This window comes from Argiope bruennichi, chromosome 1, assembly GCF_947563725.1.
Source record: "Argiope bruennichi chromosome 1, qqArgBrue1.1, whole genome shotgun sequence".
Classification (NCBI taxonomy): Eukaryota; Metazoa; Arthropoda; class Arachnida; order Araneae; family Araneidae; genus Argiope; species Argiope bruennichi.
Window position 1 is genome coordinate 89,644,257 of NC_079151.1, and position 244,528 is coordinate 89,888,784.

General features: G+C 28.6%; 3 protein-coding genes and 1 long non-coding RNA gene across 9 annotated transcripts; all 4 read right to left on the reverse strand.

Moving 5' to 3' along the window:
- Positions 1–15,861: 15,861 nt before the first annotated feature.
- On the reverse strand, positions 15,862–33,681 carry LOC129966813 (elongation of very long chain fatty acids protein 6-like). Of its 2 annotated transcripts, none has more exons than XM_056081389.1 (2): positions 33,375–33,681; positions 15,862–18,258 (listed from the first exon to the last, which is right to left on the reverse strand). In XM_056081389.1, the coding sequence occupies exon 2, from the start codon at positions 18,228–18,230 to the stop codon at positions 17,391–17,393; it is 840 nt and encodes a 279-aa protein (XP_055937364.1). In that variant the 5' UTR covers positions 18,231–18,258; positions 33,375–33,681; the 3' UTR covers positions 15,862–17,390. The 2 variants fall into 2 exon arrangements, with proteins under 2 accessions (XP_055937364.1, XP_055937373.1); XM_056081398.1 differs by lacking the exon at positions 33,375–33,681 and adding an exon at positions 24,189–24,339.
- A 26,585-nt stretch (positions 33,682–60,266) lies between these two features.
- Positions 60,267–183,324, reverse strand: LOC129972326 (cGMP-dependent protein kinase, isozyme 2 forms cD4/T1/T3A/T3B-like). Of its 3 annotated transcripts, none has more exons than XM_056086460.1 (18): positions 117,860–118,799; positions 90,840–91,006; positions 90,263–90,376; positions 88,535–88,640; positions 82,089–82,152; positions 80,593–80,670; positions 80,413–80,507; positions 78,814–78,885; positions 76,835–76,912; positions 76,490–76,577; positions 75,140–75,279; positions 73,780–73,869; positions 70,434–70,575; positions 70,128–70,291; positions 65,724–65,846; positions 65,546–65,608; positions 64,808–64,874; positions 60,267–62,649 (listed from the first exon to the last, which is right to left on the reverse strand). In XM_056086460.1, the coding sequence occupies exons 1-18, from the start codon at positions 118,261–118,263 to the stop codon at positions 62,551–62,553; spliced, it is 2,154 nt and encodes a 717-aa protein (XP_055942435.1). In that variant the 5' UTR covers positions 118,264–118,799; the 3' UTR covers positions 60,267–62,550. The 3 variants fall into 3 exon arrangements, with proteins under 3 accessions (XP_055942435.1, XP_055942513.1, XP_055942589.1); XM_056086538.1 differs by lacking the exon at positions 117,860–118,799 and adding an exon at positions 182,775–183,324 and having other exon boundaries at positions 60,271–62,649; XM_056086614.1 differs by lacking the exons at positions 60,267–62,649; positions 64,808–64,874; positions 65,546–65,608; positions 117,860–118,799 and adding an exon at positions 182,775–183,324 and having other exon boundaries at positions 65,720–65,846.
- Positions 177,361–178,000, reverse strand: LOC129972525 (uncharacterized). The gene is made up of 2 exons (XR_008784872.1): positions 177,728–178,000; positions 177,361–177,603 (listed from the first exon to the last, which is right to left on the reverse strand). It is a non-coding gene; the product is annotated as an uncharacterized LOC129972525 (long non-coding RNA).
- Positions 183,325–200,021: 16,697 nt separating the features above from the next.
- LOC129965613 (uncharacterized) lies at positions 200,022–217,383 on the reverse strand. Of its 3 annotated transcripts, none has more exons than XM_056079661.1 (7): positions 217,214–217,383; positions 216,243–216,431; positions 214,505–214,666; positions 211,997–212,207; positions 209,977–210,172; positions 208,766–208,943; positions 200,022–207,154 (listed from the first exon to the last, which is right to left on the reverse strand). In XM_056079661.1, exons 2-7 carry the CDS (start codon positions 216,414–216,416, stop codon positions 207,080–207,082), a joined length of 996 nt encoding a protein of 331 aa, XP_055935636.1. In that variant the 5' UTR covers positions 216,417–216,431; positions 217,214–217,383; the 3' UTR covers positions 200,022–207,079. The 3 variants fall into 3 exon arrangements, with proteins under 3 accessions (XP_055935636.1, XP_055935650.1, XP_055935644.1); XM_056079675.1 differs by lacking the exon at positions 217,214–217,383 and adding an exon at positions 216,900–217,020; XM_056079669.1 differs by lacking the exon at positions 217,214–217,383 and adding an exon at positions 216,613–216,692.
- Positions 217,384–244,528: the final 27,145 nt, after the last annotated feature.

Here is a 244,528-nt window from a genome sequence, read left to right on the forward strand (position 1 = left end):
TAGAATTAAACTTACTTTGTTTAAAATGCTCACTTGTTGAGAATCTTTTGCTAAATAAGACTAAAAGAGCTGAAGGTGGATTTAAAATTCAGATTTATTAACTTTTTCAACATTTATTAACTCAAAAACAGGACACATTATATAATTTATAGCATTGAAAATATTTTTCCTGTTGCAAATTATATTTTTCTCTAAGGATTTAGTTATTAGCTGTTGGGATGTGATTAGACTGGAAGCCCTATATAGCTAGCTGATTTGTAAATGGGTACTTAAAATAGAATTAGAAATTCGTTTCTTTTATTAAAAAAATCTTTCTTTTAACAGCAAAAAATGGATCTAATTTTTCTAAGATTTATTTCTTTAAAAATCACATTATTCATCAAAATTTTCATTGCAAGAATAAATAAGAATTGAGAAATAATGTTTATATAAGGCAAACAATATTTGGCGTTAGGTATACCTAATGAACGGGGAATATGAAGGAAAAGACACTTTACCTATCCTGTCTATTCGAAAATGAGATAATTCAAAAAGATAACGCCGGGCAATCATTTGATAGAATTAATTCCAAATTGAATACGGATCTATATTTTAAATGCTAAATCTGTGTAGCAGATTTTATCCGTTTAGCAATTTATATTTTGTACTTATCGAAAATCAGTACTTTCAGTTAGACATTCCTATGAATAAATTTCATTCAATATTTGATAGAAATTCATCAATTTGATGTCAATGTCACACCCCAATTTTCTTTCGTCTAACTCACAATATTTTTTAGCTATCGCGTTCGCTGACAGACAGACACAATCCCAAAAATGTACTTTTCCGACACGGAGAGGTCTGAAATGAAAAACAGTGACGTCTTGTCCCTTAAGGACTGCAGAGTTACAGCGGAACATGAAATAAGTTTTTAATTCTTTTGATTAATTAATTAATTTTTTTTAATTATTGTTCTCTGATTATTTGATTTTTCGCTATGACTGTTTAATACTTTATTTACTTTTCCATTCCGAGAGTATGATGATCAAGAAAAAACGTGGAAGCAATAAAAACATAAAAATAAGACAACAAGCAAGGGAGATATAAATTGTGGCTGATCCACAAGTAATTCATGAAAACTTGTTAGTCACACAACTGATTGATTGTTTTTACACGAAAATAAACCTTTTTCTCAGACTAAATTTAGAACCACTGGAGCTGAACTCAGTTCAACCCAGGCTTGCAGCGCGGTAAAACTGATTCCTCCCTTTATTGAACTCGCATCACAGTTCATCGCTGTTCTCTTAATCCTCCCTCATTCTTCTCATTGGCTGTTTATGAGTTTTGGTTTCGATTCTTGCTGTCTCAACAGAAACACGTTTGTTATTGAATATTCAGTTTCTTTTGTTAGAAATCATTTATAAAAATAAAAAAATAAAAAAGTGCGTGGATAATTTTCTAAAACGTTATTCAAGTAAAACTTTTTAGGAGGTATTGTTGTTGTTTCTTATGGCACTTGCCACGGGCAAACCCGCTGTTACGAAGACAGCGATTTAAGCCGAAGGGGGAGCGTCTCTTGTTTTTATAGTAGCGCCAACTAGGGCCAAGAGTACGACTTTGCTACTCACGCATCACTCATTCGCTAGCACACCCCCTTTTTACAGGAGGGCACATTCACACTTCTCACAGATAGAACAGCGAAAGAACAACCAAGCCCAAACCGGGATTCAAACCCAGGATGCTCAGATCACGGGGAAGACACGCTACTCCTATGCCAGGACGCCGGCTTAGGAGGTATTAATTATTGCTTGTAATAAATAATGAAAATTTCAGATCATTTACTGCATACCTTATTTGATATACATTTTTGATCGAGCATTATCTAGCGAATTGGACGAAGAAGCGAGGGGAGATAGGTTATGATAATTTTATTTGTTGGAGCATTAATTCATTTTTCGCATAATTTATTATTGACGAAATTACAAACAAATTATATCATGAATTGGCTATTCAATAAGTTCGAAATACATCAAACTTGATATCTGGTTTTAATATTAAAAATCTCAGGTTATTTAAGAGATTACTGTCAAATTTGCATTCACTTGATCGCATACTTTTTGCAGCACAGCCAATTTCTACGCAGAAAGCCACCATTGACAAGAAGATTCGTCGAAATCTCAAGTTCGAATTTTTTAAAATATTTTTCAATGCTTTTTATATACTTTTTATACAAGAAAGTTTTACAGAAAATAAACACGTATTGAAATGTGAAAATCAATCACTCATCTTAATAAAAAAGATTTTCGAAATAATGTGTACTCCCTAGAATAATAAAATGCTTAAATCCATCACAGCTTGAGATATAATATCTTACTGATTAGTTCCCTCCTTTTCACCGTAATTTCAACTGGTACAACATAATGGAAGGTCTTGAAAACAAACAGTAATTTATCACTAAGAAAAAAATTCCAAATAAAACCAATCCAGTTGGAATTGTTGTCCAAAACAACAAAGATTAATTTTATTGACTTTTAAAGCATTTCACGAGGAATGGCGATTCTTTCAAAGGTTAAAAAAATGTGCACTCATGCGATTCTGGATTTTGTAGAATTGTTTGCTATCTTATCAGAAAAATATCTGCGATCGGAAGATACATCTGAATCATTTTCGTCTATCACAAGATCATAAATTAAATTCACGTGTAAAGACAGGTGGTATTGAATCGATTAAAATTATATTAAATCAGCGCTTTCCTGTCATTATTTCTTATTTCTTGATTAGCTCAATCGTCGCGATAGAAGGAAAAATCGGGAAATCAAATTCAAAGAAATCGAAAAGAATATTTTCTCGAATTTCCAGATCTCTAACAGTTTTAAGACTCGGATCATATTTTAAATGAAAAAAGAAGCCGTGTTTTTTTTTTTTTTTTTTTTTTTTTTTTTTTAATACTGGCGTTGATAGTCTCACGGCTTTTTTTCTCTCACACGAATTGTTTTACTTTTTTAAAGTCATTAAAAGAATATTATATATATGAAAGGGTGCAATGGACATTGTAACGAAAAAAAGATTTTTGAGATAAAATAACAGAAAGGAAGGGATTTTTATGTTCTATGTAAGTTCCAGTGCTCAGCCGTATCAGCAGAATAAAAAGCCTGTAGAGTAGAGCACATCTAAACTTTGTAATTAAAAAAATGCGAGTTCAAGTCTCCGCACCTTCAAGTACCTGAGAGAATAAATTAAATTTGATAACAGACGTTTCTTGTTTCATTCAAGTTCTAGTGCTTAACTGTTAAACTCTAGGAAAAGCTCATAACGCATTTTTAGCTTTGTGGTCCAAGAACGCAAGTCTTAATAACACCAAATACCTGAGGACAAAAAGCAAATCTGGAAATAAATGAGGCAAGGTGAAGATTTTTAATTGCATATAAGATCTAGTGCTCAACCGACCAGCTACAAGAGAAGCTCATAACGCAGTGGGTTTAGCTTTGTGATCCAAGAATGTGATGTCAAGTCTCAGTACAACAAATATCCGATTACACAAGGTAAAATCTGATAATGGATTCAACAAGGTGACGTTTTTGTTGCATGTAAGATCTAGTGTTCAATCGATCAGTGCCACGGAAACCTCGGGTAATGCAATACATGTTGATCGTCTTGCATAGAATCGGAACAATGTTTTGTAACTTTCTTTTAAGCATTTTGAAATAAAAATTTTCAATGCCATTTTTTTATTATTTATTCTAAATAACATTTGTATCTCAGTACAAGGCAGGTATTTTAAATAAAAACATTATCACAACCTTCTTTTCATATTTTAAAGAAATAACATCATTCGGCAGTAAATACAATGCGTATATATCGTATACAACATCTAGAAACGCAAATATTATAACATATTCTATAATTTACATACAGGATCTTAATTTGCATATATTCTATAGAATGCTAGTGTTTTGAACATTATCAGTAACATATATAATATTTTTTTCTTTTGAACATTATCAGTAACATATATAATATTTTTTCTTTACTATTTCTCTCTCTCTCTCAAAAAAAAAAAAAACATTGAAAAAGAAATATTTATTGAAATAATCCGCTCAACAAAGAGAAATTACCTTCCGAATTAAGTACTTACTTTAACCGACAAAAACTAATAAGAAGAAAGGAAATATAAATCTGGATACAAAAAAAAAAAAAACGATTCTTAAAAGAATGAAAGGAAAGAGGAAAGGAAATAAACATCTGGCAAAAAAATCTATAAAAGAATAAAAGGAAGTTGCGATTTCACAATTTTTTATGACTATATATCCGAACACCACGAACTGCATTCATTTCGAAAAGAATTTTCAATAAAATTAGGCTTATTAAAATATATCCTTCAATATTTCCGAATTACGTCGCTCAATACTTTTAAATATATGAAGTGTTCTACATTTGTTGTTTTTACATATTCGTATAAAAAGATGTCACAATATAGAATTAAATCATAACAAAGACTACTGTAACAAAAATGAAAATTAAAAAAATACTGCCCCACAACCGATTCAAATTTTCCGAATGGATTCTTGTCAAAAATTTGTTGACAGTATTCAAAAAATAGCAAGCAATCTACAATTTATTCATTTTGGGATAGCCGCCTTTGTCGAACAACAATTATGTTGGGAATATTGGTTGTATTTTATTTTCCATTAAATATCTTATAAAAAATTTAATATTCACGATTCCTTCAAAAAAAAAGTATATTTAAGCATTAAAATGTTATAAACATTAGAGCTCTGTTATTTTAATAGCTTTGCACTTGTTCTAATTATTTAAATAATTTTTTTCTTCTTCCAAATGGAGTTGAGTCTCATGACATAATAATGCCATTCAAAACATAATTATTCGGTAATCTATTATCTTATTATAGTTTTCGTTCATAACTTCTTTTCATTTCTAGTAAGCATGCGCAATTACTAAACAGAGACTTTCTTTGGCTTTTAATGATACTAGAAGGAAATCACGTAATTAAGTATCATATATAAAAATGAAAACAATTTGTATTTCATTGCAACTATGAAATATATTGTTTAAAATTGTGCAAAAAGTTTTTTAAGAAAACTGATAATGCTCATAAAGAAAAACCATACGATTTTATAAATTTAAAAATATGTAAAGAATGTGCACCTATATTTTCTGAAGTTATAACTGAAAGCCTCTCTCAATTTTTTAATTAATCAAAATTTTGAGGGAAAAAAACTTTTCCGACAAGTTTTTTTCTATCCTCCATATGTAAATTTCTATTAAATTTGGTTGTACCAACTTAATTACCAACACACACAATGACACATGCATTGTCCTTTACTTTTAATGGACTGTATGAAAATATATGCAAATTGAACTCATTGGTCATACTGTTATTATTATTAGGATAGCGTTATTTGCAGTACTTACAAATTAAACGCTATTTGTAAGCACAGTATCTACGAATAACGGGTTATTTTCAGGTGCTGTGTGTAGCAGTAGAATGAAGAAGGGTTTCTGTGAGTTTGGTATTCTAATTACCAACACACACAAAGACACATGCATTGTCCTTTACTTTTAATGGACTGTATGAAAACATACACAAATTGAACTCATTGATCACACTGTTATTATTATTAGGATAGTGCTATTTGCAGTACTTACAAATTAAACGCTATTTGTAAGTACAGTATCTACGGATAAAGGGTTATTTTCAGGTGCTGTGTGTGGCAGTAGAATGAAAAAGGGTTACTGTGAGTTTGGCCTTTTAATTACCAACACACACAAAGACACATGCATTGTCCTTTACTTTTAATGGACTATATGAAAACATACACAAATTGAACTCATTGGTCATACTGTTATTATTATTAGAGTAGCGCTATTTGCAGTACTTACAAATTAAACGCTATTTGTAAGTACAGTATCTACGAATAACGGGTTATTTTCAGGTGCTGTGTGTAGCAGTAGAATGAAGAAGGGTTTCTGTGAGTTTGGTATTCTAATTACCAACACACACAAAGACACATGCATTGTCCTTTACTTTTAATGGACTGTATGAAAATATATGCAAATTGAACTCATTGGTCATACTGTTATTATTATTAGGATAGCGTTATTTGCAGTACTTACAAATTAAACGCTATTTGTAAGCACAGTATCTACGAATAACGGGTTATTTTCAGGTGCTGTGTGTAGCAGTAGAATGAAGAAGGGTTTCTGTGAGTTTGGTATTCTAATTACCAACACACACAAAGACACATGCATTGTCCTTTACTTTTAATGGACTGTATGAAAACATACACAAATTGAACTCATTGATCACACTGTTATTATTATTAGGATAGTGCTATTTGCAGTACTTACAAATTAAACGCTATTTGTAAGTACAGTATCTACGGATAAAGGGTTATTTTCAGGTGCTGTGTGTGGCAGTAGAATGAAAAAGGGTTACTGTGAGTTTGGCCTTTTAATTACCAACACACACAAAGACACATGCATTGTCCTTTACTTTTAATGGACTATATGAAAACATACACAAATTGAACTCATTGGTCATACTGTTATTATTATTAGAGTAGCGCTATTTGCAGTACTTACAAATTAAACGCTATTTGTAAGTACAGTATCTACGAATAACGGGTTATTTTCAGGTGCTGTGTGTAGCAGTAGAATGAAGAAGGGTTTCTGTGAGTTTGGTATTCTAATTACCAACACACACAAAGACACATGCATTGTCCTTTACTTTTAATGGACTGTATGAAAATATATGCAAATTGAACTCATTGGTCATACTGTTATTATTATTAGGATAGCGTTATTTGCAGTACTTACAAATTAAACGCTATTTGTAAGCACAGTATCTACGAATAACGGGTTATTTTCAGGTGCTGTGTGTAGCAGTAGAATGAAGAAGGGTTTCTGTGAGTTTGGTATTCTAATTACCAACACACACAAAGACACATGCATTGTCCTTTACTTTTAATGGACTGTATGAAAACATACACAAATTGAACTCATTGATCACACTGTTATTATTATTAGGATAGTGCTATTTGCAGTATTGCAAATTAAACACTATTTGTAAGCACAGTATCTACGGATAAAGGGTTATTTTCAGGTGCTGTGTGCAGCAGTAGAATGAAGAAGGGTTTCTGTGAGTTTGGTATTCTAATTACCAACACACACAAAGACACATGCATTGTCCTTTACTTTTAATGGACTGTATGAAAACATACACAAATTGAACTCATTGATCACACTGTTATTATTATTAGGATAGTGCTATTTGCAGTATTGCAAATTAAACACTATTTGTAAGCACAGTATCTACGGATAAAGGGTTATTTTCAGGTGCTGTGTGCAGCAGTAGAATGAAGAAGGGTTACTGTGATTAACTGCCAGCTGAGGTCTTCAACCGGACATCATGAAGTTCAGGTTTTGATGACTGTGGAGAAAGCATGGAGCAGAACATAAAAACTGAAAAATTTGACAAAAAATTTAAAAAAAAAATGGAGTAAAAACGAAGCGGAAAATGCAAAATGCGTAGCTGTTAACTGCCTTATAAGCTTTCACCACAGACTCTCTCTCCAGTGAGTCGGAGGTGAGACGAACGATATGGCTGTTGAGTGGTGATGTATTAGCTGTTGATTCTAATGCGCCTGTACCCATTTGAGTAGCGCCAAGTGTTATGGCGAGCGTATGTGGGTGTGTGGTTGCTGATACTGTTGCTGAGGCCTTTTTGTGTTGCTGCGTCAAGTGAATCTGACGACTTTGTGTTGCTGCGTCAAGTGAGTCTGACGACTTTGGTAGCAGGTAGATGGCGCCACAACAGCTGTACGAAGGTTGAAGTTTCATCGTCCGTGGTCACCAGTGTGGAAGATAGTTATGAGCGAGGATAAAACCTGGGAACTTATGGTTCGCAGCCCAGTAACATGACCATTATACAAAAGTAATTGCTTGTGTAGCGTAGCTGTTAACTGGCTTATAAGCTTTCACCACACTCCATGAGTTCTTGAAGGGATGAAGAATTGAAATCAGTAGGCTTCTTGGGAGTGGGTTTTGAGGTGGAGAGAGGCTAGTGATTGATGAATTTATTTCTTGCAACTTCAGCATATGATTTTCTAGTGGAGGGGTAGGATTGATGACAGGGAAAATTTTGCACCCGAGCCGTGATACGAAGTCCCTTTCTCGGTGGCAGTTAATGCAAATTCTATTTTTTTCCTTGATGGTGCAATTCGATGTAGGGTGATTGTCGTTACATTTACTACAACAAGCTATACAATTACAATTTCTAGCACTGTGGAAAACACCTGCACGACTGTAACACATGGTAGCTTCATTCTTATTGTATTAGATTTCAATTCTGACTGTGGTGGTTTCTGATGAGCGAGGATAGACCCTGGGACCTTGTGGTTCGCAGCCCAATAACATAATCACAATACAAAAGTTATTGCCCGTGTAGCGTAGCTGTTAACTGGCTTATAAACTATTCACTACATGACCCTGTCTAGGGGTTCACCCGACAGACGGTCAACCTCTAGACAGATTCGGTTCCAAATCTGATATATATCTACATTCTGGGAGTTAAATCAATGTATTCAATTTTATCCATCCAGCTCATTATCTTCGTTTTGTTATATCTTATATTCGGACAACCGGATAGTCAGGCTTCCTTTGAATGGAATTAATTCAAATTATGATAGAAATTTACAAATTTGGAATAAAGACCATATACCAAATTTTATTAGTCTAGATCAAAGCGCTTTTGAGTAATCGTGCTCATAGACAGACAGAAATAATTCCAAAATGTGATTATAATAATCTAAAATAACAATATTCCAAAATGTGATTATAATAATCTAAAATAACAATATTCCAAAATGTGATTATAATAATCTAAAATAACAATATTCCAAAATTTCTACAGAAACATATTGAATTTGCAAAAACTAGTAAATAACATTTAGATTCATAGGTAAGTATATATGTGTGAATAACATTTTTCTCTTAGGTACAGTAGCTGCAAACTATTTTAGAAAAACATTCGAAAATAATTATATTTTTGAATATTTGCATAAAAAAAATCAAAAACACTCATTATGAAATTTAAATATACTAGTTAAACAACAAAATTTTCTTTACAAAATTTAAAAAAGGACATTTTTTTTTTTGTCTAAATAAAGGTATAAAGCAAAAATTTTCTAGTTTAGAGATTTAACAAGTAAGTTGCTTAAAATTTTGCCTATATCTTAAGAAATATATCATTTCATTCCTAAATTAAAAAATCTGTAATCTGTATTTACTATAAAATTAATCTGTATTTCTATCTATTCTTTAAATAGTGGGGTTCAACTGATAAATAACATGACATTTTCAATATTCTTTTTATATATATATTGTGAAGCACTAGGACAACTATAAAATATTTCTGAATAGATTACTTATTCTCTAGTTCAGGAGCTGCAGAACATATTCAGAAATTATCATACCAAATTTGAACAAAAAAAAAAATATGAACTAGATATTAATTTATGAGGTTTTCATAAGAAAACTCTATCAAAGATTAAAATTTGGGAAAAAGCATCTAAAGATGAAGAATAACATTAAAACGTATGTTAATGCAAATATGAAAATTAGCGCAACATCCCAAAACACAGAATTAGAAACAAAATTTTAACGGTTTTTATTAAGAAACCTGTTCACACATTAAGAATATTAAATAAATTAATCTAAAAAAGGATATAAATTCGCAAAAAAAAAAAAAAAAAAATCTTTTAAAACTTTATTTATTTATCTATTCACTTTTGATTATACAGGGAAAATAGAAATGATTCTTCTTTCTATAAAATGCTGTATTTATTCCAACTTTTTTTTTTTTTTTACAACTTACTTCAGTGCGTGCCAGTGAATAATTTTTTCATATTACCTTATTGCTTGAGAAGAAAAGATAATTGGATATTATTACTGCATTTTTAGTTAAGAAACTTAGAAACATGCTAAATTTTACTGTATGTAAATTATAGAATATGTTATAATATTTGTGTCTCTAGATGTTGTATACGATATGTACGCATTGTATTTACCGCCGAATGTTATTTCTTTAAAATATGAAAAGAAGGCCATAATAAGGTTTTTATTTAAATACATGCCTTGTACTGAGTACTTGTACTCATTTGTATTAATTTTAATTAATACAAATTCATTTGTAATAATTTATTAATTTGCATTAATTTAAGTAATCTCAAAATTTTACTGCTAAACTGACGCGGAGCTATACGCAAATATAATAAAACAAAAGCATGGATAATTATTGAATGAAGCTTTCCCACATTTTACTTTATTATTTTTTTTTATTTATTAATTCGGTAGAAAAAGCTAACTAAATTTAGATGTAGAGAGTGGTTTTTACAAGATTCACAATATGCTTCCATAATGACAAATTTAGCTCAGATTTCATTTGCACAGTAATATCACAGAACAAATCGAAAAATATTTTCAGCAAAAGAATTTTCCTCATTAACACTAGAACTACCAAGACCGTCATTTTGATGGTTTTCAAATTCCATGCTTAAAACTTTTGATATAATCTATGTATTGTTCTAGAACTTTATTACTTTTAATAAAATGTAAGAACAATTACATATTCCTATTCACTTTCCACTCAGTCATTTTAACTTCCATAATGACCTACATTTATTTATACCAATACCCGACAAAAGCAATTCTTAGTTTAGGCTTAAGCAATTTCAAAGTTTATAAAATTTTATGGATCATTTCTGCAATGATAGACATCAGTATGTAGTTACATTCATTTATACATTGCTTTCAGACATTTCCTGAAAAATTTTAATTACATTTTTCATACGAAATTATATTGATTGATCCAAAGTGTTCGGTAGTCGTTATAATTGGATCTATTTTATTCCGATTATGATTCAGTTTAGAACCCAAAGCTGTAGCTTGATTTTCTATGAATGCAAATATAAACTGTTTTACTTAGTTTTTTAAAATTAATAATTAATGAATTATTATATTAAATGTTGTTTTTATTAAATTACATTCTTTTATTTACATAAACTAAGCCAAAAGTTACATTGAAAGCCATGATGACCAAAAATCCGTCAACTTAACAAGTGTGGTAAAACTAGGTAGTGTAAAACACAGATGGCTTCACCAATCTCTAATCTTTCCGAAAATTGCTTTAAGAATCTTGCTTTATGTTTAAAATTATTCAGAAATACTGAAAACCTGCACTAAATATATCATGATTTTAAATGCATTGTATAAAAGTAAAGCGATTCAGCATTTGTATTGTAACTACAAATATATATTTGCAGGAAAAAATAAAACTATAATTTAGAAATAAAGTATAGCATACAGAGATGAATCAAATATAAATTAGGCCATTTTAAGATGATCTTTTCTGAAATAATACTTATCAAAATTACTAGGTAATTTTAGTAATATATAAATTTGGTTCGAATATAAATTATGCCTTTTCAAAATGATCTTTTCTGAAAAATTACTTACCAAAATTATTTTAATATTATTTTTCTGTATATCCACTTTTAGAATTTAATCTTCAGCTTTTCAGCGTCACTGCTACAAAAACATGGGTTACATGCATACTTTAAGCTTAAACCGCATATAACTTTTAGTCTAACAATATAGACAGAGCTATACAGAAAGCGGAGTTACTATTCTTGGTTGCTAAGCAAACTAATTGCGTCGCCTTGCACGACTTGCAAAAATTGCACGACCAGTAAAGCATTATAAACATCTAGTTAGTCTTTGGATGACAAAGAACGTTAAGGTTAACACTTTGATCCACGAATAAACTTCTTAATTAAATGATGCATCCTATTTGGGATATTTTATGGTTATTTGAAAATTCTTATAATAACATAAGGGACATTTGAAATATTGAAGCTTTTCTAAGTAATTTGTGTTTTAAATTACTTAATATTTCCACTTAATTTAGATTTAAAATAAAAAATTCGGAAATTCGATGCGGGTGTATCATTGTATGCGAAAAGATTGAACACATTTTTTTCTCTATGTAATGCAAGATTTTTCGTCCTTAAATGTTAACCAATGGGAATAAACTCTTCGAAACTTTCTTACACACTCTCCAATAAAAACCTTATCCCTCTTCTCCCGCATAAAATGAGGGGGGGTGCCAGCTCAGGTGTCGTCCTCATCATCTGACCGCGGTTAAAAATTACGAGGTCCGTCCCAAAATAGCCCTAGTGTTGCTTTACAACGGGACGTTAATATAACTAAACTAAAACTCGCATAAAATGATGGGCATTGGTTAAGCCTGCATATGTTTTGCATGGCATTGACTAGCGTTAATTACAAAACATAGATCTCTGACGTGAACCTAACTTTTTTCACTGAATGTATCCAACGAATATATATTTGGAACGTCTTTTTCTCCACAGTCTGCAACCAAAATTTGATACTAAACTAAAGACATTGTCACAAAATCACATATCGAATTCTATTAAGTCATTGCCTTCATTACGTTTACTTGCATTTCAAAATATAGATCCGCAAAGATCAATTCCTTGACGAATTTGGATTTACATTTTAAATGCTAAACCTGAGTGCCAAATTTTAACTATATACCTCTTGACGTTTTGTAATTATAATTTACATTATTCGAACAGCCATACAAACTTCCTCTGGATGAATTTGGTTCAAATTTTGATAAAAATCTACAAATTCGGTTTTAAGTCTATGTTTAAAATTTCATTTATCTAGCTCAAAGGTTTTTTTTTTTTTTTTTTTAATTATCATGTTCACACAAACATAATTTTAAAAAAGGTGATTTTTCGAATTCGATGAGGTTTGAAACGTGAAGATTCATCAAAATCTCGAGTTCGAATTTTTGGACTACTACATTTTCTCTGTATTCTGTACGAAAACGTAAAGAGAGAAAGATATTTAAGAAACAAACTGGGCCTAAATTCTTTTTTGGTATTCGATAAAAATCTTCCCCTCCTAATAATTTTGAGGCGGCCAAAGAAATGGTAGTTGGAAGATATCATGACTACAAGAAAGAGGTTCAAATCTTGTTCTCGATACTGCACAACTAAAAATTCAATCTGTGTCAAATTTTAATAGGCTCTTACATTTCTTTCGTTGAAAATCACGATTATTCTCTATGCGATTAACTCTAGACCATCCGTGATCACTTGTTTTGGCGAATTAATAAATAAAAAATGTAAGAAATTAAATGATAAATCCTATCTTGTCATGGTCACTATAGCAAGATTGTCACCCGCTATTAGAAAGTCTTGTGTATAATTCATTTATTCCTGTACGAGTTTGAACAGTTGGAATTCCAATGAAACTTGAACCATTTCAAATTGAAATGATTTAGCTCAGACTGTCAGAAAGTATGGCCGTGTAAAAGAAAAAAGAAGGGAATGAATGAACTGCTGCACCAAACATGCAACAGAAAATAAATTATCAACATTCCGAACATGAAATCAATATTTCAGTTAACTAGTCGCCAAGGAACCTCAGGAATATAGAAGATGCTTCATTTCATCAGCAAAGGCGCTAAACGATCTTCTGATCTATAGGAAAAATGATCAAGAAAGTTAAATTAATGCATGTTTAAAAAATTCGAAATGTGAAATAAGTCGGTGGATTTTATCTTGGTTGTGCTCTTATCTCTCCAGCTGCTTATCCCGCGATTTCCGCAGACTGGCTATCAGTCAGTTTTCTATTGTATCCCGTGTTTTTCGCAGTTTAAAGTGTTTATTTTTACGATTACAGCTTTTATTTTATATTATTATCATGTAACATATAGTATCAGTTCACTTTGTTTCAAAAATATTTGGGCTTATTTGCAAACATTGCATCTAAAGAGTGATTTTTAAAAATTATGCAGTAAGATGCTTAACCAGTACTCTTTAAAAACTGATAAACTAAGATAATTAGCAGCGAATTGCCTGCACCTGAAAACTCCCGTTATCCTAAAGAAAATATAAACGTAAACAGTTTTTAAAGGAAGGCAGCCAAACCCTGTATACTATCGTCCGATTTACAGGATTTATACATAGCATTTGAAATTCGCTTTATTTTTGAATCTCTAGCTATTTACGCAATCTCACGGGGGTTACAACGGAAAGCTAGATTTTTCGTCAACGAAGGAACTTTCTCCCAAACTTTAATAAGTTTGATCGATGCAAGATCTGCCAGAAATATGGGAGGAGGGGGGAGGATCAAAATTTAGCATACAATATTCCTCTCTTCACATTCGACAAAATAACTATAATCCCCTTTCTGATTAAAAAATTTATAGGGCTAAAGCGAAAAACAGCGTTTGTTTTAAGTGGCATTTTCATGAAGAATAAAGTAACCCGACGATTGGTAATCAAGGGGTTACAGAAACTTGATCGGCCACTATGGTGATAAAGCATTTTTAAGTGACAACTTACTAAAGTATGTCCTAGCCCCATCGACTTTTGCTAAGTCACTGATGACTCGGGATGAAAAAAACTGACATACTACCGGTGTCATTTACCATCTGCTAAGCCATTGCAATGATAACAATCGTATTAAATATCATTACATTAATTACTTCTCACATTTAAAAGAAAGTCTATTTCTACTTGAAGACGACATTAAACATTAAAAGAAAATCAGGCCTGTCACAGAAAATTTTATAGATAAGATATCTGTCCAAGAAAACACGGACTCCAAAACTCATTCCTTCATTTATTTATTTCCAATCAAATATCTAGTTTCTATAGTGAATCCTGATATTGTGTTTTACATATAAACACAATTTGTTTAATAATTTGGTAACGATGTTTTTGTCGCACACTTACAATGTGTAGATATTATAAAGCGGATGCGATTTAAATATAATGAATAAGTTGTTCATATTTACAAATACCGATTTAGAACTAAATATCTTTTTTTTTTTACACACTTTTGGCAGATTCGTGAAGATGGAATGTTGTCGAATTTCAAATTAGCGCATTCTTAAGTAGTTGTACCTTCGTACAATTATGTCTATTTAATGACAATTTAGAGCTTAAATTATTCGATTAACCGAGTGGGAATTAGTGTTTTACGGCAACAAAGCCACTTGTGGCTAGGCAGCGCTACACTCATGGTATTGAAATATTTATATCAATTTAATAAAATCTAAACATTGGATGTCTACGAAACTTCAGTGCCTTAAAATATGAAAATTTACCAATCATGAAAAAAGTGCAACAATGATGTAAGGTAACAACAGTAATAGAAACAGCGTCTAATATTTATACGATTACAAAAATCAATATTATATATATTTAAATCTAAAAAGGTTAACATGCGGAGTTTTGGAAAACTCCATCTACTGAGAAATAATTCCCATTGTAGTGGTGTCACTTAGAAGCGAATTTTGAAAGAAAGGTTTATTTCGAAACTTTCTGGCATGTAAAATAATGAATTTAAAAGTTAATAGAAGTAAAAAAAAAAAATGTTTATAAAGCGTAATTTAAACGAAATTTAATAAGTTAGAATCTGATAGACGCGCATATGGAATAAGCATTTTTAAACAAACGCTATTGATGTTGTATTCACACGTTATTTTTTTGATATGTAAATTAGTTGTCCAAAACATCTATTAAACTTAAAACGATTATGTTTTATTTATTTATTTTTGCTACAAATGTCATTTCACTAAAGGAAATACTGCGTTAACATGATACATAAAAGAAAATACCACACAGAAGAAAATGCAAATATTTTCTACTTAACATTTTATTTCATACGCTATCAAAAATATATGTACACTAAAACCTTGCATGAAACTTTGGTCAAAACAATAATCGAGCATAAATTAAGGAACAGAATCAAACACAAGCATTCTTTTTTTTTTTTTAATCGCAAGTACAAAATGTGAACATACACAAAAATCAAACAACAATCTGTAACAATGTGAATGACAAGAGTTGTATTGCAAGACACTCACCAGTCGAATTCAATCACCGGCAGGACTCAATAAATGCTAACACAAGCAGCACACTTCTAGATTTATTTATAAAAAGGAGTCAACTTGCCTTGCAACATCAATAGTAATTTAAAATTGTCCAGAGCTTAATGGTTTTGAATCGAGTACACCTCTCGATTCCACAGACAGGAAGTAGCATAGTCGTTGCCAACATGGAAGATTAATATCGAATGAACTGACAGTTGATTCGATTCGAGGTAAATTTTAAAAAGCTTTGTTTTAACTACTGATGATTTTCGCTTCGTAAATTGTATGAGAAATAACACAAAATAAATTTGTAATATTGTTTGCATAATATTGTGCGCAATGTTTTAAAGGTAGATAAATGCTACTAATGAAAAGCAACACTGGCTATATCGATTAAATTTCATATTTCTGAATTCCATCATTCAGGAATTTAATTTTAAATAAAAAAGACTGATAGAACATGAAGTATAAATAAAAATAAGTAGAATTCAAGTCGACTGAAAATATATGAATAGCTGCAAGTAATTTAAAAATTGTACCAATAAATAAAAGCAACAGTTCAAAAAATTGTTTCAGAACACGAATACAGGAAAATAGCATGAAAAACACTTGTCAAACAAAGCAAACTTAAGACCTATTCCTTCCACATTTAATGGAATTCGTTTGGAATGTGCAAGAGAAATTCTACTTCTAAAGCAAAACACTCTAAACTGAACATTTTTATAAGATAATAAATAAAAAGAAAAAACAATTTACCATTTTATAAAGAGCAAAATTTCATTTTTCTTTTGCATTTTTGGAACAAATTTTGAGCGGCTCTTTCAGAGCTTTTCAGATAGCATCAATTAAAAAAAATTTGCAATGGATTTTTGACAAAACATAATGCCCGATCTGCTATATTTCAAGTACGTGAAATTCTTCCAAAATTCCATGAACTATAATGCACCTGATATTCCAGAAAATGGAATGCTAACCCGCTTGCAGCTAATTGGTGTATTTCCGATTTTAATTCAATTTCTTTTATTCGTTTTTATTGCTTTAGATCTGTATAAATGCTAGATTAAGTTACTTTCGTACCTGAGTATATTTACAGTAGTTTAACTAAACTTGTCTGACATACACAGTAAACTAAACAATACATAGACATATAGAGCAAAGAGATCTAGAGATGTAGTCACTAATGTGCTGTTAAGCACGATTAAGCGATATTCCTTTGTTATTTCCTGCAAACAAACAAACAAGAAAAAAATAGAATGGAACAAAAAATGCACCCAACACATAGAAGTTGAGAATGCTTTCAAACCATACTCGATGTTCAACAGGCAGTCATAAAAACATGTTTTTATATGCAAGAAAAAATGCTTCATCATTTCTTTAGTCCTAAACAATACACCTTGTAACTTAACCTAGTGTAGCATTAATCTAGCTTTTTAGATTTGCTAGGAGGTGAAAGGTAAGTATTGTAGAAGAATCGCGCAAATAGCACGAAGTATGAAGCATACATTAGCAAAGCATAGTTGGCAATGTTATCAGGCAGTTGACAAAATTCGCCTTTCCGCCTCGTGATGTAGCCGAAGTAGCTCACGAAGCAACCAGCGACCATCTGGAGAATTTGCGAGGAAGTAATGATAATGGGCACAAAGCGTGGCACCTTGATACGCATGGCTCTCATGGCATAGTAAGTGTACATCAAAGAATGGGCAAAGTAGTTCATCACCACGAACCACCTGGCTGGGGCAATGTGCTCGGTATAGCTGTACCAGGTAAACAATAAAACTGTTATATGGTGGTACCAGTGTAGAAAGATGAGCTGCTGTTTTCTGAGAACGATGAAAATTGTGTCTCCAAGCTCGGGAACCTTAGATAGTGTGAACATCCAGGTCCAGAAGCCACTGACTTTGACCTCTTCAATGAAGCTTGGGTTGCAGACTGAGTGCGTGAAGCCGAATTCCTTTAAAACGTGGGCCAATTCAGGTAGTGTGCGGCACAGTCCAAAGATAGAGAAAGCAGCTAAGAAGACATTCCATGCAGCTAAGGTTCGGCGCAGTTCAAAGCGGTTTCTGGTCTGCATGTATGCTTGACCACCGAAGACTATCAGCATATACAGGCCTATGTAGTAGAATGCCTGATGCCAATGTTGGATCATCCATTGCCGCTTCAGACTTTTGTCGAAATTTCTCTCAAAGTCAAATATAATAGAATAATTAGGTGAGGTAGGCGATTCCCGAAGGTCGCCGATCAGGGATGGCATATTCATCTTGAATTAACAGCCAGCAGATGGAAATCTGAAACAAAGGAGAAGTTTAATTAATCGAATTTTTTTTGCAAACTATGAAAGAAGTCAAGATGCTCATTGCAGACATTAAAATTGGATTTTAGAGGCAATCGCAAATAAAAAAAAAGTTTATCGGGCAAACATTTCGTAGAAATTATTTATCGTTTAATCCATTTGCATCATTCGAAAAAAGGAAAATTGATCCGTATCAATTTTTTTAACTGTGTAAGATAAAAATATTTTTAAAGTTATTAAGAAAACTAATATTTTGTATATACCATTTTGCTTTTCATAATTTTATTTAGCTCAATGAAATTATACATTGAAAATAATCTGATAGTTTTACACAGTCTTATAGCGCTTGAAATGGTCAATACATATAGCCACACTATTTATTACATTTGATTTGCCCCTTTTTTTTGCGATTAGCAAATTACAGTATTTACAAGTCTCCTGAGAAGAATTTCAAGAAGGCAATAAAAAATATACATCGGCCAATAATTCTTTTTGATCAAAGTGTAATTTCTAATGCTGCTGCTTTGAAATTGCTGCTTTTTGCTTGAAGACGTGTACTGTTCCGTTTTAATGAGCAGCTTTGAAAATAACGTTAACTGTTTAAAAGAATAAGATTTTTTTCCTTCCTGAAATAGTCGAATAATATGGAATTTAACCTCACTTTGGAAACGCGACTTTCCACTATCTGCGTGCAGTGGCTATTCGCTCTAATGTTATATTCTTCTGCACATAAAACTAGCGCACACATCGCGCTTTGGTGAAAATGACTAGAAAAATTCCGCGCATACATGCGCTTATGATGCAAGTGGGTTAATTGATTGCATCAAAATGACATTTTAATCTCTGCGAACTACAGAAGAACTTCTCAATTTTGAAAGGCGTTCAGACATCGGTGTGAGATGAAAGGGCAAGAGTAATAGGTTTTGTTTCGTTCATGAATCCAACTCCGTAGCTTCAATGTTCGAATAAGTTTAAACAATGATCCAGCAATTAGCATGATAAAAGAAGTAAATTAAGGCAATACAAATCCGTATATTTTACGATTTTTTTTTTTTTTTTTGATGGTCCGGATATCATTTGACTCGTCAATAATGCATAATTGCTATCCAATCTAAGTGAAATAAGAGGCATAACGCATCAAAATCATATTCCCAAAGAACACGACCATTTTCTATTTTCTTCAATCATTACATTTAAGAAAGCTTTCATAAAATTCAAAACAAGAAGGTGCAATACCGATAAACAAATTTAAATAAAGAGTACGTTTATTTTACCATAGATGGTGCATTTTTTTTACTAGCCGCCTTTGGCGACCAACTGGTTTGTCGGGATTAATGGCTGCTAAAATTTTCAATTAAATATTTTATGTACCTTGGTATTTACAGCTTTTTTTCTACATATATTTTTAAACTTCTAAACCAAGATGAGTTACATCACTACCAATGTTTGAAGTCTCACTAAATTATAGCGCAAAATGATAGACAAAAGAATCAATCTTTGAAAAGAATTAGAAGTTTAAAATGATGAAAAAATCATTTTTATACTGTAATAATTGTAATTTAATCATGGAAAAACGCTAAAATTTTTTAAATTCTAATCAAAATTTCCCTAAAAAGCTCCGAGTTTCACATTCCATCCTCTAATGCATGTATGCGCCAAGTTTGGTAGCTCTAGGTCTGGCTTGTACATTGCAAATACACACGTGCAAACAGTAAGTCATTTTTATTACAAGAAAACATTTTTAGTAATTTACGGGTTTGAAAAAATAGTTGTGCCAGATTTTCAATAAGATTTTTAGCGGTAAAGGCATTTTTGGTTACGGTGTGTCATGCTTACTATTCTAAAGGTACAATAATTAATGAAACATTGCGATTAAGATAGCAGTTTAAAGAGAAAATGAAAAACAGCAATTAAGCGCATTCAAAAGACAATACATTACACTAAACTAGTGAGTGTTTGAGGTGACAATTCTTAGCTAGAAGTGAACAAGAATTGTATTTGTCAGTAATATTGTATTACTTAGCTAAAAAGATCATTAAAATTTATAACCTCTACTTGTTTAATCAGACACCTAGAAATTTATAAGCAATGTAAATTAAATTGTGATCATTCATAAGCATGATCCATAAACTTCAACAGCAGCTGTCATTATTTCTTTCGGAGCAAAGTAATTGAGGGTTAATTAATTTATGACTATACTTGATGATCATTTTAAAGTTCGCGTCCTGAAGATACAAACCTTACTTAAGATGGGAATATACAAACTTACGATCGGGAATAAATTTTCTTACTATCTGTTTAGTTGATAGTTTTAATATTTATATATTATATATATATAAAAGAAACATTAAAAATAATCGATATCCAGTGAATAAAAAGCTAGAATAACACTTTGATCAAAACTTCAAAACGAAAACTTAGAAATACAATTGTCCTTAACTTCCCCTACAGTTACATCCATCGAATTAAAGTAGCTGCTTCAGCTGATTACCGCTATTCTGGTCGGCAACTGTCGAAATTTTACGTTTACTTATTCATAATTAGTATAATTTTTAGGGCTATTTTACAAATATTTTCGGAAAGAAATTGTCAACATAAATCTTTCCAATACACAGAAAAATCGTAAACACTTATCTCGTTCACGACAGGATCAGGATGTCCACAATATTTATGAATTTAAAAAGAGGTGAGGAAAAAATATCAAAAAAATTAAGCCTCAAGGGGATAAAAATCCCTTATAACCCACAATTGCAAAAGATAAAAACAGTTTCTATGAAACTTATTCGCGAGCACTGAATGTCATCGTCATTCCAGACCTCTCGGTAAACTTCTTGCTAGAATAGAACTCATCATCCAAACATCCCCCTCAATCCGCAATCTGTGCACGCCTATTCCAAAATGGAAATTTGTGTTGGCATTTATGTTGGGTACAACCTCTAGCAATAATTCGAATGTCAAGAGACATCCGTTAGCATCTACTTGATGCAAAGTTTCCAGCCTCTTGCAGTTTATAATAAACTCCATTGTTAAAACATTAAGTGTTATTGATGAAAAATCGACATTTTTCTCTTGCATACCTTATCATTGCTTCTCAACCACAGCGCTTGAATTTGTGCTTTATGACACAAAAGCCAAGCCACTCAACCATAAAGTGTTTGTGACACTATAATGACGCTGGAAAGTGACATAATGAAGTATTATGACAAATGAGAAACCCACAGTCGCTTCCCTCCCTGACCTTACGGTGCAAGACTAAATGTTTTCACCATTATGCAAATGTGAAAAGGAAAATGAAGTATTTCTCACCAGTAAACAATCGAATGATTGTTTCTTTTCTCCCCTACATGTCCAAGAAATAAAAAAAAATTTGGGTTTTCAGCTGTCAAGGTTATCGATGCACGTTTGAAATCGATGGGGGGGGGGATGTGTGATGACGACGTCGGAACACAAGGTTATTTCAGGTGACAGATGCAGCAAAAATCCCAATCACGTGAAATAGCTTTACAGTAGAAATTAACACAATACGGAGATCTAACACAATACGATATACAAATTTAAAAAAGACCCACATCACTATTTTCTACATCGAACTGTTTCAAGAATAGTACGATTAACTCCAAATCGAAAATAATTTTTCGTGAACAGAAATAGAATGGTATCGCCTCTTGCATACAAGCGGCTAGTCGTGAATTGTCTTTCACTGCATACATTATGTACCCGAAATAACTTTGGGACTAAAATTAGTTCTATACAGCATTACCACTATCAGAAGTACAGCAGCTAATTCATTCTGACAATAGTACGATTCTTGTACGTGAAAAGAATTAAAGGATGAATGCATAGAAAAAGGAGAGAATATTTGCAAATGCAGGCCAATGAGCAAAATCTACTAAATTTTTCTTCAAAATTTCATCAGAATCATATGTGAAGAGATTCAATTCAGATTTTATTTTACTTTATTTGCAAACCTGATGAAGCAATAGGAAGTTTACAACAAATGAATCGCATCTGGAAAGTTTAGAGATGTTCCAGCAAAACATTAATTCTATTCTTTTATTTTTAGACTAATACGTTAAGAAGCTTTTTTTTTTCAAAATCGATTATACCCCCGTCCCTCTTTGAGGGAGGAAAAAACTAACATTTAAGTCTTTTGAAGTCAATGAAAATGGAATTCTATTGACTTTTCTTTTTTGCAGATTCTAAGAAAATAAACGATTTTATTTCTTAAATAGATTAATTATTCTTTCGTCTTCGTTAAAATCACCATGCATTAAGAGTAAAAAAAATTCCTTTCTGGATTTAACCACGCTGACTTCCGAGAAATTCACAATTCAAACGCAAACTTAAAAAAAGCTGCAAAACAATTCAAATTTCAAATTCAGATTTCTTTGAATCATGAAGTGTAGTAATAATCATTAAACGCAACATTAAGTTAATAGATGATAAAGAAAAAGAGGGAGAAAAAAAATTCTACGAGTCACGTAATTAATTGCAGCTCAGTTCAGGAATCATTAGGTCAACGAATGCATTGAGATTGAAGTTCAGACTGAAAACACCTGTGCGGATATTGTGTTAATTCCATATTGCCTTGAAATGCAATGCGACACGCATTCTCAAAAATAAAAGGTATCAAAAAAGGAGGGATCAGCATTCTCTTCGGAATAAGAATAGGAAACCGAGAATTGGAAGTAGAACTGCCGGAAGGAAATTAACAGTTTTGCAGAGGAAAGTGAACCGCTCCGAGCAAGAAGGAAAGAGTTATTAACCAGGAACCAAGCGCATCCATTCTGGGTCAAAACTTCAGGAGTGTGCAGAACAAAAAAGCGGGTCAGAGTGTATTTGGGCCCGAAGAGAACAGATTGGAATCACGCCACTAGGATGGTTCGAGATTTCCAGCCAATCAATGACCGAGAATTTGAATAAGAACGCGCAGATTCCGGCTTCTCATTTGAATTCGGAGACGCAGAAAAATGACCACGTTTGAAGGCAACAGCGATTTGTTTGCAAACATACAACTTATTCGGAAGATTCAAAATTCAGTAAACTTTACGAAATCAATTTTAATAAGTAGCGAGTTCAGCAGGTTAACAAATTTTTTGTCCATGGTTATGATTAAATAAATTAAAGAACAGTATCCATTCAAAACAATGAGCTTCAATTAAATCCAAAATACTCAGTCTTGCCAATGATAGCCATTTTTTGGAATGGATAGGATTGTGGCAATGGCGGTATAAATATAATTACACGTAGTCATTGTAGTATGCTCATTACCTCAAACAGAAAATGTCTCCGCGAGTAAAATGAATTTTATTCAAATTACAACATGCATGTAAAATAAATGGTAAATGGGTATTATTCAATAACTTTTCCAAGTTCTTAAATTCTTCCAAAACTTCAGGTATTTAGTGAATTTAAGATATTAATCAAAATAAATAAAAATATATTAAGCAGCAATGTAAGACATCAGTACAAGGTTTGTGAAAGTTAAAAAGATTAAAAGAAAGTTATTAGAAGAGCTGGCAAAAGCCTCCACCCGTTGCAAAACATACCAAAGCTCTGTCAAGCAATCTTGCAGAAAGAAGAAAATTAAAAATAATTTAAGCCGGAATAAAGATAAAAGCCATTAATTTAAATCAAATACACAATTATTTATCCATTCCATTTTAAGGAGGTTTAAAGTGAAAATGTGAAGAAAGCCAGAAAAATAAAGCAAAGATTTCCAATTTTCAAATGGATTAAATGGCTAATGTCATACATTCTGCCAAAAACCAAATCTTTAGAAATAGCCAGCAAAAAACTAGTTATATAATAAATGCAGCGTAAATCCAGAAATGAAATGGTTGGACAATCAGATTTTTGAGTTTGAAAACCTCACAGTATTCACTAGACCATGTATCAACGGATAAAATATACAAGACTCTTTACCTGAAGATTGTTGCAGACTCCAGAAGCGTGAAAAGTAGAAGTCAGATAAAAGTCCAAATCCTTCTTAAATATCCACTCCGATCAAAAAGAACATAAGCGATAAGGAAAAGATCACATATCTAAGCAAAGATTGCTATCGCGCAGACTGACTGACAAGACGTCTTTAGGATGGTGTTGTATATTAAATTGAAGCGGAATAATGAATCAAAGTTCATTTGAAGGCCCGCTGTGAGTGACGTCAATGCAGGCACGTCAAATGAGACATCTCGTCAATACCTATTCACATACACCATACATTCAAGGTCCCAGCACTAAACAATTTTTTTTTTTAAGTCGAACTTTATTGTCTCTTTTCTTTCTTGGTTAGCAGTGAAATTCAGATACTATAAGAGGAAATAAGCAGTTCTATAAAGAGAGCAGGAAAAATTAGACAGACAGAAGGAATTGAGTCGATCAAAAATGGCAAAGAAAAATGTGCATGTTAATTTCAGCAAACCAAAAACGTCATTCCAAGAAATTAAATTTTTATGCAAAGCAACCAAAAGTCTTACAGCCAGATCGTTATAGAAGACACATTCCACAGTGGTAGGTCATTCTTCACCTCATTAAATAACCAGGAAGAAGTTCTGGATTCTACAAAATAGAATGTCAGATGGGATCAGAATGTACTACTGTAACATGTTTTTAATGTTAGTGGCGGGAGTTGTAACAACGCAATGAAATAAACTCATACTCGCATACACATGTGTAAAGTGCACCTTACCTGTTTAAATTTACATTCATTGCGGTACTAGCAGAGTCAAGATTTTATCGTTTAAAAACGGTTTAATTTTTGAAATAAATTTGCATTAAAAACGGAGTTAGTTTCTTATTGGTTATTTTTTTTAATAGAACTCCATTCATTTATAAATACCATTCGTGTTTGTAGCATTACAATTAGAGTAATTGAAATATACTGATGTCTTAGGAGCTTATAATATTGCCAAATTAAAAAAATATATACGTGTCGGCTTACTCAGAAATTACAAAATTAGACAATGAAGTAATTTTATTTAAAGCTATAAAAAATCTATTGATAACATTTCAAAAATTTCCAGAAACTATTGCTTGATGTATAAAAATTTAAGCGTATGGTTTAGTTCTTATGTATTTTATAACGATATTTGTCCAGTGACCGTTTTTATTTTCTTTTTCAAAATTGACTTTTCTGATTGTATACATTTGTTCGTTATATTTTCACAATGAAGAGCAATTAATAAGTATACAAGGGTGCTTGGAGAAAATAATAGCAACCAAAAGAATATATCATGGTTAAGTATAAAACTCTTCAAATTTTCCATTCTTTTATTAATCCAGAATAGTAAAAAGAAACAGGGAAAAAGATTTAAGAATATAAATTTGCATTATTAATATCCAAAAGTAAAAAAACTTTTTTTGTGTTTGGAGTAAGCAAAATGTACAGTTGTATCATAGCATAATACGAGATACTGGCTGGCAACAGCAAGTGTTGTGTGACGATTTCACATGAATTTTACTCCATAAGTAAACTGACTATACGCTCTTGAATCAGTTGTTTAAACCTATTCGAAAAATCTGAATTGTCATAAACATACACTGATATATAATTATTATATAAATATAATTGTCATTGATTTAACTCATTATAACGCAAAATGTTGTATACTTTTTCCATGACGATTATACTCGTCAAAAATATTTAACTGGTTAAACCGGATTTCCCCAGTTCAGTTCACTTAAAGTTGCCGAGTACCCAATTCGAAGTTAAACTTTTTCTCTTTACCATGCAAATTTTAACAGAACTTGCATAATTGCCAGTTACTTGGTGCATTAAGAGTTAACCACTTCATTTTCAATAAAATAAAATTACAAACCAGTCTTTTTTAAACGCATTCTTGCACATTCAAACCTATAAAGTTGATACTTGTATAAACTGATGTAATTACATTATTACATAATTACATTACAAAACTATTTTCAAAGATTTACGAAATATATAATTAATCGTCATTTCTCATTCAAAGTGGTTTTCTGTGACATTCCCCGAAAAACATTTCCAACAAGTTCTCAATCAGTATAATACTTTGCAATTAAAGAAAAAAAAAAAGAAAAAAAAAAAAAAAAAAAAAAGAGGGGGATTAGAATTTTTAATCAATTGTCTCTTTCAGGTCTCCAGATTCAAAAGCAAATTTCAGCATATTTAAAATATTTCTAGTTGTGTAATTCTCCATAACTTGTCAAACATGTTAAAAATATTTTCCAAAATTCAGTTCGTTTCTTTCAATTGTAAGGAAATAATTATTTTTGCATAAATTATGGGTATTAATGATACAACTGAACATATTCAAGTTATGAAATCTTTAAATACCGCATTTCGAAGGAACGAAAAGCGATAAAAAGAATAGGCATAATTTGTTCATTTTCAATTCCGTGTTGTTTTCAAGGGAGATAATAAAGACGTGAGCTGTATTCCCAACATAAACATTAAACTAGAAAGCTTCCAGTTCAGAAAAGAAACTTCAAGTTATCTTGAATAGCATTGTCGAAATTTCAGTTAAGAAAAGATGGGTCGGTTTCTAAATCCCACAGAAAATAAATCTATTTATCAAAAATACTGCATTGTTAGGAACGATGCAATCATTCTCGAGAACCAGTAATTATTTCCCCCCTACAAATAAATTGCACTCAACAAAAGTTAGTTTGGAATAACATTAATGATTTTTATCTACTTCAATGAATCTATTCAAAGATACTCAAATTTTCAAAAAAATATTTCACTTTTACCCAAATTTTCTATTATTATGGCTATTTTCCATCTCTAGGAATATTTAAAAATTAAAACCCAAATACATAACTTAACGCAATGGAGTATTTAAATTCATGTCACATTCATGGAGCATTTAAATTTAAAATATAGTGTTCCACCATAAGATTTTATTATCTTTCTTCAAAAATGTTTGCGAGTAAGGTATTTGCAGTAATAAAAATAAAGATACTACTGAATTTAAAATTACCAGAAAGGCATTTTAATAATTCGTGCTCCAAATCATGCATAGTATCTAATGATTGGAATATGCTTGAATTTTTATTTTTTACACAACTAAACTCTAGCTCGATACATGTTATTTGTAGGGGCATTTGCATTCATCTCAGCTTTCGTTAGAATTAGCGTTTCTAGTATTTAACGAATTATTTTTTTTTTACTCCCCACACAGCACCCAACGGTTTAGCGGAACACAACATCAAGATCACCGACTTAAAAAAAAAATCGACCTCTTTCAACAACAAATAGCAGTTATGGGTTACCAATTTTAACCTTTTAAGATTCAGTTTAATTTTAAGATGGCGCAAGATTTGCGTATTTCAAACAGCTTTCCCATAAGTTAGATTAATTGCTTGCCAAGTTGAGAATTCATCGGATTCGAATACAATTAGTTCCAAAAGCCAGCTCATTTCAAAGATTAGAAACAAACACTTGGGAAAAAAAAGAAAAGAATCTGGCGAGTCTACTTTGCCGTTAGATAAATTAGCTTAACTTTTGTCAGCAAAAATCATTCAATGATCGTATTTAATGAGCCGATTTTAGAAACTGGACATGTAAGAGCTTAGTTGAATAATTAAAGTCAGCAAAAAGAAAACTAATCGAAGAGAAACCGTTTCAAGATCTTCATTGATAAAAGTGGTCGTTCAACCCGAACGTATCCTTTCAACTCTTGCTTCACTTTCAGAAAGGGGGCCCTTTCAATCCAGTAATGACGTAATTGATTCTCTCCAAGTCCGTTCTCGTTTCTCAATTTTCGACCGTTACGCCGCTCGTGAATTAACAATGAGCACGAATTGATGTTACAAAGGCACAGAGGAGGTAGCAATTCCGCGCCAAAAGAACAATAAGTTTCGTAACTACGCGCTTGAGACGATTTCGTTCACAAGGTCAAGGATCATTTCACAAGAAATTCAAACGTACTAACGTTGGAAAATACTAAAAATGAGACCGGCATGAAACGTTACTTCGTGTCTTAGATGTATATTTTTTAAATCTCATTATTTGGACTTAAAACAGAATTGACCAGACCCAAGTAGCGGGAGGGTGGAAATCAAAGGTGGAAAACTACATAGAATTAAAACGACATAAATCATTCATTTTAAATTTAACTGTTTATAGGATTCTTTTCGTTAAATTAGAAACTCCAAGAAATTATAAAATACGGTTTCTTCGTTAAATTTAATTAGAATTCTTCCTGCTTAATTGCGATTGATCCAATTCTCTGGTATCCGATATTTGAAATAAAAATCTTAAAATTCATGTAACTTCCTTTTTCTGGAAGGCCCTGATCCAGCTTTACCGATACGCAGTGAGAACTACCAAACATACTTTGAAATAAGGAGGTTCGGGACGACGACAAATGTTGCAAATATAGAACGATAACAAATTAAACATATTATAGGCAATCACCTTCCTTCAAAAGGTTTTGATACTCACTTTCATTGTTTGAAAAGATTTCCATTTTATTTGCAAAACATTAAAAATTTATGGATTTAATTTATTAAATCTATGTATAAATTTGCTAATTCACAATGGATAGCTAAAACTATACAGATAATGAACAATCATTCAATTTAACAAGAAAATATGGCACCCCGAATTTCATATTCAGCAATCGGAAATATGCATTTCTACAAATTTTTTTAGTTATTTTGCAAACATACAATGATTTGATAAAGCATGCCTGGGAAATATAAGCGAGGTTCACAGAGCAGAAGAAAAAAAAATGACATTGATAAATTTCATTTGGAAGAAAAGGAGATGAGATGCGATTTTATGAACATATTTTTCTTCTTTTTCAGCTATATGCTAGTGCATTCAATTGCATGCGATTTCAAAATAAAAACAGCCAAATACGAGCAGTTCTATCAAACTTTAAGCCAATTTTAAAAACACGCTTACAAATATGTTTTCATAATTCTTTCCAAAGCTGTTCAAACAAGTTTATTTACAGTTTAATATTATCGACGACAAACTACAAAATGAAAAGATGATTCAATGAGGTTTAAGAACTCGGGTAATAAAAAAACAAATCAAACCAACAGGAAAAAAGGTCTTTGAACAGAAGGTTCAAATTGCTATAAATGTCCCGCGATGAAGCCACCCAAAAGCTATTTTGAGATGAACGAAATTCTGTAACTAAGTCAAAAGGCGAGGACAACATTTGTGTGGCCATCTATTTTTCATACCTATATACGAGGAGGTTTGACAGATTTAACGCACTCTAGTTATCACAATACGCATGACTTTATAAAGAAAAGTCGCAAACCTAACATGGCCGAGATTATCACCAGGCAGCAACGTCTACCTAGAGTAATGAAGATCTAAACTATAGTTGTATGTAAAGATACAGCTATATTATTCCAAACTTCACTTTTGCGCTATGTGTTCAACTGTACTCATAAAATCAAACTTTCAAAGAAATCTACATATAGTGCATACAGTAAAACGAGTACAATGTTCACGGAATATTTTAATGTTATAACCCTACTGGCGTACATCTGGAATTCTTAATACGGTATCAATTTCATACGAAAAAAAGTTCAATTATTCTATAAGATCTGTTAAGATGTAAAGCATCATTCGAAGCAGCAAACAGAAATAATTCGAATATTTAATATTCTAATTAAGAATTTAAGCGAATGTAAGAGTACTTGCCATGGCAACCCTTCAATAGATGCCTGAAACACTTCTGCATAATGTACGATAATTAGTAAAGATTTAGTGTTAAAGTTGTAAATAACAACGAAATAAAAACTTATGTAAGCGGATACGTAAAACCGTAGATTCACCAGAAATTTACGTTATTAAAACACAGATAATGGAAGAATTTTAGAATATAAAGCCGCTAATTTTAAGATTTTTTTTAAGTTGACAAATTTTACCACTTTGCGTCAAGTAAAAGTTATGCTAGTTTTAAAATTTTGCACAATAATTTTATAAATTGCACCAATTACGCAATTTATAAAATTGCACAATAATCTGCTAATTAAATCTTTAGGTTTCATCTCGTAATCTGAAATACTTCGTCTAGAAAGCATCTAATAACAGTTCACAAATTTTCAAGACGAATAACTTTTCATAAAACATTCCAGATGGTGCGATCAAGTACTTGTAATATGCACTAAAAGTGAAAAACCAAATTAATTATTCGTTTTGCAAACTACTAAATACAAGAGAAAGGCGTTTTTTGTGTGTGGACAATTTTAAGGCAATTGCATCCCAGTGAACGATTCCACTATGGATATAAAGAAACATCTGTTCCTTTTCATCTTATTGTCAGATTAGTTAATTGTTTTAATTGAATTCATCAACTGACCTAAATTCAAGTTCAAACCTGCAGTTAACTTCACCCACAAGCATGCAAATCAGCAATTTAAAACAACCACTTATGCCAGGACCATTCCGGCACAATGGTTTCGTTTTTCAAATGCCCAGCATCATTTAGCAGTGGACAATTTGTGTCAAGGTCAAAACTGAAGTGCCGTATGGCCGCCGACTGCATGGAATAATTTATAGCTGTAATGAGCACATGTACAGTGAAAAATTGGATGCATGATGAAACGATGCCAACTTTATAAAGAAAAGTATCAAACCCAATCCTATTTATAATTTTCGTAATGCATTTTATGATAGTTCTCTAACATTACCCTATTTTTAAGCATTATGATCCAGAAATCTATTATTTAATGAAAATTATTTAAAAAATGAATTAGATAATAAATTAAATGAAATCTATTATTTAAAAAAAATCTAAAAATGAATACAGAAGAAATCATTTACACATTTCTGTCTATAACAACCAAGAGTCAAAATTTTATTAATGGAGTTGAAATAATAAATGTGAAGGAAACTTGTAAAATACACATTAACAATTTTCAGATGAAAGATTAATATTGAAAAAATTTTATTCTTATTTTTGATATCAATTATTATGATTCAAATATTCATAATTCCTATTCACCTGAAAAGCTTCACAAGATCAATAGCATTAAATATTCTGCAGGAAATCGATAAATAAACACTTAAATATAAAACATTTGGCATGTATTTTATTTAGTTATAATCCCCCCCACCCTTTAAAAATATTTGTTTTCACCAAAAATTTCCAGATAATGTTTATTGGCTAGCATAACAAATTTAGAAGAAGGCATAAATGTATAAGACTTATCAAAACTAGAAATTAATTTAAGAATATGCAAAGGCAACACTTTACTGACAGATTAAAAAAAGACAGGCAACATGCCCAAGAAAAAAAACCTAAATTAGAAGTTTAACAATGAATCAGAAGAAATTTAGAACAGTAAATACATTTATCTTATATCTTATATACAGCAACCAATTTTGAAAATTAATAACTTGAAAATTGATTTAAAACAATTCTGTTCCTCATTTTAAGAGGGAAAAAGAAAGCCTCTTTATATTCTATTACATTATTTCATATCATAACATGAAAAAATAAAGTATAGCCAAGAAAAAAAAAGTAAAGAAATGTTAACATGCTTTTCTCTATACAAAATTTAGAGTATAGAAAATATTGCTATAAATGATTTTATGACCTGGATCTCGGAAATAGTTTCTTTCCACATTCATCTCGCTTGAAATTACTTTGATATAAATCCTGCAACGTTTCAACTTCACTATTAGTTTTATAAAGGGCTATTACAAGAATCAAACAAATTCCTATAACAGTTAAGAATGTCCAAGAAAGAATAAAATTCAAATATAATTAGGTTTACTCATCCTCCCCCAAATAATATATCAAAAGAATGCAATAAAATAAGTTGTTAAAAATAAAATAACAAATAGCAAGTTTAGTCTTTTTACAAAGCATCAATTATAATACAGACACTTAATAAATTAAGAATTAAACATAAACAGGAAGTATTAAAATTACTGCAATTAAAAATAAATACTGAAAGATGTTAAAATGATCAAATTTCATAAAGGAGTTAATTACTTTAACTTACAAGAGCAAATAAAGAATTTCAGAATATCAAGAATTACAATCTAACCATTTTAAAAATTGAAAAAATATTTTTCAAAAATTACTTAAGGTAAAACAATGATTAATAATATTAAGTACTAGAAATTAAAATACGAGAAGCGAAATTTTAAATTTCTACAAGAAGTGTGCATTTATATTGCTCTTTGAACAACCTCAATTTTTTCATCAAATTTATAAATATTCCTCGTGACATATCTTATACTTGCTCTTAAGTAATTAAAATCAAATATTTTACTTGATAAATAATTAGGATTATCAAGTAATTATAGTTAATGCATTCTAGATGCTTTAACTGTTTAAGAATTAAAATTCATTTTTTTTCTCAGAATACAAATAAAAAGCTTCATTATAACAAAGAAATGTAGCAAATTCCAATTTATAGTCATAAATGACTATAATTCATACCTGGCATTAATGTAAGTTGGAAAGTTACTATTGACAACAGATAAAAACATAGCACTTATTTATAAGTTATGAGTATCAAGGATAAGGTAACACAATACATGAATTCATGAAATGCAAGATCTGTAGATTTCTCTGAAAATAGTTGAACTGTCACATAATTATTTTTACATTCAAGTATACTAGATTTTACAAAATCGTTAAAATTACTTAAAACACCGAAAATTCTTCTACAATATGCAATGCATAACTTACAAATAGATTTTATTGACAAGCAGTATTATAAGTAGAAAATAGTTATATTAACTGAACTGTTAATATAAGAATATTAGAAAATGAATTTTATTCATTTAGAAAAACATCTTAATATTATTAAAACTGTTAATAAGGGATTTAATTTGAAAAAATAAAAACAGAATAATTTTGCAATTGATAATAGCTTATTAAAATTGTCTTGTGTATGTATATCAAGAGCAAAATTAATAAATGTTTTCACCAAGAACAGAAATTAGAAAACAACAGACTTCCAAAGACACATGTCACATATTTGGTCCAAATGAAATTGAAAATTTTTTTTTAAATAGGAAAGAAATGATGTTTAAGATTTGTAAAAAGAATATACTAAAAAATAATCCGGGAATGTTATTTCTTCACACTATAACCAGAAATTTCGATAAAAATATTTTCTAGAGCAAAGAATTAAATATAGTCTTACCGCTGTGTTCAAATGACAGGTTCCGTAGATGGGTGTATGGTGTCAACGTAAGCCTAATTCGAATGTACCGTGCCGGTCAGCCAGAATTCTAGTTGAGCCGATACAGATTTTGCCGAAGACTTGAAGCTGACCTGTAATAGAATGAAACTTCGGCTATCTATTAGCTCCCTATTAAATCCTGATCGCGTAATCACGTGACTAAATATCCAAAAATGCCGAGAAGTCTGCTGCTGTCTACCAGGACTCAATACCATGTGGAGGAGCCATGATGTTGCGGCACACCAGACCAACGGCACGGCACACGTAGAAGTCACGTCATTACGTAGACTCGGGGTTACTGGAAAGGATACCTTCTGAGAAAGAGCTGCCACCAATTTTCGCCAAAGTGCCAAATCTTTGTTTTGGATTGAAGTTCCATATTAGTAAAAAGGTTCAGAAAAACAGCTGCGATGTATTCATTTTTTGTTTTTGCTTTTCTTTGGCAAAGCAAGCCTTTCTAACTGCAAGTAAAAATAAATTTTTGGAAACAAAATGTATGCAATGATATTTATTGATTTTCAAAATCTCATTCATTTTAATTTATAATCATTCTTCAATTACTTCCGGTCTATGAAGAAAATGTACAATAATGCCAAAATAAAGAAATAAATAACTGAAAAAAATTAAATCTACTGTCGGTGGAGATGAATTGGAATACTATAAAACTGTAATGACTTTCAGTAATACTAACATATATATATATATAATTTTAAAATGTATTGGAATTTCCTTTAAAATAAAAAAAAATATAGATGAAATTCATTTTAACAAATAATGCATGCACGTTTTTTATATATTATCCATTCTTTCACTATACTAACTGTAGATTTCATCTGGCAACAAAATCAGTAAGAGTTTAGTTTTAAAATATGTTTTGTTAAATTTTGCATAATAGAATATTTCTAAGCGAAAGTATACAGTTTTTGCGTTATTTTTAAAGCGAACCTGCAACTGTTTATTTTTATGACGTAAAATGGCAACAGCATAATGCATTAAAAAATGCCACATTAACTAGTAATTGATTCATTTATTTTATTTATTTGATCTTAAAAATTCAAATGCTGTCAAATTTAAAAATAGAATAAAAATTGTTGTATAATGTTTTTTTTCCCCCTTTTAAATTATAATGTTTACGTGAATAAAAAATTTTGTATGTTTTTTTTTTGTTTGTTTTTTTTCGAAATTATAATGTATACATGAATGAAACTAGAAGTATTGCGAACCTTCTGTTTAGAGAGTTGGCGAATGCTTTCGGATCTTATCTCTTTGCAATAAAAAAAAAGTGTTTGTTTGAAAAACTAAAAACAAACAAACAAACAAAAAAGATTGATATCTGAACTTAAGTAGTTCATATTCAAATTGAGACTGTTTCCAATTCCGATTTGAAAAAAATCAAAGGCAGAAATATAATCAATTCATAAGAAAATTTATCTAAATAAATAAAGCAGAATAAACAAATGAAAAATGATAGAATTTTTATTATTTGTTCTTAAAATAATTTTCAAGTAATTAAAAATTATTTATATAATGAATACCTGAGCAACGATTATTATATTTCAAATTAAAATTATTGCTTAAATTATAATCTAATCGATATAAAAATTAAACTAGAAATTTAATTACTAATTATCTATTTATAGATATAGATATTATTATCAAGTAGTAGATAAAAAAAAACCAAAATATCACTGAGTCGTTTAAAATGGAACTGCAAAAAATGCCCATGGATTTTTTTTTCCTTTCATGTATCTTATTTCGAGATATATAGCTTTAGGCATGAAGTCATAAAAGCAAGATGGAAAATTTTTTATATGATTTATAGAAAGAAAATTCTAGCAAATGCCATCTTTCTACTTATTATTTCATTGATAGTTTGAACAACTGTCAATTTCATTTTTTTATTATTTATTTCAAGAAATTCCAAAGATCTGTCAAAAATTCCTTTGGATTGTTCAGTGTTGACTCATTGACTCATTGGTAATTACTTTGATAGGTGAGATTTATAATTCAAATAAAATATTTTCTGAATCATGTGTAATTTTTTCTGTATTAGCTATTTCTCTCTTTTATTCGCGTGTTTCTCCTTTTTTTAATTTTCTTTCTTCTTCCTTTCATATGCTCATTCCTTTATTTCTTTTATTCTCTTATTTTTCCTTTATTTAATTCAAATTTGTTGAGAGAATTCAGTTCGAACTCTTTTAATGCTTGCTAATTCCTTTGCATATTTCTTATTGCACTTCGAATTAAAGAAATTTCTGTTGATTTTTGAAAGTTGCAAACTTTTAGATTGTATTATCATTTCCGCTCTTTTTGATTCGGGGAGAAAAAATGTATATTAACATGATTTTTTAAAAAACTGCACGTGAAATATAATTGTTATTTACTAAAAATTATCGTCTGCCGTTGACAATTTGTAAATTATTTTTATGGTTTCTCTGGACCATAAAAATAATTCCTGATTCCGTACATTTAAGTATATTTGAGATATTAAATAAGCAAAGCAAAATCTTTGAGAGTAAAGAAGATACCAAAGATAAATTTTGCAAAGCATCGCGAAATTTACAGGTGCTTCTAAAAACACACTACAGAAGTGAAAACGTGACTATTTCAATTCTTGATTCAGTTCGTAACAAGTGGCAATTGAACGTTTAAGTAGTTTTTTTTTTTTTTTAACCTTTACATACTTAACGATTTAATTTTGATTTTTCATAAAGAAGTCTCAAGTTATTTTGTCTTTTTTATGAAGTTTTACTTACTTAGTTCTTTGTATTGCTATAGCTATACAAAATAAAAGAAACGTTTAAGTTGTTTAGATATCTCACTTAGCAGTTAAATTTGTCTTTGTTTATTTTAATCCGTTTCCTAATATTTAATTTATCTAATATCAGTCTTCTAATCTTTAATTCATTTAAATTTGCTTAAAGTATTTTTATTGCAAGGCAGGAATATCATGGAATATTTTTTCAAAAATAATACCCGCTATTCTTATAGCAAATATTGCGACAAGAAGTTTTATTTTTATATTTCGAATAAAACTCCCAGTGCATTGTTAATTTTGTGGTTACAGAATCTTTAAAGGTAAGAAACAATTTTATGATATTTATTTGTTTTTTCTATGCTCACTAAATCAAAAAAGAATTCCCAAAATTGATTAAAAAAAGTCAGATTATTTATGCACTGATAATTTAGCTACTTTAAAAACTGTAATGTAAAACGGCAATTATAATTTTAAAAAATCGTCCAGCGTCACAAACATAGCGCTTTTTCAAAAAATTTTGAAAAACTGATAAAACAATAAAGTTTATAATAGCAATAAAGTATATAGATCTGGTTTTCTTTTCTTGCAAATGTATGCAATTTTTTCGGATGACATGGATTAAATTTTAAAAATCAATATTCGACTTTTGTTTCTCTTAAGAAACCCTTTCTATGAATTAACATAGAAAGAAAAAATAATTTATACCTGGACTTTGTTTCTCTAATAACACAAGAGGCTCTACAAAAGTTCACTGATATCTCCACAATATTGAGTAGCATTCAGAATTTGAATATTGTGGAGATACTGTACGATACCTTATGCTGATAACATGACATCCTCACAAATCGTTTCGAAGTATAATTGATTTACAAGAAATTTTGCTCATTCGTAACTTTTCTCCATATTTCTAACCGTGTTCTATATTTCCTGTCTTTTGCAATAAGAATGCATTGCAATAAATTTAACTCTTGATCATATGACTCGCGTCCATTGCTCTGAGTCAATTTAATTTTGTTACTGAATTGATTCCATTATTGAACTGAATGGTAACGTTTTTATTATTAATGTTATTTATTATAAATCCCCCAGTGAATGTTTTTATTGCTTGTGTGTTAGCAAAACTTGTCTCAAAAATGCAAAAAATATACTTTTCTTATTTAAAAAAAATATTAAGAAAAGAAATCGACAGAAGGAAAAATTGTTGTAAAAATTTATACGTAATTTAAATGTTTTGAATTAATTTCATCCACCCCTCGTTTAAATCTTTCCATTATTGAATTTAAAACATGTTGTACAATCTTTCTTGAAAATTTAAAATTCAAAATTACAATTTTTTTTCTTCATAAAAATGGTTTTAATTTCTGAATGCTTTAGCTAAGAAATCTTTATAAAGAAAATAATCTTATAAGATAATTAAGATAATAATTCATTATTTTACAAATTGTTTTCAATTGTTTTGTAGCAGGAGCGTTGACATGCGAAGTCATTTGTTAAAGTAACCATTTATTTTTTTTAATAAAATTTTAGCAAAAGGTTCTTATATTCATGCAGTGGCGTAACGACATGGGAGCAATTGTACAGATATCCTGGGTACAATAAGAAGCGCCACTAAGATAAAACATCAATATGCTCACTGGCAGATTTGCATGGGAAATACGCATCTTCAGGCGCTCTTCTTTTAATAAAATACTCAATACAGTTTCGCATTTCACCACGCTTTTAATATATTAATGATTTATGTTAGATTATTAACTTTTATTTCGTTGATTTTGTGAAAATGTATTAATTTTATTTATCTATCATCCCTACAGATTACTCGGCATTCATGTTTGTACTAAATATTATTGAAGTTCATGCTCAGTTTTATAAATATTTTTATAACTAACTGAATGTAATGAAACATATAGGAATTAGACAAATTATACTGGATAAGATGTTAATATTATCCTAATATTTCACCATACGTAAAAATTGTAATATTTAGGGAAATAAAGTTTTCATTCGTCCTGCTTGCGGCCTCCTTTCAACTTTATGGCTCTAAGCAACTGCCAAATCTGTTTGAGACTGTAAGAGGCGCCACTAATGATTATTAAGGGGTCGGAAAATTAAACATCTTCCTAAGTGCCACTTACCTTCGTTACACCACTAGGTTTATGATCTTTATCTTAGTATTTTCATTCAAAAAGTTGCTGTTTCGTACAATCATTGAAAACAAACGACAATGGTCAAGGCGCAGTAAAACAAAACGAATTAAAATCCGCCAAAAAAAGCGATAAAGTGCTGAATATGATGGCCGAAAATAATCAATAGGGCGGGTTTCCTACCTTTCGCCAATCAGATGCTTTTGCGGTGATGATCTCATACTCGGACAGACATCAGGCTATACCGGATCTAGTGGCGCGATTCCATGCCGGGTTCAACCGTGAAGAAAAATTGTGAATGAATCAGAAAAATTGATAGCGTTCTTTTGATGCGGTATGTGTTTACATATCGGGTTATTTTTATAAACAATATCTTCCATTTTCGTCGGATGAGAGTTATTTTAAAATAACAAAGAAGTTCGAAGAGCGATTTTTATCGAGTGCTGTCGATGAGAAGAAACAAAGTACAGTTAGTACGAGTGTAAAGCGGAAATAACACGTGAGCGTTTAGTTGCCTGTGAAATTTCGTGATTTTTAACTAAAAATAAAAATTATATTTCATGTGGTAAAAAAAAAAAAAAAAAAAAAAACTTTATTTCTTTGATTAATATGGTTTTAGTAATGTTAAATTTAAAAAAAAATCTCACTATTTGTGGAACTCGTTTTTAATATTAAACCTTATATGCTTGGATTTTTTTAAATGATTTCTAAATGTTTTTAACATTTATTTATTGAATAAATCATAGTAAAATGTTTTCAATTGATTTAAGCAGACTTTGTTAAAATGTTTTAAGTATACTTTGCTGCTAAGAAACAGCTTGTTGCTAATGCTTATTTATAAATATAGATATAACTTGTTGAATTCAGAAAAAGCAATTACAAAATTTTTATTTCCTGCTAGGGTGTATTTCTATGTAATACTATAATATACCTCTCATTTGGTTTCTAAAATGAACACAGTTTTTGATGCATTATTTTTCTTTGACACCATAAAAAAATTAAAAGTTTTATTTCTTACTAGCGTATTTATACATAAGATATACTATAACATAATTCTCATTTGGTTTTTGTGATGGACGCAGTTTTTGACCCATCATTGTTCTTAGACATAATATTATTATTATTCGATTTTTAAAACTCTTTTTTGAATGGTTTGGAAAAGCATTTACAAAAATTCACTCTGTAAAAATCAATTACGTAATGCCTAAAGAGTTTATTTACGTCAATGGCAGAATTATTTTTTAAACATAAAATTTTAAAAACTTTCGTAGATACAAGATTTTATTTCATTTTTTTTTCGGTTGTCATTTCCATCTGTTCGCGTAGCGATTCCTAAGACGCTGCTGCTATAGCTAATCTTTTGGAATCTCTGCTTTTGTCTACTTTCTTCTTTCGTGGATCCATCAGATGGCTAGAAGATTCTTGTTTTTTCAGTATCTATTTACGAATCTGAATTTGACATATCCGGCCCTCTCCCCTCACTGAGAAACACCTCAGACCTAAGGATGAGAAATTCTATTATGGTGATAGGTCTCACCATCTTGATAGGTAAGGAAATGATTTATTGGTCTTCTACTTGCTACCGATGAAGGGCGTGCTTCCTACTGGAGAGATTGTGTCGTGACGAATGATGGTCTTTAGGATTCAACTATATTCTCCTCTATGTTGTCGCGACGTTCCGATTATTCAAATTATGTTGTCTTTGTGTGGGTTAAAGTTGCCAAGTTTGGTTATTCTATTAGTAATATATATTGTTCGTGAGTCTGTCACCTTCAGCATACAGAAACAGTACTTAAATTCAAGATGATCTAAGGGTAGAATGGAATTTTTACCTGCTACCATCAAATGATAGATAGACGCCTATCATTAGATGAGTAATTGTTCATTAACCGAACAAAATCTTAAGTGAAAGTGCTCATAATCCAAAATATGATCAGTGCTGGTCATCACTCGGTGTTCACAGAAATTCTAATTCAAACCGATGTGGATTAATAATAGAGGGGAATTTTTGTTTTGCATCATCAAATGGTTATTAGATGCCTATTGTTTGATAAGCAACTGTTCATAGTTTGAATAAAAACTTAAGCAAACATGTTCATAACCCAATCTGTAGTCTGAATTGTTCGTCACACAGTGTACACAGAAGCAATACTTCAGACAACGATGGAACGGCAGTACAGTGATAAGCTAACTTTTGGATATTCTGGAAAAGTTATGTGCTACTATAACATAGACTCGAGAGATTTGAGTCTCTGTCCAACAGAAATGGTTCTATATAAAGTATCCTTTACAATTCCATATTTATTCCGTAATAAAAAAGTATTGCCTTATTGAGGCGTGGAAGTTCCTGAAAAGAGAAATGCATGCTACAATTTCTTAAAACATTTTAAAGCTACTAAATGCATTCAAAATAATGCGTAAGTGTTGCCTCTAAATCAGAATCTTAATTCATAATTTGTTTGCCTTCAACGAGTTGAACAAAGTTCCATTATTAAAAAATATTTTTGAGATCTTCCAATAGACAATTTCAGAGACGTGCATGTATTCAATTTAAATATCAAATTAACACTGTATTTAATCTCTTCGTTTTATCCATTGTTTAAAAGTCATGTTGAAAAGATTGCTTTGTTATATTAAAGACCGTTAAGTACTTGACTGTATAGTTCCTACATAAGATGATGCAGCTGCGTGAATTTGAAATAAAGTTAAAGCTATGATTACTTTATTCAGGTGTTTAAAAGAAACTCTTAACAACCATAGATAATAAAGACAGTTCAAAATATTCAGAGAACCATCGAATGCTTTATAACATCAATGTCATTTGCAACAATTTTACATTCTTCGAATATTAAAATGTGAACGTGAAATAAAGCTAATGATGCAGCTGCGATTCAACTTGATTATTGCAGATCTCACACTCCTCTAAATGTGAAATTGTGAATGTAAAATAAAGCTAATGATGTGATTACTTTTTTCAACTGTTTAAAAGAAACTGTTAACAACCATAGATAATAAAGACAGTTCAAAATATTCAGGGAACCATCGAATGCTTTATAACATCAATGTCGTTTGCAACAATCTTGCATTCTTCGAATATTAAAATGTGAACGTGAGATAAAGCTAATGATTCAGCTGCGATTCAACTTGATTATTCCATATCTCACACTCCTCTAAATGTGAAATTGTGAATGTAAAATAAAGCTAATGATATGATTACTTTTTTCAACTGTTTAAAAGAAACTCTTAATAACCATAAATAATCAAGACAGTTCAGAATATTCGGAGAACTATCGAATGCTTTATAACATCAATGTTATTTGCAACAATCTTGCATTCTTCGAATATTAAAATGTGAATGTGAGATAAAGCTAATGATATGATAACTTTATTCAACTATTAAAAAAACAATAACAACCATAAATAATAAAACCTATTCAGAATATTCAGAGAATCATCGAATTTTTATGCCAATGTTAGTTGCAAAAACATTGTCGTTACATATGATTATTTAATTAATCGCTTTTAGTGAACAGTTGGATAATCATAATTATTTCTTTATGCTAAATTTTGTTTTAATAATCGCTTTGGCAAAGTATTTTTAATTTTAAATCATTGACTGTCATATAATTTACACTGTTATCTAAGTCATACACATTTTCTGTTTATTATGATGCGAACATGCCATTCTTTCTACCAGTCCTTTCATCTAAAATTTGAGCTCTAATCTGAAACAGGAAATGATTAATATTCAGCTCATTCAATAACTTGATTGCTGAATCTAGGCATGCTCAGAAAATATATAAGAATAATAAAAGAGCTCATTTAGCGTCAGTGTTTTTGTTTTTGTTTTTTTGCATCATACTGAGGAGATTTTCTTGCATGTTAAAGAATTGTGTTATTATTTGAATTAAAAAAAAATAGGACGCTACAATAAGTATTTGGGATTATAAGAAAGAATAAGTTTAAGCTTAAGGAGAGAAAATAATTTTTTATGCAAATTATATTATGGAAGAGATCAGTAGTGTTTGGAAACATGCACATCATAAACTAGCGGAAATGGTCTCCCCCAAACTTTCTCACATGCTATCTAATAAATTTATCATGCCAGAGAATGCTTTACATGGAAATAATAGTTACGAAATAATAATTTTGGCTTGCATTAAGCATTTATACTCACTCTATCGTGTCATCCTTGGCGAGTTATTTGGCGATTAATCCCTCCATGCTTTAATAGTATCCAAAAATCGAATATGTTTTTTATGCAAGTCATTGCGTTTTTGAAGTTGTTGGCTCAAAATTTGGCAAGTGTCTGTGCTAGATGTTAAATTTTTGTACCGAATTGTATTTATCTAATCCTCTTCTTGTAATTATCATGTTAAATATATTCGAACAATTGGACAGACGGACTTCTTCTAAACATATTTCACTCAAAATCTGATCGAAATCTGCATATTTGGTGTTAAGCCAGTATACCAAATTTCAGTTGTCCTACTCAAAGCATTTTTGAGTTATCTTTGTCATAAACAGACAGACAGACGGACGGACATTTTTTAAAAATGTGTTTTTATAACAGGGAGGTCTAAAATGAAAAGATTCATCAAAATCTCAAGTTCGAATTTTTTCAACCTTACATATGCAAAAAAGAAAAAAAAAATTAGCTGAGTCTTCAGTATTATTATTGAAAAATTTGTAAAATTATAAAATATATATATTAAAATCATGCCTTAACAAAATTACTCAATATGCAAAATTAAACACTAACATTTCAAACTCTGGCTATCAAGAATGGTAGAAAAACCCAGGATAAAATATTTATAGCAATAATATTGTCAGGATATAATGTTTCTATAGTTGTATTGATTTGAATTTCATTACAACTATGAAAATTATTGTTCTAAAATATACCTGAAAATATCTATAAAATTATTAAAAATAAGGAAATAATTACAAGTCAAATTAGCAAATTTTTATATACATTATGCCGAGTTCCATATCTCAGCGGCAAAATTCCCACATCATTCACCGCGAACTTCATTGGAGAAAACGCTGCTTTTCATCTTCCAATGTATCTCTGAGAGACGCGCATTGAGCAAATTTTACGCTTTTATGATGTCTCTTTTTATAACGACGTGATATTTCAATTTGCAATTTGTTTTATTATGAAAATATAAACAATTAAAACAAATTTGTGAGATTTTAACACTTCAATGCGTCCCACAACAGGCAAGATTAAATAATTTGGGCATGCCGAAATATGGCCATTTTTTTAAAGAACATAAAACTTTTTTACCATCTAATAAAAAATAAATTAGACACATTTATTGCATTATTGTTTTTATGACTAGCATAATTCTTAGGTATTGTTTTACTCCAAGATATGAGAATAAATCTATTTTTTCCCCAAGCTTTATATCAATTATCCCTCTATTTCATGCCAGTATGTAATGTTGTTTCTCTAACAACTTTTTGATAAAATTTATCTGCACTATTAGCTGCTTCACTGTCGCATAACAGACATATTTCTTAACTGTAAATAATAATAAAAATTTGTTATTAACCTGTTCATAAACATCAAAGATTTATACATTTTTTTAGTTGCAATTCTCTAAGTAAGAAACAAGAGTAGAATGAAATTTTTTAAAGCCGTATTCTTTAATTTTACATAACTAATCAAGCCTTCATGCTTTATATAAATTATTATTCATATATTAGAGACTTTTTCTTTCAGTAAATTCGACGAAATCTTAGCCTTGTATTTGGAACATTTTTTGAGTTAAAAGCTATTTATAAGGACGGGAAAAAAACCTTCTTTTATTCAATAGTCAAATTGACTGCTAGGGTTCTTCGTTAGAGTATAAGGGTTTTAACAGTTAAATTGACTATGGAATTCTATATGTAATCAGAAACCTAAAAGGTGCAGTGAGTTGCTTCTGCAGTGACAGCTCCACATTCCATCTACACAGACGGTTCGAAAATGAATGGACAAGTTGGTGCGGCTTTTTGTGTTTTTGAGGGAGAAGATAAAATTGAAAAGTTTCAGTACAGGCTTGAAAATCACGGTTTCAATTTTCAATTACTTAATATTATAAATTAATACTACAAAACCATCGAAAGTGGTCTCCCAAAACTTTCTTTCATATTTTCTGATAAATGTACTTGCGTATTATTAACCATATACCATAGATGAACTGAAGATACGAAAGAACTTATTAGAACTCGATGTTTAGGAATTTTTTGGCGATAAATCGCTGGCATGCGATTAATACATAAATACCAGGGTATCAAATCGTATTTTGGGTACCTTTTTTTGAGGAATTAAAACCAAAATTTGATACGGTTCTAAAATTATAATTATAAAATCTCATATTAAATTTCATATATTTAAATCGTTGCCTTTTTGAGCTACGGCGTTAACAGACTTGTGAAAGTACAGACCAACAGACAGTTGACAGATGTTAACCCCTTAACGGGTTTCGTTCCAAATTTGTTGTGCGTCTGCACATTAAATGTTATATCTGGGTATGAGATTTTATACATTCTAGCTCACTTTGTTCCATAGTTATTGTGCTAACTTAAATTAGGACAGGCGGACAGGCAGACTACATCTATAGTTATTGTGCTAACTTAAATTAGGACAGGCAGACTACATCTAAATGGGGTTTCTTCACAATTTGAAAGGAATTTAAAGTTGAAGAAGAGATCACATACCAAATTTCATCCTTCTAGTTCAAAGCATTTTTAAATTATCGTTTTCACAGATAGACAGAATACATAATCTCAGGGAGGTTTGAGTATAGAAGGTTCTCAAAATCTCGGGTTCGAACTTTTTGAGGGTTGAACTCTCTTTCTACTTCGTATACGAGAAAATAAAAAAAAGAAATTAAAAACTGAAAGCCGACTTTGCATTCCAACTCTCCGCTCCTGGTGTTGTCAAAGATTATACTCAAAATGATGAGGGGGAGGGGGAAATTCGTGAGCAGAGTATTCCAAGAACACAATTACTTGTTTTGAGCCCTTTTTATTTAATAGCTCTTTCTTTTTTATTGAATTCAATATCTTTCTTTTTCTCCTCAAATATACATTAATGAGATGAAATTAAAAAAAAAAAATCTTTTTTTTTCAATAAAATGAAACAATAGATAATAAAAAGTTTTAAAATGCAGAAAATGTGTCGTATTTTAAAATATACGCACTTATTATTTTTCTTTTGACATATATTCAAAAGCACACCATCTAACATCTGGTAAGCGTCAGCGGTCGACAGATTTTTTTTGTAAGGAACTGCCATTTAAAAAATTTTGTTTGAAAAAATATTACTCACTTAGCCACAAATAAACAATTTGAATTATGAATTATAAGTTTTTGAAACATGATAATAAAATATCTTTATTTTTTTGTTGTTAAAATATATTTGAACATGCAGTAACAAATTCAACTGCAATTGTATTATTTATTCTCAACGTTTCTATAGTCATAATTATAAAATGTAATTATTAAAGAAAAAGTAAATCATTTTAAGCATTCTTATATATAAATTATCATTTTTCTTCCGATATATAATTATACAAAGATTTCAAATATTTATAATTTATTTACATTGTGAATCTTTAAATTGCAAAATCTGTTTCATATAATATACAAATATATGATTTGTAATCAGATGGATGCTGTTAAATTTTATAAATATGTTTGTCATCTTTGAAAAACATCTTTTTCAATAAAAATATGCCGATCTGAAGACCTATAAAAATTTGAATGCAATTAGTTAGAAGCCCTGTATCCGCATTTATGCATTAGAAAAACCGCATATGTATGTAATTAACAAGAATTGTTATTAACGAAAATAGTATTAATTCCCTGATTCCATTGAATACGTCAATTATCAGTTTGCTTTATCCCAATCTAAAACCAAATTTCAAAAATTATTTTTGAACAATTTATTGGACAGATCAAAGAAAATTTCGACGACCTCTGACGACTTCTCTTTTTTTATGCTAAAACAAGGCAATGTTGTTACTGTGATAACAAAAATTACAATTTGTGCTTCTCATAAAAATAGATCAACTCAAATTATCAAACACTGGATCAAATTTAATTGCATAAAGCATCTCGTAGCAAAAAAATATCTGTAACTGCTGAATCATTTGATTCAACGTTATATCAAATGTTTCAACAACCTATACCAAAATCACTTAAAAAAACCTATATTAAACGTTTAAGTTAAGTTTTGACGCGTCTTCGAGCATCGGCTTGAGTTCAAACTTCATTGCTCCAAAACAGGTAACGAAATGATCAAGTTGGTATAAAATATTTGTAATGCTTTTTTTTCCCATCAAATACTGCTAAGCAATGTTTGCATCAAGTTGATATAAAATTATTTACAACGCATTTTCAAATAATTAATGCTTGCATAAAGAGCATCAGTTCATTCAAGGGATGTAATTTCTCATACAGAAAGACAAATCAATCCCTTGAATATCATGAAAACAATCAGAGATTAAATATTTCAATATTAACAAAAAAAATTAGTTTTTAGAGAAAGATATGCTAGTTATATGATAAAAAGAGTATTTTTACTGAATCTATAGTTTCATCTTTGGCGAGTATTCCGTCGATTAATCCCTGGCATGCATTAATAGTATCCAACGTCGAATTTGTTCTGTAGATGCGTGTTTCTCCATCGATTGAAACAAAAATGTGCCACAAAAATACACTTGTAGTCACAAAACCCCATACCAAATTTGATGGTACCAAATTTGAATCGCGTTAATATATTTCTGAAAGTTAATATATTTTCTGAAAGTGAGCCAACCCGTTGTTGGATTTGGCTCAAAATTTGACAGAATGTCTACACTATAGATATTAAATCTGTGCATCAAACTTTATCTATCTAGCTTTTTTCGTTTTGCATTTATCGTACTAACTTGTATTCGAACAATTAGATAGACAGACAGATTGAACATATTTTACTCAAAATTTGATAGAATTTGATAGAAATATGTAAATTTGGTGTAAAGATCTTATACCAAATTTCACCCATCTAGCTCATATCGTTTTGGAATCATCTTTGTCACAGACAAACAGACAGACTGATATCTTTCAAAAATTGTGTTTTTCGAACTTAGGGAGGTTTAAAACCTGAAGATTCGTCAAAATCTAGAGTCCGAATTTGTTGACAATTACTATACTTTCTCTATACTACATATTCAAGAAAGTAATAAAAAACAACGACTTAATGAAATAAGTCATTTAAAAACTGATTCACCTTTTCTAATGCCGTGATTTATTTAGTATAAAATGTATTAACTATTTAACGACTGTTTAATGTCAAGAGAGACATCGTAAGATGCCTGAAATCAAAGAAAATTTAACGATGAAAAAAAAGTATGCTAGAAAGTAAAAAGATATTCTTTTGGACAAATCCTACTGAAGAAACTGGACTGAATATCTGAATATTTCAGTGACCAGTATGAAAATAAATATAAATATAAATGGAGAAAGAGGAGAAAGTAGGATTCGGTATGAATAAAGATTAAATTGTAGGGGGGGGGGGTTGTTCAGAAAATCCTCAGGAGAGACATCGTAAGACGTCTGAAGTCAAAGAAAATTTAACGATGAAAAAAAGAGTATGCAAGAAAGTAAAAAGATTCTCTTTTTCACAAATCCCTCTGAAGAAATTGGACTGAAAATTTCAGTGACCAGTATGAAATAAATGTAAAGGGAAAAAGAGGAAGAAGTATGATTCGGTATGAATAACTGTACGGCGGGATGAATTTTTTTTTCAGAGAATTGCCAAAAGAGAACGTCATAAGACGTCTGAAGTCAAAGAAAATTTAACGAAGATATAAAAAAAGTATACAGCAAAGTAAAAAGATATTCTTATGGACAAATCCTTCTAAAGAAATTGGACAAGAAATTTAAGGGACCAGTATGAATGGAGGAAGAAGTATGATTCGATATGAATAAGAATTAAATTGTGTGTGTGGGGGGGGGATTTTGTTCAGAGAATTGAAAATAAATAAATTTCGTGCTTTTTCTAATTATCCAAACAAAGATTTGTAGAGAATGGTAAAAAAAATCGATCAATAATTAAAAAAAGCGTTATTTACAAGAACGGTATTAATAAACAAAGCACTTTTATTTTCAGGAATTGTAACTGCTAATAAAATGATATTTTCCGATGCTATCTATACTTTAAGTAAACGTTCCAAGCAAAGATCTGAAAAAGAATACATTATCTGCTTGTACATATTTATGCACTTGTTCTTCTAATCTACATGATCTATTCCGTAAATACATGCATTAAACGAGTAGGGTGGCTTTCACATGGTGATTTTTCTGTGCACTCTTGTTTTGTTGGCAAGAAAGTCACTGAAGCGTCAAAAGCCATCAAGATAAGAATACAACTAGATCTATTTTTAGTTCCTTATCGCCAATGGAGACTGATGTACAAGGACCGAACATTGAATCTCTGGCAAAGCTATCAAAAAATGTTATAATATGTTAAGGGCTGTTTATGAATATCTTACATTGAAAAAAGTGACTGATTTCAAAGAGATTAGAAATTCGATGAAATTCGTGAAGGTTGTAAAGATGATGTAAGAAGATCAGGTGGATTGTCGATCGTATCGGTAGATGAAAACCATGGAAAAGATGCGCTCACACGCGTTTCCAGCTTGTTGATTCATTATCCAGATGACTGAGTATAAAATGAATTATGCAATAAGGTCTAGGTACAATATTCTGAGAAATCATCTTGTCTTGAAGAAATTTTGCGCATAAGTCATTCCGAAAGCAGTATTTATTTATTTCTGGTCGTAATTCGATTCCTACAACAGATCAGATATAATACCTTGTAATTTTTTTTACTGCTATTTTCACTGGTGCTAAATGAAAAGATAAAACATTAAAAGATGAGGTTGGGGTAGCTAAAGACTAAAATTGGCATTTTTTAAATAATCGAAAACATGATACAGTTTTAACTCGTCTGAGAATCGGTCACACTAGATTTACATATAAACATCTATTATTAAATAATCAGTTGCTGAGGCATCCATATTGTAACTGTGGAACAACAGTTTATCCTATTTTAGTAAACGTCCATATTTTATTGCTCAGAATTGTTTTACTTCAAAACAACAACAATAACTTTGTCATTGTTGCTTGGCAGATATCGACATGAAAACCTTTTTGTCTTTTAAAATCAATAGGATTTTATTCTTTAATTTGAAACCATTTTCTTTCGTTGTGACTTTTTATAATTTTTCATCGTTTTACCAATTGTAAATTTTATATCATTTTAATCGAAACGGTTTTTGTTGAACTTTGAACTAGAAATAAATTTGTTTGGTGCAGTATAACCTTCATATTGGTACTTGTGCCATAAAACCTTAAACCAAACCAAACTTTTAAAGACCTTTAGGAATTTTTTTGAATATTGGAAATATAGATAGGACAAAACACTGAAAGTGGGAAGTATATTGAGAAATGTAACTTTAATACATTCAAGAATAAAGTCTTAATATGTAAAATGAAGTCATATTATCTCAATTTACGTATTCATTGCACTGGTGAGATATAAAATAATCTTTCTAATGGAATAAATTTAGATTACTTGATTGCAGCATACGCACAAAATTAAATACATTCCACCTCACATCTTTAAAAACTTTTATATTGATATATGAAAAGTCAATATGATTTTTAGAGATTTTCAATAATTTTTAAGAGACATAAATTTCTTTTTCAAACATTACTCTAATAATAAATATATTAGCAGGAGCCGCTTGTTGTGACCATTTTGGGTCCAAGCCAAAATGATCACTACATCACAGCAATCATTATATCCAAAATGCTTTAAAAATAATACAATTCTGTAAATACACAAGGAAACAGAAGCAACAGATCACACAACATTATTCGTGTTTTTCATTCTTTTTATTTTAGGAAGAGGAGAATCGGTACAATATATAGGTTTGAAAAATATTTATATATATTATTTATAAACGCAATAAGCGTGTTAAGTTATCAGTCATTTATTGGATTTAGCTTTCATACGAGTAATGTTCAGCAAAAAAGTCAGTATGATATTGAACTGACTTTCTTAAAGGTTAGAATAGCCCACAGAGATGATAGTTTCTTCTCTCTCCTCTTTAATGTCATTGTTTTTATGCTGTATGTCGTCATCGCTTCGATTCATCTTCCAATGACAAATTGCTCCTTCTATAGTTTTTTTAACTATCTCCCAATTTACTTCAAGACTGAATATGCTTCATTAAAAGATATGCTGATTTTTCACTGAATCTGGATTATTCTAAGACCTATCATTCTTGATAGGTTTTAGCAAATTCTCCATATCAAATCAACTGATATCGAAATTGATCAGTACAAGCGTCAAAAGCACTAGAACCGGCTGATTTTGTATGTATTTAAATATAGGAGATCCTTTCCTCGCTATTTTGATCCGTACAACCGATTGATCGTTGCATCCGTGATCAATACAAGCAGCGACAACTGTAGGTTGTTTAAATTTAATAATTTAAATTTACTAGTTGCATTAGCTTAATGCCGAGTTTACATTCGGCCAGTTATAAGACGACCAGTACGCAGTGCATGCGAAGATAGGTTGAAAAATGCTGTTCAGTCGATGGCAAATAATTGTCCTGATGGAACAACAGGCCACTGTATTGTATTTTTTTTCTTACTGCGCATGCGTTTGTAAAATTTTGGCGGGTTTTTTTTTTTCGTGCAAAAATTAATCAGATTAACTCCGCCATTTAGATTAACTCCGCCATTTTTTGCTGTTTGTTCTTTCTGATGCGAGGTTGTGTTTTTTCCCTCATTTAATTTGCCATTTCTTTTCTATAGTTTTCCAAATTTACGTATGCTGATTTTTTATTTTTATTTGTTTCTTTTTTCTATTTTGCCTTGATTCTTTGTGTAAATATCCATCATTTTAATACAATACGCAATGAAAAAAAAATTCAGGGACTACAAAACGGCAATTTACAGCCAAGCATAGAATGCCTGAATCTATCTTATGAAATTGTGGCAAACATAAATCAGTCCCTTTCTACTCATGCGCTGCTTACTGGCCTGGCATCTTATAACTGGCCGAGTGTAAACTCGACATAAAGGCCCTAATTAGAGTAATAAGCAATCGCTACTTCTCATTTATTTCTACTTTCTTTTGTGGGAGAAGTTTTTAAAATATAGTTTTCAATCACAGAAATGGGTTTAAAATCAAGTACTAGCAAAAGAGGAAAATAAATTTTCATTAACTTGCAATTCCATTCTCTCCTTTTGCATAAAGATAAAAAATAAACAAACAACAAAATAAATGGAAGAAGATGCTCTATCCCTTCAAAAATTTACGTTAGAAAGTTATACATTAGATGAATTTCAATTATGTTCTACCAAGTCTGCGGTATCTTCCTTTTTTTTCTTTTTTTGTGATTTGCGGCTTTTGGAGAAACAAACAACATATTGTACACGAATATCCTTTTTATGATGTTAGGAATTAAATGACGTACTAAGAATTCGTTTTAATACTGCGAATAAAGTCATTTTTTTTCCTCTTAAGACTAGGTACTGTAGTACATTTTCAAAATTACATCTGGATGTTTGTGTCATCCCAACATTTCCAAATGTAATATTATACCGCTTTTGCATTTTAAAAAGCAATCTCAAATAATTTTCACATTACTATGCTCCTTTTCGAATAACAGGTCGAGATTCGTTTAGTTTCATATTCCAATATTTTTTACGAACATGCTCATAATATATTCCTTTATATTAAATTTGTGAAAAGATATGTTTGTTTTTATTTACTTTTAATTCATATATATCATTAAAAATAACTAAAGTAGAAAAATTAAATATAATTATTAATTAATTATTTCCTCATTTACAAATCAAAACATTTAATTATAAAGAATTAATAAGCTTAATCAAACGTAGCAAGAAATTATTATTTTACCGGAGATGTCAGGTGGAATAGAACTTAATCAGTTAATTGAATAATTATTATAATTAATTGATTAATTAACTAATAATAATTGAATATTAAGTAATAATTAATTAATTAATTAATAATTAATTGATTAACAATAATTAAGTGATTCATTAACTTATAATAATTGAATATTAATGAATAATAATTAATTAATTAACTAATAATAATGAAATATTAATGAATAATAATTAATTAATTAACTAATAATAATGGAATATTAATTAATAATAAATTAATTAACTAATAATTAATTGCATAATTAGTAATCTATATTATAAATAAATAATTCTTTATATCCTTATATTCTACATTTTGAAAAATTCAATGAAAACATACATTGTAGTCTTAACACTTTACCGACCGGCCGTCGATTAATCGACGTTTTGTTCTTTGTTTATACATAGTATGTTCGAACCGCTACCGGTCGGTAAAGTGTTAATATACCGTGTGCATATAATTTATTTTTATTTTTTAAAGATTTGTTTCTTTAGCAATTTAGTTCTTAACATTTATTATTGATTTAACTGGTGCCCACATCAGCCTAAAACCTGTCCTAAGCAGCTGTATAGTCTAAATCCGTCACTTGTTGTAGTGATTGATGGATATGGTGGGAAGCTATTTAGAAGTAAAAGTGATCAAAGAAAAAAGTGGTAAACATTCATAAATGCGCATTACCAATAACTCTTTATGCCTTTTTATTTAATATTTTTGATAATTCAATGCAAACACACATTGCCGTCTTAGTATTGCATTTCATATAATTTCCTTTTATTTTTTGACAGATTTGTTTATTTAACAATTTAATTAATGTTATTTTTTTCCGATTTAACCGGTGCTCTCCTCAGGCTAACCAGCACCCTTAGCAGCTGTCTAGTCAAACATTTGTCACTTGTGGTAGTGGTGCATGTGGTGGGAAACTATTTAGAGGTAAAAATATATTTTTTAAAGCGACAAACATATTATATATGTGCATTATTAATACTGTAGAATATTTCATTTCAACTGTTATAGAATGTAAATTAATTGTCAAACCTATATATTTGACTTTTTTATCATTTTATATCCACTGGGTAGAAGTAAGTTGTTAAATATTATCTAATAAATTCTTTTGATTTTGTTATCTTTCAAAGTCTGGGGATGAATTACCTAAGATTTAATACAAGTTTTATCTTTGCATAAAGCATTTAAATTTTAAAATCTAGTACATTACACTTCTGAGTACCCGGTTGGCGACTATCCGGCCTAGTTTTCTTTTACCGTAATTAAATGAAGAAGGCAAGGCGTTGCATTTGAAGCGGGCGTCTGCTACGACCCTCCTACGTGTCGTGTGCAAAAGACAAATTGTGACAGGAAAAGAGCAGCGTGCTGCTCGTTGTTCATTGTTTCGTCAGTATGTAACGGACCTCAATTGTTGCTGCTATTCCTGATAATAACTGCACAGTACTACAGTATGCGTAAATTATTCTTGAATTATGCTTAATGTTTTTTTTCCAGTGTACCACAGTGAACGATTTCCGTTAATGTTTGGTTTATAATTCCTGCATTTAAGATAGACTTTATAGAATTTATGTTAAAATGTGAACATTTTATATCCTTTAATTTATTTTTACTCTAATAAGTTCTTGAAACTGCAGTCTATAAACATATATAAACTACCAGTACAGAGTCTTCTATTTTATCTCGGCAAGTTACCGGCAACTACTTCTACGATTCACTGAGGCGTGGCCGGGTCCATATTCTATGTGACTTAAGATAAATGGAGAGCTTAGTACTTAATAAAAAGTGGGAAAATAGATATTATAACAGTGAGTTTTGGTATAAAAACTTTGTCTTCTGATATTGGTGGGAAAAGAAAAGAATTCATAGAATTCCGGCCTATCCGGCTTTTTTTGTTATCCTCTCCATCCTTCCGCCACTTTAGGCTGGAAACTCGGGAGTGTACTGTATTTTCAAACTCAACAAACAATTATACCAGACAAAAAACACAATCACTGTTTCCTGATCAAATATATAATTCAAAATGGATTTTTATTTGCTTCGTTTATTTCTGAAGTCCTTCCAATTTATAAAGACTAGCGAAATATTATTTTCAACCCCTCTCTTCGAAACATTATTGGCTAGTTATGATGCCATTTTACTTCATTTTGCTACCGCCTGGTGTCATGTAAAGGCGAGAAGTAAAACATTTCATAATCGGGCACTTGATGACATCGGAAATCTGAAAGGATCGTTAAAAATTATCGTAAACGACGGAGATGAGGAGAAAAGTGGGACAATGCAAAAATTCTTTTTTGGAGAGAGAAGAAGAGGATTTGACACTTACATAACAGATTAGAATGCCGCACTCATTTATTTCGAATGTTTTTTTTTTAGTGGAAGATTAACAATTTAAAAACGAACTTTTATAGAATTAATACTAATTTATATTCTTTTTAACTCCGCATACGCGAAGATAAGACATTGTAATCGTAAAAATATTATTCAATGATTGTGCATCAGATGCAACTGGCTGATTCAGATTCTACTGTTTTTTATAAAAAAGAACAAAAAAAAAAAAGGCATACTTATTACAAGAAAATGAAAAAATGGCCAGTCACTACTTTGAAATGTCTATAAAAGGTATACACTTATTACATGCAAATAGAAAAAATCCAGCTACAGGTATAAATGCAAAATCATTCTGACGCTTGAAATTACAGAAGTAGAAATCCCTAAATAATTAAATATTCCTGAGTAAAATGTTATTTCTACTCATTTTTGAAATACAGGGCAATACTAAAATGTGATTTTGTATTCTTGAAATGGGGGACATTATTTAACCAGGTGTGATACTGTATCAGATAGCAGCTGAAGTATTCTCTGCTTAATTTTTTCACACATTAAATTAATTGAATCAATACACGAAACAACGACAGTCCAATATATTATCTTCATTTCGGTTTTCATTATAAAATTTGCATCCAAATAGACAACAACATTCTAAATCACGGCAAGTCACCAAAGCAAGTCTCTTCTTCATACACAAAACTTCTACTAGCTGTGACATAATAAACAGAATTTTGTATTTTGTTGTATAGAATCTTTATCCTTAAAATTTCCTTTAAAATGGCCATAAAAGAAAAAATATTGGACAAAATCATATCAAACCTAATATTAATTTACAGGAGAATATAGGATTCGTTTTTCAGCAAATAAAAGGCCGTGGTGGCCTGATAGTGGTGGCTTCGGAGGGTTTTAGGTTCGAGATCCGATTCATCGAAGAACCGGCGTGTAAGCTTGTGTGATGCACGTTAAATCCGTCGAGACAAATAACATCCCGCTAGTATGGTGCAGAAGTTTAAAGATTAGGGTGTCCTTTCAGATGTCGTCCTCGTCGGCTGACCGCGGTTCAAAATTACGAAGTCCGTCCCAAAATAGCCTTAATGTTGCTTTAAAAACGGTACGTTAATATAACTGAACTGAAATGAACCCGCAAATAAATAGAAAAAACTTTAGAAACTCAAAATTGTGACTAATAGTGTTGTATCAGTATTGTTAACGAACATTGACCGTAAGATGATTATAGAATGTAATGTCCCTGGAACATTTTTGTCTAAGATAACTTCAGAAGAATGCAGTTAAATTAGGGGAATTACATAGTGAAAGTGCATGGCCCAAATTCTGTACTTATGAATATGAGAACATTTAGGTAAAAATGAGACTCATCTGTCTACAAATATTTTAAGGCCGATGTTTAACAAAACTATTGCATACAGCGCCATTATCCACAAGTGGTGAGTTTCTAAACTTTTTCTTTTCATTTTCAGGAAAACAAATCTTATGTTCTTCTGTAAATTATTACCAGGTTTGATAGCATTTTGTCCAATAATTTTCCGTTTTATAACCATTTCTAAATGAAATTTTAATTATAAAAACCTTCTATACAAAAGAACCTAGAGTATGAATTTTGTGCACCTTCTTTACGAATTCTGGATCCACATCTCAAGACAGATCTACAGTTTTTGTCACAAAATAGCAAACCAAATTTCATTTTTTAAAGATAAATGAAGAGCGTTCAAATACATACGAATAAATATTGCCGCATTGAAGAAAGACAATCGAGTCTCCATGGCCGAATGATCATGGAACTGGTCTCATATCAAGAGAGCTGAGTTCGAATCCCGCTAGAGACGATGGGATTAATAGTATATGTAAATACTTAATTGTTTGATTTTATGTTTTCCTTTATTTCATGTTCCAGAAGATACTGGACCTTTCTTTAGTTTACCAGACAAGTGTTCTAGACTTTTCTTACTGTCTCCAGAAGAGTATTCTGGAACTTTCTCTGCTTGTATAAAAGCAGAAGATTTGTCAGTCACTGTATTCTCAGTTCTGTGTTCAGTTAATAAATTGGGTTAGCTCTACTTCGTGTGTGTATCATTGAATTCTATACAAAAGTATCTACGTGACAATACAATGACAAATGGTCACACCGCTGATGAATTTGGTCAAAAAAATCAACAAAGATTTACATTTTTGTTGATCAAATTATATACTAAATTTCATCCACGTAGTTCAACACGCTTTTGAGTTATCATATTCACAAACAAATATAATCCCCTCCCCCTCCAAAAAATGGTTTTCAGACTCAAGAAGATTAGAAAGTGAAGATTCATCATAATCTCGATAGAATCTTTCTCTTTAACTTCGTATACGATAAATTGGGAAAAAAGTAATATTATATAATTAATTTTTTTATTAAACTCCACCTTAAACTACTGACGAAATTAAAAGAAAAAAAATAAATCCATGTAAATCTTTAATTAAAAAAATAAATTAAAGAATCTTTAGACGTAAATAAAATAGCATGATAATGTTGTTTTATACCTCATCCCTCTATCTTAATTTTAATATTAACATTTACTCTTAATTATATAGCAACGATAACGTGCGTACACAAAAATAACGTAAATATTATCGCAATGGACATTAGAATAAGTCTCGTAATTTAACCAATAAGAAATAAATAACATTCTAAAATATATAGTAAAAATTTATGAATATTAGCCTAAAAGCTGCATGGAAATAAAAAAGGTATCATGAAAAAAATTGATTTTTTAAAAATTTTATATGATGTAAAAAATAATTTATAAATTACCCATAATTTTAATGCGATAATCTGATCTAAAATATCGAGGGGAAAATTTTGCTTTAATTTTCAATGAAAATATGTTAAAAATCTTGAAAAATCTTTCTTGGTGACCGCTAATAATCAAGAAATAATTACAAGCCAGTTTTGATAGTTTGAAGGTCAATAGTCAGCACAGCAGAATGTTTCACATAACACATCAAACAATACCAGCCTATAAAAGTTTACATATTAAAAATTTTTTGAATATCCAAAAAAATTGGACTTTTGTATTTTGAATATTTTAATTATAGGACGTTCATTCAATAAGTACTGGGGTTCCGGGGATATATGATATTTAGACTTCAATTCAATTTCATAATTCAATTCAATTAGCAATGGGATGATTCAAAAAGTTCTTAACTGTTAGAAAGTAACTGGAGGCAACTAGTGGATTTTCACATTTTATTCACACACTGCTAACATATTTACTGGAAAGACCAAGCAATACAACATTACATCACCTCGTACACAACAAGACACTACAACAGACACAACAAGACTGAGTCGGACAAAGAAAACCCAGAGGAGGACACAGCGCCCTCGGCCGGAAAACCTTGGACCTCGAGGGGTGTAAATAAAGTTTCAACATAGGATATAAGAAGTTTGACCAACTCCTAATGAATAACGATGCTTTATTTCACGAAAATCACAAAGCACAAGTAGCAAAAATGCAATCGAAATGTATACCATGGAAGGACGTAGACACATACACATAACAAACAACAGATAGTTATTAAACAACAACAACAGCAACATCACAATAAAGTGCAAAGTGCAGCTACAAACTCACTCTCCAAAATGAGAATTCCATCGTTGTGTGAAGATCTCAGCTTATACAATCTCCGTGCAAAAGTATACTTAACACCACAGCACACATCCGTTTTTAGAGTTCATGTGGCCCCTTTCTGGTTTGGTATAAATGTAGGTGGACTTTATTTAAAAAAATCACACAGAAATCAATTTGAAAGAAACAAACAAATGACAAAATACGAATACATATAACAAGAAATGAATAAAACGAGAATGAAAAATATCTGGAAACAATAAAACTGGATGAATGAACATGATAATGCACAGTATGAGTGAAAATATGAAAGGATTATAAAAATTAGTTATTTGAGGGGTCTAAAGGATGAATAAAATGCGAGGTGTATTAAATGGTGCTTTGAAAATTGATAGGGTTAATCTAATTGGAACAGTTCTCCGTGATCAATTAGGAATCTAATCATGTTTATGATTCTTTTTTCGGAAGATGAATTATTAAAGAATCTTTTGTACCAAATACTTTTTAGCGAAGAGGAGGGTTTTCGGAGGTGCCATGAAAGAGAAAAAGGGCAGGATGTCGCGAAGTGGATGGGATCGCTGACTTCTCCACAAGCGCAATAGTCATCTTCTAATAAATGGAAACGGTGAAGAAAAGATCGTTTGTCACGCCGACTTCTCAAAGACCGTGTGTCACGGGACCATGTCTTCTTCTTCACGAGTCCAAGAAAGTGGTGGCAATTTTACTGTTTCTATGACTTTATAAACAGAACGGCCAGTATTTCCACTATCCCAAAGATTTTGCCATTTTATTATAAATATTTCCTGAAGACCCTGTTTAAAATGGCACTAGCGTGGAAAAGTATAAAATTTTCTAGTAGGATATCTGGTTCTTGTCTCCTTACAGATATATCTCCATAATTCTTAATTTTCTAGAGCATTCAATTTAGAGGCCATATGGTCGCCAAGGAAAGAGGTGTCATTGATCTGACATCCATTAAAAATATCTATAAATCTCTCTTCCTTACTATTAGACTACCTGCGCAGAGAAAAAATATTATAGCTTTATAATAATAAAACATGAAAAAAAGCCTTGACCCACAGAAAAATTTGTTTCACTGGACTATCCCTGCTTAAATTTAAAATTCATTTTTTTTCTAATCATCAATTATTTTAATGATTTAATATCAGCCGAGTATTTAAAACTTGAATGATTACTGAGATCATATAATTTTTAACACGAGACTTTTATTAACAAGACTTTTATTGTGCTGATAAAAATTTCTTAGTGAAAACTGAAAACATTAAATAAATATCTTTTTAAAAACGTGCATAATAAATGCTTCCAGATATATAAAACTGGGATATAAAATTAGACATAACAAAACGTAATAAAACAACTTGCATAATTTTTTTCTTTACATAATGCAGATCCATTTTTTCAAGAAAATTCCCAAGTAAACGTGATGTATAAATAAAAAAAATGAAAGAAAGAAAAACACTCTTCATTTCAATAACTTTTATTGTCAAAAGATCACTCACAACTTTCTAAAGTAAATATAATTTCCTTAAGAATAATTTTACATTATGTACAAGCACTGAAAAGTGCCACTACAATTGAGCAAAATTTAAAAACGGAGATGATAAAGCATTATTAATAAAATACATGACTAACATTAAAAATTTCATATAATAATGAAAAACATCCACATTTCATCTAAATTAGTTCAACAGATGCATTTTAAATCCATTACTCATCACTATATATATGATGAAAATTTAGAGAGCTGTTTTTTTTTCACTCTAAAATAAACTAATGATAAAATTGAATAATGAAAACATTAACAATGATAATAATCAATATCATAAAACAGCACTGAAATTAAATAGTTTTTGTTAGTGACTAATTTATAAATATATATAATCATATAACAAGATATAGATCACTTCACATCAATAATATATAAAAATTTGTTTAAACTGTCTCATGTATAAACTTTCTTTTATACATAAATATGTAATATAAAATTTGGCAGTGAAAACAAAATTGCATGAAACAATCTAAATTCAATATGTTGAAAATTATTGAATCTAAAATATGATGAAAATAATTGAATCTAAATTAGATATGGAAGAATCCTGAAATGGTTTTAAAAACTTATTACAAAATGAAAATATGTCAATATTTCTTTTCATAACAAAGATATGGAGTTGATTGGAAAATATTTCAATGTAATAGAAATTGCAAATATTTCTTAGAAAATCAGATAAAAATTACAATTTTCATAAAAAATCGCTAATGAATATATATTAGTTTCTTGTCTTACACAGAAACACAAACATCTGCTAATGAAAAATTAATTTTAAGGTTTTCTAATGGACTGCTCTCACAGAAGCTATATTTCATTTATGCACCCATAAAAGTACATTATAATTAGTTAAAAAAGTTAACAGTCAATATGAACAATAATAGAAACTAAAAAAACTGCTTTAAACCTTTAAAAGGCCATTTTTTTCTAGTCATATCATGTAAAATATTTTTAGGCTTGAAATTAGAATAATAAAAGGATTCATTTAGCTTATTAGATAAATTTAATTTGATTAATTAATTAATTTGGTTAATTAATAATTAAGTAACAAATCAAGACACATCATTTTGTCTCCGATAAAGAACTGAAGCATCTAAGTTTCTGACTTACTAAAAAAATTTGTCAGAACTTATGCCAACCTACATAATTTTCTACAAAGATTGATAAATTTGGTGGAAAGCATACTTCCCACGGCCCTAGAAAGGGTTAAAACAGCTTATTTCAAACATAATTAAATTTTTTTAGACATATTCACAAACGTTAACATTTCTGGAAATTAGCATTAAATATAATATAAAATTCAATGCATTCTTAAAATTTTTAATACTTTTTTAGAAATAATTAAATTTGCAATTTAATCACACACTATTTTAAATGATGGAACTACCATTAACAAAAATTAAAAATCTTTTCATTCGTCTTAAATATGGTTAATTTGCTAAATTAAAACATAAAAATAAACTTTTATAAAAGAAAAAAAAAAAAAACGCTTATGCATAAATTATCATGATAATAATAGACAGAAAAAGTTAAGTATCTCCTTAATATTTCCAATGAACCTCTATCAAAAAGGACGGATTTTACTTTGAAATAACTATAAATTAGCACCTTCTTCAGAAGTAGACTACAATTCTCTCAACAATATTAACAATCAGTTTTACTTTAATATTGTGCGAGAAATGTGACTTCCTATGATCTTAATTCATCAATAATTCCTTCAAAACGAGAATTAAATTTCTTTTCTTATGACTTCTGTATTATTTATGCATCTTTATAGCTTTCAAACTAAAGTGATATGTAAATAAAATTATTACAATCTCCATTTTACAATATGTGACAGATAAATAGGATGACTTTGAAACAGTGTATGCTCGATCTTTAAGAGATGGCCGGGTACAAAGTGGGGATATTCTGTTTAATTATAGCATTAGAATTTCAGTTGGCATCATGCAGTAGCGGAAGTTCTAATAATGCAATTTTGCTTACGATTGTTTTGTGAGAAGTGGAATACCGATTAATATGCTTTGATTAACAATTAATCAAACTAACACTGTTCCCTAATTTAACACGCTCATAAGTTTCGTACAAAACATTCATAAATGAAAACGAAATTGCCTATTAATCCACATAAGGTACGTACATAGGAAAATATGGAAAGAAATACAGCAACGATGGCGATATTTTCCAGAAATTCAATGCAAAAGCAAAAATGAATATTATTCGCAAGATGTGATTTTTCGTTACTGGGCATCATGAAATTCTATGTAATCACATTTATCAGAATATTTTTTTATCAAGATTTTGTCATTATTTCAAAAACATCCTATTAATCTGTCCTACTCTGAATAATTAATTTGCAGATAATAATGCCCATAATTCAAATGTGGACAAAGATTTTAAAATCATATTAATTTTTAGCAATTTATGCAAAAAAAAAAAAACTATATATTTGTGAATAAAAAAAATAATTGTTTCAAAATCTTTGCATTATAGAAAATAATGCAAAGGTGGAAGGTTTCTTGAAATTACAGTTTGGTAAAATAATGTTCAAATGAATTGCATCACACAGATTCCAAAGTTCTGCCATGAAAGTAAAACTAGCTCTATGAAAAAATACATTCTGGGTTTCAACCTCGAGCAGGTTGAGTCAAAGAAAATGGAATTGGTAATTTGAAAAAGATAATCCCTAAATGATTAGCACACTCAAAAATCTTGATCCCATCCTGATAGATCATCTGGAGGTAGAGGGTCTTCGTCGGGAGGGTATCGGTCGAAGTTAGAATAATCAATAGGACTACGGACCTAAAAAAACATCGAAAAAAGGTAAGAAAATCTATAACAGTCAAAAAAATATTTTTTAACCCAGATAGCACAGCCTGTTGCACAATATTGTAGAATATTGTGCGATATTATATGATATTAATCAATATTCCATAATATTATACAGCATGCGAATATTGATCAATGTCATACAATGTTGTACAGTATTTGTGTGCTACTAAGCAGGTGAATGTAAGTTAATAGAACCAGTGGAATAATATCTCCAACACTTTATAGCGTACTCTGTAATAAACCTACCATGTCAAAAACGCCTTACGCCGTCTAATAGCTACGAAATATTATCTTTCCTGAATTTAGCATTTTTATTGAATCTATCGTGTCATTCTTGGCGAGTTATTTGGCGATTTATCCCTTGCATGTGTTAATGTTACCGTTAAAGTATATAATGCAGTTATTTCATAGAATACCTAGTTATTCCATGAAATAACTGATCGTGTCCGTTAAAGTATGTAATATGTTATTAATTTGACACTTTAACTAGTTATTCTATGAAATAACTAGGTATTCTATAAATCAACTAATGAGAGACAGTTAAAGTGTAAAATAAAAAATTTATCTAAAATGAAATTAAACTAATGATGGACAATTAAAACGAAAAAGAAGCAATTTATCTAATTTATGCAGCGTATAAATGATATTTATGGAAACGTACCATAAAATCATTTGTTACAACAAGGATTACTAAAATGACACTTGGAATTATAAAGAACATTATTTCTAAAACAAAAACATTTTTTTATTTCTAAAACAAACAAACAAAGACATAAATGCAGTAGGGGTGGAAGGTAAATGTATTTGTCGTGCGAGGTATATGATATAGATTATTTTACACTTTAACGGGCTGCAGATCGTTATTCTATGAAATAACGAGTTAAACCATGAAATACAAGAGAGTTTTACACTTTAACGGACACGATCAGTTATTTCATGGAATAACTAGGTATTCAATAAAATAACGGATTTCATACTTTAATGGTATCATTAATAATAAGCAAAAATCGAATTTGTGTTTTAGACGCGTTTTCCTCAGTCGATTAAAACAAAAATTTGGTACATAACTGCACTTGTAGTCAAAATCTCATACCAAATTTGATATATTTGTGTCAATGCGATTTTAAATTATAGCGTTTACATGTTTCTGAAAGCACAGACCTTCAGATAATCAACTTTATCAGAATCAGTTTTATATACCTGATACATGATAGAATATATCAGGGACGCGATCCTATTATGCAGTAAATTACCGGTGAGTGAAGACCGCTAATTTACTGTATACATTATTTATAAGACCCCAATATTTATCAATTAAAGGTTAACATTTATACAAAAAAAAATTGACATTATTTCCTCAGATCTTAATTATGATTAAAAACCTTGCTAAATTCTGGTAAACCATCCTCCTTAATATATACATAGTCATTGAATTTACATTTGATCTGACTGAGAGAGCATGAACTAAAGTATTTTTGCATTATATTATATGTTACTAAATATAAGAGAATTTCATAGGAATTCGTTAAAGTTGTTATCATTTCTTATTTCAAAAGAATTTGGTGATGCAGATCAGCGATAATTATTGGAACAACTTAATAGATCTACTTATTTGATAAATTATTACCATTTTTACATCATACTTACTAGATCATAGGTAATTGCTTCAAACAACAATATTTTTAAACAAAAGATACATAAATTTTTAAAATTTCTATGCCTAATCTTTTCAAAGGTATGTTACTCATATAATATAATATTAAAATACAGAATGAATTTTAATTAAAAGTTCCAATTTTTTAGAATAGAGATATTTATTTTTCTTACCTTCTTTAATTTCTGAAATATAATCGAAAATTCAATTACTCTTAACTTCTTGGATTTATTATAATTATTACTCAGTTTTGCAATTAACTTCAGCGAATAAATTAATATTTATCGACTATTTATATTTTTAATTTTATTTCCACTTCATTAAATAGCAACTTTTTTAACAGAATAAAAACGATAAAGGGTTTTAACACGAATTAATTATGCAAATTGTTTCATTATATAAAAATGTCTTCTAAATGTACATAAAATTGTATACATTAAAAAAAAAAAAGGATTTTCGAAAGTTGAAACTCACTTGAGGAATAATGGGAGGTACTAATGTGCGTGTTCGAAGTCCATCATAATAAAAGCCATCGAACCACCTGAAAATATTAAATAGAGAAATGAATACTTTATATCCAACAAAGAAAAAATTAACGCATATAAGAATGGATTGTACGAAATTAAATACATAAATGTTTCTAAAGATAATATAAAAACAATTTTTTAATGCCCTAAAAATAAAAAATATTGTAATTAATTTCTAGTTTTTAAGCCTTATAATTCGCAATCATATATATTAAACTATTTTGCAATTAATTTTTCTCATATTCACTACTAGATGGCGCCACTTGCCTAAAAGCAAAATTTAGATATATCAGTCAGTATCAATCTAACAGAACAAAATCAACTTCTTAACAAATAGATGGAGCTTATTAATCAAAGAAGGAAGTAGGAATTTTCTAAGCAGGATCTTATATTTCTATTAGCATGATTTTTAATAAAGAGAAATGCACATAAAACTACAAATAAAGCATAAAAATAACTATAGTGGATTTAACAATTCATTAAATTTCTCTTATTTTATTAAAAATGGAATTCTATATTCACCATCATATTCTGAAATATTTCAATAATATAAATAAAATTTTCTACGGGAGGGAAAAAAATAATATGGACTAAGATTTCAAATTATACATGAATAAAATTAAAAAAACAAGAAGGCAAATAAAATTAAAAAAACATTTTCATGTAACTTTTTTTTTTTACTTACTTGTGTTTTTGTAATTCTTGAATTCCACCCTTTTGGTAGCCAATTCTTTCTGCAGGGTTATCCCTGTTGAAAACAAAAATATTGCAATCAAACTTCAAGCAATCTTGTTTGCATTTTTAACAATAAAAAAGTAATTTAAGAAAGGGTATAATTATGAATGCTTGTTTATGAAGTTTACCTGCAGAGCCTCTTTATTAGTGCTTGCGCGTTTCTTGAAATAATTCTAGGAAATTCAATGGCGTCGATGCCCTTGAGAATAATGTTGTACGTTTTCATTGGATCTGGCCCAGTGAAAGGTGGCCTGGAAGACAAAAAAAAATGTATTTTAATTAATTACTGAAAATAGATACAAATGCATGTGAAAACTTTTCATGTTTTCTAAATAGTTTTAAATTAAAGACTGGATTTAATATTGTACTATTGATAACTTTAAAGAAATCCATTTAAATTCAGCGGTCTATTTATGTATTGTTAATTGGATGATCTTACACAATTAAGAATGAAAACATTTTTTTTTTGACAAATCATCTATCGTTTCTCTAAATCTCTCCTCAAGTCCGAGCCCTTTCTTTCATTGCAGTAGAGAATATTTTATGGCTCGAACCTGATTATTAAGGCAGAAAAATAATCTGTTATCATATATCCTTGTATGGCCTACTAGCCTTAACATGTGGAAAATCAGAAATTGGAACTACACCAATTTCTTTCTCTCTCTTGTCCACTCTCCACTGTCCTCTTTGGTTTAATATTTTAAATATTTCCCTTTATTGACCATGTGGAGGAATGTATTTCTTATTTGTCCAATGTTATATTATTTTCTACAATATATGTTTTGTAGTGAAAAAGTTCAAGAAAAATGCCCGCCTTTTAGGAAGAAAGATAAGATATTCTTAAATATTTTTAGATGATAATGATGATATATGATTAGATATTATATGATAATGGTGATACTAAATCCCGTTCTTTTGTTTGAAGAAAATTTAGTATTGAATATGAGAACAATGACAATTTGAAGAGACAATACAAGATCAAAATTCTGCCCAAGCTGAAAGAAGACGAGAAAAGATGGACTCTGCGAAAGAACCCATCTGGTAGGAAGGCACCAAAGAAAACTGCAGGCCACCAAGAGCAGGCAGCCGGCTCGTTTATACATAAATCATTTGGAATGCCAAACAATCCAATTAAACAACAAAATGTAAAAAATGTGTAAAGAAAAATAGGATAAAATAGTTGAAAAAAATGAAGAAAAAGGAAAACAATAAAGACACAAACATAAAATAGTACAGTAACTACAGTTACTGGTGACTAATCATCTAGTTCCTTAGTCAGAGTTAAAAACAGAAAATAAAAAAAATGTAGAAAGAAAAATAGAAAGGGAATAAAATAGTAAAAAAAAAAAAATGGAAAAAGTAGTAAAAGTACAAATATAAAATAGTACAATTACTGTAAGTTATTAATGAATAATAATCTAGTTCTTTAGTCGGTAGAACTAATGGACGCATAATTCCTGACAAATCTGAATTTCAATAAAGTTTTCTGTTCCACGTAGATCCTACTAAATGTAATATTTAATGTTGTTCACATTAATTATTCTAAAGTTCACAACCTTTGATAATTAGCAGAATCGTACCTAATGCCTTCCCACAGAAACATTTATAATTTTAAAATCTAGTTCTTTAGTCGGTAGAACTAATGGACGCAGAATTCCTGACAAATCTGAATTTCAATAAAGTTTTCTGTTCCACGTAGATCCTACTAAATGTAATATTTAATGTTGTTCACATTAATTATTCTAAAGTTCACAACCTTTGATAATTAGCAGAATCGTACCTAATGCCTTCCCACAGAAACATTTATAATTTTAAAATCTAGTTCTTTAGTCGGTAGAACTAATGGATGCAGAATTCCTGACAAATCTGAATTTCAATAAGGTTTTCTGTTCCACGTACATCCTACTAAATGTCCTCCTTAATGTTGTTCACATTAATTATTCTAAAGTTCACAACCTTTGATAATTAGCAGAATCGTACCTAATGCCTTCCCACAGAAACATTTATAATTTTAAAATCTAGTTCTTTAGTCGGTAGAACTAATGGATGCAGAATTCCTGACAAATCTGAATTTCAATAAGGTTTTCTGTTCCACGTACATCCTACTAAATGTCCTCCTTAATGTTGTTCACATTAATTATTCTAAAGTTCACAACCTTTGATAATTAGCAGAATCGTACCTAATGCCTTCCCACAGAAACATTTATAATTTTAAAATCTAGTTCTTTAGTCGGTAGAACTAATGGACGCAGAATTCCTGACAAATCTGAATTTTAATAAGGTTTTCTGTTCCACGTACATCCTATTAAATGTCCTACTTAATGTTGTTCACATTAATTATTCTAAAGTTCACAACCTTTGATAATTAGCAGAATCGTACCTAATGCCTTCCCACAGAAACATTTATAATTTTAGCTCCCCCCCAAAAAACAACAACTTTCAAACATACTTTGAAATACAAGTCTTATCACTTTTCCTTTCCATAAAATTGCGCATTTTTGGTACGGCGAAAAATGCATGGCATTGGCGAATAATAGTCAGGAAATATAGATCTTTGGCTTGAATTTAATATTTGTATGAATCTATCGGGCAAATATGTATTTTAGATGTCTTTTTTCCAAACGACTGAAATAGAAATTTGATTTGGAACTGCAGATATAGTAACAAAAATCATCTACTGAATTTCATTGATTCAAGTCAGTGCACTTATGAGTATACAGACCGATAGACGGTCAATTCCTTTGAACGGATTTGGTTCAAAATCTACATTTTGAATGCTGAACCTATGTACCAAATTGCTTCAAATTAGCTTTTTACATTTTGTAGTTATCGAGTTCCCTTGATCTCGGACAACCAGACAGACAGATTTTCTCAAAATGGATTTCGTTCAAAATTTGATATAAATTTCATCAGTTTAGCTCAAAGTGATTTTGAGCCATCGTGTTCACAAACAGATAGACATAATGCAAAAAGTTTAATTTTAAAACTGAGAGAAAAAAATGTAACGAGGAAATTCTTGAAAAATCTCGAGTTCAAATTTCTTTACTTACTCAAATTACAGTACTTTCTTTATACTTCGCGTAAGAAAAAGTAAAAAGAAGCAACAACATTTTTAAAACAGCGTCTAAGTTTTGTTTATTTCTAAGCTCGCAAGCCACAACTGCGCAAATGTTTGCACTGAAGATTTTGCATAACAGTTTAAAGGATTAATAAATTTTGACTGATTTTGATGAGTGAAATATGTTTTTTTTTCATCAGTGGCGGCTCATTTCTTAAATTATTAAAATCAATTCATTTATCTTTAATCCTTCACGCGTCGTTTAAAAATAAGTCATACTTATTATGTTAAATATAATAAAAACAAGCAGTATGTTTTCAGATATACTATTCAGAAAAATAATTATAATTATGACAAATTTTAATTATGTTAAAAATAATAACTTGTGTAATGGATTAAGTAAGTGGATAATTTGTGTTTTGTAATATACCTTAATTATATATAACCTACTTTTTTTTCATGAAATATAATTAATTCACAACTGATTTCAAATTTTTTTTCCATAGTTATCGAGATAATTCATTTTTTCAATGAATATTTTTTCCCATAAAAATATGTGATATTTCTTTAAATTATTTCACTCTATAATTGTTCAATTATTAAGACAATTTATTCAAAAATATAACTTTCTTTTTATAATATTTGGCACTGTTAATACATTGAGTACGTGTCACGAGATTTCCCGTTTTTAGCAGGCCGAATTTGTCACGAGATATCTCGTTTTAATGTTTTCTCTGCTAAATCGATACATAACCAACCAGAGGCAAATATTTAAGACATTTAGGACCGCAATGAAATCTGTAAGACATACGCCTGAGACAACACATTTTTGGGCAAACTTGTACATTCTAAAATCATCATGACTGTTATTTATGAAGCAATAACAGACAGGGCGCGCAACACGAGAAAACTCGAGAGCGGTCCGTAACAGCTGAGATTCGAAACACAAGAAAATTCGTATGTGCTTCTTTATGTTTTAAAACAAGATACTGCTGCAAATCGTGCCGAACGCCATTACACAAGGGAATGTGCATAATCAAATACTCTAATCACACTCTAAAGCATTATTCAAGTATGTGAAATAAATAATAGTTAAAATGCAAAAAATCATATAATAAATACATGTATAAAATATATAGTAATATTTAAGAATACTTTATGTAAATATAATACCAAATTCAAATTAAAAATGTGCATATATGCATCCTACTGCTTGCCAAGCATGCTTCTAGAGCGTTCAAAAATGTGCGGGCCCTGGGATCGCGTTGAGCGCCGCACGCAATATGTTACAAAAAAATTGTCAGATGTTTTTATTTTGGAGGAAATTTATTTTACGAAATCATCAAATTTTGGTTTCCCCAATAAGTTCCGTTCCTAAGAAATAACTTGTTTATTTTCAAACTCAACATGTATTATAAATTTCTTAATATAAAAAAAAATGTGAATTAACAATAGAATTGCAATTTTAACTTACGTTCCAGTGAGTAACTCGAACATTAAAACTCCCAGAGACCAATAATCTGCTGAAATATCGTGGCCTCTATTTAATATAATTTCTGGAGCTACGTATTCTGGAGTACCGCAAAACGTCCAAGTCTTACGACCGTTTTGAAGCTTCTTGGCAAAACCAAAATCTACCTAGAAGGGGGGAAAAATACAATTTTCAGATATAAATTTAACAGCGACAGTCACATACGTTTCAATACTATCACATTCTATCTTATATGTCACATACTATCTATCTTGATCAAAATTTTGAAGAAATAGAAGCTTGTCTTACAAGTTTTACATATCCTTGCGTGTCCAGAATCATATTTTCAGGCTTTAAATCCCTATAGATTATATTCCTAGCGTGCAAATAAGCAAAGGCCTCAACAACACAAGCAGTGTAGAAACGTGTAGTGTTGTCGTCAAAATTTCCCCTGGAATTCGGAAACAACATATTAATATTCATAGATGTTTTTTTACATATGGGCGAGGAGACATTTATATGCAAATACAATAAGAAAAATGTTCAGATAACCTGCGGTATTCCGTACGGTTGTTTCATTCAGAAATTTACCACACAAAAAATATTATGTAGTCTCAAAAAGAGAAAATAAAAAATTATTTTTTAGATGCGCCCTTTGAATATTTGTAACAAAACATATTTTGGGTAGCTATAAATAACTCAAAAATAATAAGATTTGAAGAGCTCCAATGAGATCTTTCTTTTTCCCTCACCACAAACAGTAAATAAAGTAAAAATATAAAATCGACAGAGCTGGAAAGATATCTTTTTTGTTGTTCTTGAAGAAGAATACTCTAACATTTTTTATTTTCTAATCTCGATATCACAGCACGAATGAGAGATAAAAAGCAGATTCACAGCTTTTATATTTATAATCTATCTCTACGAATAATAAATGCGAAAGCATGTGTATGTGTGTCGCCTTTCTACAGAGCAGACTATTTGACATAAAAATATCAAATCTGGTACAGAATACTTTGTAAAGTAAAAATATGTATCGATATGTATGCATTCTATATTTTTTTTAATTAAATAAAAGTTAAGTGAAATTCCAACTTAATTCCAGAATAACTTCAAAAAAATATTATATAATAAAATTATTTTTAAATCATTTAACATTCAAAAATTATCTTGATCAAAAATGATACTAGTTTAGTTGCCACTACGACTTCTTCACCAATCTAATGAAGTTTAAATACATTTTTACGTAGATTTACAGCAATACATTTCATTGCCATGATGAATTTCAAAAATATTTTTTATTATGTCTACAGATTTAATTATTTAATTTTATTTTTTCCATTGTTGGGAACTAAAGAAGAAATGTTTTATTTATTATCCGTGTAGTTTGCTTGAGGATTAAGAAAACAGAGTTTATGTACCGTAAAAAGCAATGTGCAATTAAAAATATATTACCCATTCAATAATGATTTTACAGGCACTATGACATCATGGGAAAGGTTTCTATTACGAAGGTTCATGTCGGCAATATTTAGAATAGGTATCAATTAAATAACATACTATAAAAATAGATTACCCATTCATTAATGCTTTTACAGGCACTATGAAATCACGGGAAAAGATTCTATTACGAAGGTTCATGTCGACAATATTTAGAATAGGTATCAATTAAATAACATACTATAAAAATAGATTACCTATTCAATAATGCTTTTACAGGCACTATGAAATCACGAGAAAGGTTTCTATGATGATAGTTCATGTCGGCAATATTTAGAATAGGTATCAATTAAATAACATACTATAAAAATAGATTACCTATTCATTAATGCTTTTATAGACACTATGAAATCATAGAAAAGGATTCTATTACGAAGGTTCATGTCGACAATATTTATAATAGGTATCAATTAAATAACATACTATAAAAATAGATTACCTATTCAATAATGCTTTTACAGTCACTATGAAATCACGGGAAAAGATTCTATTACGAAGGTTCATGTCGAGAATATTTAGAATAGGTATCAATTAAATAACATATTATAAAAATAGATTACCCATCCAATAGATTACCAATGCTTTTACAGGCACTAGGACATCATGGGAAAGGTTTCTATTACGAAGGTTCATGTCGGCAATATTTAGAATAGGTATCAATTAAATAAAATATTATAAAAATAGATTAGCCATTCAATAATGCTTTTACAGGCACTACGACATCATGGGAAAGGATTCTATTACGAAATTTCATGTCGGCAATATTTAGAATAGGTATAATTTAAATAACATACTATAAAAAAATACGCCTTTATGTATATTACAATTTGATATTTAGCAATACTTTGTTGAGGGAGCCATGGACTAGATATGTAGACTTTTTTAGAAATTAAGCATAACTAAAATTCTCGATCTAGCTGGTCGCCAAAGTCGGCTAGTAAACAATATTGTTATTGTAAATTTAACAAAAAAAAATAGTTAAAGCTGCACAGATATCTGTTATATATACAGGGTGTTTATAAAGTCCCGGACCCATTTTGATGTTTAATAACTCATAAAATAATGAAGATATAAACAAACTTATGGTATTTATTGATGGAATAACTCATATATTTTCCTTTTCAGGTTTGAATATTTTTACTTTTGTAAATATCGTCTGCGCGTGTGATTAATTTCAGATAATTTCATTTTCCAGTCTAAATATCTGTACTTTTCTAAATATTGTCTGCTTATTAATTGCATTTTTCTCTCTTTTGTTTTTGTCAACTATTGCAATGTTATGTTTACTTTTGATGTGTTTGTTCTATGTAGTACTTTTGTATGTGATGTTTTATTCGAGCGGATATTAAGGAGAATGCATACACCACAAGAGAAAGCACAGATTTTATGGTGGTTCATAGAAACGAAATCGATAGTGCAAGCACAGAGAAATTTCAGAAGAATTTACCAAAAAGATCCTCCATCCAAAAACAGCATCTTGCGGTGGAAAAAGAATTTTCTAGAAATTGGAAGTATCGCAGATAAGAAACGTTCCGGACGTCCTTGCACAAGTGATTTTGATGTTGAGCGTGTCAGAGAGACATTGCCGTTGAACTTTTTTTGAACTGAGAGAAACGCCGTTGGACTTTTTCCTTTGGGGGTTTGTAAAAGACAACGTTTTCAGGAGGAGAGTGTCTAACATTGATGACCTAAAAGCCAGAATTACAACCGCAATAGTCTCTGTGGATGCCGACATGCTTGCCGCTACCTGGCGTGAAATGGACTATCGACTTGATATTCTCCGTGCGACGAAGGGGGCACACGTGGAAGTTCATTGACAAGGGTCATGAAACTTTTTGAGTCTATTTAACCATTTATGTTATTAATTTTAATCTATCTTTATTATTTTATGAGTTATTAAACATCAAAATGGGTCCGGGACTTTATAAACACCCTGTATTATATAATCACAGGACTTGCTGGAAGGTTCACGCACAGAATAGGTGCAAGGCTTTTAAAATAAAATTATTCTATTATCAATAGTAATTTGATGATTAAGAGCGCTTTTTGAGGGAATCATGATTACCAAATTATGTATAAGCAATATAAATAAAATAAAATACAACCAAATCCGGCTTAAAGATCACACTTCGTTGAATATATTTGCATCACGTACCTGTCACGAAGAATCGTCCACAATTCACCACCCAAACAGCTTTCCATCAACATATACAGATATTTCTTGTCCTTAAACGTGCGATACAACCTAAATAAAAGAAATTACATTAACATACAGTAACCAACAAATGATGAACATCAGTTTATAAGAAAGTGGTCGTATGCCCTAGATTAGCTGAGACACTGCCAACTTTTCGCATAATCGAGTTTTTAGTACAGAATTCATCCAGAAACCAGTCGGTGCCAGGATGACAAACAGCAATTCTCGAGAGGTAAAATGGCATTCAGTTAAATGGCTCTATTTTATATTTTACCAAATAACTCTTGGCATTGCCTGCGACCGTATCGGAAAATAGATTTCTTTCCAATTTTTCACTCCTTGTTTAGAAGTTTATGTGTTTGTCTTATTTGCGCTGTATTGTTCTGATTTTTAGATAAAAGCAAAAATATTAAATTCAGAAGATTATAAAAAAGATTTACAAGTTTAGTTAAATAATTTCTGTTCTTCTAAATTAAAGCGACCCATCGCATAAGCTCTAAAATTGCTGATTGTTGAATCTCTATCCCTGTTTGGAAAAATACTCCAAATCGTTTCATATTTTTTAAAAAAATAAAAATTATTCATATTAAAAAGAATTAAAAAAAGCATAATTTTTACTTTTAAAATTTAGTTTCCTACTTATTTCCGTTTTATCTTTAATAGTATAATAAATTAAGTTACCTTCATAACAAATGAGGATAATATTTAGTTTAGTTTAGTTATATTAACGTCCCGTTGTAAAGCAACACTAGGGCTATTTTGCGACGGACCTCGTAATTTTGAACCGCGGTCATATGGCGAGGACGACACCTGAGCTGGCACCCCCTCTCCACACCACACCAGCGTGAGGACGTTTGGTTTGACGGATTTAACGTGCAACAGAGCCCCTCCCCCTTACACGATGGTTCTTCGGTGGAATCGGGTCTCGAACCTGAAACACTACGGCTCACCAGCCGAGACCTTACCACCAGGCCACCGTGGCCTCAATGAGGATAATACAGTTTGAAAAAAAAGAAATTGTTTGGTATTAATAATAGTATAATATTTTGCTTATGTTTCTCTCAAAGCATATCGGTGTGTTAATTTTGCACATTTAAACATTCCATTGTTTATGAAATTTTTGTTTAAATGTTTTTTTCCCCAAATTTTATCCAAGTTTACATTGCAATTATAATATTCCACTTAACCTGATAGAACTCGATAGCATTTTTAGATTCAAGTTCAGAAAAATCTAATTACTTTAGTTAATAAAAAGGAGAATCGGATGACGCTAAACAGAATTTTCTTTCTAGAGAAGAAAGTAAATATCAACACTTACTTAACAATAAAGTCACAGTCAACTTCTTCCATAATATTTTTTTCGGACATAATATGTTGCTGTTGTCTTGTTTCTACTATCTGGGCCTTTTTCATTATTTTCAAAGCAAAGGCCTTTGTGGGATCGTTGGCGACTTGAACCTACAATTAAACGTCTTGAATTTAATACATATATTTTCATTTCCAAGATTTCTCGCACTGGTAAATTATTTTACTAGCGTAAAGATTTGTGAAATAAACTTTGAAGATTTGCTTAAAGAAGGTATTTTTTTTAAATTTTGTTTTATATAATTAACAAATTTCAACCGAAAGTCAGAAACACAAATTTGATTTTTATTCGCTACTTCTCTAATACAAATCCTCCCGACTCTGATATGATTCAACTTAATATTTTACATTAATGTCTCGTCTGAATCAATGCGAAAGCTATATCGCGAACGATGTAATATTTCAGCCGTCAACAGAGGATAAGAATTGAGCCAAGCAGCGTGGCCTTAAATTAACAAGAAAAGAAACTAAATAAGAGAACTAAGTTTCCAAAAGTTATAAAATCTAGTCAAAATATTACACCTTAAAAACGGTGGCAGGAAAATTTTTCAATGTTATTTTTTCGAAATTCATTAAATTTAGTTAAAATGTTACATCTTAAAAATGGAAGCGAGAAAATTTTTATAATTATTTAAAACCAATATTTATAACCATTTAAACTAATTTTTTAGTATGGCAAGATTTCAAATAACTGGAAAAAGACAAAATGATAGAGCAATATTTTTTTCTTTTCACTTAGCCATTTATCATCTAAATAGATATATAATATTTGTAACAAAATACTGAGTTTCAAAACAAAACCAATATTTAAAATAATACAGCTAAAACTTATCTTTTGAAATCTTTCGTTGATTTTTTTTTCGCATCTAATTTGTGGCGCTTGCAATTTGAATGACATTGAGCCCTTTTTGAATCATACAAACTCATTTCAATTTTTAAATTCTTTATATTTTTAGTTTACCCTCAACATTTCTCAAAAGGTGTTAATCTTTATATATACAGTATATTATTTTTTAAATAGTAGCATTTAGAGAACAGTGAAATTAATATACTGCTTGCATTTAATTTCAATTCGTTTTTATAATATACTGTTTTATTTTATGTACCTCAGATTACGATCATAGAATATTATACAAGCCAGAAAATAGATCTTAATATAAAGTTTATTTGTAAGAAATTTGACAATGCTTAATATGAGGAGAACGATATATATATATATATATTAGATTTTGGTGCTTACAGACTACTTTGAAATACTTTGATTTCAGATTTATATGAAAAATGTTTTTAAAATAATGCATACCAATTCCACACGTCCGAAGCCACCAACACCAAGAGTAGTCACAATTCGTAAATCCGATAGCTTTAATTTTAATATATCATCATCAATTCTAAAATTAAAAAAAATTATAATAAGTCAATGATACCGATCCAATAGTCAATACGTCAATACCGCTTCAATAAATTTCATTACAATACAAAATTGGATTAATTTTTTTAAAAAATCAGAGAATATTCAGTATAATTTTATTTTACCTAATATCCTTTGATGCAGCAAGATTAAAAATAAATAATTATTTAGTATCAAATTCCTGAATGAAAATTGCTTGAAATTAAAAAATATATATAAATATAGAAATATACTTACTTCCTCTTTACAGGTTGTATTTCATCATAATTCTTTTCTCTAATTTCATTAATGTTACTAATCAGTCTGTTGAAATAGCTAAAAAAAAAAGGAAATAAAGCGAAATGTTAGTGAAAAAAATAAAATAATTATAATAATATTAATAAAATACTTTTTTTAGAAAAGTTTTATTTTTGCGAAAACATTTTACATTGCTGTTTTCCTTCCCTGATTCTATTATTTTTCGAATTATTCACATGAAAAATTTTTTGTTTAACTTCTCAAACCGACAAATAAATAAGAAAACGTAGCTAAAAAATAATCAGCTGAGAATAAATAACAATAATTTCAGCTATAAAATATTCTGCCTCATATCAACATAGATACTTAATTTTAAAATTCTAGTATAGAACATTTTCTGGAAAATACACAAATTTTATTGAAATGTTTTATCTCAAGATAATTTTTCTAGCGAAACCTGTTTGCAAAGACTAATGAATTCATTTCTTCATAAGTCAGAAGAGTCAGCTCAAATTTTCAGTTTTATTAGAACACAAAAAATACTGATGAATCACAAATGTGAAATTTTGAAGTAATTTTTCGAGACAATAATGCAATAATACCATCAGTAGTAATATTTTGTCGTATACCAACACGACTGAGACATTTTAAAATTCTAATATTTAATGGAAAATATACAATATTTTGTTATTTGGTTCATCTCAAGATAATTCTTTAATAAGATTCGCTTACAAATACTAATGAATTAGAGAAATGATGGATACATAACATTTTTCGCTATTCAAAATGCTGGAACCCCATTTGGCGTCATGGATAACAGTATAATTCTGTCTCATATCAACACTGATAAAAAAATTAATCCCAATAAAACTGTAGAATTTATTGGAGAGTGTAAAATAAATGGAAAATTATAAAAAAAAATTATTCAACAAGTAATTAACAAGATAATAGCAACAGATAATTAACATGCAGTTAGGTGTTTCATATTCATCTATACTACTATTATAAATGTTAAAGTTTGGATGGATGGATGGATGGATGTTTGTTAGTCAATCACGCCAGAACGGCAGAACAGAATTGGATGAAATTTAACTGAGAGATAGATTATAGTATGGAATAGGACATAGGCTACTATTTATTCCGTTTAATTGAGTGGTTAATTGTTTATTAATTAAGAACTAACTTTCACGACGAAAATTTGGCAAATATCGCCAAATGAGTAAAGCTACAGATTTTTTGTTTTTTCCCAAGGCCAATGAGATCAGGCTTAACATGATTTTGACTATCATTTCAAATGATTCTGTTTATTTTCTTAGTGTTCGATACATTTAAAATTAAACATTGTTAATTAATCGATCTTTCGGATTCATTTTGAAGTACTTTTGAATTAAAATAAAAGAGAATGAAGAAAATTAAAAATTTATAATCTATATTGCGTTACCCCAACTGGCGTAGAAAATTCATATATTTGTGTTGCCCCAATTGGTGTTGAGAATTCACGCATGCGCAGGAGTAACAAAAGATAAAGCCATTGATGCTATAAATTCTAATCTATTTCCACGCGTACGAAGTCGCGGGTAAAAAGCTAGTTAATAATAATCTTTCCGTTTTATAAAGTGACAGGAACGGCATTCTCAAACAGTTTTTCGATGAATTATCAGTTTTAGAAGTAACTTTTGAAAAGCAGATAAGTGCAAAAATAATAAATAAGTGCCAATTTTGTGTACCTTGATCGTAATAATGCGCATTATCACTATCAAGGTATAGAAACATTACCACAACCAGGGGCGTTAGTCTTTAGACTGGACGTTCGTTCTAACATATTTTTTTTCAGATGAAAAAAGTATTCATGACAATATCCAACAAAGATTCAAATCATAGCATTTAATATATATAAAATTATTGTCAATGATATAAGATCTCAAAATATAAAAGCATTAAAAAAATTGAAAAAATGGTCGCATTTTAATTCAACTTACTCTCTATCAATGACTAAGCATGTAACTCCATCTGGATCATCGGCAATTATGTTTGCAGTCCTTACGTCTTCCCTGAGAAAGAAACACAGAATTTAAAAAAAATCAAATCGTAAATCCTTATAAATACAATAATTTCCATCACTAAGTGACTCAAATTTTAAAATTTTTTTGATATGATCCTAGTAAGTAGAATAAATTATAACAATTCCTGCATGAAGAAATTTAAAATAGAATAAATGTATAACAATTTTTGGTTCGTTTTTTACGGCTTCTGGCTCTTTAAAGAAATGTTACACTTAGTGAGAAGCAATAATTAAATAAATAATATAGCATACGATTTACGAGAACTAAAAGCCATTAGATATATGCCATTATTGTAGCGATATGCTTGAAATATTTTAGATATAAGATAAGCATCAAATCCTCATTCAATAATAAATTAAATCTGAAGTATTCAAAATGATCTCAATTATTGTTCCTGAAAAAAAAGAATTCAGAAATGAACAGTTTATTTTTCTCAAATTAAAGAACTTCACTAGATGCTGCATTCTAGACGCTTTGTTTCCGTTTTGATTTTGAAATGAATAAAATAATAATGTCACGTAGGTTCTTTAGTGCGAAACTCAATGACACACACACACACACACACACACACACACACACACACACACACACACACACACACACACACACACACACACACACACACACACACACACACACACACACACACACACACAAGAAGTAGAGCTAAACCAATTTATTAACTCAACTCTGAACTGAAAACACAGTGACTGACAAATCTTCTGCTTTTATACTAGCAGGGAAAGTTCCAGAATACTCTTCTGGAGACAGTAAGAAAAGTCCAGAACACTTGTCTGGTAAACTAAAGAAATGTCCAGAATCTTCTGGAACATGAAATAAAGGGAAACATAAAATCAAGAAATTAAATATTTACACAAACTGTGAATCGCATTGTCTCTATCGGGATTCGAACTCTCAATCTCTTGATTATGAGATCAGTGTATGATCATTCGGCCATTGAGAGTCGACCGCCTCTCTTCAATGCGGCAATAATAATTATTATAAAATTTCAAAGACGGCAATGGATTTCAGTAAACTTAAGTCATATTAAAAATTAGTTTTTAAAGTTTTCAGACATAAGTTAACATCTAAAATAAATATTATTATTATAAAAAAAGTCTGAAAAATTTCTTTGGCCTAGTGGACTCAAAATTGAGAAATAAATAAACACGGAATTATTTTTTTAAAAATAATTTTGATGAATTCAGCATGCCATGAAAGCAGTATATACAAAAGTTATTATTTTAAATTCATGAGCAAATAATTCACTAATTGTTAAACTTTATTACATGCTTTAAAAAAATACATGAAGTAATAAATTCTTAGTGAATTACACCGTCATTTCGTGTGTTTTGTTATTCAAAAAACAGAATGACAAAATAATATGATTAAGCATACAGAATCGGAAAATTTGAAAAGTTTTGTTTATGACAAATGTTTAATTCTTTTATTTCAAAAATTACGATTAATAAAAGAAATAAAGGCAGAAATTTAAAAAAAAAATAACAAAATTACCCTTGAAGAGCCTTTTCTCCAAAGAAATCGCCCCTTTGGAGGTATCGAATGAATTTTTCTTCGTCGATTTCAGTCGATCTCATAGTCACTTTTACCTACAAAATTCAAACATAATTTTAAAAAAATCAAATAAAGAAATGTTCAAAAGAGTTTAATAAAATACGACAGCAAATTTCTTACCTTTCCTTTACTAATGATGAAAAATGTATCTCCTCTAGCTCCTTGACGGACAATATAATCCCCTTCGTTGTATACTGCCTAAAAATACATTTCTTATTACTTTAAAACTTTTGATTAAATTGAAATTTTAGTTTTTCCCATTCTAAGGTAATTTTGGGGAAATTAGGCATCTTTCATAAGTCATGTCCTTCACTAATTTTATAATCGAAAAACTGGAGAAATAGACAATTGATAAAAACAATAATTGGTTATTTATTTTGAAAAAAAAAAAAAAACACATGATAATGCTGATAATCCTTTCATTGTAATTCTGCATCTTCTAGTCACCAGGTGTAGGATAAATATGTTTTTAAATAAAAAGAACGCCGGCGTCCTGGCATAGGGGTAGCGCGTCTTCCTCGTGATCTGGGCGTCCTGGGTTCGAGTCCGGTTCAGGCATGGTTGTTTTTCATTTGTGCTCTATCTGTGAGGTGCGTGAATGTGCCCTCAGAAGCTACTGCAACCCCTCTCCGTGGTAACGTGGACGCGACATCATCAATAAAAAGAACTTTTTTTAAAAAAGACAATAAAATGCATTTAGGGCATTATTCTATAAGTTTACGTAATAACAATTAAGAGCTAATGTTTTATAATAATCGAGCTAAGATACGCACATTTTCATAATAATGATAATCTAACAGTAATAATAACAATAAAGTAAAAAGGAAAGAAAAGTAAATAAATTCTTTAAATAGTCTAAATCAGCCAGAAAGATTTCATGTTATCTTCCTTGTTTTACAATTTTTTTTCTCTTACCTTGACTTTTAAATGAAATCTTTTATGTATTTTTGTTATTGTTAATAAGATTTTTTCTAATATATTATAAATGAAATAACTGTAATTGTGGCCACATGAGCTTTAGGAATGGACATGTGGCACAGTGTTAAAAAGTTAACCAGTTAACTGTCTTTGAAAAATACAACATTTGGGAAAAATACAACATTTTGCGTTATGACAAGTTTATTCGTCAGGAGTAATAAGGAGTGGCATAATTACAATTTTAGTCAAAACTCAAACATACTCAAAAATTTTAAGATGTTTAAAATATTTTGAGGCCACGTCGAAATCAAGGGAACAAATCAAGGATTATTATAAGACCATGCTTTGCTCAAAAGCATTCTTTAACAGCAAATTAAAATAATAAAATAATTTTTTGTGCTTCTTTTTGTTCGTTTAAGTAAATAAATAAATGCGATTATTGAAATAAAAAATAAAAATCATTTCATTACAACATAATTTCATATTACACATACTCTGTGTTTGACGAGTCATCGTTAAATTTTTGCGACATAATTTAGTATTTCCCGAATTAGTATTTCCCGAAGAGGTCCAAACATTTAACTGATTAAAACCCATATACATGGACTGATTATACAACGAATTAGAACCTGAAAGTTCTGATAATGAATTATTTAATTTAGTACTTTAATGAATAAAATCAAAACATGAAAATATACCTCTTCTAGAACGTCAGCTATTTTAATTAGGACATCTTCTGAAAGATTTCTGAAAGTTGGCACACTAGAAGAAGAGAAACAAAATCATATATAAGAATCTGCCTATTTAATACATGTGAATTATTAAACTATTAAATACTTTTAATATCATATGTATAAAATATGTGGTTTACACCATATAATGACATATATTACCCAAAGCATTCAATGTATTATGTATATGTACATCAAGCAACTTAAAGAGAGATCTGAAAAAGTGTGTTAACATTCTCATCAATGCAATGTCTTCTTTCAATTTCACAAAATCATGTTTCTGACTTCAAATTTTCATAAATCATTTTGTCACTGATAAAGTTAAAGAATACATACTGCAACGGAATACTTGGTATTTAATTTTCTTAAGTTTTACTCACATCTTCCACATAAATCTTCAGTAATCAAAGGGAATATTCATTTCTTCATTTTGCTTTTCTTGTCAATTTTGCATTCACCCATGCTTCCAATAGTAGATGGTAATACTGTCACAGATTAAAAGCAAGACAGATGGTAATACTATCACAGATTATTCGTAAGAAAGATGGTAATATTGTCACGAATTACTGGTAAGATAGATGTTAATACTGTCACGGATTACTGGTAAGAGAAATGGTAACACTGTCACAGAATTTTCATGAATTAAATCTAATCATCACAGATGAAGCAATACAATACATACTGCAACGGAATACTTGATACTTAATATCTGTAAGTTTTACTCACATCTTCCACGTGAATCTTCAGTCTTCTATGACGGAAATAGAATCGAGATTCACTTCTTCATATTGTTTCTCTCCTTGTCAATTTTTTTCATCCTTGCTTCCAATAGTTGATGGTAATACTGTCACAGATTAAAAGCAAGACAGATGGTAATACTATCACAGATTATTGGTATGAAAGATGGTAACAGTGTCACGGATTATTGGTAAGATAGGTGGTAATACTGTCACGGATTACTGGTAAGATAGATGGTAACACTGTCACAGAATTTTCATGAATTAAATCTAATCGCCACAGATGAAGCAATATAATACATATTGCAAGAGAATACTTGATATTTAATATCTGTAAGTTTTACTCACGGATCTTCTAGGCGGAGCTTCAGTCTTCTATGATGGAAATGGAATCGAGATTCACTTCTTCCTTTTGCTTGTCCCCTTGTCAATTTTTTCATCCTTGCTTCCAATAGTTGATGGTAAAACTGTTACAGGTTTCTAAACATGTTCTATCTGTGTATTATATGAGCACTATGTTTCTATAATACTTAAGAATACTAAATGAGATTCATGATAGTACTAAGAGTCCTCTCTATTACACGAGTGCCAACAGATGCTCCTCAAGCGAACAATATATAAATCTTCGAGATAGGGAATTGGAATAGACAATTCCTACCATTATGATAGAAAGAATATGAAAAAATTTATATGGTCATCAGATTTCCATTACATTGTTGAAAAATCGTCCATCTTTGAATGGCCGATATCCATATAGTTGAGAATGTCGTATGTCTTATATATAATATCAGCCAAATTACTATATATCTTCATGAACATAAGAACAAATTCTCTTGCAGTTCCGAGATCATTTCAGCCTCTATCATAGCGGCGGCGTAAAAACGCTGTTCTACTTGTTTCCAGTCTTCGATGGTGGATTCAGGATACTTTTAGCTCAGATAAATCTCTGAATCAAGACAAGCAAAATTAGATCGAACATGCTCATGGATCTTCATATTTCTTGATTGGAATTAAAGTAATTTCAATATGTTCATCTAATAACAGAATGATTGAACGTTTCATTTTGTTTTGTTGTCAAAACTATGCTTCATTGGACTACATATTTCTGAGTGGTTACTTTTAATTAACCTTTTGTTAAAAGTTCTCAAATTCATTTATTACTCTTCAGATTTTCATTTACTTTTCCGGTTACATATAAAAAACTATTCGTAGGAACTTTTATTAAAGCGTACTGAGCAATTCTTAAACACCCAATTTTATATGCATAATAGAAGAAATATTCCCTTTAATTTGTTCTTTTATTTCCCATATTTTCCTAAATACTATTCAGCAATTATGTAATCATTTAAAATTTGCAAGAAATATCATTTTTTATATTCTCGTGGCATTTATAGAAAACCATGAATTGTTTAAATAAAATTCAAGGAATTTTCCAAACAATGGCTTTATAATAATATTTCAAAAACTTTCCTGGGCAGAACATTCGAAAAATGAAAAAGGATTTCGAGAAAATAATCAATATATTTTGTACCAATATTTACTATCTTATTTTAAATTATTTTGGTTTGACCATTTTGGTAGCTATTTTCTAGTTGTTTTGCGCCGAAGAAAAATGAAATCAAAACACAATAATTTTAAACAAACTCTGACCTTATTTTGCATCTTCAAGGACTTTACCAGCTTGGCCTGAATTATCTAATTAAAACACAAGGACTAGACATAAGACACTGGCTGTTCTTTTGCATTATCAAAGACATACCTGACAACTAATCTAAATTTCTTTAATACGATCTATTTTTTTTTTCTTTTAGGAAATTCGAAGAATTATGATAAACTTTTAAGCAAAAATTTGAGCTATTTTTTTGTAATGGGGGGGGGGGATTGTATAAGATTATGGCATAATATATTTAAAATTTTTAGATGAAAAAGGAAATAGCGAATAAATTAACCGAAGGAAATATCTAAATTATTATTTAAATCGTTCAATGTTTTACGACATTGGACATTTTGAAACTGATTAGTATTTTTTAAAATGAAAAAGTTATTTCCAGACTTTGTTATATCTTTCGATATTGTAAAAATGTCTTTTAGAATTTCCCTAAACCTACCTTTTCTTTGAATTAAGTTTATATTCATTAGTTATATATATTATATATTTTTGTTATCCATTTATACAGCTATAATATTATATATATATATATATATACATACATTATAGCTACATAATTTTTATGTCCTTTCATTTCCTTTTACCATTAAGAAGAAAAATTAATGAGCACTTTATGTTCTGACAAAAAAAAATGCAATTATCTATGAATTATTAGCAACTTCTATAAGAATTATATCTACAAATTTTTGAGGACACTTTTTCCATAATATATCCACAAAATGCTTTTAATTAGGTTTTTCAGATTTCAAAAAATTACTTTCATGAAATTAATAAATACTGTTCGCTTCAGTCTGCTAAGATGACCACTTTTCGACGACTGAATTTCATTGAGGGGTGAGACGTGGAGGAATGAGCGCATTTCCGGTATTCTTCGTCATTCTTTGACCTTGATTTTCGGCCTATTAGATACTTTTTCGTTCAGTTATTTTTTTACGTGTATGTGAGTACCTTATTGTTTCTAACCGTATTATTTTATTTTAATTCAGTCGACGAATAATTTGAATTCACCTTATTGTTAATTGTAAGCATCGCCTCCTTTCATCTTTCCTTTCCCCCCTATTTTGACGAATTAAATTCATTCTAACACATGCACAAAAGCGCGGGGGGTTTTAGAATCCGTTGTCAAACAATACATTTATGAAATTGTAATTAATTAGGTTTATCAAATCTAATTATTAAAAACTGTTTGTATTAGTCAAATACTTAAGTATCTTCGATGTTGTTGGAAAAAGAGTTTCAAAATTTTTTAACTTCAAAAATAATTTAATAAAACACGAAAACATTAAGGAGTTGACAGATATGGCCCAAGGGGACCTGAATTAGCAAAATGAAACTCAAGGAACTTGAAAAGGACCCCGGTCATGCTTCGCATCTTCACGGTCTCCCTCAGAGCTATGGATCAGCAAAGAAAGCACAGATTTAATGAAGACCTTGGTTATTTATAGTATAATCAGGGGATTAGCATGGTTTGTCCCGATACAGCAAAAAAACCTCGGCCAAGATTACCTAAATAAGCAAAATGAAACTCATGGACTTCCCAAAGGCCAAAGCCATTTTTCGCACTTTTTAGGACAATCTTGGAAAGAAGCATCTACATTTAGCTCAGAGTTTAAAATTATTGTTCACTTAATTTAAAGCATTGAAAGTTGAATCTCGAGTAGCACAAATTTCTTGAGCTTTGTATCCTTCAGACATTTTCGAAAAGATAAATGAGAACGAAAATGCTATTCTTATTCAAAAATTAGCTTTTACATTTCAAAAGAAATAACGATGGCAAAGAAATTAAAGTCGTCTTTGAAAAGTCTGGATTATTTTTGTATTTAAATGGAAAATTTCAAGAAATAGAAATTATCAAAATGAGATGTAAGTACTGTACAGCAATTTATCTGCTTTTTCTTCAAAGCAATGAATTTTCCAGAGTTTCGAATCAACAAAAAGGAATTAAATAATTTCATTGGCCTAAAGCACGTTTTAGCTTTTCAAGAAATTTTTCTGTAACCTAGCTTTAGCATAAAAATATAAAAATCAAAGTACTTAACTATTTCATTTTATTCCGGATTTTCAAGAATTCTTCTGGTATTTTTTAAAGGTAATCTAAATATTTAATTTTTTAAATAAAATTTAGATTTTTTTTTTGTTATTTTAAAGGATTTTGTGTCTGCAAAATGTGAAGTATAACCGGTTGCACAACATGGTGCACAATATTGTACGATATTATTTATACAATATTCAACAATATTATACAATATTGTAAATAATGTTTAATAGTACACAATATTGTACAATATATGCGAGCCATTTAAATCCTAATGTTTCGTTCGCTTGTGCAAGAATACTGCAGCCACTGAAACGCAAAAAGAAATTTATAAACTTTGCGAAGATCCTATTTCATTTTCCACACTTTCAAGGACTGATCTGGGGTCAAGAATTAGCAAAATTAACTTCAATGTCTTTATTAAGACTTGAAAAATGTTATTTTGCATTTTCAGCGACTCTTCCAAGTCCAAGAATTGCAGGTCAAATGAAATTTTAGGAATAAGCAAAGCTTTTAATATTTCTCAGCATTCTCAATGGCTTTTGCAGATTCAAACACTAGCAAAATGAAACATAAGAATTTTATAAAACCCTTTAGACCATATTTTATATATTTTAAATTCTCTAACTGTACCAACTATGAAAATAAATTTCCTAAAAGATCATTTTGCTCAATGATATTATCTACCATTTTTGAAAAAATACGAATTGACAAAATAAGACAGAAGGCTATTAATCTTATTCTGATTTTTTTATTTCAGGTTTACTAGCTCTAATGTACTTTGCATAATTTTTAGCAAATTTTCGATACATGTAAAGGATTTTGCTGAATTTTGAATAGCAAAAATAACAAATAGTTTCTTGGTCCCATTTTGTATTTGCATGGAATATTACAAATCCAAGGATAGCAAATAGAAACTGAAGGACTTTGTGAATACTTTATTTCATTTTTTATATTTTCAAGGATTTCTCTGGAGATCTAAGAATAGCAAAACTGAATTCATGATCTTGAAAAAGATCTGAAAGCCTTAATTTTGCATTTCACTGACACTACCAGTACCAAGAAATAAAATGAAACATAAAGTTTAGATAAAGCCTTACCGTATCTAATCACTTCCAAAGATATTTTTCAAATCCAAGCGCCTTCAAAATAAGACAGAAGATTTTTTTAAACACTATGGACTTAACATTGGGGTTGTATGACAGCCATTTTGGAAAATTCTTCAAATAATTTTTTTCAATTCATGGAAAAAGTGCAAATATTATATTCAGATCTGAAGCTAATTTTAACATTCAAACTATAAACCATTTTACAGTGTTTTCATCCTTTCCTTTCATAATAAGCATGTACTAGTCTGGAAAACATGCCATTTTTTTATTTTTCTTAAGGAGTAATATGAGATAATAACTAATATGAGACACGAATTATGAAATTTAAAACTTTATTGAAGACATTTAATGAAATCATTGATTAATTTATAAATATGTCATTTTTCAAGGCTACCTTTTGCATTCAAAACTATAAACCATTTTACAAAGTTTTCATCATTTGTATAATCAACATATACTGGTATGGAACTGCCTTTCTCGATTTGCATAAATAACTAAGATGAGACACAAATTACGAAATTTAAACATTTTAGCGAAGAAATTTGTTGAAACTATTGATTGATTATTTTCCAAATTCATGATTATTTTTCATTCATTATGATTATGATTATTTTTCAAAAAATGTTTAAAACTGAATATTTATGAATTCGTTCTCTTTTATTTACATTTTTCTTTTCATGTATAGTTATACTCAAAATGAAAAATTAAAACACATCAAGGAAATATAAATAACATTTCACAAATTACAATGATAATAAAATATTCACTCATATACTTATCAATACAGTCGTTTTGAATCTCTACTTATAAGGATAATATCTGTTTTTACTAAAAATTAAATAAAAGCTATAAAATAAGCTTACCTTTTTAAGAAATTGGTGTATTCAGCTTGACGGACTAATCCCGTCCGCATCATAATTGTTTGGAAACATTGTCGCTCTATCGCCCACAGCTTACAGTCCATTACAGCTAGTTAAAAAGCAGAAAATATCTTTATAATTTCATATTTATTCCACAAAGTTTACCTTGGGGACCAAGATCTTAATATTTATTAAGTTCCATGATTCTTAACTCTTGCGACTTCGCCTAATCTTTTAAAGAAATTTTAATATTATTTGCATCGCTCAGTCTTTAAATTCTTTTAAAGTAGCATTTTAAAAACGTTGTGACAGCTTTAAGCTTTAGTAACAGAATAACTACAACAAAATATATAAAGAGACGAATTAAGAGTGTTAGTAGTATCATATAATATTAAAAAATATTTTAGCTAAAAATAATTACTGCAAGGATACAGGTAGCACTTATAATTAATTAATTAATTTGAAAAAAAAATCTAACTTTTTTCAATAAGATTCTGTAAATCACATAATTGATTTGATATTACGTTCTTCAATACTTTTTTTACAATACATATTCATTATCACCTCCGGAATTTAATTTTAAAACAAATTACAAAACCGTGAATAAATTACGTTCATTATTTTTGCTATCAATATTTACATCGATATAATTTAAAAATTACGAAAAAAATCTAGCACCTAGTACTGTTATTTAACAAATATAATAAAATGAAAATAAAACAGAACATCCAGAATTTAAGCCTTATCGATTAATTTGTGAGTGCATAATTTAATTACACACAGTACCGCACAAAAGTAGCAAGAGCTTCATTTCAATCGCAATAAAATTTAATTAATTAATTTAAATTTAAAAAACAAACTCTTAAATTGCAAACAGCGTCTTTTGAAATCAATGAAATAAATTAAATAGTTAAATATTTTTAATTAAAATCATATGCGTAATACAAAATTTAAAAATCTAATAATAAAGAAAAGGCAGACATGCCACTTGCAGGGTTTTCTCATATTTATTATGCTTGTTTGCCATAATTATTTAATGAATCAGTTACATTAAGATGCATTTCATTTGAAGACAAAAACTGACTCTATATAACAACTCATATATCTTCTGACTCTATATATCTTCTCTACACAAAAACAGATACATTGATTTTTCTGAAACAAATTGATAATTAATAACTAAGTTGATTAATGATATTTATCTTAATTATTAATTATCAATATCTTAAATTGAGTTTATTAATAGTATTCGACATAATGCCCAATGATGCATAATATTGTCATTTGACAATAGCTTCATCTTATAATTTAGAATAGAATATTTTATACAATAATTAGGGTTACTTAAATATATTCTTTAAACAAGGAGCTATTGTGTGTGTGCCAATAACAAGCAATTTCAATTAAATATTTTTGAAATAATTTCAATTATAATAATAATAAATAATTTGAATTTTGGGAGCTAAACAATTCACATATTACTTTAAAAGAAAACACCATAAGAAAATTATTTAAATTTTTTTTTCGATTTTTTAAATGCCGATAAACTTACAACTATCTTTTTTGATATTCTGTTTATAATAATGATTGTAAATTGCATTTTACTACACAATGAACGTTTAAATAGATTCATTATCATATCTTAAATTCTCAACAGCCTCTATTATTTCCATACATATTCATATCAGCGCTGAAAGAAAATTGTCTTAAATTGGAAATGTAAAGATTTACCTTTCACTGTAGCAGTCCTCGTGCAATTATAAAGTATTGCTAATTCTCCAAAAACTTTTCCCGGACCCATATTGCACAAGAACTTTCCCTCTTTCGAAACTTCCACTTTTCCCTCTGAAAGTAAAAAGAAATATGTATTATAATACCACATAAAACAACGCGCAATTCGAAACATGCTACCCAGATACTCAAGGATTTAATGGCATTATGAAATCATAGGATTCGACTCCTTTAGGAAAGTTCTCAAACACAATAAACACAGCAGGTACGAAGCTATTAAAATAACACAACTTTCATGTCTGTCACAATTTGATACTTAAACATACTTTAACGAGGGAATCATTGGCATCAAATTAAGTTTAAGATGAGGGAATCATGAACATCAAATGAAGTTTAATATATTAATATCCCATTATTCATAGGGAGATATGGCTAATAAATAATAAAACTGAAGCAAAAGAGTAATTGTTAAAATTTGTTCACTAAATGCGGTAAAATTTTACATCACAACAAAATTTTAACGTGATTTAATTTCAAAAAATTTTCAGACCACAAAAATAATTTAAAAATTACCAACCTTCCATGACGTACACAACAGATCCATAGTCCCCTTCTTTGATGATTAAGCTGTCTTTGGCATATTCTACAGGACACATACAGTCTGTGATTTCTTTAATTTGAATAGTTTCTAAATTTTTCATAAAGTCATTGTCTAAGATAGCTTTCTGTATCAGCTCTTTTGATCTGAAAGGGAATAAGAACACTTTACAGATTTCCATAACAAAATACTTCTTTAACAAAGAATTGCACAGCAAAATTAAAAATGTACATGTCATATTTTAAACAAACAAAAATGCATCGGAACACATACATTACTCAGCGCTACCGTCAAGAAAAATGATTGAGATACTTCAACGTCTAGAATGTTCGAACTCTAATACGTAGGCAAAAACGAAACAAAGGGACAAACCAAAATTTTTCAAAGAAATTACTTTTGCAACTGAGAAAAGAGTTAAAAATAAACTATACACACGTCATATTTTAAATTTAAAAAAACTAAAAAAAATTAAAAAAAAAAGACACAAAAGAATTTTTTTTTGTTTTATTTCATTGCAACTTGTAAGCAAATTACTAATGAAATATAATAAAAATATGTAATAATATATAGTAAAAAGTTTTGTTAATCGAAAATTATTGTTGCAAATTCTCCATTATAGATAAAAAATGTTTTAACTATAAAAATAAAGAAACAAGTTATCTATTTTCTTTATAAAAAGATGCACCATCAAATTTTCAAATTTAGAAATCAATTGTTTATTAAAATATCCGACTGGATTCAAAGACAAATTTTAAAAAAATAGTCCATAAAAAATTTTATAGAACAAAATGACTAAAACAACCTTAAAATGTCATAATTAGAATCTATCTATCTATATTTATATTAATCTATCAATTTCTCTCTCTCTCATTCTCTCTTTCTCTCTCTCTCTCTATATATATACAGGGTATTGCACTAATGGTCCATACTATAAGGGGTGATAGAACTCGCAAAATAAACAACTTTCACTATGTAATGTGGGGTTGGAAGGCAAATGTTGGGCAGCGAGAGGGCTCTTGCTTCGTAGAAATGGAGAACCGAGAACAACAATATGAAGACAAAGAACCTTTATTTATAACAAATGCTCAAATAAGGGACCGACAGTTGCAATACAGGCTTCATATCGGCGATGCATTGTATATCGCACACGTTGGAATATTCCTGGCATATCACGAACGTCTGCAACTCCAGCGCTAATTCGGGCGACAGGGTCTTCCGGTGACGCGAAGGGCGTCTCGTACACGACACCTTTTAGCTGTTCCCTGAGAAAAAAATCTAAGCAGGACAAATCAGGAGATCTGGGAGGCCAAGAGACTGATCCCCCACGGTCAATCTATCTGTTCAGAAAGACACTATCCAGGTAGTTTTGTACATTCCTGGAAAAATGAGCTGGTGCTCCGTCGTGTTGGAATCACATGATGCCTCGAACATTTGCTGGTACATGTTGCAGTAAAACAGACAACACCTGCTGGAGGAAGATAAGGTACTTTTGACCATGTAGGTGGTTTGGTAACAGATACGGCCCAATTAAGTGATCGTGGATCATTCCTGCCCACACATTCACGGAGAATCTTTGCTAGCTACCACTCATGTGGATTTACTGCAGCCCATACATTGTTGTGCATATTAAATACGCCTTCACACGTGAATGTAACTTTATCCATGAACAGGACAGATGCTACAAACTGGGGCTGCAGTATGCTCTGTTGCAAGAACCAACGTGCAAATGTTGCACCTTATGGAAAATCAGTTGTCTGTAAGGCCTGGACCCGCTGGAGGTGGTAAGGGTGTAACTTTTCCTCATGCAGTCGTCGTATGGTGGACCCCTTACTCACGAGCTATTGATCGCGTGATTCGTTCAGGGTGGTTGTCCACTGTATCCAAGATTGCCTCTACTCGAATTGCCGTTCTCGTGGTCTGTGGTTGACCTGTATCTACAAATCTGTCTTAAAAATAATGACCACTTCAAAATCTACAAAAATATGACTTTACTTTTAAGTTATAAAAATAGTTCTATATTTTTCACAAAAAATAATTTTCGCAACATGTTTGGATATCTCAAATAACGATTATATGCCTAGACCGCTTTTTGTAAATAAAAATGGTTTAATCTCTTGGATTGTAAAACTCGATGTCATTTTAAAAATTTTTAAAATCTACAATAGAATAATTTATAGATGTTATAATTCAGTAGAAAAATGACTTTTAGTCCATGAAAATCTTTAGTGCTCTATAGATTCTTAATAGAATCAGTAAAACACATTCCAAAAAATAAAAAAGGGTCCTTTTATTTGACAGCAGAAAAAACAGCACACTTAAGGTGTTAAATGCATTTTTATGTTGATTTATTTAATGGATTATCCGCAGTAGCATCCCTTCCAGTTCTACGGATTATCGGGAATTTTAATTCTTATCAACGGAATTCCACGCTTCGCATCTCGGAATTCGTGCTATCGTTGAAAGAAATACATATGTAATAACTTTCCATAGTAACATCATATGTTTTAATACTAATCTTATCGCATTCTATATTGTAGAATATTTGATTTTTGTATATAACATATTCAATGAAAACAAGAAACAATTCAAGTGAACTAGTTTCAAATCACTCACATGATGTAAAATTTTAGTACTTTTACAGAAAGTACAAAAACGTAGTTACTGGAGTTAAGAATTTAAGGTACTTAAGTTATAAAGAAAAATGGGAGAGAATTTTAAAATCAAATGAGTGCTAAAAAAACGTCCAAACGGTGTTTTTAGATGATTTTAAAATAAATTTATAAAAATAGTGAAAAGCACTGGGAAACAACATTATAAAAAATAAAATTTAAATTAATTAAAAACATTAATTAAAATTAAAAAAATAATTAAATTAAAATTTAATTTAATTTTTTTTAAATATAATGAAATTGTTTTCGTTCAAAAAGCTTTTGAAAACTATTAATATTAATAACTAAATAAACGTTATTAATAGCAGCATTTTGCTAAAAACATTCATTAAATTAACCGATAATCGAAATATTAAAAAAAAAAAAAAAAAAAAAAAACTTGGAACTTTTTTGGCATCACTCAGAACTATTTTATCCTATTTATGGTTGCCCCATATGGAGTGCAAAGCATCAACTTGAAGCTATCGGATTCAATTTTTACAAATTGATGGATATATTCATAAATGTACATACAGGAAGATAGACATGAGAGATACATTATTCCACTGAAAACTGTTGTTATAAAGATTAAGTTTATTCCCTTTTAACAAAGGAAATAATTATTAATTCTCCTTAAGTAATATCACTTTCCTCCCATTTTAAGCACAAAACATTAATATTCATAACAATCAGAAAAAAAGGTAGCCAACGCAAACTTCATTAGGAAAGATCATGTTTCCAATTCTTTAAAACAGGATTCAATGATTTTAAATTAAATTTGCAGTTATCACAAAACGTGAGTATTGAAATTCTATAATTTCGGACATCACATAAGCAATCCTTCACCATATAAACAATCTGGAGCTTTCTTCTAAGTACGTCAATCGTCAGCTAAAAGCATCTCACCTGTTAAAAGATGTTTGTGCACATGTTTTCGTGGAATGGCATTGACATCTGTCTCTACATGGTTGCTCCAGTGTCTTCAAAAGAAGTAAAAACTTCCAAAAAGTGAGGGTTTTACAAAGAAATGTGTCCACTGTAATGACTCAAACACTAATTATTATCTGCTGTACATAATCTGTACATAAAGAGGAGCATTAAGTGACACGTGTTTGTCTCATGATTATCCATTGAGACATATTTATCATAGTCAACAGAATTAGAAATTCTGGATCTGGGTTAATTAGTTTGATCTCTCATTCCTAATACGGAATGCTTATGACAAGATAGCTTTGATTTGACAAATTTATCCCATATTAAAAAAAAAATCAAACTTCAGGATTTATTCCATTTTTCAATAATGAAACAAATGAGATTTATGGTAAATTCTATTAATAATATTTCTTAAGATATTAATTATGAATGTAAATACGGGTTCATAATTTTAGGATGTGATTTTATTCGATAGTAGGTTGAAATACTCTACCTTATCAATAATTGAATATTTAAAACGATACATAATCGTACAATTATAAAGGCTTAATGGCGTATGTTTGTTAAGTAGTTCAAAATAGTTAAAGGTCATGATTTTTAAAAATAAATTTTTTAAACTAAACAATTAAAAAATATCTTATTAATTTCTATGCAATAAGATATTTGTTACACAATTTTTAATTTAAAATTTTGTAAATTATTTTTTTGACAAGAGGGTAATAATTTATATGTACTTTATTCGCAAGGCACATTTTCATTTAAACCTTATAACTTTAAGTGAGTAGTTCTTGTAAATACATAAATTTATTTCGTGTATCCCGGAAATGGTTCTAATGATTTGGATCAAATTTTATATTTAGATAAAGTATTGCTTTTTAAATTTATGTATATAAGCATTTTTCCTTTTAAAAAAATAAAACCGCAATTTTACACACACGCACACACAAATACAACACACTTTTTTTTAATAATTAACTATTAAAACCTTTTTCTATCTGTTCTCATTCAGACAATGTCATATAGCGCCATCTCGTAAATTTCTGTACTACTTGCATTCTAGCCAATGATAATTTTTTGGTACCTTAAAATTTTGTGAGATGGCGCTTTATGACATTATCCGAATGCGAATACGTTCGACTCACATCCAAGAGCAACAATGCAATTATTGTGTTAACCAATTCGAATAACATGTTAAATTAAGTGAATTCATGAATGTTTTTTATTTAAATGACCAGTTCACATGTAGGCAAGATTGAAAAATATTCATAATTAATTTGTATCTAAATATTTTCTCCGAAAAAAACTACGATTTTACCAAGAAAAAAAACTGCCGAGCAATGCTTGGTTTACTAGGCACTATTTTTTAAATAAAAGAAATTCAATAGAAGATTTATTTTTTATTCCTTAAAACTATCATCCTGATCTTTCAGTTATAATTATATCGATTCATCAAAATTTCCTTGAATAAATAAAAATCAGCAAGAGCGATCTCTCCTAAATTTTTCGCATATTCTCAAATAAATGTGCTTGTGTATTATTAACCTCATACTGCTAGTGAACAATGGTAAAAGAAGATCTTAAGAGCGTGCGACCTTTCGCAAATAATCGCTGGCATGCATTTAATACACATATATTGAACTGAATATGTATTTTGGACATCTATTTTCCGATAGAACCAAAATTGTCCTACAGAACTATTCTGAAATCACAAGATCACATATACCAAAATCTAGTTATTTAAGTTATTTCGTTTCTGCTCATTGCTTTTACTTGCATCCGAAAACACAAGTGCAATACAACAGACAGTGAATCTTTCGGAAGATTTGTTTCAAAATTTAACAATATGCCAAAACTGTGAAACAAATACATTTATCAAAGTTATTAAATTACAGCGTTTACATGCGCATAAAAGTACGTATCGAGAAATCTTCAAATCCTTGACGAATTTGGTTTCAAACACCCGTACTTTAGAAGTTAAATATGTGAATCAAATTTCGTTTTGTAGTTAACGCGTAGATTTATATTCGGGCAGCTGGACAAATAGACTTCCTATGTATGAATATCTTTCAAAATTTGAGAGAAATCTATAAATTTGGTGTAATGACCATATACCAAATTCAAGTTCAAGTAGACAATAAACAAAACAGGCCTATGCCTATAAAAATAACATGATATTAATGTCTATCATAAATTTATTCTTAAAAATATTTAATGCAGGGAATAATGAATTTCAAGTTATGAAGAAGAAAGTTAATTTAAATTAAGCATTGCTAATAGCCCCAGCAAAATAACCAAGCGCTTAAGCCGCTTTCTATGAAATAAACAATTAAAAATATAACACTGTAGAAGGCCCAAAATGGATTCTACCAAAAGCAGTCGAAAAATCTAACCGACGTTACTCTTAATGCATTTCCATACATTTCGTAGAAATATGTAGAGTATGAAGTTAAAAATTCATAAAAATAGAAAACGAAACATTGTAATGAACTAAGGACCGAAGTTAACTCTAAAATTTATCTCAAAGCCATAAAAGTTTTTTTCCCTCGATGTAGATCTTGCCAAGGACATATAAAAGACTATTAGATAATTTTTTATCTAACTCTCAGAACAGATTCCGGAGCGGAGATTAAAGATTACTGTATTATTAGAAAGAAAAAACTTATCTCCAAGACATATGAATCAACTCGCCTTTTGAAATAATGAGAGCTTTACTTTATTCCAAAGTACCTGCAGGCAAGAAAAAAAAATAACGAAAAACTACGCCTACGTCTACATTTTCGAATAGATCTTTGCAACACTCTCGGAAACGCGGGAACTTTGCCAATGGAATCGGTACAAAAAAAAATGGAGTTCTTTGGGTTTAATGAGTTCACGTCATAGTTAGTTACCTGGTCGAAGCTGTTCAGATAAACTGTACTAGATGAAAACGTACAGGTTGACAAATGAAATCATCAACAAGTACAGTAATCAAGACGGCACAGGAGAGTTGAAAGAAAAAAATATTTTCGAACTGTATGACGATAATTCAAATAAGAATTAACATTTAAGTTTGATTAAATTTATTTTAAGAATATCCGATTGAAAAAATTTTGAACGTTGAGTACATTAGCATTAAACGTAAGTTATTTTAATAACAAGAATACAAGTAAATTATTTCAGTAACAATAATACAAGCAAATTATTTCAGTAACAAGTAATATAAAACATAAATTGCTTTTAGTAACAAGATTTTTTTTTAAGAATAAATCTCGCTTTAAAAAAAATTTTTATGCTTCAAATGCAACAACTGCTTTTGAACGTTCAGGAAATTTTATTGCGACTTTGATAATTTCCACCTTTTAATACAATATACAGGGAAATGAATATTTATCTTTAAGGCTATGTTTTTCTTATTAAATTAGAAATAATTGTCTCTCGCAGCGCTTTTCACTTTTATATTCAACTTTCTAAAAAGCTACTAAAAATGCATGTATCTGTGACCGCATAAGCTGAAATGGACAAATATTCATTAAAATGAATAATCAATGTACAAATTTGTCAAGCAAACGGCTTATCACCCAAATACCCTGTTCGTAATAGTTCAGATGATTAAATCACCACAGATTAAAAATACGAATCTGAGTAGAGAATACAATGATAATTCAAAATAAAATTTATTTATAGAACAAAATAGCAGTTAGGTAAAATTCAATATATATATTTACTAATACAATATCCGTGTTAAATATTATAGAATATTATCTTTGTTTTACGAACATAACCGAAACAAATGAAGACCATGATTGAGATTAATCGAGTAATTTACACATAAACGTAACATTAATGAAAGAAAATGGAATCGCTTAAAATCTATTTTTGGATCGCAATCAAGAAATTGCTTGTATCTCTCAGCTGGGCAATGCGCACTTTGTCAACGCGTGATTGATAATATAATGCCCCTTTTTCTTTCTTCACGACTCGCCACACAAGCAGAATGATTCAGAAAGCATGCCCAAAGAGCAATCGTCGAGTCCTCTGTGACTTCTCAAAGAGATGTGTCCGTTTTCGTCATTTGTAAAAATTACACTCAAGAAGATGCTTTTTGAAAATGTCTGAAACAGCACTTCTATGTAAGAGGTAGACTCATTTTTAAAAATAGAATTAACTTTGTATCCAATTTTCTGAAAAGAATTTTTTTGGCTAATACTAATGCTTGGCATGTTTCTTAAACAGACATTTCGCCATCGAAGAGATGACCACAACATAAAAGAGCGTTAAAAAAAATTTGTAGTCACAAGAGAAACATAGAGAGATTTTTTTAGGAGGAGGGAGGTTTTGTTTCGGGCTTTGGCATCCTCATTTGGCGCGAAACTGCACCGCTATTAGGAAAAAAATTTCATTAATAAAACGCGGAAGCCAACATCTTGAAAGAATTTGAGCAGAAATGGAGAAATGAATACAAATTCTCAAAATAACATAGTAATATGCATTTATTGATGGTGAATTTTACTTAGAAGAAAGATCCAGATTTTTGAATTTCCTTTCCATTTGACAATATCTTTATTTTACACATATGTATTATGCTCATTAGATCCAAGTCCATTAGAGGTATATAGCGAAAGGCACATTTGGACAATAATAAAAACGAAATGGAAAATTGAACTTTTTTAATTTAATATTTGCTTTTATTTCATACATATGTGTTAGATTCAATAGAACCACGTTCACTTCAGAGGTGCAGCGGAAGACGCGTCTGGTCAGTAGTAGCAAAAACCAAATGAGAAATGGAATTCTATTCAAGAACGATCTATATTTCATACATAATATGAGCTATTTTACTTCATACACATATATTAGGTTTGTTGGACCCATGTCCATTACACGATTATAAAGGATGAAGTTTCAAAATCCTAGACTAGTGAAAAAGTTTCTTTTTAGATGGAATGGATTGCTAAATCTTATTTGTGGATTTGGTCTTCAAAGTGAACGTTTTTATGTAGTCAAAACAATTACGAAAGTAAAGATGTGCTGAACTTTAATAATAAGCAGCTTTTCAAAAGTTCCATGTAAAAAAATATTAAATGCATAATGAAATATTATTACATTTTTTTGATTCACAATATTTAGCGAAATAGATATTGAATAAGAAATCAATAGAAAATCTTGAAATTGCTAGATAAATCCCTATTTCAGTTATGGTAACGATGCGAAAGGAATAACTTTGTCTACAATTTTCTAACAGATTAATTTCTTACACATTCCGATTTTTCTTGAATTTTAAAGCTAGATATACTAGACTAGAATTTTACGAACAAAGAAAAACAATAATCGAACTAACTCTATTTTATAGCAGAAAAATAGAGAAAAGGTACAAAAGCAAAGTACAACTTGAAAAAAAAAAATCTAAAAAGTAGGAAAAACGTGTTTTTTTTTTTTTTTGGTAAAAGTTTCTTTTAAAACCAATGCTTTTTCATGTGTTCTGATATCAGGGTTTTTTATTGTTTCCTTTTATTCTTCCTCAAGATTCCTTCATTTCTTACATATCGGATGAAAAATTTCCATCTTTTTTAATGTCTTTCCCCTTAGCCATAGCTATCTACCTGATTTTTGAAGTGGTCCTGAGGATAATTGAAAGAATACAGACCTCTTCACTACAAAACAAACAGAAAATATCTAGCACAAATAACAGATACAAAATAAGACGTATTTTTGCATCTATCATCAAATGGAGATCATGAAGGGAATTGTTAAAAACTATTTTCCTTTCTTGAAGTAGTAGTAGAAAAACTCAGAAAATCATTTCTAAGTACCAAGATTCTTCTGTCTTAACAAATGTTTCAATAATATCATTTCTATTTTTACATAATTTGTTTATGTTTATAAAGATTCAATATTGATTTTATAGAATACTAAACTACCTAATTATCAGTTAAATGATTATATTTAATTTAATTTTGATTGTAAACTATTAGCACTATTTAGTTTCGAATTTAAAAACTAACTTGTTAAAACAATTCCATATCATTTACATTACTAAATTATAAATAAAAGTTCAAAACAATTAAAATTTTAAAACGTAATCTATTTTACAGCACACAGACAAACATTTTTTTAATAAACTATTTTCATTAAATTTATTCACAAGAATAAATTACTCCTAAATTACTTTAACAATAAAAAATACTAGAGCATTGAAATAAATTCATATGATTTTACAGTCAGATGAAAACTCTAACTGTATCTATTATTGATATCTTAAAATTTTTCATAAACAAGATGCTTGATGAATTCAAAATTTGTTTCTCAAGGACAATTTTTCGAGCATCGCGTGAGCAAGGAATGGCTTCACTAAAATGTATTACAGACAAATATACTACAAATTAAATTTCAGTCAAAATTCAGGTCACATAAACAAATAACAACAGAGAGTCAAAATCTGTGCATAATTTCCAAAGCTATGGCTGATAAATAATAACAATGACGATTTAAACGAACTGTATTAGTTGCAAACAAAAGAGCTGCCTGGGTATCTATTATTTGTTTAACACCAGCTGGTGACACATATGAACGGTTTCTGATTAATAAGCAGAACTGTGAATTGCTTGGAATGAATTCGACAAGTATGGTTGAAGAAAATAGGCCCCTCGTTTGCAGCATATCATTAAATAGCTTTGTCTTTTATTTTATCATAAAGCTAGCCGATAAATCGATGATACTCGGAATTAAAATATTTTCAAGTATCATAGTTTTACTCTTTCCAATTACAGCGTTACTTACTTATTATCTCTTAGAATATGGATAAGATAAATAAAGATTACGTAGTATTTTTAAAGATTGACTTTTTAAATTTAAATAAATAAACTATATAATTCTTTAAAAACCGATATGCATTCTGAAAAACCTAAATTAACACATAAAATAGAAACAACAAAAAAATAAAGATATTGCAGTTCAAAACCTTACTGTTGTCAGCAAGAGAATATATATAAATTTTCTTATTTCAAAATCGTCTGCATGTATTAAATCATTTATTAAATTTTGAGAAATTAACAAAAATTGCAATAAAAAATGCACGGAAATAAAATCGGTATTACTGAAAAAGTAAAAATTTCAAGTTCAAAGATGATATAAAATATATCTGTGAATCAATTATCTCTGAAGTTACTGTGGAATCATGAATAATTTCTAATGAATTGAATATTTGATTGACTTCTTCATTTTTAAAGGTTGGCAACGTTCGTTTTCTGATCTCAAATAAAAAGTGCACCATTTTTAGTTTAATTGATATCGGTTGTTTAGGAGGATATGCAAAACACATATACATACATATCCTCCTACAATGACTTTTATATTAAAATGGATACAACAGAAAAACCTTATCTTAAAGTTCTAAAATTACATCATCTTAAAGTTCTAAAAATTACATCATTTTAAGGTTTTAAAAATTACATAGAAATAAAATCAGTATCATTAAAAAGATAAAATTTTAAATTCAAATATGATATGAAAAATATTTTTTGTGGAACAATTAGCTCTGAAGTTACTGTATAATTGTGAATAATTTGTAATGAATTGAATATATGATTCACTTCTACATTTTGAAAAATTGTGAATGTTCCTTTACTAGTCTTAAATAACAAGTGTACCAATTTCAGCTGAATTCGTATCGGTTGTTTAAGAGAATATGCAAAATACATATACATACATATCCAAAATGATTTTTATATTAAAATGGATACAGCACGGAAATATCATCTAAAAGTTTTAAAAATTACATCATTTTCAAAAGTTCAAAAAATTATCTTTTCTATGATATCAATGTTTTAACTCATAAATTAAGTTTCTATTTTTAATGAATTAAAAAAATATTTTAGCCATATTTTACAACATTTTCCTCCCTCATTTCAAACAGTTCAGAACTCGGAATTAAAAATCTAGAGATAAAAATATTTGAATTAAATATATTTTGGAAGAGAATTAAACATTTCCCTCTCTCATAGCATTCCGAGGTAGAAACAAATAAGCTATTTCTGTTACTTGGAGAAAAAAGCAACAATAGCAAAAGAAGTAAGCACTCTATGTACTTTTATCTTGCTTTTTCCCCGGAATGCATTACTATCGGTCAATACGCTCTGGAATGCAGAGAATGTTCTAAGATAATCCATACTACCTTTGTCTCTCGATGTGATATTTCGGAAATAACAAACATATGAAGAGATACATATAAGTGTAATGAATCAAAAGCAGTACGCTCTTTTCTAGAGACCTTAATATAAATAAAAGTCATTGTTGTTATATATATATTATTCCATATCCCTTCCTAAACAATTTTGCCGAATTCAGCCATACTTTGCACATTTACTATTTAAGACAAGACGGGGGAAAAAAAACAACTTTTTCGAAGAGCAAAAGTTAATTAAATATTCAATTAATTATAAATTAACCAAAATTTTGTCATTTTCCGCAATAACTTCAGAGAAAATTATCCTACAACAAATATTTTTGCACCACTTAAATGTTACATCTCCAAAGACACTAATTTTCTTCAACTTTCATTTAATTTTCATAATTTAATAAATACTTGAACAGATGTAAATGCTTCGAAATAAGAAAATGTGTAGAACTTCGTTGCTAGGAAACGAAGGAAATACTTTGAGATTTTCCTTTTTTATATTTCTATTTTATTCATTAAAATATTTTGGTATAATTTTTTGATGATTTTAAAAGGGAATTTGTGCATTATTTGTCACAATACTTTTTGTTCTTGAAAAAAAAATTAAAAACTATTACAAGCAGACATTAATAAAAATATTGAAGAATACAAAAAATTTAAAAGCAAACGATTAATAATTTACAGCAGGAATAATTATTTATGTGATTTAATGATATGGAAAAAATTAGCTATTAGCGGATTTTAAATATCGTCTGATTCAACTGATATTCTTATTTTAATTAAAAAACGTTTCGAATTATGAAAAGATTTGTTTATTATAGTATACTATGTAAAAGCAGATTTTACATTAAAAATATGAGATATGAAAGCATTTTAATCTCGAGATCAACGGGTTTATCAGCAGGACGAAAATAATAATAAAAAAAAACATTGCTTTTATTTCATTATTTTTACTTATAATAAAGATAAATTTGTGCGTGTGCGTGCGTGCTGTGTGTTTGTGTGTGTGTTTGCGCTCTGCTTTTGACCAAGAGTTATCAAACTTGGCACATTACGTACTTTGGAGTGTGGAAATGCGAACTTCGGGACGAGTTTATTCAAAATTAAACTAAAAATTAAACGAAATTTGTGCATCCTTTCTAAGATAACTTCCGAAAACATTACAGAATAAAAATGGTTTTTACATCATCTTAAAGTTAAAAAAACTATCTTTTCAATGATATCAATATTTTAACCCATAAATTAAGTTTCTATTTTTAACCAGATTTTCCAACAATTTATCTCGCACAAAATAAAATTTAACTTGCACGAGCACGTTGCGCGTGGATGAGAAAAAATATGCTTTTATCAACGTGTTACCTTCAAATTCACAAAAGGTCAGGTTAAAAAATAAGTTAACTATTACTGCAAATTAAACTTAGCAAAAAATAATTTTCAACCTCACATCTGTATGAAATGAAATAAATATGAAACATGATATTTCTAAAAAAATAAATGCAAGAAAAAGTTTCTATGATCTTTTATAATATCTATATTATTAATTCAATAAATTAGTTTTATTTAAGGCAAACACAGTTTAATTGGCACATGATATCGAGTCTCATAAAGACCCAACAGCTAATTTATAAATCTTTAGCAATATGAATATATCTGCTCACAAAATGGTCTAAATGAAATAAATAATGATATTTTATGCAATTCGAGTCAATAAATTCTGTGAGGAATAACGATTAAATTTTTATACGGATCCTTCGTTTTTGAATCATCTATACTTATAATAAAGCTCAATGTGTGTGTGTGTGTGTGTTGGCGCTCTACAGACCAGACCATTCAACCTACAGCTACCAAATTTGGTACGTGACTACCTTGGAGGCCGGGAATGTGCGCCTGGGGGTTATTTTTTCGAATTTTTAATTAGAATTTTATTTATTTAAAAATTAAGCGAAATTTTGGCGTGTTTTTGCTATAACTTCGGAAAATATTACCGCACAAAAAATTTTTTTACATGAAGTTAAAGATCAAAAATTTATCTTTTAAATGATACCAATGTTTTAATCTTAAAATTAAATTTCTAGTTTTAATGAATTTTTAAATAAATATTTTAACTATATTTTTCAACAATTTTTTTCGTACAAAATAAAAATACGAGCACGTTTCGCATTCATGGAAAAAAATTAGCTTTTTCAAAGTGTTGCCATCACATTTATTAAAGCTCCAATTAAAAATAAATTAAATCTTTTTGGAAATGAAATCTGCAAAAATATAATTTTCGACACATGTCTGTAGGAAATGAAACAAATATGAAATGTTATTTTTTCTAAAAAATAAATTCAAGAAAAATTATTTTATGATCTTTTACACTCTCTATATTATTAATCCAATAAATCAGTTTTATTTTAAGGCAAGTTTTGTTTAATATGAACAGGATATCCATTCAAATCAGGGCCACACAGCTCATTTGTAAACCTTTAGTAAGACACAGATCTGCTAAAATGGTCTAAATGGAAAATGATTATATTTTATGTAACTTGATTCACTAAATGCTCTAATAAATAACGAATTTTTGATTTTACATAAAGCTTCTGCTGTGGAAATCACGATTAACAAAATGTTCTTGAAACACTAATATTTTAAATAAAAAGAGTTAATTTCCAATCAACTAAATCAATCACTTAAACTGACTGATTTATGAAAATTTGAATATTACTATTCAATAAAAAAAGGATAATTTTAGATTTTCCATCGATTGTTTCAAAGAAAATACGCCAATCAGCGCACAGGTTTCTGAAGATTAATTGGCCTAAGATTATGAAAATGTTGAGTTTTTCTAAATTTTTAACATTCAAAACTTCATAAATAAGTCTTAGTTGATCGTGGAAAATAGAAACATTCATTCATTTATTTAAAATTTGGTTTGTCCAGAATATTTCTCAGAATATGATACCTCACTGCATTAAATTTAGACTTCATAATTTTTGAAATATATTTATAGGCCGGAACAAAATATTATGAATTTCATTTCATTTCAATCCTTTTGAAAGCAAAACTAAAAACTGAATTTTATGCTGAATCTGAGAATTTTTTGTTGAATTATTCTTTGAGTTATTACATAAATTATGAAAAATATTTTGTAGTTCACATAAGACTTAAATAACGAGCGATTCTGTTTGCAATACTCATATTCAATAATAATAATAATAAATAAATAACAATAAAGATGATAAATAAAATAAAACGCTTGGTTTTATTAAAAAATATCTTTATATTAATTGAAATTTCATCATTTCCACTTTAAATTAAAGTTGAAGTTTTACCGGAAATGACAACAAATTAGCAAAATATATATAGTAAATTGAACGAAACGATCTAAACAACAGTATAAGTTTGGTATGACTATCAAAATTTGAAGATTAAAAATGTTTTGTTTGAGAATCTATTAAGAGACCAGTTACTTAAAATATTTAATTGAAAATTGTAGCGAGCGGTAATACTGGCGAACCGGCTGGTCACCAAAGGCGGCTAGTATTTAATAAAATATTGTTGAGACATTAATATTTTAAATTAAAAAAAGTTCCACTCTTTTACAATGAAAATATGTTGTTATGAAAATTTGAATGTCTTTATTTTATATAAAGGCGCGATCTTAGACTTCTATATAAACCGTCTTTCAGATAATATACCAATCAGTGTTTGGATTTTCCCCAAGACAGATTGTCTAAAGTAGAGATTCTGTCAGGATTGATCGCAGAAGATTGAAACGTTAGATTTTCAAGATAATTTTACTGAATATGATTTATCGAATCGAAGGTCTATATAGACTTTATAATTGTTTTCAGAAGTACATTTACTGATTAAAATAAAATAAAATATTATTTACCTCATTTAAATCTCTTTGAAGGTAAAATCTAATTTTATAATGAATTAGAGAATTTTTTTTATTGAATAATTTCTTTGAAATATTGTTTAAATTGTTGAAAATGTTTTATAGTACACAAAAAATTACAATGCTGAAGAATTTTATTTTCTGTAGTCATATTTTTTTTAAGAAATATGTTTGATTTCAGCAAAAAAGGTTTCGTATTTATTGAAGTTTTATCTCTTTCATTTCAAATTTAAATGTTACGGTAGCTGACAGCAAAGTAGAGAGATATATAGTACAAGGAACAAAATATCGTAAGGCTTAACAATATACATTCGAAAGAATTGTATATCATCATAAGGCTCTATATAATTATAATATCTATTAATATCGATATTAATAGATATATCTATCTATATAATATCGATATATTATACATCTATCAATATCGATTGTATATTATTATAAGGCTCTATAATAATATACAATCGAAATTTAGAGTTTAAAAATATTTTGCTGAAGAATCTATTAAAATATCAAGGTACAAAAATATTTAATTGAAAATTTACTAATAAACATAAAAAAATTTAATAATACACATAAATTAGTTACTAATAAACATAAAAAAAAGTTTTCATATAAAAATTGAAAAATAAGAAGCAAATTGCACTTTTTCTATTCCTTAAGAATTTAACAATTAATTTACTGTACAATGATTTCAAAGTAAAAATTTTATAATCGATATAGGAGTTTCCAGAATCTGATATCTGTATTGTAAAAATCGAAAGAAAAAAACTATTTGTATGGATCCTGCATTTTTAATATATTGCGATATATTTTGTTTATCATTATTTAGAATTTTTTAAAATTAAAAATAAAAATTAAGTTGCAGAATAAACCTAATCAATTTTCTCACGATGAAACTGAGAATATGTTAAGTTATTAAAATCTTCTTAATCACAATCAATGAATCATCTATTCACGGAATAAAAATACATTCAGAAATGTGTGTTTTTAATCCGCGAATTGAATAAAAATTGTGTTTTTTAACCTGCGAAAAGAATATTTTCACCTCATCATGAATACTGACACTAGCCATTTATTAAACACTCCAGTCCAGTGATCAATAAATACACCAAATACTGCGTTTTAAGCTTAACTTCATAGTATAATGAATGGGGTTGAGTAAGTATTTTGACTTATTCTCATTGATGAATTTAATTAAAAATTACTCACTTTTACAATCTAGATGCCAAGATCAAGTTAAAAAAATTCTCCCTCATTTAGCTGGTTCCGTTTAGATGCTGCTATTTATACACAACAATGGACTGTTAGTTGTCAATGGGTCATGAAATTGGTTCAAAATATATACAAATCTATAACTCTAGAAAAATACAGTAACCAATCCTTTAACTTTATTTAACTGTGTTTTTTTTATTTATTGGCTTATATACACACGAGCGGTCAGATACATACACTTCCTGACTCTGTTAAGTATGAAATTTGAGAGAAATGTCACGTTTCGGAGCAAAAACCGCACTTTTCAAAGCAAAAATTTCTTCAGACAAATAGAATTTCAAAACTGACTTTTTTTCTCTCAAAGAGGTCTTAAACGTAGAGATTAATTAAAATCGAAATGCTGAATTTTTACTAAACCTTTTCCGAATTGTACATCGTATGCAAAAAAGTAAAATCTCATCTGCATGATCAAAGATTATTGTAATTATTTCTTACAAGAAATAATGCAAAACCACTTGTTCTTCATAATATCCCATTGTTGTGCGATTTCTTATTAAATTATAGATCTCCATAATAACTTTACTTTTATCTTATACATCATATATTTTCATTCATTCCGTAAGGTAGTGTTGACAACACATATATAGTTAGAAATCAAAGAACCAGCCCCCCAGCCCCAATTACAGGCCCTATTTTGTCAATTTTTATTTTATATGCAAGCGCATGACTCCTACATAAGCGAAGAATATTTTTTGCCTCCACTTTGCATTTTCGAAATATTGCAAAATAAAAACCATAACACAGCCCTTACAACCTAGCTTCATTAACTAAACAAATTTTGCCTCATAATTTTGCCATTTTGCGTATATAGCTAATCAATCAGAATGATCTATGTTTATCATGCAAATATAATTTAAAACTGTATTTTTATTTTGTATATAATTTATCAAATTTGATTGATATAACTAAATTAATGCTATAAATATGGTGAGCGAACAGCTGATCGCCGAAGACGGCTTGTTAACTACAATTTTAAATATATTGTGCAGTTCTGTTTCTAATTTGAAGAATAACACTTCCATTCTTTATGCAAAATAATTCTCTTTCTATATACTAAAATCATTCGAATTCGTACGATAAAACATTTTAATTTTATATTTTAAAAGCCAAAATATTGATCATTAATCTAATAAATGAATCCACAGCGAGTCTCTATATAAGTATTAACCAACAAATTGCATAATCCCAGGAATAATTCCAGCAGACTTGAATCACCTAATTTTTTTAAATTTAATTTTCAATCGCAGGATCATTGTCCGATGCACACACCGTCTGCATGTCTGCAGCCTCAATTTGGCCCCTGTCCCAAACAGTTACAACTTCTTGGCTGCATTTGAATCGGTCTTTTCAAAGCGGAGATCGTGTGATCTTTCCACTTTCCGTTCTATCACCGAGAGACGGCAATCCCAAGCCTTGAAGATTCGTCTTTCTTAGACGGATCGAAAGCAAAAATAAACGTTCATTGAGGGCGTCTCCGTGCTTGGCCGTCGCCCAATTACACGCTTTGGTAATTACTGCGTCTCTCACTTCCGTACACCTGTTCTGCTTCATTCCGTTATTCCATAATTGGTCAGCTATTAAAGCTGCTGTGGTTAAAAATGGGACTTTTTTTTAATTAACAGATATTAATTTTTATATAAATATTCTTCATAGAAATAGTTATAAATTGTTACTTTTTAATTTAATTTATTTTATATTAATAAACTTGGAATTTTGTAAGTGATTTTTCGCTCCCCGAGTTATGAAATTTTGCATCCTAATTTGCCCTCCATCATAATATGCTATTTTATTTTTTAAATTTTATTGTAATTTATTGTCAATTAAATGACCAATTAAATCGAACTACTGGTACTACCTAATATTGATTTTTACCAAAAAAATTATTTTAAGAACCCTTTGTATCTTTTTGGGAGAGGGGACCTAGTTATTGAGGATGAGAAACTTTCGGCATGGTGGTTGGTTCTCGCCACCCTGGTGGTTACACAAAAAGTTGGGGGTCTGGCTCCTTCCATCGATGACGGGACGTACTTCCTTAAGGAAGGGTTGTACCGGGTCCGGTGATGTCCCTTAGGACTTAACCACAGTTCCCGCCAGTGTTGCTGTTACGGCGTTCCAGACATTCAAATTTTTCCGTTTGTCCTCCGGCGGATTAGGCTAGCCAGTTTGTGGTTCCCTTTGTATTTATTACAATAAATTAAAAACTAAAGACTGGAAAGTACATAAAAACTAATAGTTCCAACTTTTTAGCACAAATTCATTTTTTAATTTATTTTTGTTTATTCTGTTTAAACCCATTGTGAAAAATGTATAAAGGGAATTTTAAATAATTGTTTTAAATTAGCTCAACGTTTATTTTAATACAAACAGGTGGAAATATCGTCAGAAATTGAAAAAAAAAAGAAAACTACGATAATTTGAAGAGTCATATTATATTTGTGACACACTACTTAAGATTGGCATTTATTTATGGTTGAAAAAACATGTAACAGTTGTAAACATGTAAAAACATGCAGTTGTTTATTCTCAGCTTTCCTTTAATAGCTTCATTAAAAAAAAAAGCAAACCACAATTATAGAAGGCTTGTACTGTTTCATCCATTCTAAAACATATCCCATTACTAATGAGAAATACTTCTATTACATATGCCCCAGGGACCGGCGCAAGCTGTTTAAAAACAGAAAAATAACGCATTCATTTTAACTTTCTTGTCCACGAAATAATACAAAGAAGAAGTATTGTAATTGTGAAACAATCCGACCTTCTGAATTTAATGCAACTCCATGTTGCAGGCCGTTCCCCCTGACATACATTTATCTGTGTGTGTGTGTGTGTGTGTATGTATGCTTGTGTGTGTGCATGTGTGCTTGTGTGTGAGTATGTGTGCTTGTGTGTGAGTATGTGTGCTTGTGTGTGAGTATGTATGTTACATAATTTTGCAGATACATGATCGAAAAAAAGGAATTAATGAAATTTAACTTCAATTTATTTTACACGGGAGGCATTATATACAAGGGAGAACCGATAGGACATTACGTCCATCTACATGGTGACACAAGCGCAAAAACAAAAGAGAATTTTCTTTGTGAAGTGATTTTACTATGAGATTCAGATAGGGATTTTTTTTGCCACATGTTGACTTAGGCAAGGGAATCTTAGGTATATTTTAAAAAGATGCACATGTGTTAAGGATTTTTATCCCTTCTTTTCTGGTGTGGGAACCATGGAGTCGGCAATTTTATTAAGCGCGTGTAAAAAATAATAAAATAAAAAAAGTAGGAATTGGATCAAGAAATAGAGAACATTTCAGAATGAAGTAATATAGATTCCTTTAAGATAAAAAATAAAAAATTAATTAAGAGTATATACAAATTATATATATATATATACACCTTTTGCAGGCAGACATATTTGTAAAAAAATAGATAATTTTCGCAAGTAAGTCTACTTGCAGGTATGATTGAAAGATGATAATTCAACAATGGAATGAATAAAACATTTAATATCTAGATTGTGATATTAACAACAAAATTCTGTATCTGTAACTGATTTTAAACGAAATCTCTTGATTGGGGAGTCAGTTCAGCTGTCTGTCCGTACGTGTAGATTCGTGTTTTCACCGATTTTCACTTATATTCCAGACTTTATCTTTCTCTACATCTTTTAAATGCCACTGTTTTTTTTACCATATGCTCCTATTCTCCTTTAAATCATATTGGCTCCTATGTTAAAACAACTGTGTGCATGTAAATTTGATAAAATAGAAACGCAACGAGCTAATTGGATAAAAATAGGCACATGAGTGTTATCAATGAAACCAGTATTGCTTCCTGTGTTAAAAATTCCTAGCCGATCAACTGCGAATTTGGTAAAATAAAAGTGCAACGAGCTAATTCGATAGAAATAGGCGCATGGGTGCTGTCATTCAAATTGTAAATTTCCATCCTACACTTAAATAGTTCATTATCTGTAAGTTTTCTTCATTTATGTACATGTAAGATCAGTAACTGAAAGACGTAATAAATGAAATTTAGCACGTGGTCTTGACATAAAAACATTAGATAATTTTCAAATTTTAATTCCAGTCAATCAGTAGGAAATCCCACAGCAAATACTTGATCATTTTTACTATATAAAACAGTTAACACAAAATTCACCAAGTATTGCAAAATGCACAAGAAATTCAAAAGGAAGAATACTCCTACTGAATCTGAAAGCAAGTTGAGTTCCTTTTTCTTTGAAATCATTCAAATTGTAAAAAATATCAGCGTCATTCCTTTTAGCTTCATTACTTTAGAAAAACCATTCAATAGTGAGTTTAACAAAGCTGAAAGCCAAAGACATCGTCCATTTAAATATATCATTACAGCTCATAAATCTGTTCCACATTTACATGGTGGTTAAGTTTGGTTTCAAATGTTTTTTTTTCCTACCTCACTTCAAAAGTGCACGTCATAATCCAACAGAGGTTAATTCACCAAAATTATAGCGCACATGTGCCAGAAACATGAAACGAATCATACGCCCTCGGATCACATTACACAGTTAGCATAAATAATTTTTTTCCAAGTTCAGTAACATCACAAGCGCAAGCTATGCTAAATAAGGGGTTTCCTTCACAAGTTTTAAAACGGAACCAAAAACATACACATTAGAAAAAAAGCTCAAAAATATCTACTGGATAAAAAAAAGAGTCGAAAAAAAGGTTTCTTCGTCCTAAGCAATTGGAATGAGGACATTTGTCAGGGCGTGGTGGAAATTGAAATCTCCGGAATTTTGACACCACGCAAAGGCAACTCTTAAGCTCCGCATTGTCTTACAGAAGGATCATTGTGTTCTGGATCAATGGTTCCTCTCTTTTACTTTAACACATGCCCCGCTAAAGCAACATTTAACTCTTCACGCAAGTGCACGTATCGTGGATATCAGTTACATCAGAAATTTATAAAAGAAGGTATATGAAGATAAACCAATTAATGAATCAGTGATCCACTATCGAACTCATAGTCTTCGACAAATATCTTTAAGACCCAGCAAAAGTAACAATATGCAGTGACTTTTGTAACAAATTTCATAGCTTAAATTTATAAATTCCTTATTGTATGCAATTCGGAATAACAATCCTCAATATAACTTAGACACATGATAGAAAGGCTAACTCAAAATTCAAATCTCCAAAAATATCAAAGCAGTACCAAATCATATGCAAATGGAGACTATCGAAGTCCAATGCCGCTCAAATTGGAAACAAGGGTTGAAGAGTTTAAATATTTAGTAACAAAGTGTATTAAACTTTCTAAAGGATGCGCCAAAATTAACGCAAGATACGAATTTATCACCATTCGTGCAGTAAAGTGTTGGCAGCCCTATTAAAAAACTATTTGCAGCTGCTAGTTTAGGATTAGTAAAAATGGAGTGTTACACGATAGAACAACGTGTTTTCATTGTTGAAAAATATTTAAAAATAATGAAATTGTGGCGGCCATAGTTCGAAAATTTGGGAATTGGCCCACTAAATTGTGTGATTTAACATCATTGGATTTCTTTTAATGGGCCCCTTTTCTATGCCCACAAGCCTACAATTACGCGTGCATCGAAGAAGGAAATTCAACGCTGCATCAAATTCAGCTACATTTATGTAAAATGATCATGGAAAATTTCGGCAAAAGAATTCAAATAGTCCAGAAAAGCCACGGAGGCCATTTGCCCTATGTGTTTTTCTATACATAATCCTATTCTGTGTACTTCACGATTCAATAAAAATATAATAATTTAAAGAAAAAAAATTGTTTTTTTTTTAAATATTTAATTCAAATCTTGCGTTAACACGTTGTTCTATTGTATAACACTCCATTTTCACTAACCCTAAACTATCAGCTGTCAAATGATTTCTTTTAATTAGGTTGCCCACACTTTACTGCACGAATGGTTGTAAAGTCAAATCTTGGAGCACCCTTTATATAAATATCAAAGAAGTATCTAACCACATGTTGATGGAGATAATTGAGGGCTCATGCTGCTCATATTTGAAAGCAAAATTAGATTTAAAAATAAAGGAATGCCGGTATTCGCCAGCTAAGTTTGGAAGAACTAGGAATATTAGGTAATGAAATTACTTCCATGTTTAGAAATACTGATCAGTGTGAACAATTACTTTTATTTATGAATGGAAATTAATCTCTGTCATTTCACAAATTATTAATATTCGCCTTCAGTTAACTTTGAAATCAATCATTGCTGACAAGTACAAGCATCCATCGAAATAGGAATGTTGGTAACATATAAGAGATGCTACCTCTGACAACACGAAAACATTAAGGTTAAGGTTATGAATGTTATTTTTTATCCGTTGTTTTCAAAATAATCCTACACTTCAATAAAAAAAACCATGTTTTGCTGCCCACATAAACATAGACCTTGTTTACTTGGTAACAGAGTTTGACACTCTTGCATCGCACTAAAATTACTAAATATTTCCTTTATATCACTATAAACAAAAAACAAAATTCTAGAGGAAGCATAATTAAAATTGATATTCTTCATTAAATTGTTTTTTTATTTTTGCAAAATCAATCATTATTGATGTCTGGATGTAAATTTCATCTTATCTCTGTTAGATTTTTGATTTTCCAGTTTGATTACCTGAGGCGATATTTTGTGCCTAATTTTTCATTGTCATCAATCATATGATTGATTGATTGCATTGACATATTTAAAAGAAATTAGAATTTTGGGAAATATATGTTTATTTAAGTATGTATTTGTTAAATTTGATCAAATTAGTGATTTTACTTCATATAAATTTTATAAAAAATTATTACATTTTTTTTAAATCTTAATATTTTTAACATATTCTTTGGTGATTTTAGATATCTATTAACAACTTTTACAATGTTTTTCAATATTTTTCAGGGTTTGCACTTTTTAAAAAATCATTGTTCTATTGATATTATTTTGTCTCGTGCTTTGTTAAATAAGCATGTCGATGTTTGTGTCTTTGTTTTCCTGCTATCTGTGGCGTATTATATGTGCTCTCGGCAGCAGTTTCAAAGGGTGCTACGCATTCATACTATGCCGTTTATAGAGTACGCACGCATTCATACTATGCCGTTTATAAATAATAATAATAACATGTACGAGTATCATTTATCCTCGCTAATTCGCTGATGTTGACTGAGGACAAATAGCCATATTTTGCTCTGGGCGCCACTTACTCTTACTATGCAACTGCCATACTTCGTTAAATAAATAATTAAAAATGCTTATCCACAGATTAATCTGTTGGTTATAACAAGGAATAGGAAAATTCAACAATTTTGCAAATCATTGATGGAAAACTCAAATGAAATAAAATGCTTCAATAGCAGCAAATCATTGCAACATCTAAAAAAATTAATTTCTTATAGTAAACGGATTTACTAAAACATGAAACTTATTTTACTGTTATATCTTAATTTTCAATCATTATATTATAGTTAGAATTTTCCCATTAAAACTTTTTTATTAATTAAAAACACACTATTCTGCATATCGATAAGATTACCTAAAAATTAAAATAAAAAATTCTAATCCACAGATTAATATATTGTTTACAACAGTAAATCGGAAACAACAAATCATTTATTGATAACTCAAATCAACTAATATATCACTATAGCTGAAAATCACTGCGTTAAATGTTTTGCTTCTTATTCTTATACCTTATTTTTCAATTATTATATTGTAATTATTAGAATTTTCATATTAAAAACTATTTTATTATTTCAAAATACATTATTCTCCATATCGATAAGATTACTTAAAAATTAAAAAAGAAATGCTAATCCACAGGCTAATCTGTTGTCTACAATAGTAAGTCGGAAAATGTTACAATTTAACAAATCTCTTATTAATAACTTAAATAAATACTCCAATAGCTGTAAATCATTGCGCTAAATGTTTTGCTTCAACATAAAAAAATATAATTAATTCCTAATAGTGGATCAATTTATAAAAATATGAAACATATCTTATTTTTATATCTTAATTTTCAATTACTATATACTGTAATTAGAATTTTTTCATATTAAAACTTTCTATTATTTAAAAATAAATCATCCTATATATCGATAAGATTATCTAAAAATTAAAATCAAAGAATGCATAATTATTTTCTCAATAAGCATAAGTAAATTTTTCCTTGAAATCGAGCAAAATTAATATTCGTCGTTAAAAGTATTTTAATAAAATAAAAATAATAATAATATAAAAATAAAATATGCTTCGTAAAAGAAGTATGAATTATTTACATCGTGAGTTTTACTGCAATAATACAAAACTATACCGCTAAATATTTTCGCTGAGCTGAGGCTAGTGGACTGACAAAATTCTACTTCTGAAATAAGCAGGAAATAATAAATAAATGCAATTTTATATACCAAAAGAAAAAAAATCTAAATATTCTGTAGCAAATGAAATAAACTTGTCTAAAATTTAAAAAAAAAACTATGACATTAATTATATAAAAATATGGCATTAGTTATATAAAAATATGGCATTAATTATGATATTCGTTAAATTAGTTTTCTTTTCTAATTTTTTTCCTTCCTAGTAAACGAACTCTTTTATTATCGAACACCAGACATCAAAAACAGCATTCAAACATCAAGTGGTTCATGAATTAGATATCATTAAGACAACTCATTGAAAAAGATTGATCATCTATCAAGACACAGAATTCTTAAAAGAATATCTTGTGATTAGATGTAAAAAAAGATAAATTAACTTAACATACTCTTAATCTAATGTTATTTATTGATGATGGATTGCATTATTTTATGAGAAATTTTCTCAGTCTAAACATTAATAATATCTTTGGAAACAGAATGTATTCAAAAGAATTATTATTATTTTCTATAAGAAGCAGCTGCAGTAAATTGTTATAAATTATAGTAAATGTGTGAAGTAACAACAATGTTTCTATTAATTCAAAGCTTGATTTTTTTTTTGTAGATAACAGGAAAACTAAACAAAAATAATAGATAAAAGAAAAAAAAGAACAAAAAAAGAAGTAATCCTTTAGACGATTTAATTATAATTCAGTACAAGCAAATAATATACTTATGAAAGATTTAAGTATTGTCTCATTTCCCTTAAATAGCTTATGAGTATGCAAATACGAACATATTTTTTTAACTTAAAAAAAATTGAAAAAATGTAACAAAAATTTTTAAAAATGAAATTAATCCTGAATTAATTAGTAAAAAATAATTAGAAATTATATATATTAAAGAGCTTCTTTATGAATATATTCGATAAAAAGTTACAATTAAAATAAATGATAATAACTTTTAAAGAGAAACGGCCTAGTCTTAAAACAGTTGTCTAGCAATATATATATATATATATATATATATACAAAATACGAAAGTCTTTGTACTAATTATTTCACAAAAGAAAGTGATAACTAAATGTAACATCATCCACTTACAATGAAATAACTATTCCTTACTTTTACCTCCATAAATTAGTCAATAGTAAAACTTAGCTAGTTAAAAGTTTTAAAAAACCATACCAAAAATTCAAGTTATTAAAAAATTGAATTTTAAAAAATGTGATCTAAAAATAAGAATAGCAAGAGAAAACGAATTAGTTCGTGGAAAATAATTAGAATTTATATATATATTAAAGAACTTCTTTATGCATATATTCTCTAATAAACATTGCATAATCCACTAAATTTAAATATATCCGATAAAAAGTTAAATTAAAATAAATTATATCAACTTTTAAACAAAAACGCGCTAATCTTAAAACATTTGTTTAAAATTTTTTAATTAAAAAATGGCAGTAAAGATATCAAAATTTTTAATTATTTAAGAATTCTAATAAATAACATGACTAATAAATAAACAGCAAAAATTTTAATAAATTAAATTAAAATAATTATGCTTAAAAAATCTAATAATTTTAAAAATAATAATAATAATCAAGGAATTTAATAAACCAGAGAAAAAAATAGAACGAGAAAAAAAAACACACGTTCGAATTAGCCGTAGTAAAAAATAATACCGCTAGCAACAGAGATCAAGGTCAGTTCTTTATAAAGATCGAATCACACAGGAGAGCTTACTTCTCTGTCTTCGGGACCTTCCTGAGGCTCAAGTTCCGTATCCTTTCAACACAGGCGGGCTCCGCGGAGATGGCAATCCTCTTGCATCGCGTGTTGTCCGCAGAGGTGGACCTCTTGTCCCCATTACAACGTGCATCTTCTTTCTCGGACTCACTGCTGCTGCTGGTACTGCTGGTGAGGGGTGAGCTATCCTCCTCATCCCCGGAACTCCAGAGGTATTGGCGGGACATCTGTTCGAGCAGTGGCTTCATTGCCACACTGAACTTCTCGAGCTCCAACTTGAGTTTCACAATCAATTTATTTTTCGAGTCTAGTTCCATTCTTAACCTCTCAATAAGAGAGTCGCGCTGACGAAGTTCGTCTGTTTTCTTCTGTAAGGCGATCCTCAGCAAGTCCTCCGCCATATTGCCGATGTGAGGGCCACTCGAGAGCTACCTCCTCTTGAGAGGGACTTTTCAATAATAAACGGCACTTTGTTTTGGGCGAACAACAGTTATCCTTTCATGGGGAAAAGCCGCCACTTTTTTTTTTTTTTTTTACTTCTTCCTTTTATTCCACTAGCAGTTGCGCCTCTCGCCGCGATGAGTGTTGCCAGACCAATTTCTAAATGCGGCAGACGATTTTTATTGTTTCTTTTATTCTACGGCCAAAAATACAGACCACATTCAATCGCAAAATCAACAATCCGATCTAAGAGACAAACAAAAGAAAGGATTGCGCGCGGCTCGCTCGGCGTTTTGTTTTTTAAAAACCACTGGTCACAAAGAAGAAGTTTGTTGCGGGACGTTTAAAATAAATATGCGTTTTGGAACAGTATTTCCGATCACAAGAACAGAGAAAAGAAATGATTTTAGCGTTATAGCCTTTTAAATAAATTCCTGCAGCTCGTTCAGGAACGAGCTGCTACGAGACGCGACTCGCTGTTTACAACTGAGAAAATGAACCGGGAAGACAGTTACAGAACACCCAGTTGAAGTTGAACGAGCTGTTAATGACAGTGACGGTTGCAGAAACAGTCATCGCCGATCCCAAGGAGCCAAATTTAGAGACGATCTCCCCGCAAAACTGTGCCAAAAAGAAAGCGTGTTTCAATGCATACACCACCTACACCAAAAGTTTTGCAAAATAAGGAACAAAAAGTTATACAAATGAACTTAAATGATCAGGTCGTTGTTGCACAACATCCCGTATTCGAAAAAAAAAATGTTCGCTCAATATTTAAATTCAATACAGCTTTATTTTTAAATTTAGAAATGTTTATTTGAAAAAGTATATTGTTTTTAATGGAACAGATCACAATGGTGTTGAAATCCCTATAGATCCTCTTATAATGGAAATTCTAAAAAATGCTCGTTCAATATTCGAATTCAATAGAGCTTTATTTTTAAGTATAGAAATAATAATTCAGAAAAGTAGATTGATTTTAGAGGAAAAAATTTCAACAATGGTTGAAATCTCCAAAAGCCCTAATATAATCAAAATTTTAAACTTTTTTAGGAAATTCGAATAAATGCAACTTAATAGTGGACAAAAATATTACATAATATCTGAGAATTATATTAAACATTCATTTAAAAAAATCAACAAATTATTAATTTTATACGAACATTTTAAGATTATAAAAGGTTTTAGCTATCATCAAAATAGAAAACTTGAATTTAACACTATTATCACAAAATATGCATAAAATTTCATTAATAAAAGCTCTACTTTAAGCCCTTTTTTGAACATTTTTCTAGTTCAATAAATATTCAATAAATATAATTCCTATAAAATTTTTAGAAAAGATTTAAAAGAAACGAATCCAGGCACTTAATATACAAACTAATAGTTCAATTTTTTAATAAGTCAAATTCAGTTTTCCAGCTGTGTTATAAATTAAATTTTAGAAATTAATTATTTCAAATTTATGAAAAATTTAAATGCCATTGTAAAATGCTGGATTGACGTTATTTATATATGTTGTTTAGACATTGGATTATTGATATATGCGATCAATATTTCAGTCCGAAACAAAATCTTGAATGACTGGATAGCCTTGTAACCTTGTTGAGATTTATAAGATAAAATAATAAACAGTAATACAAATAAAACAAAATAAAATCCCCCCCCCATTTAAAAATCAGCCATTTGATTGTGAAATAAAGAAAAGGACGAAATAAAATTCAGAAAAATTTTCATATATTTGGTCATACATTCTTTAATGTAGAAATCGTCTGTTGAGAATTATAATGGATAGAGGCAGAAATTCATCGCTTGGAGAAATTGAGGCTTCAAAAGTCTATTTTTTTCGTATTAAATATAATATTTTGCATGGTATTTGTCACCCTCTAATGCAAGGAATAAGTTATTATAAGTTTCGATTCTTTAGAATGTGAAAAGGGATTCATTTAGTTGCCCTTTGATCGTCTAAATTGAGAAATCGATAATTTTTAGGAAGGAAGAGAGAAATGTGCATCTCTTATTGAATTTTTTTCAAATTTCAACTAGAATTTTGATTAATTAAAATGAATCAAGATTTTGACGTTTTTTGAGACAACTTTTCTGATAAAAATTTTGCATCATTTAATTGTTTTTTAAATTGTCTTTTCAATAATAAATATTCAAATGCCATGTAATTTTTTAAAATTTTTAAATTTTTTTTGATTTTCAACATTAATTTTAACGAATTAAATTTAAATCGTTTTCATTGTTTCGTCAAATATTTAAACCTTTCCGAATAATAATCTTTGATTTCATCGACAAATTATTAAAGAATAAACATTTCTAAAGAATTTTAATTAATTAAGACAAATATTTTCAAACATTATTCAAATTTATTTAACAAACATTTTTTATTGACTAAACATATAACTGAAATAATTTTTTTTAAAAATCACACAACAAAATTTTGTTGATCGAACAAATTAAACTTTTAAGTGTCAGACATTTTAATTATTTTTTTTCCATTAAACGGCGAACACTTTTTTTTTCCATCATTGCTCAATTTAACATCAAAACAAATTCCCATATACATTTTTGCTATGAGAAGTGATTCAAAACTTTTTGCATTCATGCTGGAACAAGATTCCGTTATATATATATATATATATATATATATATATATATCCTCCGAAGAGGAGAGCAATTTCGAATTTTTAAACTTCTCTTTATTCCATTCAGGGATGCATCATTTATGTACAAGCAAGAAGCGACGAAGTACGTCAATCTACAGCACGACACAAGAGCGAAAAGATAAAAAAGCAACAGAAATATTTTCCCTATGATTATATACCATGAGATTCTGATAGGGATTTCTTTACACGTGTCGATTTAGGTAAGGGAATTATAGGTATATTTTAAAAGAATTTGTTTAAGTTGGCAGATTTTTATCCCTTCACTCGGAGTGTGGGAACTGCTGATTTCAGCAGTTTTACAGAGCTCGTGATGAATTAATTAAACAATAAAGGTGGAACTGGATCAGTAAATAAGAGAACATTTTAGAATGAAGTTAATATGGCATAAATTAAGATAAAACTTTTGAAATTAATTAGGATTTAATTTAGATTTAGAGATATCATTGCATATATATATAGCAATGCTAAAAATTCTTTCATTACTATGAACGATGATTCGGTAAGAGGGTATTACGGCGTCTTTTATATTTTTTCGTAGTTTTTTAATATATATCCGTAATTCCATAGTTTTCATTTAATTTCCGTACATGCTGGAGGGTATGTAAACGCAAACTATCAAACACAATAAATCCAATATTTCCTTCGGAGCAGTTGGTTGCCTAAGGCGGCTAGTAAAACTATAAAAATAAATGCAATGATAAAACGTGCATTAATAAAGTGTCAAAAAAAAATTAAAAGTTAAATATTTTAGGAAAAGAATTCCTGTCATTCATAAAACACGCTTAAGACGTAAATAATTCTCCTCGCAACACTAAATTGCATCTCGAGTCGAATACAAAAGCAAGTGTCACTCTCTCTCAAGCGGATTTAGCTGAGTCATTCGATAGCCTTTTTACGAGCACTTGAGCGAACGCGGTTTTCCGCGTGCATTCCTCAAGAAAACGATAGAAATCTCCCAAGTGGACCCTGTCATCGGCAAGCGAGTGCTTACCGCAGCACAACAACAATTTCCGCAGATAAAGGGTGATAAAAAAGTGGTCGATAAAGCGAATACAGGCCCTCCAAAGATTCGGTTCTCGGGAACTCATTGCTTCTTACAATATAGCCCAATAAAAACGTGATGGATATAAGTGTTTGTTATTCAATATCGTGCAGTTTAATGTGGTCAGTAGGATGAACTTAGATAAGAAAAATTGTGCACAGTCAATAATTTAAAACTTGTTTGAATCGGGAAACAGTGGATTAGCAATAGTTAATGACTTCCAGGGGCATAGATGAAAAAGCAATCACCTTTCGTTGTCATCTGAATTGCATGGAAATTAAATGGAAATTTTGCTAAAAGTAATGAAATTCTTGTTGGCAACAGTTATTCCAAATTCCTACGTCATCTCATCGTGACTTATTACGTCATAGCTAATATATATATGTATACATTCAGTTTAATGTGGTCAGTAGCATGAACTTCGATTTAAAAAATATTGCGCATATCCGATTAATTTGAAAACTGTTTGAATCGGGAGACAGTGGCGTTTCAAGAGATAACTCCCCAAAACATACGATTTTGGGTTCCCCCAATCTTTATCAGATCAAAAATAAGTCAACTTTCGTTTTTATCCGAATTGCATGAAATTGCTAAAAGTAATAAAATTCTTGTTGGATAATTATTCTGAATTCACACGTCATCTCGTCGTGATGTATTTCACATCATAGTTCTCTCACTGGGGGGGGGCATCTCAAAAATGAGGATGAGAAGTTTCCGGTATGGTGGTTGGTTCTGGTAGGTACAGAAAGAGGTAGGGGTTGGCTACTGCCCATCGATGACTGTACGTACTTCCCAAGGGAAAGGTTGTACCGTGCCCGGTGATGGCCTTTAGGACTTAACCACAGTTCCTGCCAGTATTATTGTAGCAGTGTTTCGGTCATTCAGTTTATTCCGTATACCTACGGGCTGGTCGGTGTAATCAGTTAATGGTCAAGTCATAGCTGATATATATATATATGATTTGTCTGTCTTCTATCCTAAATGTCTCCCAACAATTATATCCATAACGAAACATACAATTTAGATTTCTGAAGAAATTAATACATTAGGACAAAAAGTCACCCCTAAATCTTTGCGCTGCAAAACTGATATCTCTATTACAGACATGACACAAATTTAGAACATAAAAAAATTCTCATCTTCATATAATAATCGTGCCAAGTATAGACTCAGAGAAGTAAAATCAGTATGATTAAATGATCAATAAAATGAATGAGTTTATACAAAAAAAAAAATGCTAGAAAAATTAAAACTATTATAGAATTGTTGCATAAAAGAAAATTAACCAATCTCAAGAACGATAAAATTCGATTCCGAATACGTCGAAATTCACGAAAATGTATCGTGCTTACTATTAATAAAATAGAAAAATGTGTAATTTTGCTTCTAAACTGACTGTTTGGAATATATCGATAAAAAAAAACTTAAATAAATATTTGCTTTAAAAAAAAACTTTGAAAAATAATATTATGCACTTTGTAAAGATTTTTTAAAAATTTAGAGTAACTAAAAATCAAGTGAGAATTTTTTCATTTTCCTTCAACGATAAGTAAAAATATTATAACACAAAGATAGTTTTGATACTAACAAAAACTCAAGAAATTATCCTTCTATTGATACCAATTTAATTATTGAGCAAATTTTTTCCTGAATGTTGAGAAATTTTTAAGATTATTTTTTTTTTATTATTTTCAATAATAGTTTTCATTATTGTAATAAAATTGAAACCATTTTCATAGTTTTATAAAATATTTAGTAGCGTGATTTTCTTCCAATAGTCAAAGCTAAAGATCAAAGATTCTGTTTATAATTTGCGCAGTTCGCGTGAGAAATAAGAAGCTCAAATTATAATACTGAGAAATACTGCATTCAATAAAAAAACGGATTGCTCCATAATTATGCTTTTAATAGCATTATGACGTCATAGGACTTGATTGCATTAGGAAAGTGCATGTTTCAATTAAACTAAAAAAATATAAAACTAATGAAATAGCATCGTTTTAATGCTTATGATAAGTTGATGCTTGAAAATGCTTTGTAAAAGCAACCAAGAATAGGTTATGCATAAAAAAATTAATTGCAATTAAATTACCAAATTAATTGAAATTATTCCAAATTACCAAACCAGTTGGTCGCCAAAGGCTGCTGATTATATATATATATATATATATTTAATCAGCATATTTTGATATATCAAAATAATAATTAAACTAGCACAGTTTTCATGCAAATATTATAATTAAAATGGACATCACAACAAAAAAAAGAGAATATTTTCATCATATTTTATAAGCCTTCCAGCTAATTCTCTACTTTTTCTTGAATTTTTTATGAAATTACAAGAATATTTTAAAATGCAGAAATATATATAGTCTTTATTATTTTTATTTTATTTGTCTTTCCATAAGATCTTTGAAAAGTGAAGCGCTATGAAGTTTTCTTTTAAGTTTTAAATAATTTAAAAAAAATTATATTAAATAAAAAATGTTTTATCTTTCTTCTAAAAATGATCCAAGACCAAAGTAGGTACATTTCGTACAGATAGATCTCTTTCTATCTTTACGCATTTAAGTGTTTTTGTTCCTTCTTTTTCTAGAAAGAACAGCTGTGTTGAATAAATTATTCTCAAATTCAAATATCCTGCTTAATCAAATATTGTGCAATGGATTCACTTCAGAGATATCATGTTGTTTACATAGCATTTATAATGTAATAAACACTGTTTTTAAAAATATTAAAATATAAAATTAAATTAACAAAAATACAATCTTTTAAACAAAAAAAAAATGCTTTTATAAATGTATAAATGTTTATTTTAATTTTTTTTAATTTTTCCAACATTTTTGAACTTTATGTCTTTAATTTAAAATTTATTATTAAAAATATAATGGAATCATATAAAAAAAATTTTTCTGCGAATTTACTATTCTGTAGCATTACAAGCATGGAATCAAAATTTAACTTATTTGAATGATTGACTGATAAATAACCTCTGAAAAAATTAAAATAACATATTACTATCAAGAAGAACATAAAAATAGACACATAAGAAATCTGGCACATAATCTGGCACATAAGAAAGTAAGTGAAATAATAATTGCAAAATTTCATATTTACAAATACGAAATAAATTAAATTAAATAATAGTGTTGGAAAAAAATAGAACCATACGGAAAAAATAAAATAATACACCAATAAGTAGACAATACAGAACAAAACCTCTTGATATAATGTACTTTAAATAAAATATTACGGATTTTTCATTTCCACTCTTTTTTAATGTAGAATAGAATTTTTGGTAAGCTCAAACAAATTATTATGCCTTCAAACGATATGTATTTTATAAAAAAAATACAAGATTAGTTAAATAAAGATTGGTTACTAAACTGGAATGGAATTTAATTAACAAAATAAATAGTTAAATTTTAGTTAATTATAAAACAATTTTAATACCATACATATATGTGTACCATATATTTTGACAATGTATTTCATCAGATATAAAATATGCGTGTATTTTTTTAAATTATTGAAAGTGCATATAAATAACATTTTTTTTTTCTAAATTTGAATTTTATTTTCAGAACTTATCGGTTATTTTATCTAATAAGCAGTAGTCTTCTGGATTTGTATTAACGACTTTAATTATGTTTAAAACTATGACGATGACATATGACTAGTAGTGATGTCAATATTCAATTAATATGAAAAGAGGAAACATCACATTTAAATAGAATATAGATATTGAAGACTAACAATATAACAAGCTTTAAATGGCCTAATTTTACAAAGTTTAATCAATCTCATTTATATTCAGTTTTTATTTTTAAAAATACACACCTAAATTCGTAAAAATTTACAAAAACCGCAACTTTTCTTTTTTTCTTATCCAGTTACTTAACAGAAACAACTCAAAGCAGTTATTATCATATAACAGTGCATGGAGAAAATAAATAAAATCCTGTAAAAAATTTAAAAAAACGGAATATTTTTTAAAGAAAATGAAATAATATGAAAATTTGGATTGTTGATCTCAATACGTTTTTTAATTTAAATTCCAATATCTTTGACAAATTTTAAAAAATTAAAAAAAAGTTTATAAATATAGAATAAGTATTAATATTTATATAAATATTATTTATATCATAAAAATCAATAATTTCACTGCAAATGTAAAAAAAATATATAATCCATAAAAATATACAAATAAAAATATATATTCATAAATGTATTAGCATTGTCGGAATCATGGAATTAGAGATTAGTTCACTTTTATAAACATAGATGGCGCGAGTGAAACGAACTGAACAAGTTTGTTTCATGAGGTGTTTTCACCTGCTGTGTTATTTACGCCAAGAATATTCAGAAAAGAGATAAGCAGCCAACAACAGCAACCATATTTTCCGCCTTATTCTAATCAAGAATTCATCAGCTCAAACATGATAATTTCAATTTATTTTTGTATATCAGAGCTTTCTAAGTGTCTTGCAGTATAATTCAATTGATAACTGATTTCATTTATTATTAATAGCATTGGTGTTTGAAGCTTGACAATGATTTAGTAATTTAATTTCCATAAAAATAAAAAGGTACCTCTAATAAACGATTTTATTATGATGGATGGTAAAGCTGCATTTTCAAAAAAAAAAAACTTTGATATGTGTGAGCAGCCTTGCACAAATTAAGGATTGTTTTTCTTTTTCTCTTCGGTAATATTTTTTAAATTTTTACTGTAAAAAGAAGGAGGGGAGGGGAGTTGCATGAAAAGTATTCATCAAATTCATAAAAATGTTTGCCGAAATTGATAAATAGAAATAAGAACTGAAATCTCTTAATGTCCGTTTTAAAAAATAGTGAAAATTTTTAATAATGAAATTAATTAATGTAATTGTAATTATATTACAAATTTAATTATTTTAAAGTTTTAATCTAAATAAATGTTAATTATCTCCAAAAATTATAAGATTATTCTTCAAAATCAATTCAGGCCTATAACTGTTAAGCAATGTGTAGAAGGTCTTTATGAAATAAAAAATTAAAATTTAAAATATAAACATTGAGTTAAATTACGTTTATTAACAAATTACATTATTAAATCCGTTTAAATTTGCATTTCTCCTTTCGAACATGTAAAACGTCTCAGACTGACGTTTAGAAAATGTATTCCTTATTTTGACAGTCGTCGTACAGAAGTTTGTTGTGCGAAAACATTCTTTTGAATTCTTAAATAATTATAAGTAAAATTACAGAAATAGTTCTGATTTAAAAAGCATTAAGTTAATTTAAATGAATTTTTCTAAAAGTTGCATTGAATTAAAAAATGCATTCATATTTAATAAATAATTCATTTTGCTTTTCAGAATGGGTGCGAAAATTCTTCAAAGGAAATGTGATAGAAAAAAAATTTGTTAAAGATCTAAGCTAAATGTTTAGCGTATTTCAGTTTTTAAAAAAATGTTCTAACTGAATTTGAAAAAAAAAATTACTTTGCATAACAGAATTCTGTACAACAAGAATAATGGGTTACTGGTTAATCGAATATTCGAATAAATGTCTTCAAAAACGATTGAAAACACAAAAACGAAATTTGCTTAAAAAAATGTTAATTCAATGACTAAAGAAAAAAAAAAATGGCATATTATATTTTGTTTAATAATGCTGCAGGTGAATAATGCTAATGTACCACAGCTTGAATATAAAAGTCAAAATAAAATGTTGGCAATCTTGACTTATTTTTACACTGGGAAGATGTTATTTGTGGACTTGTTATTTCCTTTCTCAAAACGAACTAGATAATTGGAGTTTGAGTCATTGGAATTCTACTCTGTATAATGAAGAATATAAAGAACTTAATTTATTATCATGTTTTCAAAATGTAGTTTTCCTTCACCATTGTGAAAATGCATAGCTCTGCAGTTTGTATGGATTTAAATTAATACTTCTGGAGATGTCAGTTTTAATATTAAATAATTCATTATATTAAATTTCTGTATGTGCAACAATTTTTAATGCAGCTGGACACAAATAAAACTCAATCAACCTAAGGAACTCGGCTAGATTTTTCTTACAGTTAACAATAAATTAACTTCAAATACCCCAATTTACTAATTAACACAATATACAACACGAAATATATCAAAGAAAGCTATGTGCATTCATTCGCACAAAGAAAAAACAGTTATGAAAACCGAGTTGAAGTCCAACACCGCTCTGGACTAACAAAGAATAAATAAATAATATCAAGAAAAAAAGTTTTAAAGCTTATATATCGGGTTGCGAAAGCGAAGGTCATAAGCAGACGATAACCTACAACAGTTTATTCTTAGCAATGTGGCAGCAGCACTATCAACCGATGAATGCTCAATTATCTGTGAGACTTTGTCCCTGTGTTGTTCTTGATAATCACCCATCCAATGAGCCAAAGATAGCACTCGAGTCTGAAAGAGAGCACTCTTCATATTACGAGTGAAACTGCTGACGAGCTGAACCGGAAGATAACATTGAGAATCCCGTTTTTAAAGAGTTATCCCATTGCATTCTTTCATACCTCACGACCTATTTGAAAAGATAAAACAACTTTTTGAAACTAATAGCTGGTGATAAGCTGGTATTTTATATAGAAGTTACAAAGTTTTGTTCTAGTTCTGAAATGATTCATCAAATGGGGATACGAATTTAAACGCAAAAAAAAAAAAAAAAAAAAAAATGATTAGCTAAACTTGTGCCGGCGTCCTAGCATAGGGGTAGCGCGTTTTCCCCATTATCTGGGCTTCCCTGGTTGGAGTCCCGGTTCGGGCATGGTTATTCTTCTGTGTTCTATCTGTGAAGTGTGTGAATGTGCCCCCTGTAAAATGGGGGTGTGCAAGCAAATGTGACGCATGAAAAAACAAGAGACGCTCACTCGGCTTAAATCGCTGACAGATAACTTTCAGCGGGCTTACTAAAGCGCCATAAGTCACAAAACACAACAACAGATAAATTTGCTGATAAAATTTCCGGAACTGATAAATTTCCAGAACTCACAGATTACCACATCCTCCAATATTTATGTCCATAAAACATTATTATCATTATTACCATAGCTACAAACTATATTTGACCACATTGTTAATATAATTGATAAAAATTATTGATATATAATTGATAAAAATCTCCAATCACGGGTTTTTTAAAGGAACTAATCAATTGCTTCATTAGCCAAATTGATATCATTTTGAATTTAAAGTTAATAAAAATAAAAATTGTAAACGTAATATGAGAAAACTGACATTTCAGCTGATATATTGTAAACTTTTACATCACATCACCAAACCAGCACCAGAGTCTACTAAAGAAACTTTTATTTTATTTTTAATTATTATTTTCATTCATTTTTTTTTTGAATAACTAAGGCACAAACAATACTCGAGTTAAAGATTAAATCAATTAACTACAAAAATTACTAAGTTTCTTAGTTACAAAACAATTAAATGTATAATTGTGTAAATCAAATCTTAAAATTATGATAATTAACACATATTTCAATTGACTAAAATAAGTAAATTAGTAGAAGAATACTATTAACAGGTCATACAGCATCTACAAAACAGTACCATAATCTTCAGTTATAGATTGATTGTATCTAACAAGAAAACTAATACCGAATAATCAATTATAAGCATCAATTATGAGCGAACAATTATGAGCACTACTGTTAAACCTCGCATAACGACTGATTCACATAACCTGCAAAACAAAATGGAAAAAAGGCTTAACGACCGATGTTTTGCAAAACGAGTGGTGAGGAGACGCTGTGATGTCATGCTGGAGCGGCCTGCATCAGTTTGTGTAGAGTGCCTGTTTGAAGAAAACCCTTATATCTACACGGAAGAAGTTGTGGCCAAATAGCGTTGTCCAGCGAGGGGTTTGAACAAGTGCCTGTGAAGCCTTTATCGACAAGATTTTGTTTCAGACCAACATATTGAGACTAGAGGTGGATAGTAACAACATCAATATGCAATAAGCAAAACATCATAGCCAGAACTACCCAAAAGGCTCAACAGAAATGCATTTAGTGTCACAGCAAAAAGCTGCGGAGGAAATTTGGTCAGGAGACGAAGGAATAACAGAGGCAACAGAGCAACAATATTCCAGTAAAATAAGGGAGATACTAAAAGAAAGGAAAATTATTGCATCGTACATTAAAAAGCATAACTCTAATAAGGCATTATCTATGCGCTACAAATTCATTTAAAGATAATGCTGCGTCATATTTTCTGAAAATTTTAAAGAGTTGCCAAAAGACGTTTTTAAAGACAATTTTATTTTTAAAAAGCATGCATTACAAATAATAAATGACACTATTATATAATTGTTTGAGTAATTTTTATATCGAAATGGTACATATAGTCCTATTTTACATGGATATATGAATTCCTAATGAAAAAAAAAAAAAAAATTGGTTAGCGTAACATTTGTATCGCAAGATTAGTGGATGAATTATGCTCATTAAACGAGGTTTCCAATGTATTTCCAAAAATGCAAGATGATCTTCCACTAAAAATTTATATAGAATTAGATCACAATGAGTTGCCAATAGTAACTGATATTTAAACAACATCCATGATTAAACTGTGCGTGGCTGTTGGATTAAGATCTCTCAAGAGATATGTCCATTAACGGGCAACATTATCTCCGGAAACCTTTAGAAACGCCGTGACCTAATTGCTGACTCCAAATTTCTAGTCTGGTGGATTGCGAGTTCGAAACAAAATTTTACTGTGTATGCAGATATGATCAATCTATCTGGGGCAGATACATCCCCCCCTCCACCTCCGCCAAAGTGGAAGGGAATATTTAGACAAGAGGCGATCGACTAAGCTATTGATTGCTCTTGTTATTTAATTAAGTTTAAAACTTTGACATCTAATTTCCAGTAATCCTATTTAAAGAGTATAAACCAACCGTATAAATCAAATCAGATTTGGTGAATCAACTTCAGGTGAAACTGACCACACAAACTGTTATAACTGACATGTTTTCATAATAGAAAGATAAGATATAAAAACACAAATCATACAATTTCGTAATTCAGGAAATTCCGAACAGTTTTCTAAAGTAATACGAAAATATAAATAAAAATTAATCAATTTCATTTGCACAAACTCTATACTGTTAAGCCAGGAAATCACAACAGGTTAACCAAAATCCTTTTTAATCACTGTTATTAAAGAAACTCTTTAGAAACAATAAGATAAATGAAACAAGCTTTCAGAAAGGCTTTTCATCTCCTAACTACCATTAACTATTCACGTTAGCTATTATTAGCTGTTAAATTTATTTTCGTAACTATCTAGACACGCGTTTCATGCAACCAGATGCAAAAAAGCAAAACGCACCTTCGCTGCCGATTTAAAAATAGACGTCCTTGGAACGTATAACGAGCCGTACTTGAACTGCTGACACTGGTTTAACCACCTGTGAAACGTGACCAAAATGGGTTATGCTTCCCGATTGGGGCCTCAGCCTCTCGCTCTCTCAATTAAAACAGGAAAAGGAGTCAGTGTGTTGCGAAAACTTTCTTCCAAAATGCTTCAAATTATGCATTTCAAGTTGAACAAAGAAACTGTTGCAATAAAACAGTTCATTGGAGAATACCAATGCTTAGAAATGTGTTGTCCGCATGACAACTGATAACACTACGAAGTAAAAACAAGTATGGATCTTGCGTCGTTCCAATTGGGAAACAGGTGGTGAGGTAAGTTTGCTAAAGAGAAATTAAATGGAATCCTTTGTATTAAAAGTTAAAAATAAACAGGTGTAACCCTGTTTTTTTTCCTCCCTTTCGAATTTAAAATGCATACATGATGATTTATGTGCAATCTTTCTTTTAAACAAGAAAACAGGATATCTTTTTCTTGGTATGGAACATGTCTTACAATTAAACAGGTTAACTTGTTGAAGCGAGAACAACAATTAACATGTAATTTTCAAAACTTTAAAAACGATTTATTATCATTGCAGATAATAATTTCAAATCGACTGTTATTTAGGTAACATGTAAATAAAGTTTCTTTAACAATATATTCAGAAGAAAATGTAAGCATATATTTATGTCCTGTCATACATAGTCCATACATACATTTCATACATAGTGACGAGATGCCTCCAGCACGATGGTTGATTCTCTCTTCTAGGATGGATATATTAAGGCTGTGGGGTCGAGTACCTCTACTTTAATGTCGGTAATATTTACGTGAGGACTTGTACCGTGGTTGGCGACGGCCACTAGAACTCACCCTCAGTGTTGTCTTGATGACGATCATTCAAAAATTTCAGACGTTATTTAGTAGAGCAGAACTTCTACTTTATATGACTTAATTCTTTTTTTCTCTTTAATATATTTACAGACTGATGTTCCTTAACAGTGTCCAGGATTAACGTGAAATTATTTATTACTTAAATACCCCCTTCTTTTTTTGTGAATGCATTTGACATCATAGACATAAATCTGAAATGTTTTACTTTACTATCAATAAATGGTATCATTACATTTTAATTTCTGCTCAATACAATTTCCTTACTCTAGAAATAATGACCATGATTGGGAATAAAAAACAAAATTTTTGTAATCATTATATCAAATAATTTTGCCAAAATTCTTCATTAAAAATTATTACAACAGATGATATTATAAAAAATTCTTCATGAACATGAAAAATTAAGAAAATCATTCCAATTTAAGACTTAACGTTATTTTATAACTTTAAACGAGCAATTCTTGTATAGAAATAGCAATTTATTTCGTGTATCTCGGAGACGGTTCAAACGATTTGGATCAAATTTCATATTTAGATAAAGTTTTGCTTTTTAAGTTTATCTATATAGTTGCCTTCCCAGAAAAAACGCGATTTTATAAGCACATACACAAAAAAATCATAACTAACTATTAGAGCCTTTTTCTATCTGCTCTCATGCTGACAATGTCATATAATGTCATCTCGTAAATTCTTGTGGTATTTGCATTGTTGCCATAGGATTATAACCTAGTGGTATCTCAAATTGTGTGAAATGGCGCTATATGACATTATCCGAATTTGAATAAGTTCGGCTCACATCCAACAGCAACAATGCACTTATTGTGTTAACCAGTTCAAAAAGCATGCTAAACTAAGTGCATTCATGATTTTTTTTATTTAAATTACCTTTATTCATATATAGGTAAGATTGAAAAATATTCATATGTAATCAGTATGTGATTCGTATCTGGGCGACCCGGGTTCGAATCCCGGTTCGGGTATGGTTGTTCTTCATCTGTGTTCTATCTGTGAGGTGTGTGAATGTGCTCCCCAGTGAAAAGGGGTTGTGCAAGCGAATGTGTGAGTTTCATCTTCATATGAGCTAGAAGTCAGACTTCTGCTCTCGGGTGCTCAGGGGTCTTTACCGTCAGAAGCTACTGCACCCCCTTTCCGTGGTAACGCGGACACGACATCATCATTCGTATCTAAATATTTTCTCTAAAAAAAATTTACAATTTCACAAAAAAAAAAAAAAAAAAAAAATGCCGAGAGAAGTTTGGTCTCCCTGGTACTACCTAAGTAAATTTTCTTCACTCTCTTATTTTAAACATTTTGTAAGCATTTATTGTCCCAAATGTATATAAACATAGAATTTTGGGGAAAAAAATTCCCGGAAAGAAAACGAAAAGAACTCATAATTGAAAGAAATGTCAAACAATAATAATCAAAAATGAAAAGATAACAAGAACTAGAGCTTCGCGCTTCCTAACAATAATGAATTAGTAAGGATCAAACGTTCATTTAGTTCACATTCAGAACTTAAGTGAATCAAAGATTCTATATATGCCGTATGAATTCTTTTAAATATGCAGATGCTGTATATGTGTACACTTTTATAAAATAATGTTGTCACTTTATAATGTTCTGGAACTGAGCAGTTTGAGTTCAATCATCTTTAAAGTAACATTCACATAATCAAAATATGTCAAATGATTTTTTTTGTTCTTAAGATACTTCTGCTTTGATTATAATTACTTTATGAATAATTAATTAAAGATGTCTTAAATATTTGTAGATTTTTTTTTCAGATTTTTCTCATTATTTAGTGATTTTTAACAACTGTGAAACAAAGATAGGAATACAGATATACTTATTTAAATTACACATTAAAAATGTTTCCTATTGTAAATTACTTGAAAGGACATAAAATATTACAATAATTAAATAAACTCTTTGTTATATATTCAAATATCTAAAAACATATTCAGATATACTCAAGGGCAATAAAATATAATATTTGTAGTATAATTTACGATCGAAATAATTTTTTTGCATTTCCCACAGTATATTACAAACGCAGAAACCCGTTGTTGTGTTACAGAAACATGTGCAAAACGACGAATTTCAAATTCAGTGATATGACTTTCAATGACCTTCATAGAACAAAATACTTAACAAATAATTTTGCACTATAAAATAAAACAAATATGATTTTTAAAAGGCCACTACTGGATGATTTGGAAAAGATAGAAAGTAAACTCTACAAATTAAGTATGCTTCTGAATACGATTTTTCGAGTCTGCCATTTTTTAAAAAATTTAGATTTCAATCTGAATTAATTATTGAGATATCTCCTTTTGAATTATAAACTAAGAATACGGAATTTTTAAGTAAGATGAAATTTCAGAGAGCGAAAAGATGGGACTAACAATACAATTATTCATTTGCCCAAACTGTTTCATACCAAAATTGTTTGAGAATTGCTTGACCTAGAAAGAGATTTAGCTGAAAGCGTTTCTTTATTGCGTTTGACATCACATCTTTAACAGAAATAATACGCCTTCGCTTGAAATTTGGTTGCGGAGATTTCAATAGAAATTCAGAATTCTTTGTTAACGATGTGTATGTAATGTTAAAAGAGGTATACTGGGTGTTTACATTTACAAAGATGTTTACATAATGTTAAACCGTTATAGATAAACATATATTTCAAATATTGGGAATATCTTATGTTGTTTCCATCAATAAATTCATTGTTGAAAAAGTCATTAAATATAAATATTCATACGACCCCTAGCGCTTTAGTCATATTTAGCAAAATAGAATAATAAAATTATTTAAAAAAATTTATACTTTTCTTGACAAAACTATTCTAGTTATAAACTTTTGTTCTTGATGTCCTTTTGTTCTAATAAAACTTGTTTACGATATATATGTAATGTTAAAAGTATGTAAATAGGGCGTTTACACAAATCGTTGCTCTACTGCTAATTCCTTAATTGTTAGAGGTATGCATATAGTCCCAATTGGAATTATACTTTATGTTGTTTCAGTCAAAACATTCATTGTTGAAAAAATTATGAAATATAAATATTTATACATCCCCTAGTGCTATTTATAATATTTTACAAAATATTCTTAGAATATTAATATTTTTTTAATTATATTTTTCTCTGCAAAATTGTTCTAGTTATAAATTTTTGATTAAAACAATTTTGAAAGATTTCAGATGATTTCAGCTGCTTTTATAAAAAAGAACAATAAATTAACGGAGACCATTTCCTCGAGGCTCTCGGTGATGAGTCTAAAATAATGAAATTCAAAGCTTCATTAACTTAATTAGTTTTGCTCACAGAAGAGTGAAAATTTTTTGTTTAAGAAAATATTTTACTAAGTATGATTAATAGGAACGGGGGACTATATAAAAAGTTAGACTTCGTAATTTTTCCGGCAGTATATATATGGACACAAATAACATAAAGTATAATTTTTATTTTCTCATATACGTAGTATAGAGAAAGTATAGTAATCGTCGAAATAATCGAACTCGAGATTTTGACGAATCTCTACGTTTTAGACCTCCCCCGAGTCAAAACACATTTTTGGAAAATATCCGTATGTCTGTCTGTAACAGAGATATTTCAAAAATGCTTTGAGCTAGTTGCTTTGAAATTTGGTACACAGTCTTTACATCAAATTTGCAGCCTTCTATTAAATTTTATGCAATATCTGTTCAGAGGAAGTCCGTCTGTCCGACTTTTAGAGTATAAGCTAACAGGATAATAACAAAACGGAGAGAGTTAGACGGATAAAATTCTGTATAGTTCAGCAACGGATTGTAAAACCCTCCGCGTTATTGCGCATGCGTTAGGATGGGTTTAATTCTTCAAAATAGGGTGAAAGGAAAGATGAAAGGAGGAGATGTTTTACATTTACTAGTATCTAATAGGCGAAATCCAAGGTCAAAGGGAATACCGAAAATGCACTCATCAAATGTGGTCGTCTCAGAATCTGTTGATGAACTATACAAAGATTTAAAATCTATAGTGTCGATGAATATCAAATTTTGAGCCAAACATATTAATGAGTTGAATGTCTTTCGGTCTATGCTTTCAAGAATAGGTATTTGTGATTATTCAAAAACGTTATGATTTAAATATATCAAATTTGGTTTGGTATTTTGTGACTACAAGTACAGTTTCGTGTCAAATCTTTGTTTCAATGGGTAAAGAAAAACGTGTCTAAAAAACAAATTTGATTTTTGGATACTATTAACGTATGTCAGAGATTAATTGTCAAATATTTCGCCAAGGATAAAACGATAGATTCAGTAAAAATGCCCAATTCAAGCCAAAAGTTAATATTTCGTAACTATAGTATGCCAATGCCATGCAAGTCATTCTCTTGGGAGACAAGTTTATTAGAGATTATGCAAGAAAGTTTGGAGAGACTTCTCTCGCTTGTTTAAAAAATCATTTAGGTCATTTTTTTTTTTTTGATTTGAAGTATTTATAGTAAAAATTTGCTACTAAGCCACAACCAAAATGGACCTCTTATATATTCTGAAGTAGTGGTTCTCAGTTTTTTCTTACCCAAAGTATAACTTCACGTCAGTATATACTTCCAGGAGTTGGGACAGATGATATAGCAAGATGGGGATTATATTCAGGGTGGTCGAGCCCTCCCAATGGAATTGCAATGGCAGCTCTGTATGCAATACCGCACGAAGGCCAGCACTGACGTGGAATAATACCACCTACAGTTCCACTCTCCCCCCCCCCTCAGCGACTACCATCTGTTTCAATAAAATGTCCACATGTAATTACATTTCATATCTAATTATAGCTTCCAGAAACTTATTATCTGGACTAACTAAATAAATATATCATGCATATTACAACGATTGTCCGATACGAGATGCGATAAATGCAAATACGATGCGTATTTTTAATAACTATAATTATAGTTGTAACGCAGTTTTAAAGTTATTTTATGAATAGTTAATATCTATGATTAATGCTAATGAAGAAATTACTGGATTGATACAATTTGAAAGAAAATGCTGAATTAAGAGATTATCATCAGTCTCATGAGAATGATACATCTGATGTCACTTTGGATAAATAAGATAATTACGAATATAATGACTGCCTCTACAATAAGATGAATAATTTATGATGACTAGAAAAACGATTAACTGGTAATTATACTAATTAACCATGTCACTTAAATAAAATTCACCAAATGCAGATATTTCTTCTATGTTTAGCGTCCATATTGTAAACTTTCAGCTTTAAGAATTTCTTGAATACAAGTGTTTTTAACGAATTAAAAATGCAGAGGAATCAGTGTAAATTATTTTTGGAAATAGTAGCAAATAAATAAATCATTATTTTCATTCTGAAGCAAATACATATCGGAATTTAAAGAACTTCTTTTAAGTACAATATACGAAATAATTGGGATTCCATTCCATTTTAAGCAAATAGTAAACTTTTCAAAGATCAGTTTATATATAGTCAGTCAATTCAAAAGCAGTTTATATTCAGTCAATTTATAAATTTTACTCTTATGAAGGAGTATCAATATGAAACGCATACAGTTTCGAACACAAAAATAAAAGAAACAATGAATGGCAATTTGAAATGGAAAAGAAAGCACTGCCAATTTATTACTTTTTGACATAACTGTCTTTCTTGTGGAAACTTTAATCCTAGTACCGGATCAGTTTGATAATCCCAGGTCTCATAGAATGCTGTCGGCCCATTTGAAGCTGTCATCAGAGTCAAACTTCTGACCACTGAGGAATCTCTTCAAGCATCCCAACAGATGAAAATATGCGGATGCCGTCAAATTTGTGGTCAGAAGTTTGACTCTGATGGCGACTTCAAATGGGTCGTGCGACAGTAACTCTATTCACAGCCTGTAGTGTTCCATGAAACTGGGACTTAGAAACTAATCCAGCTCTGGGAAAAATGCCTTAACATGAATAGTAATTATATCAAAAAATAATTACTTTTATTTCCGTTTAATACTGTCATTCATTGCATTTTTTAATAATTGTCTTATATGTATTGCTTATTGAAATCCCGTCGTAGATCCATAACAAACTTTTAATGCTGCATAATAAATGGAATTTGTCATTGACCATCCTTATTATTAGGAAGCTAATAAGAATAAAATTAAAATAAACAATAAGACTTTTATTTCCGTTTAATACTGTCATTCATTGCATTTTTCAAATAATTATCTTATATGTGTTGCTTATTGAAATCCCGTCGTAGATCCATAACAAACTTTTAATGCTGCATAATAAATGGAATTTGTCATTGACCATCCTTACTATTAGAAAGCTAATAAGAATAAAATAAAAATAAATAATAAGACTTTTATTTCCGTTTAATACTGTCATTCATTGCATTTTTTTAAATAATTATCTTATATGTGTTGCTTATTGAAATCCCGTCGTAGATCCATAACAAACTTTTAATGCTGCATAATAAATGGAATTTGTCATTGACCATCCTTACTATTAGAAAGCTAATAAGAATAAAATAAAAATAAATAATAAGACTTTTATTTCCGTTTAATACTGTCATTCATTGCATTTTTCAAATAATTATCTTATATGTGTTGCTTATTGAAATCCCGTCGTAGATCCATAACAAACTTTTAATGCTGCATAATAAATGGAATTTGTCATTGACCATCCTTATTATTAGGAAGCTAATAAGAATAAAATAAAAATAAACAATAAGACTTTTATTTCCGTTTAATACTGTCATTCATTGCATTTTTCAAATAATTATCTTATATGTGTTGCTTATTGAAATCCCGTCGTAGATCCATAACAAACTTTTAATGCTGCATAATAAATGGAATTTGTCATTGACCATCCTTACTATTAGAAAGCTAATAAGAATAAAATAAAAATAATTAATAAGACTTTTGTTTCCGTTTAATACTGTCATTCATTGCATTTTTTTAAATAATTGTCTTATATGTGTTGCTTATTGAAATCCTGTCGTAGATCCGTAACAAACTTTTAATGTTGCATAATAAATGGAATTTCTCATTGACCATCCTTACTATTAGACAGCTAATAAGAATAAGATAAAAATTGTTTTAAAATTCTAGCTGCCGTTTCTGCGGTTTTGAGATTTACTTGAACCATAATTTTCGAAATTTCTTAATATTCGTTTAAAAATACATTATTAAACAAGCCTTCCTATCTTGAATTAGTTTGACAAAAAAAAATTTATTGTGTTTTTTCACCGTTAGATAAGTTTTGATATAGATTATTTCCTAGAAAGAGAGGAATACTACATTAATAAAAATAATCTGATTAATTTATTTAATAACATCACTAATTAAATTTCATCTGTCTATTGCTGAAAAAGTACTTTTCGCATTTTCGAATGCTCTCAAGAAAAGCAGTTATACTGCATAAGGAATAAATATTCCAATACAGCGTTATTTGAAAATACCGTCATATTATAAAAAAAAATAATAATTTTTCACTTATAATAGTTTGTATGTTTATTAAATGAAGAACTAGTGAGATGTAGTATTTAACTGAGTAAGAATAATTACATGTTTCTCATCTTTCAAAGTCTAATAGCCCAGATGTCAGGTGATTCATTTCATTGGACTGGTCATTTTTTTTATTTTCTCCTATACGCAATCTAAAAAAAAATTATTGTTATCATCAAGGAACTTATTTTTAGGATTTTGATGAGCCTCCACGTTTTAAATCTCGTCGAGTTCTGAAAACACATTTTTGAAATCATATAAGTGACAGATTTCCAATTAAGCAGCTATCTAGGGCCGTTAGGCTAAGAGGGGACGACGAAAGGTCAATAAATAAATAAAACTTTATTTTTTAACTGCTAAATGAGTAAGTCTGTCTAAATTACGAGTTCTATGAATTGTGATATATTAGAATAGAATTTATATTTTATCAAATATAATAGGTAATATGTTTCTTTCTTTCCATTTTGTAATGTAAAAACATAAAAAAATCTATCACAATAATATCGAGTGCACATGTGGGTACGTTGTATCTAGAGCCACAGTAGATAAATAAAAACAAATACATTTTCACAAAATTAATAAAATAAAAAATAAACCTAAAACAAAGCATTAACGTTAAAAATGCGTTAAAAATACTTATAAAAGCAAAGAACGAATAAGAAGGGTCAGGATCAATGAAAAATGACGCACAATTTTATCACTCGAAAATTATAAGTGGGTTGAAATTCTGGATGAAATATATCAAAATATTGACTGTATGTTGTTAGGCTTCATTGTCTGTATGAAAAACGATAACTGACAAATGCAACAAGCAAGATTCATGAAATTTAGCATGCAATATTTAAAAATTGTACAATAAATTTTAAAGCAAATCAGGTAGGTAGGTACTGTTTCATGCATATACTGTTTTGAATCAACAATTTAACTTGAAATATATCCAACAGTTTACACTATCTGATTGATCGTTTTATTGAAGATGTAATCTAGATATATATTTTTTCTTCTAATAGATATACAGATCTAGATCTATATTCTTTCTTCCCTGATAGCGAGGATAGGTCTACTATATAGTGGACCAGAAATTGCGAGCAAGCAGTTGATGTTCCGAAGTGTTTTAATTTAAAAACAGTAACAGGCAATCGTTTCTTATGATCAGTTACAGCTGGCTTTGTAGCAAAGTGTGGAAAAACAGACAAGTGGAGATTGAGGAATTCCGAATCATTCCTGCTGATACGCTGATCCTGTTATTCGAAACTGTCACCAAGCGTCAAAAATTCCTGAATTTGCGGAATCAAGTGATTATGAAAAATTCTGACCCTCCAATACTCACTGTTTCTTGTTCCCAGAAGCAAACACGGGGATGCAAAAACTGATCCAGCGTTAAGACAAGATTTAAGTTTCAAAGATAAATAAGCTTAAAAATAGCTCGACGACTGCAATGTTTGTTCATAAAAGTATTTTTCGATAACAATATTTTCTTTCTATTACAGCCACAGGAAATCTAAATTTCTGGATGACCATATGTTGATATGAATGGATCATATGTTCATTTCTCTGCCACCAAGTTTTATTCATTCGTTTAAAATTTATATATATATATATATATATATACAGAAATCAAAATAATTTTTAATCGTAAAAACGGTTATGTATTTTGGCGGGCGGCCGCCAACCTAAGAAAATATTTTTTCAAGAAAGCCGCAAACGGATCTCTCTGCATAGAGACTTTTTAAATTTTTCGTTGGTTGTAAAAAAGCACTTTGTGCCAACATTAGCGTCGGAAAGAAAAAGTAAAGAAAGCGAGAAGCCGGAGATGAAAAATTGAGAGATTTAATCTTTTGTCGTTCTATTTCTGTGGCAGGGAGCGGCCGATGAAAGAAAAACGGATACAGAGACACTAGCTTGTGTTCTACGGGCGTCTCAAATGAAGAATAATTTTGACAAGGAATGAAGAATGCTGTTTCCTACATGCTCCATCGAAAGTAAAAGGAACTAGTTGAGTCTAAATGTCACTCGTCATTTCATGGCTTGCTTGTTTGAAATCGTAAGACAGATTAGATTTAATCTATATGGATTAGATTTTACACCTTTTCGATTCATTTTTTTAAATTTTAAATTTACCAAAATAATTCAACATGTGGGAAAATGACGATCATTATGATCCTTGCAGTGGAAGCAAGAAGATCCATGTTTTCAGGAACATTCCTTTAATGATCCCCTTTCACATAAAACTCGAAGACAAGACAAGATATTTACGCGCGCACATTAACAAAACAGCATTTAATTTCATTATTTACAATCGCAATGCACTATGGGATGCGTACTTAATCAGACATCGTCATCTATTATCCAAAAGAAAAGATACAGTAATGCAACTGCTACAAATATTAAAATGATCATTTAATTAGAATTATCTAGTTGAACCATTATTTCATTCGAAAGATATTATTATTATTACTATTATATATTATTACTATTAAATTATATTATTTCATTATTTCATTCGAAACTATTAGTCTATTTTCCTGGATTTTATATCATTCTTTTATTTTTGTCATCCTTTATTATTTTTAATGCTCCTATTGTCCGAATTCTACTTCGCTGGTCTTTCTTTTCCTTTCAAATTAAAAAAAAAAAAAAGAGCAAAGTGAATTTGATAAAAACATGGTTCATAAACATCTTTCAATGCATATATGCAAGCATGTATTCAAAAAATTTATGAAAATAAAAATTATCGGATCAAATTATATGTCATTTTGAACATATTTAAAATCAAAATTAAACAAAACTCTTATTCAAAATTAAAATAAGATCCTTATAGCAAATTTTTAAGAGTCTTTGGGTCAGCTACAATTATAGCCACAGCTGGTTAATGTATTTAAAAGCATAATTAAATAAAACTCTTGTTCAAAACTAAAATAAGATCTTTATAGTAAATTTTTAAGAATCCTTAGATGAGCTGCGATTACAGTCGCAACTAATTAATATATATAGAATTATAAATAAATAAAACTTTTGTTCAAAATTAAAATAAGATCTTTATAGTAATTTTAAGAGTTCTTAGATCAACTGCAATTACGGTCGCAGCTGATTAATATAATTAAAATTACAATTAAAACTCTTTTTCGAAATAAAAATTAGATCCATATAGTAAATTTTAAGAGCGCCTGGTTCACCTGTGATTATGGACCACAAGCCATTTATACTACTGGATGAAAGTGGTGAAGCATGCTCTTGAATACACTTGTATTTTCTCATGCCCATTATTTTTCGTTTATGTGAATATAATAATAAAAGACATGAATAATTCAAGAATGAGCTTGCTCATAATCCTTTCAACATATTCATTCTTCATAAGCTGTCCTCATTATTTCCAAATACTGGCTTGTCCACATCAACATTCTCTGATTAAAACCTCCTGTCAGGAAATTGTTAACATTTATATCACGGTTAAGCAATATATGTCACGATGTCTGGAGAATTTGAAGTCACCTGAGGGTAAATTCCTACAGCAGTTTCGAAAAGACTGACTGTTTTACGTCAACCAACCAGGGAGACGACGAAAATTAGTGACGCAGAATGATACGAAGCTCATTAATACTTTGAAGATTGCTGAGCGCCAAGGTCATTTTCACTCGAAACCCGACATATCATCCTCACCTGAACGATACTTCTGAAATTCATCAGGTATCAAATTAAAATATTTTCTAAGATGATGTCGCCAGCGAATTATTTGCATAGGGTAGTAAATTTTCCCTCCTTAATTCTGGTTTCATTTATAACTTACTTACAGATTATAGCTTTTGCAATTTATTAACATGATAATGATATACTGTCAGTAAATTATGATAAGGGTAATGAACTAGTGGAAGTGGGATACCTGAAATCTTAAGTACACTCTCTAATAAAGATATTATTCTCTCCCACATAAGATTATGGATCTTGGACAAGCCCATTAATACCACTAGGTCTTTATTTCCACACATGAGAATCTTGTGCTTCGTAGTATAGTAAAGAAATGCATATTAAATGCATGCAAAGGTGAACAATCTATGCACATAAAACGTTAACGACAAGACACAGAAATCTTTCTTATTACTTATTATCGAATGGCAATATGGTTGTAAACAAACCATTACGCGAATTACAATAACTTCTTAAACATTTTTACAGTTGAATTGCAAGAAGTTAGGGACACGTAAGTTCATAACAAACAATATGCTGTTCAACCAAAAGTAAATATGAAGCCAGTTTTACTGAACCGATGCGCAGATGTAAAATTAATTCGTCTTCGCATTGGGTTGGCAATGTATACACATAGACATTTTTCTTTGGTGAACAGGTCCCTCCCTCGTTGTACGAACTGTGGTGTGGTCAATTCTATTGCCCATATTCTTACTCAATGTCCCAATTTTACTTTTGGTCGTTTAACTCACTTTCATTCGTCTATTTTAAATCTCCATGGCCTGGTGGGTGAGAAACCTCACTCAAAACCTTTTGACTTTTTACAAGCCGTCGTTTATTTTTGTTTTTTTTCATAGCATTTAAAATTTGTGATTTATTTTTATCCGTATACCAAATCGTGATAAATCATAAATCTTCTGAACTTTTGACATTTTACAATATATCCTTGCTTTAATTATAATTTTGTACTGGAACTGTTTAAAAATACCTGTAAGTGGTGTAGCTTGTCTTAAATTGGACCGTGTGCCAAAAAAATCACACCATATCATACCAAACAGCTAAATTGATTACAACGCTTTGCTTCGATAATTATTTAACGGAGGTGCAAAATATTACTAGAAATGTTCAGGAGAGTGCTCGCGATGTCAACAAAACGTCCATTAAGTCAGAAGAAAGAAGATATAAACGAATTTTTAAAAAAATAGGCTTCAAACAGAAAGCTTAATCGAGAGCAAAAATAGGCTTAATCGCCACCAAAAGCGTAATCTCTATGACTTAACTCAGGAAATCGATGCTCTTATCTTCCAAAAAAAATTATCCTATAAAAATAGTCTTTGGTGAAAAAAAATCAATGATATTAATTTCATTTCTATACAATTTTCCACTTAATTTTAATAATATTTTTAATTCAATTTTATACAATGTTCTAAATTATAATAATGGAATTAAAACTCATTCATCTAATACCACTTGATAAAAAGTAGAATTTATGCAAAAACCTTTTATTGTTTATAAAATTTGAACATTTGACAAATTTATTTAGTAGCTAAGCCAATATCATTTTTTAATCGACCTATATGCAGCCATTTTTCAGCCCAGCAGCCTTAAACATTCGCCTAATTTGCGCAATCGGAAGTCCGCAACTGTCACTATCATATGCACCTGGTCTAAGATTATGAAGATATCCTATGACTAAAGATGGGCTATAAGGTAAAGAAAACAAGCCATGCGAATATGAGGATATATTAGAAGATTCGCTTAAATGCTAAAATATTATTTACACGATCTCATTGAGGTTTTGAATAAATGTTTACAAAAACTAAGACAGTTCCTGTTTTTTTTTTAAAAAATGATCATAAATTTAATACATTTTATAATATAATTTATTTCTATAGTATAAAATTTTTATTCAATAGAATTTTTTATAATATCAAAACAAAAGGAATAAATCATTAATTTTATTTGGATTTTACTATAAAAATATTGACTAAAATATAGTACACTCCCAAGTATCCGGCTTAATGTGATGGAAGGGCAGGCCGGAGGTCTATGAACTCACCTGTTTTCCCATTAATACCAGAAGGCAAAATTTTTATATCAAAACTCACTATTATAATACTTATTTTCTCATTTCTTATTGAGTACTAAGCCCTCCATTTATTTCAAACCACTTAGAATATGAACGCGGCCCAGTGAATAACAAACGCAGTTGCCAGTAACATGTCGAGTTAAAATAGAAGGCTCTGTACTGGTAGTTTATACATGTTTATATATTGTACTGCACGAATCAAGAATTTATAAGAGAAAAAATAAGTTATAGATATAAACTGTTCACCTTTAACATAAATTCTGTAATGCCAAACTTAATTAAGATAGAAGAAAACTAGGCCGGATAATACGGAAGACGGATAGTTGCAAACCGGATATTTGAGAGTGTATTGCATTAGAAAAAAAAAAGTTTTTTTAGAAAATGTACCAAAAAAACTCATTTCAAATAGAATAAGTATTACGTGAGCCAATTTTTTTCTTTTCTTTTTTGTTTTAAAAATGAATCAAAAAGTGTTATTTTAGATAAAATATTACACGAGTCGAAAATAAATAAATCATTATTGTAAAAAATGCAACTGGTCAAAAAATTAATAAGCGAAAGGCTTCATCTTTTAAGTCCGAACAAAGATTGATGATGTCTTCTGTCCGATCTATAAATAGCCACAGAACTCGCGACCAGATAAACTAAGTTCATTGGTAGCAGAAGTGTAAAGAAAAAAAAAGAAAGAAAAAAACTACTGTAATTCTGCCGCCTTTCGGCCTATCCGGTATCAGAGTAAACGTAGAACAAGCGTTTCTTTTCAGACACTTATCTCATTTTGTTCTGAAACGCTTTACTTTCGTATTAGCGAACGCTTTATATCAATCCCAATTGAACCAAACAATGGAGTGACCTTTCTTTTTCTGCCATTTTTAAGAAACATGCTCACACAAAATGAAAAACTCGCCAAAGCTCACGAATAAATGTGTAATTTTCGCCAACACTGTTGATTTGCTTTGTGAGAGGATTTTTTTTCTATTGTTGTTCGTTTTTTTTTTTTTTTTTATGTGCGGATGCAGTTATGTAATTAGGAACCAACTACTATTTTATGGATGCTGAATTCAAGATGAAAAGTTTTTCAAAGATATGTGGTTTTCAATCAAAATTGGGCCAAAAACAATCATTTTTGCATCGTGCAGCAGATTTTTAGTTAAGCAATGATGATTTAAGGTAAAATATAGCGTTTCTTTAAAATTTTCTGCCAAAATACTTATCTGTAGAAATGGTTTATAATTGGTCCCTTACTGCAAAACTGCATTCATTTATGTTAGAAGTCTCGCAAAGAAGAATCACTTTCGTCATTGTTATCTAGACTTGAAGTGACTATTTTCTTTTTCACATACAGATAAAGCAAGGACTGTTTTTTTGTTTGTTTGTTTTGTTTTGTTTTCATGTGAATTTGGAAGTCATTGCAAACCAAATGGTAAGTGTGTTTGCAATATATTTTATATTTTAATTATCTAAATTTTTTTTACAGTAATAATAACTTATTGACTAATAATATCATTTCTGTGTAAAACATGTTTCATTTTAAATAAAAATTGTAGAAAGCACATACACTAAAACATCGTTTATAAATCTTTAAAGGAACTGATCTAAAATAATGTATAAATAAAAAGACGTATAATTAAAATTTTACTAAACGAATTCAGTTATTACAAATTTAATATATATTTATGTAAAATAACAATTTAAAAAATTTAAGATTGTAATAGTACTTACCGTATGGTAACTTATTGATTAATATTTATCATTTCTGTGCAAAACTCGTGAATGCTTTGTCAGCGCCTCATCCACTATACTATTCGGGAATTTTTACCGGCGACGCATTATTAACATATAAGCTATTTTGAAAGTTTGGGGGGGGCATTTTCTCGAAATTGACTGGCCTTTGCGCTTTAATATATATATATATATATATATATACTGGAGAAATTTTTCCAAATTCCTGTCATGAGACCCATTGCAACATTGCAATAGGTAGTTTTCCTATAATAATCTACCTAATACGCTAGAAGTTTCACATACCAACTTTAAAGTAAGGTGAATAAGTTCTTCATTATTTGGTTTAATATCGCTTTAATTAATTGCATGATAGAGAGGAAAACGTATATTATTCTCTCTCCTTTTAAAGGAGAAGCTTTTTCCTTACGCCTTTCCGCCACGATTATGAGTTAGATTCGTCATGGGTTCATAACGACACAAATGAGCATTGACGAGCTGCATTCGTCATGGTATTAAAAATATGCAAAATTTGTACACTAAAAAAAAAGTTAAAAATAAAATCGTTATTAATTTCTTAACATTTTATGTTATACAGTGACTAATCCATGTTAAATGAGGCTTTATTGCAACTTTTTTCAGAATTGAATAGAAATTCAATAAGAAATTAATAAGGAAATTATTAAAAAAGAAAATCATTACAAAAGATAAGAATAAATAGGGATAGAATGAAACGACATATAAATGAGAAACTATGTTTCATGGAAATTGCATTTATTAATAACTGAAGACTTAAAATATTGTTAGCAGAAAATTTTCGATTCATTACATGGCAAAATCAAGAGGAATCAGACGAGGAATTGGAATTTTTTAATTATATTTTTGATCTGACAATTTAAGACTGTTCAATAATACGTAAAGTCTCTGATTAAATGATAAATATTTAACAAAATTAATTATAGATATTTTTATTAACTAATTGCTATTTTTGCAGGCCATCCATTGTTAATCAGTATTTAAAAAATGCAATTTGTTCCATTTGTTTCGATATTTCAAAATATGGCGTTAATTTAACGAAACTAACCTTCTAAAAATTATACTTCCTTTGTTCGAAAATATGTCTTACGTTTTAAAACATCTTAAAAATTATTAAAGCAAGCAAATAACTTGTTAACCTAGCAACGCAGCTGTGATAGATGAAAAAAACAAAAACAAAAAAAACAGATTGGAACTGAAAACGATTTTTAGAATAACGGATTTGAAAAACAACAGATTTTTAGTTTGCAAATATTTTTTGACAAAGTAAAAAGCTTTTATTCCGATGAATATAATATTTTAGGAAAAAAATAGAGAAACACATACTGTTATAAGAAAATGGAGGATTTTAAAGGATTACAAATACCAAATTAAAGCAATCAATTGACAGAAAACGCAATGCTGTATTGAAAAGTTTTTACAACTAGAGAAAGATCAAAAACTGGAACATGGTGCTATTAATAAAATTGCAGCTGAATTTGAAGTAAGTCAGCAAATATAGTGTTTTCTGAGGATTCTCTGACGAATGTTAGATTCTATTTCAATTAAAATAATTTTGAATTTTATAAATATATATATTACCAATAAGCATAACTGAAATTGCAATATCTTCTAAATGCATACCATATATTTGGATAAAAATAATTTAAAAATGTATACCATATTTTCAAACAGAAGGAGTAATTAAACTCTTTTAGTTTATCTAAAAATTTGATATAAAACCCTCATTTAATAATTTGATATTGGCCAATATCTGAAAACGCCAATTCTCCATAAATAAACACTTTAATAAATATTTTGAGTCAAATCTTTATACTTAGAATTAAAACGAGATAGAAATTTTAAATAGTAGGATAGAGAGACGAAACGCTCTATAACTTCATTATGAGATAGATGAAAACAATAGACGCGTTTCAGGAACAGATATTTAATTATTTTCTACGTTCCACATTTCGCAAGACAAAACAAACACGAACACGAAAATACACGACACTCATTTGGAATGCAATCTAATAATGACACCCAAGAAGGATCATGGGAAATACACATTGATGTTAATAAGGCAACGCCATCTGTTGTATTAAAAGAGAAAGTAGTAGACAATAGGATTTTAAATAGTATAATGTTTAGTTTCTTAAAACAGATTCATTAAAACTTCTTTCTAAGATGAGTTTTAGTTCATTAAAGATGTAATTCAATCCAAAGAAAATGTAAAAGTGAAACTTAATCGCCCGCAGAGGAAATATTTATTTAGCTATTCATTCCACGAAAAATTCAGTTACAATTAAAACATCAGTTGTTTATTCTTGTACTATTTTAGAAAGCCAAATGTAAAAGGAAATTAAAGCCGTCTCAAGCTGTTTGTTTCTCTACAAAATAACATCTACCTGAGCAAATGAGTGGAACGTTTTGGAACCCAGTCAAAACTGTTGGTGAAAGATGTTTATCAAGTAGCTGAAGATTCCACGAATTAATCCCAAACAGTTAAAAAGAAACTGAGACAAATGTAATGACAAAGTTGGTCCAACTTTTTTATTTGAAGAAAATATTTTATAGCAAACAACTATTTACAACTTTAAAGCATTTTAACTTAAAAGATTCGTTATTATCTAAAGTGGAAAAGAATTATAACTATAAGCAATAGGGGAAAAATTAACAGGTTTAAAAAAAATCAAAAATATTTGGAAGTCTAAAAATATTCAGGTGGTTATTAAAAACAAAATAGGTAAGATTTAAAAATATAATCTTTCAAGATTAGTAAAAATAAAGCAATTGGTTACTTACTGCTAAGAGCTATTTAATAAACTGAGAAACAAATCATATTTAACGTATAATCTACGTTGACTGACATGAAGTTATTAAAATACTAACGTAGCGTAACGTAAACGTAATTTTTGTATAAGAACTCAAGTTGAGTTTTTATTGATATTCTATACTTACTTAAATTTATCTGAATTTGAATTTGATAATTGTAAAAATATATTGATCAAAACATATAATAAAAAAATAAAAAAATTAGGAAAATATATTTATAAACGCTTTATTTAATCATGATAAAGAATATAAAATATTCTGTGATTCAATTTTAATTTAATTTCCCTAACCTTCAAAATAAATTTGTTTTCCTTTTTAGTGATAAGTTTAGTCATATTCTTACAATGGAATTTCTCAATGCAGTTCCAAATCACAGGCATTATAAACTTAAAACTGTATAAAAAACCAAATTTCACACAGATCAGTGGATTTTAAGAATATAGCATTTGGTTGTTAACTTTTAATTAAATATTATAAATATTCCCAGACGAAATAACTTTCAATATATTGAACTGAAAACTTTACAAGGAATTTAACAGGAGTTAATGTTAAATAATCAACGTTTATGAAATAAAACAGCTACTTTTTTTAAAGTTTTAATCTTTTTGTGAATGCGTCTCAAAAGAATATTCAGCAGAATTTCTTTTTTCAAACTTTCATTAAAAGCAAACATTACAAAACATAATGTTTGTAATGTTTTCCAAACAACATACTTGACCTCCTAGATTCACCATCCAAAATGTGAGCGCATCTGCACTGAAAACCACTAATTCATAAGATTTGCTCTGATGAATTACTTCAGGAAGTTGCTTCTCGAAATAAACATAAAAGTTGTTTAATACATCTTCAGCTTCTATAAATAGGTCAGCCTCAAACTACTGTACTTCTATTCATCTGCAGATGACTGTCAGGATATATATATAAATCCAAATTAAGCAAGACATTAATCCGTAACATCGAGTAATATTTATGGATAAAAGGAGTGAAAAACGGGGCCACGCCAGAATTAACATCACTTGGAACATGCAGAAGTTGAATTAATTGCAGTGTTCTTCGAACAAAAAATGCTTATTTGGGAAATAATGAAAAGCAACTTGACTGTTTCGTCAACTAGCGAAAGAGAGTGACTCTTTTTATGCAAATGGTGGCAGCAACATCCGTTTTGGTACGAGACGCAGTAAATAGGAAACGGGCAGACATTCTAAGTCGAGTTCGTTTTCTCGTAAGCCAGGCTTCCAAGAAAAATGGAGCTCATAATTATGTCAGATATGGATGCATAACGGAAGTTCTAAGATCCTAAGTAAAAATTCACATGGCTTGACTTAGCAGTAGATTAATTTTTAAAAGAGTGTGAAAAGATGAGCTCTAGCAACCACTTAAGCAGATTTTATCACAATTTTTTCAGTTTCATTTCGTTATAATTTATTTTGAAATAAAAAGAGAAAGAAATGACTATTGAAAATGATTCTGCGTACGTGATCTTCATCAAATTGGCAATTCGATTTAAAATTACACAGAAGAAGTACAAAAAAAAAAAGATAAAGAATTTAATCACAAAATGACATAAAACAAAAATTCGAAAATTCTAATTACGTAAAATAAATTTTTTTTTACAAAATTTGCATTTTTTAAATTTTTGATAAACTTTTTTCAAGTCGTTTTAAAAATATCTTGCTTCTATGGGATTTTTTTTGTCATTTTTCCACATTATGAATATTTACGACAAAATATGTATGCTGTAAAATACTAGATATTATTTACAATGTAATAAAAAAAAACTGTCAGATTTAAGGAAAAATTTTAGGAGTACTATTTCCTGTTTTAATTCAATGTAAAATTAAATCAGCAGTAAAATTACAAAAATTATTAACCAATTTTATTAAATAAATTATACCATAACATTTCTTCCTTTTCCTACCTGAACTAACCATGTATTAGATAAACCGAACTATAAACTGCCAAATCATTTTTTTAAAATTAGTTGATGTACTATTTTATCCATATAATGTAAAATTAAATCAATAATAAAATTATAAAAGAACATATTAACAAATTTTAACCAATTAACCAGTAAAGTTTTTAAATAATATATGTCTATAAAATTTGAAATTAAACTTATTTTGCTGAGGTGTATTAAAACCAAGTCACACGCAATAGTTGATTAGCATTTTTAACTACCATTTATCCAAGGAAATAACTAGTAGCCAAAAGATGCTAGTAATAATATAAACGTTTTATTTAAATAACTAGACTTTCTTGGGTTATTTGAAAAGCTCAATATTTGCGATTCATTTCAACAAAATATTCCGATGGTCCCTACTTACTTTCTCGCATATAAAGTATAAAAAGACAAAGTACAATTACATTTGCGTACGCATAATTTTCGAATCGATTCATTTTAATCTATGTAATCAGTTCATTATCATTTATTTAACCATTTGATATATTTAATAATAAATGTGTTTTTTTTTTTTACAAAAAAATCATTCTTAATTCAAAAACTCTTTCGATAAGAATACGGAATTTTAGTCTGAAAAAACTCAATACGCGGAGGATGAAGCGAGTCGCTATAATTCGGTTTCTAATAAGAATCTCAATCTTTAAAAATTTGAAAATCCCTGATCTCACGCATCCCGAACCGAAGTTCAGAGCAACGGAAATGCTTAGAACAAAGACTACTTTAGCTTAACACACACAACCAGATAGCAGAATATTTTCGTCTAATTTTTTAGTACCTCTAATCACGTTATTGGAACCGCATAAAATTTAATTATACGTGGAAAATGGATATTTTAATTTTGCATCGTTCGAAGCAATTCTTAATTCGCAATCATTGAAATTAAATGACTGACATCTTCCCTTAATCTATCGTCTGGGCTAGATAAATAATAAGGGCTAGATAAATAATAAGGGCCAAAGATAAATATGAAGGCCTGAAACTCCAATAACGTAAATGCAGTATATATTCGGTATGCTGAATTTCGATGCATTTATCCTGGTATGCAGATTATTTCATTACTCAGCTAATGGCAGTAGTTGAATTGAGTAACAAAGAAAAAAAAATACTAAGCATTTTTTTTTTAGTAAATATGAACTTTGTATTGGACTTGGTGATTCCAAAAATTTAAAGCAGAGGAATCATGATGATTTTTTAAATTCTTTATTTTTCTATCGTTATTTTATTTTTAAAAATTGTTCTTAATCATACAGTAGCGATAATAGTTCCATACAAAAAAATATATTTAATATAGTCATAGGCTTATGATTATAAATATAATAATCAAAACAACAAAAAGTACTATAATAAAATATTTTTAAATATTTTTCAAAATTTATTGAAATCAGAAAAAAATATTATACAGAAATAAAAATCTTTATTATTGAAAACTTTTCAATTTTAAATGTAGCGTATAAAAAATGTGTGTAATTTAATGTGTTCCGCATTAGTGAGGAACAGCGTTAAAACTTTGATTAATTTTTAATAAAAAAAAACTTTCTTTCTTCTTTCTTTATGAGTACTTGCTATTCAAATTTAAGCCAAACAACCAGCCATATAGAACGCTTTTAACGAAATTCTTTTTTGGCGCTTTTTGATCGCTGTTAAAACCGCCAAGTACTATATTATATTTTAATAGGTGACAATAAATAAAAATGTGAGAAACATGTTAATGCCAATCAGAAATACATGGAAGCCGAAATCGGCGTTGAACCAGAATATTTTAACGATTCTTTGAATAAGGAAATGCCTCAAATGTGAAACGCATTCGGTCTGTTTTCCTTTACTGCGCATCATCTGTAGACGCAACTCTTTCCTGTCTGTTATAAGGAAACTTAATGACACAAGCTAAAAATATGTCATCATTTCATCTTTTTCGTAGTAAAATAGAAAGATCGCAGTGCACTTTCAAAATAAAAATAGTTTAGACTGAGTTTAATTTAACAGAATTTTTCAAAACGATTGAATAACTGTAGAAATTAAAAATAAATAATTAATTTTTAATAAGAATGATTTTTTATAATTATTTAAAATTATTTAATAATTATTTAAAATAAAAAGAAACTGGATGTAATTATAAATTCGACAGTAAATCACCACTTTATATATTTTTAGTTGACAATTGAAAACTATACTTACAGTTTGTCTAATGTATACAATTTGTCTGGAAAACTGACCTAACTACAATCCATTGTAAAGTGAGGGGAAATAAAGACTTTATCTCTATTTTAGAATTTCTTTCTGTATTCTTTTCAGGAAAAGAAAAGCATCCAAACATTAAATACTCTATAATTCGACAAGTCTAGTAGTCTGACATCTTCAAAAGGATGAATTTTGTAATAAATATTATATACAATATAATTTTCTACACAATTTGGCACATTTCGCAATGCTTTCTGTAAGCGCCAATCCAGTATTCCGATATTTTCAAAAGAATTAATAATATTTTGTAATAAATATTATATATATAACGTAACTTTCTGCACAATTTGGCTCATTTCGCAATATTTTCTGTAATCGCCATTCTGGCATTTCCGATATTTTCAAAACAATTAATTATATTTTATAATAAATATTATATATATAACGTAACTTTCTGCACAATTTGGCACATTTCGCAATATTTTCTGTAATCGCCAATCTGGCATTTCCAATATTCTGATATTTTCAAAAGAATTAATTATATTTTATAATAAATATTATATATATAACGTAATTTTCTGCACAATTTGGAACATTTCGCAATATTTTCTGTAATCGCCAATCTGGCATTTCCAATATTTCGATATTTTCAAAAGAATTAATTATATTTTATAATAAATATTATATATATAACGTAATTTTCAGAAAAATTTGACACATTTTGCAATATTTTCTGCTATTGTCAATTCGACATCAACAGTAGTTTTGTATTTTCATCATAGCGAATGGGAGGGGGGGGGGGGCATTTTGTAATAAATATTATATATAGTATAATTTCTGCATAATTAGGTACATTTTGTAATATTTTCTATAATCGCTAATCGGGCTTCTTCCAGCAGTCCGGCTTTTCAGAAAAACGATAGAGAACATTTAAACTGAAAATATATCACTGAAGACGGACTTTAATTACCCTGACATGCTGTAAACAAAAATGTTTTGAATTACGTTTTGTAATATTTATTATATATAATATAATCTTTTGCATAACTTCATATATTTTGTAATATCCTGTGCAATAATCTATAAAAACACGGTCTTTGAACGAAACGTAAATTGAACTTAACGTACAATTTAATTTTAAAACGTTTGCGATTAAACTACAATTCTCAAATAAACTTACAGAAATCTGGCGCTTTCATTAATCCTATCTCATACCTGTCTACAGCAGTCTCCAGCATCTCAAAATCAATAATTCATTATCTGTTCGCTTTTATATAACTTTGGACCATTTAAATTTCAGAACAATAAAATAACAATACCTGAAGGATGAATAATTTTTATCAGTTTTTTTTATTAAAACAACATAAATTTATTGAATTTTTTCCCCATCGAAAGTAAAAGTGGAATAACCAATGAACTACTGAAATAAAAATTACCATTAGAAGCCAATTAATTACTTTTGTTCCTATCTGAAAACACTTCTTAACAGTCAATCAAAATTAATTCCAAATATATCTATTCATATCTGAAAGCATAAATTTGGTTACGTAAATGAAGCCGTTATCAGTATCTAAAGCTGCTTAAGGAACTTTTCAGATATATGAGCAGGTGTAATGGGCGTAGTTATAACTTTTTTTTCTATGTTCAATTATAACATTCTTCAAGGTCAGTTTCCTGCGAATGTCTAATCTAAGAGATGGGTGTGATTCAATATTTAGATATATTTAGCTACGAAATAAAATACCACTTGAAGTGGAAATATAAATATTCATGAATAATTTTATATTTTTTTTACTACAGCTATTAATTTTCACGACCCAGAAAACCTTGCTAGAGATTTTAAAGTTTTTCAGAAACTAGTCAGTGATTCCAAAATAGTTTTCAATACTATTCTATGACCAAGAAAACCTTGTTGAAGGAATTTAAAGTTTTCCAGAAACTAGTCAATGATTCCAACATAGTTTTCAATACTATTCTATGACCAAGAAAACCAATCCTTGTTGGCGGAATTTAAAGTTTTGCATGCATAAAACTCAACGATTATACTCACGGATTCTGGATTTTTCAAAAGGTAATTAAATTAATTTAAAGCTAATAATATTTAATGAATATTCCCCGCTTCTGGTTTTTCTTTCATCTATTTTCGTTTTTTTAAAATGCGTTAAAATCAACTATTTTCTTCTTTTGAACGAAATGAAATAGATACCTTTTGAAAGGTGTTTTGGAATTTCAAAATTATAATAGTAATGCCAAATTGTATAATAACAAAATTTAATTCTAAAAGAATTGTTCAGGGCATAGTTTCTATAATATAAAAAAAATGTGGCAACACTCTGCATAGTTTACAGTAATTAAGCATTTACAGTTTTAGACATTTTGCAATCCTAAGCAATGCACATTATGTGGCCCATCTTTTAAGAAACTATTTGAAAGAATTGTTCACAACATAATTCATATGATTTAAAAAAATAGTAGCCACAACATGTGTACAGTTTACAGCAATTAGGCATTTTGCGGTCCTATGCAATGTCCATTATGTGACCCCTCTTTTAATAAATTGTCTAAAAGAATTATTCAAAACATCATTCCTATAATAAACAAATAGTAGCCACACCATGTGTACAGTTTACAGCAATTAGGCATTTATAGTTTTATGCATTTTGTCATCCTAAGTAATGCACATTATGTGGTCCCTCTTTTAACAAACTATTTGAAAGAATTGTTCACAACATAATTCATATGATTTAAAAAAAATAGTAGCCACAACATGTGTACAGTTTACAGCAATTAGGCATTTTGCGGTCCTATGCAATGTCCATTGTGTGATCCCTCTTTTAATAAACTGTCTAAAAGTGTTGTTAACAAATGATACCTATGATTTAAAAAAATAGTAGCCACAACATGTGTACAGTTTACAGCAATTAGGCATTTTGCGGTCCTATGCAATGTCCATTATGTGACCCCTCTTTTAATAAATTGTCTAAAAGAATTATTCAAAACATCATTCCTATAATAAACAAATAGTAGCCACACCATGTGTACAGTTTACAGCAATTAGGCATTTATAGTTTTATGCATTTTGTCATCCTAAGTAATGCACATTATGTGGTCCCTCTTTTAACAAACTATTTGAAAGAATTGTTCACAACATAATTCATATGATTTAAAAAAAATAGTAGCCACAACATGTGTACAGTTTACAGCAATTAGGCATTTTGCGGTCCTATGCAATGTCCATTATGTGACCCCTCTTTTAATAAACTGTCTAAAAGTGTTGTTAACAAATAATACCTATGATTTAAAAAAATAGTAGCCACAACATGTGTACAGTTTACAGCAATTAGGCATTTTGCGGTCCTATGCAATGTCCATTATGTGACCCCTCTTTTAATAAATTGTCTAAAAGAATTATTCAAAACATCATTCCTATAATAAACAAATAGTAGCCACACCATGTGTACAGTTTACAGCAATTAGGCATTTTGCGGTCCTATGCAATGTCCATTATGTGACCCCTCTTTTAATAAACTGTCTAAAAGTGTTGTTAACAAATAATACCTATGATTTAAAAAAATAGTAGCCACAACATGTGTACAGTTTACAGCAATTAGGCATTTTGCGATCCTATGCAATGTCCATTATGTGACCCCTCTTTTAATAAATTGTCTAAAAGAATTATTCAAAACATCATTCCTATAATAAACAAATAGTAGCCACACCATGTGTACAGTTTACAGCAATTAGGCATTTATAGTTTTATGCATTTTGTCATCCTAAGTAATGCACATTATGTGGTCCCTCTTTTAACAAACTATTTGAAAGAATTGTTCACAACATAATTCATATGATTTAAAAAAAATAGTAGCCACAACATGTGTACAGTTTACAGCAATTAGGCATTTTGCGGTCCTATGCAATGTCCATTATGTGAGCCCTCTTTTAATTAACTGTCTAAAAGTGTTGTTAACAAATAATACCTATGATTTAAAAAAATAGTAGCCACAACATGTGTACAGTTTACAGCAATTAGGCATTTTGCGGTCCTATGCAATGTCCATTATGTGACCCCTCTTTTAATAAATTGTCTAAAAGAATTATTCAAAACATCATTCCTATAATAAACAAATAGTAGCCACACCATGTGTACAGTTTACAGCAATTAGGCATTTATAGTTTTATGCATTTTGTCATCCTAAGTAATGCACATTATGTGGTCCCTCTTTTAACAAACTATTTGAAAGAATTGTTCACAACATAATTCATATGATTTAAAAAAAATAGTAGCCACAACATGTGTACAGTTTACAGCAATTAGGCATTTTGCGGTCCTATGCAATGTCCATTATGTGACCCCTCTTTTAATAAACTGTCTAAAAGTGTTGTTAACAAATAATACCTATGATTTAAAAAAATAGTAGCCACAACATGTGTACAGTTTACAGCAATTAGGCATTTTGCGGTCCTATGCAATGTCCATTATGTGACCCCTCTTTTAATAAATTGTCTAAAAGAATTATTCAAAACATCATTCCTATAATAAACAAATAGTAGCCACACCATGTGTACAGTTTACAGCAATTAGGCATTTATAGTTTTATGCATTTTGTCATCCTAAGTAATGCACATTATGTGGTCCCTCTTTTAACAAACTATTTGAAAGAATTGTTCACAACATAATTCATATGATTTAAAAAAAATAGTAGCCACAACATGTGTACAGTTTACAGCAATTAGGCATTTTGCGGTCCTATGCAATGTCCATTATGTGACCCCTCTTTTAATAAACTGTCTAAAAGTGTTGTTAACAAATAATACCTATGATTTAAAAAAATAGTAGCCACAACATGTGTACAGTTTACAGCAATTAGGCATTTTGCGGTCCTATGCAATGTCCATTATGTGACCCCTCTTTTAATAAATTGTCTAAAAGAATTATTCAAAACATCATTCCTATAATAAACAAATAGTAGCCACACCATGTGTACAGTTTACAGCAATTAGGCATTTATAGTTTTATGCATTTTGTCATCCTAAGTAATGCACATTATGTGGTCCCTCTTTTAACAAACTATTTGAAAGAATTGTTCACAACATAATTCATATGATTTAAAAAAAATAGTAGCCACAACATGTGTACAGTTTACAGCAATTAGGCATTTTGCGGTCCTATGCAATGTCCATTATGTGACCCCTCTTTTAATAAACTGTCTAAAAGTGTTGTTAACAAATAATACCTATGATTTAAAAAAATAGTAGCCACAACATGTGTACAGTTTACAGCAATTAGGCATTTTGCGGTCCTATGCAATGTCCATTATGTGACCCCTCTTTTAATAAATTGTCTAAAAGAATTATTCAAAACATCATTCCTATAATAAACAAATAGTAGCCACACCATGTGTACAGTTTACAGCAATTAGGCATTTTGCGGTCCTATGCAATGTCCATTATGTGACCCCTCTTTTAATAAACTGTCTAAAAGTGTTGTTAACAAATAATACCTATGATTTAAAAAAATAGTAGCCACAACATGTGTACAGTTTACAGCAATTAGGCATTTTGCGATCCTATGCAATGTCCATTATGTGACCCCTCTTTTAATAAATTGTCTAAAAGAATTATTCAAAACATCATTCCTATAATAAACAAATAGTAGCCACACCATGTGTACAGTTTACAGCAATTAGGCATTTATAGTTTTATGCATTTTGTCATCCTAAGTAATGCACATTATGTGGTCCCTCTTTTAACAAACTATTTGAAAGAATTGTTCACAACATAATTCATATGATTTAAAAAAAATAGTAGCCACAACATGTGTACAGTTTACAGCAATTAGGCATTTTGCGGTCCTATGCAATGTCCATTATGTGACCCCTCTTTTAATAAACTGTCTAAAAGTGTTGTTAACAAATAATACCTATGATTTAAAAAAATAGTAGCCACAACATGTGTACAGTTTACAGCAATTAGGCATTTTGCGGTCCTATGCAATGTCCATTATGTGACCCCTCTTTTAATAAATTGTCTAAAAGAATTATTCAAAACATCATTCCTATAATAAACAAATAGTAGCCACACCATGTGTACAGTTTACAGCAATTAGGCATTTATAGTTTTATGCATTTTGTCATCCTAAGTAATGCACATTATGTGGTCCCTCTTTTAACAAACTATTTGAAAGAATTGTTCACAACATAATTCATATGATTTAAAAAAAATAGTAGCCACAACATGTGTACAGTTTACAGCAATTAGGCATTTTGCGGTCCTATGCAATGTCCATTATGTGACCCCTCTTTTAATAAACTGTCTAAAAGTGTTGTTAACAAATAATACCTATGATTTAAAAAAATAGTAGCCACAACATGTGTACAGTTTACAGCAATTAGGCATTTTGCGGTCCTATGCAATGTCCATTATGTGACCCCTCTTTTAATAAATTGTCTAAAAGAATTATTCAAAACATCATTCCTATAATAAACAAATAGTAGCCACACCATGTGTACAGTTTACAGCAATTAGGCATTTATAGTTTTATGCATTTTGTCATCCTAAGTAATGCACATTATGTGGTCCCTCTTTTAACAAACTATTTGAAAGAATTGTTCACAACATAATTCATATGATTTAAAAAAAATAGTAGCCACAACATGTGTACAGTTTACAGCAATTAGGCATTTTGCGGTCCTATGCAATGTCCATTATGTGACCCCTCTTTTAATAAATTGTCTAAAAGAATTATTCAAAACATAATTTCTATAATTTAAAAAAATAGTAGTCACACCATGTGTACAGTTTACAGCAATTAGGCATTTATAGTTTTAGGCCTTTTGTCATCCTAAGCAATGCACATTATGTTGCCCCTCTTTTAACAAACTATTTGAAAGAATTGTTCACAACATAATTCCTATGATTTAAAAAAATAGTGGCCACACCATGTGTACAGTTTACAACAATTAGGCATGCACAGTTTTACGCATTTTGCGATCCTAGGCAATACAAATTATGTGATCACTATTTTAATAAACTGTCAATTTAGTTTCCATTCCAATCCATTTTTGATTTAACCAACATGGTTATAATTTATTTTTAACTATTTTTTATTCTAATAACTTTTATGACATTGCATATATTTTTATTTCTATATTTATTTTCCTATATTTATGACTTTATTATATTTATGATCTATGACTATACAGAATCCAAGTTTACAGACAATATTATTTAAGCATATATTCAGAGTATATACATAAAGCCTTTCATTAAGTTCATTCAACTAAATACATTTATATCTTTACAAATTTACTTATTTGGCTGCTAGACTAAAAACACCCTTTTAATTCACTAACCTGTGCCTTCTTCCCCTCTTAATTCGAATGACATTAAGGAGCTGCCAGGTAGGGAACCACCAGTAGTTTAGTCTTCTTAATTTTTAACAATGCCAAACCGAAATAAGTTGAGCAATATAGTTAATAATATTTCTATCCCTTTTGCTTTCTTTAATTTGGCTCACCTTCAAAAATTGTTTAAAAGAGATATTCTAGAATATCTTGATGTTTAACAGCACACAATTTCTGCTCAAAAAAATTTACGGGACTAACCAAGGAAAACACAGCGGTTGTATGTAGCTTACACAAATCATTCCAAGCGTTCATATTTCAAAATCAGGTCATTGACTAGGAGCTTTAAAAATTGTTTCTTTTAAGTGATCCCCTACCGTCTTTGTTTACTTGGATTCTCAACACTTTTAAAGAGAGCTGCGGTTTTAAAGCTCATTTTCCACAGCTGCCGCAGAAATAGTTTGCAACAGGCGTTTGAAAAGAGTGACTGTTTATATTCAAGGATGCAGAGGTTCAAGAAGTAAACCGAGCATATTTTCTTCTCAATTTTGTTCTGAAGTAAGAAGCTATTCTAAGAAAAAAAAGAATTGTATAAAATTATGCAGGGAGTTACAAAACCCGATGAACAAATTTGAAATATGTCAGACGTACAGAAGCAGTCATTTTTACATTGAAACAAGGAGTCACAAAAACAGAGGTAGACCACTGCAGAGCACTCTTTTTTAGTGAATTATAGGAATATTAAGAAAAACTCTTTGGCAGTACATGAAACTCTTGTAATCACACTATTCAAGAAAACGAATGAAACGTTAGATGAATATATTTTAGAATATGCATTCAAAAATGAGATAAAATACAAGAGTTTAACTTTCACAATTATTGTTACAATGATGAAATTTTGAAAATTTCCAATCGCAATGCACTTTTTTATTGGAATGTAATCTTTGCAATAAAATAATACCATAAATGGTGCTGAAACGGCACTAACAGCATGAACAACGTCGAGCGGCTAAAGAAATGCCGAAAAGAAGCAATGAGGATAAAGAAAAGTAGGAAAGCAAAATATTTTATTTGCCGCTGCACCTCCTCCTCTTCCATTTTCATGAGAAATTTCAAAAACGTTTCTTAACAGAGCATTCTCTTTAAGAGAAAACTTAACAGAGTCCTCTAAAATCAATTTTGTAAATTTTTAATTTATATGACAGTTTATGAATCTTAAATACATCACTAACGTCCGCCAGGCCTCACAATATAATATATTGCAAAACAAAATTTCGAAGACCCCTTTCTCCATCTCCAATCTCAACGAGTGAACCGATTTCACTAATTTTAATAGCCAAATTGTTTTGCTTCTATGCTAGCACAGCTAATTAATCAGAATATTCTTTCTTATTATGTAAGTATAAGTAAAAAAACACTATTTTTTGTGAAAAGATGGAGTTTATCAAACTGGTTGACATGATTATTATTAAGGGGACAGTGGACTCTTTTAGGCACTTTTTTTGATTATTCACTTATTGTTATAAATTTTTATGCATATGTATTAAAATACAAATACGTCAAATTTCTTTTAAAATCTTTTTCAAAATGAAATATATTATTTTTAAAAAATTAAAACATATATAATTTTTGTAAAATTTTAAAATATTCCAGGCGGCATAATTTTTCCTTTTTTTTCTATTATTTTTTTATTGCCCAATATAAATTTATTTGGAACAAAACTGTGTATGATTTTATAATTCTAATTATGTGCTAAACTTTTTAGAAATATTTCTTACTACTTATACTGAATTTTCATAAGAATTTTATATTTTTCTGGACTAAAATTAAGTTTTAACTATTAAAAAAAATACGAAATATAAAATCCATACCATTTTTCCTTTTAATGTTTCACCGAATTATTTACTATCTATTCTATTTAATTTCTTCACAAATTAAGACACCTGAAGCATTTCAAAGAAATTTAAATCTAATTAATTACAATATCATTTTGAGAAAAGTCATTAAAATGCAATTTTTCTTCTCTAGATCCTTTAAATATGTATTTATTTATTTATTAACGCATTTTTTTACACTACTTTAGTTGAATATAAACATATATTTTGTGATGAAACGATAAAAATAAAATGTTATGTTTTCGCATATTTTGCTTATTTCTAAGTCCTCTGTCCTCTTAATATGGTAGGTGAACAGCTAATCGCTGATTACATTTAGCTGAGATTTATAATAAATTGAACATACAAGCAACTTTTTTTTTTCTTTTTCTTGGTCCGCTTAAAAAAATTGCATAATCTCAATCTATGAACTTTTTATAAAGATTCCTCTAACAAAAATCTTCAGAACAATAAGAAAAAAAAAAAAAAAGATGATAATATGATATTTTTTTAAAATTCGATTTAGACAAATATCTAAATTTTAAATGTTTTTTTTCTTAAAACGGGTTATTTTATTTTCATATTATTTTATGAAATTAATAAAAAATTAAAACATTTCAAACATTTTCATTTTTTAAAGCATTTCATTTTTAGTTGTATAGTAATTTTGGAAAACCGCTGCTTTATTAAATTATTCTTAAAATAAAGCTGGTATTAAATTCTGTGAGTCCGTAATCCATTTTATCCTATTACAAGAATTTTTTTTATATAAAAAATTATGACAAAATGAGCAAACGGTGCATTCTCAGAAATATGAATACTAAAGAAAACTAATCCATCAAAATCTTTTGCAAACCGTTTTATAATTGAGACATCAAACTAAAAAAATATATCGTTTTCAAGCAGGATATAGATGGTTTTAAAATATAAAATAATGGAATGATTTTACAGAAGGTCGCCATCTTTATCTGCTATACTAAATCAAGCGTTAAAATTGTTGCGAGAGTTGTGGCAGTAGTTATCTGAAGAACAATCAGCTCGAACTCGGCGAATATTGTGCAAAAATCTCTAAAAGTTACGCAATTATTCGCATATGAAAGAGGATCATTTATAAATTCAAAAAGAACAAAAGGCCATTCGTATTCACAGCAGCATTCTACTATTCTCAGTAAACCGTCCAATCAAATTTAAACACGAGCATTGTGCATGATTATTAACTAGCTACAACAGGATATTATCTAACCATGCAGCCATTTTCACAGGAAGAATATTCTATTTTTAGATTTAAATATATGCACTTATATAATGTAAAAATTTACCCATTAAATGAAAAGAAAATAATGTAAAAAAACAGACTAACTTCCTCACTGCCCGTTGCAAATGATTTGCATGAGTTATTTTTCTGAATTTTCCCATGTATTTAAATTCCTAGGTTTAGTAAAAGAAAAAGAATAAAAAAAGATTAGATATGAAAGAAGTTTTTATTATGAATAGATTACAGAGGAATATCTGTATTTCATATTAAATGAAACTGGATCATGCAAGAATTCTTAAAATCCTTTGCAAACTGAAATTCTTTGATTTTAATGATTTAATTTACAAATAAGAAATAAATTTAAATCATCTCAAATTTATAGCAAAAAGTTTGAAAGTTTGAAATTTTTGAGATTAATTCTAATACTTTGATTTTAATAAACTCAATTTACAAAATTTATTCGATTAATAAATTGGGAAAATTACAACCTAGGAGTCTAAAATATGGCAACAGAAAAAAATCAGAATTACAATACAATAAAAGAATGTAAGTGCTAAGAATAATTACTTATACATAAAAGAACAGAACCGTAAAAAAAATACATAAACCTAACCAGACTGCAGAAAAACAAAATTATAATACAATACTGAAATGCAAAACAATACGAAAAACCTTGAAAAGATAGTAAATGTGTTATTAATATACCTCGTTATTGTTTCTTATTCCAATATGACCTTATTTTTTTCCATATGTTTCTCAGGGAGTTTGTCAAAAAAATTCATCCTCGGTTTCGGGCGAACTTAATCCAAAACATCTTTTCTCATGGTTTGTTTGGATTCATTTAGTAATTCTTTTAAGGAATTTACTTTCAAAATAAAAGTGGTTTTTAAATGAACTAATGGAATGTTTAATAAAAAATGATGTACTAAAACTGTAACAGAAGTTTGTTAGAGAATTTCAAAATGTAAAATTCTGCGACTATTAAAATAATTATTTTTAAATATTAATAAAATGCTATGAATTCTGAGACTTTGTAGAGTATAAAATTATCTTATATAGTTTAAAGAAAATATCTTTATCGTTTAAATCTAATAAATCCGGAAGAATTTAAAATTGACGACAAGCACAAATTTAAACTTGAACTTTATATTATTCATTATAATATTTAAATACAAATGATGTATTTAATTTTTGACTATTAATAATTTATTGAAAAATATCTAACATTTATCGTAAACAAATCCGCCATTCTAACTATACCGCCACAAAAAAAAAAAAAAAAAAAAAATCCTAGGTTTTCATATTGTAAACACAGTGTCTTAAAATGTATTAAATTTCAGAAATTGACAAAATTTTGGAATATAAATTGATAATTAACTAAAATTTTCAATTACCATAAAAATAGCTTAGTAAGTTATTTGAAGACATTAGTAATAGTTTTAATATTGCATAATCAACTTCAATATATTTTCAAAAGTAAATTTTCTTCATTTTGCTGACCTGTTGACTTTTTATATCCTTAACTGAAATAAAAGGCTTATAAAACTTCAGGGATGCTTTTATTTCTTTATTCAAGAAATTGAAATAAAAACAAGTACAAAAAAATATCTCAAATACATCTTTTAGTGGCTTCACTCCATTCTAGATAATAAAACCATTTAGTTAAAATTAGATTTTTCCAGAAAAAAATTGATTTTCAAACTGATGACCAATTTTTCAATAATCATCATTCTGCCTTATCGGTGCCATCTCTCTTGCAGAAAGGAAAAAAAAAGGGGGGGGAGCAGAAAACCTGAATCATTACTTTTGATGAAAACCATCACTTTTGATTTTTTTCAAAGAATTATAAATGTCGGTTCAATATGACCCTCTAATTTTTGCTAAAAATATACACATTATGCAAGAATTTCAATTTATTTTTTTCAAAACCTGATTCTTTTTTTATTAAGAAGAATGATAGCTTAATCCGACAGCATTATTTCCAAGCAATTTTTCCAACTCTTTATAATATTTACTAATAATAAAGAAGATATTTTTACTATTCTTTATAATATCTTCTAATAATAAAAGAGATAATTATTTACTCTTTATAATATCTACTAATATTAAAGAAGAACGTATGTGAGTTTTTTGGCGATCAATAAAACAGGACGTTACATCTAGAATTATTAAATTTGGCACAGATATACATTGGAACGTGGAAATGTACATCTTGCGGTAGATTTTTTTTTTTTTGAAATTTCATTTAGAATTTTAATTAAAAAGTAAGCACAATTTTTTGGCCGAAACAATTGAAATTATGGTACAAAAATGGAATTTACAACAGCTTAAAGCTAAAAAAAATTATATTTCCGATTGCGCCAATTCTTTGTGGTATACTTTTTTTAATTTTTATTTAATTTTTAAAAATATTTTACGCATATTTTACAACAATATATTTTATAGTTCAAGAGAAACTCAAATAGTTTTCATTGTTGCTATTAATATTTCATCTTGCCTTCTTTCCACTGTTTATTAAAATTTTATTTCATTTACAATTAAGATTTAATTTTAAAATCAAGAAGTGATTTCTAAACTGCATCCCTTTTTAAACATTTCAGCTCTTTTCTGTAATGTAATTAATTATATGCATAAAAATATAGACAAAATATTAAGGAAATGCATAACATAACATATTGAACGATACAACGTTTCTAAAATAGTATCAGCTGTATGCCTATTAAAATTCCAAATATAAAAATATTGTTGCGGAAACCGTTAAAAATCAAGTTCCACAAAACATTTAATTTAAATTTTTAGCAACATTAATCCCGGCTGCCAAATAGTCGCCAAAGGCAGCTAACAAAATATTTAATTGAAATTTTCAGCAACTATTAATCCCGACGAACTAAATGGTCGCCAGAGGCAGCTAATAAGAAATAAAGCATTTTAAATTCTGGTGCACGTTCCTTTACAAGCGGTCAAACGATCTTTTTATTAAAACAACATATTAGACAGGAATGTCTGGCAATTTTTAATACTTTTGGTCAAGGTCATAGTAGAAACTGATAAAATATACAGTCTCCAAAATAAATCATTTTTTTTCTTTCAGATCAAACGGATGGCCTTAAAACATTGTATTTATTATAATTTCCACAACGAATCAAAATATCATATCGTAGAAATTTCTAAACAGCGCATACTCCATAATAATTAAGTAATTTCCAGTAAAAAAATTATAAAACTAATATGAAATCAACGTGAGTAGTTTTTGAAATGAAAATAGCATTATTTTCTTCTGTTTTTAATATTGACAGCTTCAGAATTCTAATTGAAGTTTCAACATCACCTGAGTAAGACGAATTTAGAATTAAGGCAATTGTCTAAATTTAGAGTCTCAAGGTAATATAAATGAATAATATTAGTTTTGAATGTGAATTAATAGTTATGTTTCGTAAACGTTTGAAAAAGTTGAATGAGAACTAATATTCATTCATAGAATATACGGGTCAATTTATTTTTTTAAACATTTAATTAATGTTTTCGTACATTACTTTTGATGCATATTAATGTGGAAGTACCATTTTTATACCAATTTAAAATTCAAAATAGAATTAACTAATCAATGGAGACAAAATTCATTATCTTACAGTTTTTTCCCCTCTTATTTCAATAAATTAAAAAAAAAATATGTAAGGGCATTTTACTGTAATACGTTTCATTCTTCGCATATTTTTTGTGAGCGCATTTTGGTAGTTATAATTAAATGCCAATTTAAGATCAAATTTGAAAAAAATTTCATTTGATCAAAGATCAAACTCGGATTTTTATAAAATGTTAATATTTACAGGAAGGATACTATAAGATAAAAAAAATTGTGCATACTATTATATACGACAAACGTATAAACCTAGATTTATCAAATTTTGCAGGCAACAATTTCTGCTTTTTATAAAGTATAGAAGAATAACTATAGATGTTTTTAGAATGTTTTTCAAAATTTCTGAAATATTTTTAACCAAAATTTAGCATAAAATTCATCGTGTTTTCACAATAATTTTTGATTTATAATATTGTGCAATATTATTCCTATACCAATTTAAAATTCAAAAAAATTAATTATTCAGTGACACCAATTTTATTTTCGCCCGATTTCTTTTTTCCAATTCTAATAACTTATTTAAGTATATTTTACTATAATACGTTTAATTATTTTAGCTATTGAATTCATGCAACTGCGCGTAGCGATATTTAATATAAAGAGCAGACGATATTAAATATTTTTTTGTGTGCGCGTTTTCAATGCCATAATTAAGAATAAACTTTCAATATTAATCTATAGACAGATGACGACAGACGATATTTTGGATTAGAGAATCATATATATTTTTTTAATTTAGCTATTTCATTTTTTTTTTCTCTTTCAGTTGGACTATGATCAATAAAACAGATTTGCTATCAACAGCATGTTCGAAATTATCTTTTCCCAATTTTCAAAGTCTAGTCGATATTATTAGATTCACACTCGATGGACTCCAATTTTTATCTGGCAATGATAACACAGCGAATGATGAGTGTTCTATCGTGTTACTAAGTGGTTTGAAGTTCGATGACATGCTACCATGTGAAAAAGATTCATATTGAGAGATTGATTCCGTTGTTTTTCAAGAACTTTGCTTAAACCAGAATTCTTTAAAACGAATTAACAATTATTATTTATTAGACGCCTATACAAATACAAATACCTCTTGTATCATTGAAATTAATAATTACTAAAACTTTTAATTAAATATTTGCTTCGTCGTCAAAATATTTTTAACTTTTAATTTTGAGAGATAAATAGCCATACCATATTATTACAATTCTTATTTACAATCATTCTGTTATGTTATGCAATGTTCTAATTTTCTATCTTTATGCATCCAATTATATCACTGCAAAAAGCAACAACATTTTAAAAATGGAAACATGTTTTTAAAAAATTAGGCATTGCTTAGTTCTGAGATAAATTGTTAAATGCAACAACAAAATTTTACAAAAATTATTAAAAGCTCACTTTGTACTGAAATCTACTCAAAATGAAAAAAATAAGCCGAATCTTCATATCTTAATCATCAACAAAAAAGTAAAATCCAAAATGAAATGTTAATAGAAATAATGAAATAATTTTGAGTTTCACTTCAAAAATGAAAAGTATTGTTGTAAAATAAGCTTAAAATACTTCATAAAACTGATTAAAAATTGAAAAATTTATGCAGAAAAAAAAGAGAAAACAAAATTTTAAGATGATGTTAAAATAAATTTGGTGCCGTGATATTTCTGAATTGCAGAAAAGCGCCAAAATTTAGTTTAATATTTAATTAAAATTCTAACTAAATTTTTTTTAAAAAAACTGAAAAAAATTGGTCTGTAGTGCAAGTTTTCACAATCCAAAATATGTATGTATCAAGACTGGTGGCTCTAGATCAAAAGGCATTTCCTAAAGAGTATCTACAAAGAACACTTGTTACTATATTAGTAGTAGAGATTATAATTCTAAAAATTAAATTTAATGCCATGATTCAATTTCTGAACCTCCTATCTAATTAGATGGTTTCGATTCTACCATCTATAAACTATAGCAGAAAGTGGGTCATCTAATTAGATAGTGGGGTTTAATCATATTCATGAGTCAAATGACAGGCATTTAAAAGTATTTATTGACAAATTATTTCTTTCGTTTACAACAGCCTTTTATAATTACTTCAGTAACATAAATCATTATTAAATAAATTCCCAATTGCTCAATGCCTTCAAAGAATAATTATTTGTAGTCACAGTTTTAAAATGATTGCATTTTAATTTGTGTGTGTGTGCGTGTGTGTGTGTGATAGAGAGAGAGAGAGAGTGCATGTGTGCGTGAGTTTGTGTGTGTGTTTTATTTTTATAATTCAAAGAAGCTCTCATACACAGTGTATATTATTTTATAAAATAATATTATATTACCCAAAATAACTAATCATAACATTCAATAAAGGTACTCGGGAAATTACCTTACGCCAGAAATAAATATATTAAAATAAAAATCTGTACATTATTTTCTATTAGATTTCAGAGAAAAGTTAATGGTAAATTTAAAACGTAAATCAACTTTATACAGATTGCCAATACTTGTGTCTACATTTGAAAACAGGGAAAAGTAAAAATGAAAATTTTTTGGTGATTTTGTAATTATTTATAGATGAATTCTTTCAAATAACATATTTCAGCAATTCTTATATTTATTTACCTTATCTAGGAAACTTGGTTATTTTTCTTGATTTTATTTCGTAAAGAGGAAAGAAAATTTTCTACCTATGTCTCCCAGTGATTTCACTCAGACGTTTACAGCACGGTAATTGGAATATGTTATACACAAAAATAAAATAAATCTTTGCAAGAATTAAGGAAAGAGTGTAAACATTTAATTTTAGACAACACGGAAATTTCTCACATCCTTTTTCTGGTAGAAAATATTTTATTAAAGAATGGAAAATACTGTTTTTATTTTAACCGTTTTTTTTTTTTTGAATTTATCTATTATATATTATAAAGAAATTAATAAATATTAATATAAATTCTTACATTAAAGTTTTCTTTACATTTTAAATATAGATTGCTCGTTTCACAATCACTACCTTTTTAAATAATTGTATATTGTATTTATGATTATAAAAAAAATCAATTTTACTTTAAATAATAGTTTTTTATGTTTTTCTTTTCTTTTCTTTCTTTCTTTATTTTTTTGACAGATAATTACTTCTCCAGCAGGTTTCCAATTTTTATTATTTAAAACTGGCAGTATTCATACGGTATCGTCCGAGGCAAGATTAATGTCAGATAAATCAAAACACAATAACATAAAATAAAATCATGCGAACAAAATCAAAAGAAAATATATAATTGCACGTTCATGGGTTTTGCATGTTTATCACATATAAGTAGCGTTTACCACGTGCTAAACTGCAAACGATAGAAATTGACATAAGTAACTAAAATAGTTCATATGTTTAAAGAAGAAGATTAGATCACTAGAAGATTTGCTGAAAATGATAATAATAGCAATTCAAACTGTGTCAAAGTAATATTCATTATATGCATTTAAAAGATATTTTCATAAATAAACTAAGACTACATTCAAAAATAATCTAGGATATTTTCATAAATAATCTAATAATATTGATATAATGTCTTCTTACAAAATGTCGAATTTGTAAAAGATTTAATGGGAATACTTTGATTTTCGTAAAATCATGGCTTCATTTAAGCCGAAAATCCCACTAGCATATTGAAAACGATTTTTAATGTCTCACCAGATGCTAACATTATTTAAAAACAAAATAGCATCTCATTATGCAAAAATTATTAATAATATTTATTTATTCTTGTTTTACTAAATCTCATAAAGAACTTTTATAAATTTTTTACTTATTTTGCCTGGTTGAGTTAATAAATTTATTATATTTCTTTTTAATCAGTCTTTTCTTTTATTTAGCTGCAAATTATTATGTTTCTGAATGAATTTTATGGCAACATATTAAAGCATTTAATTCAGCGAATTAAATGTTGGAATTTATTTCAAAAATAATATTCATTTGCAGAAAAATAACTTTACAAAAAATTGCCTGGGATCTTCACTATCTAAATTTTAAAAGCTTTGAAACATACAATAAAATATAATAAATATCCATTCCTCATGGATATTATCGCATACCTCTCACAACTCATAACATTGCATGATATTTTATGTCATTGTAAAATTACATAACAGCTCCAAAGAACAAAGCTATGTGATATTTATGATTTCGAATTCCTCTGAACAAAAATTTTTGACACGAAAAAAAAAAGCGCGCATTCATAATATTTCGTAATTCCTCATGAATCACTCAATCTTGACGAACAATACCGCACCTCCTGATCACATAAATAGAAATATGAAGATGAGTGTTAATATTTATACAGACGCAAATAGCTTTTTGCATGAAAATGAGAACTATAAAAAGTGAGTCGAGTGTCTCCCTCCCCTCTTTTACTGTCAGTTCAGCCTGTTCCAAAACACCAGATGTGCCTTGGAGTTGCAGAGTAAGGACCGAAGCAGACAAGGTGCTCTATTTTTAAACAGCATTGCAGCTAGACACCTGTTTCAACGAATATCGTCCACAAGTGACGTGAAAGAATTTTCCTGTAGTGTTTCTTGGATATTTCCCGAGGGTAATTTTATAAGGTATAATTGGTGGATTCTCTCGTACAGTTGAAAGTCTATTGCACTTCCAATTTATTATTCTTTAAACACCCGACCCATAATAACAGTTTGACCATAATAATGGTTGAATTCATTATAGATGAAATACGTCCTTTTTTGCATAAGTAATAATAATGATTCTTTGAGTAAAAATTATTATGCTTCTTTGAGTGAGAATTATACCCTTTTACGTTTGTTTTGGCAGGCGATAATTACATCTGAAGCAAGTTCCCAATCATTAGCATTTAAAACTAGCAGAACCCGCAGTAACTTGATGAATGTCAGAGAAATAATAACATAAAATTGTTATATAAACGGAGTTAAAATTAAAAATAATATTGGTTGAATATGCGCTTTTTTTTCTTCATTAATGATATCTTCAGACGAATAGGAATCATAACAAATAATTTAAAATAAAGACATGTTTAAGAAAGAGATAGATAAATATAATGACATTAAAAAGTATTTGACAAAAGATACTGGAATTTCATTTCTTTCAAAATAGTTTCACTATTCTAATGATTCATTTGCATCCAAATCATGATGGACTAAAAAATGTAAATGAAATATTAATGCAAGTGATGACACCTGTTGAATATTACAAGCAAATTATCCCCATGATGCCATCTGGCGGCAAGCCGAAAAAAAAATAATAAATAAACTTCAGGTCTGGAAAAGGCTGAATATTTCCTTTTCATTTGATCAAAACGCAGTGACTAAGGAAAAGTAAAAGAGACTGATTCATGGGCCCCAACAGAGGACCCCTTACCGTGATATTACTAACCTTGAGGCAACCTCCCGTGTCAGATATTTATTTTGAAAAGCATATCTCCAAATAACGTTGGGAAATGAAGAACAGTATATCAGTAAAATCATTTTTTTAATTCTCTTAATCAAAAAGCAAGAAAAAATACCATACGTTAACATGATTTTCGGAGTTGTATGCTACTTTGTGCTATTTTAATACGAAATCATCTTTTGTTATTTTATCACTTTTGTTCAGTATCTTACTAAGGAAATTGTAAAAAGTTAAAGGAAGATATTCTATTTTTTATCCATTATCAATACAGAGTAGAAAGACAAAGTACATTACTGCAAGCAAATCTATGAATTTAATGATTATTTTCTATCTTATTTTATTTATCAGGAGAAGAAATTGACCGATTAATGAATGTTAACTAACAAAATGATAAGTTAAATTAAATATATAATATAAATATTATTTTACTAATAGTGAGAATTATTTTAAAAATAACTAACCATCGGTCTGTAAATCAGTGATAAATATTAGTCTTAATCATTAATCTGTGATAGGACAACTATGGTCCACGGGTCAGACTTGGATCAGTTAGAGGTTTTTATTTTACCCGCCATAGATTTTTAGAATAAAAGTATAATAATTTAAAATATCAGAATAATTAGTACATCCCAGATCGAACTAGATAAATGAAAAACATAGATTCATTCATCGCATTACTATTAAAGAATTTTTTTAAATAATATTTTTTGACTCCATATTGAGTTTTATAGTAAAATCAATAAGCTCGCTCCTAAAAAAATTGCCCATCTCTAAGTTAATTGGCTATGTCTGCGTTCATACTAGTAATTCAATTATGAACTAAAATTAAAATATAAGCATTACATTTCGATACAAAAACTATACGAAATTCATAACTTATCATATGGCATATTAACATTCAGTGTAATCAAAACAATAACTCATTGTCAAAATATCAGTCACCTGATATTAGAGAAAACAAAATAGTCGAAAAGTGAAAGTATTATGTATTATTATCATTGCATAGTATTGCGTAATAGAAACCACGGAACTCTTTTAATACATGTATAACCGCAGGAAAGTATGATGAATCCGGAATTCAACGAAAACTCCGCATTCAGCGCAGAACGAGGAAGAGATTCCAACTTTGATACCGTCTTAATTTCATTCTACCTCTCCAAATGTAAACATTCAGCTGAAAAAAATTTTTGAATGACAGCCAACTCCGACTCTGAAACGTAAACAAATGTTCACGGCCCTCCCCATTCCTCGCCAACCTCTGCCTTAATCGCCAAATTTATTTATCCAGAAAAATAATTTAATTATAAAAGCCAGCACTCAAATATGGATTAATCGATTGTTTACAATTTCGAGAAATTACGGAATGATTGATTAAGGTGATTATTTCTTAAACTGAGAGCTGTCAGGTTCGGTTAGGAAATTGTCAATTTTATTAAGGCTTCTCGATTGCACCCAAATTTGCTCAGAGAACGTCTAGTTCGAATTGCTGATGATTCGATTATCAAGATTTTATTTATATGAACGATGGCAAAACAAATGCCAAAAAAAATTATATATGTATTTTGGGATTAATAAAATACGTGAATAATAAAATTGTAACAGAGTAGTAGCTTTAATAAAAAGTAGTAGCTTCTTGGTCATATTTTAACAAGATAATGTTCATAGGCTCGCATACTGTTAAGTAAATTATAACATGTTATAAACATGATAAAAAAATCTCTCAAAACTCTCTAAATGATAGAAGACTGAACATTGAGCTACAAAATTTTGGCACATAGTTAATTCAGGAATAATGAATAAAAAAGGAATTTCAAAATTTTTATTAAATATTTTTATAAAAAATTAAATTGAAATGTTAATGTTTTCCTTCGATAACTTTAAAGCAATTTATAATTCAAAATCATTTTATATACCAAATTAAAATTTAAAAAGCTCTTCGATATTAAGAATTCTATTTTCATATAATTTTCCCACTAATTTTAATAAATTTTTAGAAATATATTAAAAACATTTTAAAAGAACGTATATTATTATTTTAGTAACCAGATTTAATCTTAGTGCAGTCCAATGAAATGAAATACATGTGCGTACATTTTGTATGTGCGTGTACGTGGTGGCATAATATCAAGTGCATATATATTACTAGTATAATAATAATAATATATGTTATAATAATAGTATCAAACCTAAAACATTTTCATGTTACGATATTTCGCTCTGTAAATGTGCTTCTTCTTCTCCTACTTTTTTTTTAAAAAAACCAAATAATCTGCACAATTCTATTTGCTCACAAGCGCAGCAGTCTCCCACTTCGTAATCAAAAGACCGGGAACTCGAGATTCTATATCATGTCCGTTGCATTAAAATGTCGTATGTCAAATTTTCCAAAACCCTGGTATAGGTTAGCTACATGTCTCAAAATGACAAATGTGATAGCATGTTAACACAAAATGCCAATATGGTCTCAGCTTATTTCAACAAAATTTAGCATGTTTTGCTGCATTTGGTTTTGACAAACAACATTTTGTTATAATAATGACGAAGAGATTATTATCAGTAAATTAGGTTAGAGGTTAAATCTTATACAACAAATTAAAGTAAAATAGGTTAAATCTTATGCAACAAATAAATTGTCATCATCTAACAAGTAACAAGGCTGAATAATCGGGTGAACTCACGTGATATTCTTGGAATCTTACAACTAATGAATTGCAAGACCAGATTCAATGTTCTTGTAAATCTTCATTTGAGAGATTATTCTGACAACTCGATCGATTTAGGATGTCAGAAGTTTAAATTCCAATTAAGAAGACGTCATCACTATAAAATATTTATAGAATAGCTTAAATAAGATCAGAAACATGATATCACTAGTAAAATATAAAATCAATTTCAGTTTTCCGTATTATATTTTGGTTGTATTTTTATATATCCAATTATATTGCATAAGTGAATAACCATATTTAAAAACTGATGTTTAAAATTATTAATCACTGCTTCATTTTGAAATCAAGTCTTATTTGTAATAAGCTTTAAAACTTAAAAAAAAATATTCATTAAAACCATTAAAAGAAACCTACACAATAATAAGAAAAGAATTATATTTTGGTTATCAATAAAAGAAGATCTAGAGTAAAAACATTTATAATGAAAATGAGAAGGATTTGAATTTTGTTATAATAATGAAAAATAATGTAAAATATACTGAAAACATTTTTAAATATATCAAAATTATAGAAAAAAATTGATTGCAATTAAATTAGTATCACAAAAATGTGATTTTTTTAAAAAAATTTCAGAGTGTTAATGTTACCTTTGGGCTATAACATTTTTCCAATTTATCAAGAAAAAACACCAAAATTTTGCTTTATTATTTAATTAAAATTTTCAAAAAAAAGCTTTAAAAGGCATTTTTTCACCCACCAAAGTATTAGTCAATCAAATTCCGTAAATCCTCTACCAGCGGTCTATCCAATACACAGATACATATTCTCTTCAATAATTAATAGAGTGATATGTTTATAAGTAAAAGAAATATGCTTATAAACATTTTCATTTTTTATTTAAAACATTAATTTTATTTTCTGCATACAAAAGTAGTCTGAGTAAATAAGAATCGTTTTCATTTTTCCGTTGAAAATAAATGCATTACAAAATTTCATGTGAAATCAACAATGATTAGTTAAATCACAGAGAAGACCAATTTCTTTTCTCTTCTTATGTAAGGTTGGGATAGAACATCCATTTCTTTTTCTTATAAACATAGAGTCAGAAAATTGGAACCTGCTTAGAAAAAAAATTGAGAATAAAATTAAAAATAAACGAAAGAAAAACAAAAATTTAACACTCTGTCAAAATAAGTCCCTATAATAAATAGTAAAAAAAAAAAAAAGCTACGTTTGCTTACGTGAATTTTTTTAGAGCTATATGTCCTTGTCTTTTTTTTAATTGTTTGATGCCACCAGAGAACTATTTATATACAATGTCAGTGTCAAGTTTTGTGACACTGAGTGAAGCATCTTGAAAAAATATTGCCTCGGTGAAGGAGATTACAGAGAAAAAAAAGGTACACTTTTCCTGTACTATAAGGATAGAAGAAAGAGCTGCCAAAAAATGTCACTGCGTTGTACGTAAAACTGATTGAGGAAAAACACCTGCAACAGTTTACAGCAACAGAGAAATTTATCGTTTTAGTTTTTAAAAATATAGTCTATTCTCAGTTATCTGCAGAAGTAAATAGTGCAAAAAATAACGAATAATTCCGCAAAAAAAAGGATTCGAAAATGCTTTTAAACAATTTTTATATATAGTAGAAAAAGCCTTATACACATACAGTTATGATGTATAGACAGTTAATTCCTGCGTTTACAAATTTGTTGACTTATTTTTAAAAATAATAATAATAATTTGTTTTTAGATAATAAAACATCTGCTTTTAAATTCTTCATTTTTGATCGTATTTGGAAGTTAACAACCAAAGAAAAGCGATTGCTTACTGTATTTAAAATACAGAATTTTATCCTTTTCCACCAACATACACTAGGGGAAACTTTTACAGGTGTTGAAATTTACGCTGTCTATTAATGACGATCACTAAGAAAAACAATCTTGGTTTAAAACACTTAAATAAAATTTACACAAAAAATAATATTAGAATTAAAAAAAAAATATCAATATTATTGCCTTATTTTTTTCTTCCAATTTTAATCTCAAACATTTTTTTGTTCGAAACTGACAGCAACAAAAATGGCATAAAGGCTATACTAGAATAATGGCTTCGTTATTATTTAATAATTATAGCATTAATGTTACTTATTTCAAACGCTTTGAATATTAATATAAACATCGTGAGAAAAAACAACACTTTTATTTTAACTTTCAGGTATTTCCAAATAAAATAGGTTAATCCCACATATTTAGAAACATTTTAGTTATTAACATCCTAATTTTAATCAATTTATTAATACCTTCCTTGTAAATCATCGTTCTACATTTTTTTCAATGCATTACAATCGAAAATTTCAATATGCATTATTTAAAAAATATGGAAAAATATCAGACAGTGCAATAAGAGTTTAGCTTAAAATTTATGGCGGAAGAACGAGATTTGACAATGTTGCACCAAGACAAAGCAATAGGTGTAATTTTACTACGTACCGATTACACATATTTGCCTTTGGCGGTTACATAAGAAACTCATTTAAAAAATACCAGACAGTGTCATGGATATAATTTTATAAAAGAATGACAATATGTCATTGTTGGATAAATCTTATTTTTCAAATTAATTTTCATTTAAAACTTTTATCTTTTTACCCCCTTTTTTAACAATTAGTGTAAAAAAATTAAAAACGCTGTGATGGAGATGCAAAATAAAGGAGAGAAAATTTTTTGCAATAAATTAAATTTCATAGCATATTGCAATAAAAAGTAATTATTTTAACCAATCAAGGTTCAGAAATCCCCATTTTAACTCTCAATATTTCTAAATTAATTTCAAAACGGGACTATAATCCGCCAAATCAATAACCTTGATTAGCAATATCTTTTATTATATAAAAAAATAAGAATATTCTTTTTATAAAAAAAAATCTCAAAATTAGACATTTAATATTCATATGCCATGTATTTATTCAACATAATAGCGAACAATTTTTCATATGAAGTAAGAAGACAGTGAGAGATTCCATTACTTGTGTCCAACTTTCGTATCTTTTTCCTCCAAAAAACAGTTTATTAATGCGCAATTTCAAGAAAAAAAAATTCGAAATTAAATATTAAAGGAAATAAACATATCCGTTACAGTTTCAAACGTCGTCTGTATAATCTGTTGAGGTGTTTAATATAAAATTCTTAAAAACTCGATTTGAAAAAAAATTCTCGTAACGAACGATTTTAAATATTTTCTTTTGCTAAATTAAAAGATATAGGCACAACTTTAATTCAAATCCGAAAATTTCTGTAATAGGAAAGGAATTTATTTCAATGATTTTTCATACTAAATCAACTTCAAATTAATTTCAATTAAACTAATTGTTAAACGAACATGAAAATAAATGCATTAAATTCAAAATATTAAAAAAAAATTAAATGAAAGATAATTTGTAGATAGAAGAAATTCACTCTTATTCTCCTGATTTTTTATGGATAACAACTTAACAATATAAAAATATGCATAAATAATTTCGTGAAATTTAAAAATTATTTTCATTTCAAAATCTTCAGCCATAAAATTTTCATATAAATATTGTAATATTTACTAAATTATCAAAAATTTTTAATATTGTTTCTAAATTATTGATAATTACTTAATGAAATCCTTAAATATATGTAAAAAAGTTAAAAAAAATTAAAATAACATTACACAATTTTAGGACTTTGAAAGTTAAAATTTTTCTTTCTAGTGTCTATAGTATAGTCTGCAAACAATCTTTCAAATATATACTATCTAAATAATTGTATTAAAATATTCATGTAACATGATTCGTCTTGAATGAAAATTAGATGAGTCAGAATTTTGTGAGAATAAAAAGGATGGTTTAAAAATAAAATAAAAAAAAAATCAGAAACAAAAAAAAAAGTTTCTTCAGGTGAAGGTTATCTAATTGGGATAGAAGTTGATATATTAATGTGAAGAAGGGTACTGATATTTACTTTACACAATATTCTTTATTTAAAATTTCACTTGAAATTTCTTAAAGAATATAAATAAGTAGATACTAAAAAAAAAAAAAATTTTTTTTTTCCATATTTTCACAACACGATTTTCTACTTTTTTCCAGTTATAAAACATTTTTCATTTGCCTATAATTTTATATTTTTATTACTGCATATAAATGCTTCAGTAAATGCATTTTCTGTTTAATATTTTATGCGCAGTACCTAGTTCATATAGTTTTCATTCTTAAGCTACATTTATGCAAATTTTCACTCTCTTGTTCTATTTCATCAAAAATTCAATATACAGTACTATATGCTGAATACATAAAATAAAATGTTACAGTTTAATTCATCGTATAATTACTGTAAATTGTATAAAATTAATCAATAGAATCCTGATTAAAAAATGCTTTTATGTAATTTTTTAACTTTCAGTTTTTTAAAAATAAAACAAATTTCATTGCATCATAATCAATTTCTTTTCAAATGAATTAAGTAAACATTGCATTTGAGAACAATAAGTTTTCAGAAGTTGAAATACTCCCTGAATTACAGAAAAATTTGACCTTTAAATGCGAAAATTAACATTTAACAATTCGATAATTAAGGAATTCTATAGTCATAATTTTTTACAAATATCCTAAAAAGAAAATAAATTTCACAGTTTTATCATTCCAAAAGTCATTTCTATAATGCTCACAATATAAAAATTACAATTAATAAATTATTCAAGTAATATAAAATTCAATCTAACATAAAAAATATACCAAAAATATGGAACGCAGTTGAATCCTTGATCTCCATGTAGTAATAATATTCGGCACAATAATATTATAATATTCAACATAAAGATCTTTTGAATGCTTGTAATAATGAGAACTTGTCATTCTTAAATTCAAAATCGGAAGCGAAATTGTTTTCAATATCATTCCAAAACATAATATTATGAAGTTAAAAAAAATTCTCGAATAAAATTTCATGACATAAACTTAATTAAACATTTCTTTTAAATGTACACTTATTTTTACGTCACTTAACTTAAAATTAATAGAATTAGAATGCTCCAAATTAATTAGAAGATTTTTTTTCATTTAAAAAAATAATTACCGTCCTTCGCTAGATTTTTAAAAAAATTTCATGTTATTCTTGCTTTTAATTCATTAGTATTTTGTCAGAAAAGGAATAGTTTTTTATTTCGAAATTTATGATTTCTTCAACTAATAAATTTCTTGGAAAGCTAATCGTCTGCCTGTTTTCCAGACTGGAAAAAAGAATTTGGTATTTACAATTTATTCATATATTTTCAATTGCTTACATCAATTATTAAGAATGCCATCCTACTTTTTTCATTTATTTATTCTTTTATTTATTTATAAAGAAAAATTGAAAATTTCAAGGCTGAGTTTAGCGCTTAAAAATGCAATCATAATTCAAAAAGGAGTTTAATAAAATAATCATTTGACTTAAAAATAAAATTTCCTTGCGATTTTCTAATCATCAAATATTAATTTGCAATTTCTATTCAATTTGAAGCTTTTAACTCAATTAATACTTCCAGTAAATTGTCTGAAGAATTAATAGAAGATAAAACTTTATTCTTACTATAACGTTAAACAATAAAAGTAAAAAATAATAAATAAGTAAAAGTAAAAAATAATAAATAGTGAGATTTTATAACGCTTTTAATTCAAATCATACTTTTGGTAAAATTAATGAATTATTACTAAAAAAATAAACTTAATTGTTACAATAAAGTTTCATTCCTTTAAGTCTAAGAAAGACCTATACATCAAGCGAATTCATAAATTATGTGAAACCGTAGTATAATATAGGATATGAAAAATCACTTACTATATGCCACTAAATTTAGATAAAAAAATACCCTCATAAAAATAAAATTCCACCTCAATTCTGTTTTTTATTTATAATACAAACTTCTTAAATTATAAGACCCAGATTTTCAAGAGACATTGATAATTGTTTTATCGTTTTTTTCGTCATTAGTAAAAAAGAGAACCAATGAAAAATTATTTTAATGTAAGGCATTTTATTAAAATTTACAAATAAGAATATTTACGCAATTTTTTCAGTACACTAATGGTTTTTTTTTTCCTTAATTTTGTTTCGTTTTCATACAATTGCTGTACACTTGGAGCAGTAAAAAAATTAACCTAAATTTTCCCCAAGGATAGTGTTGCGAGAAAAAGAAGGAAAAAAAAAAAAAGATCTGATTAAAAATATTTTTAAATGACTTCGCATCTACCCCTTCTAAATATGTTTAGGCAAGTACTTACCTATCTGACTTAGGGTATTCCTGATACTTGGTCTGTATAAGCTCCTGGATATTGTTGAGCAGGCGCGGGGGCTCTGCGGAAATGCCCTGCGCCCTCTCCTTCCTACGGGCGCTTCTGCTGTACCGGTGGGGTGACACCACCGGAAACACCGACTGATACTTGTCCAGGAGGCTTCTCAGCTCCCGGATCTCCTCTTCCCGCTCCAGGAGCAGGGAGTTCATCTGCTGGATGGTGTCCTCCTGCTGGTGGACCACCAACTTCAGTTCTTCGATGCTGCCCATCTTCAAACCTTCAATCGTCATTAACACACAAAAAATAACTGGAATGTAGAAATAATTCGGAATCCGAAATCAATCACATGTCAGGAAAAATTCATCACAGCTCTTTTAAAAAAAGTTGAAAGAAATAAATTGAGAAAAAAAGATAAACGATCTTCCACATTCAAAACGAACGTTCACATTATTCCAAAGGACGACGCAGAAAAACGTCGTTTTCAGTCATAAAACAGAGGACACAAACACGTGTCCGTAAGCAGGGTGTTTGGGAAGTGTTTTGAAATATCAGCTAAAAGGCGGCCATGGGTAGCAGGGTTGCCAGTAGATAAGAAAAGAGATTTGAAAACGCTACTTTCGCCAAATGGCGCCAAGTTCGAGTGGAGTGTTTAGCTTAGCGATTTTAAAAGTGGGGAATTTAGCTGAAGGTGATAAGAACGGGAGAATAATCTCGTTTCTGTTGTTGGGAGAAAACAATAAGGAATGTTAAGAAAATAAGTTTCATCATGTTCAGAAAACTATCTAAAAATAGCCATAATATTTGAAGTAAATAAATACAGCATGGCACGTTGGAAAAAGAAAGCACCTTTTTATATATTAAAAAAGTTTTTTATTTTTTATTTTTAGTTAAAAGTGTGGTTTTTATAGAATAAATTAAAATGAATGTTGTTAGTGAGGAAATAAAAAGAAAACTTCTATCAATTGATAATAAGAATATTAACAGAATTTTCTATTCAATTTTGATTGCTTTGTTAAGTGTTTAATTCTGATAATTTCGTACAATGGATTATAGCTACTTTTGTATTATATAACTGTGTTCAAGTTTAATTAAAATGTTGATATTTAAAATGAGGAAAATTTAAACAAAACGTTAATTATGTAAAATTCATAGAATAAAATACTTGCAAACAAACTCGTTTGGTATAATAATTTAGAATTGAAAAGGACTAAAAATGGCAATAGGAATTTTGTTCTAAATTTAGAAACTACATACACTTTTTAAAATAGTTTTTTCATGATTTCAGAAAATTTTTGCGAAATAATCATTTTCAAGTATGATTTTTTCAACTGAATATATAAATCCATTTAAATGAATAACACAATTAATGCACTAAAAGAAATTAACTTGACTTTAAAAGTACATTTATAATTAAATATTAAAAACCAAAATGATCCGTCTAAGTTTCCCTTTCAAAGGTTTGTTTATTGATTTTAAAAGTTAATTATTTATTGCTCTTGCTATCAATATAATCTGAAACAAACGATTTGCACAAATAACAAAAGTTTAAAAAATCACAAATTTTTTCACAAATATAATCTAGTAATAATTTTGGGTGGGGGGACTTATATTAATGGAAATTATAATCGTATGTGATTTGTTTCCTTAAAGTTAGCGAGTCAGATCTGACATCTCATGATAACAAATTTTATATTTTTATTCATGCGAAATTTAATTTCAATAATTTTTTAGAAGAATTATTTTGCTGTCATATTTTTTGATATTTCAGTTTTTTTAATGAATGTAAAATTTCAGTTTTCATTCATAAAATACATGATCTATAGATAGAAATAAAAGAAAGAAGAGTAAGCTTGATTTTGAACTATTTTTAAATCACTATTAAGTAACACGAAACATTAAAAAAAAGTAATTTGATCCCACATTTCAGACTCATTTTTTTTTTCAAATTATTTTGAATGACATCTGGTATTTCGAATTCCATGTCAGTTCTTCTATTTCATATCTCAGTAAATGAATTTCACTGTTCAAATTTCTGTTGGCTGTCAAGTGTTATTTTGATTTATTTAAACCAGGAGTGGATATTTTTTCCACCTATAGATAAAGGATATCTCCGTCATCCAGATTTTTTGTCAAAATTAGAAATTATACCAAACTGAAAATTTTGCCTAAATAATTCATCATAAAAAAAGTCCTGAATTTCTGTCAATTATTTAATAAATACATAATTATTGCAAAACTGAAATAATGACATATCAATAATGTCTAAATTTTCAACTTTTATATTTTTCAAAACTTCTAAATAATCTAAACACTTAAAATTTTCAGAAAACCAGCTTTAGTTTTAGAATATTTATCATATGTTTTACTAGAAATAGCAAATCTAATTTTAAATCCTAGCAAGAGAGAACAAGATATTTCCAAAATAAAACTTTAACGTCAAGTTTTTTATTTTTTTTATTACGAAAATAATATTTTAATAAAAAGCAAACAAATGAATGATTTTTAAAAATTTAATGTGTTAGTTCAAATTTTAATATTAGGGCAACGTTAATCTATACTTATAATAAAGCTCAATGTGTGTGTGTGTGTGTGTGTGTGTGTATGTGTGTGTGTGTGTGTGTGTGTGTGTGTGTGTGTGTGTGTGTGTGTGTGTGTTGGTGCTCTACACATACTACATACATGTTCTATACATACAACAATGAACAGAACGATTTAAGACCTCGATAATAGTTTGAGTGAATTATACATCTACTAATTGAGTTAATTATACGAAGTTTAAAAATATTTTGCTGATGAAGCTAGTAAGAAATCAAGTTACATAAAAAAAAAATTTATTGAAACTTTTAGCAAGCATTAATACTGGCGAACCGGCTGGTCGCCAAAGACAGCTAGTATTTCATGAAAAACAAAAATAACCATGAAAATATTCTTTTTTTGATGTTTAAATCAAAAACTGTTACTAATTTAAAAAATTAAAATGTAAATAAAATAAATAAATAATAAAAATAAGTAATAATAAAAAATAACTAATAAAATAAAAATAATATATATATATATATATATATATATATATATATATATATATATATATATATATATATAGAGAGAGAGAGAGAGAGAGAGAGAGAGAGAGAGAGAGAGAGAGAGAGAGAGAGAGAGAAATAAATTGTTACAATTAAAGAGAGAATTTTATGTTCAGAAAAATCCTTTTTTAAAAATTAATATGGTAATATAAATAAATAGTAAAAAAAAATTTAAATAATCCTTTTCAAAGATAAATCAAAAACAAAAAATAGTTTTGAAAAAACATTTTTGGTATGCATTTGAATTTTTGCAGTAAAATGCATCACATTATTATGAAGCTATTATGTTTCTGATTAGAGTTTCAAATATCCCATACATTTCCCATTAATTGTCCCAAAATCCCATCCCCCCCCCAAAAAAAAATATCCCATTAATTGTCACAATTAAAGAGAGAATTTTATGTTGAGAAAATCCCTTTTTAAAAAATTAATATGGTAATATAAATAAATAGTAAAAAAAATTTAAATTAATCCCTTTCAAAGATAAATCAAAAACAAAAAATAGTTTTGAAAAAACATTTTTGGTATGCATTTGAATTTTTGCAGTAAAATGCATCACATTATTATGAAGCTATTATGTTTCTGATTAGAGTTTCAAATATCCCATACATTTCCCATTAATTGTCCCAAAATCCCATCCCCCCCCAAAAAAAATATCCCATTAATTGTCACAATTAAAGAGAGAATTTTATGTTGAGAAAATCCCTTTTTAAAAAATTAATATGGTAATATAAATAAATAGTAAAAAAAATTTAAAATAATCCCTTTCAAAGATAAATCAAAAACAAAAAATAGTTTTGGAAAAACATTTTTACAGTAAAATGCAACACATTATTATGAAGCGATTATGTTTCTGACTGGAGTTTCAAATATCCCATACATTTCCAATCCAAATCCTATGTAAAAGCATCTAATAGGAATGATTATCATAAGTATAATCATACTTATACATGGATAATAATTTTCTTTATCTTTCACAATTTACATGGAAAGCCTTTTGACACAGAAGTATATAATTATAAGCATGTTGGCACAGAAACTATAATTCATATGACAATACTGCTCATGAATACAGTCAATAAAACATTAACCTGCCACATATATACTGTTTTCTTGAAAATCTGAAGGTTCAAATAATAAATATGGATATCTATACATTTATTACATTAAGATGATTGATTAACACATTGTTGGTGAGCTATACAGTAATTAATGAGTCAACTTATTTTAATTATCATGTATTAAATTAACTCCATAATCGGCAAAATAGATGAGGACTATTTCAGTGAACTCAGTAACCCTGGGAAAATATTGGTCCATTCAAATCACTACATAAAGTAAATGCGGTTAAATTAATTAATTGCGGTTAAGTAAATTTTTAAATCCATTCACGTCCTTTACATTTGTAACCTTACATCTGATATCATCAATTATATTATTAGCATAATTAATTCCTTCTCCCAAAACCTCCAGTTACGTTTGAACTAGATAATGTCTCTTTCATTCAGGTGCCGGAATGGGAATTCTCGTCGCGCAAAAGAATAAAAAGTTTCGTACTAATACTTCTTAGTTCTCAATGCTTTCAATCTGTTCTCTTATTTCAATATACTTGTACTGTCATTGAAAAGAAGATAGTAAGAACATTCATACATGTTTTTTTTTAAAAAAAGACGATTTTTATAAAATGTGAATGCTTTTTATTTTCTCATATACTTTGTAAATTCTGATTCAATATAGGTTTTAATGGTCCTTGATTCCGTTGGTGAAACAAAATAATAATAATAAAAAAAAATTGGATATAAAAGAAAAACCTTCTGAACTGGATGTTGAAATGATCTGGATCAGAACATATCAGGGGTATATTGGAAACAAAAAAGTAGATACACTAGCCAAGGAAGCTTTAAACTTATAAACCCAAGAAATATCGTTCCATGAGTCCAAAATCCATCTCAAAAATGAGACTAAAAAACTAATAGTTAAGGATTGACAGGAGAGATGGGATAATGCCATCAAGGGGAGAACTATCTATCAATATTTTAAAAACGTTTCTGTTAACCGAATTGAGGGTGGGTTTTTTTATCTTAACCAAGTATATACTGGACATAGTGTATTTTCTGTACTTGAAAGCCGTTTCTTTGTCAAAAGTTCGTCTTGTCAGTGTCGTACTGAAGAAATCTCTATAAATCAAGTGATAAAAGTCTGTGCATTATGGCGAGGACATAGACTCAGATGGCCAAGAAATTGGATGTCTCTTGACATCGAAGAACTCCTAAAAATTCCAGTCATTAACTCTTCTATTAGGGACATTTTGTCAAAGATCTTGTCTTTAGTTCTCTCCTAATATAAAAAGACCAGTATGAATTTTCTCTAGAGGGTTCTTTGTTGTTAAAACATACCCATTATCAGCAAGTGTCGTTTGGTCCTCCGTGCTAGGTGGGGTTGCTCAAGTTTCCAACATGGCCTCTGGCTAGGTCGGAGTATTGCTTGCATTCCCTTTTTATTTCTATATATTCTTTGTAAAGAAATGTATAAAGATAAAATATTATAATCATCCAAAAATTCCAACTCACGATTTGATGAATCTACACGTTTCAGGAAAATACATTTTTGGAACATTTCTTTCGGTCTATGAATAAGATGATTCAAAAACTCTTTGAGTTAGATGAGTGAATTTGATGTATAGTCTTTACATCAAACTTGCAGATTACTATAAAATTTTGAAGTCCATTTAGAGACAGAGGACATGTCTGTTCAGTTATCCAAATTTTAGACCATTTCTGTCAGTCTATGAACAAGATGGCGCAAAAACACTTTGAGCTAAACGAATGAATTTGATATAGACTTTATAACAAATTTGCAAATTTCTATGAAATTTAGAACTAAGTTTATTCAGAGACAGAGGACATGACTATTCGGCTCTCCAAATGCGAGTTGAGGATAACTACAAAACGAAAGGAACTAGATGAATGAAATTTAGCATCAAACTGATCGTTTAAAGTGTACATCCACATAGAAATTTTGAACCAAATACGTCAAAATGTTTCCATTTGTCAGTCTGTTCTTTCACACGTATGTTAATTCGACAACTCATAAAAGCAATAACTTAAATATATTAAATTTAATATTTGATTTTGTGATTTCGGATTGCAGTTCCATGTCAAATTTTGCTTTCATTTAGTCAGAAAAACGGAAACCCAACTACACATTCTTTTTTCTGGTAGTTGTGAAGTTAAGCATCCCTGCGATTAATCGTAAAATAAAAATCGACAAAGACCACACTTTCATAGACTCTTTCGTAACTATTGTTCGCCAGTGGCATGTAGTTAATAATACATAAATACGTTTATTCGAGAATATACGAGAAAATTTCGAAGAGACTACTACGATTAATGAATTTTCCATATACGAGAGTGTAAAAAAAGAAAATGTGCATAATATAATCAGAACGAACGTGAGTATAAATCCAGAAATTTAGATAATTACAAGGAAGATTCAAAATATTAAAATATTTCTAATTCATTAAAGTTAGAGAAATAAATAAATTTTAGTGAAACTAAATCATTGATAATTTTTTAAATTTAAAAGTGATGTTAAAATGGCGTTTGTGCAAAAACGATTAATGAATTTTCCATTTACGAGAAAGTAAATAATTACTGAATTTTCCATATACGAGAAAGTAAAAAAAGAAAATGTGCATAATATAATCAGAACGAGCGTGAGTATAAATCCAGCAATTAAAACAATTACAAGGAAGATGCAAAATATTAAAATATTTTTAATTCATAAAAGTTAGAGAAATAAATAAATTGTAGTGAAACTAAATCATTGATAATTTTTTAAATTTAAAAGTGATGTTAAAATGGCGTTTGTGCAAAAACGATTAATGAATTTTCCATTTACGAGAAAGTAAATAATTACTGAATTTTCCATATACGAGAAAGTAAAAAAAGAAAATGTGCATAATATAATCAGAACGAGCGTGAGTATAAATCCAGCAATTAAAACAATTACAAGGAAGATGCAAAATATTAAAATATTTTTAATTCATAAAAGTTAGAGAAATAAATAAATTGTAGTGAAACTAAATCATTGATAATTTTTTAAATTTAAAAGTGATGTTAAAATGGCGTTTGTGCAAAAACGATTAATGAATTTTCCATTTACGAGAAAGTAAATAATTACTGAATTTTCCATATACAAGAAAGTAAAAAAAGAAAATGTGCATAATATAATCAGAACGAGCGTGAGTATAAATCCAGCAATTAAAACAATTACAAGGAAGATGCAAAATATTAAAATATTTTTAATTCATTAAAGTTAGAGAAATAAATAAATTGTAGTGAAACTAAATCATTGATAATTTTTTAAATTTAAAAGTGATGTTAAAATGGCGTTTGTGCAAAAACATACTCATAAGTTATTAACAAAAAAATATAAAATTCTCAACTGGTTTTTATTTAAATGTATAATCAAAAATTCGTAAGCAAAAGAAGAAAAAAAATTCTTAGAAAGCACACACCAATCTAGAAGTCACCATGAGATAAATTTGGTATTCCAAATTTAATCTGTAAAACATTTTGACTTTTTTCATCATGCACGTCGCATCGCACGATTTACTGATAGTAAACCAGCTTAAAAACGTTATCATGTTAAAAATGGAATACATTGCTAGAGCTGAATATAGTTTTAATATTCAGCTCTAGTAATTTTTCTTTGATACATTATCGCTTGTGGCGACATTGCACATTTTTCAAATGCGATACACCTTATCTTTCCAGTTTCTTCTTGGAAATTCAATAAGAAGATAGTGCAACTTAGAACTGTAATCAGAAGAGCAAGCATCAAAGGAATAGGTCTAAAAATTTAGGCATCGTACTTTTTTTCTCCAGAACAATATTTATTGATTCATGCAGCATAAAATATAATTTTTTAAGTTATACAGAGCATTTTCCCTCAATAAGTATATGCTTATTATTGAGGTTAGGAAATTAACTACTGGATTATGATTAGTATGGAATCCTACATAACCAGAATCAAAACTAAATGAAGCCTTTTAGGAATCTGTATTTAATGGTAGTTTAAAGACCTCCACCCCCCCCCCTCAACTTCAAAAGTCAAATATGAACTTATTACGTCAGAAAATACTTTGCGTGACATTGGCGTACAATAGTTACGAAATATTAACTTTTGGCGTAAAGTTAGCATTTGCACTGAATCTGTGGTGTCATCCTTGATGAATTATTTGGCGATTAAGCCCTGTCAATTGAATTAAATAGAATTTGCGGTTTAGATGCGTTTTTCTCAATCAATTGAAACAGAGATTTGATACAAAACTGCAATTATAGTCACAAAATCCCATACCTCATTTAATATATTTAAGTCATTGCGTTTTTGAATTCAGATATTAAAATGCTTCTGAAAGTACAGACCGACAGACAGTCAACCCGTCCTTGATTTTGTTTCAAACTTTGGCAGGTGTGATTTGACGCTATATATGTTAAATCTGAGTAGCGCATCTTATCTATTTAGCTCCCATTTTGTAATTATCGTGTTAACTTAACAGACTTTGCCCAATTTTTGATAGAAATCTGAAAGTTTGATGTAAAGACCGTATACCAAATTTCATTCGTCTAGCTCAAAGCGTCTTTGAGTTATCTTTGTCACAGGCAGACAGATAGACGAACGAACATTTACCAAAAATGTGTTTTTCGAAAGCAGAGAGATCTAAAACGTGGAGATTCAGCAAAATCTCAGGTTCGAATTTTTCTGATGATTACTAAATTTCCTCTCTAATACGTTTAGAAAAAAGTAAAAATTCTAAAATTAAAATTTAAAAAATAATTTTATATAGAACAGTAAAGAAATAAGAGAAAAATTTTCAACACAATCTAAATTTCGGTTCATTTTAAGATCAGAACTTTTTTTAAAAAAATTATAAAGTGACACATATTTTTTTAGTATTACAAAGTAAGTTTATAAAACACAACCTAAATTATGCATAATATAAAGTTTATAAAATTGTTTCAAAATTAAAAAAATATCTGATTCTACATTTGAATAAACTTGAATGCACGATTCTCGCCAAAAAGTACAGAACTAAATTGCAAATATTGTAAAATGTTTCCAAGACTTAGAGGCTTACTTTTCCTATTTAGTAATGCGGTCCTATGTATAACTGATATTTTAGTGATTCCTAAATTTTTATAAAACGTTAACTCTAGAATTCATGACTTTTTATTTTCTTTCAAAAAAAATGTGTGTTTTGAATAGCTACATATAATTCAAGGAAATTGTTTAAATGAATTTTTAAATTATTTTTTAATGAAATTTAAAAAAATAATGTGCCAAATGTTTACATTATGATTTAAACAATATGCTAGCATCACAAATAACATTATAACAATTCTGACAATAAGAATAAAAGCCCCCTTTTTACCAATATATTTTTTACAATACAAAAAAAAAAAAAAAATATTTTGATAGAATTTTGAATGGTAGAACTATTCATACAACATATTTTTTCCAAGTCTCCAGTTTAAATCTAATTCTAGAACCGTTATTACCGTGTATAGGTCTTTTCTACCAATGTTTATTAAAAAACATGGACAAAAGAATTTCCAAACACTCATTGTTGCCTTTTGAAATTCTCGTGTGAAAATTATAAATGAAAATATAAAAGTGTAGCCAATTGGATACACGATGCTCTGTAGGGTTAAATGTAAAGAAACACTCTTTTTTGTCAAGAAATTGTTAAAACTTTCGGACAATATTTGAAAGCGAGTGCTTTTTTTTAAGGATGCTTTTTGCGCAGGTGGGTCAAAAATTATCCATAATTGTTTTTAATGAGAAAATTAGCTGCAGAGCACTCGTGCGTAAAGTTGGTAAAATTGAGATAAAATGTGAGTGCGAGTGAAATTTGATCGTGTGTTTGATAGCGACATTTCCCTCCATATTTTTGCAGGGCTAGTTAGTATGCAGCAAGAAGGAACAGCGATCACTCATGCATAACCTCTGGCAGGAATGGGTTGATATCTGAATGAATGATATCTCTTATTGATATCCAGATACAAGACAGTGACACTCCTCATAATAAAGGGACATTGAAACTTACAATCAGACCAAACGACGAAGACTACTTTTCCAGACAGAAGTGAGTGTTGCATATCCATTTGCAGGGCTGCACATCACAGCACACAGGCTTCCATTAACTATTTGGCTTTCGAAATCCTAAATCATCCTCACTGCAGCTCAGATCTCACACCATCCTTTTTTTATATATATTCTCAAAAATGCATTACACAAACGCTTTCTATTGCTGACTGCTACAGCAATCAATAGTTGTCTTTCTCTAGGGAATACATGACATCACTGGCTGTAGGAGCGGGTCAAGGGCTCGGAGCATTAAGACCACACCATGCGCTACCGAAATAAAGCTCTTTTTTTTTCTCAATATTGCCAGCGCGTACGTGTGTGTGCATGTAATAATATTTTTTAAACCAATTTAAATCTAATTAATTTTCTAATTTTTATCTTAATTTAGTCTGTGTTAGCAACATTCTAAAATATTCTCTTATTTCCTGATCCAATTCCCACTTTTTATTTAATTATTTTGAACAAGCTCTTCAGAAAACTGATAACTTTAGCATTTTCTCAAGCTCCGAGTGAAGGGATAAAAATCCGTTTACAACATTTTTAAAGTTACGTAAGAATCTCTTTCCTACGTTGGCACGTGTAAAACAAACCCCTTTAACAAAATCTCACAGTAAAATCACTGAAGGGGAAATTTTCTGCCTCTTTTGCTTTAATGTCCCGATGTGGACTGAGGCGTCGTTTATTCTTTGAATGGAAATTATACCTCCTTTGAATGAAAATGACGGTGAAATAAATCGAAGTTAAAATTCTAAAAATTCCATCTTTTCGGCCAAGCACTGTTAAAATATGTTTATATACATATATATATTCTAAGGCTTTGTTCGCATACAATAAGATGATTAACAATAGTTTGTAGCCCTTCAAAAACAATGAAAACCAATAGCAGTGGTCTCCTCGAAAGTTTCTCGCATACTTTTAAATAAAGGTCTTACAACCTTCCATCTGTATAAAATTGCGGATATTAGATAAGGCTTTAAATGCCTTCCGTGGCACTAGCGAATAATAATTAAGAAATATTGTTATTCGATGTGAATCTAAAATATTTACTGAATATATCGCGCGAAAACGTATTTTGGATGTATTTTTGACGATTGAATAAAACCAAATTTTCATAGAAAATAACAGTTGTGTTTTTGACTATTGAATAAAACCAAATTTAAATAGAAAATAACAGTTGTATTTTTGACGATTGAATAAAACCAAACTTTCATAGAAAATAACAGTTGTATTTTTGACTATTCAATAAAACCAAACCATTTAAAAAAAATAAAAGCAGTTGTATTTTTGACGATTGAATAAAACCAAACTTTTATAGAAAATAACAGTTGTATTTTTGACGATTGAATAAAACCAAACTTTCATAGAAAATAACAGTTGTATTTTTGACGATTGAATAAAACCAAACTTTCATAGAAAATAACAGTTGTATTTTTGACGATTGAATAAAACCAAACTTTCATAGAAAATAACAGTTGTATTTTTGACGATTGAATAAAACCAAACTTTCATAGAAAATAAAAGTTGTAATCATGAGAAAATATACCGATTTAAGTTATTGCGTTTATGAGTTGTTGCATCTACATTGCATACATGCAAGCGAAAAAACTAACTGACAGACGGTAAATCTTTGGACAGGTTTGTTTCAGAATTAGAAAAGGATCTGTAATTTAAATGCTAAACTTGTGTACCAAATTTTATCTACCTAGCTTTACATATTTTGTAGTTATAGAGTTCACTTGTATTTGAATAGCCAGACTTCCTGAGAATGGATTTTATTCAAAATTTCATAGAAATCGACAGTTGTTAGCCCATATACCTACATTCATCCGTCTGATTCAAAGTGTTTTTGAATTATCGTGTTCACAGACAGACTGACAAATATAATGCTAAAAATGTAATTTTTCTGACGTAGGGAGATCTGAAATGAGAAGAGCCGTCTAATTCTGAAAGTTCGAGTTTTTTGACGATTACAATACTTCGTAGACAAGAAAGTGTAAAGAAAAAGATACACCAATTATACTGGTATGAAGATTTAAACCTTGCTATTCTTGTTTCTGCGACCGGGATAGCCTAGTTGGTACGGCGTTGGATTCGCGTCTCTTGGTTTGCGGCCGAAGATTCTCCGTGTGTGTGGTGGCTGGAGCACGTATAAATCTGTCGTGGTCCCAAAGTCCTCCATTTCAAGAGTAATACCACTGGGGGTACTGGATCAGGGGTGATCTTTCTCTGATTTAGGTCTAAATTACGATCTGTGGGTGAGTGAATGAAATGCATGAATGTAGTCCGCCCGGTAAAAAGGACTGTGACGTGTGTGTAGCTAAGTCATACTCTTGGCCCTAGATGGCTACTAAAAAAACAAGAGACGCACCCTTGGCTTAAAATCGCTGACTTCTAAAGTCAGTGGCTTGTCTGTGACAAGTGCCATTAGAAAGAACAACATTCTTGTTTTTAATTTTCTCTGACTAAACATAATTCAGAAATATCTAATAAACAAAAGGAAAAAAAATCAAAACTGTGTATTGATTATTTTATAAATAATTTATTCCGTTTGGATGTTAAATGAAAATGATTGGAAACGAAATTCATAAATATAATAGCTTTCAAATGAAACCAGCATTGATAGCAATCCTTATGCGAAACATTATAATATAATACAATACAGCACAAAATATTTAGTCGAATTAAAATGCTGCAAGGTCAAAAATATTTTATGAAGATTTTATTAATATAAGGAGTTCTCATATGACACTTTTTTTTTCTTTCCCTTTTCGGATTTTTTCAGTGGATGTTTAGTTTCGATTGTTATTGCCTCACAAAAACACATATGTTTTATTGAATATTAAATGCACCAAACATTAAGAAAATAAACAGAATCGTTTGAAATAATCGGTCGAAAACATGCCTAACCTCATTAGCGTGGGAAAAAACTGAAGTCATACTCATTTGGCGGTGGGAAATGAAGATTTTTTTTGGCATGAAAGTTAGTTTTTAACTAATAATTAAAATTCTAATTAAAAATTCAAAAAGTGGGGCCCTAGGTGCACATCTCGACCTTCAAGGTATACATGTACCAAATTTAGTAGCTGTAAGTCAAACGGTCTGGCCTGTAGAGCGCCAACACACACACACATTGAGCTTTATTATTAAGTGTAGATAGATATATTTTGTTTTATTAGATTACTCTTCGGAAAAAAAGTACAAGGGTAATTTTCTAAAACCCTATTCAGATGGAAATTTAATATGAAACATCAATTATTGTTTTACGTGAAAACGCTGAACGTTGCTGATTGTTTATTGCATACCATTTTGATATTCATTTTTGGATGAGCATTATCGAGTGATTAAGCGAAGGCTGAAATGAGTTTGTGAAAAAAAGGGGAAGGGGGGGGGGAATGAAGCTTCAATAACTTTATGTGTTATATTCATGTAATTTCTATTGACAAAACTACAAGGAATTTAGATCATTTGCTCGTTATTTAATATAGTTGAAACTACACAAACTTTACATGTAGATTTGAAATTAAAAATTTTAGATTACTTAAAGGTAGAGGATGGTTTTTTTAAAAAAATTGCAGCATTTTAATATTATATATATATATAATGACATTTTAAAGTCTAATTTAAATCTCAATTAATTTCATAATTTTAATCTTAATATAACTCATTAACTATATGAGTTATACGTAACCATAATATTATATATACTATTCCTTAATCTAATTTAAAACCTAATTAATTTCCTATTTTTATCTTAATTTAAAACATATTAACTTCATTCTAAAATGTTCTTTTATTTCCTGATCCAATTCCGCTTTTTATTTAATTACTTTTGACATGCGCTCTAGAAAACTGTAAATTCAGTAGGTTCTCACGCTCTGAGAGAAGGGATAAAAATCATTAATGCTTATCACATTCTTTTAAAATACCTAAATTTTCCTATTCTAAGTCTACATGAGTCAAAGAAATCCCTATGAAAATCTCATTATAAAATCACCAAGAGAAAAATGTCGGTCTCTTTCGCTCTTTTTTTTTTGTGTCGCGATGTCGACTGGCGTATTTTTGACCACTTATTCTTTGTACATAATATGCCTCGCGGGATAGAATAAATCGAAGTTAAAAATTCTAAAGTTTCTTCTACTCGGCCACGCAACTGGCCGATTCAGATATTAACTATATTATGTTTAATTCTGAAGAGAAATCTCAAGGCTAAATTATCTTAAATCCAATTCTCCGCGCTGATTCAGGTTCAACTTTACACCGTTTGGGTAAACTAGCCGGAGTAGGAAATAAAAATTAATGAAAGGAAGTCCAATTTACTACATTATTCTAATGGCCAAACTATTGCAATCGAGGTGAAAAAGAATAAAAGATAATCATTTTCAAAAAATAAATTGCACTCTGGAACTTTTTCCACTCCTTTTTAGTGTTACGATTTTTATTTATTATAGCTTACCCTCAATACCGAAAAATAAATTTCTCGATTCTTGGAACCTATGTTCTCATTTGGCTACTTGCCAAGTCACACAAATAAAACTTTCTTCTGGGATCCAAGAAGAAAATATTTGGTATCATCTGGAAAACAATTAAAAATATATGTAAAAAAGAAAGGAACTTCGATAATTCTTGTTTTAAATTTGTGAGAGAAATGTTAAAAAAAACAACAGAAACCATAAAAAAACTCTAGAAAACATGTGCCTTCCCTCCCAGCTAGAGAAGACAAATTAGATTGTTGGAAGCCAGAAATTCAATTCCAATTCTCAATTTTTTTCCCCCAGTCTTTTTAAATTGAAAAATTCAGTAAATTATGTTAAATTCATTAAAACAATAAATATCTTTTCTATACATAGTGCATATATATTATTTTCTATAGTCATTAAGAAATGATCTAAAAGCAAATATGTAGGAAAAATCATTAAATAAAATTATAAAAAATTTCTAGATTAAATTTTTAAATTTGAAACTTTTGCACAGAATGGAGTCATTCTTCTTATTAGTTATATGCCAAATTTTATGATTGTAAATGCTCTAGACTTGTCTTCACACAACAAAAATACAAGAACATTGTTTTTTATACACTTGGATAAACTACTGAAATTGGAGATTGTTTCACTGCATTTAAAAAAATATATATTATATAAACATTTTTCCATCCATAAATATAAATGAAGTATCAATATATCCAAGGGACTGATATATATAATTGAATAGGGAAATATAATTGCCAAGCCTTTTCAGGATATGTCCCAATACTTACTTTAATGTTGACTTTGTACAGAAACAGTCAAAAAGCATAAGTTCAAGAATTATATTATCATGAAAATGAGATGTAGAAGTAAAATTAAAAAATCAATTTATTATTTTTCATTTACATTCACAACATACATAAAAATCACAGAAATGTACATCAAAACAATTGTATTATTTACTACAAAAAAAAAAGAAAAATAATGTTAAAATAATTAAGTACAATGATTATCTCATATTTATCATGTTACATAAGCAAAAATTAATACTGTTACAATATGACAGACACATTAAACTCTGAACAACAATTTTTTTATGATAAAAGATGGGGTACAAATTAAGAATCGTGAATTAATAATACTAATAAGGCTTGGGCTAAAACTATCTAAAAGTTGACAACCTTTTTAATAAATTCTACAAAATATAGACAACACAACAACAATAGTAAAAGAATATGATTAATATCAGACATTTTTGGCACATAACCCATATTTTTTTTATTAAGACACACATATCTACAATTCTTATTCAAATGAACAGAAAGTAATATTTTCTATAAACTAAATGAAAATGATAACTTCAGTTAACAAAATGTCAACACAAATAATGCTGAAATTAATATAGATAATTCAGAATGACTCGGCTCTGACAAGTTGGTAGGTGCAATCTAATAACAGCAATACCAGATGAGTCTATTTTAATAAGTAAGAAGATGGCATGAATCAAAATTTGCCAGACCAAGACTATATTTTGCTGTTTCATAATATCAAATCCACCAACAATACACCATTGAGATATAGGGAGAAACACTTCACAACACAATTGTATTTATTATTATTAATTATTATTTCTTTGTATCATACTTTCTATTTCATAATATCTCTCCTTTTAAAAAGTTGCTTATCTGAATGTGCTCAACTGCCAACTTGTCAGAACACGCTATACACATTTTTAATATTTCAAGCCCTGAATTTCTTCAATTAAAAAAATAAATTAGAATTAGTATGAATAACAATTTCTAAGAAATCATTAAAAGAATTTCTGAGAATAGGAATTATTTATACTGAATGTATTTATTTGATTTGTCATTCAAATGGCACTTAGCATATTAAGACATAAATCCAAATGAAGAATAAAATGATGAAATCTTTGAAATTAAATAAGTTTAATAATTTTAGAGTATCATTTTATTTCAGAAGTTTGAGATCGAAATGACAAATAGAAGTTAAATGTTGACATGGATTTTTTTTTAAAAGTCAAAAACTACTTCTAGTTTAATAGTAAAAGGTAAAGATTTTAGCTAATTTGTAATCGGTTTTTAGCATGTTAATGAAGAATTGATGCATTTCCAATTCATACAGAGAATATTTAATGAAGAAATAAAAGGAAAAGAGAATTTTATATTGTCTGAATCAGGTTTCAGGGAAAAATACAACTAATGAGCTTAACATCACAATATTAAGTTTAAAAAATGATAACATTTGTGCAATCCTTTATTACTTATTAATGAAACAAAATTATAATAAACAGAATAATTAAAAACCAATAGAGATTTTTGCTATCTAAATACTTTTTATAAATACACAGTAACTGTATTCTACAATGTTGTGCAATATTAGATTTTACAATAGATAAAAACAAAATTGTATTTTTAAGCTTTGAATCTTTTTGCATAAAAAATTCTTTTAATTTTCTATGCATACATTTATAAATATTTAAAGAAATGTCAAAGTAATTAAAGCCTTAAGTGAAGAAATTTACTTGGATGCATTAAAAAAAGAAAATTCTATGAAACAGTTACAGATAAGTCAAATGTTTCCAAAACAAATGCTTGATATAGCTATTTCATACTTTTAATTAACTAAAGGATCTTAATTATATAGAAATTAAATTTGGTAATAAATATTTAACAAAATTGTCTGCAATAAACAATTTTTATGGTGCAATTTCATCACAATGCAAAATATATGATGATGTGAAATGTCATTAACAAAAGCAGCTAAAAATACCAGTTTCGTTAATAATCAATAAGAAATCAAAGATATTACTGAAACATAAGATTAAAAAAAATATATATGATTACAGAGTTAAAAGAATACATAAAGCTATTTACAACATTTAGTTTTCATTGATAATATAATTATCTATTAAAAACCAAGTCAACAACTTTCAAGTCCAACAAGACCAATCTCAATAAAAGTTTTAACAGTATAAACATTCTAAACAGTAACAATGATTAACAATAACAATCTCATCAATATTAACTCAAACAGTATCTTCATAAATTATGGTAAAAATCATGCTTCACACTAAAAGCATGCATTGATAGGAATTAGTCCTCTTTCAAAATTCTAGATACGAATTAAAAACAAAACTTTTTTCATTATTATTATAACGCAAATCCTGTGATTCACAAATCTTAAAAATAAGTGAAAAGAAATACACACAAGAAACTCAGAAATTGGCAAGTTATTTTTAATTTCAAATAGATAAGTAATAAAAATCTCAAGGGAAAAAAATGATGAACCCTTGAAGAAATTTAATTTCAAAAAACCAAAATAAGATTATTTTAATATAATGTTTATCAATGAAATTATTAAAATGCAATACCTTATAACGAGTGAAGTCCAACAGTTCACAACACAAAAAATCATCATTTTAAGTTGATTTACAATTTCATTTTTGGAGTATATTTTTTAATTGTAATTAGGGTTACATTAAAATGACTTTGAATATATCAATTTAGCAAAAGAAATACAAAGATTTATAATTTAAATAAGGAGATTCAGAATTCAATTTTGCATGCAAATCAATTATTTTCAGAAAAATAATTATGTAGATATACTGATGGTAATAAAATATGCAGATGAAGCTTTAATTATTAAATAAAAATGAATTGCAGAAACAAATTCACTTTAAAACATTACAGGAGTTCTTGAGAAGTCAAAACTATTAAAAAATAGAGTGTAAGATATAAAATGAGTTATTACCAAGGATGTCCTTGCTTTATATCCTGAACCCCTAATTTGAAACAGAAATCAATCAGCCAGTATAGAATTTGCCCGGCTGATTGTGCTGGATCAGTAATGAAAAGTTTAAAAAAATGGAGATAGATGTTAGATTAGTATTAGAGAACTATATATTTGTTTCAAGTAGCTCTCCTACAGGGCAAACCAGTATTTTCCATTTTCCTAATTCAACTCAAAAGTAGATCAATCTCCTTTGTTAACCCTGCTGTTATGTTCAAGTCTATTTGAATCGTAGCATTTTTTAAACGTTTATGAAAAACAAAGGCATCAGGTAATTTGAGTATTTCATGACTTCATTAGCGAGGATGTTATTTCTCAGAAAAGGATTTCCTTTGATTTATATATTTTTTCATAATTTGTAAAAAATTGCCTTGTATCATTCAGGTTTAATGTATTGATAAGTTTTATTGTATTGTTCAGTATTAATGTATCAATATAGATTTCTTTTTAACTAGACTTAAAATTTTGTATTGTACATTAGTAATTTGATTAGAAACTATAAAAATAAAATTCATGTAATGTATTCGCTTTGAAAATAAATCAATTTGTCAAGAAAGAAGTGACAAAGAAAAATTTTTACAGTTTGGGAAAATATCTAGGATTTTTTTAACCTTAACTATTTTATCTGCATACAAATACTACAACAGACAAACAAATAATTCTTTTTGTGATAGGTGTATATGCCAAATAAACTATCTGAATATAGAATTAAAAAATTATCTTTATCAGTAAAACTTTATTCTTTCTAAAGGCACAAATCTATAATGGAAAAAAACCCTGGTCAAAAAAAAAAAAAAAATGTCCAAGCTTGTGAGCTGCAAATGATCTAACAGATAAATTTACAGGGCACAATGGTACATAACTTCACGTCTCATAAACTGGATCGAATTCTAAACAAAATATTACTAGATGGTATAATAAGGGAAACAAAACCACTTTTCTGATTGATTGAAAATAATTAGCTTAAGTTTTTACTTTACACAGTACTAATGAATTACTATCCAAAAAAGAATGTCATTCTTATGGAAACACTGCATTATGATAAATCAACAGACCAAATAAAATGTCAGATATGACATTTGAATAATAAAAGGAAAAGAATTGTGGATGATCAACTTTTGAATATATACATTTATAAAAGGAAAACAGACTGCTGGCCTAAAAATATATTTTACTTGTAAACCGTTTGTTCTTTAGACATCAGAGAATAACAAAATGAATGAAAAAAAAAAAAAAAACAGTACTAAAAGGAAAGAAAAAAAATTACAACACAATATTTTCTCAGAAATGGCGAGTCAAGAAACCTACTCGAAAGATTAGAGGGTAAAAGACAAAATGATTTATCAATTTCCAACTAATATAATTACTTAAAAAGTGCAGGCACTTCATGGTGAATCCATCAAACAATAATAATAAATAAATGAAATTATGTAAGAATAATTTTCAAAAATCATATCTGCAAGCTCCATGTAGCAAATTTTTGTCATAATAGGAAATATAAAAGACAGGATTTAAAAGAAGTACTCTAATATATATATATTTAAATTTTAGATAAATAAATTTTATGATTAGACATTTATTGTTTTCAGTTATATCAGATATATTCTTTTAATTTTTTTTTATTTTCTCCAAAATATATTTTCTTGAAAACAGGAAGAACATAAGTTCTTGAGGTTAGTATAATAAATATAAAAAGGAAACAAATTACTTAAACAAAGATTATATTTTATAATCGATCTTTTGATAAGTTTGCTTTCCACATACTTATTCTATAGACTTTGGTACATACTAAATGGGTTGAAGCCAAATTGACCATAAGGAAGCTGTTTTTAGAAGAATTAGGGAAATAAAAAAATATCAGGCAAGACAATATCAGCCAAGAAACAAAAAAAATTTAATAATATAGTAGAAATATTATTGGTAAAAATATAAAATTTATCATAAACTTTTATTTATTTTTTAGTAATAAACATGCCCGATTCACGTTCTGCCTATCAAGCAATGGTAATAAATGAAATATACCGAGCAAGAATAATGAAAAATATATTTGCAAGTTCCATCAGTAAATTTAAGCCTAAATAGAAAATGTAAAAAAAAGACTTAAAAATGCTCTAATTCAGTTTTTTTAAATTGTATATTTAAGCATTATATATATAGACATTATATTATTTTTCAAACAAATTATATTTATTAGGTTTGAGAAATTCGTATATATTATCTAAAATTATATTTTTCAGAAAACGAAGAAAATACAGGTTCCTGGAATTAGTATTTAATATCCGAGTGACACTGACCTAGGTATTACTCTCTCATAGTAAATGAGAAAACAACAGAAGGGTTAATGTTGTTTCCTGAAATTTCATGAACAAAATATTTTAGAAGTTTCAATTATATTTATAAAAAAATATGGTTCATCTGCTTAAAAATTCTAGACCTAAGAATTTAATCATCTAAATAATTGGTTAATTTGTGGGTAAACTTGAAACATTTTTTAAGAGATAAACACATTAGCAGCATGATAATGTTTTATGTTTAATTTACACATTTTTGTTTTATTTTTAAAAATCTACCCTTTATTATATAGCAGTAATGTTGTGCACATCAGAAATGTATTTAATACTACCACAATATACATGTTAATAAATGCAATTATTAAAACAATTAAATGCAAATATACTTAAAAAATATTTTGAAATCTTATAAAAAATTGGATAAAAATGGTACAGTTATAAAACTGGTATGACTAAAATATGCATTCTTTGAATTTTAAATCAGAGTAAAAATGTTTTTTTGTGCAATAATATGCTTTAAAGTTAATGACAAAAAAACAATATTTAAATAATAATTTTTTTTAAATAAAAGATAACTAGAATGTGAAAAAAAAATCTTAGAGATGCAAATCACAGATAGTATGAGAGCATATTAACATTATCATGCTAAATGAATGCTTTATGCAATTGTTTAAGCTGCTTCTGTAATTGCTATTTGGGAGTATTCACTCACAAGTAGGAAAAATAGTAGCGGTTTTTTTATAAGATTTCCATCTAAATATTGTAATAAACAAATTCTTCTTTATCCATTACAATACTAGAGTTATTTCTCAAATGTCAAATTTCTACACAGTTTTACTTCACTTAAATCTAATTGTTGCATGGAGTTAAAAAGTGGGTGAAATATTAACAATAAACTGGGAAAAATTAAAATTGGTAAAATGCTAATTGGTGTGTTGGGCAAATGTCTGAAATCACCACTATCTGATAGTTAGCCATAAAAATTATTGACCTTGATGTGCCTAAATAAAAATTTACATGTATGATTATTTATTAAATGAAATGTTGGATACTTTTAATAAAACTACATTTTCCCAAACTTTATACAGACTACACTATAAATAGGTATATTAAGGCATTATGAAGGCTGAAAAACAGTTGATTACATGAGAATGACATTATTTCAATCATCAACATGTCTACAGCAAAATCATTTAAAAAATATACTTGAAGCTTAAGGATATAGAAATGACAAACATTGTATATATTTATAAAACTATAATCAATGAATACTTTTCTTGCATTTGATTATACAACTAAATTTCATATTTATTACAGCAAGTATAACAGAAATGATATCTAACAGGTTTGTAAAGATTTAATTTATGATTTTCAGTACATTAAATAATATACAAATTAATTATAAATTCAATTTAACTGTGGTTAAAATCAGTGAAATAAAATCCAGTTGACATGTTTTATATCCAATATAAAATTTTAAAATAAATTACAGAGGATGAGACTTATTTTACATTTACAGCCATATAATGAGGTTAATGCACAAGATACAAAGGCAACTAGATTTTGTTATCATTTCTCAAAAATTAGTCTTAAAACATGTATTTTTTGTTCAACAAAATAAAAAAGTAACCACAAATATAAAGTTTTTGAAAATAAAAACCCTTAGCTTTTTTAATTTTAAAATTAGAACTGCTAATTTTTATAATTTTAAACCTCACTTTTTAAAATTTTGAATTCAACAAGACTGGCAACATTAAGCCTTACTGTGCAACTATGTAAAACATTGGAAAAAAAGGGGGGACTGGAGGGGTTTCTTTACTACTATGCCCAAATCAATCGAAAACATTTTGAAAATTGGAGTAAATAACCTCTATTACCACTACCAAATTTTTCAGTAAAAAAATGGATTAAAAATTTATAAACTGAACTACTAAATTGAAATTCGGAGGGGGAGGGGAGTAAATACAATTTTTTAAAGCTTTTATTTCTTTATTTATCTAGGTATAAAAATAAAGAAACATTTTTAATAATAATGATTGCAATTAGAAATGTTTCATGCTATAAAATTATATGTCAACCAGAAGGAAGAATTTTCTCAAAAATTCCATATGAACATTTTATCCACTACCTATGCTCTAAACATGTGCAGACTGATAGCATTATCCTCATTAACAGACTAACAGCAATTCTAAGGAAGCAATTTGTTAATTTTTATACTTTTGCAATGGAATAAGTACAAAATGTATGTTTCTAATTGCAATCATTTGATTAATTTTCAATGATCTCAATCATGTATAATGTAATAGTTTACATTAGTCTACATTATTAAACACAAGGTTAAAAAATTTTCCTCATAATTAATGTCTTAAAAATGCAATCTTTTGTTCAAATCTAATTCACACCAGAAATTAGGAGCTTAATAGCAAAGACAAAATAATAGATTACTCAAATAATCGAACATCAAAACATTAACTAATCTAGAAACTAACAATCTAATATATTGAGAACTAAAATTAAGTGAAAATAAAAGAACAACAATTTCAAAAATAATAATAATGATGATCATATTCAATGTGCATTAAGATACAAAATAAAAGCAGAAAGAAGAGAAAAATGGTACAATTAAAAAAAAAATTGTTTCTAAAATATACATACATGCTATAAATTTAAGAAATTCTGTTCTTCATTCATTATGTAATAAATTTCAGTTACTTGCCTTTAATTTTATATCTTACTAAGATTAATTATATCTTACTTTTGATTACATATTCATCAAGAATATAAAATTCTGATAATATCTTAAAATATGAGTACTGTAATTTACCAATTTTATTCATAAATATTTTATTCCTTTCCCTTTTTTTCAAATCTTTTATTTTTAACATTTGCCTTTTTAAACTAAAATGCAATATATCAGTTATTTTTCAGTAAAAATATTCTTAAACCAACTTATTATTTTTACCATTTCTGTAGTTTAAAATTATTAACTGGGATAACTGGAGTTTAAAATTAGTAAACAAGCCAAAGAAAATTACAATAGATTCATAAATGTATTCCATTAATTCAGAATTTAACTTCTAAAAAAATTATCCCTTTTCCCATTACTTTGAAATAACAGATTTGAATCATTTTTACTATATTACTACCTGAAGTACTCAGAATGATGCTAAAAAATTCTCATTTATATCATTATTCAATCTCAATATCTGGCAGCATTTTTTTCAATCACACACTGTCTAGCAAACAATCCCAAATTTTTCATGAAATCTTCGCTTTTTCTAGAACCTATATACAGAAATCTTTGAATTAAATAACCATGATTTGAATAAAGATTATCATAATAAATAATTCCCCTATTTTTTTTCTATTTAATTTCATTTATTTTCCTATTGTTATAATGTTAATTTTGTATCTACAAAATAATTAGAAATTTATAGTTTTAAAAAGAAAGAACAGTACAAATACTTTGCAATACAAAATAATAAAGAAATACTTTAAGATTCAGGATAGTCACATGAATTATAATTTTTTTGGTTCAGGTTAAGATCAGGGCTTTGTAGAGCTCCAGCCTATTAAAAGAAAATAATAAATAAATCCATACTCTTGAAACAAACATTACAAGTGGTTTGCAATTTCCCTATTTTTATAGTATAATAAAAATAATACAATTTATTTACCACAGATGTGCAATAATTCTATATTTTCATAGATTTATTGCTAAGTGTAACAATTTAAACCATATATGTAAACTCTTTTGTTTTACTTTTCTAGTAATCGCTAATTTCCTTGAGGGAAAGCTAGAAGTAAACATACAATGACACCTGTTTTTATTTTTAATGAATATTTTTATCTATATACTAAATGGATTTGAATGATAGAGAATCATCTACAAGAAAGTACTAGAGAAATTAAGGTTTCCATTTCCTCTTAAAACACCATAAAGCTATGGAACATTAAGAATTTCTTCAAAATCTTTTCAATATTATCTTTTTTTGAAATTGAACACTAATTACTTCATCTATTACTGTGCACACAGTTTAATTAAGTAGGCAGTAATGGTCCACTCGCTAAACGAGTGCTGGTCAGTTTCAAAATTTGACTAAGTAAAAAAAAAAAATATTGCAGGTTACCAACTTATATGTTTAAATACTACCTCTCAACAGAGAAGCTAATTCACTCAAAATAGTATGCATTATTCTTATATTCTGCACCTTTCTGATGGAAAACTAAAATCAACCAATATAGCAAGACTTCTGATATTTGATTTCAGAACAATTTTCATTATTTATATTGCCCATGATAAACTTGCTAATTAGAATCTTTACATGTATAAATGAATAGCAACTCAAACATATCAAATATGCCATCTCCCGCACACTTTTCCATTTTAAACTATTATAAAAGGTAACAAGGCATATAAAATTATTTATCGTTGAGAAATAATTAAGTATAATTAGCAAATATATACAATTAAAATTTTTTTTAATTTCAAAAACAAGCAAAAAAAAAAAAAAAAAGAAAGAAAAGAAAATGAAGTTACCAAAATTAAATAATAATGGTATAGTGATATTCAAATCAATTTTGTTTTGTTTTTGTCTATCACTGTTTTAAATACTACTTTCAGAAAAAAAAATACAGTTAAATGAATTTTGCTTTATAAATGTACATTTTTCAGTTTTTTTAAACTGATTATTTTACACATTTCTCACTATTATTTTCATTTGCTTTTGTTTAAAGAAGAAAATTTCATGGTAACTTAATCTGCAGTGAACAAAGAAGGATTTTCTACAGATAATTAAGTATCTGTCATCTAAATATTAAATAGTTAACTATTTCTCTTTTCATTTCAGAAATCTATGAAAAAACATGATCCCTGTTGTTTTTAATTAATTGTTTTAGAGAAGTCTTACTATACAATCATATAACAAGCATATATTTGCTTTTTCGAAGTTGGCAAACTTTTCAAACAACCTGAGAATTCAATGTGACATTTCATAATCAGTATACAATTCCCCAGTGACAAGGGGAAATTATTATGCACCTAAGGAATATTTTTCGCTACACGGCGGAGAAATCTTTTAAGAAGAAGCAAATTGTCTCCCCATAACATTATCAAACAGATTGGTGACAAGTTTGGCAAGAATGATTCAATGAGCTTCAGGGTTCTGTTAAGTTTGTACCTCTGGTACTGGAACATCAGGTGGTAAAGGAGCTGCTTTAGAAGGATCTAAATAATTATAAAGTGGATATTCACAGAAGAGCAGCACTTTAAATATTTTGGGAACATCAGCATAAACTCCAGAAGGTAAGGGTATCAATGGACTTGTATTCATCTTGTAATTACGATACTCTTCAATACTGCAAAAAAAAAAAAAAAAAAAAAAAAAAATGGATAAGTCAACATGGAATTTTAAGTTCTTAGTTATTTCAAGTCTTATAGATTATTTTCATATAGACTAATAAAATCTTTCTACTTAATGATTCTTATTTATTATCATATTTCGAGATTTTAACAAATCTTCACATTTCAAACCTTCAATAGTCTGAAAAAAAAAAAAAAAACGATTTTCTGAAATATGTTTGTCTATGTGCGAACAAAGCTTAGCTAACCTTAAAATGCTTAGTTTAGAAAAATGAGGTTTGGTAAGTAGTTTTCACACCAAATACCAAATTTATAAATGTCTGTTATATTTTGAAGAAATCCATTCAGAGGAAGTTATCTGTCTATTTGTCCAAATACAAAAAACACCATTATGACTACAAAACAGAAGTAGATAGATAAAATTGGGTACATATTTTTAACACAATTTTTAACACTTAAAATGTATATCTATCACTTAAAATGTACAAATTTGCAACGAAATCAGCCAATGGAGAAGCAGTCTGTCAGTCTGTGCTTTTGAAAGCATGTTAAAGTGATAAAAATGTAGTGACTTAAATAAATGAATTCAGTACATGATCTTATAACTACAATTTTAACTGAGTAAAAAAATGTGTCTAAAATACATATTTAGTTTTCTTTGACATGAAGGACAATTTAAACAACAGAATACTGCACTTCAGATGATTCTTAGGAGCTCCGAAGATAAAAATTGGAGCACTTGTGATGTCCATGGACTAGCCCAAGATTCACAAATTTATAAACATAAAAAAGGCATAAAACCTTACAAGATCATGTCAGAAAATTTTAAGAAGACAACTTCCAAGAGAAGAAGTTTTTTTTCGAAGAAGTTTCTTTTATTAAATGAATTTTATTAAACAATTTTTATTTTGGTGGAGATTGACTTTTGGCTAGACTGAAAAAGAATACGATACATGCAAGATTATTTTTATGAGTTTCAAGGATACATGATAAAGGAAAATTAAAACATAAAAAGAGCTTTGCACTTACGTCCTATATCTCTCATCTGCACTCCTTTCAAGCAATGGCAGCCCACTGAGGAATAGCAGAATAGCTGATGTGAAGACAGGGCTGAGGACGGCAATCCATTCAGGACCACGCAAAGTGTTTGCTGCAATCACAAAAATGCCCCACCACAAAAGAATCTCTCCAAAATAGTTTGGATGGCGGGAATATTTCCAAAGGCCTGGTAAAAGAGATTTAGGACAATAAAAACTAATAGAATTTCATTTTTATTAAGAATATCGTTATCTGATTAAAAAACAAAAACATGACTGAATTTGTAATAATTTCAAGAAGTTATATTTATCAAAAATATATGGATTATTTAGTCAGAAGATTCAAAACTTCTGAATATAAAACCAAAAAGTTTTACTGTTAATGCAAATTATAATATAATCACAGACTTTTTATAAAAATAAAACATCAGCGAAAGCATACAAGTCATATAAAAGTTGTTTAGTTCTCATTTACTCTATTACACAGAGAAAACTAAAGCTAAATAATCATGAACGAATGAAACAGAGTACTTCTGTTCAACCACAAAGAATGTGTGGTATTGTAAATATATGAAAGAATAATTTTCTAGAAGTTTTTCTTAAGTGTAAGGAACATTTAATTTTTTTTTTTTTTTTTTGAGAGAGAGACAAAAGTAGGAAACTTTTAGATAAGTAGTTTCAATACCGTGCAAGCAATTTTTTTTCTTAAGTACCTATTTTATAAATAGTACCAACTAAAAATATTATTATATTTCAGCTTATGTGCCAGTAGAATAAAAGGAAAGCCAAATGAATGCTCATATGGAATTTTGTTTTTACAAGCTGCGACCTTTTATAAACATAAAAAACCTTAATGATTAATTAAGCAATAGCAGACTTATAAATAAAGATATAAACTTCCTTAATATCTTTATGCAGCCCTTAAAATTACCAAAACCTTGACTGATTATCATTGTAAAGAAATTTTGTCCAAATGTCTTACAATCAAATCAATGAGAACAAAAATGAAATATGATATTATTGCTAAAATAGCATTATACTCAAGAATGTGGAAACAAATCTTGAAGCCGAAAATCTGAAGAAAAAGGCACAATCCTCTTTCTAGAGAGGTTAAAATATAAATTATCACCTCTATCACAAACTAAATGCATAAAAATTGGAACTGTGAATATAATTGGCACAAAATTCTAACTAAGCATTTAAATGAAATAATGTATACTTAAATTTAATAAGCAGTTGAAAAAAACTGAAAACATTTTGCATCTCTCAACTTCTAAGGCACTACAGCTATTGAAAAATGTTCAGTACAACTGTTCTTATGATGAAGTAATAACTCAATTCTCTTGAATTTTCTTTCAAACTTTGCTATTAAAGAAGTTATTGGAAAATGAAAATTTCAAATCTACTCTATTTCCACTCCCCTTGAACTGAATAGCCAATCTTTAAACTCTTAACTCACCCTTTAATAAATGCCTTACCAGTTGAAACCCAAGCAAAATTATTTTATCATATACATTAGATAATAGGGGCAAAGCATTATATATAGTAAATTTTATTCAAAGGTAGTTTACAACAAATAGAGAAACTACAAAATTTTCCCACAAATCATATCATTAGCAACACTGCAATATTCCTCTTATAAGGAAACTATTTAGAAAATTATGAATTTATGACAATTATGGCAGATCATTACTTTTACGTAAATTTTGTTTATAACTTCTAGTGAAAGAAAGAATTAAATAAGTTAAATAGGTAAAATAAATGAAGACTATTTTAAATTTCTCAAAAAAAGAAAGAAGGATATCATTTTTTTGTTTGTTCTTTAATGTATATAAAATTAAAAACTATCAAGAAAAAAATTCATGAAGATAAACCATTTTTCTTTAATGCATATAAAAAACCCATTAACTATTATTATTGATAAGACAAAAATTCAATTTAACATGGGGATAATTACAAAAGTGCAAGCCCTATAGGAACTGTACAGAATTGAAAATGTATATAGGAATTACCTGCATCACACCATCGATCTTTCGTTGTAGAATTTCCTTTGAACTTATATTTCTGAATATCAGAAATGGCTTCACAGAGAAAACCAACAGCAAACATTACAGTTCCTGCAATATCTAAGGCTGTCATAGGAGGAGGATTGACATCACGACTCACTTTCCTGGGAGAATTGATAAAAATCACTGGAAGGCTTACAGTGAAAACCCATATGGCCTGAAACAAATTATTCAATAAAGTAAATATTTTAAATTCTACAAACTCATAATCTTGATTTTAAACTAAAAAGATTTATTAGGAAGTGTGTCAAAAAAAAAATGAATTTAATACCACATTGATGAAAAAGAATTCAAACCCAAATTTAATCACAATTCTGAAATAAAATTGTTATAATCTTTTCAAGTTCAAACTTATTGAGAGAATTTCATTAAAAAATTCTATACATTCTACACATTATGGAATTTAAGATATAATATATTTCCAAGCTATAATAAATCCACAAAATTCATTAGAACTCCTCTTCCCCAGTTGATTAGATAAATCACAGATTTACTTGATTAAATGAAAATGATAAAGGTTGTGAACAGGACTAATGAGAGCTCAGTCAAGCTCTGGACAAATTACTAAATATGCTCACTCAACATACTTAACATTTCATTTAGAATCTTTTTTTTTTTTTTTTTTTTTTAAAAATCCCAGCTCAATGAGCCGTCTCATAGATTCTGAATTTTGTAACTCATCCTAACTTTTCTTAGCAGGATTCATCATGTATATTTCTTAAAATGAGTCCCAGACATTTTTCCACCTCAGCAGAATTTAGAATTTATTTCTACGCTAGAAAGAAAATATTGCAAAATTTACCTAATTTAATTTACAACTGTGAATTTCAAATACTAAATTAGTTGATTTTTATAACTGAAATCATTGACAACAAGTAAATATAGTATATTTACTTGTTACTAGATATTATACTAGTTAATTTGAAGCAATGCATCAAAAGTTGGACAAGATTTAAAATAAAAGCAACTTCTACACTATACTATAAAATCAATAACTATTTTTATTTTATGACAAATATGTCAAAATCTAAGATAATATGAATAAAATGATAATTTTCTTAATTAGTGCCTTTGAAATTAAAATTTTAGCAACAAAATAAATGCAGAAAAATTTAATCTATAACAGCAAAACTACAAAAGTCAATATCTTTTTACAGGTTTTATTGAAAAGATATGTTTCCATATGGTCAAAATCACAAAAAATCCTCTTTGTGTTACTGCTTTGAGTAGTAATTCAATTTCATAGAAAAATTGAGTTTTAAAAAGAAAAAAGTTTTTCTCAACATGAAAATTCCACTGAAAACAGAAGTAAATAATACAATATTGAAATATTTAAAAAAAGCTCTTTATACCTTTAAAAAAAAACTGGAGTTTATTAAATGAATTCACATAAAATTTAATTTTTCAATGATACTTGGAAACATACTAATTGTTCAGAATATATTTTGATTCATCGATTAAAAATGGGAGCACTGAAATGATGACAAATTCAAACATAAAACTGATTCCCGACTGATTAAATAAACTTTTTATATCCCTATATATACAAATGATTATATATAAGACTTAAAAGGTTAAAAAGTTTAGATTAACAAATGACTGATTTTAGAACTTTAACCTTCCATTGGGTGCAACTAATCTGTGAGATGAAGTCACGAATTATTTTTGAATAAATTTACATTCTTTCTATTTTTTTATTCTTACGATCATTTGCACTTGTTTTATGAAGTTAATGTGAATTTTAAGTTACGTTATTGAGAAAAAAAAGTGTTTTGGAACAATTTCATGATTTGTTCAAATTTATCAAAAAAACAGCAAAGAAAAATTAAAATGTTATCTAAAAGCCTAAATATACTCAAATGTAAGTGAAAAGTTCTGTTTAATATGTTTTTTTTTAACATACATTCAAAAATTGCATTAATTGAGTACATTAATCTCTTAGATGAATTGCGCCCGATCGTGTTAGGATTTGCATTGCACCCGACGCAAGGTTAAAAAAACTGTACTTCCTCACTTAATCCCTTTCTCATATGATTTAATAGAATATTAAAATTAATATGGTATAAAGCATAAATGATATATAATTCAGATAATTCTCAAAATTTTTAATTTACCTCGTGCACTTACCTTTTATTACCTATTCTTATTTAAATAATAAGAATTTTAAAAAATGCACTTTCATAAGCAACATAAATATGCACATGCATCAAACAAAACATACCATACCAAACCAAAACATACAAACAAATGTAAGAACCAGGGAATTGACAATACAATTAATACTAAATAAGCTTTGATTACATATTATTGGCCAACTTTAACATTAATTGCATGTTATTAGAAAACAATTATGAGAAGGTCTGTTATCTTTGGAAATTAATTGCCGACATGTTGTTTACACATATGCACTCAATTATTTCTTCAAAAGAAAGCTATCAGCAAAAGAATATTTACTTGAAAAGTCCAAAACACAGCAAAACGAATGACATTGCTTCTTCTGTCATCAAACCGTTTGTCTCTGCCAATCCGAAGAATTCTATAGAAAAGAAATCCTGATAATCTGATTCCCCACAAGCAAACAAAGGTAGTGACCATGATTTGTCTAAGTTCATAAGTCTGGAATGAGAATAATAATAAAATTTAATTCTATAGATATGAAACAATATGGAACTTTACCCTTTCACTTTATACAATTACATAATATAAAAGTTAACTAATACTGGCCTTCTCCAGAAATTCACATAATTTTTCTTTCTTTTTATCATTTTAATTAACCAGATCAAGTAAATCAAGAATGATGAATAACAATGAAGTTTTACAAAATATCATTAAAACAAGTGATCAGTATTTATAAATAATGTAATAATTAAGAGCATATAATGACTTATCAGAATTAGGCCAATTATACTTGATAAAGTGACTATATTACCTAATTTTTTATAATTATATATTTTTTAAAATTGATTGATTGTCAATAAATAAGTTTTTTAATTGATCTGCCCATTGCCCTTTGCTGTCCTGGCTGTATCGTAGGAAAATTCTTACTCACTTATTAATCCTAAGTTCAGATATTCTTGCAACATGGTGTAGTAGGTTACTATCAATGTCTCAATGTTACTATCAATAATAAGGACCCAATTTATAAGGACAAAATTTTAATGCACATATTTTAACACATTATCATTTTTGTAAAATATATAACTGAAAAATAAAACATTGGAATTTAAATATAAAGTTGTTTTAAGATATTATTTTATTACAAATCTTTGTTGAATTTAATTTAGCTTTGCATTACATAATCTTAGATGCAATTTTAAACAAACTATTCAATTCCACAAAATGATAATTCACACTTTATTGTAAAATTGCACTGAATTCAAATGACATACAATCGATACCAATAATGATAGATTTAGTCATTTTGCACTTCTAGACAGTATACATAACAGATTCCATAATTTATAAAATGATTAATTTAGTGTTCATATTAACATAATTTAATCAAGATATTAATTTATTTTAAGTTAATTTTTTTAAAAATTTTAGAAACTTTATGCAAATAGACTTGTTTTTATTTATATTCACTCGACTGCACTATATCCATAAATGTATATATAAAATATTTGGTTAATATAAATATTATTATAATAGAGAAAATGAAACAGATAGGAATCTGATCAATTATACTTCAGAAATTCTAATGATATCCAAATATTTTTCAATTCACAGCTTTTGAATTTTTAAAAACAAAAACCTTGTTTGTTTGGCAAATAGGTTAATTACACTTTTTTAATTAACTTGCCTATAGGTCCTCACTTTTTCAATCGATTCTTTGGAAATCTGCTACTGGACATGAAATTTATTATTTAATTAGTATATTTGATTCCAGACAATATTTATAAATCATATAAATAAATAATGGGTCATGAAATATTTTTACAATTAATTTTAATTAAATGAACTAATATAAAATCTTTCATTAAGGTTTTCAATTATAATACGACACATTTCCTTTGCATTCCTTAATATGCTCAGTTGGCACATTTAAAATTTATGATTAATCTACGAAAGAAAGTAAAAAAATTTTGAATTTCATTGCAGCAAATAAAAAAAAACACTGAAAAATTATTATTATAATTTGACAATATATGTCACATTGAAGTCTGAAATAAAAAAATAATCTATAACTTACCTCAGAAAGCACTAATGTCAGGATGGCAATAATAATAAAGTTGACTCCACCTGCAAAGTCGGTTACTTTATCAAACTGAAAAGTTGCAGCTACTATGAAGAAAATCAGCTGCATAGCAAGGGTGATGAGAGCACTGATCAGCAAGTGATCCTCATCAAAAATAATAACTGCCATGTTAAACACTCAGAACTGTGAAAGAAAAACATATTCTTGACTATCGCTACATGAAAAATTTTAATTATTAATAATATTTTAATCAAATTACTTTAAAAACATAATTTTTTACAGCATAAAAAAACATATATAAATTTTAAAACTTGGCATCTTCTTTCATTTTTTTTAAATATAATTCCTACAACAATAAAATTACCTTTCAGAATATATAATTAACAGAAATAAATAACTAAAAAGAAGAATGTTTACTAGCAACTTGCTTCTTATGTAAAATTTAAATAATGCAGGAAAAAAGTGGGCTGTCTATCATTGAAGTTGTTATATAAAAGATCTGAACAGTTTCTTTCTAAATTACAATAAAATGGAGCAACAACTGATAAAAAATAAAAAGCAGATAGTTGAAAATAGATATCAGTTCTTAAGATGTAATATCGTCACTTATATAACATAACAATTTGTAGCAATGTGTTATACAACACATACCGTTTCTCAAGCGAAATTCACAAGAGACATTTATAATCTCTGGATTAAAATTTCTTGATTTACTACACAAGGAAAACAACAACAGCGGGATTTCAAAGGAAAAAAATAATTTTTTGCACATACTACTGGAAAATAAACGGCATGTATAAATACAAATTTATTGTTAATGGAAAAATCAACATACGCATCTAGTGGCGAAATTTGTTAACTGTCAAAGTTGCGGAATAGATGATTAAAATTTGTTTCAATCTTGATTTTAAATGAACATACTAGAATAAATAAGAGTATTATAAAAAATGTCTTACTGCACTTACCGGTCAACGACACATTACATGAACAAAATTATAGTTGACTAAAAACATATATCTATTAAATATTACATTACATAAGCGGATTCAAGCTTCGCTTCAATTTACAAACACATTGTTTCGTTTTATCAGATGAAATGTTAAAGCATGGTAGCGAATGTGGGCTGTCATAGGTGCTGCGTGCGGAGACTCGTTAACCGGAGGACGCTTGAACCCCCCATTTGAAGTTGAAAGGGGGGAGCAATGGGGGAAGCAGCACTGGAGGACGGATTTCATTCCGGTAGTGATGGAAATGGGGGAATCGATGTATGGTTGCTTACGGAAAAGCTTTTTTCGCCAACATTTGAAAATTTATTTACCCGCCAAGAATGAAGCGCATTTTTGGAATGTATAGGGTGGAGTGTGGACGAATGTCAGTTGGATCTATGATAAAGGCAGACCTTATTTATGCACGATCTTTTTTAATAAAAGAATAATACCGTGTTATAATATATTTATTTTTGCTCTTAATTAAGTTTTAGGAATCCAATTTTTGACTAGAAATGAATGTTGACTGTGGCTGGGAACTTGGGAAAGCTGAATTTTCTACAGGCTCCTTCTATTTATAATTAATTAAATGGCAAGAAACTAATATGTTAACTCATAATTAAATTCTATCTTCTATTGGTTTGTTAAAGGAAATTTAAAGTTTTCACAAAGTAATGGAATGAACTTACAAGTTTCATTTAAATTCTTAATGGAAGTTAAAAATGATGCTTTATTCGGAATACAAATTCGATGGAGTTTTAATTTTATTTCTTGCAATTTGGCTGTATTCATTGGAAAGTATTTTAGTTTTTTTATACTATTAATTTTAATGCCCATATTTTGTTTGTTTGTTGTTGTACAAAGCTAAATGTTTTTTTAAAAATTAGCTAAAAATTTTTTTAAATGATGCTTTTAAAAAATTATATATATATTTTTACCTAATTAAGTAATAAATTAGTGTTATAGAACATTTAAAACATTTTTTATAACTGCAGGCATGCTTTGATTTTGTTATTTGCTAGTATTTATAGTAGCAATAAAGCATTTATATTTTGTGGTCTAAAAATTGCAATAATAAAAATCTGTAATCTCTATCTTGCAGTTTTGTCCATTCTTTTTTTTTTTTTAATGTTGATAATGTGCATGATGAACTCTTTAAAATTTGTTTTCAAATTGAATAATTCATACTTTTAAAAATATGCATTGTAAAGATATATATATATATATAATTTTAGCTAAGTTTTTGATAAAATATGGCTTATTCTCTGTTAAGAAAGTGTGATAACCAAAAATCCTCAAAGGAATCATCTAAATATTCAATATTTTCTATTTAATAAAAACTAATTTTTGTTTTGTTAAAATAAGATTTATATTGAATTAAAAATTATATGCATAAGCTGATTAATATTACATGATTTTAAAAAGTACTTTTTCAATACATATATTCTTTATTCTAATTTATTAATTTTTTTTCATAAATGCTTAATATACTTATTTATGCATACAGCAATTTAATTCTTCTTTTAATGCTAAAAATCAGAATTTTGATTGAAAGTAGCCAAACTAAATTTGAAAAGGTAATAGAATCAATTATTTCTAATTATACGATTGGTGTAATAATATTTTAAAAGAAAATTTGTATTAAAAATTCTAATATCGTGGATAAATTTGTTCTAAATGTTGAATTTTCTACTTTTATAATAATGTACAGAAGTTAAAACTTTTAAAGAAAATTTGGAATGTAATTTTTAATTTCAAAAAATAAAAATTATTTTTAATTTAATATAAAAATATTAGTGTATTCTAAATTAGTCAATAGAATTTTCAATTAAATTGTAAAATATCATTTGTTAATTTTTGCATAATATTTAAGTCATATTTTATTCAACACTTACATTTTCTCAAGAAATTTTTTTTTCTTAGTTTTTTGAAACTTAATTTCTTCTTATTTTGATTTTCAATAATAATTCATGAAATAAAAATGATTTGCTTCACAAGCATTCATTATTGTAATATACAAATGTATATTAGTTAACCAAACCATTAACAAAATAAACATTTACTCCACCTTAAAAAATGTTATACTAATATTGTTTTAACTGATTCAAATGAGTGGATAAATACCAAGTGATGAATAGTTCTGAGATATTGTGTAAAAAAAAATTATAAAGGATGATGAAAATTCTTAAAACCTATAAAACTTATATAGTTTATATACCTACTTTATCTTTTACAATTAAGGTTTTGACTAAATTATTAAAAAAGACAATTTCTATGAGGATATAGAAAAAAAAATGTTTTAGGAAAAAAAAATTGGAAAATAATCTTTTTTGTTTTAAAGTAATGAATAATTACAATGGAATAATGAATTTTAACACTGTTTATGTTAAATTGAAAAAAATTATTTACAATTTAGAATCAATAATAAAAATAATTATATTAACTGAATCAAATTATCTGCAAATTCATTTGTTCAATAGGAATTTAATAACTTGGAGAATATGACTTTAGTCACTTGGAGACTTTAAATCAACTTCCATTGTCCCCATTACAAAAACGTAAAGAAAGGCTAATTTCCAAAAATAATTTAGTATTGATTCAATTCACCTTCAGTAAAAATTTTAAACTACTAACGCAAGTAGGTTAAAACTGTATGAGTGGTTTACATATATCAATTGGATCAATAAAAGAAAATAGATGGCAATCAACTGAAGACAGATTTTATTCATTACAGAAAAAAGGATGGACAGAGAATGAATAATATCAGAAGGATCACAAAATATGTTCTGATCATTGTTTTGATGAAGGAGTTTGTATGAAACCAGTATTTTAAAAATCAAAGTAGTTTTGTACATTTTAAATGCAACTGAAAGAACTTCCTGGGCCATTGTATTCACAAAAGAAGAAAAAATAAATCTTTTAGCATATGAAAGAGCAGTTGAACTTGGATATGTATCATATAATTGGGAACTTCTAAAGAGAACTTGACAGGAAAAAACTTAATGAACAAAGAGAAAGCACAATCATTTACAATTGGAATATATGAATAATATATTCTCAAGATATTGTATCGAAGCTGATAATCTATACAACTCCTCTCAAAATTCAAATTCTACCTCTAAAACATGATTCTTATTAATGCTTAAACCACAGCCTGAAAATTGGAAGGAAAAAAACTGTAAACAGTATCTTTCACTTTTGTTTCCAATATCATTTTAAATATTAAAAAAAATTCTTTCTTTTTTTATTTAGTTAAAATTACTTTTTAAAAAATCGTCTACCTCATTATTATTCATTGTAACTAAAAATAACTTAAATTAAGTATGTTAAATGTATGATGTGTTATTCTTTGTTTTTTTATTAATTTTTTAAAAAAATTATGAAATAAAAAAATTATATGCTTCCCTCCCTTTCTCTCTTTTATCTTTATACTTTTTCTGCCTCTTTATAACAGTAGCATATAAGATCATACAGTTTTTTTTATATGAATACTATTAATTGAAAAATAAATAACCATTGTGGATATTTATCCTTAAAATTAGATACCTGAATGCCATCACTAATCAACTCGCACTAAAAGAAAATTTTACTTTTGAAGAAAAATAATTATTTTGCGAATAAAAGAAACCTTGGTTAATGCTTCAGAAGAAAATTTCATAATTTCCAAATGTATTTTTTGAAGTTTTAAATACTAAATCTGAATGATAAAATGGTATTTTAACAAAATTTCGAATATGGCTGTGTTCATTTACCTAAGCATTTTTATTGAACAAATAAAATATCTTGAAGGGTACGAGAAATTGTGTTGTTTCAAGATGTCATAAGGAATTGTTTACCTCGTTTGTAGATTTTTCAGCTACTACTGCAAACATAATATTCCATTTTTTTTCAATGATTATTGTTATCAAATAATATTATTGCTGTCATACTGCTTTTTTTTTTTTTTGTAATCACTATATTGCATACAAACAAACGCGTAATGTTGAGTGACAGAAAAAACAAGTTTAAATTAATGACAAAAGAATAAATTCATCTTTACTTGATTAGTTAAATTTTGATAGTCTTGGGAATGAAATGAATTTTATTACAATAATAAAAATTATTGTAGAAATACATTCTAAAATATTTTTTTAGTTTATTTATATTAAAAAGACAATTGTATGATAATGAAATTGATATCAATAAAAGGATTTTGATATTAAGTTTGGAAAATGGTGTTAGTATCATTTTTGTACAATAATATATTTTGGGAATTATAAGAGGAAAACATCAACATTTTGTTTAGTTAAAATTATAACTGGAAATTTTGATGCATTGCATCAAAGCACACACTTTCATCTTTTAAAGCATGTTTGATAGATTTTCAGTTTCTGGAGTCGGCAGTCTGTCTTATAACTCATGTTAAAGTATAGATAAATATATGAACAACTATATATTTCTTCAGTAAGATTGAAATTACAATTGCATATCTGTATATTGACCTAATGTCATTCTTTGATTTGATATCCACCGGAATGCAGCATCTTGTAAAATTTTTATTCATCTACTATTCTATTTAAAAGTGAAGGGTTTTTTTTTATCAATTAATTTTAATAAACATTATTTTGATATTTTTTTCTTTAGCATTTTAATCATCCAAAATAAAATTGCTTAAATGTAGTTTCTCAAAGAAAGCTTATTTGCAGAAAAGTATTTCTTAGATAGCGCAGTAACCGATGCTTTTATGAGCATAAAGAAAGAAAAATAGATACTTATGACAGTTCTGTAATTGATTTTTCCACTTCCATCTACTTATCTATCTCTGCTGCTTTTGAAAGGCTACCCCAATTTGCTTACGGCAACAAAACCACCGGGTGGTGGTAAGCAGATGCGCTCTTATCTAGTATTATATGTGCTAAAGTTGTAGGATTAACAGAATTTAATTACCTTTTAGAGAAAACTTGGTAAACAGTTAGAAAAGCTGTAGGGAATGCATATTTCTCATTCTTATAATGCGAGTGATTGATGGATAATGATTCTTTTTTATGGGATAATCAACATTTTTCCCACGCGAAACTTGATAATTACACTTTAACCCATGCCTGGAGATGGGAAAATTCAGTGAACTCATGATCTAATTTCCTTCAAACAAATGCCTTCATTTTATAAAGGCAAATGAATAAATTTTTATTGAATTAAAAAAAAAGACAAATTAAGGAATAATTAAACAGACAGTTATTTGTTTACACAAATGATATAACAAAGTATTTGACATTCGCATTGGTCTGTGAATATCCATTTTGAACGGATGATTTTTAAGTAAAGTTGATTAAACTGAATCTATTTTTCCCTTGTAGCATATAAATATTACAAACACTTGATAAAGAATATTGGAATTATTATTACGATTTATTTCTTATTTAATACTTTTTTATCGGTGTATTTTAGTCAGTTTTTGAGTTCGCTGTTTTGAGCTGCATTTTAATATAGTTAATGTTTTGATAGCAATAATGGACAAAACCATTTTTTATACAACCATGTCGAATAAGTTTTATTTCAATATATAGTATGTATAAATAAATATATATATATAGAGAGAGAGAGAGAGATTAATTAAAATTATAGTTGTAAATTTTGATAAATTGCCTAAAAGTACACATTTTTATCCTCTAAATCACGTTTGCTAAATGTTAAGCTTTGGGGAGGCAGTCTGTCTTGTAACTCATGTTAACATATAGATAAACACATTAATAATTATATTATTCTTTAGTAAGAATGAAATTACGAAAGGGTATCAGCATCTTACTCTAACGTTATTCTGTTGATTTAATATTCATTAAAAAGGACAGAGAAGAGCTATTTGGAAGACAGCATATAGCAAAATTTTTATTTTTTTTATTAATCTGCTTAATGATGAAGATTTTTAACCAAAAAATTTTTATAGCATGAGTTCTATATTTTCCCCTTTCTTGTTTGGTATTGTATTCATCAAAGAAAGAAATCGCTTAAAAGTAGTTTCTCAAATAAAGGCAATCGTTTGCAAAAATAAATTCAAGTTAAAATATCGATTTTTATTTATTCTTTTATTATTTTTTTTTTATTGGGCTCGATTTTTCATTCGGTTGACATGTCTAATTTTTCTGAAAAGGATGTTGCATTATTTACAAAAATTTTAACATGATTAAATTTATAGAATGGATGTTGTCTCTGAATTAAGTTAGAACATTTATAAGGCAAAAACATATTCGAGATTTCTGAAGGCTAGACCGTTCGACCGAAAGTTGGTTCGTAATTTGAATAATAAATGTTCACTAAGAAAAGTTTTTAAAATTGCAAATAGGTTTTTTTCTTTAAAAATTTATTGACGTTTTAACCCTTCGTCTCAATAACTTCGGAGCGTATTGTTGCATAGAAGTCATTCTTATGTCATTTTAAAATTCAAAATGTTAATTATTCAGTGATATCAATTTTATTTCTGTGTAACTTCTTTTCATATTTTAATTAAATATTTGAAAATATTTTAAAGAATATTTTATAATAATACTTTCTAGTACCTTTGTTACAGGGTTGGTCTTAGAAAACGCGAGGCCCAATCTGAAACTATTTTCTATAATACTTATTTCTAGACAATTTTTACCAGTTATATAAAATAACTTTTGTAAAAAAAACCCCACTTTTTAAAAGATATTCTAATTAGTGAATTAAAAGTAGATTTTAAAAAAATTTAATTGATTTTTTTAAAAATTTTTTTAATTATTGTTACTATTCCCCTTTGGCAACTAGCTGGTTTGTCTAGAATTAACATTTGCTTTTCAATTAAATATTTTATGTAACTTGCTCTCTTAATAGATTCTCAAGCAAAATGTTTTTAAGCTTCAAATTTTTATAAACATATCACCGATACTATTATAGAAGCCTTTCCTTATTCTGTTCGTTCTTCGATGCCTTTCTCTAATTTTCTATGAGCTCCCGTAAAATGTAAACTTGAAATTGAAGCCGGAATTGATAAAACTTCAATAAATACATTTTTTAAAAACCAAACACGTCTTTAAAAAATATATGAGTTCAGAATTAATATCTAATTTGTATTACAGAATATTTACATATTTTATGAATTAAATAAAAATATAATTCAATAATATTTTCTTTGGCCTCGTCATAAAATTTTATTTTTAATTTTGCTTTCTAAAAGATCTAAATGACGTAATATTTTATTTTATTTCAATTAAAAAAGTACTTCTGTAAACGATTATGAAGTCTAAATTTTATACGATCCTTCAGACCTAGGAATCCTATTCAGTAAAATAATCTTGACCATCCTAACGTTTCCATCTTTGCGGCAAATCTGACCGAGTTATAAAGCCTTGAAGATCCTTATTTTAGAACAATAAAAAATGTAATTATTTTAGATTGATCAATCTTGGAGAAACTCAGGGCACTGATTTTGTATCTTCGAGGCAGTCAATGGAGTTCCGCGTTTTTATAAAACAGTGACATTCAAATTGTCATAATTCACTCAGTTTTGGTCACAAAAGGGCGAAAAATTTTTTTATATAATATAACAAAATATACATAGAAAAATTATTAAAAGCATGCCTCATATTTAAGTCAACTCAACATGGGAAAATAAACCAAACCTTCATATCTTGGTCATATCAGTGGGAAAAGGCTAAGATGAGGTATTAGGAGCAACAATGTAAATGGTTTCAGTTTCTCTTCAGTAATAAAATACAATGTTGTAAAATAAACTTAAAAACTTTAAAAAAAATAATAAAAAAATTATATGGCAAAAAAATTTTCATCATTAAAAAGATAATGTTTTGAATTTTAAGATGCTGTACAAATTGTTTTTCTGCTATAATATTTTCAGAAATTATTGCAGAAACACCAAAATTTCACAAATTTTAATTAACTGAAAATTCAAAAAATCCCACCGAAATTTCAAATTTCCGCACTGAATATATGTGCAAAATTTGGTTGTTATAGATCAAACGATTTTCCCTGTACAGTACCAATACAAACACACACAAATTTATCTTTATAATTAGTGCAGATTATATGTAATTTAAAAATAAATTGGTTTTTTTTCTCATATTCAGTACCGGATGACACTACTCATGTGAAATTAAAAATTAAGTAAATTGACAAGTTAATTTCTAGCAAAATTATGTATAGTCATAGAGAATACAAACGTGTAGTGCAATTTTGAACTGTGTCACTTGAGAGGGTGAATAAAAATTCTATAACAAAACTTCATCTTTACAAACATGAAATGCATTATCTACTAATAATAAAGCGCATTATTAGTAGAGTGATCTCTACTAATAATAAAGATGAATATGTGTTTGCGCGTTTGTATATCTGGGTGTTGACGCTCTATTAATCAAACCGTAAGACATATAGCAACCAAACTTAGTACACACTTACTATGTTGGACGGATAAAATGTGCACTTCGGAGCAATTTTTTAAAATTTCATTTAGAATTTTAATTAATTAAAAATTAAGCAAGTTCTTGATGCTTTTTCCCCTCGATAACTTTCGAAAATATTACAGTATAAATGTTATTTTTATATATTCAGAAATTTTTTTTTCAATGATTGTAATTTTTTGCAGTATAAATATTTTTTTCATATTTAATCAATTTTCTAAAAATATTTTAGGCACATTTTCCAGCACAAATCTTAAGAATTCTGAGCAAATATTAAGCGTATCAAGAATAATTATACAAAAGCATAAGAATTCTTGATGAACGCCAAAGTTATTATTAAATTTGCGAAAAAATGTTCAGTTTTCGTTTTACTGTGCGAATTATTATTCTGTCCTTTAAAAAAATTATGACTGGCAAAGCTGATCTCAGGAAAGTAAGCAATATAATTATCTAATTCTGCAAAAAAAAAAAAAAAAAAAAAAAAAAAAAAAATCTGAAAAATTTACATTTAAAATATTTTTAATATGAAGAAAAATGCCAATTTTTGTTTTGCCCTAGGTTAGAAATTAGATTGTATTGTTAAAAGATTAAAAATATCAAAGTGCATCCACGATGGTTAGTGGTGTTGGCAGAAAATAAGGGAAATGCATAGTAAAATGAATAGAATCATAGAAGTCTTCTAATATAATATTTATTATAGACTATCTATCAAAATTTGAAGCTTATAAATAATTTGCTAAAGAAGCTATTAAGACACAGTTACGTAAAGTATTTAATTGAAAATTTTAGCGGCCATTAACTTTGGCTAGCCAGTTGGTCGGTGATTAGTATTAAATAAAATGTTGCTATAGATATAACTCAGCAATAGAATGGAAATAACAAATAGAAATTAACGCTAAATAGAAAATGATTAAAACGTGTTTTTCACACGGATTAATAAACCAAACATACTCGTAAATTTATATATACTTTAAAACATATCCTTTAATTTTTAATTCATGAATGCACATAAGCTAGCCAACAAATGGACAAAAATTTGTATACTATTTGTAATAAGTAAATAGGTCACTATACTATTTATTTCAGTGACTTAACAAAGATTTATGAAAATTCTTTATTTGGTACAAAAAGAAAATTGAAATGCAAGAACATTGTCAGAAATAAATAATTTTTAGGACTAATAAATAATTTTTAGGAATAATTGAAAATTAATAGATCATTATTGTCGTTTATTATTAGGGAGCAATTTTTCTTGTTTTTATTTCCTTTTGCGAACTTTTTATATAAATCCGAAATCCAGCTGATTTCACATCCAATCGATATAACTGCCCAACAATTTAAGCGTCCTTGCTGAATTAATGATCGTAAGTTTGTTTTATAATTAATGATTTAATGATCGTAATTAATTTCAAGTTGGAAAACTTTCTTTCTACAAATGCTAAAGAAACTGAAACTGTCAAGAGAATCCGTAGATGAATATATAAATTTGAAATGCGTCTTATCTGTTATCACAAGCCAGAAATTCAAAATTTTCATGGTTTTTTTTAAAAAATTTTTTTTATTTTATTTTATTTCCAAATGCATTCTTCAATTTCCTCACAAAGCATTCAACTATCATATTTTCATTCAAAAAAGAAATCGGAATGGGATTTTTTCCCCTTCTGCAAATTATTTCACGGAAAAAAACTATATTATTCCAAATGTTCCCATTAATGACATATGGATAAATGCGTCTTGTTAAAATGGTGATTAATAAAGAAAAATGTTGATAGAATATCCATAACTACTATAATGAAAAAAAGTTTTAAAAATTAAAAAAAAAAAAAATACTTATTTTTGTGAGCATTTGAGCTCACAAAAGTTAAAATAAAATTCTTAAAAATAACCCTTCAGGATTACAAGAAAATTCGAGTTAAGAACAAATATCTTGTTTTTGAATAAAGTCAGTGCAGAATAATAATATCATATCAGAATAATAATTTCATAAATTCACATTTCCTAGTTAAAAGGCTTTTATTTAAAAATTCCTTTATTCAAATTTTATAGAAAACACCACTTTTATAATGAACCAGAAATCAATGCATAAAATGCTAATTATTTTTTAAAGAAGAAATGCCTTGAAATTTTTATTTTCTGCTCATGAAAAGTTTCGCCACAGATCCATTAGTAAATAGCATGTTAAGTGGACAAGAAGTTAATTTTCGTTGCTGAAGAGTTTTAACTTTCCGAATTCTTCTAAATTGTAAATTCTAAAAAAAGATAGAAACAATGATAGACAAAAAACTGGTAACAATGATAGAAACAGAAAAAAAAAAAAAAAAAAAAAAAAGCTGATACAAAATTAGTAGTAACATTGAAAACGGCTTTGAGCTTTTTTTTTCAACAGTGAAATATATATTGTTGCAAAATACGTTTAAAATATATTTCAAAAAATTTATTAAATATTGTAAGAAAAATTGTATGATAAACAAATTTGGTATCATTAAAAGGATATATATATATATATATATATATATATATATATATATATATAAATTTTATAATGCTATAAAAACTATTTTTCTACTGTAAACTTTTAAAAAGTTATCCTGAATAAAGACCAATATTTCGATTAATTTTTAATTAATTAAAAAAATTTTTAATCACTCTGAAAAGCACATTTTTACCCACCAAACTAAATATTTGCCAAATTTGATTGATACATGTCAAAAAGGCTGGTTTGTAAAGTCAGCACATGTACAGACAGTCAGAAGCTTTTTCCTTATGTTTAAGTATCAAAATTTAGTTAAAATACCAATACTTTTTCTCACTAAACATTCTTGCCAGCAGGCTTATGTGTTTTTAGCAAAGACTAATCACTCCCTAGCCCCTTTTTTCAATGGGCTAAGAATGATTTATTGGACGTTTGACTCGTACGGAAATGTCTGGTCCCAATACCCTTCTCGTGCCCCCGCCCTTTTTCCCCTACTAAATAGACAAACTAGCTGTAAATTTTATGTTATGAACATACAATACCCTTCTTAAAAAGACTACTAGGATTCTTTTATGTTTGTTAAGGTCCATGGCAAGGGGGAAGAAAAATTAACCCTGTATGACGAAATAAGAAAGAGACCTTATGAACGTCGCCCAATTGGAAGCAATCGACTAAAGACCGATCCTGCTTAATTCTTGGTCTTATACTCAAGAATGTGTTTGATATTGTCGATATTAAACACCATTTTTATTTACTTTATAGCTGTTGTAATTAAGGGAAAAGAATAATATAAAGATAGATTAAAATGAAACCTAAAATACTATTATACTACGATATTTCGAATTAAAGGTTCGAATCACCTTAATATTTATTTTTTTTATAATTTCTGTGATAAATTTGAAAAGAGAATATAAGCAGTCTATAGAAAATATAAGGATCTTTTTGATCTGTCGTCAAAGACATTTTTTTCCTTAATCTGTTCTCTCCTAGCAGATAACAAGTGGTCAAGATCAATTACATGATGTCATTGATACCGGATAAGATTAATGTATTAATCATTGGAAGGAGTAATAGGATTTAATTGAACAAAATTAAAACACAGTGCCTGAAAATTTGCCATTGTAGGATATCCTCTTTCCGAAAACTAAGAGAACTGCTCCACTTCGGGCTCCTTCATGGTTTTTTTTTTTTTTCTATCATTTTTCCTGATGGGTTTTCCAATATCCTTCTATTGATAGCGTTTGAAAAAGTCATAACAATAGTTTTTGATGCAAATTTAATTGAATTTTTTATTTCTTAAGATTTGAAGTCTGATTGGAAGAATTTACTTGATAAAAACAAATATCATAAATCCCATAATGGGTTTGAAGGGGTTTATACATTCCAGCTTATTTTCATCAAATAATCTACAAACAAGTTCATAACATTTTCAGAGAATAAATGTAGATTATTCAAAGAATAGTAGTTGATTAGAAAAGATATGTAAAAATTTATAGAACAATTAAAGGTCCATGCTACACATTCAACATTAATATAACAATATAGGCGCATACCCAGTAGCTGAACATAAATGCTAAATAGAGAATTAGTCAATAAATTAATTTTGGATTTTAAGAGGAGTCGGTGCATAACTAAACAGGTATTCCATGTATGACATGGCTAGAGCCGAAGAAGAAACATGAGCTCTAATGTTAGCTAACTATTTAATAAATGATATAAGTAATGGTATAAGTAGACCCAATGATATAAGTAGACTGTTTTGTTTCACATTGAAAACACATTTACATTATAAGGATGATTATTGTTAGATGTATACTTTGGAAACGAAATCGAAATAATTAGGGATGTACCAGCTGCTTTCGGTGACCAGTTGGTCTGTCCATCATACATTTAGTATTACTTTAATTATGTCAATTAAAGTATTTGCAATAAATTTAATTTTTGTTAAATTAATGTATGAATTGCAAAAAAAAATAACAAGTTATATATAGTTGTAAATTATAAAAAATACTGTTTATGAGAATTTTTTTGAGAATTATTTTTTTAATACTTAATTTTAGTTTAATTCTTCTTTAATTCTTAGTTTTTTATGAGAATTACTGTTTAAGCAAACTATAATATATAAATAATTAACATAACCTTCGAAAAGAATTATCTTGCAGTTGATAGAAGACTTATTTAATGATTGAGCTAAGAAGTAAATATATTAAAACTAATAGAAAGTTAATTTTTAAAATTGCTTTTTATTAAATGATAGAAAAAAGCCATAAAAAGCTGGTCAAATAAAAAAATCAACTGTATTTTATTAGGGGAAAAAATGATGCTCCAGTTATACCTAATTTCTAATTTTATGTTAACCTAAAATAAATGAAATAAAATAAATAATCGAAATGAAAATAATAAAGTAGATTTGAATCTTCATACAAAATATTATAGAAAGCCAAGATTTTAGATTTTAATTGTTTAGTTTTATATTATCTTTAAAAAAATTAAAATGACAATAATATGCGCATAAAATTGTATTGAATATCACTGCAATGTGCTCATGTAGAAGTATAGTTTACTAAACCAATGAAAAATATTTTTGAAAAATATGTTTAAAAGTATTTTGAAAAATACTAAGATCAAAGAAGAAAAATATTGAATGGATTTAAAAAAAAAAAAAAAAAAAAAAAAAAAGATAACTGAAAATCTAATTTTTTTAAAATTTAAAATGTTTTTGGTCAGTGATATATTTTGAAGTTATAAAGAAAATGTTGGAATTTTGTTAATTTTTTATTAAAATTTTAATTTAATTTTTGAAACAAGATTTCTTAATATTGCTATCTAAGAAATAACTAATTGCCAGCCAAATTTGGAAGCTCTAAGTCCAACAACCTGCCTCGAAAGATGCAATTTATTGATAGCATGCCACCCTTTAAATTTTATTATATTAAAAGTATGAATAATTTTATCTCATATTTTTTAACAAAGAAAAATCGTTCAGCTTTGATTGAAAAATGAAAATGATTTGTCTTTCATTTACGATATTGCTGAAAATCGAAATTTAAAAATTTGTTAAAATAAAGAATATCATAAGATTTTATACTTAAAAAGATATATATCTAAATATACTTTTATTTTAAAGATGAATTAAAATCTTTATTTTAATTTGGAAATATTTTCGAAAGTTATTGCAGAAAAACTTCAAACTTTTTCGCTGTTTTTAAATAATAAAAATTAAAAAATTGCTCTACCAAACATTACACTTTCCTACCCTCCAAAACATATTTATTCTTCTCTGCGTACACACACGCACGTTCTCTTTTATTAGAAAAAAAATTTGCATATAGTAAAAGATTTATATATATATATATATATATATATTATATGGAGAGTCCTTGCAGTCAAATGTTATTTCGAATCGCAATAACATAAAAGCATTTATTTATTCAAATTTCGCATGAAAATATTTCTATTATTTTCGACTGTTGGAGATGTTTTCTTTCAAATGAAAAATAATTATACAATAATAAAATAAATAAAAAATAATAAATAAATACATTTATATTTTCAATAAGTTATTTAATAAATGATAATTTTTAACAAATGACTTAAAAAAATTCTTAATAAATAAATACATTTTAATAATAATAAAGAATTTATTTACATTAAAATCAATTTAAAAAAAAATATCAGATGAATTTCTGAAAGAGTGTAAAAGAAACGAGTAAAGTTTCAGAAAGAGTAAAAGAAACGAAACAGTTTGACGATTCCAAGTTTTGGCGGAATAAAATAAAAAACAAAATCGCGTAATAGGAAATAAAAAAGATTGGCATAATTCGCCACAAATGCGCTTATTTGCCAAATCTTATAACCCCTATTATAGCTAATCCTGCAATTGGGATAGTTCTTGTTAGCGCCTATAGATGGCTTAGACTGCTGGCGCCGTCTACAGGCACTAATTAGAACCTAGCTTGATCCTCCAATACGTCCTCCGGTTAACTCTACCCCTGCGTGCGCGCTGTGAAAAGTCGCAGATTTGTAGATATGCGCATATGTTTCTTCACCATAATCCTGGAGCAGAAGCTAATCCAAGGACATTCGTGGTTCTTATTTTCTTTTATCACAAGACGCCGAGTTGGCACAGTAAGCAAATTTATATATAATTTTTAAACTGAATATTAGAGAGTATTTTCACAACCTTCGTTCAGATACTGTATGACGTTGTATCTTTGAAACAATCAACGTTCAACAATATTATTATTATTATGGCGAATATTTGAAATCAAGAGTTTGTAAGCACACAGGCTTTGTCTAACGTATCCGAAAGTTCACCATATCTTGATGTTGAAAATAGAAAAATAAATGAAATAATAAATATTAAAGAAGGAACAGGGTTGGCTATAAGCTTGTTATGAGAAAAAGCAAAAACGCCTTTTACTGACGGATCTTGAGCTAGACATTACTGTGAAATGTCTATAACGTCGCATGATCTGTACTGCCGGTATATTCCTGGAAATTGTAATGACAACAGTAATGCCCTTAGAAGTTGGTTACGAAAATTGGCATTGCTTCTGTGAAGTTCTGACGTATACATACGTACAATATTTTTCTTCTGCTGTGCATGATAAGAGAATTTTGCTTCCTTCACTTGTCATACTGGGGTAGACTTGTCCACATATCGTCTCAATGCAATTTCGTAATTCGCTTCTATAATGCAAAAATAATTTTAAATATAACGATAAAAAAGTTTCTATACAATCCACAAATTATTTAATTAGAGGATAAAATATTTTTTTTAAAACATGGACGATTTATTCCTTACAGTTTTTGGAAGAGCAAAAGAAATCAAATTAATTATGAAAAATCATTTATAAAAAGATTTAAAATATTAATTTTGTTTTTATTCAGATTCAGTCAAAATACAATGGACTAACAATTAACTGGTCTAATCTGAAATAAAGGCAGTTGAGATATCAGAAAAAAACAGGATAAACCATAGTTCTATGAATGCTCATTTCGTACGCTCTTTTAAATTCCACAATCTTCTCTTTGTATTTTTCAGCATCTCACTACAGACAAGTATTTGTTATATATCACAGTTTGTTATCGCATAAAAATAAATCTATTTAAAAAAATTAGAATCAAATCCCAAATTCCATTTTATGGGAGACATAAAATTAGAGACACTGTATATAGTGCCTATTTTCAATACAAATAAATAAATAAATCGATTCGGGCATGGTTGTTCTTCATCAGTGTTCTATCTGTGAGGTGTGTGAATGTGCCCCTCCCCCTGTAAAAAAGGGTTGTGCAAGCGAATGTATGAGTTTCATCTTCGTATGAGCTAGAAGTCAGACTTTTGCTCTGGGGTCTTTACCCTCAGAAGCTACTGCACCCCCTTTCCGTGGTAACGCGGACACGGCATCATCATCACGTGCTTAACAAAATGCAAACCCCGTCGTTCTCAAGCCAGGAACGAAGGGATAAAAAGTCCTTGCCACTTGCGCATATTTTTTAAAATATACCTAACTGCCCAAATCAACACGTAGCAAAGAAATCCCTATCAGAATCTCATATAGTAAAATCACTGAAGGGAAAAATTTTGGACACCGCTATTGTATTGCGATGTTATCGTCGATTCGCTTCCCCCCCCCCTCCTGTACAAATCATGCTTCCTGTGTGGTGAAATAAATTGAAGTTAAAATATTAGTTTCTTCTTTTCGGCCAAGCATCTGCAAAATTCTGGTGTGTGTGTGTGTACAGAGCGAGAATGTTACGTAAATCGAACATTAAACTTTTCATATAAAAATTTAATACAAAAAATAAGCTTAGTTTGTCAAAAATTATTTTAAACTTATGTATAGCTCGGTGATTAAAGACTGTGCCAATTTGCGAAAGTTGATCCAAGATAAGTAAGTCAAAGCGGACAATTTTAAGAATAATTAATTTTTTTAAATATCTGAAATTCAATAACTCACCATTATATCTTAGAAATGAATTTTTTCGGAATCGTTATATGCACTAATTGAAATAGGCAATCAGTTCATGTACTCTTGTGTGATTATGCTACCGAATTGAAGAGTAGTCAAAGTATTTTAAGGAATTAATTAAAAGGTAAAGTTTAAATTAAAATATTTTAACATCTTAATTCAGTCAATAGTAATTTAAAAAAAAAAGAAAACTCGAAAAAAAATTTTATTTAAAAAAATATGAATGGAATTTTTGAATAGAATTCGACTATATTAAACTGCGAATAAATAATTGCTGTATAAAGTGAATATATTATTTTGAATGTAAAAAAGAAACAGCAGGTAAAAATTTCACATTGGTCTCTGCCTATTTTTTTATGAATTCGGCTTTATTGATGAATCATTGTAATTTTTTATTATTGTAATTGTTTATTTGAATTATTGTAATTTTTTTTTATCAATCACAATTCATAGGACGAAAAACAAATTCTTTACTAAAATTGAAGTTCTTTAACATCATATGGTGTCATTAGATCAACTTTCAATAAATGAATAAATGAATAAAAATAATAATAATAAATCTTTGTAGCGGTTAGTTTTAGAAATGTACTTGTAGACATTTTTTCACGACCCTATTTTTTCTTTCAACGGAATCGAATTAAAAGAAATCTTGCAACTAGTATTCTACAATTTTTACTTTTTTATGTATCATAAATGTAAGCGGGTTTTAAAAGTTGCTCTCAAATTTAATAAAAAAAAAATGTTTTTCAAGATTACACTTTTAAAAATTGATCCTAAGCTAATTAAGCTATCATAAATTTCGATATTTTATTTTATATATATTTTTGATACCTGTAACTTTTCGTTTTTAACTTTTCCTCTTAAATTCACAGGGTTTATTTAAATGCGAGAAACTGATATTTCAACTTCCTCTTCCTTTCTTATACGGTGGCATATCTGGATATAAACTTAGAGGCCAATTTTGTAAAGCCGATTCAGCAACTTAAATTAATTAAATTTGTTTCATGTATTATTTTCTCTCACTTTGATACTTTTTCATGACAATTTGAACTGAACTGTAGTCTGTGTATTTTCAATAGGCGGCTCAAGGTCATATTTTCTACCTCGTTATTGGTTGTCTTGTACCAGTAACGCGTGTACCTCCACCTTTTTCTGTACAAACCGGGGTGTCGTGAACCAACCATAATATCTGAAACTTTTCAACTACAATTATGGGGTGCCCCGAGTGAAAGAACTGCAATAGAAATATGTAGCATCATAGACAAATGAAATTTGTTGTCAATTCTTAACATCAGATCAAAATTCTAATTGTGCATAAAATTTTGTTTCGGAATGGGAGAAAAGAATTGTTTGCCTGATTATTTTCACTATCAAATGTAAAGCATCTTATTGAGATAGTATATTTCAAAGTCGAAGGGAGAATGCTTTACTGTTTCTTTCCTTTTTCAAATTCTAAATCGTTAGATTCTTAAAACTTAAAAAAATGACTGAATTTTTTGAATCTGTCTGCTCCTCTTCGCAAAAGCGGCACTGCATGGATATGCCTTTTGAAAAAGTATAAAAACAAGTAAAGAGAAAGTAAAATAAGTAACTTTCAGTAACCAAGTTAAAAATAAATATTAGGTTTAAATTTAAAAAAATAATAATAATAAAAATGAAATAAAAAATTAACAAACAATTTTAATATCATTGTTTCATTTATATAAATTAATGTCTTAAAAAAACACTCAATTTCTTGAGATTTTGGGTCACGAAGGTCAATACTAGGACAAAAAGAAAACAAACAAACAAACAAACAAAAAAAAACAGGTTTTAAATCCCTGCTTGAGGGTGACCCCTGATAAAGTCGTCAGACCGGATTCATCTTCTCTTTCTTTTCGGTTCCTTTTTTTTTGCATTTAAACTTTATATGTATTTCTAATTTGGTTAAGTTCATTTGTGTTTTAGATGCAGCAGCATTGATATACAATGTATCTTCCTTTTAATAGTTTTTAACTCAGAAAATATTTACTTTATAAGTTAGTTTCATAAATATTGATTTAATTTTATGGTATGTAATTTTTAAACTTTCAACGGACAAATTCAAAATTCAAAAAATGATACTTTATGCATATTTCATCTATATAAAACAAATACTCAGAACAGATGACTGAAAATAAAAATTATAGAAACGTAAATAACAACATAAAAACTTTTTTCAAATTACATAGCAAACATTAGAATATAAGCATAAAGTTACAACTAAAAGCGAAAATAAGTTTAGTTCATTTAAAATTCTTTCCATCGGCATATTTCAACTAGGAGTTGGGAGATTCAAAATAATGTAGCTATTGTGTAATCCGCCACTGTCCAGAAGAAGGAAATATAAGTTATGTGGCGGAGAAAATTATTTTTATTATTTTATTAGTTCTCTTTCATACCACATTTTTTTTCTGAAAAATATTTCTAGCGGTTTTTTCAAAAGTTATGCATCTAACACTATGAATGTGGCAGGATTTATTTACAATTACTTACAACACTTTTTTTCTTCTAATCTGACATGATTTTTTCACAACTAATGAAAATCGAAATTTTCCCATAGCATCTGCTATTTTGTTATAGTATTCCGTGCTAAGACGGCACTTTGCATGAAAATGTAGAACTTATTTTATAATTATAAAATTTCTCTTATTCAAATGATTTTAAACATCATAAATGTTGTAATAAAGAATAACCTGTTTTGAATAGCACTATAGAATTTTAGAAGCATCAAAATTCATAGTAAATACCTTAATTCATTCAAAATCTTTTAAAGATCTAGAACTGAAGAGGAAACCTAAATCCTTGTTAACATTGTAATATTCCCCGGTTCCCAGTACTGATTAGACATTTACAGCCAGCTGTATCGTGGCTGTTACTTACTAAACTCCTCGAGATAGCCAGATGGGGGATCTTTTCACCTGAGTGGTCTCGCATCTGTTCATTGCCGACTACAGTGAAAGACCACATGTGGAATTCCTCGTCCAAGAGGTATTGATAGTACCTTCAAAAAGAAAGGGGCGTCCAAACATCTGGATGCTAAATGTTTCTCATTGTGAAAGGACCTTCCCACGACCCACTGGCGCCGCTGCGGGAGCATATTGCTGAACCCCGATTGGCCGAAAGAGAGCTCGAATGACCAATGTAAATTAAGAGGCGGAGATTGTCGCCGAAATAAAGTGCGGGGATTTTTTTAGGAGAAGAGAAGAAACGAATTGCAGGCTAACTGTTGAACTACGCCCACGAGTTCGGAGTCCGAGAACCAACTGAGTTTCAAGAAAGCCTTCGACTTTGACTGTTGTGTCTCCTACTACAGGTGTAAATAACTATTTATTTAACCAAGAATAGAAAAAGTTGTTCTTTTGTATATATAAGGCTGTAAAATAAAGAATTGTCTGGAAATTCTGCTTCGTTATTTGATCAGTCTAGATCAAGACATTACAACATTAAATTCAAAAGCTTGTTATTAACATGAAATTAATGTGTCTACATTAATGTTAACGTCTTAAGACATTACATTTTGAATGAAAGTGTAGAATTGATTTCTTAATTATAAAATTCTCATATTCGAATAATTTAAACAGCGTATAAAGAATAACCTGTTTTGGAAAGAAAATAGAACTTTAGAATCATTCAAAATTCATGGTAGATACTTTACTTCATTCAAAATCAGTTAAAGATCTAGAACTAAAGAGGAAATCTACTCTAGATAAATTGTTTTGCGAATTTTTTATTCCCAAGAATAAAGAGATTGCAGTGAAAAGATTTTATCTTCTGCATCCAAAGTCTCGATCCATTAGGTTAAAGCATTAGATAAATGAGCCCTTAATGATGATAGTATGGAATTTCCCTGATTTATTTTTGCTGCGTTTGGTTGATGATTCTTTTGAGAGATTCTTGAAATGTTCCTTTTGTTGAAGAGGATGAGTGAGTGTGTGTCTGTAGGGGGGGGGGAGTTGAGTTTTATATCGAAATGAATTATTGAAAAAGCTTTCTTTTTGTTATCTTACTATCTTTTTTCATATAATGCAGGAGAAAAAGGCCTAGTTTCTGGTGATCAAAAAACAAACAAACAAAAAAGCCTAACTAAACAAACTAAAATACCTATGTGATGTTTCGTTATTTTCAAATAACTGTAATTTTCGTATTGGCCATTCAGAAAAATACAAAACTTAAAATACTGAAATGAGGAGATACATAAAGGATAGCCTGTTTTATTTTTATTGTTTTGGTTTTTTTTTAGCAAAACCTGTGGAAATGATCCATCCAAATCTTTTAGAAAAGTATACGAAAAAACATTATTGACGTTATTTGAGAAAATAAAGATGTTGTCTTCTTTGTATAAAAATTATGGACCTTGGTAGAGACCGTAAATGCCCCTAATGCTCAAATTTTTATTTTCAGAATTTCATACATAAGCGTTTTATGCTTCTTAGTATGATGGAGAAAGCCTAATAAACATTTTGAACGCCTTATTTTTAAACAATTGGAACCAAAACTTGGCACAGAATTAAAATTGTAACAGTAAAATCATATACTAATTTTACTTATTTGAGTTATTGCATTTTTTTGTTAGTGAGTTTACATGCGTGCGAGAATAGAAACGGACAGATAATCCTCTTTTCAAAGGATTTGGTTCAGAATTTGATAATCTATAATTTAGATGCTAAATCAATATACCAAAGTTTATTCATTAAGTTTTGTAGATATCTAGTTCCTGAGTATTTGGACAGTCAGACAGACAGCAGACTTTTTGTGAAGGATTTTCTTTTAAAATGCAATGTAATTCTACAAATTTAACATAAAGATAACATACAAGATTTAATTCCTCTAGGTCAAGTGTAGTGTAGCTTAAGGCATTTTTTTCACAGATAAGCATAACACCAAATCATGCTTCGGCTGCTACAAACATTCTGTTGTAATACAGTGTAACCGACTTATGGAGACGACGACGAGAGCACCTGGGCTCTCAGTCCACAACCTTCTACAATGAAAAATATTTTTAAAAATTTGGGCCAAATAACATGATAATAACTATTGGAATATTGATTTACTGGTTCTCTGCTGGGTTCACTAAGTTAATGGATATGGAGTAGGGAGACACTTCTCAACCATCTTTCGCTATGACCATCACCCCATGCTTCCTGCACCTGATATTTATGGACAAAAACTACAAAAAGATTTTACATTGTCATGGAGAGATGGACATAATTTCAAAAATGTGCTTTTTTGGACTCAAGGTGATCTAAAATAATAACATTCATCAAAATCTTGAGCTCGATTTTTTTTTTGACGAATACAGTCCTTTTTCTTTGTAAGCATCCTATTTGAGAAAGTATAAATGAACAAAATCTCAAAATTCGAATAATAAGAAAATGAGAAAAAGGAACAATTATGCATTAATCTTTTTTCCATAGAGTCGCAAATTATACATCCTTTTGAGCTGTTTCCCATTGTCTTTATTAAAGTTGCTTTAACATGAATGCATTTGTATATTTCTACTTTGCATTTTCTATAGAAATTACTCACATAAGAAGTATTGCAATTGAACAATCTGTTCAAAAACAATATTTACTAAATTCAGAAGCATCTAAATAATTAAAATTTGCTCTGAAATTTTTCTGATATTCATAAAACTTTCTTTTCGAAAACTTCAGGTATGTGAAAGCAGAAAAAAGATAACTTATGCAAGGTATCTAGAGATTACGAACATAACTGATAAAACATTCTTCATCATTAGGAAAATTTGTGAGCCGGAAGATAAATCATATAAGAAATGATATTTTTGGAAATGTTTGTTTCCGTAGGAAAAGGAACTAAATTGTCTTCCTGCGAAAGATTGAATCATGTAAAAACTGCCATTTTCTTTACTCTCAACCAAAATATTTTCTTTTTTTCATGAGTAATTTTGCCAGTATAAATAATTTATATGAAAAAAAGTGCTTCGGTATATTCACTTGAATAGATCAGACGCGATTTTTAAGTTAAATAAAGTTGCTCGATAAGTCACTTTATATGAAAGAGATTTTCATTAATCTTTTCATATAAAGTGACTTATCTAGACTTTCATTATCTTTTTCAATTCTGTTGTAATTTGAATTTAATTGATAATGTTTATGTCACTTTCCCATTTCAAGAAAACCGAGAATCAACCGAGATCATTGACTGTCTGGAAGATTTAATCAGAATTATTTACTGTTTCGAATATAGATAGCTACGATATGCTTCAAGTGGGAAATTGCTGACGACTTTTCAAACAATTAAAGGTTTATATTATTAAGTCCTATAATGGTAAGGCATGACAACGAAATTCTTTTAAATCCATCTTTCACATATAGATAATATTTGTTTTATTTTAATTAAATTCATGTTTTATGATATTAGAGCATTATATGCGTTCCCAAAATTTTCCAATTGAATTTAATCCTTTCCTCAACTTACAAATTAAAAAGATACTATTCAAAATAACGATATGGATATGTTTGTAACCACTTTGTCAATTAGGATTTTGAATTGTAGTTAAATATTGTAGTCATATATTAAACTAATGTGCGAAACAATAATTAATTTCAAGAAAGACAATTTATGGATATTTCAAGTAAAAAGAATTTCATGAATGTATTTAAAAAAGATAATTTGTACAATTTAAAAAAAATAAAGATATTATTATTAGTTAATTTCTGATAAAGATGCACATTTTTAATTCTTTTCCATAAGTCTTGTCTTCAAGAAATTAAATTTTCATTCACACTTTTAATTGAGAAAAAAATATAAGATATGCTTAAACTTGAAACTAGCTTGAGGTTTAAATCAATGATTATAGACTCCGACTTATTGAAACCAATTAAAATTAATGAATTGATCATTACACATTAACTCTCATCTGCACTAGCATTAAAGGAGAATGAATATGTATTTGTATATTTGTGTTTGGCGCTATACAGGATAGATCGCCAGACCTAGATCTACCAAATTTGGACAGCGAAAATATACATTCTGAAGGTGTATTTTTAAAATTTATGAAAATTAAATTTTTAATTTTTAATTAAAAACAATTAAACTTTTGACGTCTTTTACTATAACTACTGAAATAATACAGCATAGAAATAAATTTTATCTTTTTTAAAATTCGGGAAATTAAATTTTTAACTCTACCAATTTAGTTATCTTCTAAATTTTTTAGAATATTTTTAATTACTTTTTAAAAAATATTTTTATTTTATAACAATATATTTCCTTAGTAATGAAATTCGAATCGTTTTTATTACTGCTACAAATATTGCAAACTAAATTTTCTTCCATTTTTGATAATGAAGGTATGAAGATATGATTAATATTTCCATGCTGAGTATGTTTCTGTTTAAAGTATGCCTTTAGTATTATTTTTGAAATTTTGTTGTGCTTACAATTAGCTTTTAATTTCTCAAGTGAGTAAATTATGAAAACATTATTGTAAATTTCAAGAAAGCGCAACCATTTTAAAACACTTTTAAATACACAAACTCTATAAATATATATGATCTTCCTTATAGATTCAAAATTATTTTCTTATATTGCACTGAATTTTTTGTGGAATCAGATTTTTTTTTTATATTGAGCAAAATTATGGAACATATTCCGTTGTACATGCAAAATTCCAATACTGAAAGAGTCTACTTTTTTTTCTTATATTTTTTAATGAACATATTTAGTTTCATCTAAAAAGTCACTGCATGAATTGAAGTTTAACTACTTCGATTTCAAAGTTCAAATTTCAAGCGATATCGGAGAAAATTATATATATATATATATATATATATATATATATATATATATATATATATATAGTTACTAATCTGTAACGCTGCTTCCCAGCATAGTTGGTTCCACCATCGGAAAGAATGTTTTACAGTCATTTGTACTGGACGGCGTCCGGTGTCGCGACGGAGGTTCCAGAACTTGGCGACCATTTGGCGACTTGGAGACAAATTTGGCGACTTTGGTGCCAAAATAGATTAGTAGATATAATTGCCAGTAGGAACCTCCTGAGACCTATAAAAGGAGGCGGCCGCAGCTGCTAGGGCAGAGTAGTCGGAATCGACGGTAAAGAACTGGCCTTCCAGAGAAAAGCGGAGCAGCAACGGAGTGAAGCTAGTGCTGAACTAAGCTGTGCGCTACTGTCTGCAGTAGAGTCTGGTTGTATGCTGCATGTCTCGGTTGAAGATAATCGTCTTTTGTGCTGTATATAGTTGTCGTCTTTCTGCTGTCCTGTGTGTCTTCGTGTAAATAAACGTCGTCGTTTTATTTTCTACTCCACCTGCTGATTGAGGGTTCTCCACACCATATAACTCCCACTATCCAAACGAACCCGGAAATTTCGTAACAATATATATATATATATAGTATGTGTTTATTCCCTAAAATGCTTTCTGAAACTGTTTTCTGTTCTTTAATGTGAATTGGATTGTAAAAACAATATCATTATATGCTTGGTTATTAAAGAAACTTTGTAATCACACCCTTCTCTGTTTCATGATGTCATACAAATAATTCAGAGAAATTTATTAAAAAGTAATGAGGCAGCAGCATGGTGAAATTCATTTTAATTTCAAAAATACACAATGAAAATAATGGAAAAATATAATTTTTCTATATTTGATTACAATAAATTATTTTAAGAGAGCAGTTTTATAATGTTTATAACTCTTTTCTGTGGAACAACAAAATATAATAAATGCATATTTTATGTCTTAAGTAAGTTAGATTCACGATCGAAAGTTTAGTGAATTGCTAAAAAAACACAATATGTTTAAACACATATATGTATGCATCAATTTGAAATCTAAGAAAATGTTTTCAAAATGTATATCTGATACTTCAACATTTAAGGGAGATTTTTAGATTTTGGCAATTTTATTTTTCAATCCTTAAAGCAATATCAGCAATTATTTTTTAAAAACGATTTATCTTTTACAACATAAAATCTCCATTAATAATGAAAGAGAATGTATGTGTGTGTGTCTTGGTGCACTACAAGATAGATAGATAAACTTGGAACTACCAAATTCAGCCCAGATATACTTTGGAGCGAACTTTGTAAAATTTTAATTAATAAAAAATTTAGAAAATGTCAACGTTTCTCCCTAAAAATTACCAAAAATGTAAAAAATGTAAAAAAAAAAAAAAAAAAAAAAAACTTCTTATATCCTCTTAAAATCTAAAAGTTACTTTTTAATGATTTAGTTGCCGGGCAATTTTTTTCTCCTGAATTTTTTTAAATTTTCAATTTTTTCGATAGCAATCAAGCTTTTTTTTATTTGGATCAAATTTTTAATTCAGCGATTTTTTTCAGTTGTTGAAGTCAAAAGAAGAAGAATTCAATATATTTTCTGCGCATTTTATAAGAGGAATTAGAAATGAAGTTATAGTTCCTTTTAAGAGATAGTGTATACCGATTAGACTTTTAAGAGTTCTGTTCCTCTATTTCATTAGTGTCACTCCATTAGGAAAGCTTATGTACTTTATAAATAGATTAGATGAAAACTATTAAAAAATATGACCTTATTAGATATTACAATTTGATCCTTAGAAATATATTATAGAGGAAATGTCGTTGAATTGTGCATAACAGATATAATTTAAATTAAATATATAAAATATTCTCGAGGTCACCAAAGACAGCTAGAAATGAAATTTACTCCGGTTTATTAAATGTTTAAAAATAATTTTCCTTTGAACGTTGAGAATTTATTTTTATATAAATGTTTTTTTTCTCCTTTATGAGTTACTGTTTTTTTATTTGAATATCAAAGTTCAAAACAACATTTTGCTTTCAAAATTGGTAGTTTATTGAAAATAATTAAAAAGCAGCGGTTAATATTTCATATTTTGTCTTTATTTTGATCTCATATAGATTCTTTATTTTGTTCTTATATTTTTAATAGGCATGAAAAAAATGAAAATTGGCTGGAAAATTTTTAATTAAAAATAATATTTAACAAACTAGATAATTTTTTAAATAATTAAAGTACTATCTAAAATTTGTGATATTTAATTTTTATTTGTTCAAAAATTCGAGTAACTATGTTATGAATATTCATCACTAAGAATTTTATGCTTTTCATTCTTAAATGAAGTGTGAGTTATTTCATTTTCAAAATTCTTTATTTCTTCTGTACGCATATATATATATATATATATATATATATATATATATATATATATATATATATATATATATATATATATATATATATATATATATATATATATATATATATTATATATATATATATATATATATATATATATATATATATATATATATATATATATATATATATATATATATATATATATATATATATATATATATATATATATATATATATATATATATATATATATATATATATATATATATATATATATATATATATAT

Bases quoted from the DNA above. Each gene is read 5' to 3' on its own strand.
- LOC129972326 (XM_056086460.1), bottom strand. From the start codon at position 118,263: ATGGCGGAGGACTTGCTGAGGATCGCCTTACAGAAGAAAACAGACGAA. The intron at 80,671-82,088 runs GTATATTTTCAT...ATGTATTTTTAG, and splicing joins TAGCTGACGTTCTAGAAGAG to GCAGTATACAACGAAGGGGA. The intron at 70,576-73,779 runs GTACGTGATGCA...TCCGAATTCCAG, and splicing joins TGGACGATTCTTCGTGACAG to GGGAAATTTTGACGACAACA.
- LOC129966813 (XM_056081389.1), bottom strand. From the start codon at position 18,230: ATGAATATGCCATCCCTGATCGGCGACCTTCGGGAATCGCCTACCTCA.
- LOC129965613 (XM_056079661.1), bottom strand. From the start codon at position 216,416: ATGGCAGTTATTATTTTTGATGAGGATCACTTGCTGATCAGTGCTCTC. The intron at 214,667-216,242 runs GTAAGTTATAGA...TTCTCATTCCAG, and splicing joins TGACATTAGTGCTTTCTGAG to ACTTATGAACTTAGACAAAT. The intron at 210,173-211,996 runs GTAATTCCTATA...CTCTTTTACCAG, and splicing joins AGATCGATGGTGTGATGCAG to GCCTTTGGAAATATTCCCGC.